Consider the following 288,358-nt stretch of genomic DNA (forward strand, 5'->3'; position numbering starts at 1 on the left):
GCAGAGCACAGGAATCTGAGCAGTCAGGCTGAATGTAGGCTTTCTTCTGAATGCTAGAAGTCTGAAAATAAGATGAGAGACTAAAATGTGTGATTTTTGTATAAGGGTATTGAACCAATAGAAAAATCAGAGACTTTCCAGAAGAAAGGTCATTACTGGCTCATTGTAATACACTGATAAAAATTGCGTGTGAAGGAGCCAAAATAGATCATGTCCAAATGAGGAAATGGACAAGAACATAAACTCTGTCAAATTAAAAGTAGAAACAGAAAGGCAGACCAGCGAAGACTTTGAGGAAATAACTTGCTAATAGGCACAAACCTTTCTGTAACCCTTCAGTAGCAGGAGGCCTGCCAGAGGGTCTGCAGGTGACCGGGGGAAACAGTCAGCAGTTCATCAGGGTATCAAAGGAGTTTCCGAATAGATAAGCCCTAACAGAAGAGTGAAATAGAGTACTTGTAACTTCTTACAGTCTCAGAAGAAGACGTGAGGCTGCAGACTCGAGTGATCCAGCTGATGTGGTCTGCTCACGTTCTAGAAAGTCTTTGATAAAGTTCGTCACCAAAGACTCACCAAGATCTAATCTGGCATGGGATAAGAAGGAAGGTGCCCTCACGAGTCAGCGACTGGTTATAGCATAAGAAAGACAAGGTAAGCATAAATGATCCATTTTCACAGTGGAGAGACGTCACCAGGGCCGGTGCTTATCCACTTATTCATAAATAAGGTGGTAAATGGTGTGGCTCAGTTTGCTGGTTGCTACCTTATTCAAAGTGGTAAAATGAAAGTCAGCTGCAAGGAGCAGCAAAAAACCATCTGATGAGACTGGGCAATGAAATGGCAGGTGAGATTCAGTGTAGATAAAAGCAGAGAAAAAGAGGTGGCTGGGGTGGGCGGAAGACCCCTCCCCACAAGACAGTCTCAGCAATGGCCTCCAAACCCACTCTTCAGGACCAATATCTTGAAGTTACATAGTTCTATTCAAATGTAAGTTAAAAGCTCAGGAGTGATTATACAGCAACTGAATATTAGAAACTATTAGGAAACGAACAGAAAACAGAACAGTGGTTGTGTCATCAGCTAAATACACAGTCCGCTGTATCATGAGTACTGTGTGCAGTTTTAGTCCCTCAATCTCAAAAGGGGTATGTTAGAGTGAGAAAAGGTGTAAAGATGGGCAAGGATAAGCAGAGATCAGGATGATGTTATATGGATAGCAACTACATAAATCAGGACTCATCAAAATGGAAAAGAAGTGACTGAGAGATTATGAGATAGATGTATAAATTCACAAAGGATGACAAAAGTGTAGTACATGATTTCAAAAGCAATCTGACAACTGTGTGAAAGATAAGTCACTTGAGAGCCGTGAAATACTAAGCCGCCCCTCAGCTGAGGAAGCCCCAGGGCTGAGAATGGCTACTGGGCCACTTCAGGCAACTTTTAGAAGTAAATTAGAAGTCTCCCCATCCTGCAGAGTGAAAGTGCACAACCAGAGCTCAAACACAATTCGGGTTTCTCGTGGTGCTAAGAGCATACCATTGTCATTAGTAGTGCTTCTAGCTCCAGACTAAGCTAAACCGTTTGTTTGTTTAGATTAAAATCGAGATTAAGAAAAAATAACCCTTCCTCTGTTTTTTTCCATGCATTTCCTTGTTCCGTGTTAGCTGAGGACAAAGCTGCAGTTCGACAAACGTTGTACCAACACCGCCACCAGAAGAAGCAACTCTGCCATCTTGTATCACTGGAAAGGTGAATCAGTGGGGAGGAGGGCAGAGGTGCAAAATTAGCAGCCAGAGCTGAGAAGAAAAGGGCAAGACACCTGAAAGCAGGGCTGGCTTAAGCTGATCCCAAGCAGACTGACCTGTACTTCAATATTATTATGTTCCTTTCGACAGCTGTCCCTTGCTAAGGATAATTGTCTTCGTCCTCACTGAGAATAGCAGGAGTTGGCAGCTATTTGCATACGTGATAGTTATGCATGGGGTTTTTTTTGTCCCTGTAAAGCCCCAATGAATGAAAAAAGCCTCTCATTTATGAAAGAAAACACTTCAGAAGTGACCTTTGCTTCATTATTAGACTTTTATTTATCAATTAATTTTAATCATGTGACTTTTGAAGGGTTTTGATTTGTTTTGTAATTGTAAGGATAAAAGCCAGTCAAAAATGGATGCTAATTCTCCTAAATGAGTCATTGAAGATCTAATGAGCAGTTAATCCCTAACAGTCAGACATTCATCCTGTACTTTGACAGTAAGCTCTAATTTTGGGGAGTGAATATCTTCAGACACATCAAAGGGCTCGAACTGTGGAAAGTGTAAAGTTCAGCTCAGCCTTTATTATAGAGTGACAGTCAGAGCTGCTATAGCTTGGCTTCATTATGAGAGATGAGTTCACTCACATCCCATTACAGAAAAATTTGTCTTTATAGTGTTTATCTTGACTTAAATGGCTCTTCTCTCTCTTATGTAACTGAAACTGGTGTTAAGATCCGTGCTGCTTTGTCACTGGTTAATCATATGAGCTGTTGCAAGAAAAGGCGTAACATGAAAGTGCCGATGAAAAGTAGCAGAGAAAGGTTGCATTCCCAAGCCTGCCCTGAAAAATCTTCTGTTACAGGAGACAGGCCATGTCAAAGCTGCTATTGAGGTGATATATGGGAAAAAACAAAAAACAATGAGAGCAAAAAACAATGAGAGAGATTTGCAAACTGGCATGAGAAAAGATACACAAAACTGTAGCTCATTCAGGGCAACTTTCTCTCCAAGAAAATTTTTATTTCCTCCTGAGGTGTAATATTAGTGAATGCAGTGATCAGTCTCATAAACCTGCTCTTAAAATCCTGCTTGCGTGGTCACTGCACATGACTGTGGCCTAGCAACTCTTTTTTGTAAGAGCTGACCTGGAGCGCTGCAATGCAGGACTATGTGGCGCTTTCATTGCCCTGTAAATTATACGGAAAATGGTAGAGTTTGTTAGCAAGATGGCAAGAACAAGGGCAATACTAGATCAGATTTAGTACAATGGGAGAGAACTAGTTTTTGCTGAATCTGAATCTAGCTCATCCAATACAATTTAGATGCAGATGAACAAATGGCAAATGTATGTCATTTATATTATGTTTCAGCAATCTGATTCCTGCTATATGAAGGATATTTAATATCTCTCATCGTCTTCAACCCCAAGCTAGGAGAAATCACTAGGGCTGGAACAATACTAGATGGAGGAGAGAGGCATTTGTGCAAATGCTTGGATGAAGCCAACACACCTTCCTGGAGTGGCAGCTGGAAGACAGGTGAGATACCACCAAGCACCTGCAGTGGCACCAGCTGTCCGCTTATGTTCCTTCCATCCAGGAGTCCAAAGATGCTACTAGGGGGTGCAATATTAGCCTGTCATTAACGGAGAAAAAGCCTCTGGGTTCAAAGCTTGGCCCTCGATGAGGAGCCTTGTAGGTAAGCAATGCACTCCCCTACCAGGCGAGCAGCTTCTTTGGCAGTGCCCCAGTGCGTTGAAAAGCCACCTGCCCCGTGACCATAGTTATGGACCACCAGGAGCTTTGCTCCTCCTTGGCTCAAGACCTCTTTCTGCAGTCTCACACACGCTCGGGTCGGCCTCAGGCCCACCTTCACCCTTATATCCTGAGCTCGCTGAAGTGAGGGCTCAAGGGAGCAACATCTGTCAAAGACGTCTTTGGTAGTGCTAGGATCAGGGGAGAGGCTCCAGCTCTCTTTTTCCCTGGTTCCCCCTAGGGTTACACTGTGTATCCCTGGGTAGATGTAAGTCAAGCCATCCCCGTCCCGGACAAAGTTTTTCACCCAAGGAGCATGAACCTTGAGTACTTGGCCCCTGACAGGGAACAGCTTCTGATCCCCCACAAGCTGGTGGGCACCAATGCCCGCGCAGTTAACAACGATGTTATATTCGCTGTGCAGCTCCCATAAGTTTGCTACTTTTCTGGTATACAGCTGGACATCTTTTGCTTTCAACCTGAAAAAAAAAAAAGACAGAAAAACCACCCTGAAGTGAGGCTGAAATGAAACCCCTAAATCCTCATGTAATTATTATGCACATCAAGTAAATGAGATTGTCTTTAACATACAGATCAAAAACAAACAACAGATGGGACAAAAAGCAAAGGAAGTGGCATAGGGCTTCTGTTTGTGATTTGTCTGATTTGGTCTGATCAAAGATACTTTTTAGCTTGTTTGGGCAGGAAAAGATACAGCAAGTTGATAGCTATTACAGAGGAGGATCTTGCATAAGACCCTAGATACGTAGATGCATCCTCATTATCTCATTGATTCATTTCTATTAAGATTCTAAACTTTAGCAGTCCCAGCAAGCTGAAAATGTCACTTTGCTGTTAGCGACAGCACTATTGTACTACACCTCTTTTAATGTGCCCATTGCATAGTGTCACATTAATTCCAGACTCACTCCCTTAGCACCGGGGGAGCCACTTGGGTGCTAAACTTGGTCACCTCATGCCGTGTTAGATACCCTGGGGTCTCAGGGACGTCCCCACAGGCTGGGCAGGTACAGCACACGATCCGCAGGAGACCTGGACCCTTCTAGCACAGCAGCTAGGAGCCACACAGCACAACACAGAGCATTAAGCATCCACATCTGGGCACCTGAACCACTCCCCAGGCCAGGCCAACTGTCAGCTTGTCTGTCTGTCTCAGACAGAGCTTGCACTTCTAAAACTACTCCTGTAAGATCTTTTCTTTCCTCTGTGTTTACTTTTGTACACATGACTGTATACCCTTCTGCAATAGTAATAAGGGATTGCTCTGCAGCTACCTTGCAAATGAGGTGAGTGCTGCAGGGCTGCAGGGCCTGACAGGAGTTAGACAGGAAAGAACTGTAAGGGGAGCGAGCCCTCATTCCTAGAGCCATTGCACTGAGCACGTGCTTCAATTCACACTATTTGGAAAGGAGGTCTGCTGAAGGATGGGGGACATAGCTCTGGTGCCTGACAAGGTCGGTTCACAAAACACCCTCTCAGGCAAAACTCACCCCTTCCTAAGCTTCGTCTCTGAGCTAAATTTCAAGCTAAACTCCACCCAGAACTTGCCTGAAGCTTGAAGTCCTTCCCAGTGGAGAAACATTTCCCTGGCCCTGGGGAAATGCTCCATCAGAGCGAGGTGGAGGCACCACGCACTGCCAGCCACATCCAGTGCTTGGGGTCTTTAGTGTGGGTTTTAGCATGAGCAAGCCAGGAGACAGCCCGGTGATCCATGCACTAAGTGAGAAATCTTGTCCCTCGCAATACTCCAGCAGCTGGCAAAGTGATCAGTCCAACTATAACGTAGTGGTTTCCCACAAAGCAATGAATGAGTCAAGGATCCAGGGCACAGCTGATGCTTTGGAGACTGGGAGTTGGGTGCAGCAGGGCACTGGGGCTGGCTGGGAAGAACTGGGAAGGTCCCATTCAACGACTCTGGCTGGACAAACTGCTGGGGATCTCATAAGCATTGTGTTTGCAACTCTGCCATTATGCCACCAAAAATACAGCAATATTAAAAGCTGCTGAAAATGCCTGATTTCAGACAAGCAAGCAGGAAAAAGTTCCTGAATTCTATTTTTGAACCAGCAAAGTGAGCACAAAAACAGTTTTCCTTGTCAGCTGCAAAGAGAATGGTCCATAAATACTGCTCAGATTAGGGTTTCAAGAATTAGTTACACGCTTAATATGCTCTCTTTTCTGATCACCAGAGAGAAGAGAAAGGAAAGAAGGTAGATCATCTTATTAGACTGCATCCTCTGAGAAATAAGAAGGGTATAACAGGAATAAGGAGAGAGCAGAAATCACATGACAGACACTAAATGGATTTAACAATTTAGTTGCGCTTCAGCGGAAATTTCCATGGGTTAAGCAATGAAACATGACAGAGCATGTGTTTGGAGGAGACTGCGCAGCCATCACGTGGCCTTGGTGGCATTGGCATGCTCCCAGTTGGGCTGGTTGTAAGAACAAGAAACATTTTTTCATAGTTAGCACTGAGATGAAAGACATCCAAGATTAGCTGGCAATTTGTACCACAACGGAGGTACACGGCTCTTTACTTAACCTCAAACCAGCTTGCAGCTCATCACTTTTTCTCAAGCAGAGACAACTTTGCTCATTTTAAGGGTACTAAATGGACTAAATGCACACTCCAGTTATCAGAACTTTTTTAGATCTGCATCCTGACTCTTCTGTGGTTCTTTGAAATCCATGTATTTTGGAGAAAGCTTGTCTTGCCAACACTTCTAACTTCCCCGTCAATTCAGGCATGAACTCTAAAGCTGCGATTCCCCTGAGGGCATCACGCATTTTGCACGGGAAAATGTTTTCAGAAGGTTTGTTACAAAATGATGTTATCTGAACTTTTTTACCTGAATGGATTAAGAAATGACTGAGATTGTTGACCAAATTTGAGATGAATTGGACCAACTAATTCTTAAATCCAAGGTCTTGGCAAATTAGACATCTTCCCAGACATCCACATTCTCTCAGGAGCTGGATGTATCTTGAAGAGTGAAGGAGGATATTTGGGAAGTCTGGCAAGTGAGGAGCACCTATGTTCTCTCCTAGGATGTGGCAGGTTCCCAACATATCTTAAAAGTCTTGACTGGCCAAGTGTCGCTCCCTGTGGCTATATCAATACTGTGCTCAGAGGTATTCCCAATTTAAAGCCCCACAGTATAGCCAGAATGGTAGAAAGTTGTCATTACATAAATGGGGCCTTTAAAATTTTGGAAAGATTGGGTATTTCTTCCTAGTGCTCCTCCCCAAGAATCACCTTGCTGCATTTTCCCCAGTGAAAAAGAGCCCTGTTCCAGATGTGTTCAAACCTAAGACTCTCAGCCAGCTTCCCATAGTCCCTTTGGTTGGATTTTGCTCTGCACCCCCAGCTTGCAGCAAAACCAACCTTTTTTCCAGCCACAGTAGGTAGGGTGGGCAGTCGCATTTCAGTGTCGTGAAGGCCTGACCAAATCTGTGCTGTGGGAATTTCTGGAGTTCAGCTTCAGACATTGGTCGAAATCCCAGGACAATGTCAGACCAGAACGGTAACTCTTCTTTGGGAGTGCTCTTAAAGATCTGCCAGCTAAAAGAGCATTGATTAAAAAACAGCAAAACTTAGTCACTATTGCTCTGCCACGTCATGTCACTGCAACCTTAGCCAAAAACAAAGAATTCAGGAATCTGTTCCCATTGATCAGTGCAGCTCGCCAGGGTTAATAGCAAAGGGAAAGTGTTGCTGCCTGCAACTATAATAAATGCTTTTGCAAACAGGCAGAGGGCTGTCACAGTTGAGCTTGAGGGCTAGATACTGGGATAGATCGTGTGGAGAGAGGCTCAGAGTCTAGATTAAAATTTGCCAAATGTCAAGAACTGAAGAAAACAGTATGATCGCAAAGGGCCTCCTTTAGGCAATACAGGGGGCAGGCGGACAGGGGAAAGAGCTTTCTAAAATAGTCTGTGTCCTCTTGCCTTTGTGTGACCACTCTCAGCTGGGACACACGCGCCTCTGGGGGCAGGAATGACAGTCAGGAAAACCCATCCTCCTGCTCTCCGCTTGCTCTCCAGCCACAGGGCTGCCTGCAGCAAACCTAAGCAAATGCTCAGGAGCGCAGTTACTGCAGCCCAGGCTCCTAAGGGAGCAGGGCTTTACGCTTTGAACAGGGGGAGGTTTATATCTAGATCCCATTGGCCTCAGAGTGCCTCCCTCAAGGTTCATCAGCAAAAAAAAATCCCCCCTAGCTTTTTTTTCCTCATATTTGTTTGCTGATGTTCCCCAGGTAATACCTTTTCTCCACACGGTTTTAAATCCACATGTCTTTCCAGCGCCTCGCACAGCAGTCTCCCAGCAATTATAAAAGCACACAGTGCCCTCACCTAATGCAGTGTGCCAACCACGGGGCTGCTTGCGAACCTGCTCACACTATTTTGGGGTGCTCATAAAGCTACACAGTTTCCAGCCTCAGCACTCCCAACAGGCGAATTTCTGTGTACGTATTAGGCAGCCTAAATCTCCTACACGTACACCAGTCCCATCCATCTACCTAGCTGCTAAAGCTGGAGGATCTTGCAGTCCTAACCCTATGCAGATCACCCTGCTACTAGCAACTGCTGGATGACAGTATGGAAAACATCAGTTACAACAAGATATTTGTGGCAGGCATGCTAGCCGAGAGTGGTTCATCTGTGCATGAATTTTGCTTGAAAATATGTCCTTTCTATCTGAGCAGCTGCACTGCAGCTTTTTGGGGGTATGGCCAGGTTCCTCCCTCTGTGTGGGGAATACAGCTGGTCTCCAGCAGGTAAAATGGCTGTCTGCTGCAGCGCGTGGCACGTGGGCACCAGACTGCTTCGGAGGGCTGCTCTTACCCAGACACGGGGTGAATGCCAGCCTCTGACGCCTCTGCTGAATTGCTGATGGCAAAAAGGTAAGTGAAGGTCTCTTTGAACCACTGCTTCTGCACGTGAATCGGTGTGCCTGTATGGAAATAAAACCAAACCTATTGAGAGGCAAAATGCAGAGGAGGAAAAGCGTGCAAGCCAGCATCAGAGAGAAGGGACAGGTGGGAGTGCAAGGAAGGGTGCTTTTCTCCCTGGTGAAAGGCTGTGCGTTGCTGCATCTCTGCACATGGCGCTGTGCACGCAGGGCACACGCTTCCTGTGGCCTGTCCCAGCATGCAGGTCAGGCTGTAGGCGGTGAGGGCGACTAGGGCATTTGGGCTCGAAACCTCAGCCACCACGGCAGTCTCAGGAAGCCCATAAAATCTGAGGCTACGAGATAATGTGGGCCCCCCTCTGAGGCTGATTGCCCTGCTTTCCCAGGAGAGATGAGGGTCCGCTGCACCTTGCTGTCCTGGGCCCCTCGTATTTAGCCAAGGGACTGTCTGCGGAGGAAAGGACTGAACCGCAGAGCCCCCTGACTGACGTAGGTATGAGCAAAACTAATATGCTCGTGCAGCATCATGTAGCAAACCCTGCAGTGGAGATCTAGTAGGAAACCTGCCAGGCCATAATGTTGTGTGGTTTAAGATCAAATTTCAAAGGAAAGAATTGGAAAAAGAACAATATACGCTCACCCTACATGGGTGAGATCCTCTGCTGCTAAATGCAGAGCTCTGCTTATTACTATTTATAACCTCTTGAGTATTTAACCTTAAATATTTGCATGCCATGCAGATAAGTTAAAATTGGGGGTGTGCGGGGGGGTGCCTTTTAGTCTTGTGGCGGCTGTCCTGCTGCAAAGAGCCACAGCCTCTCCTAGATTTCCTTTGAGACAAGCTATAGCCGGCCTGCCCCAATACAGGCCACTGGCTAAAAGCCCCAGCTTGGCTGGTAGTGACTCAACTCTCAAAGCTGCAGAGGAAGTTCACTGTTCTGCTGGCAGTGTAAAGAAGTGCATATTTGTATGTGCGATTTCATAAATAGATGCATAAACAGAGCTATTTCGGGGACCCCGCAGCCCCGGGACAAACAGCCTGAGCAGCTGTGGGACAGGGCTCAGCCCCACCTCAGTCCAGGTTTACTTGCCGCTACAGAGGTGGCCAACACCAGGGCAACGACTGTCAGACTGCTGGGTTTGGGGTGGTTTTTTTTGCACACACCTGGGGCGGTGTGAGGGATGAGCATCCCCGCAGCCACGTCGCTCGTCGTGTCAGGGGTGAACCGGTCTGCAACGACAGCGAGGGAGCAGGCGGGGAAGGTCTCCGCGATGCACAGTGCTGTGGACAGCCCGACAACTCCCGCACCAACCACGGCCACCTTCGGTGCTGCCATCGCCGGAGAGGAGAGCTGCAGGGGAGTGGCGCCTGCAAGCGTTTAGAAATAGCACATCCCGCATTAGCAATATGGGGCTACCAAAGCAGCCGAAGGATGCTGCGGGGCTGGATCCCGCGAGCAGCCGCGCGGGGTGCACCGGCGGGGGACACGCTCATGCACCTCTGAAGTACCTGTGGAAGATGCAGATCTTGTAAACCCGCCTGGGCAGCAGGACTAAATGCTGCACATGCAGAACCAAGGCTGAGGGGAGGACAAAAAAAAACATGACCGATTTTGAAAAGTTATTGCAGGTTCAGCAGTCACTACCCCTGTCCTTAGCATGGGAGCAAAGGGCAATAAGGAGACTTATATGTATAGCACTGACGTTCAAGCTGGAGTAATGTGGAGCTAGGTTTTTTTCATTAAAAGCCTAAGGGACTGAGGCATCCATCAAGTTTTCAGTAGTGTCCAGGGGCAAATGTGCCATTAGGAGCTCTGGGAAAACTGCGCTTTTGCCACCAAGAGGGAAAAGGTTGTCTGAACATCGGCATCTCTAGCAACGGGGTCCGCCCCTGCCCAGGCAATGCAAGCAAATCCCACAGGAGGCAAATTGATTCCCCAAAGTAGCAGGTCCAGCACAGTGTGGAAAACATTGTTTTTCTTACTGTGCATCTTAATTGCCCCGCTATGCATTGCTTTCTGTTGTGAACCTGCAGACTGGATGACCTGCTTAGCTCTGCCCTCAGAAATGGGGTTTTTACCATTAAAGGCAATGAATTTCCTAAGGTATAGCCTGGCTGTTTCTACTCCCACATTCAAAAATCGTCTCGGCCCTGATCCCTTGGCTAGGAAAAAGCAAGGGAAGCCACCTGCGCCCCGGGGGATTTTGTGGCCCTGCAGACCTGAGGCCTCCAACCCGTCCTTCCTCGGTGCTGTACCGGCTGGCAGAGGGGTTCACGGGCGCCTGGCAGCGTGCGGCGGTCACGGCTGGGAGCCAGCCAGGGTCACTGCCCGGGAGTGTGCTGACCATGTATATTTGCCCCTCTTCACCTTGCTTTATAGCCTGCTTTGTGGCCTGGAGCAGCTCCACTCCACCTCTCAGCATCATAAACTTTTAATTATTACTCCAGGAGGAGCAAGGTTTCTTTTTTTTTTTTGCTCATCCGGGCCAAGTTTCTGAGCTTGGCACCTGCCTCAGCAAGCGACGTCCAGCTCCCGGTCAGTAGTTACCTGGTGCAGCTCCCGGCGAGGGGCCGGCACGCATGGGTGGCCACGGCCCGCCCACAGGTTTAACACGGGTTCTGCTCGAAGCAAAACGAAATCATGCAGTGCAATGTCCCCCTGCGTACTTCCCGAAGGCAGGATTTAAGTTAAAAGGGAGGGCTGATTTCCTGTCTCCCTGTGGCTTTCGGCATCTTTGGTGCAAGTTCAGGCAACACAAACCATGCGGGATGAGGCTAGGTCAGGTTTATTTATGAAAGCCTTGGTCTTAACATTTCACACAGCTTCTTGCTACCCCGTATGGATTTATCAGAGCTTGATAACATGATGTTCCTGCTGCGTAGGAAGGGAGAGAGGACAAGGCACCGTCGCCCGTCATGGCATTGCAGCTGAGCGTCGTTACAGCCCCTGTTCTCCCTCTCAGGGCAACGCTTAAGAGTCTTCCTGTTAATTATTCTATCTTCGGCTGCAAGCCAGCTATGAAAGTGCCCACGCAGCAGAGAAAAAGGGCACTGCACTGGGGTAAAGATGAACCCTGCACCAAAACCTTGGACCTGTATTGCTGCCACCCAGAAACCCAATCTGCAAAAATACTGATTCGAACGTCAGCTTCGTCTCTCAGCTCAGCCACTGCCCCAGAGCCTCCTAGACGAGGCACTGCTTGAACCAACTGCAAAAGGAATTTCTACAGAATGTCAGAGTGGTTCCCGTTTGGCAGGTCATGCGGTTTGTACTTCTCTCCCGCATTCTCCAAAATATTTTGCACTAGTCTTTTTATTTAGAAACAGAACAAGAAAAAAAAGTAACCGAAAATGAGGGGAGTTTTAATTCAGAAATTGCTTTGGTTAAAGAAGTAGGTTCTGAAAAAAAGTGTCTCACAGCATTGTAATTAACAACAAACCGTTTCGTTCACCACTGGCAGCTGTAGTGGAAATTGTATGCCGCTCTCTGCATGCCCACCGAGTACTTTCACAGCCTCAGAGCAATCCGGGGATGAACCCAGTCCTGCTTCGTCAGCCGCCCCTGGGACATACATGACGGACACGTTATTCATCTGCCAAAGACCCAGGCTTAGTTGCCCCTCACCTCTCTTGTTTGACGCTCGCTGAAGCCCTCGGCCCACGATGGAGATCGGATTTCCCGACTGACCTCCCACGGCCACCCACAACTCACAACTGAAAAACTAACCAGCCCTTTTTTTCCTAGTGCTTACTGCTGCTGTACAGGGGCAAATCAGGCCTTAACCTCCTAATATGCCAAAAACTGGTGCCAAACAGAGGCTAGAGGCTACCCAGCTTGTATAAGCAAGCAGAGTGGGTTTTACAGAGCTAACAACACGGCAATGAGAGTAAGAGTTACCTGCGCTCGTGCGGCTGGCAGCACAGCCGTCTTGGCAGGGGCTGTGGACCTACCCGAGGAGGCACATGAGGATAGCCTATTTTTATCCCATGTGGCATGCCAGCTCAATCCTAGTTGGCAAGTCTCACCACCCTCACCCCCACCCCCCACCCAGGCTGGCTTTTGCTGAGAGTTTTGCAAAAATCGATATTAAAAAGCAAAACCAGTTGCAGCAACCAGGGTTTTGGCGGGAGGGTGGGGGGAGCTAGGTGCCGCTTAGCTCTTTGCCCGTTCTTGGCGCCAGAAGATTGGGACCGAAACCAAGAAGAGCGAGGAGGAGTCAGAGGCACAGGCGATTCCCCAGCAAAGCGGCTACCAACTCCCCGCCGCAGGCTGCACGGCCCCTGCCCCCCTCCTGCCCCTCCAAGGCCAGAATGATATTCTCGGTAAAAATACCGTGGTATTTCGTGGTGTGACTCAGTCTTCCAGCTCTTGCAGGCGGTGAGACAAGCTCAGCCGTGTGTGACGACCCGTGGAGGGCCTAAACTGCAGCTTTTCAAACGAGATCTGTTCTTTTTCCTTTCTTAGCTCCCGCGTCGCCCGAGCACCGCTAGCCGCCCCAGTTAGCCTCGTTTTAGCGGTGGATAAAATGATTAATACGGCTACGTGCCCAGGTGCCCGGCCCTTTGGCCAGCTGTCTGGGCGGGCTGCCTCTTCAGCGGTCTCTCCGGCTCAGACAGACCTGGGAAACAGGCATCCCTCAGCCCGAAGAGGGATGCCTCAGCCTAAAGCTTTTGCTGTGACAGCTTTGCTTTACCGGCACGGCCCCCTCGCCGTGGCCTGTTCTCCATGTGGCTGCCTCCCCCGGCAGACTGACCTCTGTCAGCGTGCCTGACAGCCCGGCCCGGGGACCAGGCCGAAAAAACATGCTTACACTCTTTTTTGGCAGATCACTGGTAGATTTATCTACCTCCGCGTTTTACCAGCCCCCTCGGCTTTGCTCCCCGTTGCCTGACCCAGCGAGCTGAGGGGGGCTGACGCCTCTTCGTCGCGGGCCGGAGGCAAAGACACCCCCTTCCCCGAGCGAGGGGCGCCGCAGGGCGGGAAGCTGTCCGGGACCCTCCTCAGCCTTCCCGCTGGGTCCACGCACGCTCCCAGCACCGCCACCTGCATCTGAGCCGCTTGTAGGGGAGAGTCCGAGGCTACCGGGGAGGCCTCCAGCTCCTCGGCCTCTCCTCCTCACACGCTTTGAGGTAGCTGGTCCCAGCAGCGTGCTTGGGAAATGCCTGTTAAAGCAAGGAAGGTTGTGCCCGCGCTGTTGGTTATGAGCGGCAGTAACCTCGGCCGCAGCAGGCCCCCGAGCCAAGCGGTGCTCTTGCTTCTGCCCGGGCAAGGAAAACTTGTTTTCCATTTCTGTTCGGCCGAGAGCAAAAAGCGCAGAGGGAGCTGAGGCTTATCGCGCCTCTGAGCTCCCTCCCAAACGCCAGGGGTTTCACACCCTCTGCCGAGCGCTGCCACCGAGCAAGTTGTGCCGTAACGAGCTTTTGCTGCGCGGCCGGCCTCCGCGCGCGGCCTAAACCCCTCCTCGCACGGGCTTCGGGAGCTGTTCTGCATCCTGCCGAAAAGTCCTAGCACAGCGCTGGAGCCCTGCACGGCCCCCGTGGGCGCCTCACCCGCCGCGCAGAGCCAGAGGACCCCCCCGCGCCCTGATTTCCCACGGCGAGCGGGAGGGAGCTGGAATGAGATACTGAAAAACAAAAAAAGTTGGGGGTGGGAGGGAGAGAAGGGAAATACCTGGTGAGGGAAAGAGACCGGGCGGTGCCTGGAAGTGCTGCCGTCCCGGGAAGCGCAGGGCGGCCGAGCGGGACGGGGAGGGAGCGCTGCTGGTGGGGAGGAGCGCGGGGCTGCCCGGCACCGACCCCGCCGCGCTGGCTGCTCCCCGGACGCCCGCCCTCCTCGTTCCCTGCCGCTGATGAAGGAGCTGCTTGTGCCCGGGCAAAGGCCGCCGGAGCTGGCGCATCTCCCGGGAGAGCCAGGCAGCCGGCAGCCGGCTGCGGCTCTGCCCTGCTTCACCCACCGCTGATTTCCTTTTTTTCTTGGTGATTTTCCTGCAGAGTTCATTTTCTCTTCTCCTCGCTCCCGAGCAACTGATCATGTTCCTAATGTTTCTGAGGTTGCGCTGGGGTTGCCCAAATACCCGAGTAATCATGGTGGTAATCAGGATCTTAATAGCGCAGCGTATCTGCAGGCCTGTTTTTAGTCATCCCAGTTGGATGAAGAACAAGTCCCTGCTAAGTGGCAAAGGACTAGTGAGCCTGGCTAGTCAGGCTGCTTTTGATTAATCTTCTTCACCAGAAAACACAAGTTTGTCAAAAAATAAAGCTGCTTGCAGGATCACTGGGATTTTGATGAAACTGTATACCAGGGGTTTTCAGCTCCAGGACACAATTTCCTCATGGGAAGAGTTCACTTTCTCGCGGGTAATAACTGGTCCAGCTTAATCTCATATGCCTGGGGACTCATGGGCACAGAGCCAAACATTTGCCAAAATGGTTTGAGGACCATAATTTCATTAGTCAGAGCCTTACTTTGTCCTGTGATACGGCAGCTCTGTGTCTTACAGATGAGACAGGGTTTGCTTCGTGCAGACCCACCTCCAGAACTGATATTCCCTTTCTGGCACGACATTTCGGCTAATAATTGCCTGCCGTAGCACTAGGCCTTGAACAGATGCAGGACGGCTCAGGTGTTTGGAAACTGCTCTGCCCTCGCCCTGTCAAACAGTATTTGCCAGGAACCTGCCAAACAGGCCTTTTTTTCACAGGCATTTCAACGAAGAGCAGGCAGCTGCCCAGACAGCATCTGTACGTGCAACCACCAGCAGGACTAAGGACACGCCAGCTGTGTGCGCAGCACCTGAGGAATCATTCTCGCCTCCCGAATGTCTACACGCCTACAGAGCTCGATCCTACAAAAAGAGCGCAAATCCTGCAAAGCCACAACTTAGCAGACTTTCGTTTGAGCATCCAAGAGCTGCTACAAGATAAGGAATCCAATGTGTACGAACTTCTTTCCCGTTTGGAAGATTTGAGCACATAAAATATTTTTAACTCTTCAAAGAATCTAGCTGTGTTCTTAAATGGAAAAACTAAAGACCAGGTTTATTATAGCTATGCTAATCGCTGACCTTTTTCGATGCATAGTTCCTGTGGCTTTTTTTTCTCTGTAATAGTGAAGTAAATGAGGAATAATTCTGCCAGAGTAACTGTATAGCTTGATTTCTCTACAAGTTTTGAGAATGTAAGAAAACAGAGAACTGGTTAGATAGGGAAGGAGGCAGAAAGAAAGGCAAAGGTTGGTTTGCTTTAAAGTGAAAAAGCTGATGGGCGTGAGGCATTTATGGCAAAATGCACACTATTTTAAGTGACTGCAGGATGTCTATAATTTTGGAGAGGAACCTTTCAGATTCGGAAACCTCTCCTCCCTCAAACACAAACAGAGGTCACAGTGCCAGCTAAGTTTAAAACTGCCTGCTGTTTTTCATTCTGATACTCTATTTCTAGTTGCTTATAACTTTGCCAAACTTGAAGGATTCGGATTGAAAACCTTTGTGTCAGATGTTTACGCAAGGCCCGAAAGTTTTGGGGGATTCCCGGTGTATCGTTTCCTGAGAAGGAGACCCAGCAAACAAGCTGATTTGCCCATGTGATACCAACTCTTGTGGCCGTTTCATAGAGAAGCTCTTACTCTTCCGTGTGCTAAAGTCTTTTGGAACACACTGTGCCTTACTGATGTTCCCATAACTAATGTACACCAGATTTTAGGATGAAGAGTTTTGTTTGTCCTCCCCTTCTATATAAGCTACATGTGTGATTTTCCATAACGAATGTTCATCTATGCAGACAGCTATGAAGAGAAGCAATTTCAAATTTCTAGAGCTACCGTTGTTTTTTGTATCTCTGTTCCTTACTAAAATGACCGGCACAATACAGTGCATCTTTGGTCTAACTCCCACAGCCCTGGCCCCTATGAACAGAAGATTAACAGAAGTCATTCTGTACCGAGGCCTTCAAGGCATGACCAGTTTTTGCTATAGATGTCAGCACTTTCTCCTAAAAGATGGGAAAAAAGCACAAGAGGGGACATGTCTTTGCTCCACATAATACCCCAACTGCTTAAGACCCCCAGGATGTTTGTGGATGCATTATTCTGTGTATTGTGCACCGTATGTAATTTTGAATTAACGAATAATTGGCTAAATAGCACTCCAAGTACAACATTCACCCTATTTATATCTCAAGAATGCCCCTGCCAGGTTTTGTGATAGTGGCTATTGTATCTTTTGACTAAGTGCAACTCCTGGATTGGCCAGGCAGGAAGAGATAGGCAGGCATCTGGCATAAATCAAACACGGCACTGACAGAACTTGGAGGCGTTTCTGAACGGTAACGCGTGGTGGCAGAGCATCTCAGCACACCACTAACCCAGCCAGGGCAGCGCTTCAGAAAGGCTCCCTTTTAACTTAGGACTCCCTTTTCTTTCTGTATGCTTTTGAAAAAAGCAGTAGCAATAACCAGAAATGACCTATATGAACATCACGGTACAAACCTGTTTCTGATCTTATGAATGGCATGGATCCCTTCTCCATCGCTTCTTCCTTAACCAGTTCCAAGTGAAGGAAGTGAAGCATCGTTGTCCATGGCAAGTTATCATTTCAGCAGAGAAGCTACACTGCACCTCATTTTACTGTTTTCTCATGACTCCCGAGGGAATCCTCTCAATACAGAGAAAGATATTGGCAATACTGACATGCCTATTGAAAAGCTTTGTGAAAATATGTACTCAGAGGTTGCCCATATATCCTTGATATTTTTGCTATGATAATGAGCAATTCAGTCAAAACTGCTTTTGATTCTCATCAGCAGCAATGAGACCTCGGAGAGAGTCTGCATTCGAATTGCTCCTTGGTGCTAAGTTTTTTCTTAGTCCTGTGCAAGTCAGTCCTTGTACATATGAAATATTATGAGGCAACATGAGTAACTAGATGCCTGTGAATTCTCCATGGTTGGATTCTACTTATTTGCAACAGACACCTGAGCGTTATCCAAGCCTGTGTGTTAGACAAGAATGCAGAGAAGTGCTGGTTTGTCACTAAATGAGATATTTCTCATTACTTCTGGTTAACCACAATCTTTGTGCATTTAAAATAAAAAGCTAGTGATTTCTTTGAAAGAGCTGTTTTCTGTATACATCTCTTTGCAATCATATTAATACATCAATCATATTAAGAAAAGGATGTGAGTTTTAGTTAAGCTTTGATTTTTCTCAACTTGATTGAACCCGCTGCTCCTGAAATTAGTATCAGGAATTATTCAAATTTCTCACCTTTAACAAACAAATAGTTGAACTGGCTTTCGGTGAGTTATTCTTAACATCTTTCATCTTCTACACACTATTTCTCATAACAAAACCTTCCACTATGGTTGGACCTTCCACCTTTAGAGTTGAACCTAAAGCACCTCGCAAGGATGCATAAACCAGACCCTCCTTTTTGCAGCCACCAACACCTTGCATTTTGTAAGCGCACAGGTCTTGCATGCTGCAGAGCGCAACCCTAAGCCGCTTCGTGTTAAGGGTTTAGCCCGGGGCTGGGATGTCAGACAGTCTCCCGTTTCCACAGAGCACAAAGCCTCTCAGCCTTCAGGCGCCGTTCCCTCCCTTGTTCAGACATTCAGGGTACTGACTGTGCACGCAGTTTGCATAGCTGTTTTTCCTACACAGTTGATTAAACTATAGAAATTTAAACAAAGAAATTAAGGTCAGAACTGGAGTAGGAAATATGTCTTTGTTAGCAAAGTTTTAAAATACAGTAGATCCAAAATATCACACATGTTTACTATTTTTCTTTAGTTAGCATTAAGGTAATAATAATTGCTCTCCTTCCCATTATTTAACCCAGAAAGTAGGCCCATGACAAACTGCAAGTCTGTCTAATAAAATTTAGTATCAATTTTAGGACAAAAACGTTTATCATTGCAGCAATAATGTAATAATAACCAGCAATTAAGGCAGATCAGAATTCTCATCCAATGTCTTATCAAACCACTATATACGCCCAGAGTTATTGATCAGCCTAAGAAATTTGCACTAAGATCAAGATGACAAATACAAACACAAAAAAATTTAAGGACTCAAATAAGAAACCATGGGAAAGAATTCTTTTTAATGAGCAATGAGGGGAAAATATGCTTCACAGGAACAGAAGCATTTTTTCACAAACTCAGTGCCCTCTTTCAAGAGGATTCAGATAATTTATGAATACTTAAAAGAAAGAAATCAACTCACCCTTTCTACAGAAAACCAACTCACCCTTTCTACATTTATAATGTAGCATTTAATTTATAATTAAACATATTTTTGTCAACATGGAAAAACCAAGTAAACAGAAATGCTATGGACACATACACACATGCTATTTCCTTTTCACAGTAATAAGCTTCTTCAGCTAAAAAACAGAGCATCCTCAAAGCTACTCATGCATTAAATCACAAAAGGTGTATGTGTAGGTCAATAAACATTTTATTTCCAGGAGAAAAGTGACATCATTCGTTCAGAGAAAACCCAGGTCTCATTTGAATCAAAGACCAAATACCAACCGACTTCAGTGACAAGGGGAACTGATTTAAAGGGTTAAAAACCCACAAGCTACATTTTGTGTCAGAATCATCATTAAAGAATTGTAGCCTGGAAGGATTGCTCAGGTATCCTTGTGTACTTAGGTCTTTGCTTTTTTTTCTTTTTTCTCTGTAATCCTGCTTACAGAAGACCTGGTCCCGAATCGCTCAAGTCAAAGTAATAGTTAACCTGCATCAGCTGAAGGATAATCCCCAAAACAATCCCACAGAACAATAATCCCCCAAACAATTTTTCAATAAATTAATTTCAATCTTGCTTTAGTACCTTATTAGAAATATACTGTACTCTCTCCAGCACTCAGGACTAAGGTGGTTTAGATAGGACCATGAGCTAAAAAGGAAGGAGTATCAGTGTGAAATAACCCCAGATAATGCAACTACTTGGAGCTTTGTGAGGGACAGTGGTTGTAATGTCAGGCAGCCAGGACTTTTGCAAGGCACTTTCCCTCGCAGCACTGTTAAGCCCTTGTTAAAGGCAGGGCGTGCAGGGTTTGGAAGCAGATGCTGCAGATAAGGACAGCTGCTCTGCCCTGGGGAATGGAGGGGAAAAGTAGTGGAAGAATACTAGGGCCGCTCTCCAGCAAAATAAAAAGCCATAGCATGTGAGTAATCCCATCTTTAGTCATCAAAGTATGTATGCAAGCACTCCTCTGAATAACGATGGGATTACTCACATGGTTATGGTTAAGCACATGCTTTTGCTGAATTAATATATCTGGACAGAAGCCATAATATTCTATGCAGTCCTCTTCTGAGGTTTTCTCTGTAAATATTGGAACACCCAAATAACCCAGGGGAGAATAAAGATCCCATTTGGCTTTACACGGAGTTATCACACAGAAACTCCCTAAATTTCACCTTGTTGATTTTTGTTTAGCTTTGAAACATGTTAGTGCTCACACAGGATATGAGCTCGTCCTAAGTCCAAGACCAAAATGCTACTTGGTACTCCGTGCCAAGGACCGTGCAGTGCTTGGAGAGGAAATCTTTTTTTTTTTTTTTTTTTTTCATAAGCAGGTATAAACCAAATTCTGGGTTTAGAAGTCATTGAAACTAATATGACTGTGCAGACATAACAGAAAAATGTGAACACTGACACAGAACATAGACTATTTAGCTACAGTAATTTAGATGTCTTATTTCAGGGTACATGGCCAAGAAGTAAAAAAGGAAGACTTGCTTTGATGAGGTTGATGAGCTAGCTTGAGAGAAGGTATCTAGGACAAGAAAAATTCTGATTTCAATCTGGGGATGACAGAGTTCACATAGCCCAGGCAACGGCAGGCTCCATCGACCTAGACACACACCAGCTCACTCGGCCGCCTGCCTCAAATCAAGGGTGACGGAGAGATGAGGATCTCAGGGGGGAAAAAAAAAGCATGTCTGGAGGTACGCTGAAAAAGGAGAGCTGGGACAGGAAGCCATAAAAGCAGCAGGCAGAATGATGCGTTCAGACCTGTATCCGTTTTCTATGGTCCACAGTCATAAGACACAATTGCTGAACCAGCAAATAAGTATTGATGCACACATGAGGTGTGACAACAGTGGGACGCTTGCAGTCACTGGAACTAAAACTACCAGGAGCTGGTAATTATTCTGTCTGCTGATCAGTTTCTTCCAGCTGCCATTTATTTAATTTCTAATTTTGTCTTGGATTTTGCATAGTAGGAGGAAAAAAATGGAGCTACCGAGAGATGGCCTACGATAAAAACAGTGCATAGGTACCATGTCTACCAAACATTTGCCATAATTAAATCCACCTCTGTGTAGAGAGCCTGAGTAAGACCCATGCGCCATTTATTCTGTTTCACTGAGGACTGGACAGGGCTAGGCCTTGTGGCAGACATTTGGCAAAGCTGCTGGCCTAACTCTCAAAAGTAAGAAGACTCTGATGCTAGATTTGAGCTGAAATCAGTGAGAAGGGTGCACTGAAATAACAGTCTGGAATGAATGAGATTTTTAAAGGCATCAAGTGTTACCTAAACTAAAAAGAATTTACTAAGACAGCAACAGATCCAGTGAATAATTCTTTCTAAACCACTAACAAAAATACATTTGCCATTCAACAGAATGAACAGTAAACAAACTAGCTGCACATTCTGCAAATGTAATATTACTGTTTCGGGCAGAAGCTGTTCCACAGAATACTTTTCTTTGCTAGCAATGGCAGCTTTTCCAGTAGCAAATTTGAAAAATAAATCGGATAAATCAGTTTAACTTGAAAATTATTGGTATGACTTGATGCCATGTGAAGTCTTCTTTGTTGAATTATACCGGTGTGTTTGAGTTTGCCATGGTCTGAAGTCTGAATCCTGCAACTGTCGATTGCAGTAGGGCAAGGAAGGACTGGGGACAGGGCATTTTGTAGTGGGTTTCCAAATATAGCTGCAAAGAATGTGAAGCAAAGAATTGACATGTTTTTGTACATATGTATAATCAGGTAGTTTTCAAAATTTAGAGTAGTCATTCCTACCGGTCACAACAAGTCAGATAGGTTTTCTAAATTCTGAAAAAGTTTGAGAGAGGATCTAGAAATCCCATCAATTTTTCTGTAGTACGTGACTCTTGTGGAAAAGGTTTTGTATACTTGCTCTATTGAAGAGGAAAGACTGGATACAAATTAAAAGGCACAGATTATTACAGTACAGTCACATTTCTTGAATAAAATGACCTTAAGAATTACATAGTGAGTAAAATCAGGAACAGCCATTTTGCTGTTGTTTCATTTCTCAATGCTGGCTGTTTCTTGACCAAACATCTCTATCTTTTCTGGAGGAGTCTTCCCTGAACAGCTTTCCTTGTTTCTTCCCATTTCTGTAGCTTCCACCAAAGTATTAGTTAATGGTTTTCCAAGAGTTTCTGGAAGCATTATGGTTAATATTCCACTCAGAAGAGCCATGATTCCAACAAGCAACTAGAAGAAATAAACAGAAGCTGTAAGGGTGGAAATGTCTTTCAAGTCCTGCAAATCTTTGATCTTGCTTGAGAAAGCACTTAAAATAAAGAGCAAGAAACTGTAATGTCAAGCAAAGATCATACGTCTTAAATGTTGACTGCATAAAAGATCTGTGAGTATAGATGAAAGATTATACAGCAAAATTAATGAAGAGGAAGTGAAGTGTTTTGTTCCACAAGGCATCAATACAGTGCAAGGAGGAAGAATTCTGTCTGAGAAAAGAGAATATATATATCTTTGGTACATTTGGTATCCCTCTTATCAGGTGTGTATTTAAGAACTGGTTTTAGGATTGCATACATTCATTTTTACATGCACTTTCACAGTGCTAAAACTTCCTTGCCATGCATATCCTCTGCTCGCTCTCTGGATCCTGAAGCTATTCCTACAGTATCTAGGTGCCTGTTTCTCCTGTGGAGTCACCCTACAGTTTCTGAATATGGATCCTATGCCTGGAACTAAAAAAGTAGCTGAGTGCATATCCCTGCTCAGGACAGTACTTCAGCAGATATTGAATCCAGCTCTTTATAGACTTTCCTTAACCGCAGTCAAAGACCTGGCAAGAGTGCAGGCACCTACTGACGTACTCACTGTGATCATGCCTTGGATTTGACCATAGTGTACACACTACTATAACCGCAACTTACTTCAGTGTAAGTGGGACAAGGATTGGGATTGTCTGGGGTAGATACCGAAGTGCACACATGCTCCAGAGCTATCTGTTCTTTTCCTTCATTTCTGTGCCTTGTTCCATGAGAACATTTCACACTTTACTCCTTCGTAATACGGACCAAACGTTAAACCCTGATTTTTTTCCATCGCTCGACTCAAAACGACCCAAATCTATTTTTATACAAATCCTTAAATATAATACACCACGCCTGGGCTGAGTGTTTTTCTTGTTTTACAGCTGGTACTGTGATACTATATTAACCTTACCTTTGCCCTATGCTGATTGTGAGGTCTGCCTCATTTGTTCAATTCTTTTGAGAGAACATCTGGAATTACTACGGCTAGGTCTCTCGCACAGAGCTGGAGACAAGGACCAGCCAGCTATCACCTGCTTCTAAGTGAGAGTAACTCCTTAAGTCAGAAAGGAGCTTTAAAACTGGAATTCTCCATAGTAACCCTGAACAGAGCTTTTTCATGTAAATGCACTATGCTGCCTTTGCCTCCCCTGAGTTAAGATGACAGCTTGTCTCAAGCAGTCTTTTGAGAAGCAGAATCCACACTGCTGCGTACACTCTTCTTTTGAACTTAGATTGAATATAGAAGCTGACAAAATAAAAAATTAAGCAAAATACTGTTGAATACTAAAAACTACAGTGAAAATAAGAGAGTCATGCTCCAATTATGAGAAATTACAAAAAAAAAAGCAGTAATAGGACCAGTGGAAATAAAACTGAGTGACAGACCGAGCGAAACCCTTGCAGACATATATATATGGCAAGAAAGGTCTTTAAAATATATTCTGAAATATTCAGCTCTCACCTCTGAGTGGCAAAACTCTTCTCCACTATTGAAACATGATTTTTCTGCCGTAGTAAGACAGGCTGAATAGCAATATGGCAGCTATTCCTCAGTAACTCTCTTATACATACCATTTAGGCTGTCAGAAGCTTATATTTGAGGATACTGAGGGCTACTAAAGGATACTGAAGCCTATACATTACTAATGTCCATGGATATCCATACATTTGGCTTATATGAGAACAGGGTCACTACTGATGCCCATCAGAACAAGGTTACAGCAAAACTATGCGCTTTAAATATGCGTCTTCGCTATTCCAGTTAGTCTTTAAGATATTTTGCATTCTTCTCAGGTTTTAATTCCTCATGAAGCTACCCCACATCCCCCTGCTAACTGTCCCTATTCTGTAAGCGTAGTCACCACCATCTTTCCTGCCTTTTAATCTCAGCTCTCTGTATTCCATCACCATGTGTTCGTTTCCTTTTTCAGTGTGAAAAAGCTACTGCACCCAAATTGCTAACTCATTGCGTATCCCTTCTCCCCGACTCTACAAAGCATTTTGCATTATTTCCTACAAAAAGATAGAATACGAAAGAAATTAAGTCACAGTATGCTAATGAAAGGACTTTTCAAACGTCACCTACATTTTCAGAGGCAGAAACTTCACTTATCAACAGTTGCTCACATTTAGTCAAACGAGTCTTTTGCAGGGTTATCTTGGCGTCCTTCTTCATGATGTATCTGACACAAGTTAGCCCTTTGCTTGTTCTTAACAAATGTGTATATTATGTGTGCATGTAATATTTTACATACAACCCAAAATCAGAAAATGCTCTTCTTATGTAATCAACCAGGTAAATGTTTATGGATTAAAGTGCACTATTGTGCAAGGTATTTAATTATGCTGAAGCTCCATTAAAGTTAATGGGACAGGAGTACCTGCTTAAATTCATTGCGTTTTCAGGGCCTTAATTTAAATCTGACTTTCTACTAGGTCAAATTCTCAAAGTATTTCCAATGTTCCCATATAGCTGGCAGTTTCTAACAGCTACCATAAATAACTTCAAACATAGATTTATCATTTTAATTTTTCTTATGTCTTCCTCCCCTACCTGAAGCAGCAATTTTAATTTCACACTGGTCTAAAGGCCAGGACTTAAATACTCCATCTAGAACAAGAATAATTTGCATTAAATATCCTTCAAAAAATAATACCTTTTGCTTCAAAGAACCAAAGATTCCTCTGCTCTGCTGATCAAAAATATTTATATCCAAACCTGATAGCTCAAAACCAACCTAAAAATGTGATCTTATTTATAAAATAAGTATCCTTCTTTAACAAAAAAAGATTAAATTTTGTCCTGAAAATTCAGTAGTATTAGACACAAGATTTGCACTTATTTAACTTTACGGACTTCAATGGAGTTACTTTTTTAATTTGTACTTTATGGTTTATCTCAGAGAGAAATCAAGTCTGTTAAAGGGCTAACGTAACATAATTCTTAACAGCTGAGAAACGCAAATAGATTATACAGAGATCATTTGTTTTACTGTAAGTTTTCTAGAAAGTTGTCGCAGGAACAACATACTTGGCAAGTTATTCAACATTTATAAGAATTCAGTGGGATATCTTGCATTACCCACAGGCAGCGGAGCTGTAAGCAAGGTAGACCGTCAGACAAATAGCAGCATTAACTGCTTGGTAATGTGTGGTGTATACAATAGATCAAAATGAGGTATATCAGTTAGTTTTCTCTAAAAATATAATCCATTTCATTTCATTTTAATTCCAAAACACTTAACGTTAGCTGAGACTTGGCATGCTATGCTCCAGCTGAAGACAAGTCTATTTAATAAATTGGTAAATGCTTTGTAGTAGGAGCTAATAACGAAAGCATATTCCCAGTTAACTACTACACACCTCCACAACTACTCCAAATACTTTTTGTACACTGAGTTGTTCATATGTGAAATAGTTCCTCTCATATTGCCATTTGCACTGCTCTCCCAAATGTTTCAACATTCCCCATCTGTGGTTTAACTGCAGCACTTCTGCACAGATAAACCTTATCTCAACTGGTAAAGGCAAAACATTGACACAAGAAAGAGAACGTTCTCCCAGGATCACCCTGTCGTGCAAATTTTGATTTCTATGCCTTTTGTTCTGGGTTGGTATCTTGGTTTGTGTAGGGCGATTATTAAGAAAGAAAACAGTTTGTGGTCTGCTTCATCCTCTTAAATTTCATCCCAAACAACTGGAAGTAATTAATTTAAATAATGAACCAAGTTCCCAAGAATTCTCTCCAAGCTATCTCCAGCAGTTATAATGGAAGATTTTACAGTTGCAAAATCAAAAGGACACAATGCCAATTTTGCAGGAAATTCAACGTGAGGGACAAAATTAGAGGAAGAATCTAGGTCAAAAACTCATCCCATTACATTTTCACCTTCTGACATATATAATCGATATATAGCATTGCTTTGCTAGTCACAATGAATTCTGTGGGTTTTGAAAGAACTGAAACGATTTTAAAATGGTTAATAAGCTCGTTCTCTACTTAAATCCTTAATAAAAACTTTGTAATTACTTATGTTTCTTCATATATGGGCATAAATTACCCTTCAAAAGAAAAAAAAGGCTTGAATAGCTGCAGGATTCCTAAGCAGCAAATGTCTCCTGGAAGGAAAATAATGATGAAATATGTTTTGTTTGTGAGCAGGAAACAATCAAAATATGTTGTACAAATATGTGAACGAAAAAGGCAAAAAAGGTGCTGTGGGACAGCTTTGAATACCAAATACAGTAAATGTATGAAATTGTCGATCTTTTGGAAGGCTATTCCAAAGGTGCAATGTCCCATGGCAACCACGGAAAAGATGATTCAGGAATAATATTACAAAAAGCCTGTGAGCCACCCATGTTGAATTCCAAGAACAGAAAAAATACCCTGTGACCAAAGGGTAAGAGTAAATTATCAGCATGGTCAAGAACTGCTAGGCCTGCTGAGTAAACAGAGTGAGTTATGTCATCAGTGTTACATGATTGATAAAGCATGGTTTTTGTAGAAAAGATTTTTATCAATTTTATACTAGGATTCAGTGCATAACTATGCATAAACTATGTTTATGTCATCAGTCATAACAACTTCTGTGAAGATTTAGAGACTCAAAATATATCTTTTGCTTATCTGCATATTCTTAACACTATGAAGTTTAAACTAAACTCCGAGACTTAAAATTTAGAACAAGAATGGTTCATTCCATTTGCTCTTCAAAAGTTCTTCAACTGTAATTTCCTGAAAAAATGAGTGACACACACTCCTTTTCAAAACCAGAACCATTCACCATTGAAATAAACACTTACAAGTGGCATGAAAATCCAAACGCTTCTCAGGTATACACAGAAAGGAGCGACCACGCTTCCTACGCGGCACATCATGCTCCCACTTCCAACAGCAAGTGACCTACATATAAAACAAAGACTTTAATAAGAATTCTGGCAAGTACAGCAAACACAAATGCGCGGACACCTGCAGCACCAGGAGGATGATATCTGTCGTTATGCAATTATACTAGAAAATACTGCTACACAATGTAAATTTCTCTTGTAGTGAAATTTAGCTGCTCCCATAATTAAGATTAAGTACCACCATGATTCAGTATGGATCACAGCCAGAACAACCTGGAGTGTTAAGAAAGGTATAAGTAACGTTTGAGAAAGTATTGAGCATTTTTCTAGTTCCTTAGTGAAAATAATCAATGCATATGATAATGAAAAACAAATAAAAATGTATTCTACAACCAACTATTAGACAGCTCTGCAGCGGCATAGAAACTCATCCCATCCCAAGGCTTTTGGACCACTGCCATTAAATGTCAAGAGGAGCTGGATCTGGACCAAGAACATGACAAAGGAAAGGAAATAAGAGCAAAACAATGAAAAATACATGGCTGGCAAAAGCTCTTACCTTACAATTGTTGGATACAGTTCTGCCGTGTAAAGATAAATAAGGCCAAATGCCACACCTATTGAAAATTTTCCAGCCATATTTGCTAAGATAATTAATATATTGAAATCCTAATGAAAGAGAGCACAAACAAATAAATCATCAGAAAATGTCACTGTTCCAAACCTAATTTACATCCTTCAAAAGTCGTGAAACTTTTTAAAAACAATAAATAATATTTATTTTTTATTTTTTAAATCAATCTCAGTAAGTAACTACTGCCCGTATAACTTTTTACTAGTCTTGGTTCACTCAAGCCCTCGGAACATTTTACACGTGGCTCCGGTGATGATAATGTGAAACCTCTAGTGAAAATATAGAAATCTACCTTAGACTGACGGCTGCATTTTAAAAATGGTGTTTAATCAGCTACATGATTTAGAAAGAACAATTGCATTGACGGACCTCAGATTCTAATAAATAAATTTCTACCATAGGAACACTTTAAATTATATGTGACTAACCTGAGGTATGAACATAATTAAAACACAAATCAGTGCACTTGATAAAAGGAACGGAATGAGTGTGTTTCTCCTTCCCAGTTTGTCCATCCCAATGCAAGCAATGATATAGGAAGGCAACTCCACAGCACCTGTCAGTATGAAATTAATTTGGTTTTAACCCATGACGACATACTCTTCTAATAACTCTGACTTCCGCTTTGTAAGGATTCAGTTAATCTAGGGGTTAGACTGATTTTAAATGTAATAAGTAAGTGAAAACTGGAGATAACCAGTGTGCTGAGCTTGTTTGTTCATCACAAAAACGGCAATAGAAAGTAGAAATCATAACCTAAAATATGATAGTGGGGGGTGAGGAAGGAACGAGCGAGTAGGTTTTACAGCATAAAGAAGCTGCAGTTCAATTTGTGGTGGAAATGAAGCATGGAAATGGTTGGAAAGTTACAGAAAACAGCAAGGCCTTGGCCCTGCTCTCCCAACACTGACATTTGTGCCCGAAAACACTCCATTCGCCATTCCTTTGTTTCAGGTCTTTCCACACCAACAGCTTAAGAGTGCCCACTAGACATAGATTGCTCAGGTTCTTATTGACACCTTGCTCAGGATTTGCCAACTTATACCCGGACTACAAAGCTGAAGCCACCAACCACCTCCAGCTGCAGACATCGCACCCTGATGTAAAAGGCAAAAAGTGGTCTTGGAAATTCTGGTTTTCTCTGACTCAGCTTCACAGATGCCAAGAGTGGGGCTTCATCTTTCTCTCTTCTCCATTAAAAAGAGGACAGCTGCTTACAATATCCCATTCTCATCCACATTTTCTCTTCCTAATGTCTCTTTCCACAGAAAAACTTCTGCAGCTATAATGGAACCGGAGTTTGGCTAGAATTGTTCACAAATCTTGTTTAAACATGATTTGCCCCTGGACAAATTATGGTGAGCCTAAGCCAGTTTGGACATGTTTAAACCAACTTGCTCATATGAAGAATGTGACTATGTCCAATGCAAAATCAAGGAAGAAGATACAACCCTGAACACATATTCTGCATTCCTAAGCACATATAGTATGTCAATACACTTATAATATAGGGAAGCAGTCTTCTGACTCTGTATTGGTACAAACAGGCAGCAGCTATTCAGTGTATGTTAAGAGTCTCATAAAGTATTTTTGAAACAGGTGGATGCAGTGATTTAAGTACCGCACTCGTATCATACCAATGTAGTTACCTGGGCAATACTAGCATCCAGTCTTCAACACAACAGTCAGTCTACCAGTGTGCTATAATGTGTGACAACACAAACCGAATTCAGGAAAGTCCCAGGCCTTCAGTGTGCTTATGTACATAGACAGTCACATCCACTTTACTGAGAGTACTCAGATGCATAAGCAAAGCGCATGATTTAATTCTTTGCTGGCTCAGAGCTGCGTGCCTGATCTAGATTCCTCTGAAGTCAATGGAATATTTCCACTGATCTTAACAAACTTTAGATCGGACCTTGAATGCATGAGCAGCCTTTATAAACAACTTGCATACCAGAGGAAGATCACAGTCAGGCAAACAAAATTAGAAGAACACTGCAACTAAAGTAAAAAAATACAGTTCTGAGAAAATTAAAACTACTCTTGCTTCTGAGAATAGAATGAATGCGTTGCTGGTACAGACTGACTAAGTATTATCAGGACTGTAAGTAATTACAGGAATCATTTTTACTGCCTTTTCCCCAGTTTGTGCATTTAACAGAGCTGTGTGAATTTGTGTTGCTGGTCCGGTTCTCTTGTTGTTTGTGTGGATCTGCTATACGCTTACAGGGCAAAGAGGAAAAAAAATTGGGTACGGTTTTACAGCCACAAAGCCAGACAGAGAATTTTGTGCCTCAACAACTTTTAAATTCTTTTTTTTTTTCCAGAAACAGTGAGATTTGCAGTGAACAGTATCCCTCTGGTGTTAAGCAGCAACTTTATGAAGAGTTAACAAGAACAGTTTTGAACAAGGTCCATAATGGAATGAATAAAGTCAGAAAATTGGCTGTCAAATCTCTAGATGCTTCTAAATTATATGTTCTAGCTCTGTCATAAGCAGAATAAAGTACAAAAAATATTTACCTATGAGAAACAGATTTAAATACTCATTGCCTCCTAGATTGACCGAGCTCAGGGAGAACACGTAGTATCCTAAACTCCCAGTGAACCAGACCAGCCAGACTGTAATGGTCCTTCTTGCAATGTGCCAATTACAAAACAGATCTAGGATGTTGTGCTTCTTCGTTGAAGATAAGTCATTATCACCCGTTCTGCCACTGACTAGATCATCTTGTCGGACTGAGCAGAGTTCAGAAATTTTACAAGGAGTGCTTACTTTGTTCCATCTTGCCATTATATTAATTACTTTTTGTGTATCTTCGTATCTTTCCTCTGACAGTAGCCAAAAAGGTGTTTCTGGGAGCATCCAGCAGCACAAGACAAAGGGAAGAGTTGTTATGGAGAGAAATATCTGATAGACCCACCAGGTCCGAATCAAAAATCCCACGAGTGCCACAACCATAATTCCCACAGCAAAAAAAGCATGGACATGCATAGAAGCCCAGGTTCGAGCTTTAGTGCCAACAAATTCAGTCACATAAACAAAAGCCACAACCAGATAGCCACTTGAAACCTGAGGGGGAAAGAGAGAGAGAAAAACAAGTGTGAGGCTGGCGCCTACTCTCCTTGCACAACAACAGCAAAACCGAACAGCTAACAGTGTTCCAGATCTGTGTACACTTAACATGCAGGGCACTGGCATGTCACACCCTGATAGGAAAAAAGTAATCCTGAAAACAAATCAACCGGAGAAAAAGCTCACTCAAACCTTCAGAACACCAGGGAGCGGTACTCGAAAGAGTGGTGGGATTTTGGATGCCTTTCCTTATTGGTGGTGGGGAGCCAACAAGAGAAACCTGAAAAATTTGAGCTTAATTTGCTAATAATGTCACTAGGCCCTTTGCCTCTGAAAATCAGGCATCACAAACTGGACATTTAAAAAAATAAGGTACACCAAAAAAATAGCCACTTCTGAAAATCTTGACCTTGGCTTTTAAGTAGACTATTAATAACCTGCGTGTCAGGGAACTGCAAATTTACTGCCAATTAGCTTCCATACTGTTGTAATTTATCTCATTAATTCATTTTCTTAAAATGTTGGAATATAATCTCATTTATAGGTTATAGGAAAACTGTTATAGGTTTTCATAGGTTAGCTAGCCATACTAACGGAATGTAATTACCAGCGTGGTCCTCGTTAAAGCATTTCTTCACTGAACAAATATATTTCCATTTCTCTAGTAACACTCCAAACTCTTGGCATCTCAGAACATTAATACAGTTAGAAAATTGAGATTAGAAAATATTCCAGTGAATGATTTTGATTAATCAATTTTCTGGTTAGAAATGTTCCATTTAATAAACTCTGATGCTGAACCCATTGAAACAGCTAGGAAAGCTGCCACTGATCTCACGGGCATGGGATTAGGGCCTTGCACCTCCGTCTTGCAAATCGGTCCCAGTAGGCAGGGAAAACTGACAGCATCTGTCCGGTCAGAGCTTTTTGCTTCTATAAACTACCATAGCCTCTAGCATCAATAGCCAGGGGACTTAGTAGAGGGACTCCTAAGTTGATCTCACTGCTCAAGGCTGAAAAGCCCGTGCAGTTTTCCTGATAGGAAATCCTCCTGAGCTCTAATCAGGCAATGGGAGATCCAGATCCAAGGTCCTCTCTTGACTAATGCACAGCCAGCAGGAATAAAATAAATGACGCAATTATTTTCACATTTTTTTACTACTTTAAATAACATACTATTTTTCTCGTGATAGCTTTCTAACTTCTCGATGCATTACATAATAAAATACTCCCAAGAATTATAACTTTGGATGTAAAACTGTAATTTAAAATTGATCACTAAATATACATATATACACAAGTATGTATACAGATACACACACACACACACACACACACACACATACGCACACTCATACGCACACACACAGGAATACTCTTAAGTATAGTATAAACATCTAGGTGTTAAACACGTCTACCTATATACTGAATATTTCAGATGTAGTTTAAAAGATCAAAGAAATGCATGGAAGAGAAGTACATCTCTTTTTCACTACTGACAATGGTAGAGATAAAATCATACTTCTTAATAGATTTTTTATTTTAAGAAAAATATGTTCCATTTCTAACAAGAAGGAGAAATGCAATGCCAGCTGCAATGCAGAAACCAGAGTTTGCTGTTCACACTTGGTATTTAATTACCAGTCCAGCAGAGGTTGGGATGGAGGAAGTACCAAACACTCCTTCACACAGATGCTTTCTATTAATTCAAAGAGGAAAAGTGCTGCTGATCCAAGAACATTCAGACTCTCCCTGCTCTGCTGAAATAAGTGCAACAGAGGGGCTTTAGAACAATGAAGTCGGGGAGGAAAGAGGAAAAAAGGGAGGTTTTCCTGAGGAGGGGAAGGAAACAACACATAAAAAGAGGCAGGATGAACATCCTTTCTTACCATAGCAAGGAGAAAGCGCACAACCACAAAACTGTAGTAGTCAAATGTAAACGCCACTGCAATGCCAAATACAAACTGACCAGCACTCGTGAACCATATAACACGCCGTCTTCCCATCCTGCAAATCACAGCAATAATAAAGTTATGAATAACCAAAAACATCGCATTAAAATATGACTGCAACTCCAGAGAGCTCATCTGGAAGCTGGAACATCTACTTAGCAAGTTCTAACATAAGTTAGCTGTGATAACACGTTCTCTCTTGCCAACAGTAAAAAACAATTTCAATAGTAAAGAAAGGCCTCTGTAATGTATCTCTGTCCAATTACTTTAAGTTAAATTCGCTAATCAACGACAATTACATGGCATGCATATACAACCATAGACATCCAGTAAGCTGGTATACTAGCAGCAAAAAAAATTATGTCAAACTTCAGTTTCCTATCAAAAACATACTCAGTCATTTTCAGTATAAAAGAAGGTCATTTGGTAAAAAGGAACCTATATCTCTGTTGTCTTCCCATATCTCAGAGGGAAAACATGCCCATCAAGCAGAGCTAGTTGTACCTAAACAAGTGAGCCCACACTATCAACAAGAAGCTCAGCTGAGGAGAAGAACCTAGAAATCTGCAATAGATATCCAATACTCTATTGACAGATTCATTATATTCTATTTTGTCTACAAATGCTCTGTAATACCAAATACGTGCAATCATTTTCACCTCCTGATAATATAGTCTTGGATTCTTATTATCTACCCCACGGTGAATCGCTTTTCACAGATACGGATATTACGTTTGGGTGGAGAGCGTGGAGACTTCCAAGGGTGGGAGGGTTCTTTGTCTGTTTTTCTCTGCGGGTGTTTGGTACTACATTAAAACAGTCCTGGAAAGTGAGGTTGTAATTAGGAGGTATAGTCCAAACAATGACACCGCATAGTTTTTTCCAGCACCCTCCCATTTTAATCTGGCCCTGAACTGGAAGAGGGGTGAGGAAGGAGTCATCATGCACATTTGGTCGCTAAGTCCTGCCAGCATTGCCAGAAGTGATCCCAGTGGGTCCCAGCTGTCGGGCCTCTTCTGCTGGAAAATCTGTTAACTGGCAATGGGAGGAACCCACAAACTTATTTCCCACCAGCCAGGATCTGTCAGAAAATAATAACTTTAAGCTGTAAAATCTATGGTCGCAAATCCGCAGCGCAGAACGTGTGTTATTTCCTTAACTGGCCGTCCATGGCTTGAATTAATGAAAATGAGAACAATGCAATGATAACCTCATAAGTCATGTCCGAATATTAATTAATAAAACTATGACTGATTTAAAGGGGCACAGAACAAATGTTGGCATTAAATTCTGGTTTTGTTTTAAATACAGTTTTATAAAGCCTTGGAGCAGGAGAAAGGCTTGATTCCATGTGTTCTAAAATTCAAATTTTAAAAAAATCATCTTTATTTTTGCATTTGCATTTTGTAAGTGCAACACTGTAACATTGCGCTAATGAAGGAAAACCAGAAAACAACATGACCGGTCTACTTTTCCTGCCCATACAGTTAGCTGTGGAATAACATGTCATCCTCTATGTAAGAGAGCTCTTAGTCTATAAGCTCCTTTATAGAAAGACATAAATAAAGTTAAAGCAGTCTTCAAATGAAAATGAAGATACATAAGCTGCCTCAGGCAAAGCCTGCTACGACGTAGCTTGGGAATTTGAATCTAATATGGATAACTGATGGTGTCACCTGACAAAACACCCAGAGAGGAGGCATGAGAGGGGAGCAAGCTGACCGAGCACCTTGGGACAGTGAACAGGGGACTGGTCTGATCAAGTGCCCCAACACTCAAACAGACCTTTGTACACGCCGGTAAATAAGTGAAATAACAGCAAAGCTCCCTGACAACCATTTCTCTTCCTTTCTGGATTAACCTTCAAGAGCCTGAAGTTAAGGCAGCTATTCAGGGGAAAACTACTATTGGATTGCAACAATGAAAAGGAAAGATAGTGTATGGGTGTTTGTTTATTTTAGGAATAAAGGGTTTGATCAAACTCTCAAAGCCTTTGCATCAGTCCCACAGAGCTGTACTCATGACAGAAGTGAAGAAATTTGTGATTTAAAAATATCTGGATTTTAACCTTACATTAGCCCTTTCACTATTTATCATATCCAGAAATAAACATTTATATTTCCATGAAGAATTTCTCCTCCTCATGGAAAACAGGGGAAAACCTATTTCCAGCTTTTACTGTTGCTATTACTACTTACTATCGCTATTCTTGTGGGAAAAAAAAAAATCTAGGGGCAAAATACAAGCTGCACAGAGCAATTTCAAGAATCAACGCTTAGAACAACAGCTGATATAAATTAGGAAACAAATTCTAAAAGCAAATTATTTGCAAAGACATTGTAAAATTAGTACTTGCTACAGGAAAAAAAAAAAAAACGGAGTTAAACACATCTGTGAATAAAACATCAGCACTTCCTGAATTCATATGTAATGAACGAAATAACAAAACAGATAGGTACACGTGAAGTTACTGAGGTCTGAAGCTACAGTTTTCAGAGGATGGCATTTTACCTGTCAGCAATATCACCAAAAATCACTGCTCCAATCAAGACTCCAAGCATGAATGTAGGCTGGATTAATTTTGCAAGCCATTCTCGATCACAGACCAAATCCCACTCTGTAACAATAGTGCTCTTCCATTTTGTATGATCATAGAGAAATCCATCAGAACAAGAAAATTCAGACTTGTTGCCTTCATATTCGTATGTGAGATCCGAACTGACTTCTCGTTTGGACCTGCTGCATTGATTAAGTTCCCAGGTTTCTCCATTTCCCAGCTGGACCACGATGTAATTTTCTGTTGACGTCCATAGTGTCCAGATATCCTCTACACTTGATCCAGAGGAGTTGTAGGAGAGAACACTACTCACATTTCCAGGGATATCACATACAAAGTTAGGAGTAACAGCCATGAACACAGAAGCTAAATAGTGGATACCACATGACATAGCTTGAAAGACAGTTGCAAAATAGACAAATGCTTGGAATCTATAAAGGGGAGAAGAAAAAAAAAAGGTTTGCTGCAGAAAAGCCACCTATACATGAAAGAAAAAAACATCAAAGTAATTCATTTGCTAGGATCAGGCCAGTCATTTTGGCAAAGTTGTATGTGGAGGCAACACTAAGTATCTAGAGGTTTGTCATGTAGCGTTGCTTCAAGACTAGCTAAGCCCTGCAGGAGACCAAAGATGAGAAAAGATCCACAAGGGAAGTCATCTGCCCCCCAGGAAATACCAAGAGTCTCTGTTGTCAAAAAACAAATGCATGCTCTTTAGTCGTGCATTTAGCTGGACATAGAGAAGATCATTTAAAAAGAAACAATTCTGAACTTAAGCACTTAGTTTGAAGTAAAAGCTGCCCTTCAATTCTGTGCAGTACATCCTTCAAAATAAGGCTCTAGATTACTGGAATGGTTCGAAAAAAGCAAAACAAAATGTTGCGACCTCAGGTTCTGAGGCATGGAGATACATCACATAAAACAAAACAAACAAATTATCCTCTTCATTTCATCTTAATTGTATCCATCTACCTGTATTCCACCTAACTTCCATTTCTCTTTATTGCTTCCAAAACACGAAGATAGAATACATGTAGACACAAGCAGATGAAGATACAATCTGAATAGCGTAAAATGTTCTGTACCAAAATGTAGCTGTAAATTGGGCTGGGTTTTGGCTTAAACAAGGTATGCAGTTATGCATTAAAGATTTTATCATAAAAGAAACCTGCTGAATGAATGTTTTATGCACAACATTTTGGCATTTTAACAGCTTTTCCAAAAATGCTGGAGATGCTTTGTATATAAAATGCATAGGTATTTAGAAGAAGCCTACCTATTCCTCAACACATAGGCTTGCAATCTATGTCCAAATACTTGCAGTAAACTCTAGTGTCACTGGCTGCAACTTCTAGGAACAGTTTCTGCTAATCTAAGCAAAAGGAGTCTTTTCCTCAATTAAATGTTAAAATTATCCACAGAATTAGCACAGTGTGCATTCAGAAAAACTAACATAGCTTTGGTTTCACCTTCATTTTTTATTTGCTGGAAGCCAATCAGTTGCACTAATCTGCAGATGTACCTAAACCAGCCTTGAATTCCTGTAGTAAAGCTTATGATTTACTTGTTGCAACAGCACCTAGTCTAGGACTTATAAAGTACCTATCCTCACAATATCTAACGTATTTCTAAACTATCCATACCAGAGTATACAAATACAATCTGCTGCATGCATTGACTTAATGTCCAATTAACCTTTTCAGAAAAACGATCCTCTTGCATAACCGAAATCTGCTCACCATCCTCATTGTCTCTGCCTTTTATCTTGTGATCCTTAATTCCTCCCTTGGTAGATGTAAGCACACTTGCCTATCCTGTCTTTCCAGTGAAATTGTTGCTATTTAGATGCAGTACTTTTTGTCCCTCTTTCTCGTTAGCAACAGCTCTATTGATTTTTCCACAGCAGTCAGAGGGCTGGATTGCTAAACCCACGGTGGCAATCACTGGCAGCTCAAAAGCTGGCCCCACTTCCCTCTTGACGACTCGCTTCGTGGGGGGCTCCTCATGAAGGCACTGCACTGCTCTTTCACAACAAACCTTGTGAGCAATTTGGTCAAGGGAAACTGCACATAATGAAGGCATCCCATAAGCCTATCCATTCCCTGCCAAGAGGACAGTCTCTTGAGGACTGAGTAGCTTAGTCGTAAACCAAAGCAACGCTAACCGTGCTCTAAAAGGCTTTTGGACTATCTTGGACCAGAAAGGAGCAAAGGTTATTCTGAGTCACCTTCATCTCCCTATTAATGCAGACAAATATGGTCAGCAACATCTTTTATGTCCTCTTTCTTAGCGTTATTTTAACTGCAACTGTTCCTATCTAAAGAGAGCAACCCATTTTACAAACAACAGAGCAAGAGCAAACTCTTCAACTTGGGCTATTGCTGCAGCATACAGAATGACAGAATAGGACTAGAAGACCCCTAGCAAATTAGCAAATAAAATCCCAAGAAGCTGGTGCAATTATGTCTTCTACTAGCTAAGAAAAAGTGCCATATCTGGAACCAAGATTCCCAGTATTTGCAATATCTGTCATTACGCATCAGATAGCCCAGTTGGTATTTCCCCAGACATGGGAAGAATGAAGCAATTTAAAACCCCCATACATTCATCCTGAGTTTGCTAATTAGTTCTCCTAGCACAACAGACTTCAGGTTCATCATTTCTCTTCTGCCCAGTGAAAGTGAGCAAGAAAAAGACACTTATGCCCTTTCTTCTTGGAGAGGCTTGAAAGAAGATAACAATTTGTAAGGATACTGGCTGAGAAGATGGCATTAACTAATGCACAATGGCATTTTTGTAAAACCCAAATCCCCAGAGCATCACCAGGGCTATAATTTAGATCAGTTCTAGCTAATCTCTGCACTAGCTTCTCCCTTGAGAGTTTTATTTTATCTCTTCCTGAACACTTCTTGTGATTGTGCTTCAATAACCATTTTTGACAGACTACTCCACTGCCAAATCTTTCTGTTGGAAAGTTTCTCATTATATCTAATCTCAATGTCCCCTTTTTTTCAGTGTAAGGCTATTAGCAGCTTATAAAACATCCTTGTGCAACTTTGAATAAATCTTCCTTGTCTTTCATCATTTCTTTGAAGAGAATTAACAGTTATCCCCCTCCGGTTACTTTCCAAAACTATATAAATTATAGTCCCTTACCCTTTCCTCATTTTGCCTTTGTGTCGTACAGAACAATTTCCACCTCTATAAAAAGTAATAAAGGATCTATTTTAAAGAAATATCTGTGTCACACTGTATCCCATCCATCTTTCAAGGGTTTAACTTAGAACTAGATATAACTGGTTCTTGTAAAAGTGGTCTTCCATTTTCAGTATCACGAAAATCTTACTCAGCTCCAACAAAGAAAACTGTTCCATAGTTTCCTTATTTTCCTTACCTAATTTGCAGCACCTATTCTAAGCACACACAAAATGTGAAATAGGATGCCAGATATATGGTAATAGATATAATTTATACCGTTTATTCCTTAACTGAAGAACAGAAAAACATGTGTTTTAACAACAAAATGGCTGTGTTGTTGCAGAATCCTGATGGACGGATTGCACTGCCGTTTTTAATCTCTTAACTGCTCGATAAAAAAGCAAAGGAGCAGGCAGGGGAAGCAAGGACAGGGGAAGAATAAGGTCTGATGTGACACTATAAAAGTGTTTGGCAGCACTAGTGGCTGAAGGCATCCCACAACCCTGCCACCACACTGATGTGCTGCTCCCCTGCTTGTAAAAAGCTTGTACCTGCCGTGGTTGCCAGGAAAATGACACAACGGACTAGCTATGTCTATATATATGTGTATGTGTATGTATGTATGTATGCATGTGTGTGTGTGTGTGTGTGTGTGTGTGTGTGTGTGTTAAAAAACCTGAAAGCCTTCTTTCGCTGTGAAGGCAAAAATCAGTGCTGACTACAGTGCAGTGTTGTAACAGTGCTGGACTGAAGAGCCCATCCCTATGAACTGCTGAGTATGTCTGCTGGGTAGGAAGACCTTTTCTTCTACAAAGACCTAATGCACAGAGGTCAGGAAATTCATAACTTGTATAGTTGCAAAAAAAAAGGACTTAATTAGGCAGTCAGTGACAACATACAGAAAGCATGAAAAGTATGTAGGGAGGATGATATGTGGGATGGGAGAATATCAAAGATGCATTGAACTTTCCTTGCCAGAACAGCTGAAGAGTGTACAAAGATGCAGAAAGACAGAGAGCTCATGGCAGACACAGGTTTGCTAGGACAGAGGTTGGGGAAGCAGAGCGTGCCGAGCAAGGAGGAACAGAAAGCCGCTGCCTTTCTCATTTGCTACGCTGCTAGCCTGGGATCCCTCTCTTCGGACTGCCAGGTGCATGAGTTAAAACTCAGGCCCTCTTGGTGTGGCCATGTCACTAGTCTTCCCCAGTCTTAAAACTCTTGTGCACAGGTGTGGGGCTGCTGCTCACACCACGTTCACGCCACTGCCAAGCAGTCTCTTCTCCTTCTGAGAGGATTGCCGCAGGGGCAGAGGAGGCCAGGGACCCCTGCTCAGGATCCTGGAGTGCCCATGGCAGCAGGCAATAAAAGGGAGAGCAGTATCACCTCTTGGGCACTAACACACCTCAGTACAGCTCCACAGCGGCAGTAGTCATGGCAGAACGCAGGTAGGTTGCACACTTTGCTGACCCTGAGGCACAGGTTAAAGTCTACGTTGTCACTGTAAATGATTAACGCTTTTCCTTAGTTCCTACTTCAGGAACACCAGACTGATAAGGAACTCCTCCGTTACTGAGTTTAAACCTCTCTGCTGCAAGTAACCATGTAACATAATCTCTTTAGCAACCTCACCAAGCTCCATTTTAAAAGAAATTAAATTTCCCTGAAATAAGAGATAACTGCCACAGGCTCACCAAAACATAAAGAAAATAACATTGCATTAGCAATAAATACTATGGAAAATCACCAAGAAAAAGGCAAGGCTTCTCTAATCAAAGCCTGACATTTATTTTCCTGGACTATCGTACTGATCTGAAAAAAGACAATTTCTGGAGTGTATATATTATAGGCTAAAATACAAAGAATATTAGTGATCTTCACATACACACATTGAATTAGGTAATATATGCATTGTTGCAACCAGTAATTTTCAAGAACATATTTTACAGATGTTTTTCTTTTTGAAAAATATACTTTCTGCAATTTGTAAGATCTATGGACATGACAACTGTCCTCTAAGGCATGATAATCTCCGGTTCTTCACAGTGTTTTTCCATCTCTTTAGTGAGATAATTATTTGGCATGCACATTTTGTCACTCTTGCCAGGAGTGTCAAATATAGAAGTCAAGAAGACTTTGTAGGTTACTGCTCCAGTATAGGAAAGCTTAATGAATGCCAGAAGTCAAAGGAGCATAAAACTCTCTTCATGAAAGCCTAAGCAAGACACAGCATGAAAATATTCCAGTCTTTCTTACAATATTTCTGTGAAATTTCTCAACTGTTCTTTTTCAGTTTACAGTGAAAAAGAAGACTTTTACATTTTCTGACTCTTTAGTGCTCCACTGGTTTTATGATCTCATCAGTGAGAAAAGCCAAGATGAATTTCATAATTCTAGTACTTAAAAAGAGGAAATATTTTTGCATAAAGATAATGAACTAGATGTCAAAACACTGTCATTCTGGCCGGAGCTTCGTGACACAACATACACTGTGGCACCGTCGCTGCAAATATTTCCTCCCTCCTTCTTTCACTCTGTTTATTCATCCCTGAGATAACAGTGCACTCTACTCTCAGTTGCGGTGGAACATTTTGTGTGGACTGGCTGTGAATTGCATCTGGGAAACTCATTTAACTTGAAAAAAGCTGTCAAAAGAGATGATGATTGAAAAAAATCAAGCCAGGCCAATTATTAGATCCAATTAACATTGCATCCATGCAAACAAGCTCGGCCAGCCTATTTGAGAGGTAGTTGATCTGGGAGGCAAAAATATCTGAAGTGGACCTTATCGCCGCATATTCGTTGGAGAATGAGGCCTCAGCCTTCAGGTACTTTTACCATTGAAAGTTATTGCAGTGTATAGCTGCAAGAAAATTGTTGTTAGACACTAATTTTACGTTAACCATGGTAAGTTTGTGACAGTGTCTGTTTCCTTGTCTCTCCTTCAAATAGGGAAAAAAATTGGGGCAAATCTATTAGGTATTCCTTAAAAACTAATAGAAAACTTACTTTAAAAAAAAAAAAAGTGCATCACAGAGTAACAAGGCTGTTCTGTGATTAGCTAAAGATTTGTACTATTGCACAGGTTTTACAAGAACTATTTTTACTGTTTGTCTTTTCAACCACCTTGTTAGCAAATTGCTTGCTCTCAGTCAGAAAACACAGCCTGTTCTTGTTGTGCAAAGTACACTCAACAGGATGGTTTCAGTGGAAAGAAAATCTCTAGATATTTATTACTTTTGAAAGAATTTCTGTTCAGTAACCACTTTTACCTCTGTACTCCATCCTTTCTTTTTTTTTAAATGTGAGAAAAAAGACATTCTTTCCACTCTAAACCAAAAAGCTATGAATACAGAACTTACACATTTATTTTTTGAGAGTAAGGCAGCTGAAATTAGACTTGAGGGCAGTATGTTTGCTGTGGTGCAAAGATGTAGGTTTGGAAGCAGCCTTAAATAAACAGCAGACACGGCCTTGTTTGACTTACAGTGTCGAGAAGAGTAAACTTCCTTCCCTCCTAAGGATGGTTTTAAATGCACTAAGATTGGTCTCAGCCTGCATCAGCAAGATAGTCATTCTTAGAACCTGTTTTCAGTGGAAGAAGATGTTGTGTTGATATCTAATTTAAACATGCTAATAGCATGGAGTCAGCAATTAGAAAACCTACAAAGATAGGAAACCCACAGAGATAGGAAAGCCCTTAGGAATTACATATCACCACTAGTCACAACGTGTGCATCAACATGCAGTCACTGAACAGCAGACACTTACCAAATCATTCTTATAAGATTTTAAAACTGATTTGCTGATGAATTGTAACGCTTCTATCCCAATATACACATGTACGTTTCTGCTTTGATCAACATGAGCCCAGAATTTGTTCACTGTGGTCAGGAAGAGAAACAGATTGGCTGCTCACTACTGCACGTTTGGTTTAATAGCTTGGAAGAAGAAAGTTACATCAGTGTAAAAACTGAGAACTAGACCTACAAAATTAAGGACAATATTTTTAAAAGTCTTTCTTTTCTTTTCTTAGAAAAATGATCTTTGCATTATGAATCTACAGCTGACCATCAGAAAAGCAAACTCACTCAGAAGTAAAGTAATTGCAGCACTTTTGGAGTTGAAAGAGGAAATGTTTTACATTTATAGAAGCAACCATTTTTCATATACTTTTTATCTATAAGCATTGCATTTACATTGTCTGGAATAGTCATTAAAAAAACATTGTTGCCAACGACCATAACACAATGATAGCTGAGGTATTATATGCCTCCTATATTTGAGTTTCAAGGTGTTGTGGAAGGAATAACAACAATGTTGCCTTTTGTAGTATTTTTTGGAAATGCTGACCACTTGCAATGACCATTGCCTTGCAGTGTCTAAGTAGAACAACTTTTTGCATAAGTACAAGATGAAAATTCTCCTTAAAGCAAGCAAAATCAGCTTAAACTTTGTAAACTCCAGGATAATGCCAAATAAAATTTTGCCAATTTTTGCCATGTCAAAGGAGTTTAAGAATGGCAAGTAAAAAGTTCATTCTGACTACAGGAAAAAAAAGTCTTTTCTACTCAAAAACTTTAACAAAAAGAGGAGGTAAACTCCCTCTTTTTAGCATATTACAAGTTTACTGCTGATATTCCTGTGTTTCTCCCCCACTGTAGCAAACAAACAGTAATCGCCAGAAGATTCCAAGCTTTTAGAAATATAATTGCAAACTCTGAAAGTTTTTCTCCTCTCTTGAAGCTTCCACCTGATTTTCTTATATACTTTTCCGCATATATCTAAGGCTGAAATTTAAAGAAAATCAAGGCTGCTTGATTTTGGTTAACTCAACATACTCAATTAATTAGTTATATGATGCCCAAAACCATATCAGGAACTCTTTTCACTCTGATCTCTTTTTTTACTCAAATACTTCAAATGCTCTTGTAACAACCTGTGTCCTCTTCACCTGATCACTCTTTCTCATTCTAAGGTACTCACAACCTCGGCGCAAGCCACAACGCTGACACACTTCCTGGGCAGGGGTTCCTCCAAGTCTCACTGCCTACATCCTGAACTGCTCCTACAGCCCTCATGAACCCCATCATGTAAAATCAAATAGCATTAAGGAACTCACTTCTTCAGCAGCTCTTTTTATGCGAACAAAAAAGTGTGTCCTGTTTCAACATCCTGCATTATCAAATTCAACCCAAGTACATCACTGCCTCATATGAACTATTCAGTAACCATCATTTTGGTAATGGGCAATCTTTCCTTTAATTAACACATTTTCCAATTAGTGTAGTTCCCGCATAAAGCTATCTTTACTTAGTACTCAGATTTCTTTTTTACAACTGATGCAACAGTTCTTTCCTTTCAACCATCGAAACTGCACACATTAGTTTTCTGTCCTGATTTGTGACAAAATAATCTAAATGATAAATATTTTTCTACTCTTTAGTCACATAGCTTTCAGCTATGGACAGACACGTACAGCAGAAAGGGTAGTTGCTGTTAAAGATGCCCAGAGGTTTCTCGCTACCCCTTTGTCCCTGGAGGAGAGCCAGCCAGCAGGAAAGCACGCTCACGCCTCTGCCTACCCAGGCAGTCTCTAGCAGAGAGAACTGCCCAACCTGCGTGTGTAACTAGCACCAACCAAACATCCCTTCCTGCTTGCTGTGAGCTGCAACTGAAGTTATTCTCCCTTATATGTTTATACTGTCTACCTTATATCTAGTACACGTAAAGCAATAAAGGGGGAAAAAAGTGGAGACACAAAACAATCACTAAAAACAGTGACACAACATTCAATGGCGCACGCTCGTTTCTAACATTCTTCAGGCCAACCTTCTTTTCACTGATCAAAATCAGTATGAAATCAATTTTTATATTTCTGATATGTTTGCACCCCTACAGGTTCCAGTAAACTCCTCAAACTTGAGGTCACAGCTCCACGTGAGGCCAAGGCAGTTTCCAGCGGAGCAGTAATCACAATACAAGCAGGGCTGGCAAGCAGCAATGGACCACGATGGAAAATGCTTGGGAAAGGCAATCGTAACACCTTCCCGTGGCAGAGCTGGGGTCAACCTATTTCATCCTAAGCTATCTACTTGTTCTTTCTGCTTTCCATGTGTCAAGGATATTTACCAGGTAAATAAAAAAGAGGCCGTGCAGCATTTATTTACGTTTGTTTTGGAATGACTTGGATCAGTGCTAAACACAGTAGGTAACTGTTCAGTAGTAACCATTTCCAGCTCCATTTTTTGATGTTTGCATTCTAGGAATAACATTTTTATAAATGGCTACTCTTCAACATGTATTCTGCCTGCATGATGCATTACTAGCATTACCTCTCACAAGGAAAAGTCAGTACTAGCACCGTTAGTAACATCGTTTTCTTTTGGTCAGCTTCATTTGGAATAAATCCCAATTATGCTTTCAGTTCCCTTTCACGCTGTAGCTTTTCCACCAGCTTATGTAAGTAAATCATTTCATGCCATAACCTGTAGCGTCTAATAGAATTTAAAATTTTTTTTTTGAGGTTCCAACCAATTACAGGCATAGGTGCTACTTCTTATATAAATTGTTATTACATTTAATTCCTCCTCCTCCATTTGGGAAGTCGGATGTTTTCTCCTGTTTACTTTGATGACACATTGCACTAACTTTGTTCAAACTATGGAAGTTTACATATATTTTGTCTGAACTTTCTCTGTCTATAATCCTGAAATAAAACTAGTCAGTTTTGATACGAGTTATGCACTTACTTGTCTGTTAGTCTACTTACATGTTCCTACAGCAAAACTCTGAACCTGGTATAGCTGATGGTACAAATAGGCAGAATGAATACCCACTTCACAGTGGTGAAAATTCTCCGTTCCGAAACAACTAGAAATCTGTTCTTCAAAGACTATTTAGCAAAATATTTAAGCCTTACTGCTACCACAGCAACTTACACTTTTTAAGAACTCTTTTTTGTTCCCTATTCACAGTAATGCCCCAGGAGATTTGGACAGAGCCAGCTCATTTTCAGTCTGAATTCTATATAAATTCTCTTCATGCCATGCCATGCTTATTGTTAAGCATATTACCCAACACTATACATTTCTATATTGGAAATCTAATTCCTTCCTGCTTGGAAAATGACTGTGAAATGTTTCATTCTTCAAAGGTTTTTGAAAGATTTCCTGTGAAAAGGTAAAACAGGTAAGAAAGCTGCGTAATCAATTCAAGCATGCAGAATATCATTTATCTAGCAAATGTTTATAACCATTCTTGCGCATACTTTTATCTCTTGAGTTTTCAGTCAGAAAAAATAAGGAATATTAGCTCTACGGATCAAATTATGTTTAAATCATTTCTGTAAACATTTGACAGAAATGTCGCAGAATTTTGGGTTGTTCCAGTTTCTTTCTTCCTAAATATAAGCATTAATTTTACAACCAAAAATATGATCAAGATGTTCTACATCAAGTTCTGTGGGCTACATAAAGCACTGTATCACCTGGATAACGGGATATTTTACTCTCTCCGGCTCCATTTGCAGCTCTTACAATGTTCCCTTGTGAATTCTGACTCTCGCTATAGTGATTCTATGTCAAGAGCAAAACAGAAGAGCTAGAGCAGATATCTTTCTCTTATTATGTTTTCAGGAATGTTTCACTAACAAAAAGAATCATTTAACAAGATGTTACATTTACAGAATTAAGCATCAGATAACACTGTCTTCTAAAATTTGAGACAAGGTCAACCTGCAAATCAAGCTATCCCTTCAGGAAAGGCAACACAATTTCAGCCAGAGGGTCTCTTCTGCCAAAGACAATACAGCAATTTGTAATTGTACATGCACAGAATTCTACAATTTTAGTTTTACAGTTCTACAACTTGAAGAAAGGGAATCAATTCAATGCACAGTGTGAATGGTCTAAGTACTGTCTTTGGTTAAAGTTGCTTTTGTTTATGTACGAATTGTTTAAATATAACCATATTTAACAGTTATTTCTAAATTCAAAAGGAAAATTGCTGTAGACCAACAGTTTTTCATTCCTTGTGTAACAGTGTAGCACTTCATCCTTCGCTTGTATCTCTCTACAAACCTGCTAAAGCTCAGCTAGGACAACAGACAGGAGTAACACATGGCGATGCTGCTGCCTCCTTCCTCTTTTTCCAGTAGCCGACACTGCAGGCCCACCACCCGTCCATCAGCTCTCTGTTCAGCGGCTCTTGCAAGGTCAGCCAGTCTGTCCCACTCACGGGCCTACTCCTGGGCCAGTTTAATACCTACTGACAGGCTGGTTTCTCCAAGGCAAGGCAGGTTATCACTAAAGCCACAGAAAGGAAGGTTAGTGACTGCAAAAGGACTTTTCCACTTCTTTTGCAGGTTTGTAGCTCACCTTCCCTACAAAGCGCTCCTCTTCCCTGCAGATGTGTAGCTAGCTAGCTCACTCTTCACCTAAAGGTCCTCAACCCTGATGGTCATGGGAACCTGCCCTGTAACAAGACCTTATTAAATAATTAATTCCCACTGGGGAGATTTTTAGTTTATTTTGGTTTGATTAGCAGCCTGGTCATAAAGTTCTATCTGATTTTTGTTTACTTATAGCTCTTCTAGGTTCAGTGCTGGATATTGGTTCAGTTAACCTATGTCTTCACAGGACAAGAAAAATATTGTTGTTTTCTCTCCTCTGAGAGATTTACACATTGTAGAGTATATAAAATAGTACAAAATCCCCAAAGCTGATTTAATAGATCTTGGGTATTTGACATACTGCCTTTGATTTTAATTAGGGAAGGAGCTTTTCCATGACCTCCCTTAAGAAGACAAGTCAAAATCTTAACAGCTTTATTGATCTTTTAAAGGAAAAAGTATTTTCATTAGTGTTATTGGTCATTTATCTCTTCTGTCACCAAAAAATTGAGTTATTCTATATTATCCTTGATTTCTTAACAGAAATCACAAGATTTTTTCATTTCTTATCATTCAAGGAAGATGGTTTTACTACCTTTTTCTTTACATTATTAACATTTAAAGGAATTTAAATTAAAAATAAAGAAATGCAAATTGCAGATTTCACTGCTTCCAAGGTTAAAAATGTATTATAAGCTCCTATTGAACATATTCTGCAATGCTCTTCTACTTGGTTATACTTCCACAGTGGAGGGCCAGTTTCTTTCCTTGAGTCTTCAAAATGGCATCAGGGTTCATTTGCTCGGACCCTGGGACTGATATAAATTAGCTCTCAGAATGGTGGAGCTCTAAACCATTTCTTGGCATTTCCCAGCTCTGAGGACTTAAACCAGTCTCAAAGATGCAAAAAAAAAAAAAATCCATCTAAGAGTTAGTTCTGGAATATGAGCTATGAACCCAGGTTTTTTGAATGAAAAGTGGCTGCCTCAGTGTAATTTTGACATATATCCAGTGGCTGTGTGTCAGAGAATGCCTGTAGCTATTGCTTACCTATTATTGCTTATTTTTCACTATTTGTATTTGATTTTCTGCTTAGCACTAGACAGATATCCTAATGAAACACTATAAGTATGGTAATAATAATTTATAAAACAAGGACCAAATGAATATTAACTTTTTTTTATCAAAGACACAAATATCTATGTCTGAAATTTAAAGGCTAAAAAAATATTTTTGCCTACTTTGTAAGTTGTGAATGACTGCATTAATCTTCCTTTTTGCCTTCTCGGAATGTCATTTTCAGGTTTTGTTCTCTCACTTTGTGTATCTTCTGGATTTCTACTTTTTCAGAATAAGCTTACTCTCTTACTTCTCCGACCTTAATGCTCTCAATTCAACAGTTGTATGCAGGGAACTGACAGAAAGTGTTAGAAGTCCAGAAAGTCAACAATGTAACAAGCATCATAATAGTAGCATAAAAATCTGATAGCTTTTATGATGTCTGATGTACCACAGAGCAATGCAAGGATTTTAGCAGCTGCATCACACTGTCTCGAGAGAAAGGCCCCGGCTAATAATGTGACTCCAAAGATGTCCTGCCAAAAGCATCTCCCACACCCCAACCTTCTAGCTAAGCCTTGATTAGTTAACTCAGGTTGAAAGCAAAGAACATGGAGGTATACTGAACATTTGAATGCAATATATTGGAAACAATATGCAATCTGTATACATCTGTATTAGTTCTTTAGATCCCCTTTTCACTTAATGAGGAGGTACAGACAAATCTAGATCTACAATTCATCTCATCCTAAAGCACTCGTTACACATAAGGCAGGTCAATCATGTCCTTAAAAGGTCTAATTATCCCCCTTAACTACGCAACCAATGCACATATCGAAAGTTTATACTATAGTCCTATGAAGTTAGCGAGATGAAGCTCACTAGTGCCTCTCTTTAGTAGTAGAGGGGACTACTAAGTTCCCCTCACAGCTAGCATTGACTTACACAGCTGAATAAGATATGAACTAAGATCCTTCCAAATCTCCTTCACAACTCAGAGAGGAGTGAGAGATGCAACATGCCTGCAAATGGCCAGTCCATTACTGATACAACACATTGAAATGACACCGAGCTGCATCCAAAGTGTGGTGCTGACTGCTCTTTTACAGAGCAGCAAATACTTCCCAATTTTTTAAAGTACCTCTCTTTAGTTGTTTTCTACCTGCTACCACCTTATTGGCCTTCCTCCACCTGTTCTCCAGGCCTCAGCCTCTTTCTCTGCCTCAACACCACTGCTGGTGCTGCAACTCTGATGCTCCTACTTAATAGCGCTGCCTCCAAATAACAGGAAGAGGAATCCCAACCGTAACCTTCTAATGAAAACATTTTACTGAAGAAAGGGAATTTCTGGGTTGAGTCTCTGATCCAATGGATAGTGTTTCTAGATTTCTCAAACCATGTTTTCAATGCATGTAATCTTCAGATAACGTCTGCTCTCAGGGAGCTGAACATTATAGTTTGGCAGTCAATATATAACATTAAAGTATATGTTAACTCTCTAGATAATTTCAGTATTTTCCAAAGGCAGCTGAGATTTATTCTCAAGTATGTGGACAATCTGACAGATCAGCCACCATCATTTGTACCCATAAATCTCTGCCTTGTACATTTTGTCATCACATTCTTTCCAATCTTGGCTTTGTAACTGAGAAATAGGTACCTCAGTTGATATTTTCTGTCTTGCCATGCTTTCTGTATTTTTGACAAGTTAAGGATCTCATGTCCTTGTTCAGCTGCCACAGTTTAATGCTGCAAGCCTACCTGAAATAAAATGCCAGCTCTGTATGAATCTCAGTTCCATTCTTGTTGTACATAGCAGCATAGTAGCGCAGAAGTTTTCACAGCATGTGCTGAATGCTTCTGGGACCTTTAAAAACTGTCTAAATTATTTTCTACTTGAAGCATTTCACTTCCAGGAATAAACTGGCTAAACTTTTCATGAGTAAGCCCTTTCATAAAATATTTCCTTCCAACTTTGGTATATCTTTTTACTGTTGGAAATTATGACTATCATGAGAAAATTACTGACAAGAGCTTTTATAGAAGTGATATCCCAGGCACCATATCACAGGAAACACACTGTGCAGTACCTTGTGTATTTCCTTTTCATTCACTCCGTAATATTTCAGGATGGAATAGCTGATCACCAGCTCCTTGATATGTGGGATAATTGCTTCATGCTGTCACAGCTATGCCCATGCTACAGCTTTGTCTAGAAGCCACCCTGGGGTTTTGCTGACAGTCAAAAGAGACTCAGTCAAAATTTCGGCATCTGGTTTGCAAATCTTAATTGATACACTGTCTTCAAGTCTGAATTGCTTGTATTGCAGGTTATAATTTTTGAGAGGCAATGGATAGTACTACAGACAAGTGCATTTTTGTCTCGTTTTTATTTAACTATTGATCTGCTTTTTCAGTCCAGAAACAGGCAGGGTGAGGTTGTCGACATGTTCTGATGCAGTATACTTCCGTCTGTGCTGATCCTGCACTAGACGGCCTCCGTTATGTCCCGGATCCCAACAAATACTACACGTTCCTCTCGCAGACAGCATTACTGGTCTGTTGTTTCCTTTATCCAGCAGCACTTGCCAGTATTGGTATTGAGCCATCTTTGGTATTGAGCCCTGAGAATATTTCCACTTTTGCATAGTCAAGCATAGATAATAAGAGCTTTGTTTAAGCTGCTAGAGTCTGCTCCGTGAAAACACATGGCTTGTCTCACTTCTCCAAGGCTAGTATGATGCTAGTCAACCAATGGGATCAAGCACTCTTTGCAAAGTTTCTGGACTCCAGAAAAGAAAAAGCAGTTATTACTGTAATGCAGCTAGGTCCACTTATTTTATCCTATGAGCATCTGAGATGAGCGCTGACTGATTCAGATGTTATAATGGTGTGGTTATGAAGTTGAAGAACATTTGGTCAAGCATTTCTGCCAAACACCACTCCTGACTAGGAGCCAAAGGAAGACTTAGATTTGAGATTCTTCTCTCTGGCACATTCCAATAAACACAAATAACTGCCCACTGACACATTCTGAAAACTGAATGACAGATATGTTGCTATAAACTTCTCCACTATATAAAATAGACAGTATGCAGAGAAAAAAGGTTTTTGAAGACAGATTTTTTTTTTCAAACATTCATTGAGTTCAGGATGTATTAAAATATTGAATGTATTAGCATTTCTGGAAAAGCTTATCGTGTTTCCATTTGTAAAGTTAAAGTTAATCATCTGTTCAAAAGCTGAGTATAATTACCTGCTTTTCTATACTAGTTTGGAAAAGGAAGATCAATTTCTTTTGTATATATTAGCAACTATTGTGTTTGCCTGAAAAATGTATTTTTTAGGGGGGAAGACCCTTTTAAGACATCTGTAAGATAAGCGAATTTGAAAAATCATTGCTGGAAAGTACTCTTATTTCCCTTTTATGGAAAGAAATGGTGAGCACGTACTTTTAGATAGTTGGGACTCTTTGTTATTTGATACAAATCCAAGCATTCCTGGAAGTATCATGTACACAGCACAATTTGCAGAAGACGTAACCTGATCGCAACAAGAGCTGTGAGCTATGAAACAAGAGAGGGAGTTCAGGCATCAGCATGAGAACAGGAGCCTCGGAAAGTTCTGAGATGTGCAAAGACGAGAGACCATTTGGTGTTGGCCTGCAGAAGTGAACCAAGAGCCTTACAAAGTATGTAGAAGAGAAATGGTGCTAGCAGTGAGCGTTCAAATATCGCTACTGTGGCATTGGCCAGCCTGGATAGACAAACGTACAAAAAGGCAGGGTCTGCAATATAGAAATCCATCAAAAGAGTCTCTGCAAAAGCCACGCTAGTTTTTTTATGAGCTAAACATAGTCTCTGTTTATTTATGAACACTAGAAAATTCCTGGAAAATTAACTGAAAATGTTGAAACTGTTGAAAAGTCGTAATCTCTACTAAGCTCTACGTTAGGATGCAACAGGTCAGCGCACTAGCCAAACAAGCACACTGCTGTGCTGCACTGCTCCTCCCAGCAGTCGCGCTAATCCTTGTATTGATTGCTTCTAAAATTCGATTCATAGCAACTTAACAGGCAACAAGTCTATGTAAGCAATAATGTAAAAAGACATTAAAAAATAAATATATACCCATACATTTCAATAAAGATGAAAAGCAATCATTGTTAATTTATTAAATAGTCCAACTGCTAGTAGAGTATTTTATTTATAACCAACATTTGAAAATCTGGATAACTTCTCAATTTTGTAAAAGACAGAATAGTTTTTAAAAAACACAATCTTTTAAAAAACTTTGTTCATTACAAAGCCTGAAAATAGTATCAGTCACCCTCAGTCTTCCCTTCTCTGCCTGACAGTTTTCATCACCTGCTTTTAGCTAAAGTATTAGCCAAGACTTGAAAACAGTAAATCACAGAGAAAACACCACATACTATGTAAACCACATCCCATAGCTATCAGAGGTCCACACTGGGAAATCAAATCCTTGCTCTCATGCATTCTCACAACCAGAGATACCTTATTGTATTTTTCTCTGTACAGCTACTTCGCATTCAATGATGTCCTCTTTCAACATTCTGTGATGGTCTAGATCAGAGCTGTGAAACGCATAGTCTGCTGGTCACAAGCAAGCTGGTAAGTAACTTCTGTGGTAGAAGCTGATAGATGACAGTCACTCAAGTTAATAACGCTCCTTTAGTTTACCTGGGAACTAGACGTAAGGCAGTGTGAGTCCGCCAGCCAGGTCCTAAGGCATACTTCCCAACCTGAATAAATGCATATGCAGGCTGGGCAGCCAGAAGCCAGCAGGTGCAGGAGATGCGCACATGGTGCAGGCCACATAGCACGCGCTGCCTCTGTTGGCATACAGATCTGCCAGGACACAGGTGAGCACTGCCGCTGACCTTAAGCCCATTAGTCATTTTTCCCCTTTCCCGGTATGCGAGCTGCTGGGCAGCAGGTGGCTGGCTGTATGCATTTTCTTTACCTGATACGTATATAAGTGGGTCATTGCAACCGGAGTGGATGAGCAGAAAGGGGGTGCAGACAGCAAGAAGCTGTGGGCAGGGTCTGGCAGGAACTGCTGCATGGAGGAAGGCTGCATTTTGAGGTGGGCAAGTTGGGAGCTTTTAGTGGCCTGGCAAGTCATTAGGCATGAGGCCTTTTGAGGCAGACAGGACTTTTTTTCCTTCTCCTCTGCAACAGCGGGCAGTGATTTCATACTCTAGAGACAGATTCAAGAGCAATGTTAAAAAACATTTCTCTTGAATTTATGGGCCACAGACGCTTCCCACGCCCAAATTCAAAAATAGGCTTAAAAACTTCCTTTAATGGGCACTGGAAACAGAAGCTGTTACATTTTTATGGTTGTTCCTACATGCCCCAAGACCCTGGTAGGAATTATAGCATCATTGAGACTTTTGAAGAGGAGTCCAAATGGAAAACAAAATACTGTCAGTATCTGTGTGAATGTAAGTTCCGCAAAATTCACACTTTTAACTAAACTGAAAGGTTTATATATTTTATATATAGATATACATACACATACAAACATACATACACGTGTATTTATATTTTTATATATATAAATAAATATATAAACAGTTGTCCATTCTTTACTGCATCTGTCAGAGTTTACTAACATCAGAACAGTCCCCAAAATACTATCAGTCATGTTTGGATTGCTCAGACTCTGACTATGGCAGACCTGAATCTATACGTAGCACTAAGTTTATATGTGCCTTATAAAAATTGCTTGAACTCAAGAAACTATTGATTATCTGTCAGTGTCAAAATTATGCATAAATACAAACTAATGAGAATTTCAAAATTACAGTTAAGAATATGCATAGCAAAATATTTTTATAGATATAAAACACATTTTCATTCATCTAAAGCAGTATCAAGGGAAACGACTAAAAAGAGCTTTCGTGACTTTTTAAAATGGGTGCCTCCACTATAAGCCACTGTTATAGCTACTTTTCTCATGTAATCTTTGAAATCTTGAATAGCCATGGTCTAACATAACTATGTAAATTCTGGTAATCTGGGGTTCATCTGAAAGGTCCTAACCCTAAAGCAACTCCTACAAACTACACCTCAGATAATCTGGTCCCTAGATTTGAGGTTATTATTGTAGAATTATTCTCCCTTTAATTGCAAGTCGTTTTGAAAACTCCCTCTAAACTATTGATAAATGTTCTCCATTAGGAAAAACTACTTCAGCAGTTACAAATAACTACTCCAACGTTATTTCAGTATCCAATGCCAAGTACCTGGTTTTGACAAACAGCACCCAAGACAGAACAGCAACAGCAAAATGAACTGCTGACACGTAACTGTTAAGAATGAAATACTGTTCAGAATGATATGACGTATCTGGTAGATTTAAGTAAATTTAATTTTTAAATTTACTTAATGTAATTTAAGTAAAGAAGTCTTTCCATCCTACACACCTACAGACAACTATTGAAAGCTAACAGCTTGTACATGATATTAAAAGCCTATTCTGCTGTTGAGTGCAGGTATGCACTTGCACCATTACAGGTAGCTCCAGGGCTTTGTTGAAACGCCCCTCCTGCCTTGCACGTGATGGAGAGCAGATCAACATTGTGGTTTAGGCTAACCCACTAGTGACTGGGCTGGAAAGTACAAAACTATAAAACTATAGTTCAACAGCTTCAACTTGTAGCCAAATTGTGAGAGAAGGGTCTGTTCCAGACACACACTCTGAGGAGTGTGTGCCTGCAAAATCTATGCTGATCAGTGGGGCGTGGAAGTCCTTGACAGAAGGCCTCACTGGGAGGACGGGCTCCTTTCGATCTTACAGTTCATCTCATCTAAAATTTCATTTCCTTGCCAAACACTACTTCTTCATACCTACTTTAACCAGAATCTCACACCCATGTATCACACACCGCCCTATGTCTATAGCTGCAGAAGTATTCACTCATGTACCACACCTGAGTACTCCCATAATAAACCTACAACTGTATACACACACATCAGAGCCACACACCACCTAGAGGAAAACTGGCCACACGCATCACACCATTTACCATGCAGCATAATCTTTTGCAGACATATATACATATATACACACATATATACTCCATATCCATAAATCTCATTCACTAACCCAATCTCAACAAAAGCACATGCCATCTATCACGTACAGTAAGCCTGTACCCCTATGCAGCAACACCCCAACCCATGCAATAATCCTATGCATACTGCCTCTACCCACATGAAGAGTACTGTACCCAGGGCCCTGTGCGTATGTGCAACAAATGTGTGAGTATGTGCACGACTGTCTTAAGTGCTATGAGTGTGTGCGTGAGCGTGTATGATGTGCATGCACAGTATGAGTACACAGGGTGCATATGTGAGTGAGTGAATCTGTGCATGTGTAGCATGTGGGTGCATAGCTGAATGCGGTATATATGCAGATGTTTTGCGTGTCGGGGTGTGACTGTGTGCATATGTCAAACATATATGTGTACAAATACATACTCCATATTCATAAATTACATTCAGTAAACCCAATCTCAGTAAAAGCACATGCCATCTATCGCATACAATAAGCCGACAGAAGACTACACATAGGGCATGTGTGTGCAGGGATTGTGTGAAGACATGCATGTGTCAGTGTGTGCCTGCATAGCATGGGTAAATACAGTGGGGTCCACCATGTGGAAGTCAACAAGTATGCCCATCCTCATGTGTGGATGTCTGTGAGTGTCTGTGTGAGTCTCTGTGTGGGTATGTGTGATACCTTGTGTGTGTGTGTGTGTGTGTGTGTGTGTGTGTGTGTGTGTGTGTGTGTGTGTGTGTGTGTGTGTGTGTGTGTGTGTGTGTGTGTGTCAGTGCCTGTATATGCTAATGTGTGTGCACACAAGTGTGCATGTGTGTGTAATAAGTATGCGTGTGTGTGTGTGAGGGAGACAGTGTGTCAGTCCCTATGTGTGTGAGTCCCTGTGTAGGCATGTGTGATCTGTGTCTGTCTGTCAGTGTGTCAGTCCCAGGGTCTGCATATGGGGGGTGGGGGGGCGGGTGAGTTGCTGTGTGCGTAGAGTGATACTCTGCGCCTGTGTGCCTCTGTCTGTCAGTATGTCACTCCTGGGGTATGTGTGCATGTATGTGTATGTGTGAGATGCCCTGTGCAGGTGGTGTGATACCTGGCATGTGCATGTGTGTCTCTCTCTGTCAGTCCTGCTACACGCGCGAGTCCCCGTGGGGGTATGTTTGATGGTCTGTGTATGTGAGTCCCTGAGTGGACATGTGGGCAGTGTGAGTGCTGGCGTCTCCGGGTGCGCTGGCGTGCGTGTGTGTTTGCCCGAGTCGCTGTATGTTGGTGTGTGTGCCTGTCAGTCAGCGTGTCAGTCCCCGTGCGTGCGTCTGCGTGTGAGTGTCAGCCGCTGTGTCAGTCCGTGTGCGAGCCGCGGGGTGTGTGCGAGTCCCTGGGTGTGCGCGGGGGACATCAACCCAGACGGGACGGGACGGGACGGGGCTGACCCGGTACCTGCCGAAGTGTCCCAGGGAGTCGAAGAGCCGCTCGGAGCTGGGAGCCATGGCGGGGCGGCAGCGAGCCGGGAGCCTCCGTGTCGCTGGCCCGGCCGTGCGGGGAAGAGACACGGTGCCCTCCCGTCCGCCCCCCGCCCCCGCGGCCCGCCCGGCCCCCGGCGCCCCCCGGACCCCTCGGGGCGGGCTCACCCGCTCCTCCCCGCCCGCCCGCCGCCGTGCCCGGCTCGGCCCGTGGGGCGGCCCCCCGCGCCGCCGCCCCTGCCCCGCCGCCCGGACGCCGGCCACCGCGGCTCCCCGCAGGGCTCTCGGCGGTCGGAGCCTTTCGTCCTTGTCGCTAATAGCCGCCCATTTCCCCTTCTGAAAGGCTGGAGGTCCCCCCTCCCCGCCCCCCCCGGCCCGGGCTCCTCACAGCGGGCGGCCGTGAGGGGAGGGAGGCGGCCGGCGGGGCGTGCCTAACGGTCACCGCCCCCCCCTCCCCCCCAGCCCCAACGGTCACCGCCCCGCGCCGGCCCCAACGGTCAGCGCCCCCCGCCGGCCCCCCGGGGGGCAGCGCGCCCTCAGCGCTCCCGAGGGAGAAAACTGCAACCCAGGAGGAAAAAACTGGAGCGAAACCCCTGTCCCTGGCACTATTTAGGTTATACCAGCAGACAGACCTCTTCCTGAGCATGAAGAGCTCCGCCAAGTAGCCGCCGTCTGCCTTCACGGTGGCAGACAACTGGTAATTGCCAGTGTTGCGATTACGATTATTGGAAGCTCCTGCCGACTCAAAGCAAACCGCAGTTTAGAGAGGAAAAGTCATGATTTCTGCATTACTGCTACGGAATATTCTTTCCCGAGAGAGTGGTTCCATCCACCATAGACTGGGTGCCTCAAACTGCTTCCCCTGAGAGGTTGGTCTGTGTCTATCCCGTCGGACAGCATCTGCAACACACTCTTTTTCCCCAAATTAAATTAAGGAAAGCAATTACGTGCTTGAATTCACTTGTGACAATCATTAATAATCTAATATTTCAGCCCCTAGTGTATTTCATAAGGATATTTTCAATTAAAGGGGGTTATAAACTTTTTTTTTTTAATCCAGGATATTTTCTGAATGCTAATAAGACATATCTTTAGTAGCCTTATAATCTGTTCTGTTATTTGGATGTATTACTTGACAATTACTCCCTTGTTTTTTCGAAGTTTCCGCACACAATGTGCAACAGCATTACCACTTAATAAAGGTTCACTGAAAGATGCAATATGTTCCAAATCTGCATGACTGCCATTAGTACTCCAATTTGTAATGAAGCTTCAATTAAATTTGAACCTATTTTTTAATCTTAGTCAGTGCAGGCTAAAATAATCAATGTGAAACAGTTTGAGGCTTAGGAAAGCAAGTTACAACAGGAGTCCTTTGTAATTAACTTACTTTTCTTGGAACAGACACACTTGAGCAGCCCAGTTGCTCTTCAGCGTGAGAGGAAAGATACTGGACAACAATTCTGCTCCTGTCACAGGTGTAACTCGCATGTTGGTTTTTCCTTTCCCAGAACACTAAATTTCCCTTCTCAGTTAGAGCCAAGTTCAAAGTTGGCTCTGCTCTGGAGCTGGACCAGATAACCTCCAAAGTCTTCTTCTAACCCGAATTATTCTGTGATTCCACAGCAAAAAACACATTTCTGGCAGACTACAGGAACTCTTTCTGGGCTGTTTTATTGAAAAGCAGAGGAGAAACAAAATAAGCCAAATCAATTCAACCTTACCCTTTGCATGTTTTATTTTCTAGAAAGCACTGAAACAGCCCAAGAATAAAACTCAGAAATGTTCTATTAAACCACTGGAAGTCAGACCTTCCCTTTCCAAAAACTGATGCAAATGCTTCTAACAAAACATTGACCGTCAGACCAGTGTTTTGCAGGGAAATGTACCTTTCAGAGGCTCTGGCATGAAGCAAGCGGCACAACTGTTCATCTGCACAGAGCAGATGTTCACGCCATGCACTGACAATCTGTTCCGGTGCAGACCTGGAAAAAAACAGATGTTCGTCAGGCTCCTTGGCCCTGAGCGACTTCTGACCAGCACAGCAACGAGCAAATACCACATTACACAACTAGGAATCTAAATAATAAGTTCAGTAGAGAATTCCTCCTCACAACTACCGTGTTGTTCTGCCCCTCATCTCACACTCACGCAACAGTTTTGAAAGCATGGCTGTGTCTGACAAAGCCCACCATATGTCTTTTATTAAGTGGCATCTGCAAAAGACTTCTTTTAATATGGAGTCTAGAGGTTGTTGCTGTTGTTGTTACTTTCTCAGAATATGTAAGCTAATAAGACTAAGGACGGACTTGTTTGCTTTTGGTAAGAATTTTTAATATTGCTTGTTTTTTGCCTCATAAATATCAGCATTACATTTAATCAGCCTTGTTTTTGCTGGAGAATGTTTTTCAGGTTTGAAAGGGCATGTGCTTGAATGCAGCACTGGTGCTTTGACAAAGCATTTCTGTCTCTGAAGAAACCACACTAGTTAAATAGTTATTTCCAAAAACAAACACCAGTGAATAGTAAACATTCTGGCTAAATATTGCTTTGGTGCTCGTTTGTCTGTTTTTAGTGTCTTGCCTCCTGCAACACGTATATTCATTAGTTTTCCACAGCATAACAGTATACGGAAGATCTATTTTTGGTGTAAAGATCAAGCAATACATAAACAGATAAATCCCTTTAACATAATTTTTAAAACCTTACCAAAATCCCTAAATAATTTCCCAGATTCTCTTATGGACAGTCTTGCCCACGCTTCTGTCTCTGTTTGCATCTTTTACAACATCTTGACTTTATTCCACTAGTCAGTATAAAGATATGAAATCTTCACTCACTCCTATTAAAGTCAATACTAAATACCCACGTGTCTGCATTTCCAAAAGATATTAGTGCCATGTCTGCGATGATAGCTCTCCTAAACGTGTGGTGATCACAGATTTACCTTGTTTTTTCCAGGCCCTGAAGATGCACAACATGCTTTCAAGTCTGTCTTCCTCCTACCCTGTTATGCCACTGCTACATGAAACAACAAATTTGCTTTTAGTAACAGTTATTCCTCACTGAGTTGTTTTTCACCCCAGCCATCTAGAACTAGTCATACAGAGGCAATTTGCTAACTTTGTTCACGTACAGTTCACAGCTCACTTTCCCAAGGATTTTTCTCATGTTACACATAAGTTCAGGATAAATGCTCATGTTACAGAAAATCAGGGAACATCTGAAGAAGAAATGAAAGATACTTACAATTAAAGTGTGCCAAAATGAAACCATCCCCATCCATGGTCTGCTTACTTTAGAATTTTATGGATGTTATTAACAGAAGAAACTGAAGGGAGTTTGTGATCCCTTTCCTACAGTATCTTTAGAAACCACTGGGATGAGAAGATTGAGGACATTCACAACCAACAAAACTCTCCAAGTCTTTTAATCCCAGAAGGGGAACATGCAGTAGCTCATCTCAAAGAACTCAGTTACAGGTTTAACCTCATTTCTGGCACTCACAAGCAAGCTAGTGTTCAAAAGAGACATTCAATAGTACAGAATCCCTGAGGAAGAAGTGATCTTCACAACCTGTAATGGGAGAAGAGAGGGTTTGCAAAATAATTTCACTATCAATTTACACTAGGAAAAATCCAACATCTGCCAGCATGAATTGTTCCTGGTGTCCCCTTTTGTAGGTCAAATTACAGCATCACCAAAATATGTGAGGCATATGAGAAACATGCCTCTGATTTAAATTTGTGTACATGTTCTAATACATTCAGACGTAAGCACCAAGCTTCAAAATATATCTGAACCATAAACACCAAAGTCATGGGGACAGTAGGTAACTAGTAGCGTTACCAGCACCTTTCTACGGACACAGGTAATCAGTTCCTAAATGGAACCAATTTCTGCCCCATCTGTTTTCCACTCATTTTGAAATTGGCTTGTAATCCCATAGATGCAGGTTGCATGTAGTAACTGGCAGTATTACAGGGAGTACAGGAACTGCAGCCTGTGTCAAGCAAGAGAGTAAGGGAGTGATCTTCTAAGTAATATTGCCAGCACTTAAGTCAAGTGCGGAGGCTGAGTCCATCCTTGAGTATTCTCCAGCGTCCACTTTTATCATACTAGCGAAAAAACTCACTGGAATCAACCACGAGACAGTTTGAACTTAACTTTCTCACCTACATCTTTCTGTCCCCTTCCAGGGAAAACCTGCAGGACCATTGCAAGTAAATGTATCAGTGACAACAACAATGGAGGCTTCTAGAGAGGAAACCCAAAATGGGTCTTACTTGCATAAATGTCTGTCAGCCATTTAGTTTCTGATGTTGAAAAAAAGCTTGCAGAAAAGTTAAATTTATGTAAAATAGGGAAGTAATATAGGTGTTGCTTTTGTCTGCTAGAATGTACGATAAGGTGTTAAATGAGTGATGTTTGCGTTTTACTATTAGATTGCAATTGCTTGTGCCTCATTAGCGGATTTTAAAACACAGTCAGTAGTGCAGCAAGTAGATTGATAAAGAGGATCTGCACATGCACCCAGCTATGCAAAACTTTGGGGATTCTCCTGAGTTGCAAGGAAGGATCCCTGCAGTTCTCCAGTTCTTATGGCAGTCCAAGCATTCAGCCTAAGGAAATGCTGATTGATGGGATAATCAACTGGGCAATTATGCAAGTGGCTGCTCTGGTCTCATCCACGTTCTGTGAAACAAATCTTAGCCTTGGCAGCAGGCTGTAGGCTCATGACACTCAAACATTTGCCCCCATATTCCTGGTTGGACATAACAGGGTAAAAGAGAGACAGGTCAATAAATGCAAGGGCACACTCTTAGGAAGGGAGCGTATTTCCGAAGGGGATATAAGAATGTCCCAGAAGACTTTCAGGTGATGTTGGAAGTGTCAGTAATAGATAAACATGGAAATTTTCTCATCAACCCTAAAGAACTAGAGCCATAGCCAGAGTTGATGAGACAGTAGTTAGTCAGCAGCCACTACAAGACAAATATGCTGAAGGCCACTTCTTTTCCCTTCTGCTGCTACTCAGACAACAGGCCAGGCAGGCATTAGGCAGTTGTAGAAGGCCTAAGTCCTTCACTATGATGTTAGCTATATGTTTTCTCCCATGATCTCCTGAATGGGACTCTGGAACAGCCACAAAAGAGACTACTCCAGAGAACTCATTCAGGATTTATATTCAGCCCAATAAATGCCAAAACAGGACCAGTGATCATATATTAGCTAGGGCGCATCATCAGAAAGCTTTCCAAGAGACACAGGGCTCAGTAGCAGCAGAATGGGCAATATTCTCTCAATCTCCGCCTGCCCCAGGCTTTTCACCTTTAATGTGACCAGGAGAGTGACAGCTCTGCCTTGTGGTCTCCACAGTGCGCTCCTGAGACAGCAGCACATGTGGTTGCAGTAGCAGCGCTGGCAGGGCTACAAGAGTGCTCTGTGCCTGTCCATATTTAACTGGGGAACAGACAAAGGTTCTTCAGAATATGCATCATCTAGAATATCCTGCATTTTGAGCTAGTTGCATTTTGCTGTTTTGTACTTCTTACAGTTTTCTATATACAGGAGGACAGATCTGGAAGATGTGGGAAGGAAAATGCTTCGAAAAGGGGGCAGGAGGCTCTCAGTTTAGCATGTAATCTTGTCAGAAGTAAAATTAGGAAGTGACTAGACTTAATGGTGTATGAGAACCTGAATAAGGAAAAAATGCAAGAACCAAATGATCCTTTTACACTAGCAGAAACAGAGATAATAAGAATCAATAGCTGAAAGCTGAAGTCAGAGTAATTCAAATGAGAGGTCCATTTCCATAGCGGAAAGTGTGAATAATTATTGGAACCGTCAGCTGAAGGAACTAAGGGATTCTCCAGCCCCTGACATTTTCTAAACATCATCAAAAGAGATACTGTTCTCATACGTGTGTGTGTGTGTGTGTGTGTGTGTGTGTGTGTGTATTTGGCAAATAAGTTACTACTAAAACAGGTTGAAAGTATATATCTTTTGCTATGTGGGTGACCAGACATCCAAATGGTGCCTTCTAGTTTGTAAATATACAGAGAAAATTGACGAGATGATGAATTCTTTGTTGCAGCTGATTAGCTAAACCACACCAGCAAGGATTGAGTTTCTTTCCCTGCTGCAGCACCAATACATAGAGGTATCTCTGAAAACTGGAGTTTCTTTGGGACCTCATGGACAAGCATTGTGGTTTCTTACAGTGCAGAACAAACACAGTGCAGCATATCATGTTAGCTTAAACTATTTAGCATGAATAACCAGGGACTCAGGAGAGATCTGAAAGATTTATAGGGTGAGTGAAGATGATACCAATACCAGCTGTCTGATCCAGGCCCCTCTGCTTGATGTCTAAGCAACTACACGGTCTATGAAACAGGCTAGTTGAGGTACAGATTTCGTATTATTTGGTCCTGCCTATGCTGGCAGAAAGGTGGATCAGACCTGAGTGCTAGTAACATCTTAAACCACTGCATTTTGGATTCCCAGATCCTGTCTCTTGGTGGTCTCTAGTAATGAAGTGGCAGCACAGATTTAGCACAGCAAGGAAGCCAAGCACAAGCACCCCAGGGATCTGGAATACATACTGTGTATGCTGTGAGCTGCAAAATAGCACCCAGGCTAACAAAGCAGACAAACAAGAGAGCTTCCACTGAATACAGCAATAGGCACGAACTATTTATTTCCTAGTATAAGATGACTTAAACAGAGTGGTGAAGAGAGATGAAGTGTAACTTGAGAAAAATACTCTGTTCTTATAAAAGAATGTGATGAAAACGAGAGCAGTATTTTGTGCGTGTTTGACAAAAATCAGGCAGAGACTATACACTGATATGCAGGCAGGCAACCCCAGGTACTCTCATCAAGAAGTCTCATTTACAGGCAGAAATTCTAGGCAACTTTTTTTGCCAAGGGATTCAAAAGCTATTGCCGCACACAGTTACAGAATGATTCCTACCCTGCAGAGCAATTAGGGATACAAAATATCACAGGTGAGTTTGTATGATGGCATTTCGGCCGTAAAGAACCAAAGGAGAAGAGGTTTGTTTAGCTAAGTCTCCAAAGTCATAATCAAGCATCCCCCGCTCAGAAAGTCTAACCTCAAGCTCACACTGGCCTACATAAACACTATGAGCTTTCAAGATTACTGCAAAACTGAGCCAGGTGAAGTCCACAAATGGCTAGAAAGCAAATCCAAACTGTAATTCTACAACCTCATTCAAGCACAACCCCACAGGCAACCTCATATAAAGTCCTATTGCCACATTCATCACTTTTTAAAGGCCCTTGGAGTTGCCACGCTCATCAAGCAATGCCCCAGATGGGTTTTTCCACACGCAAGTACTGCAAGGACGGCGGGAGCGGGCAAAGATGTTTTATCTCTCCTTGCAGGCACACCACCACTCCGAGGCAGCTGAGACAGGAAAACTCCCACTTTTTTGGCAAAATTGCCTGGTAAGTTTGGATGTTAGGTGCTTAATTGTGACCGTTCCGTTTCCTGTACAAAGTAATGCACGTCTACATAGAGAATACTATACATTTCTAGCGTCTTCCCTCACTTAACCCAGCATTTATCAACAAGCATTGCTAATTCAGCATAGTGCCATCTAAAGCTGCCTCTCTTTTTCACTTCTGAGGTTGGTATGTGTGATTCCTTAAGGTTTGTAAAGTCCTGTTGTTCTTGGACAAACGTTGGTGTGAAAGTACAATGTGAACTTAGACAACATGCTAGCAAAGCCAATATCCTTACAGCGTTTCTGTCATCATTACAAGGGTACTTTGCTTTCCCTTTGATACATTGGCTCTTAAATCTTGCAGCTGAAATGACCTGGATTACACTGACTTTTTTGCAGTTGCTTTTCTCTCAGTTGACCCACTTTATCTCTTACTGGATGTGCCAATGCCTGCTATATGCTAAAAGACCACAGTGAGGCAGATGTGCTCAGAGTGTTCTTGCCAAGCCTTTAGGATTAACAGTTTATTTAGTATTCTTCCCACACCCTGTCGCACTGGCCTATGTGAGATTTCAAGTGGAAAATACTAATTACTTAGAATGCTGCTACTGTTACTTTTGAATTTGTTTGGCTGACTTCAGAGGATCTGAACTAGGTCTGCTCATGCTCAAGGACTTCCAGTCCTCTCAAGACAATGATTTTAAAATACTGAACATCGTTTCTGTTCAGAACCGATCACGGAGGATACACAAGTGAATTTTCCAAAGGCCATCATTAAAATATACAAAGCTTAACATAAGCACTTGGCTGTAAAAACCAAATCACCCAGAACTTTGACAACTAGTATAAGCACTTCAGGAAATGGAAGAGGAGTGATTTTGCGCACTTACTGTACATCTAATGTTTCTCTGAGATTCCCCAATATACAAACACAAATCATCCCCATACAGTTATTCCTGATATAAACTTGGCCAAAGGAAAACATCAGGTCCCCCATCACCTATTGCTGCTCAATATATGCTGAGAGAATGGGCAAAGTGTTGTAAAACGAAAGTAGTAAAATAGTGAGGTTCCGGATTTTCTTCCATTTATTTGAGAAACATCAAATTATGGTTGATTTCAAGCACACACGAAAAAGGCAGAGGGGACAAAACCAGCCAATTTGTGCCTTTGGATATGCTGCCAAAGTGCTTGTTCCGACAAGCTTTGCCCTTTCCCTGGCAAAGAGCCGCCTTCTTCCTTCCCCTTTTGTGTGTCCACACAAGTTCCTGATTAGGCAAATGTACAAAACAAGTAATCTGAAAATGAAAATCAAGACAAACACAAGACTGAACTATTTTGTTTTCTGTCTGTCCCACAAGAACGAGTTCGCTAGTCTAAGCTCAGGAGACCAATATTTGAGCATGAAGATGAGCAAAAGCTTGAGCAGTGAAATTAGGTGAGGTTCCAGCTTTCTCCTGCACCCTTTCCAACCCAGCACACTCTTGCTGGACAGCTAACATTTCTGTGAGATTTCCTGAGGGTTTCCCCTGTTTCGTTAAGGTTTCGTCAAGGTTTCGTTTTTCTAAAATTCTGGATTAAACTGTAAACCATGTCAGATTTTTTAGAAGGAATGGGGCTACCGGTGAATCATCAGGAAAGTTGTCAATAAACTAAGGAAGAGAAATTAACTAAGGTTAAGGAAAAGCTTCCAGATGGCATCACCACTTCCAGCGAGACTTTCCTCTTTCCAACATGCTTTTGAGCCACTTCCCCTTCTCTTCCATCAAACAGAGCGGCACTGAGCAAAGGTGCTTGATCAGACACTTTGTAATACATTAGGAAAGAACAAAATAAAACATCCTTCTTCTCTTGTCTTAAGCATGGTCCCCAAAACGGACATACTAGAACAAGAATGAAAATGAAAGCCAACAGGGAGAGAGTAGTTTCCATGCAAAAGAAGACTACATGAAGTAAGACTTTGATGGATCCCCCACAGAGAGATGTGAAATGGCAGAGGCCCGTAAAATCAGGATTGACACGGAGAAGACGGACAAGGCAACAATTCACAAATTTATGGAAATATTTATTAATGTAAATAAAATACAATTTTAAATTAAGAATACCTTCCCATAATGAAACACTGGTGCAGCTGAAAAATAGATGGCATATGGTGAATATAGATGGTGAAATGAAATACATCATCAAAGACACTGACTTCAAGGCTGTATTTATCCATTTTGTTGATACCACAAGCAAACTGACCTTTTCGGCTCCTAATTATTGGTATTGCTCTGCTCTTTGGAGGAATCCTCTGCTCTTTGCAGTGTACATGGAAACTAACACCAACGAACACATGGTGCCAGCCCTGGCCACTCCTTCCCAGGCATGAAAGCTGTCCAAGCCTACAAGCACCGCCCCATAGCTGAGGTTAGGAGAAGCCCTTCGAGGCACAGGTCTGGCCTCCCCTGGCACTGCTATGACAACAGCGGGAGGACACGGGGCGTTTGTAAGTTAGAAAATTGGTGATTGGGGGCAGATGCTTTTAGGCTCTCTGGGCCTGAAGCCTACCCGTTCCCTGTTGGGAAGGAGACACAACTCCTGTGTGCAAGGAGACACAACTGGGGCCACGCTCCCCTTTGCACCTTCGTGCTCTGCGAAATTCCCAGGCTCAGGTTGGACTCTCTCCACGGGTCTGGACGAAGGTTCTCATTTCAGTAGCTAGTGGCCAATCGGAAAGAGAGCAGCCTATGTGAGAGCGAAACGGACACATGAGCTGCTGACTGGTGGGAAACAGATTCTATTTTGGAGTCTTATCCTTCAACAGTGCTTCTAAAATGCACAGACCTAATCTTTTTATAATTATTAAAAAACAGAATCTCCAATATAATTATTTGCCTAGTGGCTGGCTGCTCGCTTTGGGACTCAATGGCCATAAACATAGATCTCCACTCTGCCCCGTTTTCAAGGCAGTATCCAAGATCCTATCCTAACAACCCCTACTATAAGTAAATTTTGGACTGAAAAGAGTGAGACTGATTTCAGCACAGTGGTGAGGGCATGAAACAGCAGCTCTATGCTCCAGTCTCCAGTCTGAGAACATTCCTGCAGCACGCAACAGTTCCAAGAGGAGAAGGACCGACCCCTGGCTTAGGACTGCCACAGGGACCTGGGAGACCGAGGCCTTGGTCCCAGCATCACACCAAGGATTTGAGCCTGTGGAGATGTGCTCCAGCTCTTTTTCACATGTCGCCTGGCAGACCACACAAGTCCCTGCAGCACTGCCAAGCAGCACTTCTGAGGAGGGCAGTAGCGCCTAAAGAGTAAAGGCATCCATCAGCCTCTGCAGCCACCAAAACACCCAATGCTTTGAGTCTCGGGGAGATGTTACCTCTCTTCCTTACACAACAATACTCTTTTTCAGGCATTGGCCTGACCCATTTCTTCAAGCGGTCGCTGTGCTGTTTTGCAATTATCCTCAGTAAGGACTCAGATCCTCCAACTACAGCATAGGTGAATGTTGTCATTTCACTGGCATACTCAAGGAACATGTCCAAAGGTTTAAACAGGATGAGAAAAGAAAGGCTATTTCAATTCAAATGGAGAAGAAAAGTCATTAAAGCAACTCAGAAGTGCCCTATCGATTTTAAAGCAAACTGTTCGAGCAGTGGGTTAGCCAGGGGCACCTGGAGCCTCTGCAGAGAGTGTGGCTTCTCCGACCACATCAGGAGATGCGTATAGAGAGGGGCTGTTGCCCTTCACTTTTATAACATCTAAATGATGCAGCGATGGAAAATAAGAAAAAGATATTCCATCTCTTTGGAAAGAAAGTATAGTTAATTTTCACCGGTATCAGCATTATTAATCACATGTTATAGTGCTTACACTGTTTTATAGATAACTTAGGAACTGCATTCACATACATTATTTGAAATAAAATCCACTTCAGAATTTTCTTTCATGTTAGCAAGGATTTATGAAAATAACAGAGGCAATGTTTGAATTTAATGGCAAGGTTTACTCCTTAGGAGGAAAGGGTTAATGTGCCTTTACACAGCTCTTAGCCATCTTTTCAAATGCAGCCTCTTCATAGGAAAGTCAAAGGACATCTGATGGGAAATATCAGATATTGGTGGCAGAGCTAAACAGTTTTCCCAGAACCAGTGAAGAAGTTAAAAAGTAACTAGGGAGGCTTGGCATGCTGGAATGTTTCAATAATCCATTTTCTTACTGAAACTGAGTAACCTCATTTTTCTCTCTATAAGAAAAATAATGACTCTCTCTAACTACCTCCAAGTTCTTGAGCGAATTCCTGTAAATAAGTTGAACTGAAGTCTGTTTCTATCAAATATCTGAAAATCTGCAAGGCAACACTATGTAGGATAACTCTCAGATTTTAGTTTTTTTTATTGCAGTATATGAAACTAGAGCCACTTCAGAAATCAAGTATATAATCGTAACCTAAGCCGTAGGAGGCAGATTTTTTAATCCTAGCTGCTCAGTATAACAGTATCAATGCTACTTGCATGGCCCTTACTACTGCAGTAATATGGAATAACTCCTCTGCTAGCAGGGAAATTATTTGGATTTATAACAGTGCAGCTGAGAACAAATCAGGTTCTCATATTTATTGAGCTTATTCGTATCCAGTGCAGTCTGTCACCAGACTGGATTCATATCCAGTGCAGTCTGTCACCAGACTGGCCATAAACCCCGGTGCCGTTGTTAACTGAATGAGTAAGCTTTCAAATGTAAGTATTTCTGTTCAGAATAGTACAGCTGTTTCAGCTTTCCTGTTTAAAGTAGATAAATATTTATTTAAGGATTACCGTAGCAGGATTATAACACGTCCAGAGACTTTCTTGTAGATGTAAGTTTATTTAAATATCAGATGAAATCCACAAAACCTGAAATACTTTTTCTGCCAGGAAGTTATGTATTTTATTATTTAGTTTATTATATTATCATCTGAATCTTGATTTAACCACTGACTCAGCAGGAATGTACTCTAGGGTACCTTTTCCAAAAGCACTTCAGTGTTTTGAGAGACAGTGTTGTATTAACTTTTAATGAAACTTGAATTCCCTAAAATGCCTACATCTTTTTTTTTTTTTTTTAAATCAGGGCTTAGGCTCCTATGTCACTTACGAACTACTAAATAAGATAGTCTTCCTAGATTCCCTTGCATCTACTGAGCTGGGTGGCTCCACATCTCAAAAATACTGAAAAGTTCCAGGGGCTTGAAAGCTTTCCCAGGTCTTGCAAATATCCTTGTCTTGGGGGCATTGCTTTGCAATGAAAATAATCCTTTGGTTAAACATCGTAATTCACAATAACACCGGCCAAGCTCAATGGATGAGCCCACTGCCAGAAAGACACTCACAGAAATGACAGGCTCAGGGTTGGGACTGCAGGTGAGACATCCTCTTGTGCCCTGCACCTGACTTCCCAACAGTACTCTCCAGAGTACTCTTCACCTCTGCATTTGGAAATTTAAAAAAAAAAAAAAATCAGACCAAATTAGGAATAAAGAGTCCTGCCAGGCAGATCATACAGCTCTAAAGCTGTTTCAACTCTTACACTACAAGGAGCCGTGGCTAAAAGCCAGGGGCCATATTTTCAAAATAAATCTCTACCAAATGATCACGCCCAACACGGAAGCATTGATCAACTCTTTTCTGTAGAATGATAGCAGAGACACCAGGGCACAGCTGGCACTTCCCTGAGAAACATGTACTCAATTGTTTAAAACTTTGTACCCAAATCATTCCTGGACTGTAACTCTCCTTAGCTGGCCTCCTTAAAGACGACATTTTCAGAAACATGTGGTTGAATTCCAGCTGGTCATTTCCAAGTTGTCCAGATGTGACAAAATTACCCTGTTCCTGCATTGCATCTTTAGTTTCTCCTTGCACTGCAAAAATTCAAACACTATTATATTTGTCACTGTCACACTATTATAGTGTTCTGTACCTATCCCTCCCCTTCAGTCTCATTTCAACTTATGTATTCAGTAAAGACACAATAGGAACAAAGGCCTGCCCTCTGCGATGGGCCAGCTGGGCTCCGCTTCAGTCTGTTGGCTCAGCTTATTCCAAGGACGCGAGGGATGTCTAGGGTCCCTGCTCAGGGGTGGATATGAAACACCGGGTGCTTTATTGCTACTGGGCAGCCTTAGAGCTCAGCAAGCTCTGAGCTTCATAAAGCTAATATAAAAGCCACAGGGCTCACAAAGTAAGATTAGTGCCCTTAAGGAGTTATTTTCAAAGCGGTCGCATTTGTATCTTGATCCTGCAACCTGGTCCCTTGAGACTGCTCCTATTGTATGCCATGGTACCGTTTACCTGGGAATACGCAGCAAAACCTGGCCACTGTGTATGGATATGCACCTCACTGAACAGCAACTTTGCAGCACAGGAATACAAAGAAATTCAGTCTTTCTTTGATAAGGTCGTGCTGACAGGAGATTTTTCTTTAAAAAAAAAAAAAAAGGCTGCATGGAATATGCATCCTGCTCAGGAATAATAATAAAAGAGCACCTCAACTTGCATTGGTAAATCCAGCATTTATTGCCAAGGAAAGCCCAGGTTTTACAACCAGTGACAGAGACAACTCAGTTCCAGCAGGCATCAGACAGAAAAATATGAAACCTAGAATGTCAGAGGAGATCCAAGGTCCCAGGTACCCTGATTTCACCAAGCAACTCTTTAAAAGCAATATGAAAGAAAGGAAAATTGTCTGCATGGAAGGGCAATGAACTAACTAAACCGCTGGGTTTGTAGCGTACGTGATTCAGGGGCAAGGAATACGGCTTTAAAGTGGCTTTCTGCCTAAACAGGTCTTGTATCTTGCTATTGTGAACAAGTGGAAGAAAGTTTTATTAATAAGGTGTTTTGTATGCTGATCTGCTTGGCACGATCAAATGAGCAATTGAATCCAAGACAGTCACTGCAAAATATATTTTGGAACGTATTTTCCCTCTGATCCAACATTACCAGTTGCCAACAAAAGAGTGAAAAATGGCTAAGGCACAAATTTTGATATTAAAAACATTTTTTTTCAGTTGTGAAGGATTTTCATAATGCCTTTCTTAGACGTATTTTTATTTTGTAAAACCCTTCAGAGAAGCACAGAATAACCTAAATGCACAGAACAATGCCAGATTTGCTGATACTCTTGAAATACTTTTTTTTTCTTTAAAGGGAGAGCCAAAATAAATTGCAAAAACACCAGTATTGGAACATATACATGCATTAAAAAAACATTAAATTAAAAAGGGACACATTTTTTGCAAAATAAGGAGTCAAAAAATTACCAGAAACTAGATTTGGAGTTGTCCCTGTATCCTTAATCTTATTCTGTTATAGGTGAGAAACATGCCTGTATAGCAGACAGTCACATAGCTAAATGCCGTATCATAATGCACAGGGTGTGCAATTTGCAAGGGTAGCCTTTTTAAGTTAAAAAAGGTTTTTATTTTAAATTTTAACACCCTCTTCTCCCTGTATCATGTGTTTCCCATAAGACAAGAGAGGGATAGGCAAAAATCAGCTGAAATATTTTTTTCATTAGAATTTGCCAATTTGCTGATGTCAAAACATTTTGTGGCAAGGTTCTGAGTGACAAAGTTGCAGCAGAGCCCACACATGTCCCAAAGGCTGCATGACAGTCCCACAGCACTATTCCCTGGTAGCCTGACAAGAAGCCATGCGCCCAGCAATGCAAGCTGCTATACTTTCAATATCCTCAGGAGCCCGCAATCCCAGGATTTGCAGTGTCTGAGACTCACTGCCTTCCCCAGAGGCAGGGTGGCAGTCCCTTCCGTAGACGCTCTGATATACTGGAGTTTTGCTGGCAATGGAAACGAAACCAAATATCAAAATCCCCAGTGATGGGGTCAGAGGAGGCACTAAGCGCATGTCTTGAGCTCCTTCCTCCTAACTCAGCAGCTGCTCCACCAGCTGCTAGGCTTTTGCAACCCAGCACGAGCAACAGCTACTGCTCAGGCAAGGATACCGGCCATAATTGTTGCGCCACATTACAAATGCCCAAAAGAGTGGAATGAAGAGAGGGAAACAGCACCAATGGATGGATGGATGGACAGGCTGAACCTGAACGGTATTTTCATGAAACCAAGAGGCATTCATCTGTGCTTTGTGATGGTTTTTTGGAAACATAGGGAGATTACAATGCTTAAAGAGAAGTCATAGTGTCCTCAGTAATGAAAAGCGTGAAACAACCTAGAGATGTGGTAGCTCTAAGTCCCACTTTCTTCTCTCCCTGCAGCAGCAGTTGGAACCTCTTGGATGGACCCCAAGATCCTGAATACCAGGTCTGGAGATAGCTCAGAGCAGACCCCTTCAGATGGCCATCAGAAGCAACACCAAGATTTAGTAGGACCTGGTGGTTGGTGTCTATCCTAGATGTCCCATCTGCCAGGCGCTGCTGTTCTAGGAATTCCTCTTCAAAGTAATCAACACCAGAAGTCCAAGTCCCTTACTTGGGAAAACGTAACACATCTCCTATTCACCTTTATTAACAGCTCCCCCATGAACACAAGCACAGACTGTTTCCATCCTGCGGTCTCAGCAGGATGGCGGCAGCCACACTAAAGCCTGGATGCTGGTAACAGCCTTACTGCAGCAACGGGAGCTTGGCACAAACTTCAAAAACCCATTCAGCAAGTAGGGGAAATTACCATGTAGGGAATAAAGCCATGTGCCCACATTGTACTGTAATCCCCAGTGTGACTGCCACCTAGACGTGCTCTGCACATAAACCAAAGGGAAGGTTTTATTAGAAGGCCAAGCCACACAGATACCTTGGGGAAACATAGCAAGAGCTGCTGCTAATGAGCAAAGTGACCCCTGGCATAAAATCCTTGGCTGTACTCCTCTCAGTCAGCTCACCACCTGCTTTCTCATACTCCTTCACTCTGTTTCCTCCTTTCGTCTTCCTACTTCTTCTGCTTCATCTCCCCCAGACCCTCCAGGTGCTGGCGAGTACAGGCCAAGGGTGGGTTAGGACCTGTCTGCAGTCCCCTCAGGAAGGTGTCCTGGGTGGGTGCGGGTGGTCCCTCACATGCCGCTGGCCATCAGCTCCATGAGCTCTGCACAGGAGCTCTCTCAGTTCAACAAAAGCATGCCCAGGCCACAGAGTCAACTCAACAGTGTTGCATATGCACCGTTGCCTCTCACAGTCTTCAGCAAAGGGGAATAGATAGCCAGGGGGACCCCTGAGCAAAGGACCCTCACCCCCAGCACCATTCTTTCACTCCATCCCTTTCATACGAAGGAGGAGCTCATTCTCTCCTCTGACTCTAGCCATGCTTAAACATATGCTCACCTGCCAAGGTTTGTGCCTGAGTTGTGGGGCCCCACACTTTTTGCGGAGGATTTCTTGAGAGAGCAACCGAAGCCATGCCTGCACTTTTCCCCACTCACCAACCGAGGATGGCAGCGAAGTCATGTGCTGGGCAGCACCTTCCCCATCACTAGGAGATGGGAGCCTCTCCTCCCTGTCCTCCAGCCACCACAGCTTGTCATGTCCCCACCCGATAGCAACAACCTGCAGACACCTGTGAATCAAGGCAGCAACTAGTATCTTCCTAGCTTCACATACCCCTTGCTCTGGGTTCACCGGTCACTTTGCTACAACGGACGTAGCAGAAACAGTATCTTTCCTGCCACCTGACTGTGCCAGCCTGGAAGCTGCCCAGCTAGCGGGAGCCCTTTGCAGCCAGGAGACCTGAGACCAGTTCCTGATGGGATGAAATGGCTGCCTTCTGAGGCACTGCAGTTCTTGGGCACAGTCTTCATTTTCCATTTCCAGTCACCAAGCCAGAACTGCTCCAGCCCATTAGCGTCACCCAACTGAGCATACAGATCCCAGGAAATCGGGCCAGGAGTGTCATCCTTTCCTGCACACGACACCAAAGGGCAGGTGCAAGCACAGCGAGAGTGAGCCAGAAATACCCTGACAGGCTTGGGCTGCTCTAATGGGGCCAGAGAGGCTTGAGAGGGAGGAACGGCAAGGTGAGCCTGTGCAAAACAGAGCTCTGAGCCACCTTTCCCTCCCCTGGGGCAGTGCTTTCTGCAGCACCTCGTGCAGGTACTGGCCGAATTCACAGTCACTTCCTCTATTTCATCATCTTCTTAAATTTTCCGGCGTTATCCTTTCAGCTACCAGTAGATGGTGATACTTTATCTCCGTTCAAGATACGTGTCTACTGTAGAGAACAGGGGAGAGAGCATAAAAGCCTGTTTGAGAACAGATTGAAAAATAAAAATAAGTTTAAAAAAAAAAAAAAAGGGTAATTCAGTCTCCCAACATCCTCCTCCTTCCTTAGATGCTGATTGCCAAGAGCCTTGCTACGGTCCCTGGTTTCACTGAGGGAATCCCATCTCCTGGTTAGATTTTAGCTGCAAAAAATGCAGCTTTGTCTACATCACTTGCTTCCTAGTACAAACCTTTACATATATTTGAATTATTGCATAGGAGGAGGCCTGGAAGCATACCTCTTCATGGCAACTTCACAGTCGGTATGCCAGACAGATCAAGAAAATGTATTTATTGCTAAGAATGTAAATAACATGTTTGCCATCTGCAACAAAGCAAATTCCTAAGGCTCTGTTTGGTGATCACATTCTTTTGAACAGCTCCCTTTATTTAACAAACTTCTCTTGCAGAAAATGGAAAACAGAATCACTGATCTACGCAGACCTCTGTGTCTAATGCACTCTCACACTTACAGCTCTTACAGATTGCCTTCAGAGCTGGGCTTGTGCAAGAAACATGCAACACTTAAGGCCTACTGCAAGTTTTAAGGAGTTATCCAAACATAAGAAAAATTATAGCAGATCTAACTAAACCCTACCTGAAATTGCAATGGCAAAATTTCTACCATTCCCCATTTACTGATACATCATTTGCTTTCGGGCGAGACTGGCATAGTCATGAATTATGTGGTCCTAAGCACAGGCAAACAGTGACAGGTTAACAAGGCCTTGTCTAACGCTACACCACACAACCTTGCAGGCACACTAGGAGTCAGCATAAAAACCTGGACCACAGTATATATTCGTACTCCATTTTTTTCCAAACTAAACTATCACTCTGATTCCAGAAGCCGCGTGGAGTGCATATATGAATATTTTATTTGTCCTGAAACCATTGTTAACATGTGCTCTCACCCATTCAGCTGGGAGCTGGTTTTTGCAGGTGCATTTCTTAGATGTTCCTATCTCCACTACCTGGGAAATTACTTTACAATGTCACCAGCTCATCGTTTTTTAGGCTGGATCTGACTCCACAGCAGCTCCAGGTTGCGGCTTCGGCGGCGCAGAAGTGCCCATACAAGCGTTTCATGGCCGTCGGGGTTTGTCAAGCTCATGGTCTGCAAGGGGCAACAGCAGATCGTGGGCCTGCAGACATCTTGTGCTGCCCAGCAGGTCTCACAGGCCCTCTCTTGAATGAAAAGGGGCAACGAGCCCTTTGGACCCAAGAGGGGAAGTCTCCCAGTAACAACATCTGGAAATCTGCTGTTCGGGTCTCACCGTTTCAGTAGGATCCTCAGCACCCGATCCTAGTGCTACTGCTGAGAAGAAAGAGACATTAGGCTAGGAGAAGTCCAAAACACCAAAAGTTACCCTAGGAAGCGCAGGGATGCGATTGAAAACACATGAGGCTCAATTCAGTAGTATTAAAAATGAATTTTTAAGCATTAAGATGCTACCAAGATGAGCCCAAAAAACATATTTATGAAAACATAGATCTAAAACCAGTTCTCCCTCTAACACAAACATTACACGTAGCTCAGGGAAACGAATGTCTGAGAACAAAGCAACCTTGATTAAATCTCCCAGACTAGAGAGTACATAGCTATTGGGTTTTTTTTCAGCCTTACCTATGGCACAGTTAGCTGCGGTTAGCAGTATGGTTTTCCCTAACAGTACAATTTCCAGACAACTAATTTGGACTCAAAATATATCTGTCTCTTTAGGGTTTGAAGCAAGCAGAAACCCAAATTAGAGAGGAACCATTCAGATTTAGCAAGAGGCCATAAACATTTTACCAAATTAAGAGAAGAAGCATCAGCCAATAATTTTAGAATCCCATAAAAGAAGCAAAACCCAACCAGGCAGACCTCAGAGAAAGACCTCCAAAATATACATATAAAAAGGGGAGATAAAACAATGAAGGTGACTAGGTGATAAAACAATGAGCAATGCACCCAGCCATTCCTCGGAAACTCCTGTCCAGAGCACTAAGGCTGAGATTATCCTGGCCAGGCCCAACAAGGAGAGCAAAGAGCATTCAGGACTCTGATAACAACCTGGTGACTGAGCAATCACAGCTAGCAGCCCCGGCCCTTGCGTTTCACACCTTCTACGAAATGAAGTCCCACTTTTAGCCTCTCCTTATCAGAAATGTGCGAGGAATAGCTCGCTATGGCAGCTGGCAAACGGCTCTTGGGAGAATGGTAAGAGCCATCATTAAAGTTAAAAAAAAAAAAAAAAAAAGGAAGCAAAGCAAGAGCAACAGACTCATTTTACAGAAAGATCACATCAGAAGCACATTATGTTGAGATGCCTGCGGGGTGAGACTGCAGCTTCCCGTCTAAAGAGGCACATGCTGTGCCTGCTGCTAATTAATTAATATGGCACCTAGATACCACGAGAAATACTTCACAGAGGCTATACTACATACCAGAACATTATGGGATGTGTCTTGCACGTGAAAAACTTTCGCTCTGTGTCCCCCTTCAAGCAGACTGCTGTGTAAAAAAACCCCTTAAGCTGTCTGATGGGATGAATGCTCTCATTAAGCCTCAATCTCGCAGTCCTGGGATGAGACCAAAGCAGGCGAAGATCCAACCACCTGCACCAGGGCAGATTTTAAACCCTCGTTGTCTTGAATAGCTGGTCTCTACCCAGCTGCAAGAGGATCTTCTCCTGGGAGGAGATGGCCCCCAGGAAGACACTGGTGCTGCCCTCATAAACTGTCCCACGTGGTTTTGCTATTTCATACGTGCCTTTTTTTTTTTTTTTTTTTAAACAAACCATTTAGCTGCACCTTGTGGGGGAGGGAGTGTTTTTGCTGAACTCCATCTAGCAGCGACCCTTTTTGCTTCAGCCTCCAGGAGCCTGCGTAGCGGCTGGCTACTGGGCTTCAAGGGCAGCCTCTTTGCCTCCGCCAGGTCTTGGGGGGGCTCGTCCCTGCTCCTGGCTAGGGCAGCAGCGGCCTCCGCGGCCCCGCTGCCAGCCCGGACAGATGGCATTCCTTCCCGATGACGGAAGACGCTGGGTTTCGTTTCAGTGGAAGTGGAAGCGCCTGCTGTCCGCAGGGCACCTCATAAATTGAACCGGCGGCCGCCCGACTGCAGGCCGAGGGAAGAGGCTGAGCGCGCGGGGTGATGGACGTGGCGGTGCCAGGCCCCCCGGCAGCCGCCCCCACCCCGCGCTGCAGAGCAGCCGGGCACCTCTCGCTGTGCCCGCCCGCGGCGCCCCACGGCCCCCCCCGAGTCCCACCCAGCGGCACGAGGAGCCCGACGGGGCCGCAGCGGCAAGAGCTTCGGGGCTGCGGCCGTCGGAGGGCGGCTGGCTTGGCAGGGCCGGCCCGCGGCTCCTCCGGTAGAGCCAAAACCACAAGGGCAGACGGAAAAAGGCCAGTGCCAGGGCGTTAAATGGAAAAAGGTCAGGCTTAGGCTGATTTGCTCCTTGCAGCCATCCCACCTTTCTATTCAGGTTTCAGGTAAAACCCGGATGCTTTATTTTCCCTCCAGGTCTCAAAGGGACTACGGAGGGCGACCGCGCTCACCCACCGCCGAAACGATGAGCCGGCGGCCAACGACCGCGTGCAATGGTTTCGGGCCCTGTCCCTCCCGACTCGCTGAAGGAGCTGAGGGGGCTCAGCCCTGGCGTGGGCCCCGGGGCACGCTCCGGGGGCCGCTCTGCCGCAGACGTCGCCTCGCACGGCGCTCCCTCAGCGCCCCCTTCCCCTTTGGCCAGCCGCTGATATCCTGTGCCGCGGGGCGGGCGACCCCTCCGAAACGCCCAGTGTGACCCACCTGGGCGGCACCTCCGGCGTGGCCTGGGCGTTCGCAACCTTTGGGCCACCACATCCCAGCGCAGCATCAGGAGCAGGAGCAAGCCTGGCCCATAACCCCTTATTTCGGCCGTCCACCCCTCTCTCAGCCCCTAAGTTTCCCCATGACTCCCGCGCCACTCAGCTGTCTTAACAGCCACCCCCCCCCCCTTATCATTTAATTTCAGCCATGAGTCTCCTTCCCCCCTTTTCAAAATACTCTCAGGGAGATATCAGTCACGAGGGCAGCTTCAGCCCCAAGCCCCCACCTACGCCGGGGATTTCAGCCAGCCCTGACTCCGTGGCATTTCAGCATCAGATTTATTGTTAATTATCGGTGTCATTATTACACAGCACCTACGAGCCCCGGCCATCTAGCGAAGCCCCGTACAGAATATTAAAATGCTAATTTCCCTCCGAGATGCGGACTTGCTGGTGTCTCTCCGCTCACTTGTTTGCAAATGCCGTTTCCCCGTCGGGGCTGTATTCGCAGCAGGCACAGCAAGGAAACGCTTGCATAAACAGCCCCCGTTTAAGAAACCATGTATCTCTCACATTTGTGCATTATAGCCCTAATTGGGATTACTGTGACACTATAAAAAAAAAACCACACACACACACTTCGTTGTGTCTGATGCGTTTTTTCAGATTTCGTTGCGTCTTCACAACGCCGGGATGGAACGACAGCTTTAGGATATATGGTTGAGGGCATGGTTTTCTTCTGCAAGGCATGGCTTAGCTGACTGTAATAAGTTATATTAAGGCGCAGCCCATTTTTGTGCCCCTGTGTAAGTCTCCAAATGGCTCGCTGGTGTGTGACTGCTGCAGCTGTCCCACATTTCGCCCCGGTGTCAGGTTCTCGCTCGGAGAGCGCGCGGCACGGCGGCGCTCGGCAGAGACGGCTGGCCTGGGCCGGGAGCCAGCACCCGCCGGAGCCGACGGGAGTCCTCGCACTGCCTTCAAAGGACACAGGGTCTGCGCTCCTGGGGCAGGGACGCCCACTCTGTTGCCACGGGAAAGGAAACTCCCTGTTTTCAATGACACTGATTAATATGGTACGATCTTTAACGCTAACGCTAGGTGAGGAGGGGGACTCGGAGCCTGTTGCACACCAGGCGGGGAGGAGAGAGGGGAGAGGAAAAGCCCTTCGTGCGGCTCGAGCTGCATGGACCCTGGCGCTGGGCTCAGCACGCGCTGCAGAAACCCTCGCTGCTGCCGGCTAGCAGGGAAGCAGCTCCTCGTCGAGGGGCAGCCAGGCTCGCGGGGCAGCCCAAGGCTCGCAGCCCCAAACCACTGCCCTCGAGGGCTGAGGTGAAGCGCAGAAAGAGGATGCAGCTCTGCAAGCACATAGCAGCAGAGAGAAGAAGCTGCTCTTACTTCTTTCCCCCCACACTGTGTTTCCTTGAAGAGCTGCGTTTCAGGTGCCAACGTCCCGAGCATCTTTACACCGCCCAAGTATTTCCTGAAAGCATCTAAATTCTCTTTTTCCTCTGCTATGTGATTTTCAGCAGTGCATGAAGCACAGGAATTGCTTCAGACTGCATTTTGGTAAATAAACTGGCATTCGGTTATATGGAAAAGGAACCAAAATAATTTGGCACCAGCAAATGCAAATACAGCTGTTCAGCTTAAAATGAGCAAGTAAATGAAATCAGTCTCTCTCCCCCCCAGGTATTTTTTGTAACAACTTGCCATGATTACCCTCCTGCCATTAAGCAAGAACAGCAGCGTTATCTAAAGTTGTGCAATGCCACTAACGCTTAAAGCAATTTCAACAGTTCTGAATCGTGGGACATACAGAAACGCAGCCAGAAACTATCTTGCACAGTTGACTAGTGAATGTCTCACACACAGCTAGTACAGGCCATCTTATTGAACAGAGCCTGCCCTCTTTTTACAGTAGCTGCACCAAACCCGCTTGCAAATACCTGCCTCACAAGGCGGCCATCTGCCTAGCTCCAAACGCAGTTGCAAAGCACTTTGCAGTAGGGCTGGTCCCTGCCAGGCAGTAATGGCAAACTCTGCGTGCCGAGTAATAATCGCCTTGCCAATTCTGGGATGCAAGAGGGTTTGTGCAAAGTTTATTACAAAAGCGACATAGCTAGCATGCCTGAGACAAGTCAGACTATGATAACTGGGGGATAAAAAAATCAAAGTTAACATTGAGTAAAAAGCAACTCAAGTGCCTTTGCCCTTGTCTTTCAGGGCTAAAGCAGTCAGCCTGGCAGCAGCCAGATTTGGTATGTGGGAATATCTGCCTTCCAGTTACCAGAACTACTCCTGGGACTATTTCTAAGCTGCCCACACGTAGCTTTAATTCAGAGGTGGCTCAAAATGTACAGAAGGGCCACAGCAGGCAAACTGGCTGTTTTTTCTTGGATGGATGCACTGGAATGCCACAAACTTCCAGAAAGACTCACCAAAATCTCTGTCCCGCACAACTGCCACTGATCACAGCCAGGGTCCAGTCACTGCTACAAACCACATCCTAGCCACAAACCTCATCCTAATTCAACCCTAGAGGGGAAAAAAAAAGAGGGGGAAACAGAGAAATAAAAATCAAAAATACTACCTTGGTGGCCAATACTAGGCAGTTTACTCCAGCCTAGCTTTTACCGAATGGGGAGAAAGTCCTGAGCAAAGAGAAGCAGGAACAAGCCAACCACAAGACCTGTGCTCAGCGCCCGCCGGAGCAGAGGCTGTCTCTTGGTCTCCTGTTTGAAAGCCCCCTGTGCCCACCCTGAGGGTGGCCGGCTGTCTGCCACCGCTGCCGGGGCTCTCCGCCCAGCCTTGGCAGCAGCAGTGGTGAGCACGGCGTCCGCAGGAGGGAAGCAGTGCCCACCGGCGGGGAGCACAGAGCATCCCAGGTCGGCCACCCCAACCGTGCAGCATGCGCGCTCAGCCGCTGCGACTGGTAATGCTCAGAGACCGTGCTCATCCCAGCCAGGCCGGGCTCTCGGGGTGCCTTTGCTCTACTCATTTGTCTCCAGCATTATCGGACAACTCAGATACGAAGCAGCCAAAATACGTGCACAGTAATCTGGAGAACAGGTTCCCAGTGCAAGTGAGAAGGCTCAGGCAAAGCACTGATTGTCTCCATGGCAGAGATACGGGGGAGGGAAGCACTTGTTATAAATCACAGCCTTGTTCTTCCCTCGTGGGGAACGTGCACAGATTCCCCTTGCCTAGGTGCCTGGGCCCCAGGCCACAAAAGCACTCAGGTACGTAAATAGATACAGGAACCACTGTCCAAAAGTGCAATGCCCAAACCTCCCCACTTGCCAGTCTGAACTCACCGAAATCTGCCTTAGCAAATTGCCGAAGTAGCCAGCCGTCTGCGTCCCCCCGTTCAGAAAGTCCTCGACACTCTGTCTGACCCAGCCATGCGGCTTGGTGGCTCCTTCCCCGTCTGCTTGTCGTCGGCTCTGGCATCGGTCCCAGCACAGGCAGGTGAGGGGCTCAACTCCAGGGACTGGTTCCCTTTCTGGCCTTGCCCTTGGCCCACTGAACCTGCAACCAAGCCGTCTGCCTTGGAAGAGATGTGGGATAGGTCCCTACAGACGATAGACGGGCAGCAATGTGGGGCCCCAGTGCTGCGAGCGTGGCCTCTGAACACCGAGCTGCTCTGTAGCAGGGGCATCTTCCTCTCCTCCTTCTGCAGCCCCAGGGCAAAGGCACCGATGCCACCTGCTTTGGAAAGAAAGTGCCCAGGCCTGAAATCCGGCAGAGATCAGGGCCACAAATCTCTGCAGGGGGCAGGCTGACCCTGGTGTCCCTGCTCAGCACTGTGGTCACTGTGAGCCCATCTGGAGGTAACCAGCCGTTGAACACGGAGGTGAGATGTTGGAGTCAGACCCGTAGATCCCAGGCACTGACGGGCTGGGTGTTGCAGTGCTCTCCTTTCCCACGGCCCCGTCCCCCAACAGGCCCAGCCAGGGCGATAGGGTTATGGAAACAGGCTGGACCGTAACACAGCCTCCAACCTCGCCAGCTGGGAGCACAACTTTGATGGGCCCTAGGCCTATGTTCCTACCAGAAGGATACAATATCACCTCTAGCCAGAGTGGTGCCACACTTGAAGCCAGATTCCTTCATGCCAGGGGAGCTGCTGCCCATGACAGCTTTCCTTTTCCGTTTTCCACTCGGGCTCCATCCATCCCATTGGATTTACCAGCAGATGGCAGGCAACCCCTGGCAGAGGTCCTCACCAGCTGCACCTTGGCTGCTGAGCCCCTCCATCCCATCCAAATGGAGAAAAATCTCCCTCCAGCTCTCCTGCATCTTCCCCCCTCATTCCAACCCCTTCCCAGGCACCAGATGCAGCGTGAGCAAAACCAGCTTAGAGGGTGGCCGTAGTAACGTTTTACAGGAGTTTGCAGCACTACTCTAAGGAGGTGGACAAAGAGCCAGTGGTTAGTGAAGCATGCCCAGGTGCGTTTGGTTTGAATACCAGCAGTACTGGGAGGAGAGCCACACTCTCTTATTTGACAACCATTCAGCCCAGAGAAACACTTTTATGTGAAAACTTAGAAGAAAGAAAGAGCAGGCTAGATACCAACTCCCTCACCTCTGGCACTGCACAGGGTTATCCACTCTGATCATCCATGCTGAGCATCAAATATACAAAGCAAAAGCAGAACCAGCACTACAGACCTCCACTGTGGGAGCTGAGCTCTGCTGCCAAGCCACGGGGCTTCCCTGCACTGGCATTTATTAATGCTGCAGAGGTAAAATCACACAGGAACTCACCTCTGAGCCGCTGGTACCCATGCAGCTCTAACTTGAAATTAAATCTTTCCTCACTGGTGCTCAAAATATAAGCGAGAGAGTTTCAATACCAGAATTTTGCATTTGGATTGAACTTCAGATTCAGGGTCCTTGCGCCTAGCTGCCTGGGCATGGGTACTGCTGTCTGGGCTCTTCGACCAGGACACAGGCAAACAAAACCCCACCTACAAACATCTACAAACCCCATTATAACGTGGAGGTCTGCTGGGAGAGATGGTTGCCACATAGAAAATAGGAACTCCTAGGAACAGACGTTTTATTTTCAAGTCTCAAGAAGCTATTTGCAACAGCAGGGTAGGGAGAAACCATCAAATCTGACTGCACCACCTTTGCTCCGCAGACTCCTGGTGAAACCAGTGACAGGTCTGCCCCGAAAGGCTCTGAAACAAGAACTGGCTCAGACCTGCCCTCCAACTGTTTGTGGTTTATGTGACAGAGCATTTAGCCAAACTCCTGTCAAGAAATGTGAATTTCAACACCTGTACGTAGTTCGCTATTATGAGGGAATCAAACTCACAAAACAGCACTACCCTCCTACAGAGAAACCCTCCCGCGGGCAGGCTGCAGAGCCCCGGCGCTGCCCCGGCGCTGCCAGGGCTCTGCGGCGGCTGGGGCTGGGAGCGGGAGGGATTCTTCAGCTTGCCCATGCCCCAGCCAGCTGCCCAAGGGCGACACACGCAGCCAATATTTGCACTCTGGTACCAGAGATGTGCGGAAAAACAAGCAGGAGGCTTCCCCCCGGGACAGCAGAAGGGGGATGCTGGGCGCTGCGTGGGGTGCTCAACGCGGCCGCTGGCAGCAGGCTCCCCCGAGGAGCTCTGCTGGGGGCACCGCGAAACGCCTGCTGGGCTGGTGCAAGCTCCTTTGACCAAGTTTCCTTTTAAGCTATCTTGCATGTAAGTGCATTAGCTCCTCTCGCTACAGTACAGCGAGTCAATAAAGACTTAACAGCGAACCGCCATGAGCCTATTTGCATGCTGCTGGGTAAACCACTTCTGCCTTTCTGCTGCACCTCCCTGGAGGGCCCGGGCACTCGCAGCCCGAGCTGCTTCTCCTTGTGGCTTTCCCCTTGCAGGCCAACCCATAGCGGCACTTATGGAGTTAAGCACCACCTTTCCCAGGTTAACCTGGGGGGCTAGAGGGTTTCAGTCCTCCCCTTAGCACTACCGGAGGTGACGCCCTGGGCTGGCTGGCAGGCAGGGGCACTGCTGACCACAGCAGCCACAAGCCTGGCCTCTTCAGCCCTGAACACCGGCACATAAACGTGCTTTACCTCCTGGTACAGCTAAAGGCTGCTGTCTTCTCCGAATCCGGCGGGAGCTACAGCACAGTCCACTGCCAGGCTAGCTCTACCCCTGTGGGGTACGGGCTATGTGATACCTCTCTGCTCTGGGAGCTGCACCAGCTCTTCTGCGCCAGGAAAGCAACCACACCCCTAGCAGGAATCACTACATCACACCAAAAGGTGCGCACAGGAGGGCCAACAGCTCCAGGTACAGCACCAAACACAGCATCACCGCCCTGTAATGCACTGCTGCAGCTGGAGTGCAGCAAGCAGGTATCAGCCTGCTCTTGCGAAGGAGTATTTGTATGAGACGAGCGTCTCTGTGTCTCAAGAAGCACAGGGCAGTGTTGCAGGCGCTGCTCCTCTGAGCAGAGCGGGGGTTTGAGACAGCGGTCACTCCATTTTCTGTACACTTGAATTTGCTGCAGCCCAGCCCCAGGCAGCCCTAAAGCTCGTTCACACCTTGGGGCCAGCAGCAACTGGGAGAGATTTCAGCTGCCAGGCGGCAGGTTGCTTTCTCAGAGGGCGGTTACACTTCGCAACCGCCACATTCACAGAGCAACTTCTGTTGATGAGCATCTCATCTCCTGAGCTCTGAACCCTCCTCCTGAGACGCTGCTCCTCTTCCCCAACATGGCCTGGGTCCCGTGTAATTAGACTCTTTATATTAAACAGATCAGAATTAACGTCTACCTTTTCAGTTTGTAATATAACAGGAGAGAAGTTTTCCGTCCACCTGTCTCTGGACAGTGAATGGGAATCACTGGTAGGTGGTAACTCCCCCAGCCCTGAGGTCCGACAGCTGTGATTGCTGCAGGCTCTCACTGCCCAACTATGAGACAAGGAGAATAAGCAACGCCGAGGCTCCAAAGAAGAGAGCCCAACGGAGGAGCCAAAAACAGGCTCCCGATCCCTCTCTGGAGAGCCCACTGCAAAAAATGGGACCTGGGAGAAACTGTACTGCAGAATCACACTTGATCGCAGAGCAGCAGTTCAAGCTGAGACAAAGACAGCCCAGCCTGTTCCCACCGGGCTCGCTGGGTCTCACACACACACGTGGCTGTTAAAGCATGTTCAGGTGACACAGAAACGTGGAGTGATTCAAAAGAAAGTAACGGAGCCGCTCCCACTTGCCCATGTGAACGTGAATCATGTGTGCTCAAACCCCAGCCAGATGCAAATCAACAGCTCACAGCTGAAATATAAAAAGGCACCTCCTGAGGCCTGGTGTCTCCCCCACCTCTCTCCCCCTCCCAGGACATCAGTCACTCCAACAGGCTCTGGCTGGGTTTGTTCACATCATGTCTAAATAACCCCGTGCTCGTTCTCTGTCAGCACCTGCAAAATGAAGTAAAAGGGTTCGTTTTCAAGGGCTTTACCAGAAAGGTCCAATTATTGCCCTCTTCTTGTGGAGTGCAAAAGTAATCTGAGTCACAGTGCGGGTCCTTTGCTGTTAGCCTTCTCCCAAAGCAGCTGCCACGTGGGACTTAAGGTAGCTTTGCAGGCCCCAGTGCAGAGGGAGGAGGCCGAGACAGTGAGGACGGGGGTCCCGGGGACAAAGGCTCCTCCTGCTCTGCAGCGCACGAGGGGTGACCAGACTCCCTCCTTGCCGCCTGAGGTAGGCATCCTGCGGCACTGCGACACAACTCCGGAAACTCCCTTACTGCTTCGTTCCCCCTGGTGTCCCCCCTCCGCCAGTGGCGCTAGGCTGAAGTCCCATCAGATGATTTATTAAGGCAGCAGTGCCAGCACAGCTCCTTCGGCTTCCTGCTGACTGAGGGCTTGCACAAAGCAGGCGCTGCACAAGGGGGAGGGGGGCGGCGGGAGCCCTGAGCGAGCAAGGCATTTGTCGACTTTCTTTTTGCCTGTCACGACCAAGCAATCAAAGTTTCCCTCAGCCCTTCCTGTTTGCCTTGCAGGTCAAGGAGGTGCGTTTCCTCAGCAAGGCTCACGTCCTCTGAGCAGAATATCCAGCTCCATGGCAGAGTGAGACTGCTGAACTGTCTCTTAAAGCCAGCTCTGCCCTCTCCCACGTAGGTCTTCCTTTTCCTTCCAGTCCCCACAGTGGTCTCCCAAGAGGCACGCAGGGCATCCATCCACTAGAGTATAACATGGAACAAAATTTGAAGATGGTAATCCTGCGAGGGCTCAAGGCATGCTCTGAAATACGTGCCGTAACTTGAGAAGCCCCACATAACAAACACTGGAGTTGGCAGACAGCTCCCCAAAATCCCCAGGACCCAGGCAGCACTGGCGCTAGAATATTGTCCCTGGCAGCAAACGCAAAGGGAAACAAAATACCCACGTGCTCTCTCAATACGTTCCTTTTCTCTGCATCGGTGGGGATACCATTAGCCATAAAAGGACCAGGCATCTTCTGGCGCAGGCTGCCTGGCGGTCTGGGGAAGGGAGGATTTGCACTGGAATAGCACAACTGGAACTTGCACCAGGACTGAGCAAAGCAGGACCGCGAGACAAGGGGGGGCACGTGGCCAACCATCGCACCGTGTAGCCACCAGCCAAAAGCGCACAGCTGCCCTTGCAAGCGAGAAGACAGCAGGCAAGAAAAGATCAGAGGGGATCAGGCCTCCCCCAAGTCCATCCAAATTCAGCAAACTGCCAGTTAAAGCATTGCCCCTCTGTCAGACAGACCTTAAACACAGCAAAATGAGATCTGGATTTGGGACATGGCAGAGCAGCTGTAGGACACACTTAAAAAAATCTTCCAAAAACCCTACTGTAACGCAAGAATGGGGCTTGTTGGACGCCTCCCTAGCAACGTCGGAGCCGAAAACATGTCAGAAGATGGGTATTGCAGGCCCACATCAGGGAGGCACACAGCCACTTACCTACTGAAGTTTGGTATGTCACTTTTTTTTTACAGTTAGGAGCGAGCTGGTCCTCACGTGGCACTTTCCACCTCTGCGTTTCGTGCCCCGAGGCCCTGCAGTGCCGCGTGATTGCTCAGCGGGTGCGGTGTGCGTGGGGGGCAGAAGCAGTGTGCTACGTGCCCTTCGCCGTGCTGGCTGGCACGTCGCTGCTGGCGCTGATCTGTGTGTTTTCAGCTGCTTGTGCTCTCTTTGGCAATGGCTGGCATCTCAGTTGGGCTTTAGAAGCGGTTGAAGATTTTTTTCTCAAGAGTCACTAGTTTTGCAAAGGGTCCAACAAAATAGACCTGAATACCCAAGTCTTCTCCATGTTAGGTAACACGTACAGCAGCAGGACTACCATCTCGCCTCAGGTACTTCTGGCACCTTTCCCAAGACTCCCACTTACTAGAGTGCATGTTGACAGCTTGCACAAGGTGGGCCCGTTGCTCCGGGAGCTGGATTATCTCCTCTCCATCTCCGCATGCAGGCCTTGCAGTTGGAGCTGCTCTGCAACGGCCCGTTGCATTCACAGACTGCTGGAGTGACAACCCAGGAGGGAAACTCTGTACCACCCCACCGCTTTCCAGCCCTCAGGGAGAAATAACTAACACAATAGCTTGCAAATACTGTAGCAAACGTCCATGTAAAACAAATGAAATAATCTGTGCAGGAGCCTCCAATTTGTACATGGCACAGACTGCCTCTTTTTGTAGAAAAGATGGTTTTGGCTCGGCACACGGCAGGTCTAAGTTAGGTATCTGGCCTATGCGGCAGCAGCTACAGGACAAGGAGCTCCTCGTGCATCCAGCTAGAGGAAGCAATCGCGTTACACCATGGGGAGCGCCTGGCCTTGGACATCCCAAGCAGCAGTACACAGCCTAAACCTGAAAGCTGCTCTGTGAAGGCTCAGCACTGTTACACTTACCATGCTTAGCTATTTTGGCTACATAGCGTATCCGGTTTTCTCTCCACATTTTTGGCAAACAGCATGCCTTAACCCCACATTTGAGCATATGAGTGAGATGAATGAGACACAGGAAACTTTTGGTCCCTTTTTTTTTTTTTTTTGATGGCTGATCACTGTCAACATCATCTTCTTAGCCATGCTAGCCTAAATCATGCTTCAAAAATATCCTAACTGTTTAAATAAGCATATTGCTGAAGTTCACCTGGCTGGCAAGATCCTGACATCTAGAAGTAAAAGTGTATTTTGGCTTCTCCATGTCGCATATCCAGAGACTGATCCCACAGGAGTAGGGATTCTTCCCTCCCTTCTCTTCCCCCACACTTTCCAGCGAGGTATAGCACATGCACTGAAATCTCAGTCTATATAAGGGCAAGACTGAATACTGCTCTAGCCCTCTTCTGATTTGATTTTGAAAGCAGTACGTAGACTACATAGAGTCACAGATGAATGAATCTCTGTTCTCCCCACAACAGTAGTATGCAAATAACTTGACTTGACTATTCTCCTCATGAAGGAGCTAGGCAGAATACAAAGGGATTATTACCTCAACTCTGATACGTGTGAAGTTGCAGTGATAATGTGGTCTTGGAATAGCACAACCACTGTGCATTACTAAAAACATGACGCACTAGGACCGATATACGAGTTTGGCATGTTAGGGGGGAAAGAACATGCCTGCCTCTGATCTAGCTGGGAGGTCACCACTTCTGTCTTCCAGCATGCACAATCCACTGATAAGTATTTTACAAGGTTTATTATATTAACAAGCCATGGTTGAGCATTTCTCCACACACTGAATACATGTAAGCGTTATCAAGTGAGACTGAGCTCTCAAAGATGAAAGCTTGTGGCCAGCGTGCAAATAGGATGCACGTCACAATCTCAGATGATTCAAATACACTTTCAGCTCTAGCAGCACTTTGGATGATAAGTTACTCGACTCCTGCTGCCCAGAACTCACTTTCTCAAAGTCACAGGGGGCTTCCAGCTTTCATCCAGCAGCAGCACTATTTAGAAACAACCCTTGTAAACCCTCATTGGGATATATCCACCAGGGCATGTGAGTAGATGTCCCCACTGTCTCTTAAACGGGTAGGGATTTATTTCTATGCTTGTGGGATACTCCAAGCTACAAAAATATTTAAATGTTTAAACAAAAGTCCCATTATTACCAGAGGGAGTATTTTGAAACCATAAATTATGTAGATATTCATGCATTTATGGGTGGGTAAGATCAAAGTCCATAAACTTTCTGACATGACTGAGCCAGTTTAACTAAATTCTCTATGCAGAGAATGCCTTGTAAAGGGGACGCTCTTAAGAGAATTTAGTTAAACTGACAGACGATCGTTACCTTTACGAGGCATACCTTCTAGAGTTGTGACGCTATACCTACAAGATGAACATTTGCCTTTCACACTCAAACGCTTCCAAAGAACTGCAATTATTACATGATGCCATGGTACGATATTGCCTGCATGAATCTCTTCTGCCGCAGCAAAAGGAGCACCCCAGCAAGGGAGAAGCTCCGATCTCCCTCGGTCTCTCTGTGAGCAAGTTAGTGTTCCGAATTTTACTGCCAAAAACAAACTACTGAGACTGACCTCCTTTCTTCTGTATTACTGCGAGAATGATTCACCCATTCAATTAAAATAGGTTAAAACCAGAAAATAATAACTTAGCAAACTGCTCATTCTACTTCATACTAGATAATGGCAAGATGGACAAGAGATTTTTTTTATACTATACATCCTAGCAATAATAGTAAGATCTGACCATTTAAAATCATCTCATAGCACTATCTAGCAGAGAGAGAACTCCTGGAGAACTACAGGAGACTTTTGTGTTAAGACTTTGAGCCTTTAATTTTCTATTTCTCTGGCTCACTTTTCAGCCAAGCAGTAATTTTCTTTAAAAAGCTGATTACTTTTCCATAGACCTGTTTGACCTAAGTTTACAGGTTAAAGTTCAATGTCCACGTGTTTAAACCATCTGCAAGACTCAGAATTGATGAGCGTGCCTGACCAGGTCAGGCACTCAGATTCACAGGTCATATTTCCAGTGTAAGGGCTGTGCCGCATTGCCCAGATAATGGTAGAATATTTTTAAGAGTGTAAATGTTTTAAATACATTTAATAACATATTGTTAAGGTCAGCGTGTTCTTGAGAATTTCAGGCACCTAAACTTGATAGCATTATAGCTGCTTGCAAGATCCAGAGGCTGCATGCTTCTACTTTTGTTTTCTAGCATCCCAAAGAACTCCTATGTATAGGGAAAAATCTCACCAATGTAGGCTAAAATACTGCCTTTGAAAGGACTTTTGAGCCATACGTTCTTCAGCAGGACCTGGTCCATAATTAAAACTTCATCTGCTGAAGTTATTGATGACAGCTATGAAGGATTCAGTGCTTCACATATTGGGTATTTCATTAAATAGGACATAAATTACCGGTGTCTTGTGGGATAAAAGTTATGTAAAAATCCATAAAGATCCCAAGTTCTCTGCTGAAGACACTTCAAAGAACATACTACAAAATAATTACAGAAATGGCCTGTTACAGACCATACAATACACTTAGCAGTATGCTGGTTTATAACATGGGGGAAACTGATCCTAAGCATTACTTCCAGACTTTAAATAACAGATTCTAATTTTTGAAAATATTTCGTGTGGACATCCGTTACATAAAACCTGTGGTACTTGCAGAGCAATTTCAACAGCTTAGCTATGACTGAACACGCATCTTTCATAACTTCGTTGGTGGCTTCAGTCTACCTCCAACAATTATTGCTTTAATAAGTATTTCTTGCAAATGAAAAATCCATCATTGTAGTCATTATGCAATAACATGTTTGTCTGTTACTATAAAAATACCAAAATAAATCAAAGGTGCTGACTGTTTTTTCTGCAAATTTAAAGATGGGCATGAAGTTCTCCAGAATGTAACAGTTCCTAGCTGTTAAAAAACATTGTAGTTTTAAGTAAATCATAGTGAAGTAAATCAAATGTGATTGCCAGTAAATCACAGTTAACCTTTGTTGGCTATTGGAACAATGGTTGTTCAAGTTCCAAGTTTAGATCAAACCGATAATATTTGGCACCAATACAGTGTTTTGTGTGTCCAAATAGCACGTGGAAATTAATTCTCTCACTACTACTGCGTAGTGTCCAAGACAAATGATATTTGACAGTGATTGTTATTTGCATTACAGCAGAGCCTGCAAGCACTAGTCAAGAAACTACTGTATTAGACCCAAATGACCGTTCCCGTCTCAGAGAGCTTACCGCAGATGTAGAGAGAGGTGACAGCTGGACGTAGACACACGGAAGGGCACAGTGAAACAGCGAGACAATATTCATTAGTACAATAACTTAAGATTCACAGTACACCAGTAGCTTCACACATTAAACTTCTGTAGACATCAAAGCAAAGGTTTTAGACAAAGGTTTTAATGAGGGATTCAGAGGACACCTAGGAGGGAATTTTTCAGAAATTTATGCAACAGGTTTGCCAGGAACAAGGGGCAATTGGAAACAGAGCATAAAAATGCTTATTCAGAAATCTAAAAAGGGAGAGGGGGAGAAGATGAAGGTTGACCTGGGGGGATGATCAGACCAGGGGATGGCTTCTTGATTTGAGTAAGAGGGAGGGGGTAACAACAAGCTCTGGAAGCAATGCAAAAGCGCAGAGAGCATCTTATATTTAATGCAAGAGAGATGGCAGAGCCAGAGCAACACCACAAAGGGGGCAGTGACCAGTCAGAGACTAGCGAACAACCTACACTCCAACTTTCTGAACGGCTGTAAAATGCAAGCTGCCCAGCTGTCAAGGACCAAGAAAGAGATGCTGCTATAACTGAGATCGGTATGAGGAGAGCTTGGATTAGATGGCAAGTTGCTTGACCAAGTAGAGAAAACAGTAAGAAATGCTGTAGAAGACAGAATGCGAGCTTGGGACAGTGCCAAAATTGGAGGTTTCAAGGGGGGCATCCAAGTCAAAGCTACTGACAAAGTGCAATCTCACTAACAAACAGGATGGTAGCCGTGCTCCTGCTGAAGCAGGAAGGCAACTGTGAGGGGTACTCAGCATTCCAAAAATATCTTTTCTTGAAATCTACAAGCACTTACATTTCCCACTCAGCTGATCACCCACCGTTACACCTAGATCCTTCTCAGAATCTAACGTCCTGTAAGTATGGTCTGTACGCATCATCCTGCAAAACGCCTTTGGATCTTTCAAGGTGAAAAAGCATTACAGCCAGAAAGACAATTCTTGGACCTGTTAAGTGCCAATCATTCAGAATTCCTCTGCTACTATTATCCTTGTGCAAAAATCTAACCCTATTCTTACCTTTGTGCAAAAGGCACATCATAAACTGAAGCCTTGGCAGTGCAAGTAAATCCCAACTATTCTTACGCACACAACAGTTATGGATAAAACCGCTGGGATTTTTGGAAGAAATAACTATCCATCTGTGAAACAAGGACTGGATGGAACTGAAATACACAGATTAGCAAAAGACACATAAATTCACGCTGAAAAATATCGCCGCGTTTTAGCTCATGTTCTCCATGTTATCACCTGGAATACCTGACATCCTGCAAGGTTCAGTGTGAGGAAGAAGTAAACGAGGAGGAAGAATGCAACAGAACAACTTTTTTCAGAGGACAAGTCTATAGGATTGTCATGCTAGTAATAACAAATCTCAGCAAGAGGCATCAGTGTGGCATGCTAGAATACTTTTAAACAGAGGACAAAACCTAAGAGAACCATTCTATCTATTTTGTTTTTCATAAAGCTTCATTCTATTTTGATAGACACATAACCATGAATATCCTCGTGGGCATTTTAAAAGCTGTAATTTCAATTCTGAGGTTTTGCAAGCTTTGTTTTGTGTGGTGTATGATATCACAAACATCCTGAATATAATTACCATAGTAATTTTGTGGGCTATATTTTCCCTCTTTGTAGCCCAAAGCCAATGTTTACAAAAACTTTTCAGCACGCTTATTTGATTTGAACTTTTTATTATTATTACAAATGTATATTATTTTATTAAAAAAATTCACACTGAAGCAAAGTCAATTCCATTTCATTACAACCAAGAATATAAAATAAATGCAATGAACTCATAGTTTAGTTTTAACAGTCATTTCAAGAGTGACGTCAGGACAACTTAAAAGCAGTAAACTCTTAACTCTAGAATGAGAAACAAATATTTTGCTTTGTGGTTTTGCTACCCCATCGGCATGGGCACTGCTGAACGTGGCCACCACAGATCTAAAGCGGCAAAGTTTTGTGGCAGCATGAGGCGCATACACAACAATTTCTAATGAAAACTACAAAAATGAAAGATGCGTGCCTGAAATTATTAGGAAAAAAATAACTGAAGAGAGACAGGCACACTTCCACAAATAGTAAACATGGGAAAATACAACTAGAACAATTTGAAAAGTATACTACCTTACATATATAAAAAGTTCTTTAAATTGCTGTTAAAAAGGACATGTTCTGTCCACATTTTGTGTAATACTTTTTAGTGTCTACACAAGACAAATTTTTAAAAAAATTAAATAGTATTAATTTACTACTAAATATTTAGGAGATAACAGTGCATTAAGGACTTTTTTTTCATATAGTAATACACATCGCTCCTGTCCGGCGACATTTTTAGAAGATTACGTATGGCCTTATGTACAATACCTTTATTTAATCCTAAAGCAGTTCTTTGCTTAATGGTGTTAAAGTACCATTCCTGAAGATTATGAAGGGGAACTAAGCTTATTATGTTTATATAAAATATTATACATATTTGAACCCTTCTAGCGTCCCTCCACCCCTCCCTCTACGAATGCGCTTCCCCCCCTCCCCCAGATACAGTGTCACAGATACAGTGCAGGACTCGCAGCTTCCCCTTCCGTTTTCCTTCCTTGTGCAGTTTGCGCTACATAAACTTCACCAACGCGGACTAGGCTGCTAATCCCATTCCTCGCTCATCTCTTTCCCCCGAGCTAAATAAAAAAAGCTGTATTTAACGGCCCGCTCTTCCACCGCGCCGACGGGAAGGAGCAAACAACTCGGGCGGCGGCGCTTGCCTCTCTCGGTACCAGCGTGAAACACTTTGGTGAGGGTATCAAGGGCAAAGACAAAGCTACGAATACTAACAAAACTGCACAGACGCAAAAATAATATAAAGACGATGTGGTCCTGGCTTCCCACAATACACTATGTGACTCACTTTGAGCAGAGCGTTTTTACCTCATGAAGGCACCCCTGAAAAGCACGGCTTCTTTCACTAGGACTGCCATCCGCCCTGAACACACGCATACAGCTCCCAAGAAAAGGCAAATTATTTCACAACCAGAAGACAGAAAGCAACTGGAAGAGTGTGCACAGCGTACGTTTTACTGCAATCGCTTTTGCTTTTACCTACTCTCCTTCCAGCTGTCAGCTTGCAGGCAATGGAGAAGTCAGCTCGGCTTTGCACGTGTGCACACAAACCAGAGAGGGCTGGCGCGTGGGACGTCTCTCGGGTCTCACAAACGCAGAAATATCACTTCAGCTTAGACAAAGGTCCTGGCAGTCGCTCTAGAAGCTGGAAGCTCACTGAATTAAAGCATCTTACAATGCTGTGCAATTTCACACTATAGACACAGACTAACCTACACCGCGATTTTGCCTTATTGGCACGAGAGCCCAGCTTGACCGTACGGTAACAGGTCTCCCTACCACCTCCTGCCGTTACCTGAATTTTGATGAACAGCTACAGGTTGCAGCACGGGGTGGGGACAAATGTTAGATAATTATAAAGGAAAAGACGAGGGGATTTTGAGAGAACGGAAGGGTGAAAAGCACAGGAGGGGACAAGAATCACTCTGCCAAAGGTTAATTTCCAGAAAAGAGAAAGTCAAATCGCAAGAATATCAACAAACGGTTGATTTTATGGCGTTGGCCAAGTCTCTGTTAGCTGAACGGTACCTTTTCCTAACATCAGTAAGAGGTGGAAAATTCCATTTAGGGAGAGAATGTAACCCCAGATTCACTGAAATAAAATAAAGAAGCAATTAAAATCCATTCCTGCAAACAGGCTACCAGGGTAGGGTACAACACAAGAAAAGTACCCTTTGGGAGATTATTTTGCCCTAGACATAATTTGTGACTTTTTTCCCTTCAAATTGCTTCTTTTCATTTTCACCAGCTTCTCACCCACTTGATGATAAAAAGCAGATTTTAGCCACTTTTCCAGAGAAGCTGGGTCTTGTCAAAAACCACATGATGGCGAACGCGGCCAAACCAAACCAACCGCTCACAAAAGGCATGAAAACAACACATTTTTGAGGGGGGCGTGGGCACTAAAGGTGATTGGGAGATCAAACCCAGTAGAAACAAATGCATTTCTCTTGTCTAGCTACGATAAAAAGCATTCTCCTCAGAGCAAGCAGATCTGCTAATCTTGCTAGGTCTGATCCTAATTTCAGTGTGAATGCGTACCGGTATATACAATTTCTTGCATGGTCCCTGGACAGAAGGGAACACTCAGCAGTATAAACGCCTGGCACATTTACTGTTCACGTATAAACCCTTCTTTCTTTCTTCACCTTTTCCCTGGACAACCAATTTTAGGAGCCTGCTGATCTTACACTGCTAGTAGCTTTCTAAACGCGTTAAATGGTTTTTTTTTCCAGGTTTTCTGAAACAAGAATCAGCCCTATTTCTAAAGGCTGAAGGAAAAATGAAGCTGCCCCAAATTACATGTTGCGTCTCTCCGAATAACTGCGGTTGCAGAAGTTGGACAATGATCCTCTGATTATGCTTATGAACTCTGCTTATTTACTTGGCTTTTCTGCCAGCTACCCATCCACTTACAGTCCTTAGGCACAATCAAAACATGTTTGCTCTAGGGAAAAAGAAACATTTCAGTGCAATCAAGCGCATCTGGTGTAACTAATCTGGGTTAATCACAGCAATGTTGAGGGAAATAGAATATGCATTATAAACATGAAAAAGGAACAAATTTTCAACATGCTTTTCAAACTGCACAGTAATTTTTCTTAATTATTCATTCCAACATAAAATGATTAAATGAGTTTGCTTTTGTAAATCTTAGCATTTCTGTTACCTTTTTATTTAGGAAACTGACTCAGGGATGTGAAAGAGAAGCTTAATTTATAGAACTCTCATATACATTAATCAGCTGTTTAACAGAAAAACAAGCCCATCATCCACACTCCTACTGAGACTTGAGGGCAGTAAATACATTTTCCTGACTATTTTGGTGTCCAGCCTGGGAAGACATTCCATTCTTCTGTTCCAATGGATCCTGAAAGCATCTCCTTTTTACGTGACTGTCACGGTTTCATTTAAAATAACACTTAAGTTAAAACCAGTCAGAGCATGATCACTGTGATTTCAAGAATTCAATGTGAATGAGTTGAGAAATATCAGCAATCTTCTGTTTGGTGTTCAGTCCAGTAGCATATTCGAAGCATATTTGTCGCTGCAGAGAGTTGGGTTGCTTTTTTTTTTTCCTTTTTTTTTTTCTTTTCGCTTTTTTTTTCTTTTCTTTTTTCTTTTCTTTTTCAGTTTTAAGACCTCGCCTGAAAACTAGACTAATAAAAACAGAATAGTAAAATACTCTGGAACAGTAAAATTTGCTGTTCTTGACATCTATGAGCAAAACAGTAATATCCTGTGAAAATAAGATAGTGCTTTAAAAAGGTGCAATATACCTGTATAGCTAAACTGGTTTGCCTAGTATAAAACTAACTATATACAAGCTTGAAAGCCTGGGAGTTCAAGATTTTAAAACTTTAAAATCCCAAAGAGATTTGAAAAGACCGATTTATGGCAATCACTACAGCATAAGGAAGGTGCACCAGGAATCCTTCAAAATTCCAAAGGTTAAAGAAGTTAAGTGCTGGGTTCAGATCAGAAGGGTTCATTAGAGTAACCACAATGAAACACATGCAAGGGCAGGGAAGAAGGAAAACTTCACAAGAATCTCCTTTATGGCAATAAAGGGACAGAGTTTGAGGTGGGGGGCGGGGAGGGGAAGAAAAAAGTCTTCAATAAGTAAAGTTTTCCTTTTGTAATTATGAATTAATTCTGCATCATAGTTTGTATTTTTGGTTCTTCTCGTCGTTATGAACTTCATATTGCTGGAGTCTTCTGGCTTTTAGTCCATTCCTTTGAGTGCAGTCTGTCAGGCCTCTCAGTACCTGTGAGACTGATGAGATTGATGGTACTGAGAGCTCTGCTGAGATGATGTGGAATAGCCCATTGTACTCTGGGACTGAGAAGATCCCTGAATGTTGCTTTGGTAACTCAGGCGTGAGCTGGAGTGCTGGAGAAAAAGAGAAGGGGTTTAGGGAATGAAAAACAGCCTGTTAGGACTATGCAGCTCAGGAAACTTCTAATCTCTCCAAAGCTCATTAAAATTTAACTGTTGGAGAAACTAACTCAACGGTGTTACTGTTTAAGATCCCATAGAATAAGTTATCAACCTGCAATATTAACACAGCACACAAAATATGCTAGGTCGCTGGCAGACACCTGGAAGTGCAGCATGTACACATCAACTTTCTGAAGGAAAAATATACAACATAAAAGAGAGATCAGATTCCTTTCTGAATTTCAATTGTTTCTGAAACTTATGTCTATCATGATTGTACAGAACTGTTAAATTAATGCAATGACAAACAACTGTTAGGGACACACACTTTCCAAGATGGGTAGAACTAAAAGCTGCAGAGCAACAATGCATTCTATTGCTGAGAAAAAGACAACCATGCCTACCTAACCAGACTTACCTAACTTGAGAAAATGTCTGGTAAATTAAAATGATACAATCTTAGGCAAGTCTTTCAACGTGCTGCTTTATCAACTGGCAGCAAGGTACCTGCCTAAAGGTGGGCATGTGCATTTGCAACACCCTAACATTCATTTCCCTGAACGTTCTTTTTTCCACTGTTTGAGATGTTATCTCAGTGGACCCCAACCTCAGCAAGCCAAATCCAAGGAGCACTTGCTACCTCCAGCCTGCTTAAATTGCATATTTATTACCATATTCACTCCCTATCACGCATTAATAATGAGCTGCATCAGTAGTTCTTCTCTGTTTCACACACTACAAATCACTGTTTGCATTAATAGCACTGATCAGCGTACAGGAGCCTCTCTAGCAAGGCAAACCCCATTGCAGTCCACAAGAAAAGAAAGTCCCTGAGAAATAATCTGTTCATAGTTTGCAAGCAATTTGTTTTCAGCCAAGTTAAGAGCAGGAGCACATACTCATTCAGCAAGGAGTCCTGTTCACTGTCTAGGTGATGGCTCTACGCAGCTGTGCCCGAGTCACCAGCAAGACTGCAGCCAACAATAATCCTCCACAAAAAGTGTTAAGGGTCTATATTCTGATCAAAATATCAAAATTATGATTTACAGAGACCCTGCGAAAGAGTTTGATTCCTCAACGGAAACCCGGTGGAGAAAGCGGGTCTGTGAGAGTACAGCATTGTCCACACACCAAGAGGCTATTCAGCGAAGGCAGTACCCAAGCCAGCGGTCGGTCTCATCTAACAACTGGATCCCAACTAGGAGAGCTGTGAAAGCAGCCTGACAGCTTTCCACCTAGATGACGAAGACTAAGAACCTCAAGTATGGGCAGTGTAAAACACTTCTGCCCTTTATGCATAGTTTACATAGAAATATAGCTTAAGAGTTCAGTCTTGTGGCCCACTGTATCTCTGTATAATATCAACATACCCCTTAGGCTGTATGGAGTGGCTTCACTTGGTCGCAAAGGTCAGTTTGGCAGATAATAGCTCGGGACATTGGCTTTGGAAGAGATGTCTCTCAGTGGCAAGTATGCTGCTAATAACAAGATTATGCTTAGCATGCATGGTTGGATGGCTGAAACAATGCCTCAAACCTGGAATTTGTCTCAAAATTCTTAAAGTTTTTGCAATGTTTCACAGGAGAGAATTACGACTATATGACATAGGAACTAGTTCTGGATGAAAAGCATCAGCTTACAGTGCTAAGCAAAAAACCAAGGCCACATAAGGAGTGCCCAGTAAAATTAAGGAATTGCACTGTCATTTGTAGAAGCAACAGACTGCTGTGGGTGAGGTACAAAATATTTTCAACAGAGATTTTAGATTACAGGCTAAACGAACCCCAAAGCAGAGGGATTCTTCCTCCTATTTCTGACTAAGATATAATGGATTAAATTAATGCCATAAGACGACAAGAACACATTAACTTGCCCCTGCTTATTTTAGTTCCACAGAAGAGAATTTGTTTTAACAAAGTCAGACTTGGACAAATTGCAGACATTCCTTTCTGGAACAGAAGAGAGCCAGCTAGAATTAAAGGGCCGATAGCCAAACACAAGTGTAAAAATGGATAATCAGACCATACAATTTAGCAAGTGACGTAAAGGGAACATATAGATCATTAACAGCACAGGCATCAGAGTCTAGAAGGAAGGAGTCGTAGGGGGTAAAAAATCATCTAATTATCTCAAAAGAAGAGATTTAGACTGCCAACAACTTGTAAGAGGGAAGTGTGCCAACAATTCTGAGAACTTTATAAGGATTCTATAATGGATATCATCAAGCACAGCACACCAGTCCCCAAAATATAGACCAAAACAGGCCAGCCATAAATACCATGTAGTCAGACAGCTGCAGGGGTCTGTCCAGACCTCAAGCCTGTCTGGAACTTTTCAAAAAAGAAACCTAGCTGTCTTTACCCTTAAATTGCCCTCAGTGTCTTCACGAGCATTTGTAATTAAGAGTAAAACAGAAATCGGAGAAAAACGTCTGGCACGGAGAAATCAATTGTTTGTGGAGGAGGTCTGGAAGACTAAGTCAAAGCAACTCCAGAGATGATTTTTTTTTTTTTTTTTTTTTAAGAAAGTTCCTTATTTTAAAGTTAAAAGCAGCCCGAAAAGACCATATCCAAGGTGAGACCCTCTCAAAACACAGTAGCAGATATAATCCTTAACGTCTTGTAATATCGATCTATCTTTTGTTCTATATTTATAGCAAGTACAAAGGCACAAGTACTCAAGAGCCCGGTTCATCCAATGCTTTGTATATTTAGTGCAAGACACTTTTTCAGCAGAGAGCAATCATAATTCTAGCACACAGGTATGCAAATTCAAAAATAATTCCGTGATACTGCTTTTACTTATGAATTCTAACATTACTGTACCAGAAAATACGAAATCTATTCAACTCTGGTCATATCAGAAATGATGTGCGTGTTGGTGCCCTGCTTCAGCATGAATCATACTGATGCACCACTATATCATTCCTGTGCTACCATGCAGTTTTTCTTTAAAACTAGAAGTACAGTTAGCAAAAAAGTTACAATAAACTACAGAACTGCTCCATGCATGTGACAAGATAAGCTAGAATGGAGTAAAAATGAAATGAACGAGCCTAGTACTAGCTTGGCTTCTGCTTCTCAGGATGTGCTTCTCACACAGGACTTCCTCTTGCCAAGAGGCACACAGCATCTAAGCGCATGCAATGGTTCCACTGATTTCAGCAAAACTATTCTCAAACACAGAGCTAAGTACATGGTTAAGTGCTTTGCTGGAGTGGGCCAGTCCTCAACACCAGGGAACCACTGATAAGACTCCTATCGGTACTCTGTTGAAAATTACTGACTACAGAACATAACCTTTTTACTGCTGTAATAGGATTTAAACCCACATTTTTATCTAATACATCAGAGCATGCCTGCTCATGTTAAAAGGAAAAGTCAGCATAAGATGATCTGTTCTTGGGGTGGGGAAGGGAGAAGGCAACACTTTGGCCCTTCTGTGTCAAAAGCCATAAAAATTCAAGAAGGTACCTGATAATCTGAAGGCATGACAGGCCCGCCCGAGTTAGCGCCTGAAGGCCCTATGCGTGGTTTCTTGGTTGGAGGCACCTGGTTGAGGCTGGAGTCCTGACTGTGCTGGAGTCCCGTGCCAGCGCCCCCTCCTCCCGCGCCGGCGCCGCCGGCCGTGCCGTTGGTCTGGGTGCTGTTCTGCTGCTGCGGCTGCGGCTGCTGCGGCGCTGCCTGCGCCTGCTGCTGCGGGGCTGCTTGCGGCTGATGCTGATTCGGCTGCTGCTGGTTCTAGGAAAGAGGGCGACAGGCCACCGTCACCGGCGCCCCGCCGCTTGGCGGCCCGCCGGCACCCAGCCGCACCCACGGAGCGAGCGGCAGCCCCGGCCGCCCCCGGGAAAATCACAGCAGGGCTGCACGATGGGCGAAGCGCGGCCCCTCTCTGCCACTATGTACGGCCCTGGGGTAGCCCTGCGCTCACCGGGGAAGGACAGGCTTCCTAATCAGGAGTTTAATTCAGCACTCACAGAATCACTTGCGGTTCATTTTTGGTTTTGCTGTGGTGGTTTTGTTTTTTAATAAAGCAAGCGAGACCAGAACTGGAACGGGAGTGCAGTGACTTCGAGAGCTCGCCAAGCACTCAGGCCTGAATATCTGAGAGGAGGATGGAAGGAACTATTTATAAGTCAGTGATCACCTAATGAACTGAATCAAAAAACCCAAAATTTTTCTAGAGCTCCGCGGCAGACGTGGTGAACCACAGTAAATCATTCTAAGTGCTTCAGTGGCTTTGTTCACTCAGAACCAAACCCACTTTTCAAACTCTCCCGAACAACACATTACGATATTCTGAGGAGGCTGCCAGTGTTAACGTCAGAAACCTAAGCAAAGCGAGACCAGAGAAATGATATCACTTTTTCCAGGTTACAAGGAAATGTGGTGCCAGAACCAGAACAGCTTTCATTACTTTTTGCCTCTCCCGTGCTTTCAGCATCTCGTACAGAGGGGAACACTGGGAACACAGTCAAGCATGGTGTGCTAGGTATGGGGTCAGAAAATCCAATTGAAGTAACAGAAAAGTGAAAATTGCCCAGAGATAAGTAGTTGAAGGAAAAAAGAAGAGGAAACAGCTGAAGGAAGAATCTGGCAACAGAAAGAAAAGACTAGTTAAGGAAGAGAAGTCAGAGAACTGAGATGACACAGGGGCCTAGCAGCAAGAGAGACAAAGAGAAAGGTGCCACAAAAGGGAGAAAAAGGTTAAGAAAGGGAACATGAGCAAAAGACATTGCACTGTTCTGGCTCTAGACAGTTACAGACTGCAGGGATGCTTAGGAGACTGGAGGGAAAGTTGGAAAACCAGCAGGGTGCAACCATGACCTCCTTGGTGAGACACTTACAAGGAAACACCATCCATTTGTCTGCTTTCAAGCACTAGGGAACGCTCCTCCAACAGAGCACTGAAGCAAATAAGAGAATTACAAAGAAAAGCCATTTCACTCCAAATGTGAGATATGTAACTTGCTCCTCGTGAGGAGAAAAAAAAAAAAAACTACAATATTCATGGCTTGAGTTAAAAAGCCCTGCACTTAATAAAACCTCTAAAATACCATATGGGGTATGGAACATTTCAGGATAGTCTTTTTTTTCCCATAGCAAGTCTGCTTATGTAATTTTCAAAGCTTTGGTATGATAGACTTTTATAAAAACCTCCGATTACTAATTTCTTGGAAATCACAGCAACCCATTGCCACTAGCAGAAACTTCTTGATGCCCCCAATACTCAAAAGCCATTTAGTTACCTCAGATAAATGATAATGAAAAAGTGCTGTGATGCCATTCATCACAACAGTTTCCCAAGATACATTCAGATGAAATTTGCAATGATACATTCGTTTAAGATCACAAAGAAACATTGCATCTTCAGGGGCTTAGGGGTGGCTTTATTTCCATCTAACGTTTAGCCAAACCAATATTATATCCTACTTCCTGCAGTCCTCAAATCCCATCCCAGTCAGATTCTATTTCCAGGGAGATTTTCACAAGCTAGCTTAATTAATTTTAAAAGTTCATCATCTTTTAAGAAGCAATTTATCTTGTTGATAACAGTCTGAGTTTCACTTACACAAACAAGCTCCAGTAACTAAACCCGCATTTGTGCTAGAATTCTGAGATTCCCGTTCACATAGGGGCGTTCAGACGCAAGAGACGGTGCTGATACTGTGAGAGCTGAAAAACTGCAATTTTGTTACATGTAAACAAACACAGCAGGAACTTGCATAATTAAGAACACCAGTTTGTCACAGGTCCTACGTTTTCCAGCTCTGGACATTAGCACAGAATTTACCTGGCTAGGCTGAGATTGCTCTTCTGTGCAGCTACTGCTCCTACTGCCTTCGAACACAGAGATCTACTCTGTGTTAGATTCTGGTTGGGGGTCCCAGCTGTTACTGGCAAACCATCTTAGTGCGGAAAACAGTTTCTGCCAGCAAAAACGTGCTCTGGTCAGCCTAGTTCATGGTGGTTCCTAAATGAAATAAACCTGCCTAAAGTTTAGGTCTAAAGCTAGCAATTTATTACCATATGTCACCTCTTTGATATACCCAAGTTACCAGAATGAAAATCCAGTCCTATCCAGCAGAAATGAATCTAGCAGAACCCACTTAATAGAACTGTAATGAGAAAAGAATCTTCTCATTTTGTTTTATGAGCATGCATTTAGCTTTCCTGACTAGTAATTCAACAATCTGAAGCTGCTTATGTCAAAGGTTCTTCAAAGAAGATGCAAGTTCCTAATAAGCAAGCACAGAGAACCCCTGCAGGTTTCTAAGAGTCAAACAAACAGATATTTATGGTTTTAAAACAAATCAGAAAGTAACACTATTAAAAAAAAAACAAACTTTCACTTGTAACACCACTATAAAGAAACAAAACATGGCACAGGTCCAATTTTTAGAGCACTCTTTGCCTTCATATATTCTGCACTGTGAGAACAGATTCAATGAGTAATGAGTGACTTAAATTAACTAAATGGTCTGAAAAAAGATTTATTTACAGCGTGCATAAATACGTGACTGTCCCCAACAATCTCAAAGACCATTTATACAATGGCTGTTTTGAATATAAACATTCTATTGTTTTTTCCCCCAAAGGTCCCATGAAAAAACATATATTTACTTTTAAATACACTAACTTAACAAAAGCCAGAGTCATTTCAATTCATAAGGCTTGTTCTTGTTTTTAAAGCTGTGTTAGAGCCAAGCTGGTATCTAAATTACAATCAAAGCAGTATCGTGATTTTCATTCTATTTTTGTTTAGGTCCTTCAGTTTCCTCTTTCTGAAAAACTATCTGGGCAAAAAAAAAAAAAAAACCCAAAACAAAAAAACACTCACTTGACATTACCGTTTGCTCTCGGTACATAAAAATCTACAATATCTGTCCAGAAAACAAAATTTATTGCCTGAAACGTATTAAGATAGGCATACTTTTAAGCACAGCTAGGTTCTCAAGTTACACAGAGTATCTGATCCAGAAGATACACATAGTCAAAAGGTTCCCCCAAAACAGTCCTTCTCATGTAGTCCTTAGCTAATTGCAATTTAAGGCTGCTTTCTTCATCTTTTTCTAGCTATACATTACTATTGGTACCTGACTGTACACTTTTAAGCAAAAATAACAAGCTATCTTATACACTAGAGCACTACTATCCAACCTTCACAGCATAATGGGATACTCACCGTCTTTGTGTAGCACAGCTGAGCTACACACACAAAACAAATCAGGTATGTCCCAAATACACCAACATTTACTATGAATACAGGCAAGCTCTTGCCCATGTCTGAGGGGCCATGGGAAAGAGGGTATTCAGAGTAGATTGCCAATATCAGAACAGTTCATGTTCCTTATTACTCCTTTGAGGGCCCTTAAAACATGATCAGGAAACTGTGTGCAGATGGATGAAATATTCTGATGTAGTGCCAGAAGCAGGCTACCACTATTTATTTGAGACCTTGACAACCATTTCCCTTCAAATGGTTGGATGTATGCCAATCATACAATGGAAATACCGTTCTTTTCATGTGATCATGATGCATTTTCATCATGAGATGCAGGAGGAGGTAGAGGCCAGGTCCTCTTTATGTCCTCTTGGAATGATGGCAGCTGAAAGCATGCTACTGCCGACAGAGCAACTCATCCAGCTCATTCCCCATAGGTCAGGACTAACTGTGCTGGTAATATGACCCGAGACACCCCAAAGTCATGTGATACTCTTGCTGTGAAGCAGTTCTGAGACATTCTTGCCTGGAAAAACATATTTTTGGTTAACTGTTCTCATTTTATCAATGTTCTTTTGGGAGCACAACTCTTCCTTGCTGCATACTTGCAAGGAAAAAAAAAAAAAAAAAAGATGTTTATCATACCTTGTCCCCTTTCTCTTCAGGTTCATCTTCATTGAGGAATTCCCGTTTAGGATATGGAATCTGGCAGCCAGCAAATACACTGCAATATAGCAAACAGTAAACACTCAGCAAACTGGTATATGAAACACATTAGCTTAATGTTCTATTAAAAACATCTGAAATAAACACAGTTTAATTGCCGGTATTTGGTGAGTCCCACTTCCATAAGCGAATGGCACTGTAAACAGCCAAGACAGAAGCAGATACGAAAACTAGATGCTGACCATAATGTCAGAGCTCTTTGGTGCTGCAAGATGCCATCATTTAGAAATCATGGCATAGCTGAAAAGCCTGAATGCCAGACTGACAACCTGTTGATTCGGATGGCAAAATGAAAAAAATATAGTGTCACAGTAGCCATAGGTTCCACAAAACCTAGCTGCAGGATGCATGGCTCACTGAACAAAGGGCCTGATCCAAAGAGAATTAATGTCTTAAGAGCCCCTCTTTGACTTACAGTGGGCTTTAAGTGTATTTGCTGATCACAGCTACAGAGTTACTATCAATTAGTCTCTCAGGTCTTGTTCAGAGGAAAAAAAGATAGCTTTTAAACTGAGTTAGCTAATAGGATTTAGAAGATCCCTTGGTGTTTACAGCATTTACTTTATCATGATGTTATCCTGTAATCCAGGGGGAGCTACAGCGCTACATAGGAGAGTATGAGATAAATACTAGATAGAAAATCACTGGTGGATATTCAACCAGTATCAACTGAAGCAATTCTGGATGTTGGCAGAAATCTAAGATGTCAATTTACAGTACAATACAATCAACAAGGCATGATTTTTCAAGTGCCTAACCTAGGCGCTAAGTAGTATTTTGGCTTGTTCAATTAAAAAAAAAACTTCCTAGCCTCAATCAGACTCATCCTTCTGCACTCCAGTGAATATGTTCCCTCCTCCTGCATGGCCTGCTAGCAGAGGAAGCAGCGAAAGCAAAAGAGGAAGTCTCCCTGCATCCAGCTCCTGTGCCCTGACCCCCCGCGCTTCTCCAAGCTAGGAAGAGAAACTGGGAGAGGAAAGTCTGCCAGTAACAATTGACTATACCACTAGAATCGTGCACCACAGTAAAATATATAGATATGGATATACAAAATCTGTACTCTCAAGCTCATGAACAAGGGGACCTGTGGGATTTCAGGGAGACAATGATCCTTTTTTCTCTCCTGGTTGTGATATATCCCTGCAGAAGAGGGCACGGGAATGTGCTGTAGGTCAGAGAAGTGCCCTAGTCCTAGGGAGAGGCACAATGAAACTGGGCAATGGAGAGCAGGGCTGCGTGAGGCTGTGCAAAGCAGAACAGAACAGGCACAGATTTATACTCTGAGCACTGCAACAGTAGTGTCACTTCATTTGATAACAGCTTCAGAACTACAGTACTACTGATACTGGTATATTGCCCCTGAACACTCAGCTCTAGCATCAGTAGATACAGACACTTCAAAGCCACGCTAATAGTTTCTACTGAGCATGCCCGAACTACAGCTACAGCTAGCTATCTGAATTTTTTCAGCTGTCGCCTCATTATCAGAGATGAGCATTTAGCAGAGGGAAGATAACCCTGAAGAGCACAGCAGAGGGAATACATACTCTGATGTAGGCAGAGGATCCTCTTGAAAGTAGGGGTCCTGCAAAGCCTGCTCTGAGGTAATTCTCTTCGTAGGGTCCATAGTAAGAAGTTTCTGAAGCTGCAAAATATAACATTAGAAATAGCAAAAAGCTTACCAAACTATCGGTTTTCAAACTTACGACTTGTATCTCTTAGATCACGGACTGTTAAATTATCTGTGGCTTGTCCAGGTAAGCATAAGTTAGCATTTTGTGCTCAGTAAAGCTGCCAAGAAACAGAATGCACATCCATCAAAGCACTATGACTATGAAATACTTCCCACACAAGAAATACAGTTAAGGATCTGGCAGTATTAATTGTTAAGGCTGAACTGCTGTGCTAAAGCGGTACTAAATTCAGCCTTTACAGGTTCATAAAGCATCACTTTTACATAATGGTGTTTTGTTGTGGCACCTTCATAGCTTTTTTACTGTTCCTTACTGCTGACACAACAGGAAGACAGCATCAGAGGAGAACGCTCTGAATATGACCAGGACTCTCCATATTGCATTAGAGATGAAAACAATAAATCTTTCTCTCTCCCCCGGCAACATTTCAGAGTCAGCGCACTCTGCCACTCACACAGGTCAAAATCCCACTCTAATTGGTATTGACATGAGAAAGAGGAGAAGCAGACCCTTCCTAGTAACCTTTCTTCCTTGCTAGAAGGAAAGTAATAATGAATCTGTTAGCTGGACGGCTGTTGACTGCCCCAGACTTAAAAAGATGATGATAATTTATCAGTAGTACACAGTAGGAATTACAGTGATAATATACCTTTTCTAGTCTTTCTTTTTAAAATCACATTCTGATAAGCTCCCTATATGAGCTTTGGGTGCTCAAATTACATTGTACAGTATCATGCTCTCACACAATATTCTTATCTAATTCTAGTCAACAGCGAAAATACAATTCTTTCTGCCCAGGACATCTTAGCTGAAACTCCTATCTCCCAGGCATCAAACAAAAATTCCCTGGATATCCAGCAAAAGAATGGATTTTTGGCATAAGTACGTTTGGGTTTTGTTTTAATAAATTAAGATTGTGGTAAACACGTCTACACTCCAAGACAGCTGGTACAGTAAACAGCTGCAGAAAGCACTCATCCTCCTGAAGAAGAGATCATGCCCTGCATTTCTTCTCCCAGTGGTTGTATTTAACCCTACTTCTAGATAGGGTCTCATCAAATTCTCTGTACTTTTTCCACTTCCCACCCATCTCTCCTTGTTCCCTTTACTTTACGAGCCATGGACCCCAACAGACTGGCCAGACAAAAGCAGCTGGACTGGTTCTCCACCTATCAGACCAGCTCCTGAAATGATTCCTGCTGCTTATCCAGAAGTGTACCTCAAGATGCCCGCGGAGGTCTGGCATTGTACACACCCGGGGAGTTTGCATGGTACACTATCTATTCTGCTTTGTATTGTCGGATACCCCTTAGCCCGGTGCAATTTTAAAAATAATAGTAAATTTAATGGGACAAAGGGAGAGTTAAGTTATTGGTTACACAGCTGGAAATGAGAAAAACAAATTAATAGACAATTCTAGCTTATACATAACTAATGATCAGCCACAATAAGCTAAGCCGCTGGCAAACTAAGCCTCTAACTCAGAGTCAGGAAAAGCTTTCTGCGGCTACAGATTCTCTCCACTTTGGTCAAGATAGAATTTCTTCACTTTTCTCATTCGTCTTTTCTGAAGCTTTCCCAATGGTTCTTTCCTCCAACCTCATAGCAGCTTTTAGATTTATGCAAAATTTTCCTCCCTTGTTCTGAGACTGGACTCTGAGATACAAGGTGTATATGCAATTAAGCAGGACATTCTCACCTCCAAAAGCCCTCTAAGTTTACCTTCCTATTGTTTTCCTTAAATAGAGCATTCCTCCCAGCTTGTCCTGCTGGTATTTTCAAGACTATTGTAAACTTCATAAATCATGTATCATTAGAAGTGTTTCCTCTATATCTTATCAAATCCAATCTCTAACTTGCTGTCAGCTCCACACAGCAACCGCATATCATACAATAAATACGGGCTAACTACAGTTTTAATATTCATCATCTGTATTTCAAATCATCCCTCTCCCTGTCGTTAGTTCCAGCGGCTTGTGACAGCATTACAGGTGATCCAACATACTCCTCCCTAGTTCTTCCACAAAGACTGCAGGGACAAATGCTCATGTTCTTATGTGGCCACTCCTGCTCCTCAGTACTGCAGGTGGTCATGGGCAGAAGAGGAAGAATATAGGTTATCACCCCTGCACTACCACGCTCCTTTGCTCAGGAGAAACCTCCTCCAGCTTTCTGCCAAATATCACCCTCATCACAGGCAACCTCCACACGTAATCTGTATTCTCTGTCATTCAAAGACAAGGCTATTCCACTACTGCAGAAGATCTGAAGACATCAGGATCTTTTAATGAGCTGCTCACTCCCTTAATAATCCCTCTCCATCCCAAAGGATGCAATGAGTTTGCCCGTTTCTGGTAACGCCACACAGCATCACTCCAAGTGAGACGTTCTGCCTATCAGGGATGCTACCGTCAACTTTCTTTGACAGTATGGCGTTCTGTAGTTTCTGTTGCTTCTAGGAAAGCGAACCAAAAAAAAAAAAAAAGTCTAGAAACAATTTGCTTTCAGGGTAGCAGGTGCTATCACAATGTAGAAAGTCTGCGAGACTGGACTCTTATCAACAGACTCTCATACTTCTCAGCAGCTCTCCAATTCAAGACTATTGACTGTCAGGCTCTAATGGCCTGACATGATGGCTACAAATACAATGTTTGTAACTTTCCCAGGGCAGCAAGAACAGATGCCTCTCTTCCTGGATGGAAATACTTTTTCATGTAGACATTAACATTCTACCTCAGTCGGCAGAGTGCCATGATATCCTCCTCTTTGTCAAGAGTCGTTTGCTATCCTACTTGGTACCGTATTCACCTATTCTCTATCTGCTTAGACTCGCTGAACACATTAGCGCAAAATCACGATCAACAAAGATTACAAAAGTAGGTATCCTCAGAGGTCATCTTACAAGATAGAGGTTACCTCAAAAAACAACCTAACTCAGATATGAGCAAGGCGCTTCAGGAAGCCTGCTTCAGAATCAGTGTACCTCCAACCTCCCAGGCAAGTGCATTTCTAATCTCTTGATATGAGAGAGCAATGCACACCTTCTTCCCTCCAAGCTCTGCTGTTTTTGAGGATCTTTCACAAGATAAGACAGGTACCGATCCTCTTTGCAGCAGCGTGGCTGTGGCAATTCTGGTGCCTGGAGCTCCTCAGTGCAGCAACGACATGCCTAGAGAGTTGTCCGTGTTCCTGCGTTTATTTTTTCACAGGGCTCTGGGGGATCGACCTTTGGGAGACTCGGCAACCTCCGCCTCTGTGGTCTATCACTAAGCCATCCCTATTCACCCCTGATTATTAACACTGCAAAAAAATTGACTAAGAAAACCTAACGGGTTTTCTAAGCAAACTAGGTTTTCCTCGAGATGTTCAGAGCAAGCCCTTAGACCTTTGGAAATCTCAGTTCCTATCCTCAGGATTACACAGTGGAATTTATAGGGACACACTTATCTATTTGTTCAGTCACGGGTGTACCCTGCATTAACTTTAATTCACTACTTCTCCATCATTTGCTTCTTTACCTTAACACAAAAGCAGGCTCTCTAGTGGCTTTCACCTTTAGGAGACAGGAAGAGAACTTCAGGTGCTAACTAATGACATCTCGTAAAATTGTGGCCTTTTCAGCTAGTGTCTTCCTCCAGACCATTCCCATTTCTGCCTAGTAAGGTAGGGTCATGAAATTTAATTATTTTTATTCAAGTCTCACATTTCTCTTGTGAATGCTTCCCTTCATATGCTGGGTATCAGCAAGTCCCATCATCCCATCCACTTAGAACCAACCTATTCTGTTTCTACAACTATTTTTGTCATTATTCAGAAGATACTAACAAGCCAAAGAACAAAACTTGCAAGCAGACTGCCAAATTGAATCTACCTCTAATGATGAAAACAGTGTGGCTTGAGTTCTGCTGGTCTAACAACCTTATTACAGAAACTCCTTACTCATGGCATTAGCAAAGTCACTTTGAACTTCAGTCCTAACTATAGAGAGCACTAAGTCATCACAGAGGCATCCAGAAATGATGCTGTAATAGGCAAAACAACCTTGTAGTCAGCTACAATGAACGACTCAACTAGGTAATCGACAAATACACAGTATAGATACCCAGAGTAGAGGCAGAGTATTGTTAGAGGGAAGAAAAAACAAAACCAAAGAAATTTACTACAGGAAATAATTAAATTTCTTGAAGATGTTTTGCCCAGATGCACATTTATTATCCTTTCTTCCCTTTTTTATACAGAACTCGCTAGCTCTTGGGAGTCTCGAGCCAAGTGGAACCAGGGGATACATAACACTATTTTATTTGTACAGCAAGCCTGCACAAGGCTGGCTACTCAAATGCCCCACAGATTTAGTTAGGTAAACGCTTCAGATCTCGGGCGGCAGCAGTTTAAGCACACCCTTAACATGAATGTATATGAAGAGAAAAGATCTCAAAAACGGCCAGCTAGTGAGAAATAGCTCTCTTTTACATTGGTGTTTATTAGAATAAGATAGAAGAACAGACACAGATAATACCATCAGAAACACATTTCACTCCTATCGTCACAGTGATTTTCAAATCGTACCTACCAAAAGGAAAACTTTGCTGTCAGGCTTGACTTTGTGTTTCTCCATGTATTTTATGAGGCTACTATTGGCATATCTGAAAAGTATTGTTAACAAAGACATTTCAGAAACAAAGCAACATTAAAATACAAAACTATATCCAGTGATCACAAAAGCATCAGCCCTTAATAAGTAAAATGTGAAAAGGATTGCTATCAGAAATCATGTTAGACATAGCTAGTAGTTCACACTCCAAGCATGTCTTTCACTAGTAGTAGTAGCAGTACTAGCAGTAGCATCACCTGTGTATAGATTGTTTCAACGGAACATGCAACTTTTATACTGTACGGATAAGCTGTTGACTTCGGTGTACAGCAGAGCAACTCAGGTTGAAGTTTACATGCTAGTTTTCTAAAGCAACTCTATCACAAAAAGTGCAGAGCAGTTCTTAACAATGGAACAACTAAGCTATTACGCTGTTTCTCCCACTTGCAATTTGGCAGAGAAATTAGTTTACCGCTCTATCTCCCCATCCCCACCTGCAAGAAATCACAAAGTCCTTATAGCTCCGGAGCTTGAAAACACCCAGAACATGTATGACCTGTGCCATGCCTTGCCTTTAGTCTGTAAATTCAGAGGTTAACTATATCTATTTTAAGGAGGAAAAAAAACTTCAGGCACAGAGAAGCTTCATAGCTTGTCTAAAGTCAGCATAATGAATTCATGACAAAGCTGGACATAGAATTCAAAGCTCCCAAATCCCATTCCTCCGGCTTAAAACATAACCTGTGTTAAAACATAATCCTTATGCCTTCTGATCTATCAACATCACCTGACTAACTTAGTCAAAGCACTTCGCAACCCTAAAAGCAGGAAATTCTCAGATCCTGGATGGGCTTTACATCATCACCTCTTGCGTACATTACCTTCCACAGCAACTTATGACCAACACATTACTGGCTCACATCTCTGCTGGTAGCTCCCTATTCCTTCTCACACAAAATGAAGGAAGTTATCTTAAACAGCTAATACAAGTGGTTTAAGCAACCCCATTCAATGGTGCCTGCCATAGATTAAACGGTGCTTATAACGGCCCCTTCTAGAGGACTGAGAGAGCCATCCAGCTGATGCTTTTAAGCACCAGGGGGAGAGAACACCCTTCAAGCAAAACAGCTCATTCGAAACACAAGAGCTGTCACAGCCTTAGAACCCAAACACTCAAAAAGTTCGAAGACTATAGGAGCTAATCTCTGCCTATGTGCTGTATTCACTGAGCTTTTGTTACCATCCACTTACGTTGTTCTTCTAAAATCTTTTTGAAGAGTTGGATATTCAGGCATCTTTCTTATGTCTTCCCAATCTTTATCTTTGTGGGCAAAAAAAAAAAAAAAAAAAAAAAAAGAAGAAGAAGAGAGACACATTTAAAACGCATTTAAAATACTTAAAGGATAGGTTAAGTAACACATGAGAAGAAACAGCTACAGAAGTTGTTTTGACTTTTTATGTTGTTGGTATTACTGTTCCATAATTGTCAGCACTTCCAGATCCATCACACTGACAGCTTCTATGTACCTGTACAAACAACCAGGCATTTCTTCTAGAACAAAATTCAATTCAATACCGTTATGTCTGGCCCTTTAATGAAAATAAATTACCTGCAGGGAATCCCATTACACTGAAAATGCGATCTAGCTGATCATGATGAAAAGGGTTACTTGTTTTGATGTCCTCCTGACGACAGTGAAATATAGGTTCCGAAGTCAACAGTTCAGCAAATATACAGCCAATTGCCCAAATATCTAGGAGAGAAGGAGGATCATTCATGAGAATTCACTGTGTTTCATCACTCTGATTTTTGTTTCTTTACAATTCCTAAACGGTCTGTATAACTACTGTAAGATAAAATGCCTCACAGTACAATTAGATACAATATTTTTTGAAAAGGTATTAACATAATAAATAAAAAGGGAAAAAAACTGTATCTCCAGATTTTATAAGCAAAATCACAGTCTCCAAATTCTGTTTCAAATTGTACCCTGGCAGTCCAGCACCTAATGTATTCATAGTTACGGCAGAAACCCACATAATATTTGCTGACAACATAGCCTAAAGGGCATTCAACTGACTATCAAAACCAGAACATTAATCCCCCCGCAAAGGATACGTGCAAATAAAAATTCTATCACATACTTCAGAACAATTGCAAACAGATCATTGATAAGTAAATACATACTAATAAGGAAGAGACGAATGACTCATATGACGAGACAAATAGTGCAAGCTAGATAAAATGGAGAAACAAGATCCCAATTTTAATTGAGATTAGAAGACTGATTACCAAATTAAGAAAAAAAAATACTTGACAATTAACTCCCATTGGAACAATGCTACAACTGTCTCATCTACATCTCATGCGCAAAACAACAGCATGATATACTGCTGTTTTAATGAAAGGAAATAGCAACCTCCATGTCATAAACTTTTCATTAATATGCTTTTCAAAACTAAATATACCATGCACAAGAACAATAGTTTCATTTACAGTCCAAGAAATTTCTAGAGTACATGTAATCATTCTAGCTACTACTATTACCAACAATCCTAGTGTTCTGTAAGACCTTAATGCTTTATTATGTATCTTAAAACAAAAGTATGAATTTGTCAGTGAGGAAAAGATTCCTAGTAGGGAAAAAAAAAAAAAAAAGATTTGTTACATTTACAAATATAATGTGCCTAGGACATAACTCTGGAAAAAGATGTCAAAAATCAGACAACAAATGAGCATGGATTATTGAATGCAAGGGTGTAAAAACCTTGTCTGATAGCTGAGGATAGACTAGATGACCCTGGAAGAACCTTTTGAACGTCATCAAATTAAATAGTATATATACAGAAAGCAGCTTACCATTACTTTAAAGCTATAATAGACAGAGAACTACCTAACTGGTGTTTGGCTTATTAGATTCAAACCAAACAGAGTAACACTTTAAAAACAAACAAACAAACAAACAAAGTCATACTCTCGTTTTTGCTTTCTGCATGCAACTAACCTGAAAGACTTAAAATCTACCATCTCTCATTGCTATTGTCCGGACCGTGCTGCCTAAGACACATGCAGTCTATGGAGAAAAGAGACAAGCACTACGTTTCCTACTTTTCCTCTAGAATCATAAAAAAAAATCTCCTTTACAGGAAAGTCTGATAACTTCTCATCAGACTTTACGGTTTCAACAGGGTATGACTTGCTATATGCATTACATCACTTTCCCAGGTTTTTATCTTGCTTTGATTTTCTCATTAGCATTATCTGCATGAAAACAAGATCTTTAGCGCTAGAGATGTTATCTCCTCAAGCAGCTAAAGCAGCGTATTAATCACAGCCCCTACCTGGGCAGTAGGCACAAACTATCTACCATCATAGAGAAATAATCTATTACTTGAAGAGCAGCACCTTCATTTAAAACTACTTATTCATTCATTTTCATAGCAAACGGCAAATCTTCATGGTTCATCTAGAGGCCAAGCAGGTTGTAGCCCCAATACTGTGGCCCTCAGCAGCACTCACCATCCATCATGCAGTGAGGGACCGGCTGGGTTGCTGCACATTCTTCTGTTCCTTACTGCTGTATCCTAACTGATTTTTTCCATCTGAAGAAAAAAAAAATCTAGTATTCTTGCTGACAGCAAAGCTGAACTCTGAAAAGCTCCCTGACGTGCACACTTTGAACCTCTGATTCTTCGTGAGCTGAATAGTGTGAGAGAAGGACCACCGGCGTGATGAATTCCCATTTCCTGCCTCTCTGATTTATATAGACAGCACACGTAAAACACTTTGAGAATACAAAAAATTACATCTGAATAAACACCAATAACTTCAAGTTGGTGTTTAATATACTTCCAGACTGCATTACTGGACAAGTCAAATATGAGTATACTTGAACACTAATCAGTCGTTATGTTCTTCAGTAATTCACTTTGCTGGGGTTCAACTCTTTAGGCTTCTTCTTAGATACCCTTCAGCTTCAAAGAATTAATATAAAGTACCCAAAAATACTTAGTATAGAAAGCCTGAAGCTTTAATTTCCCTAAGTGAAGATTAAACAGCTGGAAAAGGTCTTATAACCTGCAGTTCTAACAGGTCAGGGCCTTTTCTTCATGAATCTAACTTTGTGTAACCTGATCTTAAACACATCCTTGACACATATTGAAACCATTCTCACTGTTAATGATTTTCTGTCAAGTTTGCATTTTTTGTAAATTTATAATTTACAGTAATTATTTACCATGTGTAGCATTTTTTTTTAGCAGGAATAACTTGTTTAATGAAGTTATTTTTTCCAGAATTAATACACGCATCCCTAAGAGGCACTCGTTCCTTACATTGTTCGTATGAGTCAACCAAATATGAATTTAAGATCTGACTATGGAAAAAATGTGATAATAATTAGTAATTGCCTAAGCAGTCCAATTTCAAATGTTTTCAGAATACGGGCCATAAAGAAGACTAATGATGATTATATCCTATTAGGATCAATGAGTCTGTTCCAGATAAGAAGTACTGCCCCTTATAAGTGAGCATTTACAAAGCAAGGCTTGAAATAAGCAAACAGTATTTTTCAAATGCAGTACATTTTATTCATCTAGTGCCTATCTACCTTTAATGCTACGGGAGCTTCTTATAATACTTATAACTAATACTGTATAACAGCTAATTATAAATAAGATTAAAATGTTTAATGTTTTTTTTTTAAAAAAAAAAAAAAAGGCAAAATTTTCCAGTAACTTTCCAACCGTTCCTGAGCCAAAGCTAAACCAGAGACAGCATCTATTTTAACTTGTATGTCCAAGAACCACTGAAAACTGGGCCACACACATCCCATAAGGTTGTGCTGAAGACAAAATGTTTTCCGTTCTGATGTTGCAGAAGCATCCAAATAAATACACTAGAGTGATACAACTGTTGCTCTAAGGATGGTTGTGTCTTCTACCCTTTCCTCCACTATCATGAGGTCTGAGAAACGATCCATGGTTAAAGTTGTTCTTCATCAGGGAAGCAGCATACTAGAATAAGCATAGAGGAGGTGTGCTCCACAGAAGAAGTGTCTATAAGAAAAAAAGATTCTCATGCAGGCCACAAACTTCCGAAGGTCCACAGACTTGACTGCAGAGTTATTCGTAAATTCAAATGCTAACATGATTGCCATTCTTTCAACTACTTCGCCCTCCAAGACCTCCAGCTTTCCTCACTTTCCTCAGGTTTACACTGAATGCAAACGCAAGCCAATTTTGCTCTCTGGTTCTGGAAGTAAATTCATTTTCTCTGATTGAGGGGTGGGAGGAAAGGCCCTCATAGCAAAGCCCTTTCCCTAGATTCTCCAGTGAACAGCTTGCTCAGGTCCTATTAACACCTTTTGCACCAGTGCAACATCCTTCCACTGTAATGATTTTTCTCAGGTATAACATAACAACTCTGTAAAGGGAAAAAACAGCCTTTTAAAGGGGGCCCCTTGCTGCTGGTAAATAGATTCTTCCCACACACATGCAGGGGTCCAGATCACAAGAACGTTTGCATAGCTGCCCACGTCCCAGTTTTGAAACCTGTGATGCTAATAGCTTTCCAGGTCAGCTAGTAAATCTCAGAAAATCCTGCATGACCCGCTCTACTTCAGCACCGTAGCCCAGGAGCAAGTACAAAGGATGCCAACGTAGGTGTTCCAATGTTAGGGCTGATTAAGCAGGCGGACTTAATCTTTCTACGACTTTCTACGACAGAACAATCTCATTTCTGTATTTATGCCAGGATTTTGGAAACATTCTTTAGGAATACTGAAACAGTAAGACAATTTATTGAGACAACAGCCTTGATTCTCAAAAGGAAACATCTTCTCCCCCGCATATTAACTATGGTGTTTCACTTAAGGCAGAACAGAGACAAAGATGAAATACCTTGAATTTGTTAACTAGATCCAAGGAAAGAAAGAAAGAAAAAAACCAAGCCGTTAATCTTACACAGTTCCAAAAAAAGAAATTAAGAACTCAGGATTACTTTTTGGAAAACACATTTATTTACTGGCAATTGACGGTTAGCGAGGTTTACTTTAGTAGCACTGGTATCTCAACCAACCCGGATTTTTTTTCTTTTGGAATTGAACACAAAGTATAGATTCTAGAAGAAGTAAAAACACTGGTAAAAGACGCAAGTAGCCTAGCAATGGAGGGACACTAGAGTACAGCTTCTCTATCTCCACCAAGGGTGGAAGCAATGACCGACGTAACCATAAGCTAGTTACAGCAAGGCACTGAGCCAAGCAAGGCAATCCAGGACACCCACGAGCTACAACGTCCGCAAAAGATTCATCTAAACTTTCAAATCAAATCAAGGACAACATCTGCCCCAAGAGACAGAAAACCTGGAAGAGGGTTGTGCATGCAAAGTGCATCTATTTTTTTCAAATAAATATCATTGGGTCTAATGAAAAGGTACGACCTCCTCATAAAAAAAATTCTTGCATTTCTTATGCTGAACACAGCAGCATATTCTGAACTTATCTTGCATCTTGATACTCAGTGACCTGGGAGCACAGAGACACTACAGAAAAGAGTTTATTAATTTGTACAATCTTTAAATACCTAGAAATTAGATTACAAAGAAATAACATACTTTTAAACAGGGCATTTCTTGTTTCTGTTATCTGATAAGGTAAACAGAATATATATGTCATTACTACCCCCCAACAAAATTTCCTTTTTGTAAGCGGAGGTCTCAATTTTTCCATGCTTCATTAAAAAAAAAAAAAAATCTACGTCAACAAAATAGAGGGTGGGTGAAAGTACTTACTAGTCTCTTAAATTCAACACCTTCTATGCAAAACTGATAACAGGGTCAAACATTTACATGTGGCAGGCTTTTCATGGGGAAGCAAATACGATCTCAAGAAGCCAAAGGGCAGAAATTTGGTATTACTCATTGACAAGTTAGCAAAAGTTCACTGAGCTTTAACAGGATCTCGACAGAACTTGACTGAAGAACAGGAGTTTATGCTGTAAAAACACAAAGAATAAGCGTTCTGCAGACAAAGAATACCTCCGAGAAACCTGAAGGATGCTCTCAGTTGGCCAAACATTTAAGTGCAGTGCTTCATTTCAAGAATGCATACCTCCTGTGTCACGATGCAGAGTCAAGATAATTCAAAACTTTTAAAGGCAAAACTGTATCAATTAAAATTCATCATAAAAGCTCTTACCCTTATACTTATCCTCCCCCCTTTTTTTCTATCTCTATGCTTCCATCTCAGCCTTTTAAAGTAAGCTGCCCTTTCCTCATGGTTGTCGTACTAATTTCACGAACTTCAGTTACTACTTCTTAAAACTTTCGAAACATTTCGAATGAAATTCTGAGTTCATCGAAACCAACTGTGAACTTCTACAAGGGCTTTAGTAGGCCAGAATTTCTTTGCTCTCTTTAAGAATTACTTTAGGTTGTCAAAATATTTATTCTCCCACTTAAATTTCTATTCCTCAGTACATTTGCATCAAATGAAGATCATGGGATCATATGATTTCACACTGCTGCTGTGCATTACACACATTATCTAGCTTGTAGAGCTATTTTTAAATTGCTGCAGTGAGCTTGATGACACAGGTACCTAATATTAATGACTTAATATGAGGAGTGCCAGTAGGATCACCTGGCCCTAATATGTCTTCTCATGCAGCAAAAATACAATCAATAAACCAAGAATTCATGTTGAAGGACTTAAATATTTAACTTACAAAACTTCACAATAACTTGGAAATTTCTCATTTATGGTTGTCTATAGAACTAGGTATTTTCTTTGTGCAGCCTACGTACTGAAGAAGACAGGATATCTCAGGGGAAAAAGCATGTGCTCTTATTAACAATTGTACCATAAAGCACAAGAATTAAAGTTTTAGGGACATTAGTAGACCAAGCATTTTCTAAGTTTCCAACATCTGCCTTTGTAAAAAAGTAGCACTCTTTAAATACGATGCTTTTGTAAGGATTTGCAGCGCCTGCCTCCCCAAATTTTTCCCAAGAAAAAAAAAATCCTATACAGCACATTTTCATCAGCAGTTCTTTAACTCTTCAGTCTTCGGCAGTGTCTCCAAGACCACTACTGTTTAAGCTACAGATTAACTATGTTGGCTAGCCGCAGAACAGGTTAAAATCCTTGAGAGAAAGACCAGAGGGATGGTTGCATGAAAGCTGGCCCACGTCCTTCCTCTCTTTCCTTGTTTCTTCTTCCACAAAACGAGGGGAGCTCCATCCAGTCTTAGGGGATGTCGCTTCAGGGCGGGAAATTAGGCCACTGGGGCGAGCACTGAGCTCTGGTGAGGAAAGTGTGTTATAGCCTCGTTTTCCCCCTACTCTTAAGCCTTCAGATTAGTCAGGGAAGGCAGAGGGCTTTCATTTTCATGCCATCTATGGTACCTCCGAGATGCAGTAGAGCACATACTCCTACTTCTGCTCTGGCAACAGCAGCGCTTATACCTCAAAGGGGCCAAGAGTTATTTTGGCAAGCTGCCAAAGCTTTTCAGTGAAACATCAGCAAAAGAAAAATGGTCTTTAAGTGACATCTCATCAAAAGCACAAGAAATCTAATGGGTGACAGGAAAGGCAGCTTTGTAGCCTGAGGGCTACTTCTCCCTACCAAATACCAAACCACTGCTGTAAATAAAGGAGGTAGGAAAGTGTCTCATTGCAAAGGTCACAAGAATCTTTTATACCGCAAAGTATTAGGCATGTCAAATACAGAAGTCGTTACCGTTTCCTCCTATAACAATGAAAGAATTCAGAAATGCAAGATAGGCAGCTGCTTCTTAAAAGAATATTTACAACATTTTTCAGGGAACATCCACAGCTTTGCACACTCACTCTATCATGTGAAAGCAAGGACTGATAGTTTCATCTGAGCACAGGACTGGAAGGCCAGGATTCTTAATCACGGTGCTTTATCACTACCTTCCTCCCTCCATCTTTTTCCATTTTATTCCAACACTGCAAGTAACAGGTATCTAACACTGTACGATCTATATCGTACAAATAGTATACCAGAAAATTGTTGCCATTATCTGTGCTTTTCTGAACTGAAGCAAACGAGAAGAGAGCAGTAAATTTTCTCTGAAAGGGAAATATACTTATTATGCCTAATCAAACATAGATTTTTATATTATAACAGTTTAACAAAACACAGCTTTTCTGTAGACAGTGGAGATCTTTGGAGGTTAACTCCATGCTGAAGAGGGACAATGAGTTTATCATCCGTTGTGTACTCTCACTTGGCTTGTGTCATCAACTATTACAACTTTTTACTAGATCCAACACGTCAACACCTTCTAGAGCTAACGTATGGAGAGCAAAAGGCCTGCTATCTGGCAGGAACATGTATGAAAGTACTTTCCTAGCTTGTTCCAGTTCACAAGTCCATGATAGTCTTCTCTGGGAGTTATTAGAGCTTTTGATCTTAAATTATTTCAGTCAACAGAGAAGAAAGCACACACAGAAATCTTACCTCCAAGACAGCACAGGCAGAGACGCTTAATTTCCCTTCTAGGCAGGGTGCTTTACCTTACAGTTTCTTAACGTTTCTGTTACACAGGGGTTCAACCTTACAGCTATTTCTAACATGGTACTGCGGATGTCTCCCACACTCTTACATTCAACTCTGTTGGACAGGCAACGAAATGAACTGCCATGAAATGTAATCCTGCTGCCAGCCAGAACTATTCCCATGAAGTCTATTTGTGAAGCAATCCCAACTCGCTCCTGAGAACAAGTCATTCTACTGAAGTTCTAATCAGTACTTAGTGTTGAAAGGTTCAGCTGATATTGCTGAACTAATCACGCTTGAAGATCAAACTGATGAATCAGCTAAAAAATTCCTCTGCGCTAGAAGTCTGCATCCTGAGACGGTTATGATCTTAGGTGCTTGGTTTTCAACCAAGTTCTAAAACTGACTCCTGCTGGCAAACTTTTTTAGACAACGCAGTGAACAGAGCAGGTTAAAAGCTTTCGTTACTGCACCAGTTAGCTAGAGAAGAGTTTCACGGAACCAGGTTTTCCTGGAAACAGCCTTTTTGATGTTTATATGGCAACCTCACCTTTCAGTAAGAAAACAGGATCAGCCTTTAGTTCATTGCTTTGTAAAGCAAGCCTTAAAACAAAAGATCATGAGCTGCAAGCTCATTCTGCAGCAAACCATTCATCTGGTTATATATAAAAGGAACTATGTATTTGCAGAACATCCCAAAGAGCCTCAATATATCACCACTGACATGTACAGAAAGGAGTTGAGGATGAAGAGAAGTGGGCAAAATTTATCTCCTAATCTTCTCCAAATGCTGACTCTTGCTTTCTCATGTCACCATTTATGTTCCATTTCCACATTAGCACCCATTTTTCGCTCTTGGCTATGGCAGACATCGCAATGAGAACTCCTGTGTTACCTCCCTAAATCCTTCTTTTTAAGTGAGCTTAAAGAGTAGTCTGCTCAGGAAGGTTAGAGGATCAATCCTGCTGCTGCTGCTGCTGCTCCATCATCTGCCTGCTAAAAGGTAAAGTCAGTGAGTTACTAAGGAGAGACAAGCTTGCTCACATTAAGAGGCATCATGATTGTTCACAGCTGGGAAGAACTTGAAACTGTCTGATATTCTGAGAGAAAAAGGAATTAGAAGGAAAAAGAAATAGTACAGACTCTTACGGGCAGGGAGGTCTTTTTGGCCCACAAATCGCTGTCACTTTTTTAAATACAAGCACCTAAGCCTAGAGGGATTTTTCAAGGCACCTCTTGCTCAAAGTGGTTTTTCATCACAGGTATTGCTATGGAAGACATTCTGCCTTCTGAGTGCTTTTATGCTATTTTGGTTTTCCTTCTCTAAAATAATCCACATACAGTTAAGTCATAGTAATCATGTAACAGCAAATCTGCCAAAATATTGAATAAAAAGGCAAAAGCCCTTGGTTCTTTCTCTTGTATGTTTTGCAGGACGAAGAGAGAATCACGAGCACATGGAAGAGCGTGGGGAGATCAGCAGCGGAAGTTTACAGGTTAACTCATACAGCAATCTAAGTTGTAAAAAATATTGGGAGTTTCATTTGCCATACAGCAGTCTTCACACAATTCACCAGTTCCTTCAGCTAAAAAAAAAAACCCCATGGTATAAATCAGCACAATTCGCAGATTGTAATTGTGACCTGTAGTTGAAAATTGAGCAGTTTTGTTGTCCTCCCTCCCCTGCCCTCTTTTAATGTCCAGAATGAGGTGTATTCCTCAAGCTAACTGCAGAAGCTAAGTGACATCCCCAGGTTTTCAGATGAATTAATCTATTCACGGAGTTAATGAAAATAATCCATAACACACTTGTACTGGAGCTCCCTATTATCTGTAATTGATTTTATCTTTAGGACAACACTATTAAGTAGCACCCCCCCCTTTACAGATAGTGAACCAACATATGGGATAGATTAAATGACGGGCTGTAAGCTACATACACTCGGGACTGAGTAAATTCAAGTCTCCTGAAATCCATCTTACCGTCCTAAAAGATAAAATTTTACTGTCTGCCTCATATTAGAGCAACTCCATTGGTTTGACAACGTCAGAGACAGGCCTGACCCTACTGCACTGCGAGTCACTGCCCCTGCTCTCACTCTGCTAACTACGAACCTAGTACACAAACTCAGGCACACCTTTCGGACTCTTCAAAACTGGCACTGGCCACTGGCTTTACTAGCTTATTTACAGCCATCAGCAAATTTGACAAGAGCGGGCAATACAGCAGTTAGAAGACGACAGGAACCAGTATGCTAGATCCTGAAATGTATTAAAAACTGTTCAACAGCGCTGCAGGCAATACACCCTGAGTTGCTGTCAGCATCTGAAGTTTCACAAAATATTAATTAACGTACTTATAAAATGTTCTGTTCAAGTGACCTAATAATCCATTATAAAAACTTACAATTTTACGTGACTGCAGTGATAAGATCGTACAGTGCAGTGAATGCAATTTTTCTCTCTTTTATTTTTTGAAAACAAGAAAACAAGAAACATATAAAGTATTTTAGAGCTCGCTGTCAAGCAACAGGAAAAAAACAGCAGTAAATCATTCAGCACCTGCAATAATTAGATAAGAGCACAACAATTAATCTTTGGTATTTAAATATTTTGCCTCTCAGAAGAAGAAAGAGAACAACTGCGATAATCAAAATGAAGAAAGTTTACCACATGCCAAAATAAGTGTACCGCAAAATATCATCTGAATCCAATTACTTCCCATGTCATATAACATTGCCCAGGGCATGAACAAGGCTCCCTTCCCAGTGCATCCTGAGTTATTTTTTTCAGAGCACATAAATGAATATTTGCCAAACTTTTCTACATTTCTCTTCTACTCTCCCCCCCCTCCCCAATCTCTAGCAGCCAGGAACATGCATCCCTATGCAGTAAACTGAAGCTAACCGATTACAGATTTGCTTTTCTTAATTACCTTTCATGGATGTCTAAAAGCAGTCCCCACGTTCCCACAGGTCCACAGACCACAGGTAGAGAACCTCTGTTTTAAATTTTTCCTAAGGACTATTCAATCTTCTGAGCGGCCCCATGTGGAATTTCTGGTTCACCAGCTTTTCCAGATATGTCCTATTTTTCCTCCTTCCCTCCCACCCTTCTGGAATAAGAGAATCAAAGAACTTCAGACATTTGTCCAAAAGTTCGAGTGGCCTCGCAGCCTGGCCAGCGTGCCAGCGGTCTGTGCGCACGCAGTCAGAGTGTGGGGGACTTGCTGCACGTGCAATATGGAGCATGTATGCACATATTTCCACCCTAAATCCCACATAACACATCCCAGATATTTCCCTCTTTTTTTTCCTGGATAAAGTTGAAGCAAGTTGTTGAAACACTGGCAGATCCCAGCATTTATTATAAATTCATTTCCTTTGATACACCTAATATCTGCCTGTGACGTTTGCTTTCAAAAGCATTTTGATATCTCCTTATACCTTTCACACATTTCCAGCTTTCATAACCGTATGTTAGTCTGGAAATAGAATGAGGTGACAATGCATTGCCCAAGCTTTAAAATACAGTTTTTCTATGACTAAATCTTGCTTAGGCTGGTAAATGCAGCTGCCACATGGCCGTTACTAACATTCCTCCTGACTTACAACCTAGGTGTAGGAATTACCTTTCCTCACTTGCCTTTGTATTGTAACTCAGCAGTGGAGATTTCTTGGGTGCTCAGATTTATTTTTTATAATTATTAATCCCATTCTTTTTTGGGTCAAGACAGTCTTTTAGCCTGCCTTAAAGGGTGGGTTGACAATCATGATAAAGAACTGTTCTGCCAGCAAAATCCAAACCATCTAGAATGCTGCAAGCCATCAGACATCATTATCACATCTTTCTTTAATTAAGGCAAGCGGTAAGGAGAGGTATGGTAACGTGTTCTTGTTTGATAGCACTGATAACGACACAAGTTGAAACTTGATTTAAAAAGTCTTAATCATACTATTTCCTTGATATTATGCTTCGAGAGATCCCAGAACGAATCACAGCAGAGACTGCCACTTGCTTTCTTAAAAGTCTATGAACTTCATCTATGACGAAAAAGTTGCTATTGTAACATTCTCTTTTCTATTTTGATGTTCCCAGAACGCAGAAGTCAGATTAATATGACCTTTCAAGCTGAAAGCCGGCTTATTTTTTCCTTAATCTTGACTCAACCATTTCCTTTATTCCTTTATTTCCTTAAATCCCTTAATTTCCATTCCCTTTATTCCTATTTCCTATATTCCTTAAAATTACAGTCCCGAAGTCTTTGCCTATCAATAAATGGAGTATGGTAGTACCTCACCACTTACTTCAAAATTGCTTCTTTAATATTTTGACTATAATGACATTTTCTGTTCCTCTGCAGACCTTTTAAAGGTTCGGTAAGTTTATTAATATTTCCATGATCACAAGCATTTTATATTTTCCTGGTAACTTAGTTTCACCTAAAGCTTGCTCGAGGTGCTTTTCTCTGTATGCTTTACTTCTTTGTTAAAATATTAGGAACTGATGAACTCAGGAGAGCAGATTTTGATTTTAGGTTATGGAGCCGGAAATCCAGACCAACTTCCACAGCCTGCAATAACATTAGTTCAGATTTATATTGCAGCAACAGAATAGAAAGTGGCCTTCAGGTTCTACACAGCATTTTCCCAGTTTACATTCATCTGTTAAGTTAGCTGTTTTTTAACTATAGCAGCCTATTATAAAGGAAACTTTACTAACATGTAGGACTTAGAATACATATGTTCACAGTTCAGGAAACTAAATATTATTCCCCATGAAACCCTAACACCGGATTTTTACTATTCTTTTAATACGCAGAAAGCAAAAGCTATTTCTCTTTGTTTTTCCAGCAACAGTATTTTCCTGACTTCTGTACCTCCTCAGAACGTGGCGTTAGATTTGTGATAAACAACAACTTGCTCTGCAAGCTAATAAATCAGAAGTATTTCATGAGGATGAACAGACAAATCAAATAAGGGGAAAACGTCAATGTAAACTAAAATAGTGAAATGTGCTTGTACATTAAGTGTTCTGTGCAACACATTTCTACCTAAACAGATTGCATTAAGTGAAATTTTCCCTACAGTTCAAATCCTCAAAATGTAACAAACATCAGGCCCAGAAATCCAAGATAAAATAACAGAAGTTCGACAAAAGTCAAATTCTAGTTTCATCCATTGATCATGCACAAGAATTATTTGCATGCAAGCAAACTTACGTAAAGGCCTTAGTAGAAGAACGAAAACAACACGGACACCATGGTAGACAGTATCCAAGATCCTATGAAGACACTGCTAATAATTTCAGAAGCATACTTGCTGACAAGCATGTTATATGCACAGCTAAACACATGTTTTCTGCATTTATCAAGTAGTGCCTGCCCAGAGTTGACTAGGAAAAATATAGTTAATTTTGTATAGTTTGTTATAGTAACAAACCAATTAAAAAGAAGATACTCTACTCTAGGCCACAGGGTAGTAATGTAGCATCAATACATGCAAAGAACAGGACGTGAAAGGAAGAAACAGAAAGAAGGATTCCTCACGAAAAAATTTAAGAGAAAAAACATTTCAAAAGTGAATGACTGTCCAAACTGACACCAGAAACTTAATTTTTAAGTAGTATTGAGTTCCAGCCCTCTCTGAAATTTTTCTAACCATTGGTCATGTGGAACAGCCTAAAATTGGAAGCTACAAAATCAACTAGTAACTTTGAGGGCTTTGGTCATGAACAGTTATTTTAGAAAAAAAGGCCAAGGAAGAGTGCCACTTTTTTGAGCTATGACTGGCAAAGGGAAGGCAAAAGGAACTGTTCCCTTTTCGCACGGGGACAATTTTCTATCCAGCATTGCGGGAATATGGCACAAAGCAACACAAAAGAGTCCAGAAATTGAGTCTTAGGAATGAGATAAGGAAGAGAATGTGAAATACAGAAAACAGAATATATAAAAATAGATATATATAAAAACTAAAAGCCAGTAAATCTTGAGCAAAAGTCTGAATTACGCAGCAACTGTTTCAGACCATGTTTAATGTATTGCAGGAAAGAACTGATAACTGAAAACATTCCTAGTAAATTCAAATAAAAATATTTCTCATAACGGTAAAACTCAAACAGAATTGACCAAAGCTGGCGTGACATAGCTTTTAGTCTCATTTTAATGAAGATTAATGATTATATAGAATTATGTATTATATAGAAAGCACAAGGAAATATCTATAGAAAATGAGAAGCTACACCAAATAGCCTGTTATTTATTTTTTCATAAACTGCCATATTTAATCAATCTTCTTCTGAATGAGTATGTTCAACTGAACAGCAGTTAAGTGAGAATCCTAAATAATTTATGAGTTATTACTAAAAGCAGTACATTAGTGCTCCTGAGGACTGTGTGATTTTAAAGAGATGTTAGAGTTACATTTCTTGCACAGAGATTTAAGAGGTAGCTTAAGAGTTGCATTCTTTGCCAATAACCCATACGCGTTCAAGTTAAACGGTAACTCTCACTAGTGTGATTAGCTCATTGAGACTACCTTTTTAAGTGTACATAATGCTAGAAGCAAAACACAAGTCTGGACTCATAACCTGCATGAACATCATTGCTGCCATTTTGTTACCAACTTCTTCCCTTTGTCTTACAGCTGCATATAGATCACCTGCATGTATCTTTGTTCTTTTCTTTTCTCTTTAATCACATCCTCCTCCAATCCTTCACTCAGTCTACAAATACTGCCTTGCAACTTTCCTTGTTTTCATTTCCATATTTTTGACTTTGCTGCCCAAAGTGTTTTGTATGCCCTCACTACCCACCCTGTGTGCTGTGCTTCACACTATCCATTCAGACCCCCTTTAAGAGATTCACTGGAGTGAGTCTAATGTAAGAAATAAAAGCCTCAAAAATAATAATCTATTAACAAAACCAAATCTCTGTGAGGTAACATCATCTAAAATTTCACAGGGACTCCTTGTGTTAGTATAGACTACAGATCCCTCAGGGCAAGAATTAAGTAATTTATGACATAATTAAAAAACAACGGCATTATACTAATTCATTCTTCAAAGAGATATCCTGAGATAATGCTACCTATCACACATCAATCTACAAACAAAGGTGCTATTAAAAATGAGTAACTGTCAGTTTAGGTAGCTTCTCACTGCTATGAGCATAGGTCACTCAGTAATCTGGTCCACTCATGCTGTGGTTTCACAAAAGCAACTTCATCAAGGCACTTTAAGCATCATATTAATTTTCAAGCGTTTAAAATGACTCTGTTGGCATTTCTTTAAACACTTCTAGTAACTCTTTTCACCAAATACTGGGTGCAGCAAATGGAGACTTTAGAAGTTAGCAGAGCAGTTCGCATGGTGGAGAGTGCAAAGCAGGCCCTGAAAGTCTGCTCCAGACAGCATGGGACTGTGCAACAAGCATGGAGACACACAGCAGGGCTCCATCCCCAGCACCTGCTGGAGGAGGCACCCTGGGAAACCAGAGCCCTCAACCAAGACAGAGCTCCAGAGGGCAAGTGCTGCCACCCAGGCTGCAGGGGGGCAGCAGTCTCCTTTGCAGGAGGTGCACTCTGGCTGAGGTAGAGTCACCGGGGGAAGCAGCTGTGGGAGGAGGAGGACAGACTATGTAGCATCAGGAAGAATAAACAGGAGATGGACAGGGTCGTCTTGGGGACCTTGCCAAGATTTCTGGAGCGTGTTGGCGGCAACTTCTTAAAATGGATGCTACATGGGTCATCTCTTGGATCTGCTGCTCATGAACAAATGACTGGGGATGTGATAATCAGTGCAGCCTTGGCTGGAAAAATCATGAAATAGTGCAGTAATGAAGGCATGTAGTAGAATACAGGTGCTTCAGGACTTTAGGAAAAACTGGCTGAATGATTGGGGTCTAGGCACACTGATTAAAGGCTCACACACTGTCTAGGCTGATCAGCAAAAGTACCACAGAGCCCTGTGCTGAGACCTATCCAGCTTTATATGATTATAAATGACCAGAAGAAAGAGATGGGACACATCATCAGCAAATTTGTGGATGAGGCAAAACTGGAAAAGCAGTCGATACGCTTGAGGGCAGAGCTCCCATTCACGGGGAGCTGAACACAGGCTGGAGGAACGGGCCACAGGAACCTCATGAAACTCAGCAAGGACAAATACAAAATCACCTGGGATGGACTAACTTCCTGCAACTGTACAGGCTGGGGATTGACTTGCTGGGGAACCTCTCTGCAAAGAAAGGACCTGGGGGTCCTTCCGGCAAACGGTACTGATGAAGACTAACCGCAGTCTAGGCTGTATCAATAGGAGGAGAGCCAGTAGACCAAGGGAAGCAATTACTCCCCTTTACTCGGGACTCATTAGACCACATTGAGAATACCATGTCCAGCTCGAGAGCCTGAATACAAGGCAGAATTTTATGAACTGCTACAAGTTCAGCAGAGGGCCACCAAGCTGGTCAGGGCCTGGAGCACTTGCCCTGTGAGGAGAGGCTGAGGGAAGAGGGCTTGTTCAACCTGGAGAAGAGACGGCTTGGGGGCAGGGGCCTCACAGAAGCCTCACAGAACCTACGGGGTGGCGATCCAGAAGATGGGGCCAGGCTCTTCACAGTGGTGCATGGCAGGAGAAGGAGAGACAAAAAGCATAAATTGAAACAGGGGAGGTTCTGACTGGACAGAAGGAAAAAATTTTTCACTGTCAGGATGACTAAGTACTGCAACAGGGCACCCAGAGAGGTTGCGTAATCTTTGTTCTTAAAGGTTTTCAAGATATGACTGGACAAAGCCCTAAGAAACTTGGTCTGAATTCAGAGTGGACCCTGCTTTGAACAGGAGATTGGACTAGAGACCTACGGAGCTCCCTTCCAACCCGAATGATTCTCTTGTTAGTATTTTACCTTGGATCAGGAGTTTGCTTTGGAAAGGGATCAGATCGCCCCCACTTTAGCTCACACTGCAAAGTCATCTCAGAGTGGACAAAATTAATCCCTTTGGGATGAAATTAAACCGAAAGATGTGCTTCAACCACTGATGAGCATTTATCCATTGAAACAAGCCAGAGATGACCTGAAGTACTCCCCTTTCTCTAAAAAGTGTAATGTGGATGCTACGTCCTCAACACCGTTTTGCTTTACGGTTACACTTCTATTGTGCCACGCTACTTGCTAAGGGCAATGGTCATTTTAATAGTTTATGTTTGTCCACTTCAACAAATGGAAAGCAACACTGACATTTAAGACTTGACTTTTCAGCTTTTTCACACCGACAATTTTTGTCCAAGGATAGAAATGCACATTACCTAGAATCCTTCAAGACTGAGTCTACACGTTCTTACAAATGGGAACATGCAGCTCTGATTACAGGAAGTTTTATAGCTATGCTCACTCACTAAACCCGTGCAGAAGTCTTTCCACAGTTCCTGCATATTCTGAAGGCCGAATCAACACAAAAAGCAGTGTTTTGCCCACCTCAGCTCCTCCCATATTCAAGGACTCTAAACGGGAAAGGAGAGTGGTACGAACTGTGAAGTGCAAGCAGACATAGAAGATGTCAGATGACAATATATAATCTCTCATTTTGTAAGCTTTTTTTTGTGCACTCGCACATAACAGGATAGTTTGATAAACAGCAGATACTTAAGAAAGTCAGACTGTGAGATCTTAATTAAAAGTATTAGTCTTCCCAACTGAATGCTGTCTGAACAAGGGGTCACGTAGCATCTGCGAAAATCTCTGTAAGAAACTGCGTGTAGCTGCCAAGAAAGCCACCTCCGTACCTGTGAGGAATGATTTAACCCCTTTCAACACAGAGACATTGCTTCCTTTGCAGCTCTCTTCAACGTACAACCTAATCACGCAGACAGGACACCTCCTGTGCATCTCAAGTGTTTTTACTGCCCAAACTGTTAGGCACTCAGGCTGGTCGTGCTTATGGAACTTATTAAGTCCTAATAAAGACAAGGATCTGGCCACCAGTATATCCTGGAGCTTCATAACGTGGAGCTTCATAAGCTCTCAGGAGTGAATGATCTGCAGACCGCAGGCAGTACAGGGGACTGCCCTTCACCTTATCAAGCCAGACACTTTATACAAGCACAAAACATCTGGATACGGAACAGAGTAGAAGAACACCACTTCACCAGCCACAGCTCTCTTCCCTTTGAAGACATTACAAGATTTCTTAACCCTGCATCAGAAAACCATATAAGCCAATGCAAAGAATATTTCTATTAAAAAAAAAAAAAGAACAAGTGCATTTAAAATTTCTAACATTAATCTTAACTTGTATCTAAAAATAAAGGCACACTAAGTCCTCAAAAAGTTTCCATCTGGATTTACTGTGAATTGAACTGGACTCCATCTGTTGTTACTTCAGGAAAAAAACCTAGCTGGTTAGTTTCTCATATCTGTTATACGGTTCCCCTCCCTCCTTTAAGAGAATTAAAGATAAATCTCCTTCTTATTCAGCAGCTTACCAATGGCCTTTGTGTAATGCCGGGCTCCAAGTAACAGCTCTGGAGCTCTGTACCAGAATGTCACCACAACTGGATCCAAGTCTGCCAATGGCTTCAAAGGTGAATTGAACAATCTGGCAAAACCCATATCAGCTGGGAAAAGAAGAAAAAAGGATATTTAAAGGATTTAGCATAAATTACAAGTCATAATTTAACAGTATTGCCAAAAAGCTATTGGAACAAAAAAGCTCAGAAACACTAAAACTTACAAGTCAGAGTCTCTAAGTAACTGACAAGTTACTCATAACAATCCTTACCCTTATATAAGGCCAAATTCCGAGTACTTCATTTGATACGACTATGAAGGATGCCGTTTGAGTAAGTGTTTTCATCATAGAATTGTAAAACAATATGTAAATACAAGTCCCACAGTATTCAAAATGAGCTGTAACAGATAACTAGATAACCAAATTCAATAGGAGTAGGTCTCAAAGTCTAATGTACATTTTCTCTTTCATTTTTATAGACATTATAAAGTTTTGAGAAGAACTGAAATGAGAGCACTTTCAATTGCTCTGTAGTAATCTGAAGAGCAAAAGTAAAACAAGTGCAGTGCACATGTTTTATCCAAGTCCAAACCTCTCTCTCACACAAATTTCATCTAAATCTTTCTGCTTCCAAAACTATGAAATGGCAGGTGGATTTCTGATAAAGACCATCAGAGTTACTTTTGTTGCCACCTCGATGCCTAATCGCTTTTTGCGTAGCGAATCTTTTGACCTCTAAAAATATGTTCATTGATATTGTTTACAAAAATATAGTTAAGAACTAATACAATGTGTAAGTAACAACTTTACAATACTTAAACACAGAAGCAGTCAAAAGAACCCTTGCCTTTGCTCACCACAAAGGTAGCCATGTATAAACTTTAACCTCGTCCTGGCCACAGCAGCCGCTCTGTGTGCTTATTAATTTTCTGCCTCTTGCAGATATTTTTATCTCACCAAATATCCTTGACAAGCCCTATAAACGTCTAATAAATTATTTTTAATCTTTCAAGTTTGTAAACTTGGGAACTTAGATTTAAAACTGAACTAGATGTTGCACATACGCTTCTCCAAAAATAATTCGGAGGTTTTTTTTAATCTCACAGTGAAGATGCAATGTTTTTAATTACTCCCTAGTTGTGCAATGAAATTTTCTTAAAAGGGTTACCTATTTTGACTCTTCCTCTTTCTGGACCTTCACCCATTACCAGAATGTTTGCTGGTTTCTGGAAAACAAAAAGCTTAATATTTAGTTGACCAACCTTTGATGATCACAATAATAAAAATATGTACATTTATAATAATAAACATTTCTATAAATGTTCTTAGAAGTCTAAAACTACTATCCATTTACGCTTGGCTGGCATTTGGTTTTTATTCCTAGTCACTGACTTCACAACTAGAAGAAATGCAAAGTATTTTGACATTTCATATTCAGAATTGCAATTCTAAATTAAGCTTACATTCCCATTTTGACCAAAAATGATGACGTTGTTTACTGGTGAGACTTTCTTCTAAAAGAAAATGTTATACCAGGCTAAGGTGTACTGCACAGATCAATACTCTGGCAAGGAATACTTTTGCCAGTATAACTTATTTAAAATGATGCCAAATCTTGGCACGGAAATGCAGAGCTGACAGTTGCTGTTGTTACCATCATACACAGCCAGATTTTTAGAACCATGCTTATTTTTAGTGTACAAATGATAAAAAATTACATTGCCAAAAGCACTTTTCCCCACAAAGTGAGTTGATTTCATGCTGTGAGAATTGACCTTAAAGTGGGAATATATACAGCTGCATCCACAAACTTTTTACAGTGTAGAAGAGAACCTTTACAAATAGAGGAAAATCTTTACAGGCGCTTTATGCGATCTGCAGTTGTTCACACCAAGCCGTTTGTGAACACCATATAAAATTGGCACATGACATCACAGCCATTGTTCTACAATTGGGATTTAGATTCTCTCAGACACCAAGAGTCATTCCTTGGAAGCTTTTACCCTATTGTGTTTACAGCTGTAAAAAAGTAAACAAGATTGAAAACATTAGATGATTTGAATGAAGAGATGCATAAGAAACTTTCAAAGCAGCGTTTTTGAAGGTTTTCATCCAAGCATTAATTATGTTTAAATATGCGATTTAAAATCTCTAACCCTGCAAGAGATTTGGTCAAACAGGATTTGTTCAAGAATCAGAAAGGGACACGCAAAAAGCAGACACCAGAATCTCGACTCACTCCTCACACTTGCCATTATTTATCTGAAATGAGACCTACAAACTATGGTTATTCATTTGGTTCAAACTGCAGCTAGTGATTACATTTAAAAATTAGTTGTTTTATTAAGAGAAAAAAAAAGGTACTATTTCAGCTATTCTTTCCCCTTCTCATCTGGCTCCAGGAGGTACTTCTTCCTCCCACCCAGTGCTTCTTCCCTGGCTCCAGCCACCACTCCCTTTTCCCCTCTGCCTCCTACCCTGCTCCAGTTGCTGTTGCCTCTTTCACTCCTTCTCCTCTTAGACAGGAAAGCTAGCTGCTGCCTCAGGCTTTCTCCATCTCACACTACTTCTCAACCCCACTGCAGACTTCTCATTCCCCATCACACTTTTGAAACCCTCCAAGAAGAAAAACACACTCCACTTGGAGAATGCAATAGCTATTTCAAATAACAGTAAGTTACTGGTCATAGTTTATAGTTTAATAGTTAATAACTATTAAGAACTATCAATTGGTTAGCAGCTCCTTTCTCTGAGTCAATAAACACTGATAAAGCAATGATCACTGAGAAATCAGTTAACATTGGTAAATCAGTAATGGTGTCAATTTTAAAATATAAGAGCTTTTGTTACACGATCTAGAATCTCACCAGCAAATCTAGATAAAGAAGATGCTTATATTTAATGATAATGAAATTAACGTTCATCAGTGAAATTAACATCCACGTACCTGGACAAACACTGGTTTTAAGTTTCCAGCAGTGGCTTACATTTGCCTAAACTGCGTATTTCTGGAGAACAGAACCATCCCGTTCTGCGTATTCAGAAACTTAAGCCAGGCAGCAAGGGAAGTAGGTACGCTTCTATTGCATTTGACCGCTGTTAGGTCTCCAGAAATCGCCCCAGCGAGATTCCAGGTGCGAGCATTTCCTCACCAGAATTCTCCCCTGAATGCCTGCCTAGAAACCTCAATGGAGAGGCAAGCACAAATTACCTGTTTAAAGACCTTTAGATTCAGGACTGAACTGACATATTTGTCAAGTGAACAGAGCTGATAAAAACATAGTCGCTGCACTGATTTTTACATTAGATATAGAAGAATATACACTCTTACACACTAAGAGAGAAATTTTGTGCAAGACCAGTCCCTAGGCCTTGCGCTAGGGACCTAGGCGCTAGGAGAGGCACTAGGACAAAATTTAAAAACTAAGCAGATTCAACAGGATTCTCGAAACAGGAAACATCTCGTGAGGCTCCTGTTTTAACCTGCAATGTTAAAAGATTCTTCAAGCAGCAGTTTCTTCATCTGCTGGCATAAAACACAATATTCACACAACGAATTCACTAGGCTGGAATCTATGAAAGCAAACGATTTGTCCGGCTATTTATTTTTTAAACCAGAGAGTTTTGAAGAGAGATTGTTCCGTTTGAAACTTAAACCTGTACTAATATTTAATCGATGGAGGGCGAGAACCCCGCTAGGGCAGCCAGCGGAGAAGCACGCTGACTGATAAACTCATCCGCGTACTCCGCTGGTGTTAGCTCTCGGGAATCTGTCTGAGGGAGTAGGGAGGGGGGAAGAGAGAAGGCAAACAGAGGAAGAAGAAAGAGTGCTGCATCTGAAAACCTCATCTTCTGCTTGAAAGAACATGCACTTCTCAAGGCACCAAACACAGGAGATGACAGTCACCTTGCAGACAGCCTGCTGGTGCCTTCGGGGTCACTGCCCAACCGCAGACCCCTCTGGGAAGAACAACCTGCTGAAGTCAGGGCAGCTTCCTGGAAGGTGAAGTGTCTTGGTTCAAGCCTCTGCCCTAAGTCAGAAGGGGAACAGACCTGAACTTGCTTCCTATCTCCCACGTGAGCGAAGCTACCGCTTGGGTACGGGTTACTAAAAGGCGGGGATGCTCCAGGTTCCTCTCGCTAATCAGAGCTGCCCTGGTTAGCGAAGCGTTTTAACTGTATGCTGAACCGCGCACAGAGGGACGCTAACCTGATCGGACAGCTCTTTCCGAGATGACACGCAAGAGAGCCAGGTCCTGGGCCCACGAGTTTTTAGCCAAAATAAACAGCCCTCAGAGGAGCTTAAAACACAGGGCGTGCGATTCGATGGCTTGAGCCCTGAGAAGTAAAGCTCCTCACCCTCCCGGCCCCGACGACAAGGCGCGCTGGGAGCACCCCGGGGGGACAGGCTCCCTCGCAATGCTTCGTTCGGGCCCCGGGCGAAGCAGCAGTGCCGACGCAGAGCTTCTGGCGCTCAGATACGGCGGAAGGGCGTCACGTTACCTCAGAGGTTCGTTCGCTGTCAAAGCCCTTCAGCAAAGTAACGAACGTTTCCATCGTGACGTAAGAGAGAAGACTGCTAAGGGAACACGCCAACAGCTTTTTGGAGAAGAGGGAACGCGTTAGTCCAGTCTCTGGACAGGCAAGAGTGCAAGCGTCAAAAACAGGAAAATTTCATCTTAGGTGGAAGAAAAGATGAAGGCCCGAGCAGCTAAGAGGTCCAAACCTGACACATACTTTGAGCAAAGCAGAGCTCTTTTCCTGAGAGGACAGAATTTTGTTCAAAAAAGTTTGAGAGGCCCTATTCAAAAATCATTAAGCACCTTCTCGGGAAAGGGTGAGGTAATTCCCACAACGACAACACTTCCAAACCAGTTATATCCCCAATTAGCACACTTTCTGTTTTCCTAAAACTCTTCCCTCGCTGCGAGCAGAAAACACCAGCTGCGAAGCAAAGCCCTGCCGCTGGCCCGCCGGCCCTTCGGTTGCCATGGAAACCACAGAAACAGGACGAGCGCCGAGCCTCACGTTTAAGGTCAGCTACAAAAACGCACAGACGAGTCCCCGCTGAGAAACGCGGTCGAGATTCGCCTGTCTAAAGAACAACTGCCAAAAGAACAAGGTCAACAGCAACAACCAACTGGAGCAAAAATCCCAAATATCTGCCAAAAGGGATACAGATGAGAACGTGATCTAGGGGGCTCTTCAGAAGTAATAAGGTTAGACAACGGCATTTACTTCTCTGCATCAGCGGGGCAGCGGGAATAAGGCAGTTAATAGATTTTGGTGGGAGAGAAATGAAAACGTTGGGCTAATAAGTGTGCTTTCGTACATAACAGGAATATAACGAGTGGGACTCACACGGACATCCGTTTTATCTTAATCAATCTGCCTCCTATTTAAATATTTAGGCAGGAGATTTAAGAAAAGCTGAAGGAAAAGAGACCATCTACGGTCTTGAAAGAACATACCAGGTCAAAACAGGAACAACGGTCTAACAATAGATGGCAAAACTTTAGTTTTAATAGTTATTGTTGTTATCTCCTTAAGTACAGTGGTGACACAATTCTTCAGAGATTCGGTGCAGAATTACATTCCTCTGAGAAAACCTCCATAGGGACATGTCGCTTTCCATACACCATTCTTTATTGTTTATAGCCAAACAAATGTGTTTCCCTTTTGGAAAGTATCACTGGACAAAGAATAACCCCAAAGTAGGAGGCTTCTACCGGGAAAGATATAACAAGCCTTTTTCTAAATAAGAGCTTTCCCCACAATTAAAGAAACTGGCGTATGATGAGGTCTTTTCAAGTCTCAATTATTATTTAAAAAAAAAAAAGCAATGGTAAACAGCACAATTTTGACACTTCCTTTATCTGTCATCTGTAGAACCCCAAGTGTAAGCACTAGACAAAAAAAAACAAAAAAAAAAAAGGGTTTTATTTTAGCTTTTAGCACACTGCTCCCCAAATCACCAAGTCCCTAAATGACTTGACACCGTTCCACACCACAGGCACTCGAGTTAAAAGACCAGTGAGCCCTAAAGTTTGAGATTAAGAGGGAGCTGTAGATTTTGCAGATATTTGTAAATACAGCTTTTGCTTTTCCTCATCTACAGGGGAATGTATAGGCCTTCCTGCTGTAAGCCAACGCTACTAAAACCCAGCCATTCTCTTCAGATAAACGTGGTGTACCAATGCTTTCAAAAACAATTCACCTCATTAATGCAGGAATTTTTAAAAAAAAAAAAAACTGTTCTTTAAAGACTTCATTATGCACTCCAAACCTCCAGTCATTATCACTTCCATTTAAACAATTTCTATATATTCAAATATATACAGAAAACTCATTATCATCACTTCCCTCCCCTTTTTTTTAGAAAGCCATTTGGTCAACATTTTTCTGATATTGAAGCAGTAGACAAAAGTATGCCAAGCAGAGTAAAATCTCTTCACATCTGGTTCTCTTTATAAGCCTTAGATACTGTGAACTGCTATAAGCCTCACTGCTCTGATTACACAGCATCTCTATCAACTTGTTCGTTTTTTAAAGTTAAGGATAATTCAGCTGAAAAACCCATTTCCTTGCATTTTTGTCTAGATTTGTAACCCGTACAGTTCTCTTGTTCTATATCTCTACTCTGCTGAGTAGCGGACTGACCTTGCAAAGCAGCATCATTAACAAATCCCATCAAGATATTTATCATTTCATTCAAATCAATAAGGTATCTACAGACATTATCATGTTGAGCAAGGGCAGATATAAAATTGATCACTACAGCACATGATCTAAAAGGCAGCAAAATTACAAAGAATGTCAAATGTTTTGAAGTAGCAGAGCATTCAAATGGAATTGAAACATGTTTAAATCTATGTAGATGGAAAAAAATAGAAGTAAACATATGAAGTATGACAAGAAAGGAAGCAAATAATACCACAGAAAGCTTTTAAAACTAAATTAAAAACTAAAAAAGGAGGGGGAAAAAAGGGGAAAAAAATATCAGTCCAAATGCCACTAAGCAATAAAAATGAAAATACAAGTAAATACGGACAAGTTAAACGTTAGAGAAATCATAACTGATTTAGCTTCAGGACTGCTGGAGAGGGAAACTAGCCAATTTAGCTTCAGCTTAGCATAAAAGTCCAATTCTTGCTTAGCATAAGCGTCTGCACTGGTGTCTTGAAGCCTGCAGGTTTCAAGGCTGAACTGCCAATGAATTCCAGACACTTTGCTAACGATGTAACATTGCCAATGTTGTAACTGCAAAACCAATTAAAACTAACTAACAAAGATACAAAACTAGCTAATGAGGATACAAAGTAGAAGGCAGGAGACAAGATGGGATCCACCCGGGTTGTGGTTGACCTTTGAGAAGATAAGGGACTGTGAGAAACAGGGACATGGCAACCAGCCTGGGATGTAGGCAGGACCTGGCAGAAGGGGAGAGACCACCAACTCAGTAAAAAAGACTGGAGGACACCTTCACTGGCAGGCGGGAAAATAAAACTGTAAAGGGTATAATTACCCCAGAAGTTCTTCGTTCGGGGTCCCTCTCTGGAGGCACCCAGCTCGAGCTGTTACTACGCTGTACCGTCACTTAAATAAATAAATAAATAATTGCTGTTATACCCGCATGAGACTCTGCTCCTTGGAAACCTAGGGTCGAACTGTTTCCACAACATCAAACTTTACAGCTAAGTGTTGCCAGATTTTTGATCTTAAAAAAGGTCAAAATCATATTTATTTGATAATTATCAGAGAAACACGTGACCACAGAAAAATATTTCAAATGTATTGCTAGCATTGTGTAAACTGATTTGATATTAATATTTAATATCAAATATTACTATATTAATATAATAATAAATATACTATGAGCCCATTATTATCATCTTCCCTCTTGCTTCTTATGAAAGTAATTTAAAAGTGAAATCTATACAGATATTGCAAAGAGATGAAAGTGTGCGACATTCTTTGAGACCAAAGAAACTTTTGCACAATTCTGAGAAATGGACACTGGCTACTCCACCATAAACTATGCTGAGAGATCATGTTAGGGACTTGTATTTTTCACAGCTGCTAAACTGATATGGTCAAAATAGTCAATAATTCCAGATATCAGAAGTTCTAATAGCAAGTGGAAACGCAGAACTTGCCTCAAGCTCTAGGACTAGTAATAAAATGAATTAGCAACCAGAAGTACACTGCACAGAAGATAGCTGAAATATTTTCTTAAAATTTCTTAGTGAAAGATTTCGGTAAAAAACATTCCTTGCCCGTGTGCACTACGTGTTGAGAGCAGAAACGTATTGTTTTCAAATCAAAGCTAGCTATCAGAGATCTTTCTGTGTTTATACATACTTATAAAACTCCTCTTTGTAAAGAAAACAAAAGCAAAGGAAAGCACAAACGCTAAAACTACACCCACAGTGCAACCATTGATCTACATACATTAACAAGAGAAAAAATCCCTGAAATAAACTTAAGGCTATCTAGCCTACAACAACAGCAAAGGTGCGCCTATGCCGGCTTCAATCTAGACTGATTTAAACCAGCCCATGACTCTGTACGTTCACCTGGAGAATCAGAGTCATACGATAATTTGGGCTGCAAGGGACGTCTGGAGGTCGTCTGGTCCCAACCCTGCCCAAAGCACGGCCAACTTTCAAGTTAGAGCCAACTCTAAAGTTGTGGTAGGTTGCTCAGAATCCAACCCCTGGGAGTTTCCATTCCCAGGGACGGGGAACCCCCTCCCCTGCCCGTCCTTATGGGGAAAAACTGGCTCCTGCCCTCCATCCACAACGTCTCCTGTTGCAACTTGTGCCGTTCCTCATCCTCCTTTCTCCGCGCACCTCTGCAAGTGGTGCCATCTTCTCCACACCCTCCTCTAGGGCACTTAAGGGCACATGAAGAGGCTGCACGCTGCTCCAAGCTCAGCGGCAGTAAAGCCAATTCAAGCAAAGCTAGCATGGCAATCCTGTCATATTCCTATTACGCCTGTGACTAAATGACTACAGAGCTATACACTTAACGCTGCAAACACAAATTTCAGATGAGAGAGCCAGTCTAGAAGGCCAGATTCAAGAACAAGCTCCCAACAAACTTATTTTACCATTGGAAAGAAAGACTTTGCACAAAGGGAATCTTATAATCCCAAAGAGGAAGAATTTAGAGGTATCTACTAAGTTGAAGACCACTATTACAAGTTTTACTGTAAAAAGAATCTTTAAGGCAAAAGGTTTAACGAAGTGAGGGCCTGAGCCAAACTTAATGACTGATTTTGACAGATCCAATATTGAAATACTATTTTTTGGCATTTCCTTTTGACGCAATGTTATCTACTGTGAACAATGAGCTTGAAGACGACATCGTATATGGCCATATTACACATTTGACTGCCTAAAAACTTACTCTCTTTTTTTTTTTTTGTTAAATGAATCACAAACAACATACATATACTATCTGGCTAGTACATTCTGTTTAGGTTGCGATGCCTTGAATTACTCCAGCATACAAGCATCCTTACAATAATGAAGTCAGTAGGTCAGGTAAAGCACTCATTTTTCAGTTTCACTTCATTTTTCATAGGTGGACGTTCTCTTGAGAGCTAATTAAGCATATACCTCAACCGACATTAATTCTTCACATTCATTCCCCTCACTAGCATGACCCAGAAGTGTCGAGAACATTCACGCTCCTTATACGAATTCTTTTTCAAAATTGATTGGAAACAATGTTTTCACAGGCAATTGCTAGAAAAGACATGTAATTTATAAACCCAAGATGTCTGATCAGCGTTGAAATGAGAAAAGACTATTCACTAAACTCTACTCCCAGGCTAATCAATGGATGAGTCAGTTAAAGTTGTACGTTACTGGAAAACGGATTGCAAGTGCAAAGGGTATGTGAAATAAGGGTAATCACAAGAGGAGACTATAATCTGGGCTACATAAGACTTCAGAAATAAAACAATCTTCCTTTCACACACCATTTCTTTCAGGTTTCTTATGGCTGACAGAGCATTAAATGACTACAAGACAAAAATCAAAACTCCGGATGACTTTGGATGCTGGACATTGCTTTCATTATAATAATCTTCACAATGTACTCATGTACTAGTGGTTTCACCCCAATCAATGACAATGCAGTTCAAGTGAAAAAGAAAAGAATGAAAAAAAAAAACCCTCACATTAGGAGAATGCCCAAACATTTGACACAATTAAATTTTATGTTGCTATGCAACATTATCCAAAGCATTCTCCCAGTGCTGGTTCTGCAACAGCAGACTGGAACTTAAAATGTTACATGTAACCTTGGGAAGGACACAGAAGGAGGAAGACAGATTGAAACAAAGGGAAAAATAAGATCATAAATTATAAATGAAAAATAAAATGTCATAAAGTAAACACTTCAGCAATACGCTGCATTCACATTGTCTCCGGTTTTTTCCGCACATTACAGTTCGCTCTAGCAAAATTCCCGTGAAGTTACGTGGCAATCATTTGGGGCCAGATCTCGCCTGTGCCCTTCGGGAGCACGGAGCGTTGCATGGGACAACACTAGGATTGCTCAACCTCTGCCACCCCATTTACGAGCAAGGCAGAAGTGCAGGCCTAGCGTGCATGGGAACAGAAGACAGACTCACCTCAAAAGGGATATTACAAAGAGGAACGGAAGGAATAAATTTCACTCCGTAAAAGCACAGTTACAACTGTTCTTGTGCCGGGGCTTCAGGAAGCATCCTGAAAGCCCCGAGATACTTCAGCCAAGCCAAGTCTATGCATCTCTGCCATAAAGCCCTTATTAGACACTCTTCCCACGTGATCTTCATTCAGAATAACTGCCCAAAGGCAAACGTACTGAGAAGATACTTAAACGTGTGAATCTGGATTTACAGAAAGCAACAAAATCATTACCACTTGCTTTACAATAAAAGCAAAAGCTAACAAACAGCAAGTCTGACAGAACACTAATATAAGGAAAACTTCAATTGTACTAAGTTTGAGATTAGAATTTGCCAGAAGAAAATGAGATCACCTCATTCACACCTTTTTCCCCACTGTTGGAACTCTTTGCTTATCTGCAATACTTCGGTTTTGTTATAACGCCTTGAAAACTAGATACCATAATTGCTACCTCTGATAATACTTTGGGCTACGGCAATAAATTCCACTATTGTCAAATTCTGATTTTTTTTTTTTAAACAGTATTCTGACGAGTCTTCCCGGTTCAGTAGGGTTATTAAGATAGGAAGATGAAGCTTCTATCCAATCAAAGTACAAATAACTGAAAATGAGACTATGGACTTTGTCATAAAACATTGTTAATTGCATTTCAAAAAGTATTTTAGACAGTAAAACTCCAATACCTCATTCCCCCAGGAGTCTAGCAGACTCCATGAATAACAAAGCTTTTCTGACTGCAATAAATAATACAGTACCGAACAAAGAGATATAGATGCAACCCATTTTCATCACAAACCTGCTTCTGCTTAAATAGATTGGACTGCCTGAATTGGGTTGAAATATTAAAAGTCCTTTAATAGAAATTTCAAAAGAGGAAAAGAATAAGAAAAGGTAACCTGGTTATTTATAGCGAGGTAACCTCCATCCTGAGTGGGTCGTAAGCATCCCTTCTGGTCTACACGCGGACTTGGGAATACAGCTTAAGGGATTCAGAACTACAGAATAAAATTTTAATATATTTTTTTTTTAGGATAGAAACTTTTGGCAAGATTTAGCAAAGCAATAAATATGCTGAAGTTTTATAGGATTGTAATAATCAAAAGTTTATGTCTAATAATATTTCATATTGCTTAACTCTTTTCAGAGTTTATTACAAGCATCATTCTGCTGCATGAAGCTACATTATTTATCCACTTTTCATTACATACTGTTTTCCTGTGTTCATAATCTCAAGGAACCCAGACAAACAGCATTCTCCTACAAGAGGGACAAGCTAAAGAAAAAAAGAAACGATGCAGGCCCATCTCCCTCTACCTCTTTTCTTTCGTGCTCTGCCTAAAGACTAGAAAAATCTGACCCTTATCTATGCAATCAAATATAAATTTCTGTTATAGTATAAGGGCAGCTTCTCCTTTGTGTGGGAATGCCCTAGGTCAGCGATTTATAATGTAACCTCAACCTTTCTATAACCTTTGCAGAAGCATCTTCTCGAAGCAAGCTCTTGGCTTCCCGTATTTGCAGGGGTAAGCTGCATGCCCCTTTCTGATGATGGTTTGTCCAGCAGATCAAAGTTCAGGCTTCAGGAAGAAAATTTATCACCCTAATACAACCCGTGATACATACAGCAATACAAATTGGGATTTAACTGTCCACTGGAAGTGAAGACTCAGACTCACAATAGAGTTACTACGTTCTAGACAAGTTACTCACGTATCAGTTGAGGTAACACAACTTCACTCAGCTTATAGCGAAAAAAAGCAAACTGTGAACTGCAAGCAAGCAGATGGACAACCTACCGCTGCTCAGCTGACATGTTCATTACAGAATAAGTCAAGCAAAACAGCCTTTAAAATCCACTCAGGCTCTGGTTTTTTTTTTTTTTAAGGAGGATCAGCATCAATGGCTGCGGGTTCTTTACCAGTCCCTCCATTTCACATCCATTCTTTTATCATAAAGTTGGAAAAAAACTGCTTTCCCTAGTTCCCTCTTGAAGGCTGTCCCAGGACGCCTCCACGTGAAGCAGCAGCTATACTGTTTTAAAAGTAACCGCTAAACGCGGTCTGCTCGGGACGTGCTACCACCTTGGTAACAAATGCTCGATTTCATTGCCATTATTATTCAGAAGCATAATTGCTTCACAACATCAGAGCTCACAAGAGTGCAGGATCCCCAAATCCTGCAGTGCCCCCCAGGACTGCATGACAGTGCTCTTGCAGCGGGGCGACTGGGGAGCCACGGCGCCCGCAGCCCGGCACAGATGCGCTCGCTTGGGCCACCCGTGACAGCTGCGCCACCCTAGCAGGAGAGGAGGCGGCGACCTGAACAAAACATTTCTGGACATGCAGCCATACCAATATTCAGTACCAGAATTCAATATTGCAAAGCTACACAGAAACCACCAGGGTAAGAAGATCTTCTGAAGTCTCATTCGTCTACCTGGAAATAGCCTATAAAGTCCAATTTGTTAACCAAATGTATGTCTAGAAAGAGACTCACGAGTTACAAGATTTCTACTTGTTTTTTGAAGCCTGAAAGAGATTTCTCCATTACCTGCCAGTTTTAGACAGTCCCACACACAAATGAGATTGAGAGATATAAATAAAGTAGTACATCTGCTTGGGGTTTATGTTAATTATGATTTTACATTCTCGGTAAACAGTATTTTTAATACATATACCCCTTGTACAACTCAAAGGAATATTGTGATCCCTTTCTGCTCATTTTGTAAGCAACTGCTAAAGAAAGTAGGCGGTTGTTGGGCTGGAATTCAGCTGTTACAGCATTACTTCTGTAGTAAGAGCTCCAGTCTTGACTGCAGTGTAAGCCAAGTTTGGCTACGCAGGTCTGGCCTGTCCAGATCCGACTGAAGAATTAAAGACCTAGGGCTTAAAACCAACACAGATTCAGAATTATCAGAGTCTCAAAACAGTTTAAAACCTTTCTAAAAAGACAATTCTTCAGATCAAATAACAGTCTCATGCGCTTCAGCAGATTTTCCTCCAATTAAAAATAATTTTCTAATAGGCCAGGCAGGAACAAGCACAGGCCACTGAAATCAGAATGTATTTTTGTAATAGCTGCAAACAACTATAAGTTACAGGTCTAGAAGACTGCTGTTTCAAACACGAGTGAACACGGCCTACACAACATTTTAATTTTTGTATTGTTTATTTCTGTAACCGTTATGGTATACATAAAGGGCACAACGGGTAAAGCGCACTGAACAAATAGCTCTTACTTTGGAAAGCTCGAAGCCGAGAGGCACAAGTCAGTACAATGCCAGATACAACACGAGGGAACAGAGAGTAGGGTGTGACGTGTAGGGAAGGAATAATTGTACAGACGGGGCTTGGGGAGTTTGGTGTAAGGGAGGCAAAAGCACTTGGAGAACGTTAACTCAAGAGGCTCTTTCAAGCAAAAAGACTCATAAAACAACGGATTTGGCTGGAATGAGGGAAAGAAAAAAAAAGAAGCAAGAAGAAAAGTGTCTGCAACCACACACATAGCTGGTGCAGACCGAAAAGGGGATACAAGCAGGAGAAAAAGAAAATGGCTTGGGACACAGAGACTGAAAAGGCATGAACTTGGTTCAGACAAAAAACCAAAACTATTTAAAGCTAAGAATTGATACACCAATTAAAAAGTTACTGAATCTACAAATTACCTTTTCAAAAGTCAAACATTTACCACAGCTACTTGGTTACCATAATTGGCTACCCAAGATAATTCAAGTTTTCCTACCTTGGAGGAGAGAAATGTTTTCATTTCAGATATCATAGTATTTATACAACTTGATAAGTAGTGCTCTTCCTACGGCTTTTTTAACATAATACAGCTCCCACTTTGTAGAAGGGCACTATTAATTTGTGTTTTAGCATCAGTAGTTACAGTGCCATACAAGCTGGAAACAAAGGCTGAAACTGGCCTTATGAGCACTGGTATCTTGGGCATGAGAAGTAACCTTCCCTACCCGTAATTGCTTCTATGGCTTCCAGGTTTTAACTCAGAAGAATACCCCTTCAGTTTTTACTGCAGTATTTCCTTATCCAAAAGAGAGTCCTTCTCTTTACAAAAGATTTTTTTTTTCCAAATTTTTTTTCTAGATAAACTTGAGTAAAATTTCAAAAGAAAGATCCTGCAGATGTTACAGGAAAATATGCTGGAACAAACCAAAGCAGACGTATAAATCCACAACACTATCATTTTAAAGGAGTTGTAGACATGGCTCCCCTCCTTTCTATCCCATCTTCTACTAGCAACTCTAAGTGAAAAGCAATGAGATAGTACTTTGAGCGCTAAGATTTTCATAAGAGTTTATGCATCCTGTTCTTGAAACTAGAAATCTGCATCACAAAGAGTTCACATGGCACTTTAGGGCTAGCGGGAAAGGCACGTTTCCCTCAAATGCTTGCTCGAGTAACATGCAAACATGTTACTTGAGTAAGCATGCAACAGTCTAGTACTTTTCAGCAGCAGAACTGAGGTGTAAGATCCACTTTAAAAAAAACAGTGTCAATATGTATTCATTAAACAGCCATGATTACATTTTTAGTGCTTTCTAGAGGCATTTTTACGTGCGAAATAACACAGTAATTTGGAGTAGTCAAAGTTGTATGGCTTGATGTATGGCAAAGTATTTGGCCAAAGCAAAAGTATGAGTTGTCAGCACCTCAGCCAACACATGGGTAACTGCCATGGGCACGGTCTGACCTGGCATCTTGCAGTAAGCTCTAGACAGCTTGCTCCTTTTCATGAATAGAAGTATTTATTTACCACAAGATACCCGTGGTAAAAGCATGCCCACAAGCAGTCAGAGTAGCTAAAAGGTTTCAAGTTCATTTGTTCTCTTATACTCACAATACAGTTGCCCTCCCCAAGAAAGTACACTTAAATTCTCATCTGCGTTCTCCAGTGAAGTAAGTCTTTAGTTTAGAAACGCCATGCATACAATAATCAAGTTGTAGCCGAGCAGTGGAGAAATCTCTGTTCAGAATATTAAAGAGCTTATCGAGCTGCCTCTGATCTCTTACTGCATCTACAGAGTCAACCTAAGGCTGATGCAATGGCATTTTGTCAAACCCATGGTTATTCCACTGACATATTTATGACAGCTTTCCAGCCTTCAAAGCTAAAATAGGCCAGGTAAGATAAAGGAAAGTGTTTGCACTGAGCATACTTGAAACAGTCACTGAAGTGTTCCTAGAGAAGACTACAGTTTACTAATAAGCTGCATGGTTGCTAGTAAAATGATAGTTAATTTCTTTCTATTGTAAAAATGTGTCTTAACCTGGGGGAAATGAAGTAAAAAAAAAAAAGATTTTGCAAAAAGCAAGGAAGGCCAAAATACTTCACAAGAATACTTTACAAGTCATTTCTTCATTTCCATTTTTCAGAAGCGTACTGGAAATTTCCGGAGAAACAGGCACATTGAGTATCTTTATTTTGCAATTTTTAGTATAACGTATGACTACAACAGGGCATTTCAGATTCTGAAATTCTGCTTCTTCAGCATATTGCTAGCATTTCCCTTTTTTGTTTTGCTACCTAATAATGCATCAAAAGATAGTTATGTTAATAGATGCTTTGATGAATAAATACATTAGGTATTAGTAGTACCTGTTCTCGTTAATGCAAATCAAAAATAGTTCTCATTAAGATACAAACACATGGTGCTTAAATATTTTAGATGTGTGAACTTATAAGCGTGGCAGTTTCATCTTGAAATATTTTTGAAGATTAGGCTCTTTAAAAATGGCAAGAAACCAATCCAAGAATGCAGCACAAAAATCAAAAAATCATTAAGTCACCTTATATAATTTTAACCTGTTTTCAAAATTTTTTTTAAACCTCTTCAAGCCCCTGGAGTCATTTGCAATACTGCTGTAATAGTTCCATAGTCAGCATCAAGACCCCTCTTAACCTGCTGCATCCGAGAGATGCTATACAGCTACGTGATCTCTAATAATATGTGGGAAAGCTAATTAGTTATTGACTTGAAATGCCCATACGCAGTTTTCAGTAGAAGCTGGTAAAGAGTTTTTCAATCGACCACTAACCCAGGCCGGTGCTGCACTGAAGTATATTGCTGAAGATTTTCAGACAGACTTACAAATGAGCAGTGCAAAATCACCTCACGGTAATTAATGGTGATGTCTGATCAGCTCCACATCTCCAAAACACCTGTAGTCAGTAATGCATAGACTTCCAATAAGAATAATAACACAAACATTTCTGAAAAGTTAAAGTTTTATTAGTGGGTTTTTTGTTTGGTTGGTTTTGGTTTTTTAAGTGTAAGGATAAAAAGTATTCTGCTTTGAAAAAGATTGCTAAACCCCAAATGGTTAAAAAAAAAAACCTTTTATTTTGCAAAGGATTTTTCACAATAATCTCCAAATGCTTCACAAGAACTAGATAGAAACTACTGTGTGTCAGAACTATAGACTGTGGTAGTCTAAATTTACATGACAGTGATTAACACTGCTCATTCTTGAAGCTAATAACAGTGGGGGGAAAAAAGCTAGAAGGTATAGGGAAAGAAGATTTAGTACAAATAATTTTAAGCAGGAAAACAAAGGAAAGTTGTTTTGGGTGGCAGAAGCCTTAAGAAAGCTGCTCAAAATCTTTCCTGGGACTGAACCACCATAGTAGGGATCTTTACAAAATTCAGAAAAACACTATCTGGAGACCCTTAGGTTTTAACAAATCTTTTAACCAAGGTTTTCAAATCAGTCTGGCAACTCTTAACTAGAAGTTAAAAATAAAAGGAGGATCATTCCACCTGGAACGAGTGAACTTTTCTCACGTATCGTTCAAGATTTGAAAATTAGTGTTCTACCTGGAACAGCCACTGCAGACCTCAAAGTTGCGGAGGCCAAAGGGAGGAGCAATAATTAAGGTTGTGAAGATGAAGAAAGAGGAGTATTTCAGGAAAGTCAAAGCTGAGTCAAGGTTATATGAGTAATGTTAAAAGAGGTGGTAAAAGGCAGATAAACAGATACAGGAATGTGAGCGGACAAGCAGGAAGTTGGAAACAAATGAAAGATTCGCATCGAGAAGGAAAACAGAAAAGAGTTGTGATGAAGGCTCCACTTGCCAAAACTAAAATCTGAAACAGTTGAGAACTAATTATAATAGTCTTCCATTCAACAATTATGCCATTTTTAAAAACGAAAAACAACTTGCGTAGACATGTAGTGACTGTAAGACACCGCCAGCTCCCGTGACATGTTCCGTGATTCATGCCAAAAACATTATCGTGTTAAAGTGTGGCAGGTCAAGCTGTCCTAATTTTTCTTTTTACTAAACAACTCTAAACACACGCTACACTGTCACAGAAAAACACAACTGTCCTGGCAGCAGCAAATTCACCCCAATTTAAAGGAAGAAATCTCCTCATGCTTTCAAATGCACAGCTTGCTTTTATCTGCGTTGTTACTACTTCAGATTTATGCTTTATGCTTTACCTTGCTGTTGATGTTGCCGGTAAGTTTTAGTCCTTGGACATTTTCACAAAATGCTTAAAATGCAAATAAACTCCTCACGGGATTTTTTTTTTTTTTTTAAACTTCATAAACAGGCTAGTGGCTTAACTCCTGTTCCTCAAAGCCAGATTATCACTTTTGAGAAGCCCACTGTGCAAGTAAATACCCTTGAAAAAAATAGCTTTTAGACATACCATCGGAGCACTTCCTACTCCAGAAATGTACTTGGCCCTATATTCTCTATATGCTTTATTCATCAGGTAAAGTTCTTCTCTATAGTTGCAACGATCATTTTGCAAATAGTCAAATTACAAACTTTGGAAAAGGGTGAAAGTCTATGGTAGCTCTACTCTGGAGTCAACAACAAATTTAATGCTCTTCGCCTTTAAAATTAGTTGTAAAAAACCTATTACTGAAAAGCCAATAGCTATCAGCTGATTTGACAACTTGAAATCTAGTATTAATAAAATGAAATACTGACCCCTATTCCTGAAGGTTTTTTTTTTTTTTTTAAATAAGACTGAAGTGTTTCTTGCACATTAAGGAATAAACAAGATACAAAACGTAGGAGGATTGTGCCCAAAAGGCTGAACAGTTTTGCCAGTGTGACATATAGGTAGCAGCCAGAAAAAAAATACCAAGAAGTCATTAATATATTGACATTTTTATGTCAATAAACAGTTTAATGAAATAACTCCCAGAAATCATATAACATAGGCTCCTATAAATTAACTCGGTAGCTGTCTAGTTTTCTGCATGGCAAAAATCAGGTAATTTTATCTCACTTTCATTAAGGATTGAGATATCAGAGGACTGTGCATTTTCTACAGGTGAGCAGCTGCAACGGCGTTAACTAACACGCTGTAAATCCACACCCTAGATTGCCTTGCTGTAACTTGTTCACGTAGCCTTACCCTCAGCTTCGGTTTAAGTTTTTAAACCGAACTAGAGCTACAAAAACACCGAAGAAGGGTTTCAAGCCGAACGCACCAAGAAAAATCGCTGTAGCGGTTTCAAACGCTACGGCCTTCAGCAGCCCGCATGGTCCCTTGGCTGCGGCTAGCGAGCCGGGCGGCAGGCAGCTGATGTGAACGCGCTCCTCTGCCTCGTCCCCTGGTCCCCCTCAGCGTGGCGGCACGAATATACCTTTGTCGCCGGCACGACTTAGGGCCTCGGGCCGCTGAAGCAGAGGTGCTCGCCCATCGGCTGCCTCCACTGACCAGGGATAAGCCCCAGCGCGAGGGAGGCTGAGCAGCCCGACGCAGCACCGTCCTAAACCGGCCCAGCTCAGCTCAGCAGAAGTCAGTTTTCGGACCACTCGGAATATCCCCAGCAGTTTACCACGGCTTAGTTACTCTTTTCAAAAGTTAATTGACACTTTCCTGAGTGTTCCCACGTAGATAAAGCCAAAGAGAGAGAAATCAGGATCTACTATTTGTCCAGCGAAGCAACAATGAAAACGACCGTGGGGTTTGCGCTTTGGTAAACCAGAGGCTACAGAGGGAAGAGGGATAAAATAAGCAAGCAGCAAAACTTGTACTTGGTGGAGCAAAATGTAGCTTGCAAAGGAGAGGAACCAAAAAACAGCTTGTTTAATACTCTTCAAACTTAACACACCGCTGCCAGTACACACATACGCTTTTATGTTACATAGAAAAGACGACTTTGGCGTTCCCTCTCTCACTGCCCATTGCAAAACTTTCCCATTCGGCTATAGAAACTAACACAAAAGAGCAATGACAGCAACCGGAGCAAAAAGACATGCCCAGAGAAATCACCTTCCAAGTAGAAATCATCTTCTGCATCCAAGTAGAAATCATCTTCTGCATCCCAGCAAACGGTGGCCGTCAGCCAACCACAGAATACGTATTCGCTGATGGTAAAATTAGTAAGGACGCACTGCAAAATGATTACACTACCCAGATACCCAGAACCTCAGGCCCACACATCATCCAAAAGCTACATGGCTCTGCATAGTTAAAACCAAGAGAGCAGCAGAATTCAAACAAATAATTACTTGATAAGCAATCAGTTTTAGGGCTATCCAGGCCTGGAATTCACATTCTGAATCTAAAGAAGTAAAAACCACTTTCTACCATTCCACTTAAGGGACTTGAGCTGGCAAAACAGTTAACCATTCTCACAGTTCAACAGCTATAAAAACAATTTAGTTTTCATAGCATCAGAGGTTGATATCAGCTCCATAAAATAAAGCTTCACCAGACTTTGTACTTGCTCAAACTTCTGACAAACTTCACCTACAACTGCTACATCAAAAGTAATTATATTAAAGGCAAGTCAAAGTAAAAAAGCGCAAGCAGGTTACATAGAGAAATAAAAATTTAGAACAGAAGACGCATTTGTGAAAAGGCCACACTTCGCCAACTATCACAGCATACGACAAAACGGCTTGAGAAGCTGAGAACACCAAGGGGAATTTCAGGAATGCAAAATATTGTCTGCAGACGATTATTTTCATAGACAAAGTTATATTTGAGAACGCCAGCTATACGGAGTACTATTGTGCTAGGTTTTCAGATTTCAGCTCAGTATTTAAGCAACCAGAATAAGCAAGTGGAAACTCTTAACCAACCACTTTATTTCATTGTTCTTACTATTTGGACTTTTATTCTAAGTACAACTCTTCCATACAAAAAAGCAGAGGTGATTAAATATAAATAATCTAATACAAAAAAATTACTCCAAATTCATATTCAAAGCATGTTATACTAGTAGAAATCAAAGCATCATGGAGGGGGGTACACTTGGGCGGGCGGTCCGTAAGGGATGAGGGAGGATGTTTGAGAATGCAAAATCATAACCCTGATATATAAACAATTCTTCAGATACAATCAGCTTTCTAAAATAGAAAATCTACATTGTTTTCTCCTTTACAAAGTAGCGCAGGAAGGCTACTGAACTGCGAGGTAAGTGCTTCTGCGAGGCACTAAAAGGAAAACAGAGGCGAGGGAGTTTTGCTCTAGTACTAATCACTGAGGTACTGAACAAAGTAGAATAGAAATCTGTCAAAAACCCATCATATTTTCAGATAGGCTTTAACTTCCAGGAGGGGAGGGAAGGAAAAAAAAAAAAAAAACACACACACACATACAACAGAAGAGAAAAGAAAGAATAAGGAAAATAGTTTTAAAAAATCCCATTACTAAACAGACTGGATATACAGAGAGCCATACTTACTCAAGACTGACTAATATATCTGTCGCAAGCCCCTGCTGCCTGGAAACCTTTGCTATTTCATGGTTATTAAATGAAAGAAATTTCTGAGTATTTTTAGCCGCGGTCCAGATGTGCAGAAGGTTTGTTCCTGCACTTATTCAAGCAGCTTGAAAATTTAATTCCAAGGTGTGTTTATGGGAAATTCGGAAAAGCAGGAATAGGACTACCATAACCTTTCCTACAGATTAATTTGAAGACCTAATGCGCTGTTTCCAAGAGGACCGTTGCACACAGTTGGTCCCTTCACAGCTAGGACAAAGCATTTCCTTCCTTTTCTTTAACTGAGATAACGGGGTGGTTTGGTATTACAGCTCCAGTAAGGCCCATCATTTCTGAGATGTCAGCCAGAAAGCAGACCAGGAGGGATACTGGAGTGGACAAAGAGGCCCTGAAATCCCTTGTCAGTAGAAATACCAGCTGATCAGTCACGTACTGCAGTCGACTAACTTTCTTGGACAAAAGCTCACACATAACAAAACTGAGGAATAAACTACCGGCCTTTGTTAGTCACTGTAGCTTCACGGATCCTTGATCAAAGCCGCTTCATTTAAATGCAAGACGATCTGCAACATTATTACGACGGGTTGGTATAGCAGTAATAACCACAGTAAGCGCTGCAAGCGAAGAGGAGTAGGCAAGCAACACGGAGAACACGAGCAGATAAAAATGCAGTGTTTCTCCTTGTTTCCTCACCTATTCTATGTTGCTACGCATCTCTCAGTTGGGTTTGTTAACATGATGCTTTTAAGCTTCGTTACTTCCTATAATTATACACATGAACATGTCAACGGTGACAACCTTTTAGCCTTATTTTGAGGGGACAATGAGTCCAAACAGGAAGGGGGGGGGGTGGGAAGTGGGGAAGGTATATATACTTTTAGCGAATCACATTATCCCAGAAAGGCTACTTTCTCCAAGCAAGAAGTGACGTACCTTTTATAACAGAAAAGGTTAAAAGAGCTGCCTTTAAATTTTTTATTTCTCATTTAGAACGCAAGACTCCGTTTGCTCAGTCCAGGAGGTCAGCTGTGCCAACTAGCTGAAGACATCGCGTATTTACTAGAAAACTTCATAAAGCAGATGGTTTCTGATTTGGGTCTATTAGAAATGAAGACATTTTCCTTCTGCCTTTTCTATATTTTCAAAACATAAACAAATTTTGGAATCACTTTAACATTTTTGCTTCCTTCTCTCCCTTCTCCCACACCTCAAGGAAAGAGATGCATAGCTCACAGGAACCATAGCTCATCTGGTGACTGTAGCAGCAAAGCACAGCCAAAAGAACATTAAATCAGTACCTTTGTTTCTTCTGATTCATCTGACTTCATACCCAGTCAGTGTTTTATGGGCTTAAGCTTGTTTCAGAACCTGGGGTAAAACATTTTTTTCTTCAGCTGTCATTATTTTTTATTAGCAAAAATTAATCGACAAGCATCATCTTAATACTCTTGCCACAAATCAAAGGTATGCATTAGTCAAACTCTGAAAAACTATTGTTTCCGTGTACTCAACAGATGTAATACTCCATGTGTCTTAGCAAACCTTTCTAATCACAGGAAGATAAGTGTTTACAATCGAAGGACAAAAGTGAATTTCTGAGTGATAAGAAATTATGACATTTTGGAATAGGTGCACCTCAGTAAATGCTTAATATTTCAAAGAAAGAGAAAAACATATGCTGATAAAACTCAGCTTGCTATTCACCGTGTAAAATCTTCAGTTTGATTACTTTTATCCATGTAGAAGCATGCATGCGTACAGACACACAATACAAGCACATCTGTACTACTGTTCCTCAACGGTAAACAAGAAAGCTTTGGGGTGTCCTCCCTCCAACCAGATACAAGAGAAGAAAATCGTACTAATCTCTCAGCTACCAAACTAATTCAAATCACTTCCAAAAGTCAACCTTTCCAAACACGTAGGTTTAGCTGGTAATCCCATTACTTTGGGAAATCCAAGAGCTGTGTCTGACCATTAATAAGGTTCTTGGATGCTGGAAAGTTCCCTTCATCATAAAGGGATCGTGCAGATAGAATAATAGAGGATTAAGAGGCCCTAACCCTTTCCACAGGATGTAATACACAGATACGGAAAACCACTAGTAAGAGTGTGCGTAAACACACATTCATGCACCCATCTCTCATGCACAAGTACATGGCGAGGGAAACGGTGGGGATTACAGTTACAGTCTTTTTAACAGTTTAAAGAAACTAGCAGACAGGTTGAGTCGTTATTTATTTATAGAAGATACGTACGCGCCCAAATGGGTGAACAGTGCCAAGAAACTTTTCAAGCTAGTACAAAATCATTGGCAGCAAGGCAGGACCCAACAGTTCTGCATTCCTGTGCAGCAGCAGCTGGTTGTCAAGAGACGGATGCATGAATCTGTGTCTAAATTTACTTTTGATATCAGCATGTAAAAATCCTTTCTTAAAAATCACTGGTGAGAGGGGAGTTTCCTACCCTGGCCATTTTACATTTTATCTTTCAAAACCACAGTTCCCCTGCTTACTGAAATGCAAGCAGTCCATTTAAAACCCATTTCAGTTCTGCTGCATCTTAGGTAACTTTTCTAATTATTTATTGGCCAGGAAAGGGGATGGCACAGAGAGGAAGAGGAGAGATTAGTTAAGGAATACTATAAACTAGCAGTGATAAGCACCAAATATTAAGCTACAAATTAGACCTATGAAGTAGCTAACAGATTGGGAAACAGAGGCAAAGACAGGTTAAACGAGTTGCCTAATGTGCCAGCAAAGTCCAGAGCAAAGTCCAGATATAGGTCCACGATAAGAGACTTGCAGATTTACTTAATGGCCAGAGCAGGATTACTGTGAGAAAATACAGACTGGTTTCTGAATGAACCCCTAAACTAAAAGCCAATCAATCAACGAAAAATTTGAAAACAGATGGGTTTTTATTGCATTTAATAAAACTGAAATACTGAAAACTGACTAAAACGTTGGTTTGCTACACAAATGCCATGAAATACCATTTAAAACATCCTGAATAAAGCAATAACATCAGACAAAAATCCCAAATTATCACAGTTAAGTAGTTTAATGCTCTCTGAAAAGGTTGTGCCTTTGAGGGAGACAGAAGTTGCTGATTGCCACAGAAGTGATCTCTCTGGCTGCTCAGTTTGGGCCTTCCCTTTTTGCTTTACTTCTGATGGAAGAAAAACCCATAGTCTCCGTACGGCTAAAGCTTCCAGGTAATCCTGTGAGAGAAGAACAACTACTGCGTTTTCTAGTACCCACGTTTTCACAAGAAGGCAAAGCTGAACTGCTTGAAAAGACATCTTGCCTTGAAGGGACTAAAGGCCTGCCTGAGCTGGCGCTGGCCACTGCATGGGCTTCTAGTGGCTCTGCTGAAGATCTACCCTTGAAAAGGTACTGAGTTTATTATTATTACAGTGACCGAATACTTGGGGGGGTGGGGGGGGGGTGAGAGGGCTGAATCTGTGAGCTCACATGTCGGAGCATCCTAAAGCCTCTGGGCATTCTCTTTTACAAACAGACATGCTAGGTCCAAATTGTATCAAACCTCAGCTGTTTGCTATGCCCTTCTGCCAAAATTTACCAGATCAGCGCCCCATAAATTCTGTACGTGGCAGAAGCGCATCAGCACTCCCTAATCCACTCCAGGAAAAAACACAACCTGATTACCTTAAATGCCCAAGGAAAATAGCTTGAGCTAATGCAGCTGCCTTCTAACAAAACAAACTACAGAGTGCATGCACAGACCCCCTTGCTTTAAAAGATGCGAGGAAGGTAATAAAAAAAGCTGAAGATGGAAAATGAGTGGCAAAGTCTCCAAACCACTGCAGTTGGATACCTCCTCCCCAAAAAAGTGATTGTCTTAAATTAAAAACAATCTCTATGATTTTTGGCTCAAAAGCAGGAGAGAAGCCCTGGAGAAATTCTAGGATGAAGTCAAGAAAGTCGGGTGCGAGTAGCAGGGGAAGATTCCTGGTGGCAGCTGCCTCCCCAGATCGCTGTACTCGCTAGGAAAGGGGACTAAGGCTCCCAACTCCTCTCCTTAATAACCTGAAGCTTCCCAGCTGCCGGGAAGTGGCAGCGAGGTGCAGAAGATGAAGAAATACTAAGAAACACAGAAAACAGCAAGCAGGGAGCTGCCCCCGTGGGGGAAGATCGGGGGGAATCTTCAAAAACAAACTTACAGAAACAGAGAAGGCTGTTTTGAAGAGAAAGGATTACACTGGGAAAGCCACTTGTGGACATGGCAATATCACTGGTTTAGCCCCACTTGGCCGCCGAAGCAGTCAGGAAAGATCCTGCCCAAATAAGGTTTGGGCTCAACTGTAGCAATGGGGAGGAACACTGCCAAAGTCTTCAGAAAACCAAGTTTTCTCTACTGCAGCGGAAAACGAGGCAGAGTGTTGTAGTTCACAGGGCATACACACGGAGGTAACTGAAAAACCGAACTGCAGAGAAAGACGACGACTTCCCATGGGATCTCCTCCTCTCTTCTTTAGCTGCGTCTTCTGGAAAGTTTTTGTTTCGGTTTCTCACCGAGGTTCCTTTTGCCTCTGTCTTCCTTCCCCATTTTCTCCTTCTGCCCGCTAGCTCCGAGTAATATAAGCCACATACACAAACTCAATCACCATCTTCACTCAGATGATGTACGCATCAGCTTCAAAACCCTAAAACATTTTGCCTTTCAAAACGACCAAAAACAAAAAACAAAACAAAAAAAAAACCACACACCCCACACACACCACCAACAATAACAACAACGAATCTGCTTCAGGATTTAGTCAGTTGGTTGCAGCTGTCTGACATACTGTCCTCCCTTCTCTGCCACAGCGGAAGGAGGAGAAGTTCCCTTTTCTCAGCAACCGCAGTTCACAGTCCGGATATTTGCTTTACATGCCGAAGAAAGTGGATTTATGCCAACATGATGGACTGTAAACTGGGGAACCTGAGAAACGGGCGCTCTCTGCTTTCTGTCGCTGGCAAAAATAGTGTTTTAAGCCCCTGCAACTAGATTCTCCACGAAACACAATCCAAATTCCCCAAATCTTACACTTCTTATGGATAACATCTCAAAATACACAGAAATTTCGGAGGCTCCTTTTACTTTTACTAGCCAAAAGGTGAAAAAGGCACCAGCTGAAATGGTTAAGTAGGTACCGAAATCGTTGAGTAGGAGAGTAGCTACAGATCACACGCTTAATACCGAGCCACCAAAAACTGAGATCTTTGAGATCTCCCTTGCCCACTTGGTTCCCACCCACGTCCTGCTTACACAAGCACTGTGTAATTGCATGCTCAACCAGCTCAGGGATGAACTCGGACGCAGACCAACCTCTTTGCGAGTCTAATTTTAACTCACGTTAGTTTTCCAATCCCTAACTGGAAGAGGAGGCGGCACAGGCAGGGGAAGGGAGGAGAGGCAGAACGGCCTCTCTGCAGCAACACTAAATTATACCTCATGAATTGCTCAGGGAACCCCAGTGTCTAGGATCCATACTCACTCTTCCATATACTTTAGACACCCAAATCTTCTTCTGAACAGAATAATACAAATTAATAACTAGAGTGAATTAGTACACAAGAGTGAAGACTAGAATCTTTTCTAAATCTCTGCAGTTTTAAAACTCACGGACACCTCCTGTTCCATCAGAACAGCTTAATTCTGCTTTCTGTATGCAAATCAAAATTGCGAGTCTTAAGGTTTGTTAAACGTGGATTCTTTCATATCTCTCTCTCTGTTGCTTCATATACTCAAAGGATTTTGCTCTAAATTAATCTCTTTAATTTGTAAAATGTCACACAGTCAATTTAAACATTGTAAAGCAGTAGAGGGGCAACACCAGAAAAGCTGGTAAGTGACTGGTTAATCAGTATTTGATAATAATAAAAACACTTTGGGACTTTGGCTGCTTTTGTGAGGTGAGTTTATAAGTCTAATGTATTGCCTAAGTTTGCAATATATAGTACAGAATGCTGAAAGTAACCGAGTGACACAATCCTAGGAAAAAAACAAACAAACAAAAAACCCTCATTCCTCTAGTGAGCTTGATTTCCAAAATTTGTTTTCCACCCAATGGTTTTAATAACATCAAGCAGAATTCTAGAGAAATGCTCGAGGACATAACTGGAATCTTAAATGATTTCCTCAATATGGTTTCTGTGCACTTAAAACATCTCATAGATAGTATCCCCTCCAGGGGAATCAATCCTGTTACAAATAGAAATGACTTTATCAAGTTCTAAAGGAAACGGTCTCTGCCTGCATTTGTCCACAAGCAACTAACATCATCTACAAAAGGGATATTAACACAAGAAAGAACTGCCACAACCCTTTTTTCTGTTAATGCGAACATGCACTGTGAACAGTGTTGGAAAAACTCCATTTGAAGAGTATTTTTCAGATCTTAAGAAGGTCCCTGCAAGGTAAAAGCCTTCACTGAACGTTGACGCAGACTCTAAGTGGTTCAGGTCTGGGGGAGGAGGCGTCCAACATATCATACTGCCCTGAAGTACTGCATGAAGTACGCGTGCTGCATCTTCTACTTTGCTGTTCTCTAGAGATACCGACGACAGTTTTGTATTCCCTACACAATGTGCAGAGAGCTCTTTAAGAAAGAAAAATCGAAAACCAAAAGCTTAGCATCAAAAGGTCATTTTCTAATATTCTACGCAGTAACCTCTCTTTATAATGAAGGCCCCTACCAGCTAGCAGAGCCAAGAAAGCCACCCCCTGCTTTTTCCCACGTACATCTTTCGGGAGCGTTGCTATGTTGAAAAGGTAAAATTCCTTTTGGCCAACAACACGCAATCCGGTAACAAATTACCAGTCCAAATGCCTCGACAGAAGAACAAGTCTGTGAATTCTTATAGATGCGTGTTGCCTCCAACATGCATAAAGTGACACAATGCTGTTCAAAGCACTCAAACCCAGTAACGCTCCTATCCCACATTCTGTACTGTTTTGAATCTTACAGTAACAGTAAGGAAGGTCACAGCTAAATATTTTTAACTGACAAAAAAATAACAGTTTATCCAAAAAAGTTATTCCTAAAAGCCCCGTAGCAGCTTTCAGTCACTTTCAGGAAAATAAAGCCAGAAACAAAATAAGATAATCCCAGCACTACAAGAAATTAAGCTATATGCTATACTAAATTATGTTCATAAATCTAAAACTGTAAGCGTCAGTATATTTAAAGATGCAACTTGTCTCAATTTAGTCACTTTCCTATATTTGGACTCATACAGAGAGTTTAAGCTGACATAAATCTTACATCAGAAGAGATTAAAGTAAATATAAATCACAAAATTCTCCCTTTTAAGAACACTTGCACGTTCATCTAAGAGTTAAAAGGGGCGTTTTAACAATAAACTATTCTGGTCTAACCCAGACAATGCCAGAACGCCCTATTCTGCTTTCTGCTGCTATCTCCAACCTCGTGCTTCCTTGGCACCAGCTCCAGTATATACCTAACCTCCCAGTGAGCTCGTTCAGGGAGCTAATCCTGCAGAAAGCTAGCTTGTCAGGAAAAACCTAAGTATTTCTCTGCTGGTTTAACCCCCTGAATGAGCTCACCAGGAGTGAGACCAGTGTCGCCGGCCAGCCCACTAAAACCGGTGGTAATGCCTGGTGGCACTGAAGAGGGGAACGAGACTGTCTCCTGGTGGTGGAAACTAGCCACTAGCTGAGCCCAAGTCTCCAAGTTCATCGATTTTATTACTCTGCAATGATTTTATTGGCTACTACAGACCTTAAAAGTAACTTAGGAGTAACAATTTTCAGGTATCTAAAAACACTGATCCATTGAGTGGCAGAAGTTTTTTCCTGAAGAACACTTAGTATCCTCATTTCTTTAAAATCGCTTGATTCAACACCAGATTAACATTTCAACAAGGTTCCTCAGACACTTCCAGCAAGTACTCAAGCAAATACTTAACCTCTAATATTTCTGCTTTTTCACTGGAATTTTTATTAAATAAATTCTAGACATCATTTCCACAGATAACTGAGGAGAATTTGTCTAATGTTGTAATAAATAAAGAACTTAATTTTTTTAAAAAAATACAAAGAAATAAACATAACATGACTTTTATGGATGTCACTGTCTTTGGTCGACATCCAAATGCATGCTAAAAATAATAAGAACAGAGTTATATTAAACTAGTAAAGTACAAGGTGTCTTGATGCAAAATACTGGTTTGCATAAAACAGAAAAATATTTTTCCAGAGAATGTAAACTAAACCAGCTAAGGGAAAAAACACCAGACAAACAGCTCTAAGTATTACAAAGACACTGAAGATTGAGTATTTACGTATTATGTCAGAAATAGAATCTAGTGAAATGGTTCCTGAGGTACCATTTTTAGAACTAAAAATCACAGATATGAGAATATGAATAAGAGCTACACAAAAACTTTTGTTCAACTAAAAATCCAAACGAGTTACTAAAAGTTTACATTAACTCCTAATTTCAAGGGCAAACATGACACATCCAGATAAACATCAGCAACTTTTGTTTCTATGTTCAAGATACAAAATACTAATTCGAAATCCTTGAATTCTTCAGAAATTCACAATGATTTTGAGAAAAGGCAAGATACTCTGAATATGCCTTGAAATCACCAGTGTGCAGCAATTTTTAAGAGTTTTCATTTCATGGGCACTGAAGTGTCCAAGAATCCATTAGTTTAAATTTATTCATTTAACAGAACACATTTTTTCACAAATTTCTGTTCTTCTCCCTTCTCAATTATGAGAAACTCAGTCGAGCATCATCATCCCAGTGACAGGAAAAACAGTCTTCACTTTCATAAAAGCAATCATTACGTCCCAAAGCTCCAAGAGAAAAGACAAGAGAGACATTAGGCACCAGCTTTGCTGGAACACAACAGCAACAGATAAGACTTGTAAAGTAGCAGCACTGGTCATGCAAAACACCTGGTGCTGTGAACTGGAAATAGCAACACTTAAAATTCTCCGGGGTATTTGTTATTACTAACCTAGATACCATCTTTTATTTGCTACCAAGGTATCAAGTTCATGTATGGCATTTTGAGGCTACGTATTTCATAGTTCTAAGACACATGCTTCCTTTACACATAGTTGAATACGGACTTTTCAGGTGTTCTTTCTTAAACTGTATCTAATTACATCTCAACGTGCTGCAGAAGCAACAGCAGTCTCTTTAGGAAAGTGAGAATTGTAGTATTAAAAAACAGAGTTGTACTTGCTTCCTGCTTTTGCTCATGGCTACTATTCCAAAGGCAAAAAAAAAAAAGAAAGAAAAAAAAAATCACATAAATACATTAACATGCGGAATTTAACAGTAAAATTAACAGTAAACAAGGAAATGAGGTAAAAAATGATCCATCCCAAAACCTAACCACGGTTATGACCACTATTGTCAGATATTGTAAGAAAAATCAAATCAAATTTATTTCCGAAGATGTTTGTGCTTTCCATTCCACAGGCTGTCTTAATTTATTTGTATCTTTTAGAAAAACATTTGATTCATATCCAAAAATGAATCTAAGCCTGTATTTATTACTGAAGACACAAGAATGATTTATGTCTCACTTCCAAAACTTCATTAGTGGCTGCAAGCTTCTGGAGATGCATCACTCTTTCGACCTACCAGAGCAACTATGAAAAATATGCAAATATTAGCAGTGGTTTTATATGCAGATTAGACTACATTTCTTGCCTTTCCTACTACGGATGTTACTCTACCAGGGCAGCATAACAATGAGAACAGATTCTGGTGTATTAACCATTATGTTGTTTTTCCTCAAGCCAAAACTTCTAGTCATACTGCAAGTGGCAGCAAGCATTATACCTACACTAGTATTCCCTCTTTGCAACCGCTGGTGGCACTCCACTGAAGTATTAGGAGTGGTGGGAAACTAAGAGAAAAGGGTAACGAAGACAAGGCAGTTGGCTGCCCTTGTAATCTGCAATCAACTTAAAGAGCTACTTTAGGTCATGAGAAATTTCAAAGACGACAACTCTTTCATAGCTCTCTTCCCATGGTCGGAAAAAAAAAAAAATCACATGGAAAAGAAATACTACTTGAAAAAACTACTCTTTCACTAGCTTTTACGATAAAGTGCACGTAAGCCAATGTATGAGGGCATCAATCACTTCCCTAATTAAGTGCCTTTTGAAAGTAATGCACAAACTTATAAGAACGTTCAACATATATCAGCTGGCTCACACACTGTTTTCAGATATTGGTATCTGCAATCCATTTACCGGATGTAGCGTCATTGTCTTAGTACAGATGACTCAGATAAAAACCAACGTGAAAACACAGTTTGTTTTCATGTTTAAAATCTCCATTCGTCTCCCACAACAATAACAGGAAGAGCTGTACGGATCGATATGCAAGATTACTTGCATAGGGATTTTTCTTCTACCCATGAAAACGTATGTAAAACTTTCTTAACCAGGTAAAATACGCAACACTTACCAGATCTCTATGAAGCACCCAGTTTGCATGGAGGTAATGGATTCCATCAAGAATCTGGTAAAGCAGTGATTTAACCATAGATCTTGGCAACTGCATGGGCTTTTTATTTGCTTTTGAGGCACGGTGAAACTTGATAATATGCTAGAAATAAAACAAGTAGAAACATGAAGCGTTTTAGATAAGTAAGAAGTTTTGTCAACTATTAACACTAAATAATGGAATGAAATACAAAGTTTGTCAAACTTTGCAATTAAAAACAATAGTCGCGTGCCCCCAATTTTCTTAAACTGTTTTTTGTTCTCTGGGTTGCTTTAAAAAACGGCTGTCGAGCTCTTCACAACACCTAAAGACTGGCTACTTACCTCCATTAAAAATTCTCAGACCTTCTCCTCTCTCCCACCTCACCCACTGGGATCCTCTTATCCTCACAGCTGCTAGAGCCGAAGTTTCCAAACCAGCAGTAGCTACTGGGAAGAGGCCTGCACTTAACGTCTTCATGCCTTCCCTCCTCTCCAAAGATGCCCGGGGCAGAGCACTTGCAACTACTTTTGTGTTCCCCCCATAAATTGTAATCCCAGCAGACGAGATTAAAAACAAAACAAAACCCCACACAGGACAACGTTACGGTGAAGTCGTGTACAAACATCTAAAAATGGCTATGTTCTCACTTCAAAGCTTTGCCTGTAGATGTCATTGGTGATGAGAAGCTAGCGGTTCCTGGATTACAGAAGTCAGTCGGTCGTTAGGGGATAGATATGAGAACAAAGAAAGCAAAAAAGGGACCCCAGCATCAGTCAGGGGAAGGAATGAAAAGAAGGAAATGAAAAAGACTACTGAGAGATCATGAAGTATTCATAAACTAATTAATACTTATTGTAAGATGAGTTCAGAGATGAAGGGTTAGGTTTGGTTTTGCTACCCTGCACAACGCAAGAAATGAAATGGTGGGGGGGGGGAGAACGGGCTTTCTACGTTGTCAGTCCTCAGACAAGGTGGGATCATGAGAGGCACAAACCCTGTTTTAACATCCTGTCGTTCAGCAAATTAACCGAGCCAGTCATTCAGATGAATATGTATCCTCTCTTAAGGAGATTCAAAGCAGCACCTCAAATAACAAAACAGTTTTCAATTATGTGCTTTTTTTAGGACAGAAATTATAAAGGCTATTTGCATTTCTACTGAGAGCAATTCAGAATGCTAATCTGAACAGTGACAAGACTATTAATTACTCCGTTCTTTAAATAGGATTTGTCTAGTTCAAGATCTCCCTTCCTCAGCCCCCGCCCCGAGCTGAAGAGGCAGCCAGCGGCTGGGCCTTCATTACACCTCTGCTCCCCACTCCCCTCCGAGCTTGCCACTTCTTGCTCCTATGAAAACAGTAATGCTTCCCTCACAGTGAACATCACCTCCAGCTGTCAGCGGCACTTCAGCCACTGTGCTTAGCAAAAGGTGTAGACAATATCCTTGAAAGAGAAACAAAAAAATTGCAGAAAATCCCAAATAAATCAGAACAAAAACCTGGTTATTGCCTGTCCACATTAACGTTCCCATTGATCCTTCCACTACTAGAAAAAAACAACAGTGATGGCTGTATATTAAGGAAAACATCCAGGATTTAAAAAAAAAAAAAACTATAGGATTATCAGTTTTTAATATACAAACAAGGCTTAGTTAAACAAATCAAGCTCTCGGTACCTTATTCTTCAATTGTGCAATTACTCTGAAAACTATAAGGAATCACTTCCCTAGAAAATTCTTCCTGTTGTCATGCTGCAAAAAGATTTTAAGGCAAAAACTTCGGTTGAAATATGGGAGTCCCCACCTTCCAGTATGTACACCGCTCACTGGAAGTGACCCTCAGGCGTAACTACAATGTGATTTATAAAGTAGTAACTCTACTACAAAAACAAATTACAGTAAGAAAAAAAATATAAAAGCAGCAACAGGCAAGGGTCACCATGCAGAGACGCATAAACCAGGCCAAGTAATAAAAACTAAGCCCTCAAAAACGTGGCACATGTAATCACTAGAAGGGATTACTACACTCTTAAAAACTGACTTCACACAAAACATTACTCCTTATAATACGAAGGCATATAGAAAATGAAAGTGCAAAAGGACTCAATGGGACAAAATTAGCAGCTATGCTGCACTCACTAAGAACGGTATGCCTCCCGCCCTTATACAGCGTCTTGGGTAGAGGCCTTGCTGTCTGCGCTGTGATTTTGGGGGAAGAGGGGGCCATTTCTCCTCTTCCATAGGAACGCCTGTACAAGCTTTTGAGGCACACAGGCCGCTCCCTCTACCCTTACGCTGAGCCTAACGTATGCAAGCTGCCTCTGAACCACAGCTAGTGCAAGTTAATCAGTGCAATGCTGAACCTAAACTAAAACGTGCGGCCTCTCCACTGGACTTGCTAGCTCAGGCTCACCGCCACGCTTGCGCGGCCGGCTCACGTCTCAGAGCATGGCAGAGCTTGCTCCCATTTGCCCATGAAATATCATTTGCACACATCCTAAATTATCTTGTTCTCATGATGGTTTGTCCCAAGGTTAGAAAGGCTAAGAAAGCGTGCTCCTTCCTTTCTGCCTCGGGTTAAGTACGTGATTTTGTTTCCCTCGACCCCCAGGGCACTGTACGTAGCTTCCAAAGGCCAGCTCACTTGGTTCCTGCGTTCTGCTGTGTTTTGTTGCAGTTTGTTTCTTGCAAAGAAATCAGGAAAACTACTGCCACATAACCACAGCCAACACAAGGTGCTTCTACACGAAGAGAAGACCTCTAGTCTACTAGAGACACGTAGCAAATGGCTCAAACGACATCTAGTGAGGCAATTCACAGGACAGGCTTACACCACCTTCAAAATTTCATATCCTCAAATATCTTCACCAGTAAAATTCAGTGAAGAACACGAGAGAGATGTCAAAATGCCACAAGAGCAAGAGATTCAAAATTTTTTCTTTGAAGATAACATAAGTTTCTCCAAAGAGATTTTTCTTTAGATGTCTAAATCTAAACAAGGAGCTTCTCTGCTAATTTCAACTCTACGTGTTTTTGAAGTGTACAAGTACGAATTGCAACTGCTAGTTTTTCTTTAAGCAGGCACTATCTCCACTAAATAAAATTGTTTCCTATAAAAGTGAATAAAAATTATTGCTGCCAACTTACTCTAATATAGACAGGTTTATATTAGTCACAAGAGCAGACTTGACTCCATCACAATCAAGATTTGAGGACTGAACTGAAATTAAACTAAAAATACACTGCAGGGCCAAATAGTTCAGGGAACTAAGATGCTGAATCAGTCCCATGCCACTGGAATGAAGCCACTGCACTTGTGACCAAGTCCTATTCTCAAGAGGTTTGTGGAAAATCAGTTCTTCCAACTTCTTGTATGCAAGTACCCATATAAAAAAAGACCACTACATAAGCAGGATCAAACAACTATTTTAACAGCAGCATCCATCTAAGAATCAGAAGAGCAAAGGGATGCCATTACTGACCTCTACCTCTTGCCTCTACTGCAGGCAATGAGCACAAGCCCTTTCTTATATTTCTGAAAATATAAAAGAAATATGGCCCTACTACTGCTGTGGGAAAATATTCCCCAATTTAAAAATAAATAAATAAAAAAGTTAAAAAGGTACAACAGAAGTAAATGAACTGTCATAATTTGACAAAAGAAATCAGGCAAGGATCAGGTTTATCGTGCTCCTAAGCAAAGGATGCCATACTAGCACAACTACACTAAAAGAACTATAACCTGGGCAATTCTGCTGACCAGCTATAGCAGAGAGATGTGCTCTTTCCATATCACAAAACATTTAAGATTTAACAGTTTAAATTCAAGACCTCAGCTGTAGAAAAGGGTACAGGTGACAGCACAAGCTAGTATGTCCCTTACACATAACTGCACTGTGCAAATGAAATGAGGCATGCTGTACCAGCTTCAGGTCCTGAGCAGTCCCAAAGTGCAGTCTTAAGTATAGTATGTAATATCCATAATCTTAAGGCTAATGAGGGTTTGGATAATTTCAGTCTTCTGGTGCAGGAAAAAAAGATAAAGTCAATACACAAAAATACAGACATACGTGTTTAAAAAAAAAAAAAAAAAAAAAAAAAAAAAAAGGAATTACAACCACGGTCTTCCTCTTCCCTTGATGACTGCCCTGACCACAAGGCTACAGAACCACGCTCTTTCTTTCTAAGATTCAACAAAGCTTTTTGCCCAGCAGCACAGCATTCCGACTGTCTGGTAAGCAGAGAGTACAGACTTGAATCCTACCAGGTTTTGGAGGTGACTGAACCCAACTAAGTGCCCTAATCTACTTTAAGCAGTAACGGGACCTTCTCCTACTTAAAGGAGTAAGAAAAGGAAATAAAAGGAAAAAAGTATTTTCTTCTGACTGTGCTGACACTATAGAGTGCCCTATTTAGACTGCTGGGCTTTATATCACTGCGTGCCCACCGTGCTCTTAAAAGAGCATCCAAGACCTTCTGTAGTGCTCCCTGGGGCTATAGGACACGGCAGCTCCTCACTTTAAAGTGTGCGAGCTCCTTGATGAATTTTACCCACAGTAAATAACCACTATGAACAAAATGCGACTTTCCACAATTTAGTCAAGTCAGAGAGGCGTGTTTGTAGTGAGAAGATGAGCAGAGAGAGGGTGAAATAGCTTCAACATCCTCTGTTTTTTCCCCCCTCATTGTCACTCGCTAAACCTAGCTTGATTCCCCCCTTCATTCTGGTAGCGCCCCGAAAGGCTGGGAAATACCGAAGCACATTCAGCAAAACAGTCCAGGGAAGCCTTACGCTAGTGTGCACTAGATGAGTTGCATGCTACAGAAGAGAAACTCCTCCCCAAGGTTATCCCCCCATAATTTCATTTTAATTTGTAAGAACATGGCAGATGACATTTTTAAAGACCGTATAATTTGAATTTTAAAACTGCAGATAACAGCAAGCTCTCGTTCCGATATAGCTAAGAAAAGAAAAGAAGAAACGTGTGTCATACGAGGGGAATGAAACTTGAAGAAGCATTCAGTCTACTCAGTAAAAGCGGCCAACTCAGTTTCCCTTTCCAGGCAACTGTTTTTTCAGATTCCCAAATATTAAAAACATGCTGCTGCTGATTTGATTCCAAAAAAGTTGGCATTCTGAGACAAACTAGGCTTTCACTTTTGAAAATAAACATAATGTAGAAATATTTCCATTTCTTTCATGTATTTTGCTTTAAACTTAAACAAGGTATTAACTTTGTGGTAGTGGGTGATTTATAAATAAATTAATATTTCAATCACCACCACTAAAATATAAACTTATTACCCCTCTAGAAAATTAGTTAGCCTTCTAGATGCTTTCTATAATTTGCTATTTACACTCTCTGTGACCATAGATCTTATTTACTAACACTCTCTGTGACCATAGATCTTATTTACTAACTGTATGCTCCTCGTTTTCAACTTCAAAAATGCGTAATAAAATTGAGAGGGAAAACTAGATGTACAGACTTATTTCAGTAAGACAATTTTAACTTTATCAAAGTCAAGATCATATAAATGGCAATATATACAGAAATGAAACCAAGCTAAGCAATGTAATAATACGGTTGCGACTCTTGAAAGAGTATTCAATCCCTTTGCACAAGTGCTTTCTACATCGTCTTCTAAGCGGCCTAAGGAACTTGAAAATTGGCTGATGAGGAACAACATGCATTTTTCCACGCCTTCTACCATAAACCATGCAAATATAATGCAAGACAACATAAAACAAAACCATTTAGTTTGTTCCCTGAAAACCCCTAGTATTTACTCAATAGTTAAACGAGCATCCGACAAGGTCCTAACCTAATTTTGGTCTGCTACAAAGGAAGTTGAGCTGCTGCAAATGTATGCTATTTGTGTCAAGCCATTCCTGACTTCAAGAACTGCTGTTCAGTATGACAGAAGCTAAAATAAAAAAGTTAGACCTGGAAAGTTTTCATGAAAATAGGAAGTCAACTAAAAAGTGAGATTTTACATGTGTCTGACAGAAAGTTACAGTGTGAGCTCCCACCTTGACAGACATAAGATGATCCGCACAGGAGCTCAACTTCAAGATACAGATCCCTACGAAACCTGGCCTCTTGAGCCCTCCTGCTCAAGGAAATGCTTGTTTAATATCACAGGAATCTCTATCAAATGGAAATGCAGCTATGGCAACCTGGGCACCTTCCTCAGCTATGCTTTCCTACTCTCCCTGCTGAAGTGAGTAGTCTGTCTGCACCCACATCTTAGCAAAACTTGTCCTTCTATTCAATCCCTAATCCAAGCTTTGAGAAGAAAGCAGAATTATGTCAGGTATTTCCAACGCACCGCTAAACAAGTATAGCTATGTTTTATTACTCAAGAGTCTGAAGTTTAGACACACACTAAATCTGTCCCAGGGTCAAGAGGAAGATTCAGATTATATGGGTTTAAAATAATAATTTAATAAGAATAAAGAATAAAATGATTCCTACCCTCCCTCTTCAGCAATCAATACCCAAACAAAGGTGACCACCACTGTTAAGTATTAAATGTAAAGCACCTAAAAGTCCATGAAAAATAAATCAAAATCTAAGGCAGTACGTGCACTGAACATGCACTGTTTGCACAATTCTCAAACACAGGCAGCAAAGATAGGCCCAAAAAACCTGAGTAACATTTGTTTGCTGTTCCAAAGATAAATCACACAACTTTGTACGCCTATACTTGGAACTAATTTTAGACTCCAAAGTTTTAGACACCAAAAACATTTTGTCCAGTGTATTCAACAAGTAAAACAGAACGAAAACAAAAAGTGGGTAAAATTATTTCTACACGGACCACTGAAATTTCCAGTTCTGGGTGCACTACAACTATCGACACAATAGTCCTTTAAAAAAGGGGGTAGGGGGGAAGGTGTTATATATTTCAAATAAATCTGAATAACATCTTAAAGTGCATATGCCTTACGTAGGAAGTTGTGGACAGCAGTCTAAAACTTGAAACTAAGGTAAAGTAAGAACATATATGCAAAATGAACAGGAAAACAAGTAATTTCTTAGTGATAAAAGAGTAAACACCCACACATGTAAAATGAGCGCTTCTTTTCAATTCTAAAGGACAATAACGAGCATAGCAGAAAACAGACATATCAGTTGAGGGAATTACACTTTAAGAGAAAGAGAGATTTTATCCGCACACAGTTTGTGAGACTGTGAAGCCATAACTGCGTATTGGAAGAAGGGAACCGCAAAAATAGTATCAATTCCACACACAGACTTAAGATTAACTCAGCAACATGTTAACTGAATTATACTTTTATCTCAACATAATTTAAGCAAGACAGACAACCTGGATGAAATTTAAGATTAAAAGCATCCAAGACATTATGAGTAAATATTGAAAAGGGAATGTTCTTCACAAAAGGAGGAACAAGACATCTTTGGTTCTGCGGCTACGAACAGCTGATGCTGAACGTTTCAGACTATGAGGATATAAAAGTAAAGGCGTAAAGAAAAACATGAGAAAAAATTCAAGCCAGTTACTGGGAGTTAAGAAAGGATGTCTCAACAACATATGAGATATTTAACAGTACTGCATTCAAACACATTTTTAATCTTGTGTCAAACACTCCTTTTACACTGAGGGACCAGCTAAGGAACCTTGCACTTACTACTTCACAGCATAAGCATGTACGAGCAGTGATGACTCTGTAGACAACAAATGGTAAGTTAACATACGTGGCACACCCAGTATCCTAAAAACTTTACCAGCTGACAACGACCAATAACCAAGAAAATCATTTGTGGATTACACTGAGAATTACAGAAATAGAAGTCAGTAGGTGCTATAAATCCTTTGGTCAAAAGAATTGCTATATTCTCAGACATTCCTTCCTCTAGCTTTATGAATGGTTTCATACTGTTACACGTAATATAATTTGAGAGGTGATGAAGGAAAAAAAAAACCTTTGATGGGCTTAGCAGTTAAACAGTGAACGTTGTGGGCAAGGACAACGTAATAAGTCTTCACCAGTATCAGTCATCAGTAGTTCTAAATTAGCATAGCTTTCCTCATCCCTTGGTAATGATACTTTATAATTTGCTGTAACTTCTGCTGGTATGCTGCTATCTATACTCAAATTTCAGATTTGAGCAGTCCAACCTTTGGGAGTTAAATACAAAGTTTTGTTTTGTTTTTTAAAAAAAGTTCTTGCTCATCATAAAAGAACTTTTTAATAAGCTTAATTGGCACCATCAGTTTTCTTCATTAGGATGGGACAATTTTTTCAGTATTACAAAATGAACAGAGTAAGATAGCATCTAATATAGTTTATTCATCTCTTGCCAAACGTTTCCAGTACAGAAGCCCAAAATTTAATGATTTTAATTAATCTGACGTTTGTAAGCGATGAGCACTTACTCTTCTCACTGAAGCCAATAAGAGTTACTAAAGGTGGGCAGCTGTGAGTGTAAGGCCAATTCCCATATTTAAAGACAAATTTTGGTAACTAATTTTAGATGCCTGCATTTGAAACAGTCGGTCTCTCTGAATCTACATCTCGCCAGGGAGCGTACATCTACCATTCCAAAACTTAAAATTTTTTCACACGGATCCCCACAATGAACAGAATGATTTTGTTTTTATGTAGTGCTGTGGGGGCACGCACAGGCTGCTACACAGTAACAAAATGTGCCAATCCTCTACTAAATCTCTACCCCAAAGAGCTGAAAGGGCACGAGCCGTAAAGCACAGGAAATGCAAAACACGACACAACACAGACAGAATGACAAGTGGTTATTATACTGAAATGCGTTACAAAATAAGTGGATTTTCAGGAGTTTTTTTTTTGAAGGAGGATAGCGAAGGATCTTTACGTACGTTAATTGGGAGGCTGTTCCATGTGTAGGAGGCAGCGTGGAAAAAGACACAAAGTTGGGAGTGAGCAAAAGAGACAAAAGGGGAATTTAAGAGCGATGCTTGGGAGGTGCTGGCGGTAAAGAAAATGAGGACCAAGGTTAAGCCAAAACCAAGAGTGCCTTGAATATGGCTAACTTTATGCAAAGGAAATAAAAAAAGAACTCCTTTAGAGGCTTAAGAAGCAAGGAAACATGGGCAAGTATACAGGACAGGAAAATGATTCGTGTAGCATGTTCCATAGAAAAAAGTAAAGAGTTAAGAAGTGGGAGACCAGTTCACACCAAATAACTACCATAACATTCAATCTCAAATCACATAAAAGAATTAACTGTATTGAGATTACCACCAAAACCTAGCCAGACGCAGGGAGTGGTAAAAACATTAGACTGCTGTGATCTAAGGCTGTTAAATCATGTGAAAAAAATCATCACGTAATGTAAAAACCACAAGCCCAAGATAAATTCAAATGAAAAAGGTTAGCAAAAAGGATTTTTAAACTTGTCACTCAACATAGCAGTAAAATTTTTTGTAGTTGCTCTATAAGATGAGTAAACTCAATTGATGCACAAATAAAATTATGTCTATATAGCTTTTAGCTCTTGCATTCCTACTCATCATCTCTGCCATCAGCAGTTGTGAGGAATACACAAACTCTCAGTGCACACTGAACGTTGATGAAGAAAACTCTAAAAATGCAAAGCTGTCACCCTACAAGAGAAATCAAATTTAGTAATTTTTAAGCTTATGAAGGACAATGAAATCTCATTAACCGATTTGTTCTGAGCCAAGTAGCCTTTTCACTTGGTCTAAGTTTACTTACTTCCAGATTACAATTTTAGTTGTGTCACTGAGAAGTACGTATGCATTAGCTACTGACAGCTAAGTATAAATAACTGAGCAATTTGTCAGTAACATCAGTAATGGCAACTTCTCTACTACTAAAGCCTTAAAAAGTAATATTATCACTTCGCCTTCTTGCCAATATTTTCAAAGGAATTATAAACACATTTATTACTCTTAGCAAGCGTTTGATATCTCTTGGGCTTAAAACAAAACCCAGACTCAAGCACCTTCCATCTTACTGATAGGTGTAGAGCTTGAATATATATCTCTCTGAGTTTAACTCATACGTCACTGCTGCTTACCACTACAACAGGTGAAACTAAACTCTACCACACTTTCTTGGAAACTTAAAAATTGACATTTAAGTCTCTACTCCTTTTCTATATAGTGAAAGCATATCGGTAGGCCTAATTAGCCAGTGCTTACTAAATTTTCATCCCACTCATACCGATGTCCCAAATTCACCAGTTAAAACTAACGATTGAATGTTGGTCACTTTCACGACATCGCAGGGAAAGGAGTTAGTAAAGCAGTCTCTCGCCTTTTTTTTTTTTTTTTAAACTACAGGAAAAAGAAAACTAATTAAAGATATTTCTGATCTCTATTTTAAGAGATCTCACTTTAGGAATAGTTTCTTTTAACTCTGTCTAAATCTTCTAGGGAAGCTCTGTTTTGGTTTAAAAATGAAATCTGACATTTTAAAAGATTCTCCATAGCCTTTTGTAGGTTTCAAAGGGAAGATCAAAGTAGACTGAGAACAGGACGTCAGTTAGACGATTAATTATCGACCAAAAGAATTATGTATCTCTGCATTATACGAGCGTACACCACACACACTTCAGTTTGTTCAAGCTCACACTATCTCAGAAACTCAGGCAAATCTGTACTTACCCACAAATCGTGTTCAGCATAGTCAAACAGGAGCCAAACCTTTCTGTCGCTGTGAGAAAGGAAAACCTTCTGTAACGCAATCACGTTGGGGTGCTTCAGCTCTCGTAAAAGCTGCAAAGAAACACAACAATCTTTTTTTTATGTCTGTACTTGCTAAAGACAGACAGACAAACAAACATCAGGTGCCTTACCACAACTAAACAAACCAAGTTACTCACGCCATACTGTAGCCATGCAAGCTAGCGCCCAAGAAAGCAAGGGTGCAGCTACGCAAACCAGCTGCTGAGTGTTAGTTAACACAAATTTATTGCATCTGAGCAGTCACCACTGCAACTGCTTGAATGCATACTCTACCCAGGACAAATGCAAGTTAGCTGAGCCTTCTTTCAAAGAGGAGTAACTAGGACAGATTTATGCCAGGTTATAAACGTGCAAGCAGACAATTAGGGCAGATACTAAGGCTGTAGATTCATTAGTTTCTCAGTAACTTATTCAGCTAACTCAATCCTAAAACAGGCCCTAGAAAAAAAGATGCCAGCGATTCAACGCATTATCTTCAAAAAGTCAAAATTAGAAGGATGTAAAGAGCCTCTGTTGTGCAGGCTCATTGTTCTACAAACAGCTGACCACCACTAGCTATGCTTCTCCCTTTCCAACTCTCAGCTCACCCCCAAAAATAAGAAGTTACTTCAGAAAGTATACAGGACATGCTGTGTGTTTCCCAAGTTGATATAGCTGTATGTGCATCCCTAAGCCAATGGGTGCATAGCCATTCATTTATCTCAGATTCTATCTTAAAGTAAAAAATGTTATTGCATATAAACCTAACAGTTCTCCTGTTACAGAAACATCATTATGGTGACAAAAGTGAACATCAGAATTTAAAAATGCCAGAACAAAGCTTCTGCAACTGTACTTTTCTCCAGTTGTTTGCGTGCACGATACAGTGTTTGACTGCCACACAATTATTACCTTAGCGTACAACTTTCTTCTGCGCGAGATCCTTGCTTTACTTGCATGGAAGTCTAGAGAGCTCTTCCTCCCAAAGCAGGAAGGTCATTTCAAAGAAAAGTTTACCAAAAACTGCTAAGAAATATTATTCTTCGCCTTCTTCTCAGAAGTAGCTGAGCCACTATGATTCGTATTTAAAATAAGGACAGAGGCAAGCCAGAGAGGGCCAACCACGCCAGCCCAGGTGGTGAAGCCTGCCAAAGTCCCGGGACAACGAAAGCAGCATCTCATACAGAAACTACTGAGCAACTTTAAAAACAACCAGCGCTGCCTGCAATGACAGTACCCAAAGCACCAGATACTAGGTAACTGGGATTTGAACTCTGTCGTAAATAAGAAACAAGCCCTTATTTGTATTGAGAAGGGCTATCACCCTCAAGGCGTCCGCAAGGTGGAAAACAGAGATAAAGCCCCCAACACGGATGAGAGACGGCAGCTAACGGAGTTGTATACAGCACGTCGGCTGAGCCGCAGGAAGCGAGCGCACGATCTTAGCTCTCGGCCAACGCATTCAGCGCCGCAAGGGAGCTGCGTAGCTGTTACCGGAGCCCCGAACCAAAGACGCAGGGAACGGCAAGCGTGGGAAGAGGAAGCCAACGTGAAGGCCTCGCCACAAAGGGCCGATGTGCTCTTGTCTGCATCTGCAGCAAGTTAAAGGCAACCAGGTCTAAGACCTTTTGACTAACACAGTTTCTTTAAATAAGAGCCATTTTTAATAGATAGGGAATAGCCACAGCAGCACTTAAGACTCCTGCATCTAACGTTTAAACCCCTGACACTCCTAAAAGAGGAAAGCTACAACCCGAGTACTCGTACAGCAACAATATCCACCCTTCTTTTAATGGTTGTTTCAACTGCTGTTCAGTAATCCAGAAACGAACCCAGGATTAGTGCTGCGTGCCAGCAAGCCGAGGTCTCACGGTTACTACACCCACAATTAGCGAGCACATGAAAGCATGCCCAGCTGCTGAAGTCACCGTTTGGCCAGATGAAATCAGTCCTCCGAAGGAGCCAGGCAAGCAAGGCCTCCAAAAGTACCACTCTCTTGCCAGTGCTATTTTTTAAGATATTGCATTCATAAAAATGATTGATCATCTCTGTTTTATCTGAAAATTGCTTGCATCTGCAGCACTACTATATAAATTACTCGGCACTGGTTTATAATGGTGCATCAGTGAATGGAGTATGGTATCAGGCACATTTGAGAGAGAAGTCTTCCCTCCCCCCCGCAACTTTACAGAAAAAGACACAAGATGCTGATTTTACGGAAAAAAAAAATTAAGGAACGAGAATAATTCTCATTTATATTCTCCTTTGGCCATACAGGTATCTGCCAAGACAAGAGATCTTCTAAGTATTATTACAAATGTTTACATCTCTTCCCATTTTCCAGCAAACTGAATCATTTAAATGCTTTTTGTACCATGCAGGAAGTGATTTCCTCCTTTTGTTTTTTCTTCTCCTTAATATTATGAATTTCTAGCTCTAACAAGAGAGAAGTTGGTATCTACTGAACTGAACAGTAGTCATTTCTAGGTATCACTTAGGTGAGATAGCAAAATTATTTAAATTCACTTAAACAGTAAATTACAGAACTCTAGACTATACAAAATCTAGAGATTAAGAAAAAAATTAGAAGCACCACATAAAATCCCTATATCGGAAAGTTGTTTTTACTATTACTAAAAATATTGAAATTCGATAACCTTTTAATCTACGGAAGCCCAGCCAAGAGGGAGAATTTCTAGTGTCATGATTTAGTGGGTTACTGAGCCTGTCATTGGCAGCATACATCATGACAGTAGAATGCTGTGACATGTTCAGAAAATAATCTTTAAACTAGGAAAAAAATCTTACAGCAGATACATTACTAGACTTTTTTAATTATTACTACATTTTCCTTAAAGATACTATTTGCAGCAATATGGATATATAATAACTCCATCTTCTTTAAGAAATGAAATAAAGAATTCTCACAAAATAAAAACTAGGCAGGAAAAAAAAAAGCTAGAGAGACTACAGCTCCATATCAAATGCTAGCATTTAATAAACAAGGTAGCAGAAATACTACGTACGGCATAGGAATAAAAAAGAATGCCCAAAGTTCTTTCCATTAACTGAAAGACACTATGCAAAAATGAGACAGGAATACGTGCATATTAGGCAATTCTAAGGAACAACATTGTTAGTGTCAAATAGAGAAATTTTATGTAGCTATGGTCACCTATCAGAGCAGCCTGATTAACAAATGAAACCTGCAAGGCAAAAAACTTTAAAAAAAAAAAAAAAATCCACATCATGAAAAAGGAAGATTCTTTCACATTTAAAAGAAAAATGGTAAATTTGCTATCCAAAATGGCAATAATATATATTCATTTATAATGAGTAAACTTTTTAAATTCATCTTTTTCTTTTGATTCAACTTAGGTGGAAAAAAAAAAAGCGCTCTTATCAAAACCAAGATTTTTTCCACGTGCCCAGAATCAAACTGTTCACGTATGCTCTTAAACAAAGATTTTTATAGAAAGCATTAGGAAGGACTAAGTTCGTTTCATAGCACATGGGTTGAGCTTCTGACTTAAAATGTATGTATCCGACCTTAAGCTGAAGAATACGGTACTATAAGGCAACAGAGAAAACTGCCTCTGTAAAAAGGTATTACACTGTATTTTACAGCTACTGAATGACTGTTTATAGCTGCAATCATAGATGGAAAGAGCTCCCACCAAATTAATAGAGTTTGTTGGCGCGCGTTACAGAAGCACTCGCTACCTGCCCATTTTTTCAAGTCTGTTCTGCTCTGAAAGCAAATTAACATTCCTAAAGAATTTCAAGAGTAATTTTTCTAAACTCAATTGTAAATGAACAGATTAAAAGCAATCAATTTCATTTTTAAATTTGCTACCTAGAAGACCATGAGATGTTCCCAATACTGTAACCATAGCAGCAGCAACAGCCTTATAAACACAATATATTTTCTGCTCAAGAAGAGCCGTTATACAGCAAAACACTACCTATAGACATAAAATCTTACAAAGCATCTAACAGCTATGTTTAAGAGGACACTCAAAATTTAATACAGAATGTTTGCAGAACGGGTTCCCTGAGCTGAGTTCATTTTCTATTTATATCAGACACTGATCAATATTAAAGATTAGACTGAAAATCTGTCAAATCCTATTATTCCACCTTACAGTACGTAAGAGGAAATACTTGGAAGTTATCATTTAGAATATTTAAATTAGTTTTTATCTTACCTATTCTGTGCTCCAGCAGATGAACAAATAAGTTCATTATGGAGGAAGACAACTCAATTTATGCATTATTCTCCCTTATCTATTTTAAGTGAATACTTTCAGCAATTTTCATAAATAGTCATTTTGGAAGACCTTTTGTAGTTTTCACAAATCATGGATCTTTATACCTCCTTCTTCTACTGAACTGCAACCCCAATATAACAGCAGACCATAAGAAATTTCATGTAAAATGGCAACTTTCAAATGGAAAGAAGTGACACGTGATGCAAAATGAAGTATTTTTTTTTAAAGACTTCGTTACACTCTGGCAGTTAAGAACACAGGTCCCAGCGACAGCAGCCAGACCAGAGAAGTGCTGCCTTTGCAGTCCTAGCACCTTGCACCAAGGACAGGAGCTCTGCTTTCCCAAACTTACCTTGCAATAGCGCTAGACATCAGTCAGAAGAGATCAGAAACTATAGCTTAGGGCAAAAGTGACTAGCATGAGAGTCATGAACAAAAATTTCATTAAGATTTATGTCTAAAAAAGATCTCCCCTAGAGACTGACTGTAGGAGAAGAGAGGGTGACCACCGGGACAGAGCCTAGGGTACTCACAGGTGTTTGAAGAGCAGAGATGAGGGAAACCATTCCAGAAAAAAAAAAAAAAAAAAAAAAAACACACTGAGAAGACACGATCAGAAAGGAAGAAAGGACAGGAAAAAAATAAAAACATGGAAATCAAGAGACGGATTTAGCTAAAAAGAAATCTGAGACTTTGGAAACGGCATTTTCATTTAAGCAGAGTGGAGGAAGCCAATAACGTGGAAGCACAAAGATGTATTTAAAGTCATTTACATCACCATTACATCAACTATATATACTAACATCTTTCATGTTTGATTAGAAATTTGTCAATATTTAATTGCTACACTAACCATTTACCTGTATGGTCATTAATATTTTTCTAAACGGTTTCATAACTACGCATTGCATGAGAGGAAGGCAAGGTAGCATCTAGTTCTTTGATCAACTCTAATCTTGAAAATAAAGGCGTAACTCATCTCATATTAAATTTGCTACTTTTACTTTTTTGTCAATTTCTGCTAAGAAAGGCATGGGTTTTTTTAGTATTTTCAGATATGTTGAGAATGAAACAGATTTGAAATTTGTGGGATAAAGGAAAAGAAATAATTTTTAACTGTATTACCCAAACAGGAGATCCAGGGTGAGGGAAGAGTCATAAGACTACAGTGAAACGCATTTAGATAAGACTTTAGCCCGGTCAAATGCCTCGCCTCACCACACAGTTTCACCCTGCTGCTTCTGTTACTCATCTGATTAGCTGTCATATGCCAAATATGTCTAAGAGTTAAGCCGTGCACCTTTTTTCAAAAATGGCTGTATGTCAGTTCATCACCACGCACACACTTCACAAAACGTGCATTTGAGCTGCACTAAAAATCTCAAGGACAAGAGAGATGTTAAATCACTGTCTGTAACTTTTCTGCACCACAGATTGCTGCGTGAACTTTAAGAATATAAAACAGAAGAAAGACGCGTAGCTGTAATGCTGTTTTTCTTAGATCTTGTGCAGAAGTAAATCACCTTGGAGACTTGGTCAATTCAAGTCCAAAGCCAGGAAGAAGAACCTAGTACACTGTTGTAGTTTGTGAAACGTTCCAGTCTATGCGACGACATTTTATAACTAGATAAAATCCTGAATGAAAACAGGACCCGCAACTAGAATTTACAACCAAGAGAACCAACGTTACCAACAGAACACAGCATCCTATTTTAATAGCACGTTAGCCTTTTGTTCCTCTAAATTTTAACTTCCATTATACCAAACTCGCAATAAAACGCTAATAAAAAAATTGTCTCAGGTGAGTAGCAGTACATTGCTTCCTTGGTAACACCATACAAAGCAGCTTAGGCACAAAGTCATGGAGTAAGGCATCATTTTGAACTGTCAACATCCTGTGCAACTTGGACTGTCCTGTACAGTGTCTTTCTTGTAAATTCATTATGTATTTTTTAATTTTTTTTTCTGGTCAAGAGCACTGTACAAGTGACTTTGCTTGTCACAGCTCTCAGTGCTCAGTTCAAATTTTAAAATGTTGCATTTGGATAGCCCAGATAGCATGAAAGAGTTTATAGGATTCCTGGCAGCTCCTCAGCATACGCAGAATAGTTAGTAACTTCCTCTCCTATCTGCTGAATATTCATTGAACACTGAGGCTTTCCCTTATAAGTGACCATCTCTTATCCCAAGGGAGGAATGGAGATCATGACAGGAAAGTATGTGATGTCTGAGGAGAAGTTAAGTTGACTGCAGAATTGGTACAGGAGCCTAAGAGGCTGGAAATCTGAAGTGTCAGAAGGCAAGCCGGGTTAGGCTGCAAAGTGAAAACAAACACAAAAGATTCTCCAGCCAAAGAGAGAAAGAACACAAGAGACTGTGCAAGCTCAAGAACGAGAGTGAAGTAGGATATAACACAAAGATGAGTTCAAGATATGAAATGTTTTACTTCAGTTTTTAACGACGACTGTGATACCAACCACGGCAACAAAGACCACACAGATAATGGAAAATAAGTAGAAATTAATGCAATTCAGAAACAAGCAAAATTCAGGCCAGGGTGGCATTGTCTGACTAGCAAACACAGCACATACATTTATAAAGGAGACAAGAGACACGGCACTTGCAAACCTGTTAATCCAAGAAAAGTGTCGTGCAGAGCTTTAAAAAACATTTTGAAACAACAAAGGAATGAAGAAAAATGCCTTAAAGACACCAAACTGATCTGAATTTCTTCTTTGATAACTAATTTTCCCACACCATGGGAAGATCTGTGTTCAATTTTCAGCTTTATAAAAAGCATTTGGTATTTTATGAGATGGGAAAGATGGCAGCTGGAAGAGCTTTGAAATGAGCAAGAAACTACCTAAAAAGACAGGTGACAACAGAAAACATTTCAAAGTAAAATAGCCCTGTATGGAAAATATTTGTGGACCTATCAAGGAACCGGTATTGCGATTATTAAGAAAACCCATCTTAGCACCAAAATCATGATGGTGGTAATGAAATTATCTGATGAAATAAAGGTAATGTATTACCAATGAAGAAAATAGTGTGGTAACGCATCGTCCTTTATGATTTTTTATTCTGTGACCGAGTAAACAAAGGGTAGCAAAATGGGATTAAATTAACAGCACAAAATCTGAATTCATGCACTTAAAAACTAAGTAAAAAATTTCTATTACAGACTGAAAGTCATCAAGTGTAAGACACAAGTGAGATGGCAGAGTTGGATGAACATAACCCAATAAAGTGATAAGGAAATTAAGAGGGTATATCTGATCTCCAATATACTATTTGAGGCATTTACAGGAGGGAAGGGGACGTACTGATATGAATCTATAAAAATCTTCCGTGATGTCATTTAAAATGCCATACAGTTTTATTTACCTATGCTCAACACCACCCGCCCCCACACGGCGCCAAAAAAGATTAACTCACCCTGAAAAAGGCAAAGGGTGGTCAAAGGAGCAAACAACCCATCCTTTGATGGGGAAGAAAAAGCTTGCTCTATTACTGTAACAAATCAAATAGTAAAAGAAAATGAGATTGATAACCACTAAAATACAAAAGGGTGAGCAGCAAAGACAGATATAATTAAGCTAAATGGCACTGACGATACAAGAACAAGCAGATACAACTGTTAACAGATAAACTGATCCTGGAAGATGGTGTCTCATAATAGGTACAGCGACCAATGTCTACCGCAATATTGTGTTTTTATAAAAACTCTTATGAAAGGTGGGCTTGGTGGGGTTTTATTGATCATCTCCAGCAGACGAAGAAAGAGAGAGTCACATACTGAGAGCCAGCTCTAGAGTAGCTTGTTTCAGACTCTTGAACTTCCCCTACAAATTGTCTGTCACTGTACTACGCAGTAACTTTATAGTTGCTAGTCTATGTCACATAAAAGTCTCTTGCTCTTTAGAGGTATAGAAAGTCACGCATTTTTCCCCACAGGAAAAGATGACTTCTGTGAGGAGGGAGGAGAGTTATGCTGTTACTGAGGTAAAGAGAACGATCAGCTATGAAGGTGTTTAGCACTTTGTACGATGGTCAGACAGCAGATTCATCAAGGAGGTATCTTAGCTCTCACATATAAATACATTTTCACCACAGGTTAAATGATGCTTTCCAGCTATGCACCCATACGAGCAGAGCAAGGACAGGTACTTTCGTCTCACTGTGAGGTAAACCACGAAAAATCGAGGAAGACACATAAACGCTGCTCTCCCTATCTGCACTAGTATATCCTGCAGTAACTATGTATTTGTGTGTCAGGGAAGACAAAGCCATAATCACCTTCACAAAGTTACTTTGAGGCCAGATCACCTCATCTCAGAGGTGTTTCTATCTTTCATAGGCTTTATTCGGTCTTTTGATCTACGTAGCTAATCTGCTCTGGAACAACCTTGGTAGTTTCTTTGATGGAAATGCAATCTGTAATGTATTTAACTGCTTTCAAGATTAGAAACAAAACCTTCAACTGGCAGAGACGTGAATCAGAAGAAGTCATAGGAGAGACCAAAGCATAAGCTCGACTGCTCATAAAAGCAACTGTACGTTACAGAATTTGCGAAGCCCTGTTCTTCTCGTGTGATGTGCATATTCAAAGCCTCCGGGGTCACTGAAGTTGGTTTTAAATTGAAGGATTTTCAAAGGAACCTAAAGATCATCATTTCACTCCTACAGAAGCTCTTGAGAAATGTCAGCCTATTTAGATGTTATTAAGCAAGAACTAGCTCTTCTCCTCCCTTTTATTACTATCATTCTTTTCACATAGACCCTCTGATGCCTAATACCACACCGAGCTCATGCTGCAGAGCTTTTCCCTCAGGGAGCTAATTTGAGCCTTGCTCAAAATAAAAAATAAAAATAGGCAGCTATTAATTTTATTTAACTTGTAAGAACAGTCCTTAGTTAACTTGAAACTCTGCTGCAGGTCCTCAAGGTATCAGGAGAGGAAAAAAGACGGGAACCAACACAGCTGATTAGTCTAAAAAGCCACTGAATAGTCAGTTTTGTTTAGCGATTCAATTGCTCCCTACGTTTGGGATTTTCCAGCCTGGATTCCCCTTTCTAGCTGGAGAACTTCCACTTACGGAGTGACTGCACAGCCGAAATCAGAAGTCTTTGCTTACAGACAGATTCAAGCTGAACTGCTGTGAAGGGTTCGTGCATCAGTCCATACAGGGGTACCAGACAGCAGGACTCTACCTATGACCAGGGCAGGAGCACGAAGTCTCACAAAAAGATTTAGGCACCATATAAAATAGATTTGGGAGGGGCAGGGGGAGTCCAAAGAACCTTCTGAAGTTAAATATTTAAGTGGCAACTTAAGCTCCATGCCAGAGGGGACATCTCCCTCCTATACTGGTCTGTTGAAGCCCTATCCTTGGACAGCCTTCGGCAAGCAAAAACAAGATAGGGAGACAGACTAAAATGCCGAAACTACCGCTGGCATTCTCACATTGGGCTGCCCCAAGTTCTGTCTCGGCGTACAAGGCACATGCTGAAGGAAAACAAACAAGCTACAATATTTTAAAGCATGACTTTAAGCAGACTGTCTTGTTCCCGCTAATTCTTATCCGTATACAAGGAGTCTCCTTTCAGCTTTACTCAAAGCAGTCCTTCAATATAAAAACATCCAAGTCTGATCGTCAATGTTTTCCTTTCTTCAAGCTTCCACCTATCTAAGCAGACGGTTCTCTTCTCCCACCTCATCCTCCCAAATATGAGGGGTCCAAACCTGCACAAGACTGAAAAACAGTTAAAACTAAGTTAACCCTGAACAGAGTTCTAGCTGGTAAACTGCAAAACGTCAGGCTCGGAAGAGGACAAAACCGCCACACCCTCCTCCCACAACGACCATTTTAAAAGTTACTTATTCTATAAATATTTTCATTTCAGGAGCTGAAAATGGTTTGGCATCGCTAAATAACATTATTCTGAAACAAAAGCTTGGCAAAAGCCTTTTCAAAAATGATACATTTTAACTAAAAGAAAATACAACTAGGGTAACTGCATTTTTAATTCTTCGGGTTCTCAGCAAAGAGAAAAAAATAAATAAACCAAGTTACTTAAGTAACTTGGAGGAAAAATACAAGTATATTCACTCTTTCAATTTCTTAGTTAACAACAGGGTATACTATGGCATGGACCTTTGAACAGAAAGAAAGGACTATGGTAAAATTACTGCCAAAATAAGAAAATCCTTAACTTCTCATACAACCTTATATCTGCATTTTCTTATATAGGTGTATTAAAATATTGACTTGGCTATAGTGTACATATTAAAGTGTAAGATGGAAAGAAAAAAAACCCACAGGCATCACAGCCACTCAATACTGAATTTTCTCTACAGTTTCAAATGTATTAATTTGAGATTCTACAATTACACTATTGCAGGAATGAGTTTAGCTAAATCAATTGAAAGCAAGTTTGCATTCTTGGACCAAAAAACAAAACCAAAAAAGGCACATTTTTAATGGACGCTTCAGGGGTCTTTTTGTTTTTTCTTTTTATTTTGTTTTTTAAATTAGATCTTATGCTCTCTTTTTTCTTAAAGGCAGCTTGGTAGTCAAATTGGTCAGTCCATCAAAGAGCAACAATACAACCATCTTCTCCGCAGTGGAAAGGTAAAGAAAAATGTAATCTCTCCCTCTCTCGCAACAGGCAAATATTTTTCTCCTTATTTGGCTGACAACAAAATAGCAGAATATTCATCTACTTCAGTAATACCAACAACTAAATTGAAAACATCTAGTAGAAAGTAAATGGGTGAAAAGCAACAGGGAATGTTTGTCATTTCTGAAGATTTTAAAATATTCTGAATTCTCTTTCTAGTCGACTTGAGAGGAAATTTCTTCTGTTACTGAAAAGAGAAAGAGCTTTCCCGTTAAGCAACAAAGCTACTTTAAGCTCTACGAGAACAATCTTCACAGCTAAAAAAAAGTGTTACCTTGCTAATACAGTTTTAAATTTGGAAGCAGTTTCATTTAATTTCACATACCTAAACATTCAATCTGGGTTTTCAAACTGCAGCTGGATTTACCGTTGTAGGGCTTTTTCTACTATTTCAATGCTCCCTTTTTTTTTTTTTTCTTTCCTCCCTGGCAACAAGTTTCCCCTTAAGAATTTGATGGCTCCTGCACTATAGCCCACAGAATAAACAGTGCTGGTAACTGTTTTTTCCAAAACGCTTGGAGGAGGGCAACCAACAAGGTTACACATCAATTCTGACCAACTGTCTGGTCTTCAGAAAAGGTTCTCCTCAAGAAGACTTCAGAAAGACACGTTATTATACAAACCAGACTCAGAGGAATAACGTTTCTGCTTTTGTAAGTCTGTAAAAAGGCAGGGGGGAAGCATGTTCAGATCTACAGGAGACAAACCAGTTCTATCTTTTTGACCACAAAATAACAGCGATGCATCAAAAATATATATTCAGCTACAAAACTGGCACTGAGTTACTCTTCATGACAGTCCAGCGTGGCTTTCTAAAAAGCTTGCAAGCAAAACTAAGAGGTCGAGGAGAAAAAGCCCAAAACATTTTAACCTCTATAACCAGGGCAAAAGAATGGCTCAGCAGCAGGCATATCCAGCCTGCATGTATTCAATTATGCCACTACAGTGATGCATCTCAACAGGCAATGCATTTCTAACGCATGCAAATGCTCTTGCAGGGGACTGCAATGCCATCCTGAAGAGAACTTCTGTCCTAAAGAGCAAATACATTTTATTTCCTGCAGAAAATAAATATATATAGCACTGCTGTAACCCACTAACATATACAGACGTAGCTGTTCCTACTGTCCACCCTGTACTATGTTCATATAAGTAAGTTGAGGTGCTTTGATATATGTTGCAGGTATATACGATGAGTAATTGACCATCTAAATGCAGAACGGTACAGGTTTATCAGCAGTATTTACTAAAATTGTATGACTTCAAAGACTGTTGAACGCTTAGGCAGAACAGCAACATGAGAAGAGAAGATTTTCACCTCACTTTCTGTAAGGTAATATGTAAATACATGCTGCACGTGCATCTTTTGGTTACTTTGGTCACCGCTTCCCTTACGGCTGGTTTGGCTTACAATTATTCTGTCACTTCTGCAAACTCACATTTCTGTAATATTAAATTTCTTAATGCAGGCTTGCAAAGACAGCTATAAAATTACCACTCTGGTGGTATATTTTCAGTTTTTAGTGAAATAAATGGGAGCTGCATCTTTGTCCACTAAAAAAAAAAAGTCAATATTTTTCAAAACTGTTCTACACAAGACAAACTTTCCTTAATACAAGGAGGAGCTTTTTACATTTAATTTCTAGAACAAGGAAGGAGCGTGCTCAAAATTTTGAAGACTCATAAATAACAATCTAATTGTTTACAAAAGAGTTTCCTTTTACTTCTAAAGTTTACTTGTTGTTATCGTCCACAAGTTGACGGTTCTTAGCTATTTCTTAACTGATATACTATTTTACTTAATATTTTTATTGTTAAATCAAACATTCATTCTGTGATACTCTTCCATTTTCCACAGTTTGTACATTACCAACTACACAATTGAAATTCTATTACAAGTCATTCAACAGTTATCGTGAAATAAAATCTAGATCCTGAAGCAACTTCCATCCAATGACTTCTTATATCCTATTACTGATAACGACACAGCTCCCCAACTTGGTAACGCGTTAAATGGCTGGTTATGAAACTTTAAGGTGAGCTATATACACACTGATTTTAATTGATTATAATGGCCAGATTAGTGTGATTCCCCCCTCCCTCCCGCCCCCAGTCTGAAGACAAGAGTTCGGTATCTACAGGTCCAGAACTAGAGTCTTCAGAATTGCTGGTTAGACACCAGCTAATCTTTCGGGGGTTTAAAGCAAAGCTTCAGGCGTCCCTGCTTTTGACACTGGTGTTCACTACTGCATGGTATGGATATTCCCCTTATTTTGCTGCTGCGTTGACCCAGAGCGCATCGAGTGGGACAACACTGCACTGCTCGACACACGTCTCCTGCATCCATCTCTGAGATCCAAAATCTCTGGAGTTTACCGGTGGTTCTGGCAATCTAGGAGGGCTCCCTCAGACCACGCGTGACAGAGAAGGCTCTGTAACAAAAAGGCTGGGAGATCGCCAGCATCTCCCTTTAACCTGACAGCTCCATAGCCAGAGCGCTAGCGCAAAGTGGGAAACCTGGATTCAATTCTCTTCTCCATTTCACTGAACTACTGAATGAGAAGGAGCAGCGGGCCGAAAGGACAGCGCTCAAGCACACAAGACTTCATGACAGTATTTCAAGTAAATAGAGGTGATTCCCTGCAGCTTGAAGAAAGGTACCCCCGGTCCCGGAAAGAGCTAGGAAATGCTGCACATGTGATGTAACTTAAATGCCACAGCACGTTTACACAGCTTCTCAAGCATGCATGCTGAACGGTATGAATCCAACTTTTCAGCATTCAACCCTATTTTGTATATAGGACTCAGTGCATCATTCAAGGTCGAGGAATACGCTGCTGCTGAGTACTGTCACATCTAAGTCCTCAGCCAGCGTTCAGTTACTTCTCAGATACAAAAATACACAGGAATGTAAATCAGGTGCTATAGTTAGGCGACAGTCGAACATTAATATGGGGTTTACAACGCCAGTTAAAAAGGCAATAGTCACATAATACAAAGTATTAATCCAACGTAAAACTCTTACGATTCAAACATGTCTGAAAATCTACAGTGGCTTGTCTTGGCATCCACTGGCTTTACGCTGAATCAGGCATCATCTATCCTGCAGTCAGCATAAAGCCAGGACAAATTTTGTGTTCTATGTGCTCTGAGGGGAAAAAAAAAAAAAAACAAACAAAAAAACCCAAAAAAATACACACAATAGAAAAGAAATCAAGTGTCTGTGACCATTCTGGATCAAATTCCACATTGCTGGTTGATCCAACAACACAACAGCAATTTCCAGTCAGGATACAATTCTTTTAGGTCTTATTCCCATGATGTTTAAATTGGTGAAATAACAGATTTTCCACAAAGCAATAATACAGTTTTGTACATCTCACTAAGTTTTCACTAACAGGACTATGGGGCATAAATTATATGTATTTTCATATTTCAGCATTAAGAGAAAAATGACCTTCCCACAGGAGTTAGTGAGGGAAAAAAGCTAACGATTATTCCTTAGGTACTCATTCTACTTACTCCAGACTGGGAGGCAGGAGTTTAGACGTTTCCTTTATAGTACAAGTCTTCTTTAATGGGAAATTAAGTCAAATTAGAGGTATGAATTCAAAACACATTAAGCATATTACATCTCTGTTCCCTGTGTGAATCACGTTAACGCAACTTCAGTTCTGAATGAGGGCATCCATTAAGTTTGATGTATTTCAACTAATGTTCCTTAATATCTTACTTCTGGTTAAACTAGCTAATAGACAAGCCTACAGCTGCAAGTATAAATTCAGCCTAATGTCAAGCTCTAAATGTGAAATTCCCCTGCAGAATTAAGGTGAGATTTCTTAACTTCCTTTAATTTGGGTCCATTTAATATAGCAAAAATTTTGCACGCAGTTTTACTGTACCGTTTCATGTATACTGTTTCAGGATAACACTTAAGAATACTACCCTCCCAGAGCTTTTGTTCGAGAACTGTCAACAGATTAATTACTTTTATTTACAACAAACTCAATGTTTTATTCTTGAATTACATGGCTAGAACGTTCTTAGCATTTATTAAAACAATTACCCATGAAGTTCGTTATGTTTTTGCTCACAGGTTTTCACTTTTTACCTAAATCATCTGCAATCTTTTTAGATTCACGTTAGAGAAATTTAACGTGTGAAGCAAGCTAAAACAAGATGTTCACTGGCTGTCTCCCAAGTCATTAAACGCCTACCACAAGATTCCTCTCATACTCTCAGGACCATGCAGACTGCAATTGGGGGCGGGGGGAAGCAAATCTGTAATCCAAAAGACTCTTCTTGTTCTTCAGTTAAATTTGAAAAATTCTAAGATGAGGCAACGAGAGCAGCAAAAACAGTATTTTACTCCCCCAATAAGGACTGATACTCAGAAGGTGGCTTAATGTAGTTTACAAAATTTGATTAGAAAAGAGATGAAAATATAAATGCGATATAGTAAATATGCTTTTATATCAAACTGGTAAGGGTGCAGAACAAGAACAGTTCATTAAGAGAGGATTCAAAACTACAGTAGGTAAGATGAAGAAATCAGTAACTAAATGGTTAATATTTACCACCAAGAGAGGGTAGGCAAGTGGTGTTCTTCATTTAATCTTCCACGGAATATAACCTTTCTCCAAAGTAAAATCTATGCAAGCAAATGGGTACCGAACTGATGTTTTGCCCAAGGCAGCAAAAGCAATGTGGCTCTGAAAACAACATACCATGAACACTCATGCTAGGATTTCTTCCTGAGAACTGAGTACAAATGCTTTCCCAGATACTATGCAGCAATGAATAACGGGAAGTCACTCTCAAGACCTACAACAGACTTCTAGACTTGGCATATCTCATTAAGCATGCAATTAGTGGTAACAAATAACATTTTTATAATCCCATTCAAAATGATAGAGTTCATTTATGTGCATCTTCTTTCTGGAATAAGAACTTCAGACTTCCTGAAGAAAAATAAAATACACACTTTTAGTAAATTAGGAAAGTTTCTTACACAATAATGCTATCACCTACTATTAAGAACCCCCAAGACTACAGCAAGCTGCCTGCATTTTCGTTGCTCCTAAGTTTGCCAAACTAATTGCTTGGGCTAAAATTTTCCAATTCGGACGCTAGCAAAGTCTGACTGCTCACATAAATCATTCCCTTATTTCCAAGAACACCACTGCAGACAAAACATGTAATATATGTTCTTACTGAAAAAAATAAGAGCTGCTGTACTTGATTCAGACTCAAGATTAATTTAAGTCTGCTTATCATCCTGCCCTTGATGTAGCTGAGGCAAATGCCAAGGTTTGAAAGAACATCTGAAGCAGCACATGTATAAGCCTTTCACGGTATACGGTATAATACCTTTGAACAATCCAGCAGCTTAGGATCTTCAAAAACAGAGCTTAAATCATGGCTCTTCACTGTTTCTGTCTGCTTTTCAATTAGCTTCCAAATAATTCCCCACTAATTAATTTGTTTGGACTCATTCCTAGCCTGGTCTCTACAATCTGTGGAGCTGTGTTTTAAAACTGAGTTGTGTTAGGGGGAGATTCGCTAATTTTGTTTAGGAGCCCTAGTTCTTCTGTTTGGAGAAACATTGAGTAACGCTTCCCTAATTAACTGTTCCATACAGGTTTGTGGTTTTACAGACCTCTTACATTTCTTTTCAGCTTTTTCCCTTCCAACCTGCAGGCTCCCGGTCTATTTTGTTGCTGTTCACATGGAGGCTGCTTTACGTCACCGACGTTCAGTCCCCTTCTCTTCTCCTTTTTGAGATGCACAGGGATCAGAACAACATAGAAATAGTCAAGCTCCAAATGCATCAAGGATTTATAGGTTGACTGAGTTTGTCTTCTTCTCAGGTCTTGACTTCAGTAATTCACCCTAAAGTCACTCTAGTGACTTTCAGTTTACTTTTTTGACTGCTGCTGAGCTTGGAGCTGTTTCTAGAGGAAATAGCGGTAACGATCCAAAGATTCTCCCCTCCCCAGTAATGACAATTTAGAACCCATCACTGCCTGTAAACAGGTAGGATTGTTTTTCTCCCCATTTACTCTGCCCTAAAATTCAATGCTGCTGGATGCAAACGTAATTTTATCACACAAATTATTCAGTATTATGAGACCATTTAGCACCTCCACATAGGTTAGTAAAGAAACGAAACCAGACTACAGCAATTTCGTATCATCAGTAAACTGCCATCTGATGCATACTCAGTAGAAATAGACTTAGGAGACCTTTCGAGCTGTTTAGTGATGCACTCCAGAGACAGCTCTGGCACTAATCAAAGGAGTAAGTTTCACCATTTTCTCTCCTGCTCAGCTCAAATGCTGAGGGGAAGGCCAACTTCTCCAGGGCAAAGAGATAAGAAGCACATTTCAGAAAGAGATGGGGCAAGAAGGTACAGGCAGAGTAGGTGAGGAGAAGCACCCCAAGGAGAAGGGAGCCAGTGCAACAGCTAGTGGAAGGACAGGGAAGCAGACCGCGGCTCGCAGGGGGGCTCTGCTCAGCAAAGCTAGCATCAGCAGGGAGGAAACGCATGAAAGGACACTAGGAAAGAGACTAGACGGAGAGGAGAAGGTACACAGATGAAAAAAGAAAAAAACTGCAGCAGTAAACCAGTGGTGAGGAGCAGGACTGGCTGAGAAAGCAGAAGGGAGGAAAAAACATGGAACACCAGCAAACGTGAGAGGGAAAAACAACTGTTGATTAGGCAGAGTAGGAAATGGGATTTCCCATTAGGAAATGGCATGAAGAGTAGAAAAAGGAATGAACTAGATAGGAAAACCAAGACTTGGGCAAAGAGACTAGCGGATGGGGAAAACAAAGGACAAAGATGAAAAGGGTTGAGTTGGGGGGAGAAGAAGAAGAGGAGGCGGCAGAAGAGTGTCCAACACAGTAAACTCCCCTCCTGATCTTGGCATGAAGTCCAGCATGCCACCACTCTTCTGGCAAACGTGCCTTCCTCCTTTCCCCTTTTAAGCATCAGTCCCCATGAAAGCGAGGTTTCGCAGTGTGGTAGCCTGAAGTCCAAGCTGTGAGGAAAACATCACAAAGGAGAAGAGCAAAGGAGGCATAACAGAACAGAGGTATTAAAAAGAAAAAGAAGGGGTGTAGGAAGAAGCTTCTACTTCCAAGGGAGAAATGAAAAATATATGTGTGTATTTATATAATAAATATACATATATATAGTACCTGTCAAATTCTTTCTCCCTTACAGCATGACCTCCAGGAAGAAACCAGTCAGATTTGCGTGAAAAGGAAAGAAAGGGAAAGAGAAGTGCTCAATGAGTATGTCAAGAGTAGGCAAAAGAACCTGAGACCAAAGACACGCAGTACAATTAAACTGTAGAAACAGCAAAAACAACTGAAAGAGTGGGTGACAAATCTGCTCAAGTTGACTGTAAGATTTTATTATAAGCACTCTAGAGTACCAAAGAAGTAGCAAAAGTACTAAATATTGCTGTTGACGGACCCTGTGATGGAACAGGGAAATAACGTGGAGAAAATAAAAAGTGTATCAGCAGAAGAAAGCAGGAACAAGAGGATACGAGAAGTCATGAGTACTTATACATGAGAAATCAAAAAGGAAGTCTAAGCAACAGAGTATGAAGGATACATAATGCTCCAAGAAATTACAAGACAGTCAAAGAAAAAAAAGCTTAGAGTAGCAGTTAGAGAGACAACAGTGTCTGGCAAAGACAACAAAAGAGCAACTCCTACTATTGTCCATTGACTGAAGAGGCAAATGAAGGACGACAGGCAAAAGATTCCAATATACAATGTTCAAGTAGTCTGGTAAAGAGGATTAAGAGTGTGTGTGTGTGTGTGTGTGTGTGTGTGTGTGTGTGTGTGTGTGTGTAAAATATATTTTCTTACTCAGATCACAAGTGTTTTACAATGGTTACTGAAATAACTGAATGTAATAAGAGATTTTTGTCCCAATCAACATGTCACTACTATAGAATAGGACAACTCAGCCAAATAATCTAAGAACTGCAACATGCACTTTGTTTCCACTCATTATGACATTTTCCATAGTTAGATAAACATCAAAACAGCATGTGCTTTATCTGAGCTTTATAAAAAGAGAGCAGGTCAAGGATTCTTCCTTTACCCTATTATTGCCAAGACAGAAAACATGTTTTTGCAATGCCCTTCCCTAAAAACACAAAATAGACCTTTTATATTTGGCAAGAAGCATGGAAAAGCTCAGGCAAAGGGCCAAATATTCTGTTAAAATGCATAATGGTATAACTTAGCTTCGCTGAGGTCCCACAAACAGTGCCTTCAGAATCTGGTCCCAACGCCCTTTGCTCTTATTTAATATCCAACACCAAATTTTATTCCAAAGGTATAAAAAATAATTTACATGCCCCCCTGTCCCCTCCCCCTCCCCAAAAACTCTTTAAAGGCAACAGCAGAGTTCACTATCCCATGCTGTAAAGGTCATAATAATCTCCCAAGACGACAAATCTATATCCATAAGCACATTAAATACTTGAATTCATATATGAGGTTACCTCAGCGTAACTTTTGTTAAAAATAAGACATACTGCTAATGAGAGTTGCACTGAGAACGCTCTGGCGCTCCTTCTTCCATGCTGCTCCTTGCCATCAGAGCTCAGCTCTTCTTGTCATCTCTCTGGAGACTGTCACCATATGTTTACCCAACCAAAAGACATGTTACATCCCCACCTAAGCAGCACCTAATAGGGTTTCACATATATAGCTCTATTTGGCTCCCCTTTCACACCAGCTTCTTAGGGCTCCTCCTCTATCAGAATAACTGTACCTCGATTTCGCCTTCACATATCAGATCTCAGAACAGATTTACATAACTTAGGAAAGTCCCTTACTCCACTGTTAGTGTCCTTTACCCCATTACCTTCATATGTTTACGTATTTAAATGTATAAAATAAAGTAACGTGATAGAACGCTGGCTTAATGAAATAAAAGGACTCAATGATCGTGAAAGAGACATTATAAGTACCAAATAAGAAGGATGCAGGGTACTGAAGAAAATACAATCAAAATTGGAAACGTGAAAGAGAACACTGATGAATGCTATTCTATAAACTGCAAATATTTTTCAAAAATCTCCTTCAGAAAAAGCCATAAAGGGGAGGGATCTTCCTTGCAAGTTTTCCTTACTGCTCATGAAATATGAATTGGATTGTATACAACAGAGTAATTAGTTTAAACGCTGCCACGATTCTCACTAGCGATAATTGGTTGCTTCTTGTAAGAACATCTGTTCTGTCTTTCCTAAGAAATGAAGTAGAGAGCCTGTTACCTAGACAACAGAATCCTTCTGAGTATCGCACATTATAAAAGGGTAATATCAACCTAAGTCACACTTCATATTCGTTCTCCGCACCACTCCCTTATTACTGCTGGTATAACTGAACGCCACGACTTTTTAATATTATGCTCGTATTTACGCGATCAAACAAACTCAGGCCCGCTTTCACAGGCACTAAAAGTAACACCTGTATTACTGCCCTTTGGCCAAGCAACAGGCAGTTTGAGGCTCTGTATCCGTCTGGTTTCCACCAATGTGGACGCCAAGTTGTCGAGCTGAATATGCTGCAGCTCGTTATGAGCGCTCTGAGAGCAAGTCCTATCAAATCTAGACATCTCAGCTCCATCCCTTTGAGCGTGGTCCAGAAGTAGTCACCTTCATCGCAACACCCCCCCCCCGGATCACCCAAGATTTTCAAGCACTATGAAGACCCATCCCATAGTGGTGCACATCAGTGCCCTCCAGTTAAAACCAAGGAGAATAGCAGCAGGTTAACCTTTGGGAGATGACTTTTGTTGCCTGAGCAAACTCACCACAGTTTTATAAATGCTCAGATGAAACATCAACAACAAAGTGCACCAGATCACAAATTCCTCTGCACGCTTTAATTAGATGGATGGGATTTTTTCTCCCTCTTGCGTGCATATGCGTGAGATGGAGGACCAATCAACACTGAAGCTGAAATGGTTTGTGATACTGAGAACTAAGCACTTTGAAAAGTGAAAGGGGGGGGGGAACACCCTCACTGGGGCAGAATAAGCTGCAAAACAAACCACCCCTCCAGTCTTACCCTTAATTCATCTCACTCAGTCTTCTTCTTGGCAGTGCCTTAAACTGCTTTCCTTCCTCCTTCACCTCTTTCTCCCGTCTTCTTGGCTGCCAGGAGAGAAGCGGGAAGAGCACAGTCTATTCTCAAATGCATGTGCTGTAACTGGCCCTGGTGGGGGGAAATTTCTGTAGCAGAAACCCCATAGGGCTTCGGTCCCCACTCCCCACAACAGCATTATGCCCTCAAGTCTTCAGGTTAGTCAGTCAGTACAGCTCAACAGCACCAAAAAAAGGCCAAGCAGGAAAAAGAGAACAGGCTATTAAAACCAAAACATCAGCAATCAATCCACTACAGGCCACACAAGACAAGTGAACGCTTTAGAAGTACTTTACTAATGTCAATAGGACTGGTACTTTTGGGGAAAGCTGTGACAAATCCTGTTTCTACATACTTCCATAGTATGTGGAACAACACAGAAGTAATTACATGAACATCTGGTAAACAGGTAGATGACATTTTGAGCATTAACTACAATGACCAGGGGTATTAAGTGTATGGTTTTTGTTTGTCTTGCAGATTCTGCATACTCAGAGGGGGCTTCAGGCCCCCTGGTAAGACAGAAATAGAACAGTTTAAAGGGAGAGTTGTGTAGCAGCACCTTATACAACAATGTTTTCCTAGGAGAAAGATAACATTGAAAATGATCCAAGCGGGATAAAAATGTGGGCGTGAAACACACAGATCTGTATGTGTTGAAGAAAAATCATGAATTCTAAAGTACTGAGGGAAAAAAAAATACACCAAGCTTTAAAACAGTCTGGAAACAAAATGCCAGGAAAAGAAGGAAAAATGAAATAACCCATCTGGCCTCAGACTGAAAATCTCTGCAACGGAGATAGCTGAAAATGATTAAAAATTGAAATTATAGCAAGAGTCTTGGTTTAGATTACAAGGCTTTGGGCAAGAACAGAGAATTTCATATGTGGGACAGCAAAAAAAAAAAAATTTAGTAGTGGTAAAATATTTTTTAAAGTGTCAAGTATAGGAAATACCTAGAGACAGAATGTAAAGCTGCAAGGATCATCCTCCCCAAAATAGTAAGACAAACTACATAAAACCTAGGCAAGAACATAAATCGGGAAAAAAAAAAAAAAAAAAAAGAGAGAGAACAAAGGGACAACACAGCAGGGCACAAGCAATCCAGGAGGTTTGTGGAATGCATTGATGACAACTTCCTAACACCGCTAGCTGATCATGGAGCCAATGAGGGAAGGTGCTCTGCTGGACTACATATTTACAAATAAGGAAGAACTGGTTGGAGATGTGAAAGTTTGGAGCACCTTGGCTGCAGCACCCATAAGATGGTAGGATTCAGAATCCTGAGAGGAAGGAGCAGGGCAAAAATTGGGATCACAGCCCTGTACTTCAGGAGAACTGACTTCGTTTGGCCTTTTCAGGGGCTTGCTTGTAAGAATCCCAAGGGATATAGCCCTGAAGAGAAGAAGGGGTCAAAGGGAGCTGGCTGATATTCAAGGATCACCTCCTCCAAGCTCAAGAATGGTCCATCCCAACAAACAGGAAACGTAGCAAAGGTGTCAGGAGGCCTAGATGAATGAACAAAGACCTCCCGACTAAACTCAAACATAAAAAGGAAGTGTACAAGAGGTAGAAGCAGGGACAGGTGACGCAGGACAGAGACACTGTCCGAGCATGCAGGGATGCAGTTAGGAGAGCTAAAGCCCACCTGGGGTTGATACTGGCAAGGGATGTGAAGGGCAACAAGAAAAGCTTCTGTAAGCAGCATAAGCAGCAAAATGAAGGCTAGGGAAAACACGGGCCTGCTGCTGAATGGAGCAGGGGATCTGGTGACAATGGACTCAGAAAGCGCAGAGGTACCGAATGCCTTCTTCACCTCAGTCTTTACTGCTAAGACCGGCCTTCAGGAATTCCAAGCTTCTGTGACCAGAGGGGAAGTTCAATGAATACTTACTTTTGGTGGAGGAAGATCAGGTTAGGGAACACTTCAACAAACGGGACATCTGCAAGTCCGTGCACACTCACAGGATGCACCTGTGAGTGTTGAGGGAGCTGCTCCACGTCACTGCGAGGCCACTCTCTATTATCTTTGAAAGGTCAAGGCAATTGGGAGACATTCCTGGAAGAAAGCAAATGTCACCCCTATTTTTAAGAAGTGGGACTAAAGGCTGGTCAGCCTCACCTCAATCCCAGGGAAGATGACGGAGTAACTAATCCTGGCTACCATTTCCAGGCACGTAAAGAACAAGACTGTGATTGGGAGTAGTCAGTATGAATTTACAAAGGGGAAATTGTGCTTAACCAACCTGACAGCCTTCTACGATGGGACAACTGGCTTGGTGGATGAGGGGAGAGTAGTGGATACTGTTTACCTTCCTTTAGTAAGGCTTTTGACACTGCCTCCCATAATGTCCTCAGAGACAAACTGAAGTACAGGCTGGGTAAGTGGAAGCGGACAGCGAGATAGATTGAAAACTGGCTGAACTGCTGGGCTCAGAGAGTTGTGATCAGCAACACGAAGTCCAGCTGGAGGCCAGGCACTAGCAGGGTCCCCCAGGGGTCAATATTGAAGCCAACACTGTTCAGCTTCTTCATTAATGACCTGGACGATGGGACTAAATGCACTGTCAGCAAGCTTGCAGATGATACAAAACTGGGAGGAGTAATTAATCAGACCCATGAGATGGTTGTGCTCTATTCAGAGGGACCTCGACAGGCTGGAGAAACGGGTAGAGAGGAACCTCATGAAGTTCATAAAGGCAAGTGCAAAGTCCAGCACCTGGGGAGGAATAACCTCACGCACAAGCACACTGACCAGCTGACCAGCTCAAGAGCAGGAACTGAAGGAGCTGGGACTGTTTAGCCTGGAAAAGAGAAGGCTCACGGGGGATTTTATCAGTATCTTACCAACATATCAATCCGACGGGAGGGTGTCTAGAGGATGGGGCCAGATTCCTCTCAGTGGTGCCCAGTGACAGGACAAGAGGCAACGGGCAGAAAATTGAAACACAGGAAATCCCACCTGAACACAGAAAACACTTCTCCACTGTGTAGGTGGCTGAACATTGGAACAGACTGCCCAGAGAGGTGGTGGAATCTCCTTTCTTGGAAATATCGAAACCCGACTGGACATGGTTCTGGGCAACCTGCTTTAGCTGACCCTGCTGGACCTTACGATCTCCAGAGCTCCCTGCCAACCCCAACTATTCTGGGTTTCTGTTAGGTGCTAACATAGAAGAGGAAACGGTACAAGCCTTGGAGTTCGGTCAGAAAGAGGTCATTAGTCACAATAGGAAGAGTTTTGCTAAAACAGAGGCTTAGAGGAGTCAAATCAAAAAGGATCCAAGACAGAGCTAGTGCCAGGGAACCACTGTATTGCCTGTAACTGTTAAAGTGATTTGGAGATAAAGGGAGAAAAAGCAAGGAAAGTACTACAAAAGGCAACTGAGAGAAAAAAAAAAAAACCTACAGTAATTTAGTAAGCAAGTGAAAACAAGGAAGAATAACGAAAGCTGAGAAACAAACTCTTCAGGGGCCATGGGAAGGGATAAGTTCATTAACACAGAAAGAAAAGGCAGAAGCTTCCTCATAACTGATTTCAAGAACTGGCAGGAGGTCTCGTTATATTTCATAATTTGCCTATAACCAATGTTATTTTTCTGGTAACTTCCTTCAAAACGCTGCTCATGTATTCCAAAAATGGACTCCTCCTACCACTAGTATAACCTGTCAGGATTACACTAACTACAGTATCCTCAGATGGCAGCACAGGAAAAAGCTCAAGCATACTGAGCATTTGCATTAAATTGTGGGTATCTGTGTACGCACTACATACAGGCAAAGGGCAGGTTTAAGGAAACACCCTGACGCAGCTAATAAGGATAAGAAGGGTTAGTATAGTGTTCTTTCTACACGGCAGAAGCATGGGCAGTACTGCTCTTTGGCCAGTCAGACGGCAAAATGCAGCAGAGAACACAACCCTGACGCTCACCTTCCTTATCAAAATGAAAACTGAGCAGACTGTACACAGTAATAACCTCCAACTGTAAACACATGGACAGAGTGTTTCACAAAATTAAACACATTCAAATTATCCATTTAGTGACTACTGTACTGTTAACTACTGCTTGAAAACAGATTTAGGAAAGCAACCCTATATCTCAACATTCCCACAGAATAATGTACCAAATCATCACAAAGACGAGAAAAATCTCAAGAAGATCCAATGGGAGTTGTATTTAAACAAAGCAATTTTTCGGCTTAGCACAGACACAGACATGGAGGCTCATGAGAAAACAAATACAGCACTGAAAGTTTCAAAGCAATGAAATTCAATAAAGGTAATGAAGTTTCAGTGTAAGGTTCCAAGACATCTTGCCTTCAATGACAAAAATGACTTCAGCTTACATACCAAAAAAAAAAAAAAAAAAAAACCCACACCACACACACCTCTGGAGTAAATCTGAGTTACACCCAAAACTCTATCCATTCACCCATGGACAGAGTTGAACCCAACACCAAATGAAGTAATTTTTTCATTAACATTTGATCAAGCCCTAAAGTGAGATTCCTCCCCAACGTTCTCTTCTCAATCCAGTCATCCCTGTTTTACATTCATGTATCCAGTTTAGGTACTATTAATACCATTTTATTTCTGCCTCGCAGACTTAATGAGCATACAGAATGGGAATGATGAGCCTCTCTACCCAGAGCGTGTAGAAATGTAAGAACATTGATTTTAATAACTGAAAATACTTCACTTCTATCCCAGTTAACTAGAAACACAGTTGCAGAGGTGACTGCATAATTCAGGTTTTTAGCAATAATAAACACAAAGAATATAAAAATCTGGTGTTCTACCTTAAAAAAAAAAAAAAAAAGAAAGTTGCTCTGCTGCTCTAACATTAAAAAAAAGTTCAATGCTCTGCAGATTACTAGTTTATCCATAGCACAAAGTGATTCTCACTTTACAGTGCAGAAAAGTAAACTGAATAGGGATGGAAGACAAAGAGTGTGGGACAACAGCAGCAAGAGAAACCTCAGGAACAATAAATCAGAATGAATGGAGGCCTGCCTCAAGCCTACGTACACAAACGCATGCAGCCTGACAAACAAGCAGGAGGAACTAGAGCCTTGCATGAGGTCAGAACTATGATATCATTGGAAAAACTGGGAGACAGTGGGACAGCTCGCACAGCTGGAGTGCTGCGATGGATGAATACAAATTCTTCCGGGAAGATAGAGAGAATGACGAGGGCGTTGGTCTCTATGTGAAGGAGCAACTGAAAGGTATGGAGGTCTCAGGACAGAGGACAGACTGGGTGACAGCCTGTGGGTCAGGATCAGAGGAGAGATCAATAAGGGGGATATCGTGGTGGAAGCATATTACAGACTACCTGATCAGGATGAGGAATCGGATGAAGTCTTCTCTAAAAAGCTTGAGGAAGTCTCCAAATCACGGACCCTGGTTCTTATGGGAGACTTTAACCTTCCTGACACCCACGGGAATGACAACACAGGAGAATGCAAGCAACCCAGGAGACTTCTGGCATACGTCAGGGAAAACTTATTGACAGAGGTACCAGATGGTGCACAACTATTCACAAACCAGGAAGAACTCGTTGGACAGGTGGCAATCAATAGCAGCCTTGGTCATAGCAACCATGAAGTAACAGAGTTCAAGATCCTGCAGGGAGCGAGGAAGGCAGGTAGACGAGTACAGATTCTGGACCCTGGGAGAACAGCCTTCAGCCTATTCAGGGAACTGGCAGGTGGGATCCCACGGAAAGCAGCTCTGAAGAGCAAAGTTGCTCAGGAAAGGTGGCAGGTCCTTAAGGGCAACCTCCTCCAAGCACAAAAACAGCCCACCCTAATACTCGAGAACACAAGTATCAGGAGCCTGGCTTGGTTAAGCAGGCTGGCAGAGTTCCAACGCAAAAAAGCGGCATACAGGGGGTAGAAACAGGGACAGATTACACAGGAGGAATTTGGAAACACTGCCCAGACACGTAAGGATGGTGTCAGGAAAGCCAGAGTTTACCTAGAATTGTCGCTTGTAAGGAACGTTAAGGGCAATATGAAGAGCTTCTGCTACTAATTAGTAGCAAAAGGCTGAACAAGGAAAATGTGGGTCTGTTGCTGAATGAAGCAGGTCATTAGTAATATTATCTGAACGTAAGAGGGTCTCAACTTGAAAACAATCCATCATGTGAAAACCCATGATATCACCTCTCAGTCTGAGGCACCAAGAGCAGCTGCATGTAATGTTAAACTATAGCAAAGAAAGGCATGTTCTAAAGCCACATAAATCAAGATACCACTCAAATGCTTTTATAACTCCACACAGAATTAGCTTAAAACATGCATAAACTAATTTTGTCTGATTACAAGCAAAGCACAAGTAGAAAATAGAAGGGCTGCATGTAAAGAAGAACAATAAACAGCAGAGGAAAAGAAAGATAGGAGAGAAACTCATAAAAGAAAATAAAATTACAAAAACATTCCAGTGTAAGCTATAAAACATACGTGTGTGTGTATGTGTGTGTATAAGTATACATATACACATAAGCTTGCAGGGAGTATTTAAGTCTGTAAATTAAGTATCTCTCTCTCTCGAATTATCCGTTCTTCTTTAATGTGGCAGTAACCATCCTAGTGATAAAGCAGCCATTTGCATTGAGCACACTGCTGTCTACAGCTTAAGCTAAGAGGCTTGGCTCCGATTTTTTTGTTCATTTTGTTGAAGGCACTGGCAGTTGGCATTGCATTTGTGTGCTCTGGAAGTATTCAGGATCTGCAGCCCATAGCAAATTCAGAATGAAGATAACCAAGCCTGACTGGCACTGAACACCCGTTTTACCCACTCAACTTCATTGGGAGTTTGGATTTTATCCTACTGGATGCCAAGTACCAAACTCCTAAAGCAGCTTCTTTGGCTCAAACCGTTTGTATGAGAATGGGGGAGCGGGGAGGGGTTTTCTTCCGGTTATTTTTTTCATTTATTTATTTTTGTTAACTCCTTAACACACTTGCTGTGGATTTGTTGACGCTATTTTCCTGCTCTGAGCACAAAGACACATCTTCGAAAAAATGAGAATAAATTCTGTATGAAAAATAAAGAAAAAGCTTTGAATACTGTAGATAGAGAGCTGTAGCGTGCTAAAAGCAGCGTTCCTCTTTCTTTCCCCTTCACATGCCTTTTTTTGTTGAACTGCTGAAAGAAATGGTTGAAGTTTAAACAATGGAGTACAGTAGCTTCTTCAAACGATGCTCCATTTTCGTCATAGTTACATGACAAAAAAAATACGGTTAGGCTTGTGAAACTGCCTTTCTCGTAAACGTTACAGTGCATTTATGCACCAATTAGAAAAAAATCAATATAACTGATTAAAAATGAAAAAGTGTTTTTATTCAACAGATCTGTATGTGTACTTTTTCATTTTCTTAAGCTAATTGTTATTTCAAATAAAATAATTTTTATTCTTTTGAAGAATTTTGAAAAAATTCTTTTGAATAACAACCAAAGCACGAATTTGGGTACTCCCCTATATAAAAAGGTATTTAAATTACACAGGTTATACAAGATTAAACTGTAACTCAGAGACCTCTTATTTTTCCTACGGCATGCAGAACATGAGTTGTCATGTAGCTGAACCGAAAGCCTCCTTCCAGCTGATTCATACTCATAAAAATCACGATGCACAGACTTCCAGCTAACACATGTCCTAAGCCTCTAATAAAAATCCCTTTTTTTTTTTTTTTTTTAAAAACTTATTTCACTACCTCCAGCTACTGAAAGAGGAGTGGAGGTTCAAAGTTTCCACAAATACAAATCTAAATCTTTTCTAATTAGGTAGTAGAAAATTATGGAGAGATTTTATATTGCCAAGATAATATAAATACGTAGAATATTTGGCAAGGGGAAAGAAACTTTGACATTCAAAAGGAATCTCGTATAACAAATGTACTCAGCGACACCCAGGCTTTTAAAAACTTTGTTTTACCTAACCTTGTCTTAAAAAAAAAAAAGAGTTGGGAACCACGATTAGAAACCTATTTTTCTACATAACAGTAAAAACTGCAAACTGCGGCGATAGCCAAGGTCAAGAAAAGGGATTGTCCCCACAGCCAACGCAAAGGACTTGCATCCATTATGCAGCACTGCGTGACTGCATCTGAGAAAAGTCACATGGCATTGCAGGACTTCCAAGTGATTGATTGCTACTGAAAAGCCCCACAACTCCTGCCCTGCTAATCTCCTCTAACTTATCTTAAGAGATACACAGACAGCAAGAAGCGGCGCTGCCCCATGGACGCCCCGCTGCCTGGAGAACGGCCGAGGGGCGCACGGCAAGGACATGGAGAGCTTCTGGACGGAGTCGGCCGGGCCGGCCGGCCCTCCCTGGCGCAGCTGCGGCCCCGCAACGCCAGCGGCCCGCTAGCGGGGAGGCACAGCCCCGGGGAGCTGCTGACGTGCAAGGCGAGGCCGCAGGGAGGCCGAAAGGAAAAACCCCTAAACGCAGCGGGACAGAGCCTCGCTCGAGGGAGATGACAAACACGAAAAGGTTGGCAAACCTATCGTTTGACCAGTAATGCCCCCGAAACCTTGCCCACCCTCAGAAACTGAGATGCCAAAACATTCGGACCCTCTCACGCCTTGTAGCGCGCATTGCGTCAAACAGGCAAAAAGGCCTGAGAATAATTTGTGCACGCTGAATTGTTCGAATGAGCTCTCAGTAACTCATTTAACGTCGCAGTCTGAATTATTTTCGCCTGTACCCACAACTGCAAGTATGAACACAATGGCCAACGAATGCTCCCACTAGCATCCCACAGTGCGCTTGGCAATGTTTCAAGGTCTCCCAGAACGAGCCGCCTCCAGCAACTTCACTAACAGCTAGCACACACAGGCACAGCATGCAGCAACTGAAACGATTCTGCATCCCAGACCCAAAACTCACACAGGATAAGAGCGCAACAATTCAGAGCGCTCACAGGCAAGGCTAGGAGAGAAACACTGCTTTGTTTTGTGGCTCTGTTTCTCCCACCTAAACCATCTGTAGTAGTCTGGCCCAGATTTCTACACAGAAAGAAGCCTACTGAGCTATAAAAAAATGCCTACGCAAGAAAATCCACTGAAATTTGGAATTAAGTTCACTATTTACAGGAAAGATTGCTTGTATTGATAACTTACCCCTGAAAGAGCTGGGGTCGGGGGAAGCTGGAAAGACCTAAGAGACAACAGACAGAACAGCCTCCTAGGGCATAACTCAAGTCATTGATTCATGTGAAAAGGTATCGTTATCAGCAGGCATCTTTGTCCACAGACTACACTTTAGAGAAAAAATGATCTTATAAAAAAAAAAAAAAAAGACATTCCTGAACTTCTCCCTTTGAGTTAAGAGTTTCAGAACAAGACAGTACACACTAACGTACACGTGACTGTTATGAATGCGTTATTGTTTGCAAGATGCTTTTAATATTATATTTAACATCCTTAAATTCCACCATCGTGGTAAGAGACTAGCCAGAACACACTAAAAACACTGACTATTTCTCATTGACAAATGAAAAGCGAGCTTGACTGTCCTCTGGATTTTTTTTTTTTTTGAAAATAATATGCTTAACTCATACTAAAGAACTGTTACTAGTTTACACGTGTGCTTTGGTGCCACACAAACCCAAGACAAAACGCAGGAACCAAACAGATCAGACCCTTCCAAAATTTTCCAAGGCAGAGCTTTGCGTTAGGTGCCTAAGTTGAGTGCCTGTCAGGACCCTCCGAATAGCAACTCAGGCTACAAAAGGGACTGAAGCATTTTACTGGAACTTACCAAAGCAAAGCCTCTTCGTTGTATTTCACCACAGGGGTGTATAATCATACTATTTTATTAGTACAAAGCATTAATCTGCTTATTGTAAATAAACTTTAAAGACAAGGCTCTATTTCTGTTACAAATGGACAGAAGTACTAGAAGACTGCTTTAAATCTAAATAAGCATATAACAGTAATCATATTGTAGCCTACAAAGTTGCTCAAGACTGGAATTTTTTTTGAGGATTTTCAAATTAAACTCTATTACCATTCAGACCTTCATTTCTGCAATTCCTCATGTGAAAAGCAACAGAAAACTACACATTTTGAAAGCAACTTAGCCACTGTAGTAAGTTCCAATGGAGACAGTCGCAAACAGTTTGGGGTCCAGCAGTCCAAGTCTTAACTCCACTGTCTGAATCAGTCATTGAAATCATTTCCTTCTCTGAATAAAAAAAAGCTGAAAAGCAAGTAAAAGCATTTTACTGCTTTTTCCTGCTCTCTTTTTATCAATACTCACAATGCAGTTGTAGTTTTCTTATGCCTTTATCAAGCCTTATATATCACAAACAATTGCACTGAAGTTCTTCCATGCTCAGAGAGAGGCTTCGCATCTAGATATTTTCAGAATATTGAATAAGAAGATGCTCGCATTTTTATTTCTTTTCTCTAAAAGAGCTTTTCCCAAATTCCACAGTTATAAGTTTATAGTCCCTTCACTGTGGAGAACAAGACACGTGAAATAACCAGCATGACCCTCTCATAGGGGGCATGTCTTTGGGGCAAGAAATCTCAGGCAAAGCTGTATTACCGTGGTGCTTTTTGATAAGTAAATAGCAAAATCCATTACAGTTAGCTATCTGCAGACTTTTTAAAAAGTGGTTCACAATGGATGATGGCCAAGATGCTTCGGGGAAAAAAGAATTCTTAATGAATAGTACACTTCTAGTTTGTTTCTTCTGTCTCCACCTGTCACACTAAGAAAGCTACTTATCTAGGCTGGGAGGCAAAAAGTAAAACTTAATGGCAGTAGAATTAAGGAAAAGTCTTCCCTTCCCAAGTGTATTTAAGTCACCTCTTCAGCAAAACGAAGAAAACCTGTTCCCAAAATATGCATCTGATTACTCATAAATGCAGTTTATAATCATTGTCTAGGTCCACACTTGAAACTCTAATTTAGTTTCCTCCTTCTAAACTGCAAGATACCGAAAGATCAAGAAACCTAAATCCTAGCAGTAACACCCAGTACCACAAGTATATGATCTTTTTTTGCTGTGGAGGGTTCCAATGTCTTTAAACTATCTTGCAATTAATATTTACATGTTCTTGCATGCTCTGTGCTCTGGTGTTTCACCTCTGAATGGAACATAGGCTTTTTAAGGCCTTAACATCTACACTTTTTTTTTTTTATTTTTATTCTATCTTCTACAATGCAAACCACATTTAAGCAAAATAGCTTTAGGAATTCGTTAAAGCATCACTTCTGTCACTTCAGGAATGTTCTTGTCCATGTAAAAAAAATAGTAGAAATCCCACCCCGCTGGTCAAGAAAGAAGGGAAAAGTTTCACCCATCACTGGTTCTAAAATAAGCTAATACAAGTCTTAAACTGAAAGAGATGTCACATTTGTTAATCAATCGTGTAAAAATGAGAACTCTACATTTCATAACTCATGCATATTTTCCAGCTTTACTCTTCAAAAATGCTGATGCGTAAGCCCAGTGATAGTTTGCCTTGCAAGAACGCACAAATAGTTGGTATTTCAATTATCTTCAGAATAGACTCTAGTTACACAGAAGGAATTAGCTTTAAAAAAAGACCCCAAAAAACAAAAAAATTGCATAACTGTCATATACGAATCCCCTCTAGTATTTTCACATTCTAATACAACAGGCTTGGTTGAAACATGGATTCCTGCTTCAGCAGGTATCAAACTACAGTTGAAAGAAAACAATCATCACTTGCCCCAGGAACCACTCACTGCCTGATGTTATCACTGACACAAGCCTTCTTCCATAAAAAGCTCTTAATAAGAGTGGAAAAGGAAGTTTTATGTTTTTCCAAGTCCTAAGCAAAGAGAGACCAACTTTACCCGTAACCTCGGGAGAGATGAGTAGTCTGCCTTTTCTTTTAGGGAAACACACACAGAAGCACATTTATTTCTTCCATGTTCTCGACTTCTGTTGAATATGACTTTATCTTAAAAAGCTAGGTAATTATTGTTTCTGGGTTTTTTATTATTATTAAAATTACATGCCAAAAGTTATATGCCCACATGATCTTTTAACATGGCCTCCTTCCAGGTTGATAATCTTGATTTAATCAGTAAACATTACCTTCTTTGTTATCTACTTAAGCTTTTACATACAAGATCAACTATCAATGCATTAATTATATATCGGCTTTTCTTTGTGGACAGTGTGCTTGATCCTTCTAAATTGTAAGAAAAAAAAACATATTTCTTTTTCAAGTAGTTCTCCTTCACATTTTCCACATTTCTTATCTTTGACCAACCTGAAATTTCACTGGGGCAAACAATTTTTGCTACGTTATCTCAAGCTATAGTGTTTTACCAGAAAGTCAAGAGAAGCGTAAAGTAAGTATCTTCTGAGGAAGAACCAGTCAGAAGATTTAAATACCTTACGCACTAGTTGTGAAGTTTCCAAGGTTGTACTGAGCTTTGCAGGCAGCTTGATCAATTAAGAAAAAAAAAAGCAGCAAGACTAAAACGCTGCTAATATCATCAGAGGAAAAATAATTTGAGGCTCACTCTTTACTTCACAGCCAAGTTGTGTCCAAGTATGCCAGAACAAGCTCCATACTACAGTGTTATCGTGACAGTGGAAAAGTCATCTTTGGACTATTCCACATATTATCTCCATAATCGTACAACTTAAAACAGACAAAAGATGAGGGGAAAAAACAAAAAAGAAAACCTAAAAATCTCATTGCTATCAAAACAGTCAGGAGTTATATTAACAAGAATACAATCCAGAACTGACGGTCAGCAGAGTTACTATTTCTTTCAAAGACAGAAATACTACAAAATAGTCATGGGACAGATTCTTCGCAAACCGACTGGCAGCAGCGCAGCCACCTCTCAGATCCAGCGAGTGACCTTCACCCTATAGCGTCAAGCACTTTAACATGAAGAAACTTAGCAGCTAAAAACTACTACACAACGACTGTGTGCTTTACACTAGAAGACAGTGGTTTGGTCACTTCACGAACATCACCAGTTTCTCATGCCTCACAAAACGCATGGCGCATGTGAACAGTGCAGGGCTGTGCAGCACTACTAGATTATAAAAAGCCTTTGGCACAAATCGTATCTTACATTTCAACAGCCCTGAGCATAGTGACAGCATTCAAACAAGGTAAATATTTGATCAAGCGAGTGCACTTCTTTCGCAACACTGAAGCTGCAAGCTCACTGCACAGCACTTGGACTGCAATGCACGTTTTCAGTCACAAAATAAACTGGTAAGGATCAAATTCTGTTTTCAAATACAAAAATGTCATTCTTACCAACTTTGCAGGAATTATGTAAACACACACATCTACGGGCACCACTGTGCTCAAAAGTACGTAATTCATGAATCATTTTTTCCCCCTCAGATACATGCAATAAAAATACAATTAAAGCTGTTTTTCACTTTGCTGCGAAAACCTTCTGTACTTCACAAACAAAACTCAGTAATGAGAACAGGCTGCTCTCAGGCGTGAAAGAAGAGTAAGCTACCACTAATCTGAAATAGCATACGTTATTAGCAAGCTGACTTGTAACGGCAGTTAGGATCTCTCTCAGATCCTCTTTCCTTCAAAGAGGTTTTAAAAACCTTCATTAAAAGGGCCGCTTTTATTTGCCTCCCAACACATAAAAGCAGATAAAACAAAAACAATAGCAGAAAGAGACATTACCATTACCTAGCAAGAACATCTCTTTCCACACATCCACACGTTTAAGAAAAATACTAATATTGAGAAAGCATTTTAAGGAAAGCTCGTGTTTGAATAACTTTGACGCTTGCATGCTTCAAGGAAAACATTTAGATACGCTTTCCGTTATTTAATTCAGAGAATAAAAACATATTATCTGTTGAACATAATAATGTCAGTAAAAATACTTTCTTTTTGTACACTTACTGCAATCTCTCTACAGGCTGACATGGATATCCCTGTACCTTCAATTTGCTTCAGTGCATATTCTTTTTCATCTTTTCTGTACACAAAGAGAGAGAAAGAAAAAAAGAAAAGGGAAAAATATTTTAGCTCCAATTTAAATCACACCAATAAATACAAGTGTAATGATTTTATTTTAACTTGGTCTAGATCAAGAAACTGAAATCTGGTTTTGTGCATTAACTACACCAAAATATTAAAAGCAGGTCTTCCTTTAACACAAACTTCAAAAATTACAAAACTCTTACATAAATAAACTTTGTTAACCTATACCCATTTGTCTCCAAAATCATGCTGATACCTTCAAACACATCTACAGAGAAATCACCTTCCTTGCAACTCTAGGACACAGTCTACTGTCATGAAACAAAAGCACATACATATCCCATGCTTAAAAGACTCTCCTAGAAATATCTAGGAACTACTTATTTGAAATTATGAGCCACTGCCAATCAACTTTGACTTTTGAAATACCATTAGGTTTTTAACTAATTAGACTTCTTGGAAGAACGTGAACTTCACTGGGCAGGTTTGGGTTTGCCAGAATACAAGTAGGTTAAGTGCTGCCGGGTACTCACCGGCAACAGACCCCTACGCAGTGTATGCAATCGCGCGCTCCGAAGAGCAAAGCCCCAGAACATGAAATGTTCTCCCCGAACACGGTATCAGCCTTGTAAGTAACCACAGTCCGAAGTAATTTATATGGAAGACCACCAGAACAAGATGACAAAGCACTATTTCAAAGCTCTTACAATAACCAGCTTATTGTCTATGGCATGGTTTGCCAGATTTCAGCTGTTATCAATAGACACTGGATAAGCATCAATTTTTGGACCCACTTTCCCACCACTAAGCACGATGCTGACGCACTCAGGCGAACCCACCAGTTGCAATTCCTGGGCAATTCAGCAACCCACAATCCCCATCCAGATTCCTTACAGCATTTCTGGTAGACTTTGGTTTCCCCTTTCTCCAGCCCCAGACCATTACCCTTTTGCTACACTGACAAATGGAATTGGATTATTCTCGGCCTCTCTTGCTTCAAACTCCACTTCTGCGTCCTGCCCAGTTTCTGCCTCTTTGCCAGCCTTCTCCAGAGCCTCCATCTCGAAAATCCATGGGATGAGAAGCAGCTCAGTAGAGAAATACAGCGGGGAGAGTGAGACAGACCAGAAACTATCCAGAAACCACCTACGCGTATTACTAACTACAGATGATCATTTTTATCAGCAGTTTTCAGTAGCAGTTAAACTACAAAGCATATCTATAGTTAAGACTGTTATTACCTTTCACTTTGCCTGTTTTGCGCTACTTTTTTGTTAACATTTTAGAAGAAAAACTCTAGGTTTATTCTGACTACAAATGAAAATTCAGTGGATTGAAAGTTTTGCAAAAAATCAAATCCATCTTTGAAGTATGATTTATTAAGCAGTTATTCCAACAGGAAAACTTGAGTTCTGTTGTTTCACCTTAACTCACAAATAGTTTTTATTCCTCTTTCCAAAAAAAAAAAAAAAATACTTACGTGAAATCTTTGGAAAGCCTATGCTACATTTGAAGGGATAACTGCCTTGAAATTAAGAACACAGACACTCAGTTGGAATTACAGTCTGCTTTATTTCAAGCAGGGTGTTTCATTTTGTTTAGCATTTGATGCAAAGGAGGCAAGATCAAGCATGTTAGGCTGCAGGCTTGGGCAGGCCTGGCAGGTTTGGAGTAATAAAAGCTCCTTCTGCAGTTTAAACTGAAGGAAAGGGCTACTTTAAGGTGATTTTGGAACTGCCAAAGGAAGAAATACTCCCTAGTTCTGCTGATGTATCAGATCTTCCGTGCAGAAATAGGAAGGATAGTAACTCGCAGTATGCCTTGCAACTGCACCAAAAACATTCAGCCATTCAGATACTTAGATGCAAATCTTAACAACATGCATGCATGACAACGAATACAACGTGATTAGACCCTCCCCTTTCAAAACAAAACTTTTGTTCCTTTATGCCAATTAAAATGAAATAGCCTTACACCGCAGCGTTGCGAACGCTGACTTTGTTCTTGAGAAAAAGTTTCAAGAGCAAAAAAAAAAGTTTAAGACGTTACCATTAACAACATCAGGCCACTTAGTGCATTGATAAAGATAATTCATAAGAGCTGTTCACCAAGTACACTTTCAGCAATAACTTCAGGAATGGACACGTCTCCTTTAGAAGCTGAAGGATTTATCAGGACCTACTGACACGATCATTCCGCTTCCTCCTTTGCTCGGCACTGAGCGGTCCTTTATGTTCAGGAATGAGTCACTTAAAGTGATTTGGCAGAAGTTACACGTGCAGCATCAAGAAATCTGTGCCTTCACAGCTAATAGGTTTATACCTTATCTTATACAAAGTGCTTTAGAGTTCATTAATTAGTCCAAAGTTTTAAAAAGTGAATAATAAAGGCTCACTCGCTCTCATACATGGTTCTGCTGTCTATGCAGGAGGTTTATGTAAGCTGCAAACCATTAACTCTATTAATCAGATAGTTAACCGAGACTAGGAAGACAAAGATCGCATTGTTTGCGGAATCAAAAAACATTTAAAAGCGGTCACAGTTTTTGAACTATGGTCATAGTTTTAAACTACACAGCACATGAAGCGGTGCAGACATACCCGCTTGAATCCCAAAACAATATAGCTACTACAGCACTGCGGTACACCCTTCTTTTGGCACGTCTGCTTAACTGGGCACAATAGCATACTGATACGAGTACACTTGAACTAGCTCTGCAGATGCAGGCATGACATTTGCTTAGACTGGCACAGATCGAAGGACACTGTAGAAAATGGGTACGCCGTTTGGCACAGGCTGCATACAACAGCATTGCTCAACACCACGGCCACTGCCAGCCTGGCATCGTTTGACAGCCAGTCACTCTCCACAGGGTTTTAAGATACAAACCAGAAATGATAAAAGATGTTAAAAAACAAAACAAACAAAAAACTATACCGTAGGAAAAGATGACAAGCTTGCTAAGCAGCAAACAACGTCTTCTAAGACGCTGCGCTTTGTGAGCGGTAAGGAAAAGGGGGGGGTGTTAATGAAATACTTAACTAAAATAAACAGGTATCAAGCATAAAGGTATCAAGTATAAAGAACTCCAAAGATGCCATATTGTAGCTCTCCCATATACAGATCTCCCGCAGTTCCCAATTATAAACGCAGCCTCCTTTAAATACATAGCACTTACTTGTTTCGCCAGAAATGCAACTCTATGTGAATACTTTTACTAAAGTTAAAGGTTCTTATTATGTAAACATAATAGCTGTTTAAAGTACTTTCCCAAAAGATCTCCACCAAGTGGCATTTTCAAATAATATCTCCCATTTAAGGGTAACCTCAAGATAATCCGAGAAAGAAATACACACTGAGTCAGTTGATGCAATGTGATGAAATACACAGTTCTATTTACTCAATAAAAGTGTATTAAATGGCCAAAGAAAAAACAGGTAATTAATAGGCCATTTCTCCACTCATAAGAGTTCAATGAATAATGCACAAATGAAGTTATATGCAAGTATGCTGCTCAGCTCCCTAGATCCACACTCCTAAGAAACCCTTGGCAGGGAGGGAGAGGAAGTAGTATTTCTACACGATGCTGAACACGCAGAAAAATTCTAGCGAACTTTAAGCACTTTTCAAGAACCGGTAGGGAAACACACAGCAGGAGAGCTTTCATTTGCAAAAATTCTTCTCCGACAGATCTGTATCAGTACGTTTTTCGTTATGGAGCAGAGCAAGTGCGATTTAAGTTTAAGAACCAAACCGTTATCACTACCACTACTACACAACTCTGATATCAGGCAAAAGGCACCCAGGCCAGGGAGAGCCAAGCAGAAGCAAGGTCTTTGTCCATACACATTTTCACCCGGGCCACAGAAATATTGGCCAGGTAGGAGGCCAGTTAACTGTGAAGGCCTGCTATGTGTGAGTTTGTCTAAAGGCAAGGGGTAAGCGGTAGAGACCAAAGTTTAACCGAGCAGGGTTTATTAAACACCTCCTCCCCCATCATCTAAAGGTGGCAGTAGGCTCACTGAACTTGAGCAAAACAACAATATCGAAATATAACTGAGAAGGAACAATATTCTTCAATAGGTTGCAACTTTATCCATTTTAATACAGTTTTTCAATATTTATACATGAGAACGTAACTGGTTAATAGAGCACACACCACCTACCACCATCGCAAGGCTTCTCGCCGAGGTCTTTTTATCCAAAATCAGGGGGAAGTATGAAAAAAAACATTGTTTCTAGCGGCAGAAGCACTGCAACTCATGTTATTTTATTAGAAATGAGCTTTTTTCAAAAGTGAAACCATTGATGAGTTACAAACCCTCCTCAAAACTTTCCTGCATCCAGATGCAAGAGTTCTCAAGTAATAATTAGTAATAATCCAGAGTATCCCTCTATTATAAAATAACAACAGTATGAGGCAATAACATGATATTTCAGCTTAAGTTTTCCTCCCTCACTAATAGAGTTCCCATTCCATTCCTCCTTAAACTGAATATTAACATCTTAATCCGTCCAGTGCAAAGGAAAATTGTCCATAAAAATTTCACTCAGTTGGCTTCTCTTCCATTACAATATTCATTGAGTAAATTAAAATATGATTATTTCTTCTTCTAGGTGACACTTTCAGTTTTCGTTTTCCACATGCTTTAGAAAGAACAAAAAAAAAAAAAAAAACCCAAGTTCGCCTTAGAGGGTGCACTGAGAATAATTAAAACATTTCCAAGGAGTTAAACCAGCTTAACTACTGCAGTTGTACTTCACAGTACTTCCCTCATAGGAGGCATCAGAAGCCATTTTACAAACAAGCCAATGAAAAACTAGAAACAACTTTCCCAAGACCACAAAGAAAAAAAAAAAAAAAATCGGGAAGATCTGAAATTAGTGCACAGCTCAAACTATTGTTTTATCCATATTATTCACATTTTTTAACTTTTGAGGATGCCCCCCCTTGAATTCACATATAATTTAACATAAATACCAAATTAATAATTAATTATCCACATCAAGGAACAGGCACAGAGGACTGCAGCCACACAGATGCTACATTAGTGACTGCTAGATCAGTTAATTCGGAGATTAACATTACATTATAGACTAGTAATTGTCTAATAAGTGCACAATAAATCCTTCCAAGACCACTGGAAGGACTCACGATCCACCCTCGTAAGCAACACTCATGAAATTTAAACATTCGTTGCGATTCTGTAAAACAGCTCGGGAAAATTAGCACCGAGAGCCCTTTTCAAGGGAAATACAGCACTGCCCATGACAGAACCCTTATACAGACAGCTTGCTAGTTCAAATCAATTTGTTTAATTGCTGACATACAGCATCAAGTTCAGCAGCCAGCAAGAGATCGCCAGGAAGAGTTACAAGCCCCTTTTCCCCCTCCAAGATAAGTCAGAATTGTGACACTGAAGCGCACCTAGAAACTAACTGAAAAATCCTACGTGGTATTTGGAGCATAGATACAAAATGCTCCCAAAGCACAGCCACTAAATCAGTCACGTTCAGCGCTGGTTAAAACCTGCAAGCTGCTGAAAAGCTGAAACGTCCTAGAATTGACTGGAAAAGGTATCGTAATCCTCCCAGGAAGAGAGGATTTCTTAAGGTTTACTGCCTTTTATACATACTGAAATACAGAATATTATCACTAAGGTACACACATGCAGCAGGCCAGGACAGTCGCTCTCTCCTGCCATTTCCCTCAAAGCAAACGAAGCCGTACCCAGAGGGCAGCTCAGCAGCTCCTTTCCACTGCAACCAGCCACAAGTGGCAAAAGCTACAGGTCGATCTTATTGTATTTCTATACGACGTGACAGTACACGTGTTGAATTTTAATGAATGTACACCACTTCATCTGTGAGACCTGAATCACACACTAGAAATCGGAAACAGTAAGGTTAGTAGGCCTAACTTTAAAAGAGATCTCATGACTGCAGCAGCTCTTTAAAAGCTCTGTCTTTCACCTGCTAAAAAGCTTCGCAACAGCTACAGGTTGTCGCTGCATCCAGTTGCCAAATATTTTCACAAGGACAGCGATACCTGAACTCTACTTGGCTGGTTTTGCCCATGAAAAGAATACATGAAGCCACCAAACTTTTATCTTGTTCTGCCACCTCAGAAGCTTTTTAGCTTTACACGGAAACCTGTGACTCCAGTGTGCAAGAGAGGCAAGAAGCAAATGCGCAAGGCTACTTCGGTCATAAAGGAGAACTGCTTACACTGCAGTATAGTCCACTGTGTCTAACAGTTTCAGCAGTAATTTCATTTTTAGCCACACAGTGAACTCACAGCGGTGACATGAATGCTCATAGTAATGACCAAATGTAAAGTTATTTCTGAAAAGGTTAATTGGAGAAAAAAAAAAAAAAAACCAAACCAAATACTCAGAACAATGAAAATGCTTCAAAAGCTGTTCTACAGCATGCATTCATTGGTTTAAATAGTAGTCATTTGTGAAATAAAAAAGTATTTCTTATATAAAAAACACACAGATCTTATTTAACACACACACACAAAATGAAGTCAGGAAAGTAATTATACGCAATGGCAAAAAAAATATTTGAGTAAATAAAAAAAGGAGGGGGGAGTAAAATAAGGGACAATAAGCACGTTTACTTGAAAACAAGTTACTTGATAAAGAATCACGCTTCAAGATGGTACTAATAGCAATATTCACACTTGAAACTTATTTTGGAATAGGTGAAAAGTTTACAACTTCACTAGCTGACTAAGGAGAACTGCGCTAAAATATGAAAAGCAAAGATGCAAAATTACTTTGGATATAGAATATAGAGATGGAACAAGAATGACAAAACACATAACCCATCAAAACCAACACGAGCTCACTTCAAACCTTAAAAAAAAAAAAAAAAGTAGGCAAAAGTCTCTCAATGTCTACGGACACGTGCAGTTGGCCTGCCTGGTGACACACGCCTCAGAGGTTCGGTAGAAGCCTTCTCTGCGTTGCAAACAGAGGAGGAATACACACACGAGCGTAGGGAAGGACTTCTCCTCATGTGGGAACGGCACACATCCAGGTCACCTCGCGTGCTCCAACCAGCCACCACCACTTCAGACCCTGCCGCCCAGCTTGCAAACCCGACCACCAGTCACATCCCTCTACCGGCATTACCCAGGCTGCCCGGGAAGATGTTATGCTTTGTTACTTACACAACACACCATCGCGGGTCATGCTGAACAAGTCCTCTCCCCCACCCCCCACCCCACATTTTTAATAGATGGCTATAGGAAACTATGTACTTCAAAACATTCAAAGAGGTTCAATAGCCTTTTATGAAGCAACCTAAAGCTAGAAATCATAAAGGAAAAAAATGTAACTTCACAGCACAGTGGAAACACCTTCTAGGGGGCTAAGAAGAAAATGCAGTAGCAGCCTTGAGCATGTGCTCAAAGGTGATGGGTAGTGCATGACAATCAATTTTTAGAGATTTTATTTAACGCCAGATATCAGTGGAATGGAAAAAAGATATGCAGACTTTTCTTCTATTATAAAACTGAAGTCAGAACTGAAAAAGGTTGCAGAAGATATCACATGTTACTATGCCTTCTGGAATTGGAGAAACTTTTTCAACCTCTGGAACAGAGGTACTATTTTATCAGGTAATATTAGTGAGCTTTTTTTTTTTTTTAAACAAAGCTCTGCTTTAGAGTATTATGGTTTAGAGACATATTAATCAAATGAAGCTTCTTGGTTTTCACTAGTGACCCTGAACGATCTGTGCCTTTCACATCTAATAGCTGCACCACCAGACCAAACATCTTTGAGTCAAAAGGCAAAGAGTTTAATAAACGATAAAGCTTCAACCAATTTTTAAAAAGTCAGCCTCACAAAACAAAGCTCAGTCTCTACCTTGGTACATATTAAGGTATCTCAGCATCACGAAGCTTGAGAGGGGACAAATACTGAAAAAACATTAGTTGATTTTTATCTCCTCTGGAACTACAACTCCAAGTAAAACAGGGGAGCGCGGGAAGGAAAAGACCACAGACGTACACTAAACAAGACAGTCTTTGCTATGCAATATAAAAAGAATTACAACGAAAAGAGAATCTCTAGGGATGAGCCAAGTACACATAAGGGACACAATTTTCAGAATGGAAACAGTATGTTACACTTCATGTCGCGTTTCTGAATCTTTTATCTCACAAAGTCCCTTATAACCTCAATTTTCAGAATGGGCCTGAATGCTACACAGATCATCAGCTTTATTGACTTATGCTCTACCAAACTCTTAGGCTTCCTCCTCTTAACACATCCCAGCCAAGGCCAGCTACCTCAGCATATACGTACAATGACACCAGAAGGCAGCACTTCTCTTTACCTTCTGCCGAATACTCTGCTACCTCCAAGGCTTGAAGTCCATACACGAAGCCCTTCTGGAATCTACAAACATAGCAGAAGCAAAAGGCAGAGAAGTTTATGCAGTTTTAGGGGTTACACCTCTCAAAACGTAACAATGCCAAATTCCTGCACTGTAAGCATAGTCTGCTACTTCATCTTCCAGTAATTTCATAGACTTGCCGATGTCAGGTATTTGCACAAATGCATGCCAAAAGAAGGCAACTCAGACTTCAAAATGCAATCTGGGAACTTTAAAATCAATGTTTTTTTTTACTTAAAAAAGCAACAATTCTGCCAAAAAATAGAGAACTTCTTGATTTTGTTTACTGAAATTAGTGTTCTAAAATTAACACTACTATAAATGTTGCACAGAAAATACATCGTGTTTATAAACCGGCAGAGACGTTCAAATATAGAGCAACTGATTACAACAATGATTATAATAAACTTTTTATTTTTTTGAAGTTTAACTTCTATTATGTATATCATCTGAAATACACAGAAGAACAACTACATGGAGCTACGTGGAAAATCTGACACATTGCAGCCATGTAAAGGGGCTCATACCAAAAGTATCATTGGCATCACACTATGAATAGACACCGAGTGTTATCACAGTATCCTATTAGAAACAAAACTGTAAGCTGATTTTGTTCTATTATTTACAGAATGTTTTCAGGTGTACCCTTAAAACAGATTAATAATATGGCTGCTCTTCTCTTTACTTGTTCCTCTGTAAACCAGTATATGAACTCAAAAGGAAAGATGCACGTTAAAGACTGAGTCAGGTTCTTTCAGTGGTGCTAGGATGCTTGCCTTTGAGCACAACATCCTTAAATTGAGCACTTCTAGAGAATCTGCCAGAAGATGCTAAGTAACTATAACAAAAGTTAAGCTATCTTCACAATACCTGTGGTAGGCATTCTTTAGGTATCAAGGAAAAAAAAAAAAAAAAGAGAGAGAGATGTTAGGCTATTAATAAAAGAAAAAAGCATGAATCCGAGCACTGATGACGCTTTCTATGCCATAAAATACACACCTTTGTCCAACTATAATTTGATTAGACTGGAGGATACAGGTCTCTATTAATTCAGCATAAGATGACTGGAACTGTTCCAGCACCATTAGACGTAATCTAACCATATCCTCTTCCTCCTTTCCCGTAACTTCTATTTCAGAAAACTAAAGGTGAATCTTTACAGCATAGGTACCTCCTGACTGTTAACAACGGTTTCAGACTATTTCACAGTCACAACCACAGGCAGGCTTTTAAAGACCTCTGTTAACAACAGACCTCTGGAAAATATGTTATCCAAATTTTAGCCTTCACACTACTACAACAAAACTTATTTGTAAGGAAAGAGAGCACGACTTCAGACACTGCCGCTGTCATTCCAACTCTATCGATGAAGACTGACAGAGACCTCAACCAGCCACGGGGCTGTTGCCATTGCTAAAATTAGACTGGCTTCAAAATATCTTGGGTGACTGAGAACTGTGAATTCCATACGAGTAGGTCTCTCTTGCAACAGATTGGCATAAGCAGACTCGACAGCCTGTTCATAAAGGTAAAAACTGAAGCGTCCACATTAAACTTTGAAGATTGCAAAATTATTCTGCCACTCCAGATAATTTCTTCCTGCATTTGCTATGCTAAAGCAAGGGATGGAGCTGCATCTGTTCTTATTTCTTTATGGGCAGGCTTGATTACAGATAACGAGCAGACTCAGGAAACATACCCCTTTTGGCAGACATTGTGCATATGAGGATTTGTTACCTTAAAATAAGGAGCAGCAGTAAGGAGGAAAAAAGCCTGTGAAATAAATGGGTAACAAGATTTATCAGTGAATTATAAACCAAGGCCAGAGACGTACGGTCCTTTAGACTAAGTCAAAAAGAATCTGTCGGTTTGTTTCACAAAATCACTTATTAGAAGAATGTTTGTGACTAACCAGACATGTCAATAACATCAGCTGTCTGTTTTTTTCTGCAATTTTCTAAGAGTGGGCCCTAAATCTATACTATAAAAACATATAGTCCAGCTATGACCTGCTTAATGTGCATTATGTCTCTTGCACTCTGGTGCATATCTGACTAAATGCCACTGCTTGGATAAGTGGGAAATTACTATGAAAACATAAAAAACTAGGAAGCTTGTATTTCTTTTTGATCTCTTTGACAAGAACCTTTGTTTGAAATGCACTGAATGTGGACTTCTTCTAAACCCTTACTACGCGTTAGGTTCACCTGCAGTAGATCAAAGAAAGATTACTGACTCAATGTAAGACGTATCGGAAGGACGAGAGCCCACAAACCTGCAGTTATTTAGTTCTCCTTTCCTACCTCGTGACATAACCAAATGCTCCCTCTAAGTCATGTAAAAGATCCAGATTTATGCGAGAGACCTGTCATACCACCTCTGTTCCTTTCCTCAGACTTTTCAACTCAAGTGATCTAATATGTGAAATCCTAAATTTACCAGGGTCACGTGAGAGCTTACTAACACAACATGGATGCAATTCCTAGCTGAAGAACTTGCCTTTCTGCTCAAAGCTGTAATCTGAATCACTAGTAAGAAGCAAGACCCAACGATCTGTAAGGGCAGAATGAGACAGAGTACATTTCCTGCAGCCGAAAAATTGCCAAGTAGAAAAACACCCTCATGAAAGATAACAAGGAGCGGAACAAAAATCTACATCGTCACTGTTAGGTCCAATTTAATTCATTCTGAAGGCGAAAAAAAGTCACCATTGCTAATGGAGTATCTTCCTTTTGTTCCTCACGTCAATGCTGGGAGATCAGGATTTCAAATAGTTACAGATGTCTTTATTTCAACCACTGACTAAGAACGTCTTATTACTTCCCCACAATTAGCAAGGTCTTCAGTCAGCAGCCACATCTGTTCCTGGAAACCTTAGTCAGGTTCTGTTTTCTTTGAACTTTAAAAGTGTGCATCCCATAGTGAGAACAGGCTTTTCCCCTCTTTCAGTAGCTTAAGACCATAGTTTATCTAAAGTTTTACACTGGCACTTTTTTCCAATCACTGAACTCGAGCTAAAGGTAGAATAAGCGGCATTCAACTCTTAATGGTTTTTGGACTGATCTGAACTGAAGGTCAAATTAAATTTGATAATTTGTCTACCTCTTTCTCATTCGGAGCATGACAGAGTTCGGCAAAGGAAAAAACTGACTGTCCTCTAGCATGACTGGTTTTAATCAAAGGTATGAACATAAAGCTAACTTTGAAGTCTCTAATGCCCTTGAGAAGGTAGCAACAACTCATACAGGAGCGCTCTCTCTGAGGAAAAGAAACATTCAAAAACACAGGCTGAAATCCACCGTCAGCTGCACTAATGATAATGAACACAAAGCCACAAACGTGGCATTTTTTTTTGAGTGCATGAGGTACTAAATCTTAGCCTGAATCTGTGGTAATCCATGGAAGGATTATGACAGGCGAGAATTTTGTCTAGACGCCTTTTGAATATGCAGAATTCATGGACTTGCGTCTGTAAGATAAGAAGCCTCTCTCCAAAGACTCCCCTTACGAGTCAAACAGCTAATCTCACATTGCTAGAATTTCACGTATGAGTGGCCTTCAAACCGTCCGCTCCTTTCAGGCACGTGGACTCTGTGACATACCAAAGAGGCATGAGGGTCAAGGATGACTGCAGTCTGAACGGAGTCCCAGCGTTACCTGTGTGAATGCTCTCGAGTGCTCTTTAGGACAGGGAAAGAAAGGACGGACAAAATAGACAGAAAACCTTCTGGCCACATAAGGATTGGCTTTTTCTGCAGTTCAGGCACAAGCAAACCAGATATATTGCTTCAAAACAGCAAAAGTGTCCTCTACTGAGATATTCTACCTCTAGATGGAGTTTCCATTCCAGGTGATCTAGCTTCTGCTTCCGAGTCAATTGCCTGTAACATTTTTTTTTTTTACTTGACTCTAAAAAGAAATCAATAGCATCTCAAGTCGGCAGGGAATGAAGACAACAAAATAATCCCCCATGCAAGGCGCAGTTTACAGGAACCTAAGTTCAAAACCACACTGTATGAGGCTATCCCAATTCACATCTGTGCTCTGATTTAGACCAAATCCCTTACCCTTAACTCCCAGCTCGCACTGAAAGCCATAGCTATTGCTTTGCCTATTGGAAACCCTGACCCCAGCGTGTTTCATCTACCAGATGAACAACTCTGAATAATTTTCCAAAATCAGAAACTTTGTGGAGAACAAATGACAACTGAGGGAGAAACAAGCAGCTGTGCAGCAGCCTTATTCCAGAATATCCATGAAACAAAACTGTTAATTCCAGAAAAGACAGAGGCAAACACAAGTAATGCCCTTCAGAGATCAACTATTTTCAGTATTCTCAGCTCCTCCAATCTTTCTCACAATAAAAAAGACAGTTTTGTTTTCTGAATTTAAAAAAAAAAAAAAAGTCAGACTCCAATTTCACGAAGGTCAGTTAACACCATCTCCCCAACATTCCTTTCAAACAGGCAGTGTCTTGTGGGATGTACTATTTCTCAAATATTTACTCAAGGAAAAAAAAAAAAAAAGAAGAAGAAGTTTCAGCTAAGCCAAAGAATTGTGCTCCCACAGAAAAGTCTAAGAAAATATTAATGAGAAATTCACATACAAAAGTAACTCTCAGCTGATTTAAAGACTATCACAAGACTTTTTGATAATGTTTGACCGATTCTAGAGGTTTCTCTTTCTGTATTTTTTTTTCCTTGAATCTGTTGAGATAACTGAAGTTCACAAGAACATCGGTTAACATTTTTATCTGTCAGTTTTTTAAACTTACGGTTAAGCGATACATATAAGCACAGTCCCCAGAGCTGGGAGGTCTTTTATAAACCTAAATTATTCAGATACATTTCATTCCTAAGTCAATTCAAACCAGTAAGTTTTCTGCATTTGCTACACAAGTAGAAATTGTTCTTTATTTCCTAAAGTCACATGCTGAGTTAGCCAATTTGTTCTAAAAGCAGTTGTCCTAGACTGGTTTCAGAATTCCTTCCGGCAAACACACTGTTACTGAAACAAATAAATCTTTTTAAGTTCTAACACTTTGTTTCAGTAAAAGAGACTGAAATATGCAGTCTGTGTCAGTTCTTGCACGCCAGCGAAAAAGCTCAAGACACGACACATCTTGGGACGCAGAATGTAAGAGCTGACAGTCGCTTCTTGTAAAGATCCCTTCCTACATACTATACTCATGGACCATACTACCTCCTGAGCTGTACCTGAAGCAGCACAGCATGTCTACATACAAATAATTTTATTTCACAAGCTGGAATGCATCAGCTAAAAGACAGAGGAGAAATAAAGAGGCCCTCTGATCCCATTTCTAAGCTGTGAGCGTATATCCTTGAAAATAACTTCCAAGAGGTATTTTCAAAATATATGGGAAAATTTAACGTTACTGAACAAGGCTCTAGGGAAATTTGGTCAGGACATTCCAGAGAAATTCTAGTTGCATGTGCTTATAGATCTGTACCATTCTGATTCACAGCACTTCTTTTTCTAAATAAAAAAAAACCCTCCACATCATGCACGTGATAATATTCATCTTGAAAGTAAATTTATGAAAGAAACTTTGCATCACGTCTGCCTACAATATAATGGATTAGATGGCATGACCCTGAAATATCTCTACACACTAAATTTCCACAGTAAAGTTTGTATGAGAAGTATTTAACTCCTAATCTAGTGCCTGCTCTACCTTACTTTGCCTCTTTTACCATCAGGGGTGCAGAGGGGAATCTCCTCCTCTCAAGCTCTTGCTTCTTTTTCCTGTAGCATTATTAGAAAACTTTTAACTTCCCCACCCTGTAACAGGAAACTTCTTATCCTCTTCATCTCTTCCAAAAGCAAACCCTAAATCTTGAAAGTTTTTCCCTCTTCGCTTATTATAGGCTAACTTATGCAGCGAGCCTGCAAGCTGGGCGATTTCTTTTTCCCCTTCCCAAACGCAACCTCTCCTGCTTCTCGTCACCCACACTCATCTCATTTCTTCCTCAACCTCCTGCCGCCACGGCAATACTTTTGTGCTTGCCATGGTAGAAAATGAAACACTAGCTTAACAGGATTTGTATTCTGAAAGGCTATGAGCTGTACAGCCCATCTCTACACCCACGGCTTCAGAGAAAGTAGAAGGATCGAATAGCTATGGGAGGGATCGTACGCAAGAGCCTGGGGAAAGCAGTAAAAACTACTCACCAGCACTTACTCTGCCCTCTTGGGCAGGAAGCAGAGCCACAGCACAGTTGTACTACCAGCTTGCACTGGGGCACAATTACGAAATACTTGCAAACTCTTCCTAATACAGGGTTTTTCCATCAGAACGCACTGCAGACTTCTACTCACGTGTATTAAGAGCGCTCAGTACTAACAAGTGTTTTTAGCATGTACACCTAGTATTTAGGTTTACTGAGAGTTTCTGGTGATGGCCTGTAGTCGTTCTACTTTCCCCGAGACAAAAAGTTTCATTAAGGGGGGGGAAGGGGGGAAGAAAAAAAGATGACGACAATATACAGTGAGGAGTAAAATACAACTTTTCACATAGCATCACGGGTAGAGTTTTTGCTGCACAGGAAGGTAATTGTTCAGGAATTGTTCATCACCAAACATAATGCTCTCTGAATGAGGTCAATACTTCTGTGCTTTAGTGTGCCACCAGATCACATGAGTAAACAGCAACTACAACTGACAACTCAAATTTTTTAAATCCAAGACAGACAACGTTAATAGCGAAAAGAACGAAATTTAAATAAATAACATTATAGACTGAAGTATGTTACAAGTACGTACTTGTATTGGTACCTAATACTCCAGCTTCACCTTCCAGAGTATAATCTTAGCCACACCAATGATCTGCCTCTCTCTTTAACAGTAAATGTCACTGCAGTACACACACTCATTTCCCTGTGCTTTTACGCACCACTTTACACAAGTTCATTTGTGATGCTCGTCAACTCAAAGGCAGGTTTACCTTCCTGATGTACATATGTTACGTTACCTTAGAAATTTCAATCCTGAACAACAACACGGAGAGAAGCGTACACAAACTACTGCTATACTAATATATTTGCTATTTAACAGAATAAACAGATTACCCATGCCTTTCCTACACTTAAAGGTTAAATCACCATCATAGTGATTTCTATCACAAACGTGACTAGATACAGCCTCTGAACAACATAACTATACCAGCAGAAGAGAACACAACCATAGCGAGCCTCGCCAGCAGAAAGCCTTTTTTTTTTCCAATACAGCTGTGCCTCATAGCATTCTATTTTTCCCTTAATCATTAACCTTTATCTTTATCAGTATTTCTCACTTCTGCTCTAAACAAGTAAGACTCAAACCTCAAAAAGAATACTAACAGAAACAAAAAGCTAATATGACTACAACCAAAACTGGCACTTCTAGGGTTAGATTATACACTCGCTTGGACTATGCATTTCCCCTTTTCTCCTCCTATGCCCCTTTCCTAGCTTTCACTTGACTTTTCCGTGGACCGACAGGCTGTAAGCGCTTCAGACTAGCGTTCAGAACTTTACGTGAACGCTTTGGCTCACCAACATCGCAGAGGAGCAAAACAGACTCCTCTCTAGGTACAAGCTTACAGTTCTCATCAGCTGGGGTGAGGAAGAAAGGGAGAAGAAATCAATTCCATTTACTTTTCCTTCCTCCTACACCTGTACCTTATAATGATATTTATGAACTTGTACCATCGTTCCCCCATTTCCAAAAGGGAATTCCACATTGAGCAGTTGAGGCGAAACCATTTTATAGCCTGACTGCCTGGTCTGAAAGTTACAGAGACACCATTAACAACCATGTAATATGACAGTTACAAACAGTGACTTTCTTCCCCAAAAAAACCCAAAAAACAAAACAAAAAAAACCCCTTCACCTACATGACTGTATTAGCATATAAATCTATGCTATTCATTCAACTCCTACACTGTATTAATCAATAGTGATTTTATTATTGCAGTAAAGTACAGGGCAATGCCCAAACTCTTTATACTTGCCAAAGTATACAACGGCAGGACGGTCTACAGAAGCAGCACCAGCTACCAAACAGTACACAAGTCTGGGAGCTGCTAAGAGTAAGACTTCCGGCCCTTCTGCTATGGCTCTTCCATGATCATGGAAGCCAAGCACTCTGCATTACCATCATTCCTTCTGTAACAAGCCTGATACAGCTACCAGCTTTTTAAAAGCTGTTTTTGAAATATATATAGGTTAGAAATATTAAGCACGTGGATATTTGGAAAATGAAAAAAAAAAATATATATATATATATATGCATACATGCATATATATACACACACATACATACAGAGTTGATAATTTTATTTTAATAACCTCTGTTGCCCAAACCCAGGTAGTGAGCCAAAGAGAAATAACGCAGTCATACAGCAGCATGAAAGGGAGCAGCCTGCTCTGTTAGGTTTGTTTAAAGGTAAGCAGAAGCAGCAACCACTAGAAAGCTTTTATACACACGAAACACTCAGGATCAGCATCAGCTTTTACAAGTCCTACATCTGCTCTTGGTGTTACAGAGCGAAGAACAGAACGGCCCGTTTTCTACTTGACTTCGGAGTCCCATTATTCCCTGCATGTTCCTGACTAATCAGGAACGTTATCTTTTCACCATGCTGACTTGTCCAAACATCCTCCTACAGGTAAGCAGACATAGGGATGAAGGAACAGAAATACTCATTAGCGGCCCGAACTGACAGATTGATCTCTCCTGAAGAAAGAAAGGAAATAATTCGGGTACACTGAGATTCCAACCCTCACTTCATCCTGAAAATTGCCTCCCGCTGCCCTGATAAAGAGGTATATGAGGTCAATCAACCAAAAGCACCATTGTGGCATAAACTGTGATCAAAGAAACAGCAAGGAACGTAACGAGGAGAGGTAAGACATGAAACTACTCACATTTTCCTAACCATGACTAGAAAAATGGCACACTTTTTTTTATTGGACAAAGGTGAACAAGCCTCCAAAAAAGCGTTAGCAAAGTCAACAGGACGGTTTGAGGCAGAACCTACACAGAAAAATCATAGCAGATTTTCCAGCTACATAAAGAACTAAATACTTAATACTGACAACTAAATGGCAACCATGAGGTTTATCTCTACATCGCTATTTCCCCCCTCAAAGCCTTTGGTCGAGTTTTTGTGTACACTGAAATAAAACACCAGATAACTTACATAAAAACTTATTTTCTACCCCTACTACAGAGATATTAATGAAAGATCTCCAAAACCAGGTGCCTAATTTAGTTAAATGCATAAGGAAGGTAATGCTTCTAGACCTCATCAGACCACACAAACACTACCAAAGTAAATGAGAACTGCAGACTGCAGGTGCTCAGCATCTTTAAGAATACGCTCATTCAGTAAATGCAAATGTCGAACTGGTATTGTTCAAACCTGACTCCCTATTTAAAAAAAAAAAAAAAAAGCCTTTTAAAAGTTAACTGTCATAGAAATCAATCAGCTCCCTAGATGCATGCCCAAATGATATTCCACTCCAGGCTGAAAAAGCCAAACTAAGTTGTTACTATGATTAAAAACTGCTTTTATGCACAAGCCATTCACTGAGATCTAAGCAATGCAACCACTTTTTTTTTTTTCCAACAAGCGTTTTATCGAACAGCTTGCCAAGCTCCATATAAACACATTTTACTATTTCATAAAGTTTATATGCCAAGTTTTTGAAACATGAAGTGACAAGCTCTCAGTGGAAATTCTGCAGAGCTACAAGGTTCTTGTTGCCCTCAGACTCGTGAGGCTGTAAATTGACTAGAAGAAGAAAGCAGCCAGAGTGTTTTTAGCTTATGCAAGAATGCTTTGCAAATTTGAAATACTGAAAGAGTCTCTATGATCTCCAAGAGAAAAATTCCTTTACATGAGCCCCAAAATCCCCCAGCGATCAGCACAATAGAAATACGCATCACTGCTGGGTTGCTGTTGCCAGCACTGGAAAACAGTTACCCTCTGTCATTACGGACCCCTCCGTTAAGAAATAACACTAAAGATCTTCCTCCCTGTACACTTATTTTATCTATCTTTTTTCATAAGGAAATCACTCTATTTTAATGATTGATGTTATTCCCGAAATTTTTCTAACTTGTTCACACCTTATACACAACAAAGTTCCTGAAGTTACACAAAAGTAATTGAGTTGAACTCAGTGATGCCATAAAAAAGAAAAACAAAAAAGGGAGATTAACTCACTTCCATGCCTCATGAAGCGAAACCTCTGACTATATAGTACGGTATGTATCTGTGTCATCACATTATATTGCAGTTCAATCTAATTGACTGCCTACTGAAACTTTTCACTACCTTTTACCAGTAAACCTTCTTACAGCTCAATGTCTCCTTCGGATTATCTCCAGTTCTGACACATTAGCGACCTTTTTGCCATGTTTACTTTTGTTTTGCTTCCCATTTGTATTTCTAGTTATTATATGGACTTTGAAGACTTGTCCCTTATGGTACTTTCTAACATCAGTATCAGAAATCAATTCTGATTCAGAAGCAAATCTGTTACTAGCGAAAGAAACGAGGCAGGTAAGTTAGAGACAGACATCAAACAATTTATTTTGTAAAACAGAAAACTCACAGTTCTATCTTTTTTATGCTGTTCTTACAAATAGTAATTGTAGGATCACTATAACAAAGAACAGCAGAAAACACTTCATTAGCATTTTGAGTGTTTTACAGTATAGTTTCCTCTCATGTATCCTTACATATAAATTAAAAAAAAAAAAAGAAAACAACTACTAAACCCATAAATAATATTAAGGGAGCTCAGAGGCAGCTGTAGTACCCAGAAAGGCTTCAGAGTTTCTTTTCAAAGTTAACTAGGCTTTATTATTCTTAAGGTTGCAGAGCAAGCTGCAGTCAGAATCAGAGCTCAGATTTCTCAGCGTTCAGTCCTCCACCTGAACTAGCATGCTGCCTTTCAGTTATTAATCTCTTTGATGCTGTATCCTCTTAACTCAGAGCTTAAACTTTCAAGACAGACATGAATGCAGTTTACTCCTACCAAAAATTCCCTGGACTTCTCTATTAATCTAAAGCAGCACTCCATTAGCTGCTCCCAGAACTTCAAAAACAAAAGAATAAAAAGTTTGCCCTTTTTCCATATTCAGTCAATTCTTTTTCAAAGTTTCAATTGCCTGTATGGAACACAACTGCTCTTCAGTTTTCTGTTAGAAAGACATAACCTCACATTTACATGCACGTTTGTTAAAGCTTTACAGCATGCTTAAAACATTTCTATAAGTGAAGTTCATCCATGCGCACTATTCACGCACCACACTGCCGAAGTGCTTCATGGCTCTTTTTAAAAGAAAAGGGGTCACATTCAGAAGCCGCACCTGCAGAGGTGCCCTGCTCCAGCCTCAGAAGGACTGCTCCTCAATGACTGCATAACCGGTGTTATCCGGTGCACTCTCAACCCACGCTACAGTGAGAATGGTATCCATGGGACATCTATCCAGTCCGCTGTCTTTTCATCAGAGAAAACAAGACTGCTTAGGCAACATATGTGGGTTCAACGGCCCCTCTGGATCTAGCCTACAGCCAGGCAGGTAGGAGCACGAGCAGGCAGCGTGCTTCCGCACGGAAAAGGGGGAGACACCTCCCGCACATCCGCGCAACCTCCTGCCGCAAGTTGCCATTACATAAAACTTGGCCTGCAAGAAGCACCTGAGACGCGTTGCAAAACCCAGGCTGCCCTGACTGATGCAAGATGCACCTGGGTGCCCGGAGCCGGCCGTCAGGACGCAGCTCAAGCACTTCTCGGGTTTTACCTTGGGCCAGGCTTGCGCACGCCCGGCTCAAGGAGGGAGCTGCGGGAGCTGCCGCCTGCGGCTGGGCGGTCAGGCCTCCCACGGACCCGGCTGCCCTCGTCCTTACGGTCCCTGCAAGTTCTCACAGCGGAGTATCCAAATGCCAATGCAGCCATATAAAACAGGAAACAGGTGATGGGAAACACGATATAAAAAACAAACAAACAAACGAGAGGACGAGAGTCACAGCGTGTGACCCGCCACCCTGCAGCCTGCAACGCCGCCCGCGCCGGGGGCCTTCGCCGGCAGCCCGCGCAGAGCCGCCCCGCGTCTCTCAGAGGCCGAGCTCGTTGAAAATCGGGCGTTTTCTTGTTTTCTGCAGCCTGAGAAGAGGAAAAAAAAAAAAAAAAAAGAGCAGCGGGGAAGAGCCGCAAGGCAGACGGGGTCCGGCGCTGCCAGCCGAGGACAGGTTAACTTTCCCTCGGCGGCGAGGCCAGCGCTCCCTTGCCACCAACAGCTTTCGGCGCGGCCAGACCTGCGGCTCCCCGTCAATAAGACTAAGCAAATAAATAAACAAATAAATAAACAAATAAACAAGCAAACAAATAAATTAGGACTGCGAGCAGGCTCGGGCCAAGCTTGAGCCCAGGCCAGGCAGGGAACTGGGGTGGCCGGCGACTGCCGGGACCGGCGGGGGGACCCGGCCCGGGCCTGGGCCCGCTCCGGGCGCTGCCCCGGGGTAGGGGGGAACCGGGACCGGGAGGGGGGGGGGGAGGGGGGGCCGCGGGCGCCGCCCCGGGACCGGCGCGGCCCTTACCCGTCCTTGCGGCGGGCCTTGTAGACGTGCCCGTAGGTGCCTCTGCCCACTTTGCAGCCCTCGTACTCGAACAGATCCTCCACCCGCTCGCGCTCGGCCGCCAGCTTGGATTTGAACTCGTAGTCCATGTCTCGCCCATGGGCGGGGAGGGACGGGGAAAGGTGGGGGGGGGGGGAAACGCGACGGCGACGGGCAGCCGGATCAGCACCCCCGGCACTCGCAGCCCCCTCCCGGCACCGCCATTTCCGGGGTTTTGAGACGGGGGGACGGTTTGTTTTTGTTTTGGTTTGGGGCTTTTTGGCGGGGGGAGGGGGTGCGCTCCGCTGCCACCCGCTTCAACTAGGCTCCTCGCCGCGCGGCGCGGGGGATGCCGGGAGTCGTAGTGCAGCTGCGGGCACCGGGCACAGCGCCGCGGGCGGGACTGGCGGCGCGAGAACTACAGCTCCCAGCATGCTCCGCGCCTCCCCCGGCCAGGCTGCGCCGGCGCACTACGCTCCCTGGAGACGCCGAGCGTTTCAGCGGCCGCTGGGAACTTGCTGACTCTTCACATTGCTGAGCAGAGGCGGGAGCGGCGAGCGCGGCCGGGCTCGAAGCCTGTCGCCGGGAGGGCGCACGCCTTGCCCGCGCCGCCGCCGCCGCGCCTGGCTGCGCTCATCGGGCCGCGGCGCGCCGGGCGCGAAAGAGCGCGGCGACTTGTTTATCCCACGAGCTGCCACTCAAGGCCTGGCCCCGCCCCCTGCTCGTTGCCGAGCCCTGATTGGCCGGCATGGCCCCGCCCCCCAGCTGCGGGCGGCAGCTCCCCACCGGCGGCCCCGGCCGGTGGTGGCGGGTCGGGCTGGGTTTTGGTAGCCGCCCTGCCCGGCGCCGGCTGTACCGCTGCGCCGGGCCCGGCTCGTGGGCTGTTTCGAGGCAGCCACCGAGGCCGGGGAGGGTTGGGGGGAGCTGCTGCCCGCCTGGAGGGCGGCGGTGAGGCGCCAGGAGCGGCTGTTGCCGCGGGCGCCCCGGCGCTGCTGAGGGGCGGCGGGCGGCGCGCGGGAGCGGCCGTTGGGCGGCGGCCGCCGCCGGGGGCTCTCGGGTCCCGGCCCGGCCTCGCCAGCGACACCCTCAGCAAACAGTCAGCAGAGCGAGCGCTTCGTGCTGGGCTTGCCGGTCGCTGGGGGATGTGTGGGGCCCCCCATGGAGTGCTCGCCTGTGGGGCTGCTCGCCTTTGATGGCGAATTAGGCTGAAGAGTTCAAAGCTTGGTTTAGCTTTACGGCGCCGCTTGTGTTTCGTGTGGTTCGGTATTACCGCGAGTTCTTGGAAACAGCTAGGTGTAGTCTGTCGTGGCTGAACAAACTCATTTTTCATCATACTAACAATCAGAGGGACAGATTGCAGCATTTGCATTCAAATACTAACTCTCTCCTGCTAATGACAACTTTGCATTACGTGTCCGAACTGAAAAGGTTTGTCCCTTCAGCCTTAAACATAGATTTTTTTTTTTTTTTAAATAGGGTACTACTTTGAGATGTCATGTTACGTATTTTGAGTTCATGGGAATACTTAGGCCTTAAAAAGCTCTATTTCAATACATTTTTCTCCTTCAGGGTGTTCTTTGGGAAAAAAAGACATTATTCTGTGTGAGCTCATTTGCATTATAGAAGCACCATGGAAAACTAATCAAATATCAAGGTTATATCCTGCCCTACAAGCAAGTAATAAAACAATCCCTACTTCGTGTACTCAGTGTATAACAAGCGGCAGTGAGTGACTATAATTAGAAAAAGGGAAGAGAGTAAAATGAAGGAGGCTGTACATGTAAGGAAGCCATCTCGGTTCACCACCTGCACAGCCAGCTTTAGCTGCTTAGCTAGATGGAAAGTTCTTCCAATGCATAACCCATTGTTACGCATTGTATGGGAGGGATAGACTAGCTGATGAGAAGTTGCCATCTCTGACAAAGCGAAGGGAGGGGTCAACTGCGCAGTAAGATACTCTATGTGATTACTAGGGCATAGCTAAGTCATGATTTCCTAACCAGAAGTTTGTTTCTCAAACAATGGCAGAAGGCGTATAATCATTCTGAAGAGATTATGTCTTTCAGAAAATGACAGATGATTCAACTTTCCTCTTGTGTCAGGTTTCTAACAATCAGAATTCTTAAAAAACCTCATTATTCCTTTACCCAAATAATATTTTCCAGAGAACTACAAACACTTTTTTTTGCAGTTGCAGATACGGATCTTTCTGAACAAGGCCTGGTCATGAGCTGGCAAATTTCCTAAACATCTTAGAGAGAGGACTATTTGTCCTTCAGCATCAACATTAAAGACATTTGCCAAAAAGACCATTTAAATTTTTGAAAAGCTCTCAAGTCTTTAGTCACCTAGTAATCAAATCCACCACTGAGAAGGAAGGGACATAGACTTAAAAAGACAAGCACATCTGCATAGAAGGTTGTGTTACCTAGGTGTAGTAATCTAGTCCTAAAGGTCACAAGGAATAAGGAATACCTTGCCTATTGGTAACAATGAACTCTGCAAAGTTCCTGTTGCCCTCTTTGACCGAAACAACGTTGTTTTGTATTGCATCTTCATCACTAACATAATTGTTTTGTCCTCTCTCGGTTCTGCCGTGGAACGACAAGACTAAGTCATCGTATGTCTGCAACATCAGTGAAAGGGGGGCTACCTAAGAGCACACACAGTTACAGAGGCTCAGCTAGGCTGACGTTTGTTAAGTCAAAATTTTTATTCCATAAACTGATCGTGTTTTGTCGGCAAACGTTTTGCCGCTCACTGCTGCTACTGGCTGCCCAATAGAAACCTCTCTAACAGGTGGAAGCCTTTTTTTTTTTTTTTTTAATTTCTAGCCTACATTTCTTTGTGACCAGTCTGCATCTATCTTTTCTTCTTGTGCAAATAGTGCCCTTAAGTAGCCTTTCTCTCTCTCTCGTGTGTATCCTCTGCCAAAAGTATTTATAGACAGCAATCTCATCCGCACATAGCCTTTATGTTACTGGACTAAACAAGCCGTGCTGTTCTCATTCCCCTCATTAAATAGGCTGCGCTTTCTTTTCATCATTCTGAAAACGCCTTATGGTATATGCAAACCCTGCAAAGGAGAATTTATTTTAAATATTTCATGTAGCAAGTATGCTGTTAAGTCCTAAATGCATGTTTCATTTGAGTCCAAGATAACCTTACCAATTTACAGAAATAGTTAAATAAAACTACTCTATTCACTTTTATCCAGCAATTCAGTCCCTCAGCAACAAGCTAGAAGGTGTATACTTTCAATTATTTTACCCCTGAGAGGTTTGTGGCTGCTTAATAATTCGCAGCGAGAGAAACAAAATGTGACTCCCTCTTACTACTGCACCAAAAACCACCAGTTTGACTGATGCAACGCGAGTTAGGTAAAACTCAGAATGTTAATGTTGTATGTGCTCCTATTCCTTCTCTCATGGCATAGCCCTGTTTCCAGTTTCTAGGCCCTTAGGCTGGCCGCATAAAAGCCATTTGAAGCACAAAATTAACTAAGCAGTCCTAGGTTTAGCCCAGCTCAAGAGTCAGTAAGAACGAGGGTGCCTTCTCGCTTGGAGATGGCAAAAGTTTTAGCAATTCCTGGCTATGAGATTGGAATGGGCACTTTTTTGGTGTTTTTTTTGGGGGGGGAGGGGGGGAGTTGGAACACATGGCAGGATTCTGCCTCATGTTCATAGGGATGAGAAAACTCTTGTTCTGGGTACACATGGTGAGGCTCGCTGGAGAACAGCAGGCTGGAATCTCCTCTCTCTGTCGCTCCTACAGGAAGAGCAGGGGTGGGCAGTAATTTACAGAACGCAGAGAAATCTTTGAGTGGCTGCAAGTGGCTTAAGAGGAAGAGGAAAAACAGTACTGTGGCATTTCCATTGCTTTTTCATGTTAGCAGAATGACTGTGATGCTAGTAATATGTAGGGAATAGCTTTCACTTTTTCAAAAGTCTGGCAAACGAGACTTTGGCTGAGTTAAAAGTACAGATTGGAGGGAAAAAGAATCAGATTGTATTTCTGAGCTGTTTGGAGTATTTCCAATTACTGAACACCAAGTTGACACTGATCCTGTTTTGAGAGATTATATTCCTGTGTAAATGGCTGTTGGTTTTTCAGATGGTATTTCTACCATTCTACCCCAGGCTTTTGAATCTATTATCGTATTTTCTAACCTAGTCAAAAGTGAAACAAATGCAACATTTTTAATATATAATGTTCTATCCTCTGTTAATTATGCTGTTACAGAAAGTCTGAAGAGCCCCACCAAATAAAATAGAAATGACAGGCTTGCAGATTGCAAGCATGACTTTTTTCCAGTCTGACAACTTAGCTGAAGATGCAGGACTGTTGCTTGTCAGAGTAACCATTCCTTCAAAATCTTGAGTCACTGAGGCTAAGTAGCGCCCAGACTGTTGAAGAGGAAAAGTGTTTCAAGCAAGACTGAAAGCTGAGGAAGTGAACATTCTTACCAATTCTCTAATCAACTCTCGAAGACAGAGGAGACATGAAACTCATACATCTCAGAAGTCCAAGGAAATAAGAGCAGAGAAAATTCAGAAGGAATAGAGGCTTCACATGATCTGTGTTACCATCCCTACAGAAGCAGAGGAGAGCTAATAGTTCTATTCCAGAAAGCATTACAAATATATCTGGAATTTTTAAACTTATTAGCACGAGCATGTGAAGAGTCTAATGGAAGTGGGATGTCAGAGGATTTCTAACAGAGATAGATTAGAAAATCTTTAACTGGATATGAGTTTAAACATCAGTCTCAATAAAACTTTAAATTTTGGAATAGCTTATATCATTGAACTTCAGAATACCTATAACAGTATTAACCTTATTTTATAGGCTTAGAAAATAAAGCATATAAGGTACTCGGTTACCAACATTTTACAGTAAAGCTAGAGAGCATGCTAGGAATAGAAGACGGGAGACTTCTGCTCTCATGATATAATAATTTGGCTAACTTTAATTTTTTTTATATTCATTTTTATAGTATCATAATCAAAATACTACTAAAATAGAAACCTTGTGCTGTTTTTCTTGAGTATAACCCAAGAGCCTGGTCTCAAAATAGGCTTCATGTGTTTTCTTTGAAGAAAATGAAAACCCTCCCAAAATCACAAAAGCTATTCCCTGCCTTCTCTTGACCGAATGGCAAGACTAAACAGTTACCTCACAAAAGACAAGGGAATGCAGTGTTCAGCAGCTAAAGAACAGCGGGACACAACAAAGTAAAAGTGAATAATTCTGCATTGCACAGTGTGCACAGTTCATCACTGTGCAACTACAACTCAGCCTTATTATTAGTCAGCTAGCATATCTTTCTTAGCATATCCACTTACTCCCTGTGAATCGTGAAGCAAGGCTTTTGAGTTCATTTCTTTCGGGGTACAGCATGCTGTATAGCATGTTTGCTTCGATTTGTCAGAAAAAGCAAAGAGGGAGTACTATTAACTAATGCCATTATAGTCACACTGAATAGTCAGCGTGACAGCTGGTTTAGTTCAGTGTCTGAAGCCGAGATTTAGAGAAGGCCTTGAATTCTAAAAATGTAGGAGTTTCCTGTAATCAAGGAGAAAGCACAAACTCTAATTCTGAATAGAAGAGACAAAAATTTCCTACGTGTGAGCTGCACAATCAGTGTAACAGAACTTCCTTGCTTTGTTGGTATACACGGTTCTGATCTGCATGCGTCATTGGCATACTTATTGCAGCACCACAGCATTGCACATATTACTATTTTCCTGACGTAGGTCAGAGTTTCCAGAGGCTGAAATAACTCTGAACTTCCCAGTAGAATCCATTGATCTTCTTCCATGAACTCGGAAAGAGAGTAGGATGTGATGAAAAGAAAGATGTTTGTTTAGTTTCTAGGGCAAATATACTTAAAAGCATATATAGACAGAATATAGCAAAACTGCATAGTGTGATACCTGCCTGAAGTCAAATCTGTTCCCGCAGAAGAAATGGAACTGTGCTAAACAGACAACGCCAGCACAGTAGTAACTATTTTGTTTTCAGCTGTTTCCATTGGATATAAATAATTTTAGTCCACTGTGCTGGGAGTATTCATCCTAAAGACAAGTTATTACAAGTCTATAAAACTGTATTTTGTTTTAGTATTGCTTCTAGCCAAATAGATTGCAATGTACTATGGCAAGTGTTTTCAACAGTAAATGTTCAAAAGCACTTTAATAAGTTGCCTTTGGATAGGACGCGTGGGACAAGAAGGGACTTAAATTGCACCAATAAGATGTATGTATAGGAAAAACTGTGAGTGGTAAAGAGCTATATACTGAAAATGTCTGGAGAGATTGTGTAATCACTAGATTAGGATTAAAACCATGAGATATTTTTAAGAAAAATTTAGATAAACCTCTGTCAGAAATCTTGTAGGTAGGCTAGAGTAACGTGATGGGGAAAGGGGATAAAAATTAGATTTTTTATGTTTCTTTCCAGATGTGTCGTTCTGTAATTCTATTCTATCCTTCTGAGAGCTCTTATGACATAAGATGGAGTGCCATCTCACAGATGAACCAGTTAAAAAACAGGAAACAAAAGGCAGAAGTAAAACATGAGTTTTCATGACAGAGTGGTCATCCCTGAAGGATTTGTACTTAAAGCTGTGCTGTTCACAGTTCATGAATGAACTAGGAAAAAGTATGAGTGATGATGATGTGTCAACAGATGAAGAACATACATAATAATTCAGATGTAAACCTGAGGTAACAGTGCTGCAAGAAGAACTCACGACACTGTGTGAGTTGTGGTAGTTGACGTGCAGCGTTGCAAAGTGCAATGTAACGCACCTAGGGGAAGAACCATACATGCATGATGATGGGCCCTAAAATAGCTAATATTAGGAGAAAGTCTTGGAGTTACTATGAATAGTTCTCTCAGCATGAATTCAGTGCTCAGAAGTGCCTAACAGGACAAAAACGGTAGAATTTATTAGGATATTGCATTCAGTTCTAATCATTCCATCTCCAAATCCATATAGTAGAATTTGATAAGATTCAATGTTGGATAACCAAAATCCAACACCTCAGCAATATGAAATGGCAAAATCTTGGAATACAAATACATTAGCAGCTATTAAACACAAGATCCTGCCCCAGGCTCAGTCAGTTCCCCAGTTTCAGATTACTGGAAGCAGAGAAGGCATACAGAAGGGATTATCGCTATGTGTTTGCCCTTTTCTTGTACTTTTTCTTTATGTGCTAAATGGGCCATTGGTCTTACAGCCATTCCTGTAATCGTAGGAGGAGAAACTAAATAAATTTGGGTTCATTAGCTGGGAGAATAAATGGCTATTGGGGAGGGTGTTGATACATGACGAAAATAAGCTGATGCAAAGGAGACTAGATAAACTTAAATCAATACAGCCTAATTTGTGCCTGTTAAGTACAGTGGTCTAGAGGAAACGTCCAGCTCACAAAGTCACTAAAATTCTGCTTGCTAGAAGCTGAGAGAATATATTAACAAAAAAACTGTCCATCTAAGGGCTGAATCAGGCAGGCAGGACAATTCCACCGTGCCTGTGAATGATTTTGAACTTGGCATACTATGGTGCAATTAGATTTAGGAAAACCTAAGAATAACTCCTAGGTTGAGAGCCTTGATATGTCACTGAAATGCTGTTTCTCTTGCTTCCACTCTAATTTTATTATTTCCTAACTCTGTCCGTGCCTTAATGGCAAAATCCTAAATTATCTAGATTCCAGAATGGTATTTACAGCCAAATAGGAAATGACAGAATTGGCTGCTGGCTCACTACACTGAAGAAGCTGAGCAGCCCTGAATTTTAAAAGAAAGCCAGATGGTTCAGCGGGAGCAGGAACGAGAAGTGCCGTTGTCATATATTGTTTTATTTCTTTGCGACCAGGTTTTATATCTGTAAGACAAGGCAGAGTATTTCCCCACCTTTAGGAAAACTTTGGATGAAAGTATTGCTAAAACTATCATTTAGCTTTACCAACTATATCCATCTTGATTGAAAAGGATTTGCAGTCAGCCAAATTGCAGTCAGCCTATAAGAAAGAACTGTCCAAAATCTTTTCACACCACATTATGATCTTGTCACTGCAACTCAGAAAAAAGACTGAGATAGATACCTACCGCTAATGTCATGTGCAGAAATGACGAGGCACTGACTGTTGAAGCGAAAGTACTTTTTGGTATGAACCCTTGTCACCAGACTTGAAACAGTTTAATCATAAACTCCTGCAGTGCTTCTAGCTGCATAAAGTATCAAGGAGAAGGTGACTTGACTTTGGCCTCCCAGAAGATACAGAATCAAGATTTTATGCAAGGGAAGAAAGGGATGGTGCGTCCATGGGCAATCACTAGCTGTTTTTACTACGGAACGTGATTGCCCTTGCTGCTGAGAAAGGCTTCTTGTCTTATCACTAGCTTCTGTATCATCCTTACTGCAAATTCTATACATAGACACTCGGGAAAACTAAGACAATTGAAATATTAAATTAATGCACCTAAGCTGAAGTACTTTCAACTCCCATGTTATGGGAGTGAATGTTTTTGTTTTTGTGAAGGATAAAGTGCCCTTGTGTCTCTGTAGCCTGTGATAGGCAAGCACATAGGAGAGAAGGAGAAAAAAATAGGATGCGTCTTACTAGGCTGATTGCCTTGCCACGGCTCTCATCTCCTACTTTGGATGTGGAAACTACCAAATCCTCACTGGGAGGATTGGGTGAAAGAAGTCACGGTTCATTTTCTCTTTCCTATCTACTGGTGTCAGCAAGAAGGTAGTATGGGTCTCAAAAGGATTAACAAACTGAAAATGGTCCCTGTTGTGTGAACCAACCAACCAAAATTTACTTCTCCTCCAGATTCTTAAGGCAGGTGTAGGCATCAGATAGCTCTTAAACCACATAAAGCTTGTGTGTGGCTTCTGCAAGAGCTGCACCGTATGACAGAGCAGATAGTGCAAGGGCAGCAGTTGCTGGATAATTTATATGTCCAGCTGTTAGGAAAAAGCAAACAAACTGGAGCTGCTGAAGCCAAAATTACCCTGTTGCCTTGGACCCAGCTCCACTCTACAGCAGAATGGTTTTCGACAGCCCTTATAAAAGCACTTTTCAGAGTTTGCCTTCTCCTTAGCATAATGAGGTAAGTCACGTGAACTTGAGCTTTCATCTCATCATCTTTCCTGTATTTGAAACTGTTTTGTTTGGTTCTACACAGCACATATGAAGCCAAACCAAAATCTTCTTCTGATTCAAGTTTTCTTACCATTAGGTAAATGTATGGCAAAATGGGTTCCTCTGCTGACCCTATGGCTTCTGAAGGGTTGTTGGCATTTGGATTCTGCAGGTGTTTGAGCTTTTCAGGGCTGTGATGCAAAAAGCAAGGGGAGAAATGGCTTTTTGATTGTATCATAATTTCACTGTGAAGAGACATAAGTTTTAGGGGGGTGAAATTCAAATGCTGGTTAAATCAAAAAGAGCTTCAGTAGTAACGTAATGGAGACAGTGCTTACCCCAAAGTCTGTTCCAAACTGCATTATTAACACAGGAAAACTACATTAGAGTTGTGTCTCAACTCGTATGTCTATAAAGTAGAAACAATAATATTTATTCATCCTTAATGTGACTTTTACAAGGCTAAATTTATTTGAAAGCCCTGGACGGAAAGCTCAAAGCTCAAAGTATTAACCATTATTTCATAGTTATTATTTTATTACTGCAAGATGATAATCGCTGGTGCAAATAGAACTTTCTTCATATATGCTATTGAGTCCTTCACTTAAAATGGATTCTTTGGTATAACATAAAACAAAAGGAATTGTAACTTTAACATCCTTGTCGTAGGACAAGCATCCTTGAAAGAGAAAATATTGTGATATCAGTGATAACATAAATAATAGCAGCAGACTGGCATCAAGTTACCAGTTTGTTTGGACTTGTGAATTCCTGAATACTGTGTGTATTGAACTGGATACTTATAGAAAAGATACACTAATAGACAGCTTTTTTTTTTTTTAATGGTGACTGTTGTGCTAGTTATATTAAGCGTACTTCTCTCGTGCTGAGCCCACCTCAGTCTGTTTAATTTCCATATATTTGAGTCTTTGGCTCAAATCGTGCCCAGGTAGAGAGCAAGTTGTGCTGCTAAAAAGTGGCAGAAATGAAGCCCTGGCTTCTTTGGATATGTGTCCCATGTTCTGTCCTTTCCCTCCGCAACAGCTCCGGCTCCCCGCCCATCATCAGTCTTCCCTTCCCCCACTGTCCACAGCTCCCTCTTTCTGCCTCCCAGCTACCAGCTGGGTGAGAACCAAGGTGATGTTGGTTTTGAGCTAGGCATGTGCTGGCTGGTAGGAAACTAAACATAATAAATAACCTTTGAGCTGCAGCCTTTCAGTCAGGGTAATAAATTGAAGGAAATGATCTTTCCTTTATGAAGCCCCTTAGTTTCATGGTTCTTGTAGGAATTTGATTTCTTTAAGATTTCTATTTCTGCATCAGTGTGACCAAAATTGACTCATGGGTTCAAAAGCTACTAGAGAGGGTCTGACAAGATAGGTAGGCAAATAGCATAATCACCTAAGCCCTATTTCCTAAGGCTTACAGCCACAGAGAAGTACCCTGTGATGATACAATAGATACAATTCCTATTAGTTTATAAATGAGGTTTGAGGACAGAAGATCTGGGCAAGATGCAGAATATTGGTCTCAGACATTTCCCTAATATGTAGAACATTCAGGGTAGATCTTCGTAATCACGAGAGCCCTGCAACTTTGCCAATAACACCGGTAACTCCACAGTATTTGATTATACCATCATATCAGAAAAAAAAAAAAAAATCCTTTCCGTATTTTCCTAATTCCCCAGAGCCATTTATTGGTGTCATAGCAGGGAGATTACTATTGTTTTGCTATATCAGGATTAAGACAGGAGTTAGTGGAGACCAGGATGACATTACAAGAGCCAACACATGAGTCTCTGTTAAGAGTCTCTGCTCCAGCAGTTCGGCATTAAACCATAATTTTCCAAAATTGTACTTTGTTGTCAGGACCTAGGGTTTTTAGTTTGTAAATGGAAAAAAAGAAAAAAGTATTCATAGGTACATACTACTCTACAACCCTAATGAATGAAACATTTTCACTGCCTTTAGACCTTGCTGCAGGCCAGGGCGCACAGCAAGGGCCAGAGAGAGTTCTGGGTGTAGGGGAGGGGGGTGCTGAGTCCCCTCTGTGGTGTTGTGCACCCCTCCGCTATGTACATTGGGCCCCCAGTGTTCTTTTAGATAAAAAAGCAGCAGCCTTCTTGCCGCTTTTTTCTCCAAGACATCAGCAAAGTCACCATGGTCATCTGGCAGTGCTGCTGGCAGGGATCCAGCGGCCATGGCAGAAGCACGGTCGTGATCTAGGGGTATCATACTGGGTATGGGTATGGCATAAGCATGGCCTTCCGTTGCAGTCTTCCTGGAGGTCGGCATGGGGGTCCCGACAGCAGGGCTGTGGAGGTCATTTGGCTGGACGATGGCTCCTGCAGTGGAGCCAGGGACATGAGAATCCCTAGACCAAGCTGTTCAGAGCCCTGCGGCAGAGGAGGCGGTCCCCGGTGGCTCCTGGGCAGGCCCCTGCTCTCAGACCGCCTTGCGTCTCCCTTTCCCACTGGGAAGCACGAGGATCCGAGGAGCCAGGCAGTGACAGTGCGCTGCTCCCATAACCAGGGCAGCCTTGGGCTGATGGAAAGAGGGACAGGGTAGGCAGGACAGGGAAGGACTGCGTCTCAGTGCTAAGGTGCCAGGGTTATCCTATGGGGAACAGTCTTGTGGGTGATGGGCCCCCCATGGGGTCTCCTTCCATCTGTAGCCATGACAGTGGTTGCGGTGGATTGGGGTCGGTGGGGATCTGGGCACCCTGGGCAAATTCAGAGGCCGCAAAGCTATGAGAGGTCCCAGAGTCCACCAAAGCATCAATTTGAATAGTGCATCCCCCCAGGAGGGTGAGGATAGGGGCTGTTGTGAGGTGGGTCGTTAATACACACAGCCCATATCGTGTCCCCTTTGCTGTGGTCGGCGTAGAGGGTTTTCCTGCACTGAGGAAGCAAGACGTTTGCTGGGGCAGGTGGTACCGTGATGGCCTTTGTTGCCCCAATAAGAGCATGCCTGCTGTCTCCATCTGCATTCTTGCTTTTGGGGTGAGGAGTGCGGGCCAGTGGCCCCTATCTCCGTGGGCTCCTCTGCTTGGGGCAGCAAGGGTGGGCATGCAGACCATGGCAGAGCATCCCTGAGGGTTCGGGTCTGCTCTCTCTGGTGTGCTGCCAGGTGCCTCTCCAGAGCAATAGCCAGGCCTGAGAGCTGCCCTGGGCTCTGGGGAGGGTCTGCCCTGGCCATCTCATCTTTGAAGCCCTGATCAACCCTAACCTGTAGTGGGCTAAAAGAGCTTGCTCCCCAGTCAGTCTCTGCAGTCAGTCTCATGAACTGGGTTACGTAGTCGGTGGCTGGCTGGCTCCTCTGCCAGAGCTCCAGCAAGGCTGTCTCAGCCTGCTGCAGCTGTAGGGTTGTGGTCCCCAAAAAAACACCCCAGAGCAGAGAATAAGGAGTCAGAATCCTGGACAACAAGGACATTGCGCTCCACGTAGGGAGTATCCCTAACTTGGGCCAGCTCTGAGGGTTGGGGTATCACTGCTGCTGATCCCTGTTGGGTAGGTCCCCAGGTAGGTGGTAAAGATTAGCTGCATCTGCCTAATAAACCCTCATAACCTCGCTCAATCCCCATCAAAGAGCTCGGGAAGCTGGGGTCGCTCTCGGTAGCGGCGATGTTAAAGATGCCTGCAGGGCTGCGATCTGCGCCTGCACGGTCACAGTAGCTCCCTGAAAAATTCAGAAGTCAGCCTGGCGCTGTGGGGGGCGTCTGGGAGCAGGCCCCCCGCGCAGCTGGGCCCCGCAGCGGGGAGACAGGAGCTGAGGGGTGATAACAGGGCAGGCAGAAGCAGCGGCCTCACCAGCAAGGAACTGGGACGCAGAGCGGCAAGCCTAGATCAGGATCAGGGCCAGAGACGGTGTCGGGGTCAGACACAGCCCTGTGATCCCCCGGCAGGAGCAGTGAGGAGGCAGATCTCAGCTCAGACGCCGCTCCCACGGGCCAGAGGGAACCTTCACCTCCGGCTTTTTTCATACCATTTCTTTCCAGCAAAGGAACTGCCCTCGGACTCGGCCAGCTGAACTCTTTCACGCAGCCAGCGAAACCCCTAGAAGGGGGATGCACTCTGGGCTCTGACGCAGCATGTGGAAAGTCTTCTGCTTGAACGTCCACCAACAGGAATCATATGCTAGGTATGGGTATATCTTCTGCCTTTAAGTATATTCTTTTTTTTTTTAAATTGCCAACCTCCTAGACTGTATCTAACTTGAAATCAGACACAAAAAGAGCTGGCTTTAGCGCAGTGCAAGTAACAGATGATACCTGTTCTAAAGCGAAAGTCTGACTAAAATTCCATGTGTTATTTTATATGTAATCTTTTTTCCTTGATAACACTTAAATATTGATAGCACATGTCCTCCTATTGCTCCCAGAACCACACTGGAAGTGAGGAAAACAGGACAAACATCAAATTCACCTTGATATGACTTGGAAATAAGACAAAAAGATGAGTTGAACTCAGCGGCATTACAAATTAATTATTTCTGTCTGTCAATAATTCAGATGTAATCGAAAATATGTCAAGTTACTAACAGGGTAGAACAAGCCATCTAGTGTCAAAAAAGATGTCTAAGAAGAACTTAATGCAATCTAGTGGTTATGCCAATTAGGAATGAACCGAAAAAGGAGTAAATTTGATAAAGTCCTGATGAGCAAACAATATGCAGCGACTATAGCTCATAATTGGTCAGATAGCGAGGCACATAATATGCTTGCACAGAGAAATGAGGTAGTAGAGAAGTTTTGCAAATCTATATGAGAAACAACATTGCAAATACAGGCAACAGATGGAGAAAAGTACCCAGAATATGGCTAATTAAATTTCCCAGCTCAATCTGGTCATGCATAAAAGCAGATCTAAGTGCTGTGCTGTAACCGCTGCAGAGCTTTTCAGCAGGCCAGATCCTGAAAAATCCCCTTCATGAGGACCTTCCTACATGTAGAAGCTATGTGGACTTAATTCAAGTGAAGTTAACTAAGCAAGTTCAGGTTTGCGTGTGGTTTCCTTCTGTTGACTTAAAACTGGTTTTATCTGTGTATTTTATGACTCTACACTTTGGCCCCAAGCACACAGTCAGTTTGCCAACAATTGCTGCATTCGGAGCTGTTACTGCTCCCTGGCTCTTAATCACCGACCTCTGCAGAAGGCCATGACTTCCCCAGTTCTGCCAGCAGCGGAAGGACTGCCAGCTTCCTCCAAAACGTGTCAGTCCACGTCAGCGAGGCTGGCCGGCAACCTTCAATGAAGGGTCCAGTGCGAGCCAAGGAGCACCCGCCCAACTCCAGCACTGCCACAGATGTGGGTGCAGTAACCTGCTGCTGGATAATGACAAGCAACTAGATGCCTTATACCTTAATCTGTCTCTGGTTAAGGTATAACACTATGTGTGGAAGGAAACAGCAGTCCGCTGCCCTGCTGACAGCTAAACCACGCTAAAAGCTTGACTACGCAGAGCTTTGTGTACCATTCTTGTTGTTCTGACTGGAAATCAATACAGCTAACCTGGTATATCCTTTGTGCAAACATATTTATAATATTCTAAAGGTGCTTTTTTACTGATGAGCTATTCCAAAAAATTTAGCTCTAATGGAATGAGTTATTTTATCACAATCTACAGCAGAAGGCTGTGTTGCCTCCTAAGCCAATATAGGAACACAAAAGATGAATATCTTCTCTTGTTATTTGTCTTTCACGTAGAATATATCACAAGACTTATTTTTACTTAATTTAATCTTAAATTATACTTTCATGTAAACTAGTACAATTTTTAAGTAGTCTAGAAGGCCTTTATTACCCTAATGCAACAAAAGGAACACCAGAAAAACTACTGAGCAGGGCCAAATGAATCTTTTGGTCCCAACATCCTATGTACTATATAATATACTTCTAAATGATAATTCCTTATTTTAAAAATTTCTCCTTGAGAAACCTACCCAGAAGTCATTAAAACATGCAAATGCTTGTTAAATGCAAAAATACATAAATAACATTATTATATTTGCCTAATCACTTTCGGTTCTAAAACTTGCATTAACAGGGGTGAGACAACAAGGCAGCTGCTTGCCTGCTTTGATTCTGCTTGAGATGTATTACTTATCTGTACGTTCACACTGTGGGGATAATTTATAGCAGTATTGCACTTTACAGTTTTATAGCTGGAAAATGAAGTTTTATCTTCACATGCAGTTTAGCACCATGCAATCTGCATATTTCCGTACTGTGATAAGGGCCTACTCTTCCCGTTCAGCTCGCCTGAGTCACAGCATCCTCAGAATTAAAATCCCTGCAGAATGGCATGAGCTGTAAAAGTATACAGACACACACACACACACACACGCACACACACGCACACACACACGCGCGCGCGCGCGCACACACACACACACACACACACACGCACACGCACACGCACACGCACGCACGCACGCACGCACCCTAGATGTGGAGAAACAAAACAGGCAAGTAACTCGTCTGTGAGTGCTTCCTTGTGCCTGTAGGTGCATGCTGGGCAAGTAGTACCATACTACAACTGTCGGCCCACCAAAGTCCCTAATAGAATTAAAACCGAATGACAGTCTTCCCAAAGGCAGCGTCAGAGTAAGAGACTTCAGAAGTGGCTTAATACTTGGTTAAAGCTTCACACAGGAACTCTACACATCTTAGGAATTCAAATATTTTGCAGCGAAGCCACTGATAATGTCTGAGCACTCTGATTCTGGTAGGAGGTTCCCTCTCTGTAATCTTACAACAAACCCAAATACAATCATTTATTCAGTGGGACAATTTCTGCATGAAAATAGCAAACTCAGATTTCTCAGCCATAGGTTTTAAACTTTAAAGTCGTTCTGAAATCCCTGCTCTAATCAGTGTAAAAAAGAAAGAGCGTGCTTGGCACCTGGGATATGCAGGCAAGTAGATTAATTTATTGATTTAAATAATTCAGGCATCAGTCTACCTAACTTTTCTAGCCAGGATTCAGGTTAGCAGAAAAAAAACATTTTGACATGTACCGAAAAGAGGTGGCTTGCCCTGATAATGATAGGATATTGGGTAAATGGATCCCAGGGAAGAGGCAAATTCTGGGACTGCACACTAAAATAGCCATTTAAACAAAAATTGCTGTGTCCATGCTGGAGTTAATGGGATTATTGCTAGCTTTTCCTGCCTTACCTTTAGAAAAACCTTACATAACAGAGGGTTTGATGGAAAATGTGTATGTCTTCCCAGCTCAGGAATCAGAAACACATGAGAAGGATCCTGAAAACAAAACAGCCCTGAAGCAAAAAACTATCATCCTCTTAAAACACTTCCTCTTAAAATTCAAGACAAAACGAAAATTGGCATGTACCCCGTCTCGGAAAATGTTTGACAAAACATCATTGCACATGTCCCATTCAGGAGCTTGACCTGTTCGCTCCCGTTTGGTGCTCCGGGTGCAGAGCCTGCCGTAGCCCCAGTTGTCTCCGCACGCTCTTGTGTAACGGAGGGCACCTTGCACCATCGCGCGTGTTGATATAAGATGTGGGAGCGGTACGTCTCGCCTTTTCAAAACAGATGACCTCAGGTACTGGTGCAGAACGTCTAACGTGAGTTTCTCACTCTCCTGAGTTCAAATAGATCCATGCGTAGGCTGTGTCCCACCAGGGACCACTGACCCTGAGCCTTCACATTATCTTGCTGAGACCCTTCTCTGGCACCGCCATACGTTTAGGCTGAAAATGCAGAAAATCTCATCAGCTTGTCCAACGATTGTCCCTGAAAGACACAAATACCCTGTAGCCTTTTGCATGAAGTCCCACATAACGCTTCAAGTAAGTCCAGAGAGCCGCATGCCCCGGAAGAGCTAAACAAACCCAACATACAGTAAGCCAGATTTACACAAAAGCTTCTCCGTTGCTCGAAAGAAGCCATGCTGGAGGCAGGGTTTGACAGGAAGATAATCTGTCATTATACTGACAAACTTAAGGTGGTGTATGAGAATTAGCTGTGACTTCTAGAAATCCAGCAGGAACTCGAGAGAATAAAGAATTTGTTGGCTCTATTGATTTTTAAAGCAATGTAATAAGGATAGCACCTAAGCTGTGTGCAGACATGTTTTTAGAATCGTTTCAAGCTTCTTATATTCCACCTACTATCTGTGGCAATTACGTGGCAAATTAACCACTTTAGTCTTGTCCTAAGAATGCTACTTTTTTTTATGTTTATTTTATTAACTTATAAACTGATAATAATCATACATACTATTGTTTTTTCTGTATCGGTGTTTTCCATGAAATGCCCTTGTGTCATTTAGAGAAGTCAATAGCTGTATTATTTTCAGATTGCCTCCTGTATTGCAGCACTGTAAGAAACTAGATTTTGGAAATACAGCGTTAAAAGCCAGACTTACTTTCCTGAAGCCTAGTTATTTTTTTCCCAAAGTCATTGACGTTAATCATACCTAACACCTGCCTAAACTAGGCTCACTCAGAGCTTTTGGTAGGATTGGAAAGAAACAATCCTGCTCAAGCAATTCTGTTGTAGTACCTGATAGCCCGGTAATAGCTGCACTTTCTATTAAAGTTGTATGTAATTCTAGAAGCCAAAGGCCCTGCTCAAGGCTAGCAACATTTGGTACCTCTTATTTCTGTGTTCAAACACATGAATGGTACAGCAGCTCTATGGAAGGGCCTACTATTTATTTTTCTAGGACATACAGGTAGACTGACTATTCATCATGAATCTATGTGCTTCTAATTAATATACCATAACCAAAAGTCCATGAGAGAGGATTGCACAGAGTATGGTCTACGAGTCAACTGTCATAGTGATACCATGGCACTGAGCTGCTTTTTATTTATTCTTCTTAATCTGTAGTGAAAATTATGTACAACAATTGAAGTATTAACTTTTGTCATATTTACTCATATAGCCTTCCCCGAACTGACATAAAAACTCAGCTTCTGTGTTGCCTGAATAGCATAATCCTCCCAAATAACTCATGCCTGAGGTGGAAGATACAACCTCAGAAGTGCACAGCAAAAAGCAGAGTGTCAGGGTAGGGCAGACATCAGTGTGGCGAGCCAGCCGTTCTTTGAACCCAGGTGGCATTAGAGACAGATTCCCAAAGCGTCAAGACAAGTGCAGCAAGGAAGGGGGCCAGGAGCTCAAGGATGTCCAGCTGCATTTTACTTTATGCTTTTTTCCTCTGTTGCAATGCTTGAACTTGTCTTCTTTTCTTTAAAAGGACAGCCGTTTCTTTTCTCTGTAGCTTAGCATAGCAAAGGAACAAGCTTTTAATGGTAGCTTGCTTTTCTTTGGCTTTCAGACAAGGGAAAGATTGTGATTTCCTTAGGATATATATTTTGCCTGTAGAAAAATGTCCTTTTTATCCTCCTGGATCCTCTTTGATCCTTTCCCATACTTTTCTTAGGTTGCCAGATTTGTGTCTTCCGTCCAAGAAGCATTGGATGGAAGAGAGAAATCTGAACCCAGTGAAGACATGCCCTTGGATCTTCCCAGCATTTATGACCAGGAACCTGAAACTGCATATAGTATCTGGCCCTTTGTCACTACTGGGGACATTATGGTGGTCATAACTGCTGCTTCCTGTGCTAAGATTAACACTGACTGCGCTGTTCCCATACGCATACTTTAAGATCCGCTCTATCGGTTCCCCCTTCCGTAGGACTTTGGGCTCCTAGGAAATCGCTGGTAGGTTTCGCTGGTAGCATTCCTGCAGCAGTGCTGTAACCCAGAGCAAGCTAATCTGGAAAGAGTTTGACCTTCTGTCTGGTATGTGAGAGATCTTCGTGCAGGGAAAGAAGTTTAGGGAATTTCCAAATTCATTTTCCTTCCTGTTACCGCAGCAAATCTAACAATGTCTCCTTTGCCAGAGAGTCCTAGAAAAACACAGTCTCCACAGTTGCAGAAAGACTGATTCAGATTAATGGATAATAACGCTTTCAGAGCCTCTTTATTCTGCAGAGAGTGCGGATCGAGAGAATACACAATAGAGGGGCAACAAACATCCTGGAGAGATCACAGAAAAAAACACGTTGCTGAAAAAAAACATACTCCAAGAAAAACAGAAATGCAGGTAGGTGCACCAGTTACCAATCAACTCCTCACACAGTAAGTTAGGAGTCATGGAGCAAAAGAAACAAGCCTTCCCTCAAGGCTCAAATTGCTCCTTGATATTTCTCAAATTCTGATGTTTGCAGAGCTGTATCTCCTTGTCCACCCTGCAAATTGCAGCTATTGCCAGCCTCTTTACCGGCTTCACCACCCAGCCGGGGAAACCAGCAAAGCTTTGACTCGGGGAAACCAGCAAAGCTTTGACTATCTGTACAGAAAACATACTGTCAGAAAAGACACGCTTGCCTTAACAGTACATTAAAAGGTTTTAGCCCATTAATCTAACATTAATTTGCCAAAAATTTGACCAATTCCTGAGCATATATGTCTTCAGTCATTGATTTTTGTGTTTGCTTTCAACAAAGATATTTAAATTACAAAACTAACTTCCTGTGAAGTTGTCTATCGTACCAATCAACCTTTTCTCCCTGAGAATCTAAACCTGTAGTTTACAATACCACTATACTGAGTGGTCATGTACTAAAAGTTAAAAACAGTCAAAACTCAGCAGTTTCCTTAGCATAAGAAGAGGTTTGCTTTGTAATTGCAATGCCAACTGAATAGGAAAATTTTCTTTAAAAAATACATTTAAAACTTGAATGCACGTACTTATATAAGACCGTCATCCTCAGGCTCCTCAGCACCAGCTCCCAACTGCCTCGTCATTCCTAGCGGCCTCAGGTAGCCGCGTACATCCATCCCTCTCTCCAGCCAAACCAATTTGCCTTGCTCTTCACTCATCCTTTCTGACTCACTGCAGGCCATGTGGTCCCTCACAGCCCCCTCTCCAGCACTGTGCTCCCCGGGCGCTCTGGCAAGGAGAGCGGGGCCCGAAATGATGAATGCCTGGAGAGCAACAAGGGGACCCTGGGAGAGCATATCCTGGGCATACAGTGAGTGCAGCTATGTTAGCGTTTTAGTCTGGATGTGGAGCTTGCTTTTGAAGGGAAACTTTTGATCGTCCCCGCTCACCGTGCTTTGGTACATGATGTTGAGTGATCTTAGATTTTACAGACTAGACTTCTTTAGGGTAAAACTCTATCTGAAGATGTACTCCAGGATGACACACTGTGAGCTCCAGTTTTTAGCGGATGTTCACTTTTGGGACCAGACTAAAACTAGTCCAAAGTAAAGACCCTTGAAATGCATACAAATTGGGTACTGAGGCCTCAGCACCAAGTCGCTTGTTGTGCGGATCCATTCCTACTAGTGTGTGTTACGATCAGGCAGCGTTAGCGAGAGGACTACCCTCCACAAGTACCACGTGTTGGTGCAGTAGGTTCTTCTTGCTTCCAAAGTGCCTCTGCATATTACTAGGCTAAGCCCTCCCTCAGTCTGTGGACTCTGATCTCAAATTAAGGAGAATTCAGTAATGAATTTAGTTAATTTTAAACTCATTATTGTTCCTAAGGGCAATAATCAGAAAACTCCACAGAACTCAGAAACGTCAGCAGATAGCCCTCCCAGGAACACAACACTACAGGGACCTACTGTCTCCCTTAACCAAGCAAGGCTATAGTCACTAACCTGATGTTTGCCTACTCAACCTGCCGATCTACTGCCATGGTTCTCCTATTGCCTGAAACATGCTTCCCAAACCGGAACTAAAAGCATGCAACAGTAACAACAGCATATTTATTTGACTGAGACGAGGCTTAATTAGGATGAGTTGTCTGCAACTGTTAAGTAAGTTATCCAAAGTCTCTTTGCATTTGCTGAAACGAGTGGTGAATCTTTCCTTTTTGGTTTCTGCATGTGTGAAGTAAGGGCTGAATTTCACTATGCTTCAGTAAAAAAAGAAAAAAAAAATCAGAGAAAAATGTTTCCCAAAGATGTAACTCTTGTGTATCTCTTGATCAGTCAAGAATTACATCATGGACAAATATGTTTATTTGTATTCAGAGGATGCAGACTTTGGATGTGTCCTAGCTATTTCTCTACCGCAACCATGTCATTTCCTGCTTCAGATTCCTCTGTTCCCCAGGCACTACCCTGATGCACAGTCTCAAGAAAGTAGGACATACTTAATGATCTTGCAGACCTACATCTCAACTGTCTTCACTGTGGGTTTTCCAGCTCAGCTGATTTCCTGCTATCCGGAAGCAGGCTAGCACTGCAAACTTCTAAATCACGATTGCTATTTGCTTATCTGTTGCCAGAGCCGCTGTCACGCTGGTGCCACGGCCGGCACCTCTTCAGCATGCAATGTCATTAATGGGGCTTTCTTCGTTCTGAATTTCTTCATCCACTGCTAATCATTCAAAATCTGCATGATGCCATTTCACCTTCTAGTGTGTTTTCCAGGCCCAGAAACATTATGCCATGGTGTGAAGCTACTTCTTTCTCCCCTGAAAAACTGTATCTCCTCTTCCCATTACAGATCACCATTTTAGAAGGAATTGCTTCAGTTGCACATACATGACAGACATGTGAAACAGAAATGTTAAGGTATGCTGCCTTGCACAGAACCCATGCTGATGGCAGAGAGAGAAAATTGCAAAGTACAGATTTTAAAATAACACATTAAAAATGCATTTTAGAAAACATCATGCAATGAAGGATTACGGGAATCTGATCTATTTTCTTAACACTGCAAAAATTTTGCACGGAAAAACACAATACAAGTTAGTGCAGTGTACGCAGGGGTGCCTCCTCACATTTTGCTGTGGCTCCACCCAATCCAACCGCAAATAGTGAAGTCAGGTTGTGTCAGGCTAAACAGCTACGTATACATGCACTCTGATGTTGTGTGTCAGCTGCTGTAGGCTAACAACATACTTTCCAGTGCAGTCATATCTTTATACCTTAGGATTGCCAGTTACTCTCCACTGACTTGAAAGCTGGAGAACTATCTCAGATGTAGACATCAGTTCTGCAGACTTCTGAAATTAGAGGATATGAATCCTAGGGCTGATGCAGTAAAGATGGAAGACTGATACTCTCAGATCAGTGTTCAGCAGGAGCATCATTGTCCCTCATTAAAAACGAAGAAATACATGAATGTTTTCTCTCTAGCAAAGACACATCAGTCTTTCAATCCATGAAACAGAAAGGCATGCTTTTTACTCCTATCTTGTGCAGCATCCATGCAAAATTCTTGGCAGTTTAAACAAGTTGTATTAATAAAACAAGATATTCTATATACTGTGATTTATTATAACATAGACTGTAGTGTTCTTGAAAACGTGTAATGAACTGCAGCAATAGCTGGACAGGCAGAGCAGTTCTCTGCTCGCTCTTCCCTCCAGACTGGCCATATAGTCTCAGCAGCTCCCTTATGCCTACTCTTGCACAGTTATTAAAGTCACAAGAAACTATTTGTGGGATTACTCCTACTCTCTGGACAGCAGAAAACACCATTCAATTGAAAGACATTTGAATGAACCGTGAGACTGCTTTGGAAAACTGGATGGAGTAAGACTGAACTACAAATAAACGCCAAAAAACCTCAGTGATTGTATCTTGGAAGAAACAAGAGAAAAAGTTCAAATTCTCTACTAGCAGACATGTAGAACAAGTAGACTCTTTTGTGCACCTAGAAAATGTAATGAATCCCTGTCTAAAACAGACTGGGTGATTCATGCCCTAAACATACCTGTTCTTCTACACTGACCACCAAGGGAAGCCCTGAGTGACAACCCTCGTTATCAACATCTCTAGTGCATACGTAAAATTAGAAGAGATTAATTTCTCTAGTTGTGTCTGTAAGTGCTTCAGACACTTCATAGCAAAAATGAAACATAGGACACTTTCCAAAGAACTCAAGTACATGTCTTTTAAAAACCAAGAAAGGACTTGAAAATTTTTTGACCAAAGGAAAATACGGATCAGCCTTTTCCTGAATCTCTTTACCACAGAGGGACTGAGCATCTTAAAACTGTTGACAAAGAAAAAGCACACAGAGCTCATCCAAGACAGAGGAAACAGGCAGAACGTGGGAATAACTTACTTAAGGTCCCTATAAAGAATATTTTCTTGTTTTCTGTGTAAAATTCATTATGGAAAGATTTTCAAACTGAAATATCTCCTGCTCTAGGCTAGAAAATTAAACTGAGAGAACAGTAAAACTTTCTCACTCTAGTAGTCATATGAGATAACATAGCATTAGCACAGCTTACATTATTTTCCTGACATAAACAGACCTGGATACAAAGGAAGATAAAGAAGTTCTTAGATAACCTGTTTAAATCTTGCTGTTTTCCTTATTAAACTAGAGATCGAAGAGAACTGCTGGATTAGCTTCTTGCTCTAAATCACAGAAGAGAAATCTCAGGTAATGTTTGTACATGACACTTTATAATTGGAAGAACTAAACTTAACGTATTAGCCTCTTGTACCTCTGCACATGCCAGATGACTACAAATCAATAAATTATATTCTGCCTCCTACCATCACTTATGTACGTCACTCTTAGGAAAAAGAGAGACGCTTCCTTTTCTGGGGCAAGTTTGGTCATAGAGTATCCAGATCAGAAGAGCTCTTCACATGAAAAGTCTTTGAACACCTTTCTGAAATATGAATTAAAGAAACAAGAGAAAAGGCAGAAGAGGATGAAAGAAAATAATGTATTTTTAAAATTTTCATGTATAATCATTTTATGTGATCTGTTGTACTTACCAAGTTAAAAAAAAAAAAATCAAATTGTCATGATTAAACTGACCCTACTGCTCAAGACGAGCCTTTTTCCATAACCAGGCAGCTTATAGTCTATCATTTAACACAAAATGAATTCACTGGTAAGAGCTACCCTATCTGTTGATCAAATGACAAAGAGATCCTTGAACTTGCATTTAGCAAAAATTGTAAAAAATTTCTAGATGTAGGTCTTCGACCATATCCTACAACTGGCCTTGCTGGTGCACACATTCAAAGCTGCAACCAGAGAGAGCCATACATTTAAGACCTTAACTACTATTTTGAAAACACACAGGGAGGCGTAGTGTTACGCTGCTGAAGAAATATTTATGTAAAGTAAGGTAACAAAGTACACTATAGTTTAATGAGAACCACTGAGACATGGCAAAAAAAAAAAAAAAAGGGTGCGGGAAGCAATCGTGAAAAACTAATATTCTCTGTCTGCACCTTGTTCAACTTTACGATCGGTTCCAGTTACGTACAATTCTGTGAAAAAGCTTTGCCTTCCAGTCTCCAAAATGGATAGACTGTTTTTGCATCATCCAAAAACACGCCCTCTGTCCTAGAGTAACTTTCAGAAATGAGTCACCACCTTTGTTTGAAGGTTTTATTTTTGAAATGCTGACACAAGCTTAGCTGTGATACTACAGAGAGACTTAAATGACACTGTCACAGAGAGTAGAATAGATCATTTCAATTGTAAATCAGCTAATTATACATTAACTTTGGTATGCAAAGAGGTTGCCCATGAATTCTGTTCCTCTGATGCAAGAAACAGCTTGTTCATGCTACGGATGAAATATAGCAATATAAATAAAGTAGCAGTAGAGCCATTTTATTTCTATCATATCAGTATTTTTCAGTACCTTACTTTAAGATCTGTATTTTCTGTTCATGTGATGGCCTCACGTGAGCTCTTGGCCTCAGTTTCAGAGTTTAAAAATTTTGAATGTACACATTGACAAATACCCCAGAGGTCAAATCCCGATTTATTAATGTCTGAAATCTCATTATTTTGAACAAATCTCATTAGTTTAAGACCTAACGGATGATTTTTTATGCTTAGGCTTATTAAAATTGACAATTATATAGCCAAAGTAAACCCCCTCTTTATGGAAATGAGCAATTACAAACCGTATAAGCAATTAGAAGTAATATAAATACTTTTTTCATTACTTCTGTGACAAATGTGATGACATTTTCCCCGCAGAAAGTTGATTACAAATCAATCACAGGCAGATGTCTTGGCAGAAGCAACCAGTGCAAAGAGGAGACAGCCTTCTGAGCACCCTTCCCTCGATTCTGTAAAAATGAGTGTATTTTACCCCCAACAGAGACTGCATGGAAACAGGAAGAAGGAGTATCATTTTAAACTGGACTTCAGATTTACCTATGCACTCTTTGGAAGAAACATGGCTTTCAGTATTTCCATGTTGTTTTCCTGAGAAGGCGTTTAACTTGGACCAGAGGCCTCCTATATGGCGTCCTGAAAGAAAGAGTGGCATCTTTGTTGTTCTGTGCAAATAAAATCCCTCCATGTGGGTGACTTTCCATCCATCCCAGACTGGTTCCTTCAGATGAAGTTTTCTATACAGTCCAGCTGGTGTTTGAAAAGATGGAGCTTTGTCTTAAAGTCCTTGCATTTTTTTGCTTAAAAACACGGTCAACTGTTTTCCCTTTTGACTACTGGACCTTTCTCGGTTTAGCACCATGTCAGAGAATGATGGAGAAGTCTCAGACATGAACTGTAACAGACTAAATGAAGGAAAGGAGGCACAGAAACATTAACAAAGATCTCTTCTGTGTTCATTTAGTATTTAATTACAGTACATGTCAATACAAACATTTGAAGGCATTTAACTACACTTAATTTGTTGTGCTGTTTCTCTCATTCTCTCATCATTGGAGGGGGGGAGTTAGAGCAAATACAACCCAAATTCCTACTGTAAAAATAAGGAAAATAAAATCTTGTTTTGACCAAAAAAGTCCTAAATAAGAGCAAAGTCCATTTTCCTCGCTGCAAACCTTCTTCGGAGGTCACCTGAGTATCGTGTATCCTGGTGACAGGTGACAACAGTAACACTCTAGCTCCAGAGGAGCTAGGAGGAATCTGCCTTTCTGGTCTGTCCTGGGTGCTACTACTTTGGTACATGAATAGCTTCATAGCTTAGTGTATCTCTACTGACCTCAAGTTAGTTTAACAGCTAAACGTATGAGTATTTGCCAGAGCAAGGCCTTTGTGTGCAGACTGACTGCCCTTAGACTGGAACGAAATGACCTGCATGAGTGACTAGGGCCGCTGGGAGAGAGTATTAGGGGAGAAAGTGAGAGTTTTGCTATTATAGAGATTTGTAAGATTGCTATTGACTGCAAGCTTTGCTTTCAAGTGCTATTGGAAGACCGGGGCCATAAGGAAAGCTGTTGGTCTGCACCATTTAGTAAGTCAATCCTGGACGTTTTTAGCAACTGAAATTGTAATTTTCTTGCTTTGTAATAGTAACTGAAAATCAGTATTGCTTCAAAGATACTACTGATGCCATAGGTGCAACTGAGGGAGGTTTAAGTGAGCTGTTTGATTTTCAGTGACACAACTGCAAAACATCTCAAGCAATAGTTTCTCCGTACTGTTTAATGATCCAAGTGGAAGGACTGACACAAGTTTTCAGAACACTGAAAAAAAGAATATCTATAAGAAAAAAGCAGGATTACCCAGTCCCTCTTTGATCACCTGTAACTAGTTTAGAATACAGCTGAATAATATCTTATACATAATAATAAAAAGTGAAGCAAAAAATAACAACTCACCTAAAAGTATTTATGAGCAATCATACTAGATAAAGAAAAAAATATTTTTGTTATAGTCCTTACACTGTGAATTAAATTCATTAATGCATTCAGTGCATTATATTAATTAATCAAAGGTGCGTGAAAATGGGTGTAGTCATGATACTTATTGCCTAACAAACAGGCAATTTAGGCATTAAAAAATAGGCAACAAATAGGCATTAGTTGACACTAAGGACAGAAAGAGAGCTACCATAGATAAAAGAATTTACTTAGGTCAAAATCAGTTTCGGGAAGAACAGTGGCTCCTACTATTGGCTCCTACTCCAATAGTAAATAATATTCTCAATTTCAAAAAGACAAGCTTTGATAAATTAAGGGAACTCACTAGTGAAGTCAGCTGGGCTGAAAAAATCAAATGTTGAGGGTAATGGAATTATTTTAAGTGAAAGGGATAAAAGTACGTAGACTTCATGCCTCAAGGAAGGGAGAGAAATTTTACAGAAAGGCTTCAGAGCTAGTTGTATAAATAACCATAGCAGAAAACAAAACATTTACAAAATGGAAAAGAGGACTAAACACAAAGGAAATGTTATCTGAAAAGGAAGGACGAAGTGAGAATTGCCAAAAGTCAAGCTGAGTTTGACTTTGAAAGAGATAGGAAAAGCAAACAACAAAAAGTTTCTTCATGCCCATAAATAAAAGAGTAAAGAAAGGACTGTAGCTGCTAGCGAGGACTGGATAGAGGCAGAAGATAACCCTGGCAAAAGATAAACTGCGCTTTGCTATCAATAGGAAACAAATACTTTGCCTCAGTTTTTAATGAGGACACTGATATTGATCATGGGAGCAAAGACAGTTTAGCTAATGGCCAGAGTATACGGAAATTGATAGTTCATAAGAAGGGAGGAAGCAAAACTCAAGAAAATTAAGGTAGTCTCAAGAGACATCTTCTCCACCCCATTTCTGAAAAGAACTGGGACATAATGTCATGGGTCTAGCACATCAAACGTAGGTCCAGATGAATGGAGAGGAAAATGTCATACCTTCCACCCAAAAGGTAGTTAATGCCAGCAGCGGTGTTTATATCACCCATTATTATAACATCCAGGCCTCTAGAACATACATAAACTAATATCAAGTATAATTGAGGCCAAAGCTGAAAATCTTAGCCTTTTTATTTCATTCACCTTTTCAAAATGTAATTGAGTGATTATTCAATTTGCTATTTGATGCTAAATATTTAAGCTAAACTTTGGGAAGTTTCAGTAATGTAATGCTTTTAGTAAGACATGATATTTCATAACACTATCTGAATATTACTATTTAACATATACAGAATTTTACAAGGCTTATTTGATCGTTAAGGCTGTGGGTTTTTGTTTTTTTTGTCAGAAACTGTCATTTGTCAGCAGGTAAGCTGCATATCAGTGCTACACTTAGAAGTATTAGTCAAATCTGAACTAAGTGCAGAGGAAACCATAAAGGCATCCTGAAAAGGATTCCACAGAAGGACAATTCTTTGTATTTATTTTTCTCATTTAATTTAGAAAGATATTTGCTGGTTGTACACAAATGCATTTATTCAGTAGGAAATAACCTGACAAGCTACTTGCAATCACTATTTTGAGCTAACAGTAGCTCAAGTTACTGCAAAATTGTTGCTGCTTGTTACTATAATAAAACAATTCAAAATTTCTGTAATGTAAATGAACAACCCAGATTTGCTGAGCAATTCTGTTCCGTGACTTTTGACTCACTGAAAAGTGAAGCTGGCTGGGGTTGCGGTCCTCTCCGTAAGCAGAAATCTGAGAAGCAGGGCAAGTAAGTCAAAGGGGGAATGGAAGAGCAGGGCCAGGTTGACACTATCAGAGATGAATGCTTTTGTTTCAAAAACAAGGAAAACTATGGCTTGAACGTCATGCATTCTCTGTGCATGCACTGCCTCCCTATCAACTTTTTTTCTTCTTCTTCTTTTTGTAGCAACCATGAAAACGACTGAGCGGGGCAGCAAAAGTACTCCTCCTCACAGCACCCAGCAGTTTTTGCTGCTCGTGGATCACAGAGATTGCATAGAATTGGCGTAACGTAACCTTTACATAAATATTAACAATGAATGTTCCCCTTCACAGATAGCGAGCGGGGTTCCTTGCTGCCCATTGGCTGGTAAATGCAGCTTTATTCCATATTTGAATCTTCGTTGTTCTTGGCAAGGCCTCCCATGTAAGTTGGCAGCTCGAAATTACTTTGCTGCCACAGCCCCCTATGGATCATTGCGGCAGCTCGAAATAGCTGCTCAAAGTGAGGAAACCTCTACACAAGGAGTATCCTCAGGGGAGAGACATGTCAGGATCTCTACAGCCCCTTTGTGCTACTGAGAGCGTAAAGGGGCTGGATAAGAGCACAGAATTCATCGTTGCCCTTTCCTTACGACGAAACATTCACACTTTCTCATCTCTCTCTCTGGACTCGATTATTTGTTCACACCAAGCTTGTCCTAGTCAAGAATATGGCTAAGCAAAGATTGCTTCGTGCTGATTTTGGGCGCTGCGTGGTTTAGTAATCAAAACGTGGAACAGCTTCCGCGCCACGCAGGCTTGCATCTCGTTTCTGACTGTCCCAAAGCCCTGTTCTGCCAAGCGGCAACTCAGGTCCACTCTGGGTCTTGCACCCGGTTACTCTCCTGACGCACAAAAATGCAAAACAGAGCTGCTACAGCTCCAACTGTTACAACAGGTTTTTACTACATAGAAATTCCTCCTGTGCGCAGGGTGAAGTATCTGGCCAGTTAGAGCCTGTTGCACCAGCAGATTACTACAAAGGAACTGTATTATAAACAACTTTTGGCCTTGTGCCTCACAATCATACAATAATCTCTTGAGCTTTCCTGCCTTGTTAGCCTCTCCATACTCAAATGTTGGACTAATTCTGTCAAATGAATTTTAAAGCTGCCCTCGCTTAGTGCAGCCCCCGGAACAGACATTTTCAAAGCTACGAGTCCTTCAGCTCCTTTTGTAGCCCTTTTTCTGTAGCCCTTAATCTCAGCTGTAAACATGAATTCAGCCGTCATCTTTACAACGATGACTCACAGGACCTAATCCACAACAATCTCTTTCTGTCCTTCCGAAGCCTCAGCTTCTGTCTCTCTGACAATACTTTGTTCATGTGCAGTTGTCAGTCAGGCTCAAAAAGTGCTTTCAGTGTTTCCTTCATCCCTCTCCTCCACCCATTCCTTCTGTATTTTTAAGCAATCCAGCCTCTCTTGAAGGCCTTCAGCTTTAATATAAATCTCTTTTCAGGTGTTCATACCCATACTCTGTCTTCAGATAGGTTATCTTACCCTGCAACTTTTCTATCATATCGAACAAACTACTTGCCTTTGTTTTCAAGTGCTCTCACTGCTTCATCTTACTCAGTGTTGAGATCATTTGCCTCCTCGTGGCAGCTGATGATACTAGGCAGTATTATCACTTGCTAAACTTTCAAACAAGTACTTTACAATGATTCTTAGGTTATCCCTCACACTGAGAAGCTTCCTAGAAATGAAAATAGAATTGACTTCATTTCTTTAATATACTTTTCTTAGACAATGTCTTAAAAAACATTCATGGTGTAATTGGCGTGCCTTAAAACCAGGAGACAACACTCATGGCTAATATATTAGGCCAGCTAGGACTGTGAGTAGGGGCTGGCACCAGGTGGGAGGAAACTGAAGTCCTGAATTATGAAAGTCAGAGGAAGGGGGCAAGCGAGAGCCCAGTCAGACGTGAGGAAACTCTGGAGTCTGTGCGTACAGGTGCCAAGGCAGGAGGTGAGACCGCAGACAAAGACCAGGAGGTCAGTGACTCTGTCGGAGACAGTATCCAGGACAAGAAAAAGTCACATAGGGCTGGCGCAACGTCACATGGATCACTTGCCAAAAGAAAGCAGGTGGTAAGATCAGGTACCCTGATTAAAAACCAGGGACTAACATTAAACTAACAAGATTAGGAACTAATATTATGGATCTAGAAACAAGCATGGAGGACTAGAATTAGAAGCAAACAGGGAACGTGGCTGGACAGAGTCCACAAACTCTCAGTCGTGGTTTCATAGGCTCTCTCAGCCTACATAACCCATCAAGCCTACAGAAACAAGTGGTCCTGCGCTCCCCATGTATAATGTCTTGTGCATGCCCAAGCGTAAACTCTTATTTATGCCAGCACAAGCACTTATGCAGCTGGGACGTGAACTACCTTGGGAAACTGATGCAACTTAAAGCTGATCATGATTAAAAACTATTAACCATGATTAAAACTAAGTAGTTAAAATTAACTCTGATGCAGTTCACTACACAGCCACACAAGCGCTTGTATTGACACAAAGGAGGAGGCAGAACAGACAGGCAGAAATGAAAGGCTGGGAGAAAGAAAGGAGGACCTTCTTTCTACGGTAGTAACAACTTATACTAAGCTAATAACAACCAGTGAAACCACAGTCTCTTTCCTTGGAAGCTGGGAGGCTGCATGAAGGGTGCACACAGCGGTGGCTAGCTGCGGAGGGAATGATTCACATCCAGCTGTCTGGGGAATGACTCACATTGTTCAGTGAGTCACACTGCTCCACTGGTAGCTGCTCTTGGTCAGAGCCCACACCTGGCGCCTTGCCCGAGGCCTTCTCAGGACTCCTGGAGGGAGATCGTTCGTCTGCCTTTGGCCAGCTGCTGGCGCTTGTCTAGCGTCACACAGGGTAAGCGCATTGGGGCAGGCACTGTTTTCTGTCCTGCGTTTGGTCAGCGGTGCGGGTTTCCTTGGACTGTCGTGTCTCACAACACTGATGGAAAAAAGTTTCTTGAAACGGCTGTAAAACGATTTGGTTTGCATCGAGTTCTCATAAACAAGAAAAATCCGCTTTGTTCCAGGTCTGACATTCACACGGGCATATACGTCCCCCCCGTTTCGTCTCGCCGGGCCGCCCCCGGCCCAGCAGATCCGTGCCCTCCTCGTGCGGCGGGTGCGCAGGCCCACACGTGCTCGCTCCGTCTCTCACCTCTCCTGCTACCCGCCCGTTGCCAGAAATAACTTCTCGCTTCTCGGCCATACGCGTGCAGGAGGGACAGCCCTGAGAGCAGAGCTCAAATTATTTTTCAATGCCTGTCCACTATTACCTAATAATAGATGTTAAAAAAAAAAAAAGAGTAAAATAAGAAGTAGATGTAAAGACGCTTTTGCAGCTTAGGAAAAAAAAAAGGTTTTATTTTCGGATTTCCTCCCTAGGAGCCGCATAGTTGTTTGGGGGTTTTCTTCCTCCTCTCCTCCCAGCCAGAGCCAGCCCTGCTCTCCAATTGCGCCCCGGCCCCGGAGCCCGCGCGCTCTCCCTCACCGCCCGCTCACGCTCTAGGCGGGCTGTACTCGGTAGGGCCAGAGGAACCGGCATACGCTCTGACGGACGTCAGCACCCTCCAATGAGAAGCGGGAGAGGGCGGGTTTGAGCGGCGGCGGCCCAATGGCAAGCGCGAAGTAACGTGATGCCATTACCTGCGACGTTTAAAAGCGGTGCGTGTGCCCTTGCTCTTCGCTTGCACAGTATGGCCGGCGACATTAGCTAGCGCTCGCTCAACGCTCTTCTCTGTAACAGGGGAACACACGGACTACAAGGAACCGAACCGCATCGCCTGCCCGCCCGCACCCCCGCTCGGACTGTAACCTTCTCACGCACGCTCACGCTGCACCCGCCGCCCCGCACTCCGGGTGGTTTTCGCTGGTTTAAAAAAAAAAAGATCCTTTTTTTTTTATTGTAATTCCTCCTCCTTTTTTTTTTTTTAAATTAATATTAAAATCCTTCAGAAGGTGAAACCCGCCCGGGACGGACTGGGACCCGGCGGCGGCAGCGCGGCCCGTGCAGCAGCAAACGGTAGCGGCCGGGGGCGGTAGTTTGGTTGTCGTTAATTTCTGTGGTTGTTGGTTGCCGAGTTGTCTCACCATGAAGGAGAGCGGTGCACACTTCTTCGAAGGGACCGAGAAGCTGTTGGAGGTGTGGTTCGCCCGGCAGCAGCCCGCGCAGCAGGAGCCGCACCAGAGCAAGGGGTCTGGCGATCTTCGCACCATACCCAGGTCCGTTAACGACTGGGAGACGCCAGTGGCGAGGGGAGGAAAGGGGGGGGAGTTGCCGTTAACGGTCGGCGAATGGGAGGGACGGGGCGGCTGGTGAATGGCCGGCGCACGCGGGGCCCGGGTGTGGTGGCGGTGCGGCGCGGGGGGGGGGGGGGGGCGGTGGGGGAGGCGGCGGGAGTTTGGGGAGGGGGGAGAGAAGGCGGGAGGCGGCGGCGGGGTAATGGCCGTGCGCGGGCTGGCGGCGGCGGAGAGCCGTTGGTGGCAACGGCCGCGCGCGCGCGAGGCGGGCTCGGGCTCGGGCCCGGGCCCGTGCGTGGCCGCCGAGATACCGCCCTTGTTTCCCCCTTGCCTCAGTGACAGCCCCCGCGGCCTCTGCCGTGTGCCGCCTAACGTCGCCGAGGCCGGGGGTGACCTTCCCCTGCCCTGCGGAGACCCCCGCGGGCGGGAGGGCCGGCCGGGGAGGCGGCGGGTGGCGGGCAGGGTGCTGCGCGGAAGCCATTCCGCGCCGCCACCTCGTGCAGCCCCGTGCGGTCCCTACTGGCAACATGTGGTGGCGAGGAGAGGAGAGCCTGGTGTGTGCCGCGCCGCGCCGCGCCGGCCGGGAGCGCCCGCGGGGGGGGAGGCGGATGGAGCAGTGTCGCAGTGCTGCTGGCGGCCGGGGGCACGGCGGCGGCGCCCACTCCTCTGCGCCAAGCTCTCGTGCACGTTGCGGTTCCAGGCTGAGGTCTGGTAGGGTCCGGCCTCCCTGGTAGTGCGAGCCGAGGAAGTCCTTTTACGGCAGGGTTTCTTGTTCCCGCCAGCTTGGGGGGCGGGGGGGGGGGGAAGGGAAGGTGAGTGAGCTGTAGGGAAAAATCGGCTCGGAAAACCCCAGCTCACTGGGACTGGCGTACGCCAGCACTTATCTGCCCATAATGGGGGATAGGAATCCAGTTTCCAGTTCATAGAAGCTGGAAGGGGAGAGGAGAGATCCTCCCCTCTCCTGTAGGGAAAAGGATTGATGGTTCCCTTGCACGGCTGGTTTCGCAGCGACCTCCGGCAGTGTGTAGCTGAGCAGGTTCACACAGCAGCTCTCGTGGAGGGAGGCTAACGATACATGGGAATCCTTTCCCTGGCTGCCTGTGGCGCGCTGGGCGCTGGAGTGAGGCGGGCGACGGGGGAAATGCCGCCCCCTCCTCCTCCAAAAGTGTGCCTGGAACCACGATTTACACGTGAGTTTCTTGGCTCCGCTCCTAGATCGCGCTGCCTCTTCCCCCCCCCCCCCCATTGACAAGTTCAAGCCAATGAGAACTGGGCGCTCAGAAGGGGTGGGCCCACATCTGTCACCCAATGGGCATTTGAAGAATGTGCTGGCGCTTCTTTCACTACCACCCAGGCAGGGAGGAAGAAAGGCCCGAGGCCCACACAGAGGTTCACGTGTACACGTGTTTCAAACTCTGTCCCCTGTGACAGGGGGCAGCTCTTCTCCCGTAGCTGAGAGATGTCTGCCTCGCCTTTGAGCGCAGTATCTGACAGTGGGCACGTACTGGGGCACGTATCATCTTTTAAAACCATGATGGGCATGAGATATAAGATATGGCTTTTATTGTAGCTTACTGTACCACTGCAGCAATTGTCTGGCCAGACTGCAATACCTGTACTTCTGACTTGTAATAAGGAGTCCAACTGTAGGTCTGCCAAAAAAGGATATTCTAGCACAAATGTCTTGGCAATATGAGAAGACGGTAGCTGCAGGCTTGCAAGATGAAACAATCTGCTTGTGTAAAGTATGTAAACTAAGTTTGTAAGGAGGACAAGATTGATAGGCAGACATAATAAGCTGACATGCTTGAAAAAAGTAGACCTGCTGGAGACATAAAGGGCCCATCTGAAGGGTATGCCTATGTCAGCATATTATGTTGAGTACAGTAAATTGTTCAAGTCTTCAGGTTCAGGTGTCACCTGGAGAGTTTGGTATTTGAGTGTATCCAGATCTTACTGTGTATATCAGTGTTATCCGGTGGTCTTTGATCAGTGTGAAATGGTCCCTGTTCTGAGGGGATGGCTGTCTGAAAGGTAACTTGGAGGACAGTCTGTAGCATATGGAGTACAGTAATGATGGTAGCCTTTTGATTTAAAGGCATGCTTAGCATATCATATGCTATTTGTTGCTTTATTTTGATATTTCTCAACAAGCTTCCTGTTTGTGCATTGGTAGGGTTAGATACCCAAATACCGGAATTGCAAGTTGGCAGATAACTTCCATTTTTTGAAATAAAGACTATCCCCTGCTGAGAAAGCATTGACAAAGAATTTGAGCACATGTAAGAGTAGCTCACAGGTGGGTGAAGCTGCATTTCCACGATGCCAGAAGCACCGCAGAACATGTGTTTAGCTCCGACCTGCTGTTGGAATGAAAAAGTTGGCTCATATAACTTTCTGACTTATGAAGCTACCTAGACTTTTTTGAAGAATGTTCTTAGTTTGGAAATGATCAGATGGGGTTATACAGTTCTTTGATATTTAGTGGTATAGTAGATACCAGAAGGCAAGAATTTGTTTAGTTAATGTCCACGCAATCTTATAAAAGCAAACTTCTACTGAAGTGCGTGCTGAGGTTCTGAAACGGTATGTAGGCACTTCAGGATTCCTGTCGATTTTGACTACTTTAAAGACGGATTCCAAAAATGGTCGTTTGACTTTGCATTCATATCCTTGTGTTTGAATATACAGACCTTTTAGTTTAGAGATGGCATTCTGCAAACGCTTTGCTTGTTGACACGTTAATGCTCTGCTTGTTAGCTGAGGCTCATGTTTACAAAACAACAAACTTATCTTTAAAACCGCTTATAGCATTTAATGGAATTGTACGGCAGGTACTGCAACAAGTTCCTTTACAAGGCCTAGATATGGCTGTAAAAGTTTTAATAGGGTAGATACAAACTGTTAACTGTTGAACATGTGGTCTTTAACGCAGTGTCAGAGCAGTGAGCAAGCTTTGAAGGCCTTTGTGTTAATTAGGTCTTAATACAAGACTCTAATCGAAGCTGCCTAATTTGGGTAGGAGGGTGTGACAGCTCTGCAAGTTGCTGTTAACCTTTAGATTATTCAGGAATAGCTATCACAGTATTTTTGTTGCTAGCATGAAATGAAATTTCCTAAATGTTCTTTTAGGAAAAAAGATGTCAGAATTGTTGCCACTACAGTGGGATAGATGCAAACAAAACTAAGGTTATCTTTGTGCATTGAACTTCATGAATGCAGTATATTCCACTATGCTATTTAAATGCAATTGAATATAAGCTAGTTTATTTTGAACAGAATTTAAAATCAAAGCTGAAACTACAGAACAATAGCTACATTAGTCAAGTTGCAAACCAGTTGAGCTTGCCTTTTGTATTGTAATAACTGCTTAGTAGGGAAATGCTAGCTATTCATCTGCTGAATGACTAAGCTGGTGTTCCGAGCTAAAAATTTCAATGTTGCATGTGCTTTGCTAGGGATTAAGATATTTTAGAGTCTCTGCTAAGATAACACCAGTTACTTAGGGGGGAAAAACTTTCAAGAACTGATGAAACTAAAACTCTTTCAGCTATTGGCAAGCCTGCTCATTGAATGAGGTTATTCCTTTATGAATCCTTTTTGATACAGAAGTAGGCTGAAAAAAATGTGTTGTGGTGGTTTTGAAATAGATACTAGGTTTTTTGTATGTGCCTGGTTAAATTATGCCTCTTCTTAGTTTTCATTATTGATCAGTCTCTAATTCAGTTACCCAGGTTGGTAACAAATTCTGTGTGACTTCAGTTTGTGAGCAGATGTTGATCAGAGTAAACTATGGCTGCTTTTAAATTCTAAGTTCAAGTGAAGCTCTCATACATGCCTTGTCTAAGTTCTAAAGTGAAATGTCAACACATCTGAAATGGTATATATTACCGTTTTCTGAACGGGAAGGTATTAAAGGTGCGAATGATTTGAAAAGCAGATAAGTGTACGGCTATCCATGTGTGTCTTGAGAATAAACGTGGAGGTTGCTCTGCTTCGTACATAAGGATATACAATTGCTTTTCTAACCCTCTTGATTGTCATGCGTGTTTGACACCACCTGATTACTGATGTATATTTGGAGTCTAGAATCAATTAAGTTTGTTTCCTGTTATTGAGATGCTTTCAAAGCTGAAGACAATCTCAAATTAAGTATGAAAGAGCATTATTTTATCTGCAGGTGAAATTGTCAATATCTTCCCTAGCATGGATAGATCACTTCCACGGATGTTTCCAAACCTCTTGAGAGCTTATTCGGTCTTAAAATCAAGCCTATCCCCTTAATACTTCTAGAAGCAACAGTATTACTTGCCTGACCTGCTAAGATTTTCCTGCTTCTTAACATGAATAATGTGGTAAACTTTGGAAACTTCAGTTCAAGTGGATTAATTTTCTATCTGATTATTATAACAAATTATAAAATTGAATGTGTTCATAAATCTAGACTATTTTAGGAAGCTGTTTTTAGTATTATGGATTGTAAAATTATCTGCCTATCATTTGACACCTTAGCTGCCTTCTTAGGAATGTGCTGTGCTTGAGTTTAACTAAAATACGTGAAAACTCCTTCCTGAGCATACTCTGAGCTCGTGAATGTGAATTCAGTAGTGACCAAGTAGTGCATTCACTGTCCCCACAGTAAAGTAAGCTTACTTAATTCCTTCAGTTAAGTGCGGCTATATATTTGCCCTCTCAAGACTTAAAACTGATCTTGAAGGTACAGAAGTTTGAAGCCATAGGTTAATGATTCTGGTACGTAAGTTAAGAGTCTTGTCAGCTTCTCTCAGGTGTTCAGAACTGAAAGATACTCTTGAAATAAGCTTGCTTATGCACCTTTAACTTGCTTCCTAGTTGTATATATTGTGTGAACCCATAATGAGAAACTGGATAACGAGAACAGTGCAGTAATGGACAATATTGGAAGACACTGGTATTATGAGATTTTCAGCCTATGCTTGATTAAAACTGCTAGGCACCAATACAGTCGGATCTGATAAGTTCTGTAAATGCTTGCTTTGTACTACGCTGTATAGCCTGAGTCAACACACTGTTGCTATGTCTCTGCATCTTTTTTCCCTTGCCCGCCCTTCTCTTCCCAGCTCTTAGGACTGTAGCAGTGTTAACTGTGTGTTTTCTCAAACAGCGAAGGACTTGGCCATGAGCCATATTCTACTCTCATTCCTGTGATTTGTCGGACCAAAGCAGTGTGTAGAGCTGCTGTGTGGAACCTGGAAGGGGGGTGCAGGGAGAATTGTGCTGGGATAAGAGCTTCTGTCGTTCTACACTTGCAAAGCTTTTATGTGCGGAGGTAAAAGAATCTGGAGCGCATCAAGCTTTATAGAAGAATTCAGATGTTCCCCTCACCAAAACTCATTCTTAGAAACTACATTTTTTGCAAACAAGTTCAAAATTACAGTTGAAAATCAACTTGTTTGCTTGTAACCGTCTCAACTGTAATTACAGAATTTTAACAGGTAAGCCCTGTTACAGTATTTCCTCACATTTGCTATCTAATTGAAGGTCAAGAGGTAAGAGCGATTAATGAAAATAAGGGTTGGGACTTTGGTGTCTGCAGAAAGGTTGTGCTTTTCAAGATTTTTACAGCTTAATGCAAAACTAGGTGAAACTCTAATGGCAGTTACACAAAATCTTTACATACAAAGTGCAATGCTTCTCATGCACGTATAAAATGACCAAGTTGTAAACCACTGCTTTATCTTGGAGTCATTTATGCTAGGTCTTACCTACCGGTTAATTGTAATACTGCTTGCAAATGTTAAGTCTTAACATTAAAGGCTTTTTAATATTTTCCCATCTTACCACTGAAACTTCTGAAAGGTTTGGTTTAAGGGCGCCTCCTGTCAAAGTCCTGGTGAGACTCAATAGACGGTCTTGTGAAAACATGGCTGCTGGTATGTTCTTAAGACAGCTTTCCTAATGGCTGTTTCTGCATCCAGGAAAGCAGGAAGACTTGAGGCTTACGGCAGGTACGTGTGTTAGTTACAGCATGCTCTTTGGAGGGAAGATTGCGCTTAACTTTGTCTGAGTGTTGCCTGTAAGTCTTTCATTGAAGTCCTACTGTTCTCAAAAGGGTCTATGCTTCCTTAAACACCTTGGGTGTCAGATGTATTTTATCCTTTGATATACGAGCAAGAGACTTTAGGAATACCCCTCTTTGGTCAGACACCAAGGATGAGAGTACAGTTCCTCCCTGTATACTGGCGTAACTACAGTAAAGATAAAAGGACCGGTGACAGTGGCAGTATGCAGCCTATAGAGGTGAAGCAGCATCTTTGGCTGCCTTTGTGTCATTGCAGTATCTTGGTGTCACGCTGCATTGGGGAATGATTCTCTTTAGCAGTGGACTCAATCTTCCTTGCAGGTAAACAGTGCTTTGCAGGGAGCGCTGCTTGGAATCACTTGTGTGGATGTAATTTTCCCCATTCAGGTGTTTGTCCCTAATTCAAGATTAGGTGTATATCCCTGGAGGCTTTTTAGGTTGGAGATGAGGCAGATGCAGACAGTCTTCCTGTATGCCTATGTTCACAGTATATAGGGTGTATAGTTCTTGTGCACTCTATAGATACTGCTTAGGTCGAATTATCTAACTGCCAGTGTGTTGTGTCTATACTGCGTGTGAACATAATTCAAGATAACCTGTATTAAACCACAATTTACAAAGTTAAACTGCGTTGTAATTCTAATAGGAAATAACTTGCATGTATGTGTCAGCAAAAAATACCAGCTGCTAGGAGATGTTGTAAAATAGTTGTAACTTTGGAATTTCAAATCTGGTAATTTGAGTGGTAACAAGTCTGTTGGTCTGTGTACTGTGCCTAACTGCTTCAGAACATTTTAAACTAATGTGACTCTGCCAACACCGATATTAGCCAACCTCCATGCTCCTGTGCACAGGCAGTTTAGACAAGGCATTGAGTTCTTGACTGTCCTGATGTTGGTAGGAGTTTGCCTACAAACTGTACTATAGCCTGTTAATGAGGCAGTTGATAATATTGGCTGTTAAACACTTGGGAGATAAATTTGAAGGAATGAAAAGTGTATTACTCCATAGTTGAGTGTTTTATGTTAAACGAGGTCTTACGGTAAGGTACAAGATAAAATTGGTAATCACTGTGACTATTACAGTCTTGTATAGCTTTACATAAAAACAGCTGACAAGAGGTTGTATACAGCTCAATTTATCTTTAGATGTTTCATAGGACTTGTTCTGCAGTAGAGCAAGAATTCTTAGGAAAGAACTCTTTTTCTCCAGTGCAGTCTGCGTTGCATTTGCAAGGTACTGTTCCTGAGGATTATGCTTCTGAAGGGCATTAATTGTTGACAGGAGTAAGGTGTTTTTTGTTTTTTGGGTTTTTTTTGATGTGACTTTATAAACTCTTCAATTGCTAGTGTCCTGTTTGTGATTTGCCTGAAACAGCAGTATTGTGCTACTGTCTGATATGTTTGACTTCTGGGTTAGGAACCTGTGAATATTAACGTCTCTGAAAGTAAAGGCTCAGAGTAGGCCAATAACTCATGTTGAAAGGCATAATTTTATCTAGCAAGGAGAATTTAGTTCCTAGTAAAATAAAGGAACAAACATAATGGTTGAGAGTACCTGTTGACTATTAATTTCATTAGCTACTCTAAGCATATACCTCTTCAAACTAAAATGGAATACTGTTCAATTCCCTGAGAGGTATTTCTGTGCTGACAGCAATCTGTAGCAGCTTGAGTAGAAGCTACGGTCTAGTAATAAGTCTGATAAAGAACTGAACATTGCAACTCGGGTACAAGAGTAGATTTCTATGCTTTTTTTCTTTCTTTTTAGCGTTGTCTACTAGTCAGGTACAGAAACAGCAGCTTTCTGTTCATGTTTGATTGGTAGGAGGTGGTCAAATTGGGGCAGGCTTACTCCAATTGCATTCAGTAAGTAAGTAAGCATGTGCAACCATCTAAGGTACTTGTTGCTTGCCTGTTGGACAAACTACTAGCTCTCAGCGGGTGTCAGTTATTTGAAATAGAAGGATTGGGGTTTTACAGCTTTGGGATGAGATGGTTATACTCTAACATTGTCTATTTTGTAATCGTGAACAGCTGCTCTAAGACGTTTTTCCAGTTTGGTGTTCTAGTTAATGCAGGTCCACTACCAAACTTTCTTGGCTGCTGTATCATGCTGAAGTACCATATTCTGGTATGTTTGACTTTCAGTATAGGGAAGCAGGCTTCAAACAGTCTGTGTCTGGGAATTGTCCTGATGTCATGGCAAAAGCCCGTTATTACTTTTGGGGGGAATTAGCCTTTCGTTCTGCTTTTTCACTTAGAGGTTTTGCTCCTTCACAGCTAGGAATTACTAAATAGGATGTAACGTTCCCAAGTCTTTCGTAAAGTTAGCACTTTTGAGGGGGGTTTTTACTTTGACCAACAGAAGACAGGGTTAGCTGTAATACATGCAGTGAAAAATCAATGAAAGGAGGTTTAAAGGTGGAATTTTAACATTTCTGCTTTGGGAGGGAGCTAGACGTTATTTCTCTCTACTTACTAACTTGGAGCACTTGAATTGTCCAGGTTAAACAAATGGAATTAATGCAAGGATTAAATTTTTAGAGAAGTGAATCTAGTAGGTACAAAGCAGTCTAGTTCTTCCTTACTTCTACTTTTGAAACAGTAGAAAACGTCTAACTACAGTCATCTTGTTTGATTATATTGATATCAAACCCAGTATGCAAGTGGCCTTTCTATAGTTCTATTTTCTGTGCTTACCTTTAAAATGCACATAGCTACCATCTGTGTCTTATAGCGTATATAGAATGCCAGTCTCTACTGCAAAACTTGTAACATGGTCAAGTCTCCTTATGACTGCTGCAACCCTTGGTTCGATTATTGAAGGTATGTTTCTGGTGGAAACTTGACATCCAGTTTATTTCTCGGTTTGTAGGCTTTCTTGTGTAGAATGCTATACTGATTGGCTCAAACCATGAACTTTTCATTTATTCCTGTAAAGGCTCAACACCTAAACATCGCGTATATGCTTAGCTATGGTTTCTGTTTCATGAGAAGCTCAGATGAGCCAGTTTCCTGAGACATCCAGTTCTGCAGTACAATAATGCTTATTTATGTAGAAGACTTTCTCTAATATTGGGGTTTTGACTATCTGACCAAGAAGCCTGTGAAAGAGTAGATATTATTGGCTATGCTGTTGCAATGCCTAAGATGTTTACAGTCCACTACTAATCAAAAGGCAAGTACGAAATCGGTAGTAATACATAAATGGGAGTACTGTAGCTTAGCCTCTGGCAGTGTAAGGGAACTCTACCCTCAGCTTTCAAAAATGCTTCATAAAACACTAGCTGGTTCTTTAATGGCAGTTAGGTTATTGTCAGTAGTGATGACAGGGAACGGGTTGAACAATTACTCCCATCATATCAAACTCAATTAACATGTTACCTATTTTTGTTTAGAAGAGGAATCCAATAGTGTGTTACAGGAAAAATGCTAAGGCTGGCAAATCTGTGCGTGTGTGCTGTAGTTTCCAGAGAAAATGAAGTCCCTCTTCTGTCCCCTTATAACCAAAAAACCTGACTGCCTAGGAGCACTTAATAAGATTATTTTAGATGTTAATATTGGCTAGTTCACTCTGGAAAATTCTAGCAAATCTGAAAAGATGAGCGTGCACTTTTTTGTGTTCTTGTATGTACTTCAGTTTTGGAAACAGTGAGTCTTAAGCACAGCCCGTGACAGAAGTGTACAGCTGAATAAGTGTAAGGCTTTATTTGAGCAGGTATAGTTTAAAAAAAAAAAAAAACAAACTGCTTATCTTGGTGTGATTATTTGAATGGCCTATATTGTCATGTTTATATAGAATAATTATCTTTAATTGCTATTTAAAAAAAAATCCATAGCCAAAAATAAGGCTCTCTCTACTTTCAGAAAAATAATTCATCAGGCTTCACTCATTGGACTGACAGGGAGAAACTCATTTTGCTTTTTAGTACCCAGATGTATTCAATTTACAAAACTTGTTCAGATGTGCCCTTAATTATGATGGATTTTAAGATGCAGAGTGTTCTTTAAAGCTCCTTTTTTTTTTAATGGCTTCTCTCCTCTAAAAGAAGGCTATACTGTGAGTATGCATTTATGTTCTGGTTGGCTACTGTATAGCTATGTTTATATTTACAGGTGTAGTGCAGTTCTTGAGGATTTTCCCTTCAGAGCCTGTATTAGCAGCAAAGGTACAGAATTAGGTTTTAGGAGGCATTCTCAGGGGAGGGAGGAATACTTGAGGCAGCAGACATTTTCTGGAGTGTTTCAAGAAGCGAATCCCATCTGGGCTTACAAGCAGGAGATGGATATGTGTACAGCAGCATCTAAAACTTCATTTTTTTGCAGTGATGTTTTGCTCTTGTCAGTTGACTGGTTTTCTAAGGGGAGAGACCTGTAGCTGCTTGGAGGAGCCCTGTTCACAGGATTAACAGTGAATGCTCTGGCCTGGAGTACAGCTACAGAGCTGTTGCAGTGTGAATAAAGGCAGAGGGAGGTCTGACCCTTCAGGAGGGATTAGGCTGAAACTTAAATGGGCAGCTGCGCCAATTTAATAACCTGCTTGGTGCTGGGAAAGTATGACTGTTCCCTCTATTTACTAGCTGTAGAGTCCTCTGACTTGCACCAGCTGATAGTCTGATAGCTATCAGTTGCTTCAGGTCCATCGTGTAGCTGGCAGCTCAGTTTTGTGCTGGCTTAGTGAGTTTTGTCCCTGTGCTGGCTCTTGTACTGGGACCTGTTAATTTAACAGGTGGAATATGCAGTGGGGAGGGAGAAATGAGGGAAGTGGGACAGAGCGGATGAGGTCTTGTAATTCTGATTTTGGGAAGGTATAGCTGTTCCTGTCTGCTCCATAAAGAACTTTAGCAGAATCCAATATAGTAGTAATCTGATGTAGTCAGAAGACTAAAGTAACAACCAAAATGTTTGTGTTTTGCAAGTCTGTCGTTTTTGAGGACTTGTAAGCTTTTTGGCTTGAGCCCTTTGATTCTCAGTTTTCTAACAGAATTCCATCTAGAATGCATAATGGTACTACAGAATATTAAATTTCTAACCACTATACTGAAATCTAGCCCATCTCTAGGCTCAACTTTCACCATATGAAAATAGTTCACATAATTTTCTTGTAAATGCAATATTCTAAAACTATTTATGTAAGTTTTCTAGACCTTCTAGAGATGGAAGGAGTTCTGTGATCTGGATTGATCAGAGGAATGCAGATCATTGAGATGTATTAGCTCGAGTCCTCAGGGCTTATTATCAATTAAATTATGGAGTTGACCAAGGTGGACAAATAGCCTGTTTAGGTTAGCTTGCTGTTTTATCACTTTCGTTGTCAATGACCGCTGTAATTGAAAGTTCTTGGAAATTCTACCCAAAACATACCTTAAGTTGCAAACTAAATTTTATCTTAGTATGTGTGGGATGCAGGACTTAAGCTTATTTGAATTTGCATTATTAGAAGCTTGTTGTTTGCCATGTATGTTTGTGGCAGATTAATGGATCCTGAGAATCTAAATATTTACAAATTGCCATTGAGAGATAGGAATTGGAAATTGTATGGTGATAGGCAGTTCCTGTATCAAGTCTTGGGATAGTTTCAGAAGCGTTCTCAGACCAGAGAGCATGACATGGGAGAACAAGGGCTGTAAACCTGTTTGGATTATACTTTTTATCCTGTTTTCCAGAAAGCATCCATTTTCATAACCTGTCGATGTGTATTTCAAAACTGATTAAAGTGGGACCAAGAATTTTAGGGAAAGTTGAGGGAGGCTAAATCTAAAAGTTCAGCCCAGTTTACGAAACATTTAGAAATTCATGATTTTCTGTATGTAGAATTTAAAATAGGTGCTATTACTGTCAGATTGCAAGGTGAGCTTAGTTTAGATCATTGTATATAGAACTTTACTGTAATTCTTTACTAAATGGATCTATACTATACAGAATGAGGAGGCACTTGCCTCTTACCCAGTGTACATAAGGTAACTTTGTAAATAGGTTAGCTTTATTTGGTCCTATAATGCCAAGTGTTGATTGTTCTAGACCACTGCTTGTAGTCGGTGAAATTGTAACTCTGTACACTGTTACTCACTGTGTAGCGAATGGGAACGGGATCTTGGTACTTCTGACCGTCAATGTGACGTGACACTGGCAAAGGTGGCTGGTGGTGGATGAAAGCCGAAGAGTCCATGCTATGGAAAAATTAGGAAATTCAGTTCATGAAAACGTCTTGGAGCGAAAAGTGAATTTGATGAGCCAGGGTAACAACATAAGCTGCTGAGGATGGTTGATTTCCTGGCTTTTCATAGGTGCATTTTCAGGTGTTTTGTGACAGCTTTAAATTGTGCAAATACAGCTTCATATGGCTAGTTCAGCTTAAGTCGCTTACTGTGTAGTTGATCAGAAATCAAGCTTACAATGCTAGGAAAGAGGTTTCTTCACCTTGGAAGTGACATTGGCTTGCAACAGCACTTCACCTAGGTAAAATGCCAACTGTTTGGACTCATAAGACTTAACTTCTTCACAGGATTGAGTGGGACAAACTTCTGGAGAATGTGCATTGTTTGATCATAAGTGTGACAAAAACTGACAAGCAGGAAGCTTATGTACTCAGGTAAGCCACTAGCTTATTCTTTTAGAAGTGAAATAGTTGATGTTGTGTGGGATCCGTTTGGCTGAGAATCTTGGATTGTTAAGATCCTGCTCTGTTAATGACTGCAACTTGCAGGGTCTGCTAATTATGATGCTTCTGTTCAGTAGCAGAAATGTCTTCGTAACTATCAATGTTTGTGTTTTAATAAAAAGACTAAGGACAGGGCTGTAGTGCTTCTGCACCTGATATGACTAGTGACAGATCACTGGATTTTGCCTTGGGATAACTCTCCCCAATTGAGAGGTTATGGAAAATTTTAGTTTTACTTCAGCAGAGTAGCGCATGGAAGTTTAGACCAGCAAAGCCAACCTATATAGTCTTTGCTGTCACTTGGGATATTGCAATCAAATGGAGCAACTCTTAAAGTTGAGCTGACAACATCTGTGAATACAGAGCTTTCCAGAAATCTTGGATTCTCTTGTCTTATAGAGCAGTTAAAGTCATAAGGACAAACAGCTTTTGCCATATGTTTTTCATCTTGCAAAAACTCTCATGTCTGCTTTTTTCTACATGAACTATACAGAAGCATTGATATACTCTATTCTAATTCAGATTTTAAAAAGCTTCACTCTTTGTATTTTGAATACTTGAAAGCTTTTGAGGGTAAGGTTGAGCTATATAAGAGCAAGCTAATGAAACTGCTGAAGCCTGGGTTTTCCCCAAGCTTCGTGTATTTAAACAAATCTGAAAAATGTAACTAGTTAACTATGTGGATTAAATAACTTTTCCATTCTTAAACAGCATTCCAAACTGAGCTAAAAATACTTAGGCTAGACTTTCATTCCCGCTGTTCACTCGTTTAGTGAGAAAATAATTTTAGTACATGCTTAAGTCTTCTGCATGCAGTATTAATACTGATCTTCAATGCAGTGGGACTGTAGTTAAGTATCTGATCTACAAAAAACAACTGTATACGCAAAATATGTTATGCATAAGGACATACCATTCTGGGACTTGCTGTTCCTGTGGACAGCTGCTGATTTATCACTTTCCAGTAGTCAGCTTTCGTAGAAGATGCAGCTAGCCATTCTATACTTTTTTTTTAGGCTTGTGGGGGGTTTTTGAGTTGATTTTTCTCATAGGCTTTTTTCAGCTGAGAAAGTCAGATTTCACGTTTAAGACCCTGCTCTGCAGCTGGGTCAAGAAATCATGGGCCTGTCTATATTATATACCTTCCTAACAGCGCCTTTGTTTCTAGAATAGATTGAGCCAATGTAAAGCATGCAGTCCCTCTTTCCTATACTGTGCTAGCTGTGCAGTATCACACTTGCAGCTAAAGAAGGTATTTGTTGTCTGAACAGTGGAGAAACTTGTTCTGCTGTCTTCCTAGCTTAGATTTCACTCACCTCAGTGAAGAGGAAAAAGCTGCCTTAACTGTAGGGTAATAGAGTGGAAAGCTTATTCTTAAGCCAAAAATAATTGTGTAATGAATGCAGTGGACTGCTAGTATTGCCTGAAACATACTGAAAACGTGTGCAAAGTGTCTATTCAAACTGCTTTCCTTGAAAGCTACTGCTAAACTTCTGTCAGTGCTGCTGTGAAGTCTGAAATGAGTTTGTTTTAAGCTGTTTCCACTGATTTGTTTGTGCATGCGTCATTCGAAAACAGTGTCAGCAAGGTAAACCACAGCGGTACAGCTGCTGCAGAAACTTCCATTGAGCTTATTCATGTCTTAGAGTTGCTGAGGACTAATTTTGGTATCATTGCTGATGTGACGTGTTTACGTCCTGAGTATGAGGCCAGAAATTTTAGGTGAATTGTCTAACTTAAAATTGGGTTAAATGCAAATATCAGGCTTCTATTGATTTGGACCTCAAAAGTGCCAAGTACCCATGGTCTTAAAGTTGTTTCAAGAGATGGTAGCAACTCTTGAAAATGTTGGCCAAAACCTGTTGATCTAATAAACAAGCTTTGCAAGTGTATGTACTGCATCCTGAATCTTCATTTATCAAGTAATGCATTTGCCTGGGATTAGAACTAAGGTCTAACTGTTCTCTCCTAATTTGTTCTATAGAGAAAACACTTAATGCATCTTTAACGCTTTTTTTAATAGTGAGAGTAGCATGTTTGTCTCCAAGAGACGTTTCATTTTGAAGACGTGTGGTACCACCCTCTTACTGCAAGCACTGGTTCCCCTGTTGGAGCTTGCTAGGGAGTACAGTGGGTTTGACTCAATTCAGGTAAGGTATCAAAATGCCCCATCTTCCTAAGAATGCACAAAATGTTTTTATTAATATTTTGAATTCACTCATCTTATGCTGAGGCTTCCTTTGTCACATGTGTATGGCTTCTGTAATAAGTTGTTTATAAGATTGTTTGCTCTGCTACAGAGTGTGGCCTTCTACTTGCCTCTTGAAGGATGCTGACTTAGGAATGCTATTGCAGTGCATAAAGCTACTTAAGGGTGAAAGGTTTCCCTGCCCAGGTTGTCAGAGCTGAAGTTACTGATGTTGTCTTGTGGAGAACAAATGTGAAAGTCAGCACCTGTAGCTTACTAATTAAGCTAGGTATAGCTATATGCCTCGGAAACAGAAGATGAAGTACGCATATCAGTGTTCTTACAGTGGAAAGCTGTCCTGTGAAAGCTTATACTAAGTGCATGTATCCTTGGGCGTTTCCTAGATTTTTAGGTTTAAAAGGGACATACATTTTCAATATCTAAGACACTTTTTTGTTTTTTTAGAGCTTCTTTTATTCACGTAAGAATTTCATGAAGCCTTCCCACCAGGAGTACCCACATAGGAATTTCCAGGAAGAAGTAGAATTTCTTAATGAAATTTTCCCAAGTAAGTTTATGAAACTTCAGTAGAGTCGTATAGCCAGTGTTAAGTGTTCATATGAAGTGGAAAGTGACAAGGAGCGCGCTGTCTGTTTTGAGTGCAAGGCTGTTCAACAGTCCTTGCTGCTTCACAGCCAGCGCAAGTTGCAGCTGCGTAAGAATAACCATATAAAACTCTTCATTTTCTGGATCTTGATGCTAGTTTGCCAAGATCAAACTTTAAATCATAAGAAACTTGAAACTTAACACCTTTCCTTGACTGAGGTCGTCCACAGAATTGTAAGCGCCTCGGTAAAAAGGTAGACTAGTCCTTTAAGGTGAAGATTGAAGTATCCTGGAAAAAAACAAGGTGTACTCAAAGAAGCACTGCACTAAATATTGAATTCACACATTAATAATGAAAAACCTATAAAAAAAACCTTTGAATTTCTAAAAACTGTCAGAAGACTTTTCTGAAGTAATACGGAAATTGAACTCCTGATCTGAATGACTAGAAAATAAATTCATAAATTCATTAAATTGATGCTTGAAACTGCTGAAAGGTTTCTCTCTGTGCGTAGTTAATGGTTTAATCTGAATTTCTTCGTAGTAGGGTCTGAAATTGCCTGCCTGCTTGATACAGATACTAGCTGTATCAGTGAACCTCTTAAAACGTTCTATAAATGACTTAGGCGGTCTTTAAATATAAAACAAGGTTAACCCTTTACATAAAGGATCAGCTGTGGTATATTAACTCCAGACCTCTTTGTCTTGACTAGATGGAGCAGCTTATTGCATGGGACGTATGAATTCTGATTGCTGGTATGTATGTGAAGACTTTGAAATCTCTTTGGGTCATATAATATGACCTGCTTAACCTGCTGCTGCTAATATTTATTACAGAAGTCATTTGTACTTTATGTAGGTACCTGTACACTCTGGATTTCCCAGAGAGTCGGATATCCAATCAGCCTGATCAGACGCTGGAAATTCTGATGAGTGAGCTTGATCCAGTAGTTATGGACCAGTTCTACATGAAAGATGGTGTTACTGCAAATGATGTCACTCGTGTATGTTTGCTTGAAAACCAAATAATTTTTAGTATGGTGGTCGTGGATATTGGGCAACTAAATGCTTCACTTAACGTTTAACATACGCTCCGTTTTGTGACAGAAAAGGTTACATATTAACACTTCAGTTTTGGGAGGTAAAATGGGTTCGACTCTGGAAGATTTGGGGAAATATAAATTCACATTTACAGTGTTCCTACTTTAATCGGTTGAAAGGAGCAGTTTGCAGTGCTTTAGGTGATTGGATGTTTACTCCTCTAGAAAAGGGAGGATAGGCGTTCAGAAGGTTTAGTAACTTCCACTGGAGCTTACAAGAAGTAAGGCTTAGGCAGAGGATAATGAATGCCACAGGAACAGTTAATCAAACTTGAGGTTAAATCACGGGAGCCATTTTGATGGTTCAGGTTGTAGGGGAAGTGTAGTTGGTTGTCAGGGGAAGCTTAAGGTATAAGCGTAATTTGCTAGGCCTAGCTTTTTCTCCTTTCCTCCCTAACTTTTTCCAATTAACAGGAAAGTTCAGTGTGCGAACAAGTTTCACTGACAAGTACAGTGACTCCATCTGTTCCCACCCCGTGCTTTGATTCTCACTACTGTACTTGCTGTAAAGGTTTGGCTGTAGCTCAGTACTGTGTGGGAAATCAACGTGCTTGGGTTTATTTTATTTGTAAAGCATAAGGAAGTATGTTCACACTCCTGAGTAAATGTAAGTAGCCTTCCTACTGACTGCAGAGAAGCTGTTTTCCATTTCAGTTGCAGGAGCAATTATATATTATCACTCAAAGCTGCTCCTGCTGGCTAGAGGTGTGCAGTATGACTCTGTAAGTACCAGTCACTTTGGTATCTGGTAACCTGCACAGAACCGAGCACTCGGTCACTGGTCTGATAAGTGAGAGGATGTCAGCAAGTTTATTTGCAGTGGTACGAATTGGTATCAAACTGACTTCCTCCTTATTGAAAGAATTCTGGTGTCGTGTCTCCCGAATTTTTGTTCTGCCTCTGAGTCGGACTTAAACGTAAGTGCAAGGATGCATGATAAATTGAGTGGTATAATTTAACTTCTATTTCAGATGAGTGGAATTCGTGACCTGATACCAGGTTCTGTTATTGATGCTACAATGTTCAATCCTTGTGGGTATTCAATGAATGGGATGAAATCGGATGTAAGTTCTGCACTTATTGAATATTAATACTAAAATAAATTTAATTACTTGGCACTAATAATCTTCTTTTTTCAGGGAACTTATTGGACTATTCACATCACTCCAGAACCAGAGTTTTCTTACGTTAGTTTTGAAACAAACATAAGTCAGACCTCTTATGATGACCTGATTAGAAAAGTTGTAGAGGTTTTCAAGCCAGGAAAATTTGTGACAACCCTCTTTGTTAATCAGGTGAGTTTGCTGTCATTAGCATGTCAGCTCCTGAAATCAGGTTTGCAAGTAGACACAAATTAAGAGATGTTGAAGATTTGTTTCTCACTTGGGCATCAGCTCTTTCCAGTTTGCCTCTACATTGGGTGTTACCTACTTGGGAAAGTGAAAGAAAAGTCTTTAGTATTGGTTTAGCATGCACTAAATCTGATCTCAAGAAAGACTTTGTTACTAAGAGATAAGACAGTCCAACTTAAACTTCATAGAAAGTCATTGGAATATTTGTATAGGCGTCAGGTTCTTGCTTTGGTGTCTTTCTCGATTTGGCCACAGTTGTCAGTTGTAGAAGCATGGCTGCTGATGCTGCCAGCCAATGACTGATAGAAAAGCAGTACGATAGTTCAGGAGCAGAATCATTGCTTGGGACTGAAACTTCCTGCAGCACTTTCATGCAAGGATTTGAAGCATGTTGGTAACAATATCCCAAAATATCCCCGAAAGTACACATTAAGTGCTTACTGCATTAGTCTGTCTCCTAGTCTTAATTTATTTTTTTAAACTTAGCATTTCACTTCTTGTTTTCTAGAGCTCTAAATGTCGTACAGTGTTTTCTTCTGCCCAGAAGATTGAAGGGTTTAAGCGTCTTGACCACCAGATTGCCCAATTCAGTGATTACAATTTTGTTTTTACCAGTTTTACAAAGAATCGCCAGCAACAGCACAGTTGATTAAGAATGAAGAAAAAACGCAAAAGGAGATCCCATATAGGTGGTGGTGGTTGCTTTCTAGTTAATGATTCAGGGGGCCATGCTTTCCACTCCCACCACCTTGTAGTTGTGGAAAGCCCTAGGTGTAATCATAGTATAACCATTTTGAATTGTATGCATTATTATATCAAGGAGTTAGATATCTTGCATGAATGCTCTCTTCTGTGTTTAGGTACTCTATGCCACTCTTGCTGTGAAATTGAAGTGCATGTAGAAAAATCTTACTGTATGAAACTTTACAACACTTGTAAAAATGATTCAGGTAGAATTACACACAGCATAGTTTTTCTCCAGGTATCACCAAAAATTCCCCACAGACAAGGCTTTCGTCCGCATTAGGCTTCAGCCTCAACCTACCCACTGGGACAGTTCTCTGCTGAGTTGTCATCGATATTTTTCATCTCTGTTGTGATTTCAGTCTAAAACAGTTTTTGACAAACTTGTATGATTTCTAATGAAACTGATTCTAATTAACACTTTCATGGTTGGAGAAAGTTCTTTCACTTAATACAGTTAGAAATTGTTTTGCTACTGCAGGTGGTGGTTTTTTAATCACTGACTTTTGTCATGCTCCAATGAAGCTTTTAGAAATTTGTTCAGCTCTATGGTAGCACTGGGCTAATGCATCAGCCTTTCACCCTGAAACTTGGATATAGATACTGATGCAGGTTAAACTTCATCTTAGCTTAATGCTCATATTTCTGTCCGCATCCGCAAGCTGTCACATTGCTGCACAAAGGCAGAATTTGAAGATGGTCCAAGACATGAAAGGGGGGGAGAGCTGAGTCAGGGTACAAGTGTTCTGGCATAGTTGTGTGACAGCTTTGCAAAGTACAAGTTCATATTGGCATCAGACATCTTTCCTAGTCACCAATTATGTCTTTGACTAAGAAGCTGGTGCTCTTGAGTGCTGGCAGGTAGATCAAGCAAAGGAGTGGAGTTTGCCAGGCTGGATATGTTGATTGGTTTTGATTATCCTCAGTAAAACTTAGGAGCTGCCACTTCTAACTGTAAAAAGAATGCTTCTGAACTGGTCCAGTGTCACTTCATTTTGTTGTTCCAAGCAAAGCTAATGCCTCTATCTTGTGACAGAGTCCTGTGACATTGTTGTGCATGTGACTTATGTTGTATTTGAGTGTTGTGACTTCATCTGTTTTTTTTCCTCCTAATTAATGCAGTGGTTTCTCTTACTGTGACTTGAGGGCATTAAGTGTGAAGGCATAGAACAAGAACTGTCTGGGACACCTGGACAGAAGTGAAGTAGAATGCTATTCATAGAACATGAATAAGTGTAATTCAAAGTCCCTTCAATGGGTATTGACTATAATGCAGGCTTTAAAGAGCTGGCAGACTTTCAGCTATGTTTGCAAATACTGTGGGATTTTAACAGCTGTGAGACCAGCAAGTTAACTATAAAACTGAGTGTTTTTTCTTGTCCTTGCAGTGTTTTGACTCTTTCTGGGTTGACGCAGTGGTTTTTTGTTCCTTCCGTATTTATAAATGAAGCACCTTTTCAGTGCTTCTAAACTAAAGTCTGCTTGGTTAGAAATCAAGTGGTTGGAACATTTTTGAGGTTTTTTTAAGCATATTGTTGATTGAAGTTACTTTAACAATGTTATCAATTATATGCTGTAAATGGCACTAATGCTTTTTCACGTTAATACTGAGGACCAATATTTCAGTGCTTTTTGTTCTTAAACAGTGTCCTAACTGAACTGATGTTTGTTGGCTTGAGGTCCTTTAAGTAGACTGAAGATCCCTTTCCAAGTAATACTGAAAAATACACATTTTATAAATAGAAGCATAAGTCTCGGCAATAAAAATGAAAGCTGTTGAATGGATTGAACTATCTAGGGTGATCAGGATGGGGGGAGTATGGTGTTTATAATTTCTGTGATGTTAGACTTTGATCATTTAAAAATATCTGTACCACAATTTAATGCTTCAATAAAAGTTTGCTTAAATTGTTTGTAGTGATCTAGCAGTTTTCCCTATCGCACTTTGTACTTTGATGTACCACTTGGTTGAATTCTGAAGTAGATTTATGTATTCCTTGACCTAAGCTACTTCTGTAACTAAACTTGCTTTGCCTTTATAGGGGATGCATCTCAATTGTTAACATGCTGTAGCTTAAAATGAGACTGCACATCAAAAGAAGCCAAATGAAAATATAAGCTGCTCCTGAGGCTAAAAATGTTTTCTGAATGAAACCCACCCACAGGAAAGACTTGATGAGATCGTCTGTGTCTTCACCTAATCTGTGTTTTTTCCACAGCATTAAATATTTAAAATATTTCTTTGAATTAAGACAATTCCTGCTTCTGCAGGTCTTATGCATGCATGCATGCCGTGGCATGCATGCATATATGGTACTTCAGCTTGAACTAAGTCAGTCTTTAAGTTTTTCTCAAGTTTGTCTTGTAAGATTAAACTAAAGTAGGCGTGTACATAATCTGGACAACAAGCTCCACTGGAAGCTAGTGGTTAAATCTCAGTGCTAAGTAGATGCAGCCAACATAACTGAAATTTCCTAGATCCCTTATGAACAGTCCTATAGAAATAGCAGCTTTAGTTGAACCATACTTAAAGAGCAGATATTCCTCAAAACCACATCAGTAAGGGTGTCTGTGTTGCCAGTGTTGAAGGCTTAAGTTACTGAATACGGATTACACAAATCACCCAGGACCTATTCTGCAATGCTAAATTTCTGTAATTGTGCTTAGGATATTAAAGTGTAACTTCTAGTTATTTCAGGTCTCCCTCAGCTATTGAAAATGCCCAGATAAGTCTTCTCCTAAAAGAAGAAATTCCATCTACCAGCAGCAAGAGGTCTTCTCATAGTTGAGGCTAATTAGACAAGTTAGCAGCAACGTACATCTGAAGAACTGCTGTGTTTTCAAGACCAGCCTTCACAAAACTAAAAATTCATCTTCATGCCCTGGGGAGTCAAATAGTTTGAGTTTTTCTGCCCTTGATCATTTTGTCTGAAACTGCTAGGCAGTAAAATTACTAGGCCTGAAAGAATTAATCTTCATGTTTTTCACTTTATGCTTCTCCTTTCTTGTAAATGGTGGTGGTTAACTGGCACCAGAATGTGATGGTATCTAGGTCATTCCACGCATTGCAAATTAGAGCAACACAAGGGCAAAATTTTCTGTAGTGAGTAGCCAAATTAGATGCCTGTATTCTTGACAGTACAGTGGAAGAAAGGCTGCAAGTTAAAGCCAAACTTCCCTTTAATTTATTAATTACAGAAATTGAATAACCACTGAGGAGAAGGGATGGATGACCTTGGGGTGGCAGATTGGAAGATGGTGTCAAACCAAGCTCTGTTTTTCCTCTTGGTGAACTCTGCGTTGACAGGAGCTCAGATTAAGATGGAATGGGGCGGGGGGGGAGTAGATTGAAAGGGGCTTCTGTAGGTTGTCCACCTTTAGATGCTTACTGTTCTGTCTCAATGATTTGTGCATGTTCAGCTTAAGTAGTCCCTAACTTGATCCCCCAGGGCCAGGAACATGGTTTTCCCCCAAATTTTGTTACGGTGTATAAAGATTGGTGCTGAGTTGAGAGAAGACCTTATCAATGAAGACTGAGGTTGAGGGCACTGAGTATCTCAGCTTTTTGTGTATCCTTAGGTGCTGGTCATCTACTCTGTTCAGCAGTTGGCCCACTGGTTTTCATTTCGTGCTGCTGTTGCTGTACCTGTGAAAGTCTCTTGTATGTCACAGTTCTGCAACTGAACTTCTATTTCTGTTTTTCTCTCTGCATGCCTAGGAAGTGCTTTATATGCTTCCATGGCAGTTTTCCTTCACTTGTATCTCTTTAGTAATTTTTGCATTTGAGCTTAGTCTGGAGTGATCAGTGGCTGGAGTCGCACTATCCCAGTAAAAGAAGAGGTGAGCTTCAGAGTTAACAGAAGCAAATTAGCGTTTGAAGAATGAAGGTGATAAGTGGCTAGTGATGATAAATGGTAAGGCGAGATGGCTGGTGCCATCATCATAGAACGCATGCATGGGGGAAAGGGGAGGCACATGTAGACTGCAGTTAGCACTATTCCAGGCAAGAGGGCAACAAGGCCGTGTGGGTGTCTGAGCACCCTGATGTAATCCCAACACAATGGGAAGCGTAGCCCACGCTAACGTTGGCACCAAACCATTCTAATAGGCATTAAAGCCAGCAGCTTTCAGTCTTGGGCCTCCTCTCTACCTTAGTATGTTGAGTCAGAAGAGAAGAATCTGTTCTAGTACTCTGCTCTGGCTGCAGAACAACTCTAGAAACGGGTAGTAGCTCTCAGATTCTGATTTCTTCCTTGGTGGTACAGGGTACTTGTTGACAGAGAAATCTTGAGTGAATTACCTTTTTCCTTCCCCCTATCCCCTTCTGGATCTCCCAACTGGGATGATCTATACTCATAGATTCCACACACACCCCTCCCCCCCCCCCCCGTGAATATTCCCAGAAGTGATGGCATTGAAGGCACAAGGCTTGGAAACACTTCAGGTTAATGTCCTCAGCCTTGTATTTCTCCAAGCTGTACAGCCAAAATTGTTGGAACTGGAAAAAATTGCTTTCAAATACAATATTTATCATCTAAAGCCTCCTGAAGTGTTAAAGCAGAGGAGACAGATGCTTGTGGCCAAAGCCTAGAAGGAACATGGTAGCTGAGTGATGACCTCTTCAGTTCCCATGAGAACGTGGTAATGACAGTTTAGTAGAAAAGCTAATGAAGAGATGAGAAACTGCTCTAACTCAGCTACACGGAACTATAAGTAAATGTGATCCACATGTAAGGAATGCAGAGAAAGATCTCTGCCTGTTAAAGACACTCAGGTTTTAAAAAAAAAAAAAAAAAAAAATCCCAATTTCAAATGCCTGTGTACCCACAGTGCAAATACACCTACTGACAAGCACAAGAGAAAGGCTTGTGAGAAAACTTGAGACTGAAGTATAACATATGCTTCCTGAAACTTTTTTCAACTGCGTATGCGTTAGTTTTTTCATTCATATTTCATTTCATACTGTGGAAGTACTGGTGCTGTCCTAGTCTAGTGTTATTTCACATACTGCTTATGTGAGTTCAGGCAGGCCTCTGCTATCAGAGGTGATTATAAGCAATTTTTACCTTAATCTAGTCCTTGCTGTTAGTGCACTGCATGCCCACAGGGAAGCACTGCTTGGAAATAGTAAGTTTTAGCCAAATTAAGTTAATAGTTTAATTACCCATTACTACTTTGCACAGTGTGCTTACACTATCTTAAAAAAAAAAAGTTGTGGGGAGTCTTGCTTCTGCTGCTTGAGAGCTGTTTCATAATACGGGTTTTGTGCACCTTAAATTTAAGAAACAAAGTACAGAACATGTATTTAAAAGAAGAGAATACCAGTAACTTTCTTAGTTCTGTTCTTTTGGCAACTGGTATAAATTTAAAACATATACAGAAGTATGAGATGTATATATAAAGATATGGAGTCATATTTAGGAGCAAATTTGGATACATGGATATGGAAATCTTGGTTTATGGAAATCCATCCAGTTTTCAAATTTTTCTTGCATGGCCCATTTTGTATGGTTAACTGTTACATGCAATTTTATGGTCTCTAATATATCACCTGCTAAGCATCTTTTGTCTTTTATATCTAAACATGTAGGCTCTGGCACGTCAGTTACTGTATAATCTCGTGAACAGCAGCAATAGTTAGATAATCTTTTTACTAGGTCAGAGAGAAGATTACTCAGGTGCAGAAGCATAAAGCTTGTGCGTGATGGACAAACCTGTCCACACCTACACACAGATCTATGCTTTCTAATTTTCTGTGTCCATTTGCGCAGGAACAACGGCCCATGGAACACGCCGCTCAAGGTGAGCAGCGTAGGGCTCGGCCTTTGTTTTGAGGGCCTCACTGGCCAAAAATCGGTACATTTTTGGAGCAGTTACAAGTGCAGCTACTTCCTGTTTATAGCTTCTTAAATAGTTCGTTCCAAAGTAAAACATTCCCTTTGGTTACTAGAATCTCACTGACCCAAATGTCAAGGTTTGATTTGCGCAGTGTCAGTTTAAAAAAGTGCAAGTTACCTGAGCCACTGTTAGGTTGCAAATTCGAGGCCTGCCATCGCTTTGCAGAGGGGTAGAGCAAATAAGAAAGTATCGTCTCTTCCTTGTTCTTTGTTAGCCCTGAGTAGAAAAAGAAATGTCCATGTGTGAATCGGGTTCAGAGGTTGATCAGATTTTCAAAAACACAGGGCTCCTCATTCTCTAGTTTCTGAGCCACTGGGTTCATGTTTTCATTTGTTGTCTAGACATACCTATTTAAAACCAAGACCCAGCATACTTCCACGCAAGAAGAATGTGTTCTTACAGACAGCTATGTGTAAGCTTCATGAAGCAAATTGCTTTCTCAAACTAATACACTAATGAATGACTACTGTAAGAAAAATCTAAACATATATTTTGTTTTAAAAAAAAAATTTAAACAGAGTTGAATTGAAAATGAGAAGTACCTCAGAATGCTGTCTACAAAATCATGTAGTCATTTAACTCGCAGCTAACACTGCTGTTGATTAAAGTGGCAGAGGATGGGGCCCTGGGAGGTGAATGGTAATGAACGTTTACTCTTGTAGATTCGCTCCCAGGGAACTCAGTGGAACTACTTGCAGGAGCGCACGTTCCATAATGGAGTTGTAGTTTGGTGCTACAGCCCTCGAGAACATCTTTCAACTTTCCTATCAATGACAAAAGTAATGGGGCATTTTGAGTAAGATG

The 288,358-nt window shown here is 41.6% G+C and overlaps 4 protein-coding genes across 21 annotated transcripts; 1 reads left to right on the plus strand and 3 right to left on the minus strand.

Annotated features, from left to right (window-relative positions):
- Positions 1 to 2,067: 2,067 nt before the first annotated feature.
- Positions 2,068 to 14,391, minus strand: DDO (D-aspartate oxidase). 7 transcript variants are annotated; one of them, XM_068938022.1, is made up of 8 exons: positions 14,120 to 14,280; positions 12,782 to 12,877; positions 11,889 to 12,010; positions 9,958 to 10,027; positions 9,613 to 9,816; positions 8,381 to 8,489; positions 6,921 to 7,097; positions 3,294 to 3,990 (listed from the first exon to the last, which is right to left on the minus strand). In XM_068938022.1, exons 5-8 carry the CDS (start codon positions 9,782 to 9,784, stop codon positions 3,423 to 3,425), a joined length of 1,026 nt encoding a protein of 341 aa, XP_068794123.1. In that variant the 5' UTR covers positions 9,785 to 9,816; positions 9,958 to 10,027; positions 11,889 to 12,010; positions 12,782 to 12,877; positions 14,120 to 14,280; the 3' UTR covers positions 3,294 to 3,422. The 7 variants fall into 7 exon arrangements, with proteins under 7 accessions (XP_068794119.1, XP_068794123.1, XP_068794120.1 ...); XM_068938019.1 differs by having other exon boundaries at positions 12,782 to 13,067; XM_068938020.1 differs by having other exon boundaries at positions 11,889 to 12,395; positions 12,782 to 13,067.
- A 4,135-nt stretch (positions 14,392 to 18,526) lies between these two features.
- SLC22A16 (solute carrier family 22 member 16) lies at positions 18,527 to 58,256 on the minus strand. 7 transcript variants are annotated; one of them, XM_068938030.1, is made up of 10 exons: positions 58,157 to 58,256; positions 57,658 to 57,935; positions 52,242 to 52,381; positions 35,033 to 35,509; positions 32,459 to 32,576; positions 30,017 to 30,566; positions 27,919 to 28,046; positions 27,416 to 27,525; positions 26,812 to 26,911; positions 18,527 to 21,934 (listed from the first exon to the last, which is right to left on the minus strand). In XM_068938030.1, the coding sequence occupies exons 3-10, from the start codon at positions 52,274 to 52,276 to the stop codon at positions 21,743 to 21,745; spliced, it is 1,710 nt and encodes a 569-aa protein (XP_068794131.1). In that variant the 5' UTR covers positions 52,277 to 52,381; positions 57,658 to 57,935; positions 58,157 to 58,256; the 3' UTR covers positions 18,527 to 21,742. The 7 variants fall into 7 exon arrangements, with proteins under 7 accessions (XP_068794131.1, XP_068794127.1, XP_068794130.1 ...); XM_068938026.1 differs by lacking the exon at positions 52,242 to 52,381 and having other exon boundaries at positions 58,157 to 58,225; XM_068938029.1 differs by lacking the exons at positions 57,658 to 57,935; positions 58,157 to 58,256 and adding an exon at positions 56,245 to 56,392 and having other exon boundaries at positions 52,242 to 52,434.
- A 37,721-nt stretch (positions 58,257 to 95,977) lies between these two features.
- Positions 95,978 to 230,836, minus strand: CDK19 (cyclin dependent kinase 19). Of its 6 annotated transcripts, none has more exons than XM_068938035.1 (14): positions 230,106 to 230,235; positions 217,432 to 217,493; positions 208,999 to 209,074; positions 173,905 to 174,015; positions 163,249 to 163,389; positions 132,546 to 132,603; positions 131,352 to 131,483; positions 112,956 to 113,099; positions 112,597 to 112,666; positions 111,325 to 111,397; positions 106,608 to 106,705; positions 104,980 to 105,058; positions 100,584 to 100,850; positions 95,978 to 97,062 (listed from the first exon to the last, which is right to left on the minus strand). In XM_068938035.1, the coding sequence occupies exons 3-14, from the start codon at positions 209,020 to 209,022 to the stop codon at positions 96,931 to 96,933; spliced, it is 1,329 nt and encodes a 442-aa protein (XP_068794136.1). In that variant the 5' UTR covers positions 209,023 to 209,074; positions 217,432 to 217,493; positions 230,106 to 230,235; the 3' UTR covers positions 95,978 to 96,930. The 6 variants fall into 6 exon arrangements, 5 of the variants coding, with proteins under 5 accessions (XP_068794136.1, XP_068794134.1, XP_068794133.1 ...); XM_068938033.1 differs by lacking the exon at positions 230,106 to 230,235 and adding an exon at positions 223,684 to 223,739; XM_068938032.1 differs by lacking the exon at positions 217,432 to 217,493 and having other exon boundaries at positions 230,106 to 230,836.
- A 31,519-nt stretch (positions 230,837 to 262,355) lies between these two features.
- Positions 262,356 to 283,569, plus strand: AMD1 (adenosylmethionine decarboxylase 1). The gene is made up of 9 exons (XM_068938037.1): positions 262,356 to 262,924; positions 275,511 to 275,597; positions 277,690 to 277,816; positions 278,320 to 278,422; positions 279,174 to 279,216; positions 279,320 to 279,464; positions 280,532 to 280,624; positions 280,700 to 280,855; positions 281,421 to 283,569. The coding sequence occupies exons 1-9, from the start codon at positions 262,794 to 262,796 to the stop codon at positions 281,559 to 281,561; spliced, it is 1,026 nt and encodes a 341-aa protein (XP_068794138.1). The 5' UTR covers positions 262,356 to 262,793; the 3' UTR covers positions 281,562 to 283,569.
- The last annotated feature ends 4,789 nt before the right edge of the window (positions 283,570 to 288,358 follow it).

The sequence above is a fragment of the Struthio camelus genome, chromosome 3, assembly GCF_040807025.1.
Source record: "Struthio camelus isolate bStrCam1 chromosome 3, bStrCam1.hap1, whole genome shotgun sequence".
Lineage (NCBI taxonomy): Eukaryota > Metazoa > Chordata > Aves > Struthioniformes > Struthionidae > Struthio > Struthio camelus.

Coding starts and splice junctions, on each gene's coding strand:
- DDO (XM_068938018.1), bottom strand. CDS start 9,784: ATGGCAGCACCGAAGGTGGCCGTGGTTGGTGCGGGAGTTGTCGGGCTG. Junction 7,098..8,380: donor GGCATTCACCCCGTGTCTGG/GTAAGAGCAGCC, acceptor ATGCTCTTTTAG/CTGGCAGATCTTTAAGAGCA. Junction 3,991..6,920: donor CTACTGTGGCTGGAAAAAAG/GTTGGTTTTGCT, acceptor TTTTTTTTTCAG/GTTGAAAGCAAAAGATGTCC.
- CDK19 (XM_068938032.1), bottom strand. CDS start 230,233: ATGGACTACGAGTTCAAATCCAAGCTGGCGGCCGAGCGCGAGCGGGTG. Junction 132,604..163,248: donor GGGTGCTTCATAGAGATCTG/GTAAGTGTTGCG, acceptor TTTGTTTTCCAG/AAACCAGCAAACATTCTGGT. Junction 106,706..111,324: donor ACAGCAAAGTTTTCCTTTTG/GTAGGTACGATT, acceptor TATATTTTGCAG/CTTCAGAAACTTCTTACTAT.
- SLC22A16 (XM_068938026.1), bottom strand. CDS start 57,758: ATGCGAGTTACACCTGTGACAGGAGCAGAATTGTTGTCCAGTATCTTT. Junction 35,510..57,657: donor GTGTGTCTGTTCCAAGAAAA/GTAAGTTAATTA, acceptor TCCCCTTTATAG/ATTCCAAGCATTTGTCTATT. Junction 28,047..30,016: donor TTTAAATCTGTTTCTCATAG/GTAAATATTTTT, acceptor TCATACTGACAG/GTGCTGTGGAGTTGCCTTCC.
- AMD1 (XM_068938037.1), top strand. CDS start 262,794: ATGAAGGAGAGCGGTGCACACTTCTTCGAAGGGACCGAGAAGCTGTTG. Junction 278,423..279,173: donor TCTTAATGAAATTTTCCCAA/GTAAGTTTATGA, acceptor TGTCTTGACTAG/ATGGAGCAGCTTATTGCATG. Junction 280,625..280,699: donor TGAATGGGATGAAATCGGAT/GTAAGTTCTGCA, acceptor TTCTTTTTTCAG/GGAACTTATTGGACTATTCA.